Here is a 288,358-nt window from a genome sequence, read left to right on the forward strand (position 1 = left end):
GACATGCCTCTTTGGCAAATCAGGGCCCCTGGAGAAATCAGTGTGGATATGAAAACCAGCACATTATTCCACTGTTCACATGCACTGCGGGGATGAAAGAGGTGTGTGGGCCTATTGATGTGTTTATTTTCCTTCTTGGAATGCTTAACTTATGAAAAAGAGTAGGCAGGGTGTTCTAAATCCAAAGTTTGATCAGGGAGTTTTTGAACTTCACAATGCATGCAAGTTTACAAGAAGTGCTACACTGTTAACTCAGTTCATATAAGATGTTGTTATGCCTGGCCTTCATTTTACTAATGGGGAAACTGAGGCTCACAGATGCAGATACTAAAAAAACAAACAACAAAAAAGAATTTCTTCGTCAATTAAAGAAGGCATGGTGGATCTCAAGAAACCACTAGGGCCTCAAGAACTTGGCAACACATCTCCTTGGCAAAATAGGTACTATTATAATCCCCTTCTCACAGAGAAAAGATTTAAGGCTGTGAAATCACTAGCCCAAGGTCATGGAACTTTTAAATCACAAAGTCAAGACTTGAACTGGTTTGTCTGATATCTCTCTCTGTGCTTCAATCTGATACCAGACAGTACAGAATGCTTTCTGATAATGTTGCCTGCAGGCAGGCCACCACTGCAATTTTGACCAAGAAAAAGCATAGAATAGCTGTTTACTCACCTTTAGCCGATGTTTCCACATGTCACAGCTGACCTAGACCCCTGGTGGAAGATGGGTTTTGCACCAGAGTGTCAAGGACCTCTGGAAGCAGCATTTAGTCATACCTGCATCTACAATTTATCAGATTTTTATTCTACACTTAGGAACTCAATGGAGGAAAGCAGAGAACCTTGTCTCTTGATTTATCAAGAAACTTCTTGAGAGTTTATCTCTTTGTGGTTTAGTTTGTTTGCTTTTTTAGTTCTCAAACTAAAAAAACATTGGAGAAGATTATTTAAAACAATAGTGTGGTGAAGGCCTGGGGTGGCGTGGAAGCTGGGTGGAGGGAAGTAATAGGGGAAAAATGGGGGACATCTGTAATACTCTCAACAATAAAGATAAGTAAAAAAAATGAACGGTAAGACAAAAACCTTCATATTATATAAACAACAACAAAATAATAAAATAAAATGCCGATCATAGACCCAGTCCTAAGTGACTCTGAGTCACTAGGTCTAGAGCGGAGTCTAGGAATCTGCACTTTTGAAGCTCTAAAAATATAATGGGTCAAAGCAATCTTGAGAAAGAAAAACAAGTTGGAGGTGTCATGTTCCTTAGTTTCAAACTAAACTACAAGCTATAGTTATCAAAACAGTATGGTACTAGTATAAAAACAGACACATAAATCAAAGGAACAGAATAGACAACCCAGAAATATACTCATTTCCAGATTTCTCCTGTGCTATCAAGATACGTTACAAAGTACCCAGGGCCTTCCAACCCCCACCTCAGAGTGGCTCTAGTGTTTCACATTAGCTACTGAACAGATATCATTAGGAACCTATTAGAGGAAGAAAAACATTAGTTAAGCCCCTACTAGGCACAAGATCTTTACATATAACATCTCATCGAATACTTACTACCATCCTACGAAGTAGGTACCTTCCCAGGCCACAGGTTTGTAAGGGGTAGAGGTGGCTTTAGAATCCAATCCAGTTTGATTGAAACCCAGTTCTTGTCTCAGTAAAGCACAGTGCAGAACTCTGTGGTGGAATCCCTGACCTCTAAGAATTTCCTGTTTGGAAAAAGCAGAAAATAGAGAAAATTCTTAGAAGCACATGGGTGTCCTTCTGTTCCGTCTCCCCAACCCATTGGTTGCAGAGAAGGCAGAATGAAACAATGGGGGGTGAGGAATTGGTGACACAACAGTTGGGCCCCAAAGCTGAGGACCAGGTGGTCTTCCAACTGAAATGGGAAAATTCATACAATGCTACCCAGCCCAGAAAGTCCCCAGTTATGTACCAGCAGATAGTGAACCAATCAAAGACTACCAAATCTACTTGAATGGCAATCGGAAAGCCTCGCCCCACTCCACTTCCCAAAATCATGCCCTGATAGAAAAATCTCATCCTATAACACTCAACCAAATAACGTATTAAGAGTCTCTCCTCTCCCTTTATAGAATACACTCTTCTTTCAAATCCCTTCTGGTCTCTGCTGGAAGGCCGACTCCCTTCCCATAGTACCATCTGAGTATACAGCCTTTGGTTAGTTCTACAGGTGATCTGCTTCTTCCTGACATGCTCAAAGTTCTCACCAAGTTTAAACACTCAGTCTACAAACATTAATAAGAATCTGTGCTCCGTCTCACTAGATGGCAGCTCCAGTAGAACGCTGGACGATGGGAACTCAGATCCACTCACGTCAAGGGCAGGGTGTGGAATAGAGTGGTTAGACTTTAGCTTGGGGTCTGCCCCCAAGCTGTGTGACCCGGGGCAAGTTACATAATCTCCCCGTGACCCAGTTCTCTCTGGGACAAACGGAAGTAACAGTAGGACCTACTTGAAGGGTTCCTGTGAGGATCAGAATGACCCATACGCAGAGGCAGAAGTAGGCTGTGCAGGGAACAGGAAAGAGCATTGGTCTGGCACCGAATAAAAAGGAACCCAGGAGTCCATACTGACGCAAGTGCATACAAGAACAAACAAACGTGGGAGAAGCGAAAGCTCTGCTCAGAGTAAAATGCAAACTAAAAAATGTAGAAAAGGTTCTAATTAGATAATCACCATTTTTCAACCATCACAGTGATAACAGATTCAAGCAATAATCACTAACAGATGCTACACCTAGCAGATAAAATTGTGATGAGGAATGGGCTATAAATCTATGTATCTCTCTCAAGAATAGGAAATGGGAAAATGTACATCGTGAATCTGGGTAAAGGATATTTGGGCATTTTGGGGTAATATTCTTGTAACTTTTCTGTATATTTGATTTGTCCAAATTAAACATAAAAAAAAGGAGGGAGAGAAGGAAGGAAACTAGCAGCAATGGCTGTCTGATTCTGTTACATTGTACTTTCCCCTCGGTACAAGCTCCAGAAGGGCGCCCTGGCGCGCGGGGCTGGTTTGGGTTCAATGCCCAGTGGGCAGGCCCTGGGCTGCTGGCTCCATCCCCGCTCCCGGCACTTAGGGGAGGCAGCCTTTTGCCGTTATCGCCCTCAATTCATGTTTTTTTGTTGTTGTTTTTTCTCTCTCCCTTCCTCCTTCTCAGAACAAAACAAAACAAAAAGTAGTGCTTAATGCGGTGGGGAGGAGAGAGAGCCCGGCCTCCAACCCGTTTCCACTGTTTATCAGATCTGTGACCAGGAACCAGTTGACCTCAATCTGCCTATTTGTCTCTTCTATTAAGTGTGGATTTTACACTTGTACCGACTGGAAAGGTGGCTGCGTTGACTAAACAGGTCGCACGTGTAAAGTGCCTGGCGGGCTGCAAGCAGGTTTGCAGTCGCTTCCATCACACGCCGGGTCAGCAGAGGGGGGCCAGGCGCCCGCGCCTGCGGTGGGGGCGACCACGGCTGCGGCCTCCGCGGGCTCCGCACCGACCCTGCGCTGCGGGTGCAGAGCCCGGCACCGCGCGGGACCCCTCCCGCCCCGCCGGGCCGCGCCTCCCCCGCCGCTGCAGGTCCCGGCTCACGCGCGGCCGCGCCGGCGGGCCGGGCACCCCGGGCAGGCCGAGGTCCCGGGGCGGGGCCGGGGCAGGTCCGCGAGCCCGGCGCGGGGACTGACGGCGCGTGTCCGCGGCCCGGGACGGTGGGAGCCCCACGGCCGCAGGCTCGGGACCCGCTTTTGCTCCCAGCTGCATCCCCGGCAGCCGCCGGACGGGACAGGCGGCCTCGGGGCCTCGGGACCGGAGCCGGGGGACCGAGGGCTCCGCGCGCCCCGGAGCGGCGCCAGGGGCTCCCCCACGGGGCGCCCGCGTCCCTGCGCCGCGCACTCCGCACTCCGCACGTGGCAGGGTCGGGGCGGGCGCAGGGTCGTCCCCGCCCGCGCCCCGCCCCCTCGTCCCCCCGCGGCGCCCCCGCGGCGCCCCCGGTCTCCGCCCCCCAGCCCCCCGACCCCGCCCCCCCGCGCAGCCCGCCTCCCCGCCTCCCGCCCGCCCGCCCGGGTTCCTGGCGAAGATGGCGTCCCCGGCGGCGGCGCGGGCGCGGGCCCTCCTGCGAGACCTGGCGCTCCGGCCCCGGCTCCTGGCGGCCCGGCCGCAGGTGAGCGGCGCGCGGCTCCCGCCTGCCGGCCCCTCCCCCCCCGTCCCGCGCCGGCCCGGGTGCGGGAGCTGCGCCCCGGGCGCAAGAGGGACCCCTCCGCTCGGGCGTGGGCGGGGCCAAGGGGACGCCCGCCCGGCTGCCCCCGGCCGAGAGCCCCCGCTCTCCCCGGCGCCGGCCCCCGAGCTCGCGCGCGGACCCCGCGGCGGGCGCTGCGTGCAAGTTTAGGGAAAGTTCCCCCGCGGGCTCCGGGGCCCCGAGGCTCCGTCCGCGTGGCAGGTTCCGCTTGTGGAACGTGCGGGCTCGGAGCGCGCGGTGGCCGCGTGTGGACTCGCGGGACACGAGCCCGGCTGCGCGCCCCCCGCCCCCGCGCGGACCGGGGCGCCGAGCTGGCGGGGGCGCCCCCGGCCCCGCCGCCGACCGCCCGGAGCTCCGCCTGCCGCGCGCCCTGAGCGCGTCCCCGGGGCTGAGCCCGAGGCCCCGCGGCTGCCGGGTGTGCCGGCGGCGGGAGTCCGGCCCGCGGGCGCCGGGCGTGCGGGGGGCGTGCGGGGCGCGTGCGGAGGGGCCCTCGCCGCGACTCGCTGTCCACGCAGAGGACGGGCGGGCCCAGCCGCGGCAGAGCCACTTCCTTGTCCCTCTTCCCATTTTGTATGATGAGAAGCAGATTGTCACCCGTGCAGCTCTACCCAGGACGTGCCTAGTATAGTTTTTAAGAAAATCTAAAGGTAGCTACTAATGAGTTTTTAGTTACTTTAAGCTTTGTCTAATTTTGACATCTCCGAGGGTTCTGTTTTGTCCTTTCATTTCCTGACTTCTCATTTCTCTCCTTTTATTAATGTAAATTTAAAAGGTGCTAATGCTTATTCCTGTGACACCCCAACAGGCACGTGGCAGTGGTGGGGGAGCCCCAGGAGTGGCGGTTTTGTCTAATTAAAATCACTAGTAGCTGTTGTAACGGAGCGAGAATACCTCCAGGTGCTCAAGCCTGTTCATTATTTAGGTGCGACCAGAAACAAGAACTCTGGTGCTAACTGGGAGCGTAGACTTGACTAAGAAACACGGGGCCTGGGGCATGAAAACTGCAGCAAAGGCAGCAATTGTACAGAGAAACCAAGTGCTGAGCTGAAGTGTAGGGCCTCTTGCCGCCCAACCCAGAAGTGGGAGCCTGAGCACAGCCCTCGAGAGAACCTGGTTGGGAAGAGATACCCTTGGTTTGGCAGGAAGACTAGGTAAACCGATCTCTTCACTGTCTGGTAACCTTGATTTACATACTTGTGGAAGATTTGTTATCTTGTAAATAGAAGGCTTAGAAGATGAGAACCATTTTTTAAAGTCTGAACTGTCCAAGAAAATGGGCCTTAGGATGCATCTAGATCCAGGGTGGGGAACCTCCAGGCCTTTGATCTGGCCCTACCAAGGCAGTAAATCTAGGAGCATTTTTTCATAACCACTTTTTAAGTTGATAGGTTTGTATGGCCCTGAATGATGTTATAAATATCCAAAAGACCCTTGGCAGAAAAAAGGTTCCCCACCCCTCTAGTCCAACCAGCTAATTTCACAGGTAGTAAAATTGAGGACTAAAGAATTTTAATGACTTGTTCAAGGTTATAAAGAGAGTGTGACAGAGCCAATTACAGAATAAAGGCTTACTTTTAAGTTTCCCTTCATCGGGCTGTTGCTTTGTGAGCGTGGATTTGCTCATGAAAATGCGTCAGCCAGCATGTGGGTTAGTCTGCATACTAGCAGTAACTGTATTACATCGGTCTCAAAAGCACTACTATAGTTTTATTTTTTCTTTATAAACATCTTGGAATTGGCCAAAAATAAAAAAATAGGTGAGTATTACTCGTGACTTCTAAGGAACTCTTCAAATTCTTGGATGCTTCTTTTTTTATGTATCTCCACCTGAGGACATGCTTAGAGAGAGGAAGGGAGAGAAGAGAGAGATATTGATGTGAGAGAGAAACATCAGTGGGCTGCCTTCTGTATGTTCCCCGACTGGGGATCAAACCCGCAACCCAGGTATATGCCCTGACCCAGAATCGAAATGGCAACCTTTCTGTACATGGGACTGTGCTCAACCAGTGAGCCGCTGCAGCCAGGCTTGGATGCTTTGTAGTAACTGCTCCATCTAAGTCTGCTTGGATGTGTGCCTCCCTACTCCCGTGGTGGTGCAGACATTCTGTACAATGGAACATCACCTACTTTTCCCACAAAACGTGAGAGTCCTCACCAAGTGCCTCAGAAATCTGTTACCACTCTTGGCTCAGACCTATTTTGTACCAGGCCTTGTGCAAAACTGTTGGGTATACAGAGATAAAAGTCTGCTCTGAGAAGTGACTTTAACCACTCTCACAAAGGTACCCATAGAATGATACTTTATCTAGCCCCTCCCTGTAGTTAAATTTAATGTTTGACACATATTCCTAATGCTTAATGCCATTGAAATTTTTTATTTCCTCTTCTTGGCTTCACTGTTTTGATTTTTGATTGCTGTTATATCCTTAAAGGGCCCCCTTTAGTCATTTCTTATTTGACATGTATATTTGTATTTGGCCTATAGCTAGAACAGGACCACTCTAGGTGCTGAAATTTAGGAGTGGTAAACAGGCAGGCAGAGCCCTTGGCACATGATACTTTATGTTAATGGGAGTGGGAAAGGGCTAGACCATACTTACCTACGTAAACAATAATGCAGGTGATTTCAGCCAAATGCTATAAAGAAAACAAAACCGGGTCATGGATCGAGAATGAATAGTTTAGCCAATAGGGTGGTATAGATTAGATGATTAAGGAAAACCAATTTGATGAGGTAGTTTTTTTGTTTTGGTTTAATTTTTTTATTGCAGTATAACACACATACTAAAAATGTGAGTTATAAGTGAACAGCTCAGTGAGTTCACAGACTGAACATGCTGAGGTAGCCAAATCCAGATCAAGAAAAAAATCGTTTACCAGTAACCCAGAGAGCCCTCTGATGCTCCTTTCTTGCACTTCCTTCCCCCTTTTCAGGGTACCCACTCCCCTGACTTACACCAACTGTACACTGGTTTTGTTCCTTTTTTTACTTTATATAAATGGATATAGGTAATATGCACTCACATAACTCGACATTATGTTTATGAGATCTTGGCTGTGACTTTTTGACATTTGAGTTGAGACCTGAATGATGAAAAGTAGCCAGCCAGGTGAAACTGGGAAAGAGTGTATCAGGCAGAGAGTACAGCAAGTGCAAAGGCCCTGAGGTGGGAATGAGCACAGCATGTCCAGGCAGTTAAAGAGAGGAAATGGTAGTATAAGTAGTAATCTGAGAGGTCGGCAGGGGTCAGGTCATGTGGGAACTTGCAGGGTCTGATAAGGTGTTTTTAAGAGCTTAGAGAGGCTTAGTGACTGGCCCAAAGCTATTCAGTTAGTAAACAGCAGTGGGTGGCTGCCCATCAGCCGGTATTTTCATTACTGTGCTGGGCACTCTGTTTGGGATCCAGCTGGGCTGGCTTTGAAATTTGAGGGCAGTGTTTGGTGAACTCAGCACTCCAGTAAAGATCTGCATAGTTAGGTGTCTTCTCTCAGACCCAGGTTCTGGCAGATGGGCCATGTGGCGGTGTCCAGATGTTGGCCAGGAGACCGGGGTGCTGTGGTACATGGTGGCATACAGCAGGCGCGGCCCTGCGTGCGTGAGATGAACCCATTCCTTCACTCACGTCCTAGGGGGCATCTGGCTGAGGGCGCCCAGTTTAAATGGTTAATGGTGATTCTAAGTGAGGTATTGTTGCCTTTTGGTACATTTCCCCTTACATGGCTGGGTGAGGTCACAGAGCTGTTCTGTTGTAAGAGGAGTGGAGAGAGACATTGTGGGAAACTCCTCCCCCAGGCCTCCAGGCCCCCCGGTCCCCCAAGCCCGCTGGTCCCCAGCCTGGAATCCTTGCTGTGCGCCTCTCCACAGAGCCAGGGCTCTGTCCAGGAACTGGGAGAGCACTGTTGTTGGAGACTTAAAGCCCTGCCCTGCTGTTGTAGACTTTAGAACTGGTGGCTGCAGCTTAACTGAGCTTTCAGGAGGTGGGAGGCGGAGGTCAGCCCTTCAGAAGGGAAGGACTGAAGGTCATGGGCAAGTTCTTATCAGCTGAAGGAGGCTGTGGAGGCCCAGCTGGAAGTTGTGACTTAACCGAGATCTGCCTTCTTGCCCAGACAAAGAAATATCTAACTTTTCTTTTTTTAGTAATGAAGTACAGCTACAATTTCTGCTGTGAGAAGATGAAATCCATCTCAGATAATTTAGATGCTCAACTGTTGACCTTCTGTGTGGGGAAGACCTTTAAGTGATAGCTCCTGTGCCACGCTGGTTTTGTTTCCTGTAAATGAAACATTTCTGTATTGGTGGGTAGTGGAGCTCACAGACCCACAGGAGTGAGAACTTCGCTGCCCTTGTACTCTGGCCCAGTTCTGCAGGCACAGTGCCCAGAAGGTCACTGAAATAGCCTATATTTTGGGGAGGGAAAGAAATTACACAAATAACCTCAGATCATTCGTCCTTCAACTCTTTACTTAATCTGGAACTGTCAGTTGACACATTGCTTTCTTTTACTTGATGGAAATGTTTTGTCTGAAGAACTTAAGAGATTTGTACATGTTTGGGCAAATGATAAAATCAATACACTGATGAAATTTGGGGAAATAGTCCTGGGAGTTAGTCTGGTGAAGACGGTGGAGGCAGGAGGCATTCCAGACAGAGTGGACTGCGTGCACAGGGGAGGCGAGAGCGGGAGCTAGAGGGGCCATTGCAAACAGCTTGCTCTGGACAGTGCAGGTGAGTCACAGGAGGAGGTGAGGGACGGGCCAGGTGATTTAGGCAAGCGAGGGAGGAAGGGGCTGAAAAAAGTCTAGTTGTGAGAGGGCTTTCATAATAACAGGAGTATTCATTTCCTCTGTGACAGACTCTGCAAAACTGTTTCTGCACTTTCTTTAGCTCTTGCAACATTACTGAGAGAGAGAGGGCCTTGCCTCGTTGCATGTGAGGGAACAGAGGCACAAGGGATCACCTGCCTCATGCTGATAAGCCACTTGTACTATTAAAACATTAAGCTAGATTGCTAGAGGATCCTGTTTGGGCTGACAGTCGGTTACACAATGCTTACCTTTTCCCATCTTTTTTCCCCCAGTGCCGGGTACCTTTGATCATTTGGGTTTGTGCTGACTCAGTCAGGTGTACTAATCACCGCTGAGCAGTTGCCTTCGCCAGGCATGCCCCTTATTTGACTTCCTCCTTCCCTAGCTTTGGGGTCTGGGAAACAGTAACAGAGGAGAAAGGGGAATGAGTTCTGTGTTCAAAATCTGGTCTGCCAGATTCTTGCTCTGCAAATTATTGAACTTGAGAAAACCTCAATGAATTGTTCCCTGAAAGGGAATCATTCTCACAGATGGTTACAAAGATTAAATAAGATGATGATATGACATTTGTAATTGTGATTAGGTGGTGGGCTCAGTGATTATTTCTCTTGCAGTGGATTTGAAGCTAAATTTGCTTGGATTTTTTAAGGCTTATTAAACTAGAATTATTTTCATTTCCCAGATTTGATAAAACAGTTATTGTTGGCTGCATATCAGGGTTAGGCACTGGCTTGGCGTGTCTGGGTTTTATTTCATCTGATCCTGGCAACAACCGTGTGAGACAGAGGTGATGGTATTCTCAGTTTACATCTGGGGAACCTGAGGTGCAGAGTTCAAGTTGTGGGGACTAAGGGAGCTGCCCTGATGCCCTCCCTGCGGGACACAGGACACATGCTGTCTTCACTGTTCCACAGATGGCGCGCAGGGCTGGTGAGGCCCAGGGTGGCAGTGGGGAGGGTCACATGGGGAGGCAGCTCAGTTGCACCATCCTTGATGTTGCTCATTCCAGAGATGTTTGCACATCTCGGTATTGACTTAGTAGCCATGGCTCTGGGCCTCATGTGCGTCAAAGATTTGAGGTGAGGGGACATGCCCTTCACTGTCTGCCCAGTACAAATACTGCCTCTGGATTTCAGGAATACTAGAGAAATTGTGAAATTACGTTGCTGCAGGGGAGAGTTTGGGCAGTGGTCATGGAAGATGGTGTTTCCTGGTGGCCTGAGCTCCGACCTTGTCAGTGTGCTGATCATGTGTCCAGCTTTGGCCCTTTTTTGGAATTCATTCCAAATGAGTGGCACTTAGGTACTGGGCATGAAGGGATAGATTTCTAACATTTACCTCTAAAATTTATTTTTATTGTAGAAATTGGAAGGTTTTGGTGTAAAGTATGAATTGATATTGGAGACAAGGCAAAGCACAGGAATAGGTCTGTGTAAGCTCTCTCCATGTGCTTGCTCATGTCCATTCCTGGGCTGCCTTAGTCCCAGGGTTGTGGCTCCAGGCACTGAGAATCTCGGGAGGGCTGCCCATGTGGAGTTTGAGGTGGGGAGCAGTGGGACATGAGGCTGGAGACATAAGCGGGGGCAAAATTCCGCTGACTCTTGTGAGTCTGGAAATGGAGCTAGAGTTTGTTCTGAGGGCAGTGGGGAGCCATTGAGGGGTTTTAGATGTTGGGGTGTTGCGGGCAGTTTTGTGCTTTAGAGTACTCTTTCTGCATGTGTAGGGAGAGAGTTGGAGGAATGACGGAATGGAGATCACTTGGGAGACTTGCAGCGACTCTGCCATTAGTAATTATGCCCGGATAGTAGGCATTACGCAGGGTAATAGGCATTAGGCAGGACAATGGGCATTAGGTGGGACTGGAGCCAGGATGTCAGGGTTCAGATCTTGCCTTCAACACTGATTACCTTTGTGCTCTGGGACACTTACTTAACATATTTTATCACAGGACTCACTTCCTTCCTTTTTTGATTCATCTATAATTTTATTTTTATTGAATGTATTGGGGTGACATTGGTTAACAGGATTATCCAGGTTTCAGGGATACAGTTCATCTCAGACTCACTTTCTTCTTTCTCACATTTCAGTGTCTGAACATTGACCGTGTTTGTACACGTATGTCATAGATTGGTTGACAGGCCTTCCTCCAGTGGCACATAAAGTGGGAGGAGGGGAGGCTTGAACTAAAATCAGGGTGGCTACATATTTTATTGCCAAGTTGGGATACTTTTGAGTGTGAGCTTGAGCACTGTGAATAATTTCATCAGGACAGCATGTGCAGTGAAACCAAGACTGTCCCTGGAAAACAGGTTTATAGTCACCAAACTGGTGGTGCTGGGATAGGAGAAAGATTGGCACCGCTAAGGAAATGCACTGGACAAGACCCGTGATTCCCCGCCAGGTTCCCAATGCTGGCTCCTGTCCTCTGCCATATAGCAAAAAGGCTCTTTACTGTCCCTGAGTGAGAGGGTGTGAGGAGACCTACTTGGACTTACCTCCAGGAAAAAAAAGGTTTATTGAAAGTGACAGATGTTAGAACTCAAGACCAGTCTTCCTTGATGTTCGTTTCTCTGTGCTGTTCTGTTCACTGGTCGCTAGTCGGTAGCATCTCTTTATAACTTCTGCCTGCCCCTGACTTTGTCCATTCCCATGCCCTTTCTAATCCCCTGCCACTGACACATCCCCCAGCTCCTGTCTCCCAGAAAGTTATAGTTCTAATAACAAGAAAATCTCCCTGGTCTGTCTCATCCCTTTGCACCCAGGTTGGGGTCGCTGGCCGGCTGAGGATGGGCCGCTTTTGTGTGAGGCACCCACCGCTGTGGCTGTGGTGGGAGGTCTTGGGGAGGAGCAGCGCAGTGACCCCGAGGAACAGGGCTCTGAGTGCAGGTGGGGTGGCCCGATCCATTTAGCGCACCCTTGTGTTTCCTGTGCTGCATGACCTACTGCTAACCTGTCTTTTCTCCACGGCCATGTGTTCCTGGGTGCTCTGTTGCCTTTTCCACTTTCCCACGTTGCTGAAGATTCTCTTACTATTCACTTTTCTGGTCGCGCTGGACTGATTTACCAGAGCTTAAGGCAATGGCAGTGGGCCTTCTTTCAGACCATTTTCTTAGGGGCACAGTGAAAAGTAATTCTCAGGAGAGAATTATTAGGTGGGAAATGGGATGTCATGGGAAGTCATCTCATCCGTACAGATATAGCCAAGTGAGTGTCTCCAAGGCACATGTAGACAACAGACTTCCCTCGGGCCAGGACACTTCCTCCGCTTTGCTGGGAGCTGGGAGCTGGGAGCTGGGAGCTGGGAGCTGGGAGCTGGGAGCTGGGAGCTGGGAACCGTATGGGAGTCAGTGCTTCTCCACTTCGTGCTTCCCAGCGAGGGTTGGTTTGGGCCATTTGTCACCAGGCAGTAAGGAACTGCCACTGCAGAGGCTACTGGCTCCCACACACGTCCCGGGACAGTCAGCTGGGACAACGGGGGCAGGCAGGGTTCCTGTCACTCACACCATAAATAAGAAGACTATATTTTATCCTTGAAACTGAAGCATCTTTGAGAGTAAAAGGGAGCATTGTAATTATGCCAGGACTGGGCATCACCAGGACTGGAACCAGGCTGTCTGGGTTCAGATCTGGCTTTTAGCACTTGGTAGATTTGTGACTTTGTGAGAATTACGTGCTTTATTGTGAGACCTACTGTTTTTCATATTTCAATATCTCTGGCATCTGGATGTGTTTCCGCTTTTTGTAGGTTGATTGGCAGGTTTTCCCCAATGGTACGTAAAAGAGGTGCAAAAAAGCTTGAATTCAATGAACTTCCCTGAGCCTCCACTTGCTCATCTGGAAATCATGCTGTTCACCTCCCAGCTGCCCTGAGGATTAACTGAGTTTGTGGGTGTGTGCATATCGTCTTCCCACTGCCCCCAGTGACTGATAAATGTTAGTTACTGGTGTAGGCTATTATTATTACTAACTGTAATCAGAAAGTTTTATTTTCATGAAAAAGCCTAGGGTGTTTTTTCTGACTTTCTTTTAAAAACTCCCAAAGTCCTGCCGTTTGCAGGAGATGAGCATAAATGTAGCGTGGGGAAGAGAGAGCCAGGGTTGAGAGGGCTCCTGTAGTGGCCTGTATGTGTTCAGGAGTGAAGGAATGAAATGAAATTATTAGATGGCCCAGGTACAGACGCCTAGGTACAGAAACCCGGGTAGAGAGGCTCACCAGAGCAGGAAGCTCCAGAAGCCTAGCAAGGAGCAAAAATTGGGAAAACAAGAACCTTGTCCCCAGGGTAACCTATCCTCCCCCAGCATATTGCTGGTCCTGCATTTTAGACCCCCTGAGCCTTTCCTCCCTAAAGATGACATCTAGGCCTCAGTTAAATTTCAGCTCCAGGCCCAGATGAGCAGCAAAACCAGAGGAGTGGAACCTTGGCTGCCTCAGGACCAGCTACATTGACTAATGACCCTGTGCCCTGGCACCAACCAATCAGTTGTAGAGACCACAAAGCTGAAAGAGGGCACCTGGAGAGCTGATGAATGTTCTGTTGAGGCCCTGCCCTGAGACCTCCCCTAAGACTCCCACCTGCAAGAAAGAGATAAATGTGCGTAAGACAAAGGACCCAGTGAGGACTCCCCATCAGGGGAGCCACCAGCACCATCTCCATCCCCCTTCTTCCTGGGAGGGACCCCAGGAGACTTGCAACCAGGGGGGCAATGGGCAGCAGCAGCTCGTCCTGGGCTTACCCCCTGAACCTGTCCCCACGGCCCCTTCTCTCTCTGACTCCTCAGTGGCCAGAGCAGCCCAGCCACCTCTCCTGCTCCCTCTTCTGTCCCCGTCCTTGTCTCACTGTCCCAAGTATATTTTTGCTGCCGTCATGGACCCAGTGCCCTTTGGCTCAGAGCTGTGTAGCCCTTCCCTTTGGGTATCCCCACCCCTTTTTAATAAATTTAATTTTCCTTTGCTCACCCGCCTGAGGTGACTATTAGCCTGCCTGTGTGTGTCCCACCCACCTTAACCTTTCAGAAATCTCTTGGGAAAAGGACTCTTGTATTCAGCACCAGCTGGGAGTGGAGACCAGCATTTCAGCTGTATTAGAAAATATTAGTTTTCCGTTTATCAGTGGAGACCTCTTCATGTTGTTATAAGGAAACTCTCTTTTGCTTGATGTTACCATCTTTTGCCCATGCTTTCCTAATTGCTGTGGAGGTGCTGTGTTACTATTGCCTGGACTTTGAAGGACCTACTTGGGTTAATTTACATTTGAAAAGGAGAGGAAAGCCATGTTTAATCTGCACTCTTATTCCAGCCCTAGGATTTATGTGGGCCTTTCTTTAATAAGTGATATAAAGAATGCTGAATTAGTAATTTTTTTTTTATTAAGAGAATAAACTGTTAATGGTGAGCATTTCTTTGTTAAGATTTGGAACGCTTTTTAAAGTTATGTATCATTAAAATGAAAAGCCAACAATACAGGGAAAAGAAAAATGAATTTTTTTTCAGTTTATAACTTTTTATAATTAGCTGTTTGGCTAATTAGAAAAACCAAATAAATGTTGTGGTGTTTAGTTTGTAAACAGAGTATCTTCATGAAGTATAAACAGTGAAGGATTGAAGGCTGAGAGCTGAGTCGGTTGGTTTGAAATGGAGGCCGTTCTCTGAGGGCTGAGCCTCAGGGTGTGTGTTCCGACACCATGACAGCCTGTGAGTTTCCAACGCCATCAGGCATCACCTCAGTCTGTCACTTTCCCTGGAGATATCACCAGATTCTACGAGACTGCGCTCACCTCACCTCAGAGGCCAGCCTCAAATTCAGGTTGTCACTTGTGCTTCTGGCCAGCCAACCGCTGTAGGTTGCAGGTTCCAATAGTGCCCTCCTCGGGTATGATTAATTTGCTAGGGGGCCTCACAGAACTCAGAGAAACATGTCACTCACCAGATTGCCAGTTTATTATAAAACGATGTGACTCTGGAACAGCCAGGTGGGAGGGACACGTAGGGCAGTATGTGGGCGGGGCGTGGAGCTTCCACTCTCTGAGCCCGCCCCTCTCCGGTCTCCACGCCGGCACCAACCTGGGAACTCCAGGGCCTGCAGTCCAGCGGATTTGTGGAGGATTCATTGAGATGGTAGGATTCACAAAATCCTTGGCCTTGCTGATGGACTCTCCAGCCCCCTCCCTGTCCCCTGAGGAAATTCCCACTGTCCAGGAGCTCTGTACCAAGACCAGGGACAAAGACCAAATATGCATTTCTTATTATAAATCACAGTAACACAGGGTACTTTAGGATTGGGGTCCCAAACCCAAAGCTGTCAGGGCATGTTGTGAATGTATTGAGTGCTTTCTTTGTTTGATACAGGTTTATGGTGAGGCTTCTATGAGTGGTATAAAATTGATTTTATAACTGCATCTATTGTGGATGAAAAAGCAGTGCTGTAATAAATCATCTATTCCCAACTGGGCAGGGCCTGGTGCACAGTCGCCCCAGTCCTGAAGCTTCTTAGTGAAAGGATTTAAGCCAGCACATTGTTCTTGTGCATCTAGGTTAACAGGCCCTTAAAGTGCCAGAAGTGATACCCCTGGAAGGTGCAACCACTCTGGAGAGAGCACATAGCCTCTCTGTCTCTAGTCCAGTCCCCACCTTGCTTGTAATCTTCCTTAAGGCCACTCAGTAACTGCAGATGCATAAAATAACCTGCACATTTATTCTCCAGGGCATTTGACTTCTTGCTTCTCAGCAATTCTCAGTTTGGCCTAAATTAACTCCTTTAAACATTCTTTACATTTCACTCCTTTTATGAGTGAAAGGTGAGTCGGCAAACCTGTAGGTTGTGGGGCTAATTTCACATTGTCTACACGACAGACAGGAATCCTCATTTAGCAGTTTGCAAAACTAAATGATCCATTTAAATGAATGGAATTTCAAGTTTGTTGCAGAAGCATCTGGACTTTCAGATGAATTCACTGCGAGTTCCACCTGTGTGCGGTTGTGTCAGCTGTGACGAGCCTGTGTATGTCAGGCTGGTGGAGCCCTTTGTGCTGAACACCGGATCAGCCTAAATTCAGGTTGATGATACCAAGAAACTAGACGGATGGGTAGGCCTCTAAGATCGACAGAGAGGGAAGCCCCGTGAAGCAGGGTTGCAGTTGTGTGGTGGTAAAGGACTGCGGCAGAGTCCAGGCCAAGGTGTCATCGAGCCGTACATCGCTTGACCTTAGTCAAAAGGCTGAGAAGCCATGAGAGGACTGAAAGTGCAAAAAGTGAACAAATATACTGGCTTTAAAATTTTTTTTTCACAGATTTGCATGTTTCTTACATCAACAGTGGTTTTATATAACATAATTTTTCTGTGGGGGAAAACTTACAGAGTCCAACTTTACATAAAGACAAGAAAAAATTATTTTCCATTTAATGGCCCAAGTGAGTGCGGCATTTCATTTTTGCTAATAATTGGGACGTATCAGTAGTGTTACGTTGCTAGTCACCCATGAGTTACGTTACTCCTTTCTTTATGATATTTTCTTCTGAATCATTTCCCCCAACATACGTCAGAGTCTTTCTTAATAGGTCAGAAAAGATTTCCTTTTCTGGCACTTTGAAGTTTTAAATAACATTATAATTTAAGTAAAATTAATTATAAATTCAAAGGAGTGTGATTGAATTTTGGGGTGTTGAGAAATAGAAAAGGAACTGCTTTTTTGATTCAAAGTTTGGACAGCAAATGTCCTTTATGTCTCCAAAACCTTGTTTTTGCTTCTTCAAAAGTTACTAAAAATATGAATGCATGTATTTTTCACTTAAAATTTTTATTTCCTTTTTTTTATACTCACTTGAGGGCATACTTTTATTGATTTTAGAGAGGAAAGGAGAGGGATAGAGAGAGAAACATTGATGTGAGAGTGAAACATCAATCCATTGCCTCCCTCCCGTGTCCTGACTGGGGCTTGGACTCGCAACCTGCCCTGACCCGGAATTGAATCCGTGACCTTTCGGTGTTCAGGATGATGCTCCGACCAGTTGACCAACACTGGCCAGGGCATATTTACCTTTTTATTGTGGTGAGATATGCACATCATGAAGTGTATGATACAACCATTTTTACTTGTCCCTTTTTTGGCACCAAGTACATTCATGTTGTGGTGGCGTCACCACCACCGTCCCAGAAGGTCTTCACCTCCCGTAACTGAAGCTGCTTACCCATTAAACACTGGCGGCGGAGGAAAGTTTCCTTTACCCTCGGGGTTCTTCTGGCTGGTCTGATAATCAAACGGACGTGAGACAGCTTAGTGAGAGAAAACCAGACTTAACACATGCGGAGGTATGGGAGTCCGCACACGTGAGGGGGCGAGCGACCCCCACGTGCACGGAAGTTCAGGGCCAGAAAGGGAACGTGGCGTGTGACAGCCGCCGAGCTGGGCTGAGGGAGGGGCCTGGGCCTTCAGAGAGTCCTTGCCGGACCACGAGAGCCGATGCTTTGTAAGCAGGAGTTTTGTGGCCCTACAGGTGCCTCAGAAAGGGTCGTCTCTGCTAATCTCTCACCATGGGCAAGGCACGTAATTCAGGTTCTTCTAGGTGGGAGAGGGGCAGAAGTTTCTCTTCAGCCGTAGGCTAAAGTTGCCTTAGCTGAAAGCAATCCACACAGCACAGTTACCTCTTGGGGCGGCTCATTCTGAACCTCCGCAACACCAACCCCCCATTCCCTCTCTCCCAGCCCTTGGAAACGGCCATCCTGTTTTCTGTCTCTATAAATATCACTACTTTAGGACCCTCATATAGGAGTCATACCATATAGGATGTCCCCCCAAAATGTATACACACACTGTGAATAATTATAAAGGTACTGTTTATTTTTTCAAAATTGAGCTATCAGTGGTTAAAGTGTGTATACGTTTTTTGGAACACCCTGTGTTCTTTGTGATCGGCTCATTCTATTAGCTTATTTTGCCTACGTCTATCCCTGTTGTAGCATGTGTCAGAATTTCCTTCCTTCTTAAGGCTGCGTCATACTCCTGTGTGTACATGTCTCACTGTATCCATCTGTTCATCGGTGGACGCCTGGGCTGCTCCCACCGCCTGGCTCTGGTGACTAAGGCTGCTGTAAACACGGCTCTATGGTGAATACACCGTTAGCGTCCGTGACCATGTCGTCTGCTGTATAGTTTGGGCACACTTTCTGTTTCCCAGCAACACCTACTGTTATAGTAAACTTTCCTGTTCATTTACTCTCCCAGTGGGTGTTAAATGCGTAGCAGGTGCACCGTGAGGCCTGGAAGGTAGCAGGTTGCTGGGGAGCTTGGGTATGTGAGGCAGCTGCTGCCTTGGAGGAACGTCCAGCCTGGTCCGGCAGAGACGGGTGAGAAATGGGCACTTACAGCAGGAGTGTTCGCTGTGCAGGGCTCCCCAGGCCCTGGGAGTACAGCTGTACCATTCCTCTTGGACTCAGCTGCACGGAGGCTGTTCATGGTGTCTGTCTGGATAACCTGACGTTGGGCACAGGTAGAAATAGACGCCCGACCTTTATCGAGCACGTTCCAGTGGGCCAAGCCCTGTGCTGTGCACTTGAGGAGGATCATCTCCCCGAGTCCTCATAGCCACCCTAGGAGGCAGGCATGCCTGTTGTCCTCAATGTATCTGTTTTAAAGAGCAAAGCTGGGCTCAGAGACTTTTAAACAGCTTCCCTGTTGTCACAGCTCTGTCCCGCTCAGTTCCTGGAGATACAGCTACATTGGTCTATTCATTTGTGCTTGTTATGGATTGAATTGTGTCCCCTCCAAAATTTATGTTGAAGGCCTATCCCCCGGTACTGTAGAGTGTGACCTTGTTTTGAGATAGTCTTTACAGAGATGATTACGTTAAAATGAGGTCCCTAGGCTGCGTCCTAATCCAATATGACTGGTGTCCTTATAAAAAGGGCAACTTCAGGCTCAGAAATGCAGGCAGAGAGAACACCATCTGAACATGAAGACGGAGCAGGGTTACACTTCTCCAAGCTCTGAATGCCAGAGATCGCCAGCAACCTCCAGAAGCCAGGCGAGAGGCAGGGAGCAGACGCCCCCTCAGCCTCCGAGGAACCAACCCTGAGGACACCTGACCTCAGACTTCTAGCCTCCAGACTGAGAGACTGTACCCTTCTCTTGTTTAAGCTGCCCAGCTTCTGATCCAAGCACACCTCTCGGTCATGTGGTTTCAGGTCCAGACCACTGCAGTAAAGCGAATGTCACAACAAAGTGAGTCACCTGAATTTTTTGGTTTCTCAGTGCACATAAAAGTTACATTTATACTATATTGTAGTCTGTTAAATGCACTAGCATTATGTCTAAAAAAATAATATACACGCCTTTATTAAGAATACTTTATTGGTAAAAAATAAAGTATTCATCAGAGCCTTCAGCAAGTCATAACCTTTTTGCAGGTTGAGGGTCCTGTAAAAACACACTGTCTGTGAGACGCAGTAAAAGGCTGGATGCCTGAAGATGACAGTGGCAGCCCTAGGCAGTGAACACGGTGGCCTTGGCGTTGTGCAGTGTGCCAGCTGCCGGGCTCGGCGCGCGCCTCTCCCCCTGATGCTTTGGAGTTGGAGCTTATCCTCGAGACGTGCATCTTCTCACATCTGCTTGGAAAGTGCGCTCTTGGGCCACCACGGCCCATCTTGCCTTATGCTTTTTATATTTGATTTTGAACATCCAGCAGGGTTGGGTTGAGGAAGCTCTGACCGTGTCTGAGAGTGGGATCAGTCAGTTTACAGAAGAAGGTTGCAGTTGAGACAAATGTTCCAGGGAGTGTGGTGCAGGGTCTGGTGCCCCTTCCCACGTAGTTCTAGAAATATTTTGAATCGTAGCAAGAAATTGGAATAAATACAGAGCCTTGCTTATTCAAATATGTAAGTTCTGGTATTTTACTTAAAAACCAAACAAAAAATACCTCATTTTTTTTTTTTTTAATCTCACCCAGTTCTTAACCATTCTTTTTATTCAGAAAGCACATTCAAGGTTAAACAAAAAACTGCATTTTAAAACTTGTGTTTCGCACCTTTTAGAAAACAGTTATATAACTTAATCCACCTGATTTTGTAATCAGAGCATAATGCCAAGCGCTGTTGTCTTCAGGAGTATAAAGCTGAAATTTAAGAATAATCAGCATGCAATCAAAAGCTGATTATAAATGAACAGTAATGAACATAAAAGTGAAATCAGTCCCAAGGGTTGTAGTGAAAGGAAAAGGGAGTAGTAGCAGTGGGTGAAACGGGGAGCAATCAGAAGAGGTCTGCTTGCAGGAAAGGCACGTAGTGGATGCGAATCAGCTGCAGCCTTGTTCCGGGGGGTTCTGAGAGTTTGGGGAGAGTGGGGGAGCCAACATAAGGCAGAAAACTATGTACTTGTGTAGCTTTACTGCCATAGTGAAGTCCTCTGGGAAAAGTCGTGGTGGGTTTTAGGAACGAGTCATCTCTGTTTTAGAGGCTGGCAGATGTCACAGAGAAGAGGTGTAGCTGTGCCTGTGTCTGGGCCACTGATCAGTTGTGTGGCTTTAGATAGGATTCTCAGCTTCCGTGAGACTCGGTGTCCTCATTAAACTGTTTAAATTTATTGTACATGGATTATGTACCAGGAATTATGCTATGTACTAGATCAGCAGTTTTCAACCTTTTCAGCTCATAAACTAATTACTAAAATTCCTTGGCACACCAAAAAATATACTATTGCCGATCTGACAAAAAGGTATAATTTTGATCGCTTCATATTGGGTGGCTATTGTTGTATTGGCTGTTGACATTGGCTTTTTTTAAATTCTTACTGAAGGATGTGTTTATTGATTTTTAGAGAGAGAGAGAGAAACATCAGTGCAAGAGAGAAACCTTGATTGGTTGCCCCTGGTACACACCCTACTGGGAATCATACCCATCACCTTTTGGTGTACAGATGTTGCTCCAACCATCCAAGCCACACCAGCCAGGGTGATTCCCTTTTATTTTAATTTAATTTTTTTAAAATATATATATTTTTTATTTCAGAGAGAAGAAGGGAGAGGGAGAGAGAGAAACATCAATGATGAGAGAGAGTCATCGATTGGCTGCCTCCTGCACGCCCCCTGCTGGGAATCGATCCCACAGCCCGGGGATGTGCCCTGACCGGGAATCGAACCTCCATCTCCTGGATCCTAGGTCGATGCTCAACCGCTGAGCCACACCAGCTGGGTAACCTGGCTTTTAGAGAGACCCAAAGAATGGGTCCTTTTCTGTGAGCCGGCTGTGTGTGTGAGCAGGGAGACCAGGCCACGGTCCGGAGGAGAGAGGAAGGTGGCTTGGACCAGAGTGCTGGGCACACATGGAGAGAAGGGGTCAGAGTCTGGAAACATTTCGTAAGGAGGCTCAGATTCGAGGATGACTCAGTCCTGAGTAACTGGCAGGATGGAGTTTACTTGTTGATCTTACACAAACCAGAGTTTCCTAGAGAGCTTTTTTTTAAGCGTTAAAAAAGTATAAATTCCCAGGAAGTTGCAAAGATAGTATAGGGAGGTCTCCTAGGAGTTGTATCTCACCTAATGGAAAGTATGCATCCAGAAGGGGAATTTGACATTGATACAATGTGTGCATTAGTTCTATGCTATTTTTACACGTGTAGAATTTTATAACCACCACCACAGTTAAGACAGAGTTACTCCATCAGCACAAAGCTCCCCCTCCTGCTAACCCTTTATAGTCACACCCACTCCCTCCTCCTACCATCCCTGACCTCTGGCATCCACCAGTCTGTCCCCATCTCTGTGATTTGTCATATGTTATATGAATGGAATTGTACATCACCTGACCTTTTGAGATGGCTTTTTTCACTGGGCACAAAGCCCTTGATATCCATCCAAGTTGCATGTATTATTTGTTGCATTTTATTACTGAGCAGTATTCCATGATATGGATGGACCGCATTTGTTTAACTCTTCATATGTCAAGGGACATTTTGGTTGTTTCCAGTGTTTGTCTATTACAAGTAAAACTTCTGTGCCCGGCTGGAATGGCTCAGTTGGTTAAGTGTTGTCCCTTGGACCAAAAGGTCGCAGGTTTGATTCCCAGTCAGGGCACATGCCTGGATTTCAGGCTCGGTCTCCAGTAGGGGATGTTTCTCTCTCATTGATGTTTCTCCTTTCCTTTCTAAAATGAATAAAAACATATATATTTTTAAAAACTGCTGTGAATAGTCATGTAAAGGTTTTGTGTGGACATAAATTTTCGTTCTCTGGGCTAAATGCCCAGGAATGTAATTGCCAGGTCATAGTCCCAGTGCATATTTAGTTTTTAAAGAAACTGCCAAACTGTTTCTCAGAGTGGCTGTTCCATTTTCCTTCCCACCAGCCATGTATGAGAAACCAGCATTTGGTATTGTCAGTATTGTTAAATTTTAACTGTCCTAGTATCTCACTGTGGCCTTAATTTGCATTTCCCTAATGGCTAGTGACATGGAGGATGTTTTTATGTGCTTATTTGCCACCCGCATGTCCCCTTTATTGAAATGTCTCTTCTTTCCATTGCCCATTTTCTAATTGTATTATCTTGTTTTAATGTTTTTAGAAGTTCTTTATATAGTCTAGGTACTAGTCCTTTCTCAGATATATATTTTACAGATATTTTCTCCTAATGTATAGCTTGTCTTTTTATCTTTTTAACAGAATCTTTCACAGAGCAAGTTTAAAATTTCAATGAGTCCAGTTTATCCATTTTTTTCTTTGATGGACCATACTTTTGGTGTGTCATGTCTAAAAGATCTTCACAAAGCCCTACATCCACAAGATTTTCTCCTGTTATCCTCTAAAAGTTGAAATCTATGATCCATTTTGAGTTAATTTTTAAAACTTTAAAAATCTTTTTCATTGATTTCAGAGAGAGGAAGGGAGGAGAGAGAGAGAGAAACATCAATGGTGAGAGTCATTGGTCAGCTGCCTCCTGTACGCCCCCTACTGGGGATCAAGCCCGAAACCTGGCCATGTGCCCGGACGGGGAATTGAACTGCTGACCTTCTGGTTCATGGATTGACGCTCAACCCCTGAGCCACGCCGGCCGGGACATTTTGAGTTAATTTTTATGTAAGGTGTGAGGATTAGGTTGAGGTGGTTTTTTTCCCCTAGGGATAAGATAATCAGTTGCTCCAGCACCATTTGTTGGAAAAGCTATCCTTCCTGCAGTGAATTAATTTTATTTCGAAAGCCTTTGATTCTCCTGGTGGACTCTGGAATTTTGGTGGTTAGGTGTCTTTGCCACCTTCTCTTCCGTGACAGTGCCACTGAATTGCAGAGAAGCTCCGTGTGGGAGGCCAGTGGTGCTGCCTTGGTCAAGGGAACTTGAACCTTTGTCTCTGTCTCCCCTTCCAGGGCACTTACAACTTCTGATTCCAGTGATGTAAATATATTTGGGTCTTCGGATATATTTTCTTTTTGATGTAAACTCAGAGGGTTTTGTCTCTGCATGGCATCGCTTGGCTTTTAAGCTTTTCTGAGTTAAGAACCATTTGACATTCTGGAAAGAGATATTGAACGTTTGGCTTAATATTCCCATGGAACCTGGGCTGATAACCCCGCTGAGCTCGTCTATCCATCTGCATTAAAAAGCCATTGCTTTCAAAACTTGGTATCTTGGTGAAATCAGTATATGCATTTTTTCCTCAGCAGCTTTCTTCCTGCAGTTTTGAGGTGTAAGGGAGCACAGGCACCTGGAGGTTGTTTCCTCGGGTGATAGCCTTGGAAGCATTTACAGCATGTCGATCCAGACAAAATTGCTGTCCTTCCTTTACCTCTATAACTTGTTTCCTAAGCCCATTTCTTCTAGGAATTACTTTTTTTTTACCTCTGAAATTAACCAAATAAATGTTCTCTGACAAAAAAAAAAAATAGAAAAAATAAGAATTGCTGAACTGGCTTCAGGTGATTGATAACAGATTTGTTTCTCTCAGCTTCTTTTCTGTGGTTCTCCTAGGAAAATAATTGATAAAAGCTCAAGCTTTCCTGGACACTTTAATGAATCCCACAAATAGATTATAATTCTTATCAGTGGTTTATAGGATCTTAGGACTCCAAGCAACTTTGGAAACGATTTAGTCCCAACTCAGAAGCAGAAGCCAGGGCCATTTTTAGTGAGGGGTAGGGCTGAGAGGGGAGGGGGCCGCAGGGGTGGTCAGTGTAAGAAACATCCAGACCTGTAGAGAATTTTTATGAGTGTATTTGAACCAAACTGACAACTGCCAGGAAGCAAACTCTCAATGGATTGAGAAAATGCCCTGGAGAAGGGCAGTTTTGCAGTTTATTTTATGTGTTACAGTCAGGGGAGCAGCAGTCAGGGGGTTACATGAAATCTATTGGTAGTGCATTAAGCGGGAGGGAGAAAGCAGGGCGGGGAAACCTCTGGGGTTGGATAAAAAGTGAAAGGGGGAGACACATACTCTTACTTTGGTGGGTACAGGATAGGTAACCGTTCGCATTACGGCACAGACAGATGGCGCTCTGGGGACAAGGTGACCGTGCGGGGCTCTGTGGCCTCTGCTCTGGTCCACGCTGTGCCCTGAGGGGGCTTTACTCTGCCGTTTCCAAGACAGTAGCAGGCTCAGCTAAGGTACAGATGGACCTCTGTCCGGGAAGCTCCAGGCCTAGAACAGGACTGCGTGTTTTCCGTTAGGAAGTTTTATGTTCAGGCCATCCTTTCGTCTCTGAGTGTGTAAGGCGGCGCTGGCCTCCCCTGAGCTGTCGGCTTTAGCATGTGGCCCTTTTTATCCATGTGGGCGGTGGAACTTTTTTATGGTCACCGGGAGCAGACATCTGTGTGTTTTTGTTTCTCTACCTTTGTGTATGGTTGTTATATGGAACCAGACTGGTGTTTTAAGACTTTGTTTTCATTCGGTTTTAGTAACAAATGTTACAACTAAGACTGTAAGGCAGTGTGCATAGTTTGGTGGGTTAAAAACACAAGCCCAGGGTCCTGGGGGTGGAGAAAATAGGGAGAGGCTAGTAACAAGGTGCAGACGTGCCGTTTTAAGATGAGTTAGATCTGAGGATCTGCTTATGACATGGAGAGAATGGTCGATCACACTGTGTAGTGTGACTGAAATTTTCTAAGGGAGTAGAACTTAAATGTTCTCACCAAAAAAAAAAAAAAAAAAAAGGTGAATATGTGAGTAGGAGATGGATGTGTTAATTAACTTGATGGGGTCCTTTCACAGTGTGTGTCTGGATACCACATCATCACATTTGTGTACTTAAATGTCTTACAATTTTATTTGTCAATTAGGCCTCAGTAAAGCTGGGGACAAAAGAGTAATTAATGAATGGAAAGGCAAACAAAAGAAAACAAAAACAAGACACAGGCTCTTAAGGCAGACTTCTAAGTTCTGATCCTGGCCCTTAGTCAGGGAATTTAAATTCCTAGAATTTAATTTTCCTCGTGTGTCAACTGTGCTGGCCATACAGTAAGTGCTCAGTAAGTGTGGTGATGGTATTAGGAGTATTAGTTTTCTTAGGAATGATAATAATAACACATTTTGTCTTTTTGTTTAATAATTTGAACATTTTCATAATGTCTTTTACATGTGGGCATCCTGGAAGGTTGGGTGATATGATATGGTATGCTTTCTTACAACAGCAAGCTAAATAACATGACCCGTGCCACACAGCTTACCAGCTTGGCAAGTCAGAATTCATTCTGAGGACACTCGGATCCTCAGCACGTCCCAGAGAGTAATCTTGGAACCACATTATGTAGGACAAGCTTCCCGTTTCCTCTCCCAGCCCACTGTGGGCCGCATGCCCTGTTCTCTCGCCCGTGGACTCCATATCTGTGCCACACTTTGCTGTGAGGTCTGCTGCACGTGCCTCTTCCTAACAACTCCCTTCATTATCTTCAAGATTTAGCCCAAAAGGCACTTGTGATGTTTTGCGTGTTTCCTAGTGCCATCTCTTCCTGCAGTGGCTGAGTCTCTCATCTTTGCACCTCCAGCATCTAGCTCGTGGAGGGTCTGTAGACTGCACATGTCCAGTTGCTGGCGAGCAGAGCTTACAGTTAATTGAAGGCAAGGAGGTTTCTGCTTTTGATGATTAATTAGCAACCTCCAGTTACCCAGGAGAAAGCTTGGGTGTCTGGATGGCATCATCAGAACTTGGAAAGTTGAGAGAATAATTTTCTCTCTCGTTTAATAAAAAAGAGCCCATGAATAACTGATGAAAATTTAATTGAGGGAATAATCGGATATTGCTTCCAGCCACTTCCACCCCACGTGTGAAAAAGCAATTACTTTACCCTTTTACCTGAGGAACTCCTTAACCCATGTGATTGGGAATAGATGGTAGGGGAGAAATTAAGAGTTGATGGTTTAATATCTGTTCTTAATTTTCAGGGCTGGGGAGCGTGTGGTGTACCTCTAGTTGGCACTTTTTTCTATATTATTTAGTTATTAGCATGCTTTTCAGTGCATTAGACTTTATTATACTAAATGACAATATTGCTGATATGCCTGGGCATAGTTGGAAAAGCTCATTTGGTTCTAATGTAAGGTCAACTACACAGAAGATAGAATATTTGAATGCTTTTTTTAGTGGTTCTTCTAACTCTAGCTTTGTATTTCGTTCCCAAACTTTACCTGGTGGCTACATATGTTTTCATTTATTTGGGGTGTGAAATGAAGGAATGACTCAGTAAGATAAGAAACTATTTGAGGGAGATAGAAACGCTAAAAGTCTGGGTTTTCTAAAGTATTTGTTTGGGTATGGAAACTATTTCAGAGAAACTCTTTTGATTAAAAAATTCTTATTTTGTTATTGTCTGGATATTTTATGCCTTTTTGCCCAACAAGTCTGGCTTTCCTATCTCTATAGTCTGTCCAACTTTTTATTAACCATCTCAAATTAGGTTGTTGTCTAGCTTGGCAGGTAGCACTTGGTTTTTTACCAAAACTTCAGTCTGCTAGGAATTTGAGAATATTTTTAAAAAACTTTTTTGACCAATAATGTTTCAAAGGTATCGAGTTGCTGACACGAAATGACTGATATAAAGGCATAGTCTTGGAGAAAAACCTATGGGTATCAAATATTTTAGATATCTTGTTTAAACAGGTAATCTAATGTTTCTAATTTATTTCTGAATAAGAAAATTTAGCTTGCACTTACTATAAAAAAACTTGGAAATTACAGAAAAATATCAAAAGACCATAAGCTGCCCTGTTCTCTGGAGAAAGCCACTGGGGACAGTAGTGAGGACCTTGCATTGTTTTACACACACGTGCAGTGTGTGTATGTGCGCATCTTTCAGACAGAATTAGGATCAGACTAATTAGATAGCTTGTTATTTCCTTCCCATTTGACATCAGATCAGGACTACTAACCTGTGCATCAAAATTATTGCGAATATTATTTCTGATGCCAAAGAATATGGCGGAAAAGAAGCTGCACTAACATAACTGTCCCCACTCATTTTGCCACTTGCTTGTTAGTAGGCATTTGTGTTGTTTTTGATGTTCTACTGGTTTAATGTCATGATGAAGACACTCTTGAACGTAAATGTCTGTTTACTAAATCAAACACATTCTTGAGACATTTGGTCCTATCTGTGGTGATTAATAATAACAACAATAATAGTGGCTACTATTTATTGACAGTTTGTTATGTATCAGGTGCCACATCCTATTCCAAGCTCTTGGTGTGAATTACCTCTTATTTCTCACAAAACACTAGCCTTCTTTCAAATATAAGAAGATCAACATGCACTGAATGAGAATATGTTTTCTAGTACCTTGAGCAATATCAAATATGATAATTTTAAAAAGTTTTTCTGTTTATTAGATGGGAAATAAGTTCTCATTGTTACAGATTGCATTGCTCTGACTCTAAAAAAGATTGTACATTTTTTTCATCTGCTGTAAACAAACATTATCATCTTGGTCAGGAAGAAACTTGTTCCTGAAAATCTCCTACAACAAAGTCTAAATTCTTGTGAATAAAAAATATAGTCATTGTTAATTTCAATAGGAAATTTTTGAATGCATGCCTGACCTCCAAAATAAGTTCCAATTTATGTTAAACAACCCTAAAGTCCTGTTAAAACGGATACAGTTTCTTCAGGAGGTAAAGTCTGTTAACTTGACATAAGACAGTTTTCTTCCATTGTTTCCCCTGTAACAGGTCTGTTACCCTTGTTCCTTCAGCTTTTTTTTTTTTAACTTTGCATATAATACACTTAACAGTCTACTTACCAAGTATTCATTGATATTCAGTGTTTATGTAATTGAAACTTTAATGCAAGCCCCATAAAGCATACAGAAAAATCAATGAAAACAATGGAAGCGATACTCTAATCAGTATTATGGCCTAGCCAACCATGAGGAGCCCACTTACATCAGATGTACAAATATAAGATTGCTCCCATGATGTTTCTCGTTTCCTAGCTTTCAGATGCTCATAAGGCATGAGGTGTTGAAAATGATCCTTGTAAATGCAAATAAATGCCATGTAAGTCAAACTAGGTTTATTAAAAGAAATTCCTCATTAAGTTGAATTCTTGTAAGCTAATGGATGCATGGCGGGGTCTTACTGTATTATAAATAATTGGGATTGAGGAGGGAGACTGAAGGTTATTTCATGTCATGTTGCTCAGTTAAGCATTTTAATTGAGTTTCACCACTGGAGGATTTGGAGCAAAGAAGCCATGTGATTAGATTTCAGTTTTCAAATGATCACTGTGGCTATTGGATGGAGAGTGGACTGACTGTGGCTACAAGAGTGGAAGCTGTGAAGCCAGAGTAGGGAGGCTGTTTGGAGAGTCAAGTGGAAAAGGTTCATGTGGATTCTAAGACCACCTATATCAGGATGCTCGTTAAAAATACAGATTACCAGGTCCGCTTGGACGTAGTCTGTGGTTAAAACCCAGGACTCTGCATTCTAACAAAAATCTTTCACATTAATGTTTGAGAACCACTGAGCTAGTGATCTTTAGGGTCCATTTGAGCTCTGGCAGGGAAAAACACTAGAGTCTGTTTCATGAATTTTTGAATAAAGAAAAATATTAATATATTTTCATGAGAACTCATTTTAAGAGTGTGTTTTTAAAAAATGGGGACCATTTATTGGATACATAATAGGTACCAGGCATTGTCCTAATTGCTTTAGATAATTTTTTTAAGTTTGCTAAACCTTTCACAACTGGGCAAGCTCAGCATTAATAACCCAATTCCCAGATAAGCAAATTGGAATCCATAGATTCAAGTCATTCTTAGAATGATTTGGGCTACAAGTAAAAGTCCTTGACTCAAACTGGCCTAAGTAGTAAAGAATTCATTGTTCCATGTATCAGGGACTCGGGAGGTGGAAGATGGCCGCGGTTGGGCGAGATTCTGAGATCTTTGCTTCTCTCTTCTGGGAAAGCTTTGGCACTGGTTTTGCCTTTACTTTGAAAGTGAGATGACAGCTTTCCTGGGTGAGAGACAGTATCCAGAGAAAGGATAGACATGGTCCCTTTGTGTGAGCCCCTGGCGAGGAGGAAGCCCTTCCTCCGCCCTCCCGTCAGGCGCCCTCTCACTTGTTGCGGACGACTAGGCTCCATGCCTGTGGCGGACCCAGTCCTTGTCAGAGAGGTGGCACTCCGTCGGCTGAGAAAGCAGCGTGGTGCATGGAAGACACTGCGGGGTCACTGCCGGTGCCCACTGCAGCCACGGTGCGGGTGAGTGGCCCAGCTAGGATCTGAGCCCTCCAGAGGTCAGAGAGGATCAAAGCCTACATGATTTCTCTGTGCTGCATGCCTCCCTGAATCTCTCTGGGGGCTATAACCAGTTAGAGTCGCACGTCCCCTTTGGGTTTCCTGTCGGAATTAGACTGATGGCCAGTGATCCCAAATTCCGTTCAGGCTTCCACTTGCTAGCTTTCTTTATGGACCGAGCCTGCCCATCCCTTGGCTGTGGGGCATCTTCTGATCGGTGGAGCCCTTGCCAAGGTAAAAGGCTCTGTTTACATTTGGCTGTGTGCGGCCCTCTGCATCCTGTCGGCTAAGAGGGGAAAAGCCAAGCGGAACCACGAGCTGGAAATGTATTGATGTGCACCAGCTGGAGATAATGCAGGGCCGGTGTCTGAGCCTTTGCCTCGCCCGCTAGGCCCTCTAAGTGCTAGATTAAGCACTGTGACTGCGTTTTCTCCTTGACGCGCACAGCAATCCTGGGCAGTATGTACTATTATCATTATCATTATTCTCATTTTACAAAAGAGGAAACTGAAGCTTAGAGAGGGTAGTTTGCCTAAATTCACGGAGCTTGTAAATGATAGTTCAGATTTGAATTCAGAGCTATGAGACTTCAAAGCTTACACTTTCATCTAAAGCTTTTTAAAATTGTGAAATATAACATACAACACTGAAAAAAATCCATGCGACATATGTGTAAGTTTAATATGTAATCATAAAGTGAACATCACTCCCAGGACCAAAATAGAAAATCACCAGTACCCCAGAAAATCCCATGCTCACTCCTGCTCCTTAACCAATTCTGCTAACTTCTGTGGGTCACATTCATCTGTGAAACTTATACTCTCACTTTCCCTGCTTAATTATCCTCCTTAGCAAGTCATAATCGGGTATAGGGGAAAGCTAACGAGAAATCAGAGGCAGAATGCTTGCCTTCTGCAACTGTATTTATCGTGGGCAGGTCCTGTGTCTCATAACTTCTAAAAACCTCACCCATCAGTACCCATGTCAGTAGTTGCTTAACTGGAGCATGACCATCAAGCTGGAGGGCAGATTGTGTTTGCTTTTTTGTTAATTTAGTATTATGGTAACAGAAACCCTTCATGATTTCAATGACAGACTTCACTCAGTTTGAATAGCAAGTATTTTGTTCATTTATGTAAGTCAGTAAATTGCCCTTACACCTTATTGATTAAAATGTCCTAGGTCCTGAAGGACTCACAAGAATAATTTCTCTGAGACAGACTGTACTTTAGTTTTTTAAAATCTACCATTGAAGTCTGTGCATGATAAAGTGGAACCAACTGGTTATTAATTTTTCATTGAAATCTTCTGAATAAGTGTTTTCTCTTGGTTGGTTTCCAGAGGAGTCATATTCCTGAACCTAATTAGAGGCGGTTCTTGTACTGTGAGCTTATTAAGATTCAAGGCACTGTTTTTATTTTAGCCTGCCTGCTGTCCCTTTTTAATTTCACTTATATTTGGATTAATCTAAACATCACCTGGGCATATTGACGGTACTCACTGTTGTTGAAGATGACAAACCCGTCCTGTCTCCTGTCTTCTCAAGTTTCCTACTCTTATTCTTCACTCTGGCTTGTGTATACGTGGGTCTGCTGCCCCTCTCACTTCCCCTGGCAGATATCAGTGATCAACTGTGACCCATTCTGGTGGCCAGACAAAGCCGTGGAGACCTTCGGGAAGCACACCAAGCAGCCAGTCCCGGTGACTTAGGGTTAGCGGGCTCTTTGCTGTCCTTGGTCCTGAGGTTGGCCGTCTTCCGTCTAGTCGTGTGTTTCCCCCTTGACAACCTCCATCCAAATAGGTAGGAAGTGGGAGTTTACCTTATCAGCTGGTTCTTTTTTTCTAAATTCCTGTCTGGGACTCCCATTTCCTGCATATTTGGATGAAGACCTTTCCCTTTCCTGGGCCTCTCTATGTTACCTTACACCCCAAAAGTGCTCAAATCTTTCAAGCTGCCAACCAGCATGTGCATCTCCGAATAAACTACTGGACTTACTCTTTGACTAGCCTTTGCCTGTTCTTCCAGAGTTGTTCTTGGAAGTGACGTTCTGTCTTACGGTACAAACTCTTTCCTCACATAATGTCGTTACCTGCGATGTCAGCCCTGGGTTCAGCAACCTCGGTTCTTGAGTTCAGCAAAGAAAGAATTAAGAGTCAGGAACTCTAATGCAAGAGGAAGGTTATTTAGTGCAAGTACACTTGAAGAGAAGAGTCAAGTGGGCTGCTCAGAGAGCTGCTTTGGCCTTTTAGAAATAAAGTCACAGAGGTGGAAGTGAGCCAGCTGGGCTGCATGGACGGAGGAAACAAGTTACAGAGGTAGAAGAAGGGCCCTTGGAGACAGGGTCAGGGGGTTAGGCAGGGATAAGCTGCTGCTGCCTGCTGCCACCCTGGTCGCAAGCCTTGTGGGGACCCTTAGAGCTTAGGAGAAAGAACGCAAAGATACACGCCTGAGGAAAGAGGTACCGGTGTGTCTTAGAGAGAAAGAGCGCAAGTGTACTGGCTCCTTTGTCTTAGAGTTTTTATCTGCTTTCTATTTTGTTAAATATGTTTTTATTAATTTCAGAGAGAGGAAGGGAAAGGGAGAGAGAGAGAGAAACATCAGTGGTGGGAGGGAGTCATTGATGGGCCGCCTCTTGCATGCCCCCTACCAGGGATCAAGCATGTGCCCTGACCAGGAATCGAACCACAATTTCCTGGTTCGTAGATCGATGCTCAACCGCTGAGCCATGCCGGCTGGGCTTATCTGTTTTCTGAAGGCAGGGATTTTAGGGGAGGTCTCAGTAGAATATTCGTCAGCTTTCCATGTGTATTCTGTAGTATGCTGACTCATCAAAATGAGCATATAGGGTCAGAGTTGTGGTCTCTACTGATCGGTTGGCGCTAGGGTAGGGGTCTTTGGTCACTGCATCCAGTCCTGACGTCAGCCATGGTGTCCCTTCGTCTGGTTTTGCTGCTTTTCTGGGCCTGGAGCTGAAACACAACTGAGGCCTGATGTCTCCAGCTTGATGCAACTCTGTCTCTGGGAGCAACATACCTGAGTCTTTGTTCCTAAGGTTTTTTGATGCTGATCAGAACCTCATTGTCCTGAGGGGGTAATAATTGAAGAGCCGTCCTGCCGGGAGAAGGAGGCAGTGAGTCAGGTGCTGGGTGAGGCCAGTTCGAATTAGCCGTTTGTCTCAGTTTCCCATCCCACTTGCTAAGGAATGTTCCTAGCTTCTTACTGTCCTCCCTCAATAGGAACTCTCAAAGTACTATCTCTGCTGATGACTTCCCTGGTTGTTTAGGACAGAAAAGAGTGGGTCTGCGTGAATCCCCCCAGAATATGTGTCAGCCAGCCTCCATTTCCAGGATGGCTATGTAAGCTCTTAACAGACCAAGCTTTCCATAGCTAGTGACTCTACACTATGGACAAAACCCAACTTCTTGAAGGCTCTGGAGAGTGGAGAAAAGCAGGGAGAGGGAGTCAGAATTGGAAGGGACAGGCATGTACTACGTTTCTAGTTTTTATTTCCAGCTTTTCTCTTGAGAGCAGGCCACATTGGTGTCTAAAACTCCACTAGGAAACCCATAGCCTTTCTGCCCCGAGGAACCTGGACAGAGTTAGACACAACCATGGCAGCTGGGAGTGAGGTGTGAGCCGGGAAGGCGAGAGAAAGAGGGCAAGTCCTGGGTTCTGTGTTCAAACTCTGCCCAGATCAGAAGGTATCACCTGCAGGGTACGTGCAGGGGGCTGAGTGTAGGCGTCCCAGCTAAAGTAAAAAAGAACTGAACTGATGCCCTAGCCAGTTTGGATAAGTGGTTGGAGCGTCAGCCTGCGGACTGAAGGGTCCCGGGTTTGATTCCAGCCAAGGGCACGCACCTCGGTTGCAGGCTCGACCCCTGGCCCTGGTTGGGGCACATGTGGGAAGCAGCCAGTTGATGTGTCCCTCTCACATTGATGTTTCTCTGAAAAGCAATGCTGAGTGTCCTCGGGTGAGGATTTATTAAAAAAAAAAAAAAAAGAACTGAGCTGAGACTTGAGCTGCTGCCCAAGAGACAGAGTTTGCAGTGTGAGTCTGAATGTGTCACCGGGAATCTCTCCTCACTGAGCTCCTTTCAGTGTGACTGATGCAACGTAAATATACTCTTTCCCACTGTTCAGCTGCCTGTCTGGGTTTCCTATGCTTCTTTCACAGTTGTTGGGCTTTTAGAAGGCGGGAAAGAGGTCTAAAATATTTAGAACTAGTTCAAAGCCTCAGCCCGGAGTTTGATACGAGATCGGAAGGCTGATGGTTCTGTCCCAGTCCCGACTTCTTTTGCACAGACCGCTGTGCTGCGAAGACTCCCCCTGCAGCCTGACTCACCGGCCACCTCGTGTTGCTGTGGTGGGTCTCAGAGCGGTGCTGGGAGCAGGGTTGACTATTGTAAAACTCACAGTAATAATGAACGATGACAGCTAGTATTTCCTGAGCTCTCGCTACATGACAGGCACTGTTCTAAGCACTCGCATGTAGCAGCTCCTTTTATTCTCGTGATAACCCCGCCTTGTCATCCCCGTTTGGTGCCTGGGGACCAGAGCGGCTGAACACACAGCCGTAAAGCGGTGACACCGGAGTCAGAGGAAGGGGAAGCTGGGTCGGTGTGGGACGCATCCTCGGGTGCATACTCCCAAAAGCCTGGGTCGAACTGGGGCAGGTGTTGTCTGGATGGTTGCAGTAGGTTTCCGGGCCAGGCAGACTTGGACAGTACCATTGTTCTGCTTCGGTCCTGTCAGGTGTCCTGGCACGGACTTGTCAGGAGAAGGCTAAGGGACACTGGTGCAGGCCCCAGATGGAGCCCTAACTGGAAGGAGTGAGTGAAGATGAGCTGCTAGCTTATCTCAGATGACGTCGGTTCTGCCGGGGCTGCCGTTTATTGATTCTAGTGGCTGCCACGGGTTTCTATTCATGTTGAGGATCCAGTTATTGAAAGTAGTCAATTTGCTTATAAGAGATTCCACCGTTTACTCTGTGTGGCCTGGAATTCTTGAAACCTGCTCAGAGCTCTACAGGCTCTGGACTGTCACCCGAGTGAGGTTGTGGCCATAGTCAGGAATTGGCAAAGGAAAGAGAAATCTCTTCCTTTGGTGGCACCGAGGAGCTTTTAACAGTCCCCCCCGCACTGCCGGGTCCTGGTGAGACGCGCAGACACCCCTCCTGATCCGCACGGTTATAAACGCACACTTCATTCCAGCAGCGGAGCAGCTTTTAATGGACTAACCTGTAACACGTAACACGATGACTTCTAGACAAAATATGAAAAAAAAAATTCAGAAATATTGAAATATTTGAAGGTGTTGCAGCATCAGTGAAGTTGGGCAGACACCGGGGAGGGTCCTGCCGTCGGGGAGGGGAGGGGTACCGAGGGCACCGTCCCAGTTCCCCAGGGCCCTTCCCAGAGCTCAGGGCAGTGACGCCTGTCCCTGCAACGTTACCTTCCCTTGTTCGCCTCAAGAGGTTGAGGCGTCGCTGTTGCCAGGGGAACTTGTAGACACGATAGGAAGCATTGCTTTTTAGTTGGTATTGACTACAACTAGATATTTTCCTGGCCTTTCATTATGGGATATTTATTTAATTACATGTGGACTTGGGGACTTGCATAATTTTACAGGTCATGGGACATGAGGAAATCAAATATAGAATGAAGGAGTCAGGGAATAGTAACCATGTGGATTTTGGTTGAGAACGTGGTTTTTGAAAATGTGCAGACTTCCTTTGCTTTTTCTGTGTTTTAAAGGTTTGACCTCTGTGTAAATGACTTTAATACAGAAACTGATTGCAGTGCACTACAATGTTTATGAATATTGATATAATAAATATTTAATGGATACATTTTGCTAGTAAGTACTTCATTTAGCATGGAATTAGAGAAATTTTACCTGAATCAGTCTGTGAAATAGCCAGAAAAACATAATCATGTCCTTTTGAATAACCTTAAAAGTATTTTACTTTTCATTATTAATTTGTTCTTGCTTTTGGTTTCTGGTTTAAGTACATTAACTAAAAAACGAAGTACTGGGTTCAGCTGGCGTGGCTCAGTGATTGAGCGTCGACCCATGAACCAGGAGGTCACCGGTTCGATTCCCGGTCAGGGCGCATGCCCGGGGTGCGGGCTTCATCCCCAGCAGGGAGTGTGCAAGAGGCAGTAACGTTCGTCCCCCACACCTGTGGGTTCTAGAGATGAGGGTGGCGGAAAGGTCACTCAGACAAGCTCAGATTTATATTTCAATATGAAGGATCATGAAATATCTTTGTACGTTTGCTAAATTTGTGGAAGATCAAATGGACTCTTTGCCCGACTGTCTAGATGGTTGTGGTGATGGAATAGTTACAGCAATGAAGGCGTTAGTGGAGTGCCTGTTTTGGGCGAGGCACTGTGAGACATACGTCAAAGGCAGGGTCTCGATTACAAATGATAACCTGACAATACAGTGATTAAGGTCATGGGCTCTAGAAGTTCGGTTTCAATCCCTGTGACCTTGGAAAAATATCTTTGTCTCTCTGGGCTTCAGTTTTCCATCTGTAGTGGGACAAAATAATCCTTTCCCTACCTTGCTGTTTGCAGAGTATTGCACTAGGGTGGAGATGCCTTCCCTGGTCATCTCATGAAGTAGTCATGGTCATCATCATAGCGGGGCCAGGACTCAAAGGCAGGTCTCCGTCCTCAGACTGTTGCACTGGGATGGAGATGCCTCCCCTGGTCATCTCTCACTAAATGGTCATGGTCATCATAGAGCCAGGACTCAAAGGCAGGTCTCCGTCCCCAGAGTCCATGACCTCAACACCTCACTGTGTTCTGAATACGCCACCTGACATGTAGTGGGTGCTCAGTAAATGTGCTTGGAGGGACGTCTTTGTAGGGTTGGTTTGAACTGATTTGTTTGGCCATTTGTGGGTTATATATGGCTGAACACAGAGAAAAACTTCTTAGCTTTGGAGTCTTAGAGATAAATGATGGGCATATGGGCTGAAATCTTTACTACTTTAGAAGTAGAAGTACTGAACTGTGGGCCCAGGGAAGAGCCTGGCCTCGTCTAATGCAATTTATTGTCACGAGAACCATTGTTATTTATCTGCCATGAAGGCAGGTCGGTGGCCCCATTTTTAGATTGCAGGTCATTTTATCAGTGGTCTTCATATCTAATTAATAAGTTGTCATTTAGCAAGTTCTTATAAAGCACCTCAGAGGTGCCAGGACTGTCCAGGCATGGGAGGCATTGGGGAGCATAGGCCTGGTTGGTGCCTCAGACCGTCCCAGTCTAGTGGGATGTGCCAGACACCGGGACTCCCAGATGTGTAATTACACTTTGAGACGTGGTCTGAGGGAAAACGATGGACGTGGTGAGGAGTGTAACTTAGGAGTGGACGCCAATGTGAGCCTCAGAGGGAGTCAGCAACTTTTTTTTCTGCCAAGGACCGTGTAGGAAATACTCTAGGCTCTGGGCCTTATATTCCCTGTTGCAGCCACTTACCTCTGGGCGGTGAAAGCAGCCCGGACAGTGTGTGAATGAGCGGGTGTGGCTGTGTCCCAGTAATACTTTGTTGACAGTGGGCTGTTTGCTAACCCTGATTTTGGCAGTCAGGAAAGGTTTTCTACACAGAAATATTCATCTGTAAAGTAATTTATGTCCTTGGGACAGAATTCAAAAGACACGTAGGGTATTAGGGTAAAAATGAGATCCCTCGCGGCACTGCCTGCCTCCGAGGAGAGCACTCTTGTCAGCTTTGGGCATAGTTCTCTGTGCGTATAGTTTGCCTTACAAGCCACACCTGTAAATTTGGATGCACTCTGAAAAGCCATGTATCCAGTGAGCTGAGTGAGGCAGGCTCGCCGGGAGCATGCCGGCCAGGCCGCGCTGGGGTCCTGCGGTTGAGGGAGGGCCTGAGGCCAGGGCCGAGGGCTGTGTCTCGTGTCCTGTGTCCCATCCTCTGCGCGCCTAGGAAAGATGCAGACGAGTTGGGAGCTAGTGTCTGCTCGGAGATGTTCCGATGATAAAAACTGTGTGTGCGTGGGGAGAGTGCCTCTGGACTTGCCGGATGGTGTAGGAAATGAAACGCAGTCAGGAGCTGAGCTGCTCTCACTTTTGTGAGTTTAGAGGAGGCACTTGTCCTGGGGTAAGCGAGTGTGTGCGGCGGTCTCAGAAAACGTGCTCAGGACTCAGGTTGGACAGCCCCTGGGGACATTTCTCATTGTTATTTGATGTCGTGGACTCACAGGCTGATTCACTCCATGGGTGTTTTGCACTTTCTCAGTTGGGAGATAAAGTAGCCAGCGCCTCCCCTCCCTTTCCTTTGGCCCTGCTCCTCCAGCGGGGGCCCAGGTCTTCCTCCTCCTTGGCGCCCAAGGCCTGGATCAGAGAAAGGGCTTTGGGCCTCTGCCTTGGCCTCACAGGGTGTTTCTGATGGGAGTCGGAGAGGCTCATCAAAGTCCATAGGTTGTCTGTACTTTACAAAGCCGTATGTGTGCACTGGGAGGCCCCTGGGATGCTTCCCACGGCTGGTGAGGTGGACGCTCCCCTGGGACACGGCTGGCCGAGGAGGGCATTCAGATGTGGCTTCCTCCTCCGGACTCCAAGGAGCTTATCTCGTGCTCTCTCACATGTAGGTGAGGTCAGCAAGCTATTCCTTCGGAGGCAGCAGACCAGATAGTAGGCATCTTAGGTTTTGCAGCCATATGGTCTCTGTTGTGACTACTCAGCTCCACTGTTGTGCCAGAGCAGCTATAGATGACCCAGAAATGGGCAGGCGTGATTGTGTTATAATCAAGCCTGCTATTAAAAGCCTCTGTGTAATATGTTAGTTCAGAAGAGTTGATTAAGGATTAGTGTTCTAGGTCCTGTGGACTGAGTGTTTATGCCCCTACCCCCATTTCATATTTGAAACTTGAATCCCCAAAGTGATGGTGTTTGGAGGTGGAGCTGTAACCACAGAACCAGCTCAGAATTGCCCTATCCTGTTTAACAAGATACTGAGTTGCTTCTCAGAGACAACAGACCAAGACTCCAAGGGCAAGGGCATGTACATAGGAGAGAACTTTGGCCTCCAGCTGCACCTACCCCACATAACCAAAGGACCAGGACGTGACCGAAACTTGAATGCCGGAAGCCTTGCAAAAGCCAGGGGTTCAGAAAGATCTGGTGCTGATGCCCCTTTACCAGGAATTGCCAAGTTCTGAAGTCCTCCAGGTGAAACTTGCCCACCAGCGCACATACCGGTTCCCCAGCTCATGGAAAACCTTTGCTCCGTCTCAGTGAGCAGAATGGTTTTGAGACACCACTAGGTCTTCTCTGTTGGCGCCTTCTCTTAATAAATAAGCCTTTTCTTACTCCAAACCCTGACATTTTGAGTTTTGGTCTTTCGAAGCATTAGGCACAAGAACTCTGGGTCTGGTAACACAGCCTTTGAGAAACAATTCATGAAAGTTGTTGATGTAGGAAACCTCCAGACTTGTAGTTAATTTTTATAAGAATTTATTTGCGCCAAACAGATGACATTTGCAAGGGAGCAAATCTCATATGCTCCTGAGAGTTAGAGTTTTGAAGTTTCTTTCGTGCATTTGAGTTTAAGGAGGGGATTTAAGGAAGATTGGATGGAGGTGGGAGAAAACAAGGCGGGTTTGGGCTACAGGACTTAAGATTATTTGCTCTCTTGAAGGTGGTTACATGTTAGAAGGAGAGGCTGAAAAGAGGCAGTGCCAGAGGTGTGTGAACCTAGAGTACAGAAACAATGGACAGGGCTTGCTTAAGGCAAACATAAGCCTTTCACTAAACACATTATAGACCTGGGGTGTGACTTCCCACCCTGACCCGCCCAGTCAGGAATTCATGATCAGACCACCTTGTGAGGTCACCTTCCATAGAACCCCACTTTTCCTTTTTTGTCCACAAGGGGGAGCACTCATGAATGGGCTTCGTTCCCATATGTGAGGCTACAAGGCTGCCTGGTGTCCAAGCCCGGACCCTGGTGAGCTCTCCCTCACCAGCACCTGACCCTGCTGGTGGGCAGCCTGCAGAGCTGTCAGAAATAAGTGTTTATGGTACAAGCCACCCAGTCTCTATGGTATTTGTTACAGCAGCTTGAGCTGTTGTAGGCACTAGGCAAGTAGTTGTTACCTTGTAGTCCAGGCGCCGGGGAAAGGGAAGTGATTGATGAGTGATACCTGTGATGAATTCAGATTGGGAGCACAGTGCTTTGCATCTGTCATCCTTGCCCCTAGGAATGCCTGGAGAACAAAATTTCACTATTTATATTTCAGATAGAGTTCAATATGTAAAACTTCAAGAAAGGCTTATCAGATGAATGGACATTTAGTTTGATGCCTTCCTACAAAACCATTTAAACCAGCCATAGGCCACAGGAAGTGCTTACTAAATGCTTGTCGTGTTAATGGAGATATCTGCTCACTCTAATGGTTTTCCAAAGAGAGGAAATTCTTTGTATTCTATGTTAATGTCTTTTGGCCACCAGAATTTTATTTTTCTCCATAACAGATCCTCCAAAGTCTACTTAAATGATTTTTTCTCGTTCAATTCTTAATTCATTTGTAGCTTAGGCGTTTACATTTTTTACAAATAATATAAACAAGATAGTGCAACTAGAGTTTATATGAACATTTCTTTGAAGTGTTATAGGACAGGTAATCAGGAGTGATTTTCATGTGTCCTTCATTCCATTGGTTTTATTCCTTTATAGTTGAGTGCAGCGTCTTATATCCTTACAGCTCTGAGTCCTTTTTTTACAGGCACAATGTACATTTTATGGCCGTATAATAAATGTACGTTTTTTGTTTTTAGGGTTGTAGGATGAGAGGAGAGCAGAAAGCAGGATAAGAAACTGCTATGATTTTCATGAAGTTGACTGTCTTACCATGTGATGTGTGATATTGTTGTCACAGTTAGCTAGTTGTTAATATTAATAACAGGAAGAAAGCAAAGTGCGGGGGGCAGACATTATATGCACCATCATCTGGGCAGCTTCTCCAGGAAGCTGCAGCTTTGAGCTCCTCAGGGAACCACCAGCCCATTCCCCACAGACCACTGGGGGAAGGGATTGAACAAAGGGGGAGATGAGTGCATGCGCAGTGAAGTTGGGGTGACGCAGGGGAGATACTTGCTGTCAGTCTAACCTGGGAAAGGATCATTGGTTAGGGGGGTAACGCCACTGCAAGCCGTGAAATCCGGAAGGGTTCATTGGTTAAGCTCCTAGTTATAATCCCAGATAAAGAGTTCTTTCTCTCTTGTTCTGCTTTTGTGCTCTGACACTCTTGCTCCATGACTTGTACTGGCCTGTGTGCTAGCCCTCCATGTGGCCTTAAGCAGCTGCATGGCCCATGGCCATGTGGACCCCACATGCAAGGGACTGCAGCTGGGAACACAGGCTGACCTAGTCAGATGCTAGACTGGACTGTACTTTAATATGGAACAGAGACTCTGGGCAGTGGCCTTGATTCTAGCCCTGCTGAAGAAAGCTTGGACTTCTTCCATGGCGGGATGGAGGGAAAGGGGACATTGGAAACCAGGGGTTTAATTCCATAGAAGATCACGTCCTCTCATTGGAGTCTCAGGAAATTCCTTTCCATGCAACATGGCAAGAACTCCACTTCCACAGGTAACAGGTAGGGATACAGAGGGCACCCCACTGATAACAGTGTAATAAACAAATCCATATTTGGTCTTTGTCTCAGGTTCCTGGCACAGAAGTCCTAACGCAGTTGGAATTTCTTGAGTGGGGCAGTGTCATTGTTATTTATAACAAGCCCCTTTTAGCCACATCTGAGTTTATGCTAATGTGACTCCTGGTTGCTCTTGGTTTCCCCGGAGAGTTCTGGCTGCTTAGAAGGTTGGAACTTCCAGTCCCTGTTCTAACCCTGCCTCTGAGAAGGGGAGGGGACCCGGAGATTGAGTTCAGTCAACACTGGCTAATCATTTAATCAGTAATTTTTCTGTCATGAGCCTGGATCAGAACTCTGAAATAGGAGATTAGGGCGGCTTCCAGGTTGATGGACACATCTAAATGCTGCCCAGGGAGGGTGGTGTGTCAAGTGGGCCTAGGAGCTCTGCTCACATCCCGTTTTGCCCTGTGTGTGTCTTACATTTGACTTTTGCCTGGTAATAAACTATAAAGCACTTTCCTGAGTTCAGTGAGTTGTTGCAGCAAATTTTTGAACTTGAGAGGAGGCCCATGGGAATTGCTGAATTTGTAGTCAGGTGGGTAGAAGTATGTGGAGCCTGCAAACCGCATTTGCAGCTGGTGCCTGAAGTGGGAATAGTTTTGTGGGACTGAACCCTTAACCTCTGGGGTCTGTGCTAATTCTGGGAGTTAGTGACAGAGTTGAATTGAGTTGTTGGACACCTTGTGTGTAAGAGAATTGGGGAATTGGTGTGGAAAAATGACAGGTAGCTGGTGCTAGAAAACACCACATAAGGTCTGCTCTTGCCAATGCTTAATTCAGCTTGGAGCTCAGCATCTCCTGATATTCGGCAGAGAGAATGTTCTTCTGCGAAAGCATCAGTGAGCCAGATTATGCTGAAAGTTTCAGCGGGGACCTACAAGGCACAGCCTGCCCACACCCTTTCCTCAGATTTTCTCATAAGGCGTGTCCCTTCTCCCGTCCTCTGTCCCATGCACCGAGATGTTTCTCCTGTGTCATGTGGAACAGTTTAACTCTGTCCCCAAACTAGTGTGTCCATGCGCCAAAGAGCCCTGTAGTCAACTCGACTCCCTTCTCCTAGTTGGAAGTGTGGTGACCGCCTGTGACTCCTTAAACGTGCCCTCCAGTGTCTCACCCACTTAGCTCAAAGCGCCTGTCAAAACATTCCTTCCAACTGCGTGTGGGACAAAGTAGTCTCCCGTTGTCCGTCTTGTACGTTCATACATGCAGTCATTCAGTGACAAGCTTAATGGAGCCCCTGCTGTGTGTCTGCAGGGTCTGCGCGGGCATCCTTCCATGAACAAAACCCGTGTTTGCTCCCTGGAGCTGGCGAACCGCCTCTGTGCGGATATAATAGTAGTTATTTATACATATATAATAGTAGTTACAGGTAGGAAAGTACGAAACGGGGAAGCACTGACTAAATTTCTGTGTATTTATACTTCCCACTCCTGATGTTATCATTTGGGTCCAGTCGGAAATACAGAAACTACACTAGTTATTTGAATAGGGGTGATTTAACCTGGAGAATTGGTCAAAGAACTATTGGAGGACTGAAGTCTTGGAAGGGCAAAAAGAAAGTGGCTAAAGCAGAGACTAAATGCAGGGAGCAGCTACCACCCCTGGAGTAAAAGGAAGCCACTGGGGCTGTGCCTGAGCTGGGCGCCTGGAGGGGGTTCTGCCGGGCTGGGACCAGAGCGGTGAGGAAGGGGCTCCAGGCAGGCTCTGGTGGCTCTGTGGCTGCTCTGGGAGTGCTGGCAGGACTTACAGACAGGGGCCAGCTGCTGCCCCACCATGCAGAGCTGTGGCAGGCACCCAATCGAAGGAATGACAGCCCTACAGAAGGAGTGGGTACTTGCCCACCCACCCGCCTGCTAGCCTCCCTGCGGTGCCCCATATTGGTGGGATCTAATGGGAAGCCAGCTGGCAAAGGGAGAGGTAATTTGCAGAGCTTCCACCCGCAGAGCAGTGAGCACCTAAGAGGGAGGTTTTGGAGCTGATAGAAAATAGCTTAATAACTGGCACATCACTGATACGGCCAAAGAGGTTGCACCGAATAGTGAGAAGATAAGTGTGAGATACCCCAGTAAACAAACTTCCTTGCACACAGACGTAAAATAGCTCCAATTTCCTTGTCTGGTATTAGGGTTAGTGTGCACTTGTCTTTTTTTGCAGCCTGTGGCGTTTCCCAAAGGAGTAATTAAAGCAAATGCCAACTTAAAATTGCTTTGGGGGAAACTGTAAAATACAGTTAGATTTTTTTAAAAATGGAGGAGGCCTGGCTGGGTGGCTCAGTGGTTAGAGCATTGGCCGTGGACTGAGGGGTCTGAGTTTGATTCTGGCCAAGGGCATGTACCTCAGTTGCAGCCCTGATCCCCGGTCCTGGTTGGGGAGTGTGCGCGAGGCAGCCAGTCGATGTGTCTCTCTCTCCCTTTGACTCTCTCTAAAAAAGCAATGGAAAAAATATCCTCAGGTGAGGATTTAAAAAAACAAAATAAATAAATAAATGGTTGGACTTCTCAGATCCTTTATTAATGTGTGTCGAGAGTCTCTAAGTAAAAAAAAATAAAATTACGTGTTTCCCAAGTATTTGACCATGGACTTCCCTCTCCAGTTTCTAGCTTACTAATTCGTTCTCTGGTATATTCCCTCTGCTTTCAACTTATCTCTTCTTGCCTTTGTTTTTAGTGATCAATTTTAAATTTTCAAGATTTCTAGTTAATTTTTTAAGTTAAATGTATTGGGGTAACATTTCTTAATAACACGCTTCGGGCGCACAGTTGCGTGATACACCTATAGGCCGCCTTGCGTGCTTCGCACCCAGAGTCCAGTCTTCCTATATTTCACCCTTCTGCCCCTCCTCCGTAACCGCCCTACTGTTGTCCGCCTATGAGTTTCTTCTGTTTGTTTTGTACCCAACATGAGTGAAATCGTGTGATTCTTGCCCTTCTCCATCTGACAACACTGCTTAGTGCGATGCTCTCAGGATCCATGGATGCTGTCACCAGTGGCAGCACTTCATCTCTTTTTATAGCGGAGCAGTATTTCACCGTATGTGCACCGCGTATCCCTTATCCAGTCACGCACTGAGGGCACTGAGGTGGTTTCCGTGTCTTGGCCACCGTGAATGAACATTTGTGATGGACGTAACGTCCTCTCACATCTGTCTGATGTATTACACTTTATTAAAAAATATATACCTTTATTGATTTCATAGAGAGGAAAGGAGAGGGGGAGAGAGAGAGAAACATCAATGATGAGAGTCATTGATCGGCTGTCTGCTGCATGTCCCCCACTGAGGGTTGAGCTTGACACTTTGCATGTGCCCTGACCGAGAATCCAACCTCGATACCCTGAATTGTAGGTTGATGCTCAACCACTGAGCCATGCCAGCCGGGCTCTGTTAACTTTTAGTTTGGACCAGTTGTTGAATTGTAATGTCATATAGCATTTCAGTATAGGTTCCTGGAAGAGAAAGATCAGTAGGATTAAATTTTCCTGGGATTCTTTGTTTGTATTGAATTTTCTAACTTTAAGATAGTATCCTATGATTAGAATATTATTTTCTTTGCTACTGAGACATTGTGTCAGATTGTCTGTTTCTAAGGGTCCCTTTGTGTGCTTTTTGGATTTTCCTAATATCAGTGGACTTTTCAAATGAGTAACAGTAGTTCCTTCAAAAGTTTCCTGTGGGAAAGTGAATGTCATGTGCTCTACGATGTGGTATAAATTCTCTGTTGAGGGATTATTTTGAAGTTTCATCTTCATGTTATCCAGATTTTGAAAGCTTGCCTTGAATTTCAGTTCTCCACGTTAGTCATGCAGATGCAGGGAAGGTTTACCTCTCCCCTCCCCCCACTCTGGCTGAAGGATCTCAAATTGTTGCCAGAACAGAGATGACTGATGTGAATGGAAAGACTTGGCATGTGCTTTTCTCCCATAACTAGGACATTTTGTATTGGGGAGGGCAATGGGATTTAATACTTGAGATTGTAATTTCTCCTATAAATGGTGATTCTGACAATGGAAACATGGAAAAAGGGACACTTTCTATAATGTTATCTTTTTAAAAATCTTTTTAAAAAATATGTCTTTATAGATTTCAGAGAGAGGGAGAGGGAGAGAGAGATAGAAACATCAAGGATGTCATTGATTGGGTGCCTACTGGGGATCCGGCCCGCAACCCGGGCCTGTGCCCTGACCGGGAATCCAACCTCAATCACCTGGAGGTTGGTTGCTCAACTGCTGAGCCATGCCAGCCAGGCTTAAATCTTTCCTAATAGAACATTCTAAGAATTAGTTTTCCATCATAGTAATACTTGACTTATTAAGAGGAATAAAGTCCCTTTCTAAACACAAAGAGTGGACGCGGAACCTTATAGACACCAATGATCATTCTGTTCAGCAACCCTTCAAAGTGTCAAAGCTGGGGTCTGGGGGTTTCCCCAGCGAAGGGCGCTCATTCGCTGCCCCGAGTCGCTTCCCGAGCATGCCCCGTTGGCAGGCGAGCTTGGGAGACTGAGTTAGCTGGGCTCAAAACTGCCTCTGAAAGGAAGTGATGAGGAGTCTATTTCTATCAGGCACATCCCATTCAACTCCAGTGTGTCCGAAACCATTAGATGGGTGGGTTGACTGAAATAAAGTTTGCCCCTCGCAAGCTTCTCACTGAGTGTATTGGAAGGGACCTTGGGGAGTAACTGAGGGAGGGCCTGAAGGCGGTGGCGGGAGGAAGGGAGCCGGGCTGTGAAGGAGGGTATGTGATGCCCACGCGGACACCTCGGACCCATCACAATAGTTGTGCTGAACACACCTCTCAGCACCTTGTCTGTTTGGGCTTCTGTAGTGTAGCATCCTGACAAAAGAACAGTACTTTTCCGAAGAGGCGGTAGGACAAGTAAAAGGAATTAGAGCCGCTAGGGGCGGCGAGTTGTAGGAAGGGGCGGGCAGCCAGGGAGGGACTGGTTAGTGAGGTGCCTTGATTCTTGCAGTGTCTCTGGGCTGCGTGTTGATCTGCTCCTGAGCGATACTTGCCCTGCCCTTCCTGGTGGAGGGAGCAGGGGCAGAGGGTTTTCCTGCGGCTGCTGCTTTTCCGTTGCCTTCAGCTCAAAATAATTCTTATTCCAGAGTGGCATAGTTTTGGGGTGACATACTCTGAACCCCCATTTGTCTCCATACTTTAATTTTTTTCCTGTTAAAGCGTGCAGACTCTTATGTGACCCTCTTGCCTGTCACGTGCTTATTTCTCCCTACATTTTGCTTTGGAAATACGACTTCACAGTGTTTCTTTGGATATGCCACAATTTATTAATCCTTAGTTTTTGTGTGTCTCTTTAATCAATGGAGGCCTTGTGTTTTCTCCTTGGAGCAAAGCTGCCGATGGGCCATTGCAGCAGGGCGGGGCTCCAGCAGAGCTGTTTGCCTGCTGCCGCTGGGACTAATATTAAATAATGAAGGCGGCTCTAGGATCAAAGACCCAGCAGCTCTGATGTGGAGGAGAAGTGATGTGCGGGCGTCTCAATAATTAAGTGTCATGCTAAGTCCAGTTTGGGCAAAACATCTAAGGTTAAGGCTGTTTCTAAAGAAATGATACATAAAATTCACCAAGTTTATACAAATAGTGTAAAGAGTGTGTGTGTGTTGTGTGTGTGTGTGTTGTGTGCATGTGTATGTCTGTCTAATACTAGATTTCTCTTTCCTTAAACCTCAAGTATAACCCGCGAGTGGGCTTCGCTTTACCACCACGGTGTATCCAGAATCCCTTCATTTCTGTTGCTACCTTCACTGCCTTCTCCATTGTTTTGTTGAGGGTTCTGCAAACCCAATTCTGTTTTTATAAATAAAACTTTATTGGAACATGCCATGCCTATTATTTTATATATTATCTCTGCCTGTTTTATGCCACAAGGGCAGAGTTGAATAGTTGCAACAGAGTCTATCTCGCCCCAAAGCCTAAAATATTTAGTTTGGCTTTTTCTAGGAAAAGGTTGCTGACGCTGGCCTGGTTTAATGCCTCTCTCTGGTAACTGGTTTCATTGTCTAAACCGAAGACAGAGTGACTCTTCTAAAATGTGAATTTGGTCTCCCCGCCCTGCTTACAATTGAGGGAGTAACACTAAACTCACCAGCAGCCCACAGCCCCTGCGCGGTCCGCCTCCTGCTCAGTTCCTGCTCATGCCAACCCTCTCCTCCCTCGCTTCCTTCACACGTCCCTCTTTCCTGTCTTCGGGGCTCCGCACAGACGTCACCTCCTTGGAGGTCACTGCTCAGCCTCCATTGTCCTCCATAATCTGTCACATGTATTTTATTTTATTTAGGACCTCTCAGTGGGTATTACATCCTGCATTTGTGTGCTCAGGTCCTTCTCCCCTGCCTCCCCTCCTAGGACATCAGCCCTTTGAAAGCAGCTCGCCTGTGTTGCTGACCTGTAGACCTGGGATGCCAGCCAGCACAGTGGCCACCATTTCGTAAATGCCCAGGGGAAAATTTGTTAAACAAATGAACAATGTACAGGTTCTGCCAGTGGCCTTGGTAGGAGTTCAACGCAAGTATACGTTTATGCCACCTTGATTTCTTTTTCTGCTATGTGCCAATAAATCTTGCCCACTTCTGTTCACTATATAAAATTAGGGTGACTTTCCCGTGACATAATTGAGCTGGCACGCTCTCCACTAGGGGACAGGGAGGAATTTTGAAACAGTGCTGCTTGGTATATTCCGTGCCTTTTATACATTTAGTTCTGCTGTTGTATTATTAATGTGCTAATGTTTATAAAGGTGGTAGTTTTCCCCTGCCTTTCTTTGTTGCTGTTGGCGGAGATGTCTGGACTTACGGAGTAAACTCTCTTCTGGGCATTTGTCCTGACTACAAAGAGTTTTACCTCTCCTGGCTGCTTAAAAAATAGGCTGCTTTTCTGCTGAACCTGGGATAAAAAGAACCAGACAGTATCTGTGAGAATCTTAATTCTTTTGACTTAGTGAGACCCATCCAGGAATCTCTCACTCAGAGCTTCCCGTTTTCCCCCAAACCTCTTTCTCAGTGCAGCTCTGTACGTTCCTGCAGAGGAATCTGTACACTGCCTCCTGCTGCTCCTCCCGTCACCTCGCTGCTCAGGGGGCTGGGACGCCATCACCGTTACTGTCCCATCGCAGAGCACAGACTCTGGAGTCAGACGTGCCTCAGTTTGAAATATGCCCCTGACCAGCTCTGTGACTCTCAGCGGGCACTTAGCTTCTCTGAGCCTTAATTTGCTTATTTGTACAGTGGACCTCGTCCAGTTTCTTCCTCGCTGGGTTGTGGTGAGAATTAAATGAGGTATTGCTCATCCAGTGTGGAGCACAGTTTCTGTAACTTCATGGCACTCATGCATGTTTGCTAGTGTTCAGTTTGGTTAAGAAATGTAAGACTTTGTCAAGATACCTGTGGGGAAGGGGAAAATTCGCTGGCTGGATAAGCAAATCAACAAGAGGCAGATCGACACGAGAAAATCAAATTTGATCTCGTGCATGTGGGAACCCCACATGCGGGAGAGGTTCAGAGATAGAAAGGGGGGTTGAGGTATATAAGACATCTGAGCTGGGGTGAGGCTGGTTCCTTGGGGGCTTCAGAAGGTCTCTACAGGATGATTAAGAGCAGGCAGTCAGTAATTAGTACTTTGCCCTGTTGACGGGTCAAAATAAGTTGTCTCTGATAATGTCTTATGAGCAAGGCCTCTAGTTCAAAATCTTCTAGGTAGTTAAGGGGGGGCTGGGGAGGGGGACAGAAGTTTCTTTTGAGCCTGAAGCTAAAATGGCCTTTCTGCATATCACTCGTTCTGGACCCCACATGCCCCCAGAAGAATTAATTCTAAAATAGGAAACTTCGGTGATCCAATTTCTGAATAGTCTGAAAACTCAACTTTCAGTTCTTTCCTGGTAAGACAGATTATTTTATCATTTTCACAGATGCTGACCCCCTTTCCAGTTTTTAGACAGAGAGGTGTGGTTCTGTCAGAGATGCCTTCCTTGTAAGTGGAGCAAAAACGGCCTCAGGCTCCTAGTCCTAGTCTGATTTCTTGTAAAGAAGAATTCAGGCCTTGTTTCTCTTGATGAGGAAACTTTAAAGTATACATTTCTAGCCATCTACTCTGATTAAGTTCCACATCCCATCCACACTCTTTTTTCAGGCACCTTGCCATCTTTATTAGTGCTCCCAGTTTGTCAGTCACTTTGTTACTGTTGTAACTAGCTAGCTGATATTAATAATAGGAAAGAAGCAAAGGGGAGACCAGATGTCATAAACATGGTCATTGGGCACCTTCACCAGGAAGCTGCAGTTTCACACTCCCCAGGGAAACACCTGTCCATTCCCTGCAGATCACTGGGGGAAGGGAAATGGACACATGCACGTGCAGTCGGGGTGATGGTGTGATGTAGGAAAGGTGCTTGCCTGTCAGTCTAACCTGGGAACGAAGATCATTGGCTAGCGGGGGTGAACCCTAATGCAAGTCCGTGAAAATTTGGGAATACACATTCTGCAGACAAAGAACTCTCTCTCTCGCTGCTTGTGCTCCTGTTTCTTGTTTGTTCCATGACCTGCCATGTGGCCCCCACATGTGATGGACTGTAGCTAGGAACACAAGCTGAGTTAGCCAAATGCTGAACTAGACTGTGATTTAACCTGGAATGGAAACTCTGGACACTGGCTTTAATCCTAGCTCTGATCAAGATGAAATGGGACTTTTTCCATGATGGGATGGAGGGAGATAGGACCTCGGAAACCCAGGGGCATAATTCCACAGAAATAAAACTTTCCTCGATACCTTGTCCTCCTGTGGGTGCCTCAGGAAATTCTAATTCCTGCCGCACCCCAAGAAGTCCATTTCCATCGGCAACAGGTGGGGATGTAGAGAGCACCCCACTGATAACAACTTTCTATTCATTTAAATGGAAAACTGGTATTTTTATATCAGGAACGGCAGTATATTTTTTGTCTGGTGATGGTTCCAAGTTCTTTTTATTGACATGGGATTCAGACTGACCCAGAAAATAGTCAGTCAGTCATTCAGAATAATAGAAAGCTCATGGGTTTTTAAGGCAGACCTGGATTCAAATCTTGACTCTTACTTAACCAGCTGAGTGGCCTTAGATGAGTTACTTAACCTCTCCTACCTTTCAATTTTCTCATCAGTGAGATGAGATTTCAGGGCTCAAGTGTGATGTAAAGTGAATTTACTTAGCACATTTTCAGTTGCTTACCGAATGTGAGGTTTGTCTGGCCCTTCCTATTGTAAATTACTGTTCTGTCTCTTTTTCTGAGCAATTTAAGTATAGAGATTCCACTGTTAGAATTTAAAAATACCTCCCCAATGCATTTAAAATGACAGCAGGACAGCGTGGCACGTCTTTGTCATTTATGTGATGACCATCCACTGGTTTTATTCTAGTGATTGCCCAGTGTCTCCTGTTACACACTTTCTCCCCCTTTGTATTTCTGCATTAAATAATAATAGCTGACGTTTGTTTGAGTACTTATGATATGCCAGGCCCTGTTTCGATTGATTTTATAATATTAGCTTATGTAATTCTCAGAACAACTATGAAGCTGGCCTGTTAGTTTCCTAGGTTTTGTAAATGAGGAAACTCATTTCAGCTGCCTCTTCTCATCACAGTGTGGGCATCCTTCCTGTGCAACAGCTACAGTGTAAGAACTCAGTCGTAGTGGACTAGTTAACTGGTTAATTAATTTCCGTACAGTGCAAAAGTGGGATGTCACCAGACTAAAGGGTTCCTTTTGCCCGTGCACATCAAACCCACTGAGACACAAACAGGAGTTTGCAGCAAAGAAAGTAAGGGTTTGTTTTTAGGAAGTGGTCTATCCCTGGAGTCGCAGGTGAGCTAATGCTCAAAGACCTGGCTCCCTGAGGGCTTCTAGGGATTGGGCTATCTGGGGGACTAAGGGAGTTCGAGTCCTGGTCTCTATGGATTGGTCAGTGCTAGGGTAGGGGGGAGTTGATCACTGCATCTGGTCCTGATGTCAGCCACATTGTCACTTTATCTGGTTTTGCAAGAATGTGGTTGGTGGGGTCATTGTGGAGCTGAGACACAACTGAGGCCTAGATGCTTTCTATAGTTTGACCAAAACTCTGTCTCTGAAGTCAGCAGCCCTGAGGCTTTGTTCCTAAGATTATTTGATGCTGATCAGAACCTCATTGTCCTGAGGGCTTGATGATGAGGGAGCGGACGTGCGAGAGAGGAGGAGGCGGGTGGGTCAGGTGCTGGGTGAGGCCAGTTGGATCCAAAGGAAAGAAGAAAGACCGTAGTGAAGACATGAAGCTTCTGCATGGTTACAGGGATAACCTAAATGGAGAGGGGTCAGGAGCATTCTGGTTTCAGACAAAAGGGATGCTAATGCTGTATTTTCAAAGGTGACTCCCAAGAAGGCCTCTGCACACTCAGCCTGAACAGAGTAAAATGTAAGTGTCAGTCCCTGGCTCCCGCTCTTTCTTCCGTGTCGCACATTAGCAGTTTTCCCTTTCCTGAGCTTAGGCTCCTGATCACACACTATGTTGCTTTTCTTTCTTTCTTTCTTTAGAAGTATGTTTTCTTTCTGAAGGAGTTGCTGTGCTGGCATTATCACATTAAGGACCAAACAGAAAAATACTATTTTTTTTTATTATTATCTTCATTATTATTTTTTTCCTCTTAAAAGTCGGATTCTACTTAATCTCTTTTATGGGGCATCAGTGAAGTGGCTTTTCCGTCAGAGCCTATTTCAAGCAATCAGGTCTTTTATTTTATGATACTCATATTGAGATTTTTTTTCATCTGCACCAACATGTTTATTTGAAGCCTAGTATTTCCTAGGTAACATGACTAAGGTAGATTTATGGGTGTTAATTTGCAGAGAGAATGATCTTGGCAAAAACTAAACTATAACAGACATCTACCAACTTTTCGCCTTCCATGGCCCATTCGGCATCTGCCTTCCTTGCCTTGCCCATCACAAGAGGGAATTTTATTTTTCTCTGAGTTTGCAGCTAATTTCTTGGTTGTATTCCACTGTCTCATTGCTCTTGAGGGCTCAAAATGAGGCCTAAGAGCCCTTCCTATGGAACAGCAGGAATTTATAGGAGGTGGTAGTTCTGTGTGACAGAGAACACAAGCGTTTGTCCCCTCTACCCTCACCTTGGTTTCATGCTGCCTCTCAAGAGCCCTGCTACATAAAGTGAGGGTGTAAGCCCTTCACTTTCAGACACATTAATAGAGACTGAAGGCTGTGTAGTTGGGTTAAAGCCTAGGCTTGATTATTTCCTCTCAGTGTTTTTTTTTTAATATGTCTTTATTGATTTCAGAGAGAAGAAGGGAGAGGGGGAGAGAGAGAGAGAAACATCAATTAAGAGAGAAGTTCTTGATGGGCCGCCTCCTTGCACGCTCCCTGCTGGGGACCGAGCCCTCAACCCGGGCATGTGCCCTGACCGGGAATCAAACCACCATCTCCTGGATCTTAGTCGATGCTCAACCGCTGAGCCACGCCAGCCGGGCCCAGTGTTGTTTTTAAGTAGATTGGTTTTCATTCCAGAAATAATGAATGATTTTTTTCTATAAAATTTTTAAAAAAAGATTGTAGATTGGGTTAAATCTTCCTTTGAGCTCCGTCTTCCAGGTCTGCCCCCCTCGTTTCTGGCATTAAGCTTGGTGAGCTTCATCTGGGCTTCTCTTGTACATACATTTACTTATACAGAGCGCTCTTTAAAGATACAGAATGTTGCTTTGCGTGTGGACATGTGTGCCTGAAATATATATGTTACTCTATTTTATGTTGAGAGAAAATTGCTGATTTCTTTCCGTAACATGCCTTGAAGAACAGTCAGGGTTAGGATGTTCGTACTCGTGAGGCTAGACTGGGCAGTGAGCTATTACAGGTTATTCCCAGGATCTCAGTGGTAAACACATCAGAGACTTATTTCTCATTCATGCAAACGTGGGTCAGGTGGCTCCGAGGCAGTGGTCCTCCATGTGGTAACTGAATAATTCAGGCCGACTCCCTCCTCCACAGGTGGCTTCTAGGTCCTTGCAGCCAGGAAAAGGGTGCTGGAGGTTCACATGGTTGCTTGCAAGTTTTGGCACACGGGTTCCAAGGGAACTGAGGATGTAGGGAGCGCTGGATCCGGGTGCTGCTGTGTTCGCATAGATATTTAAATGCCTCACGTGGTCCGGATATACTGTGGCTCATTTTGCCCATCTTTTGTTCCATGGGCATTTAGGTCACTTCCAGCTTTACCTCCACCATGTATAACACCGCACAAAAGATCCCTGTATATGTCCCCAGACCATGTGTGCGCTTTGCTGGGTTAGACCTGAGAGGTAGACTTTCCAGTGCCCAACACATGGGTGGGCGTTTAGTTTTCACAAATGCTGTCAGGTTGTTTTGGAAGGTGGGTGCCTGGGGGTTTTATCTGCGTGGATAGAGTATGAGGAGACGGTTCACTGTACCTTCACAGTGACATCATCGAACCCTGTTCCTTTCTGTAGAGTGGCTTCTTCTTTCTGTTTTAATTTCTGTTTTCCTGATTGCTATAGTGAGATTTTGGCTCTAACGCTCCTTGGTGCTGCTTTCCCGAGGGACGCCTACTGCTGTAGGAGCTCTGAGTACTTGGGTGCTGGCGCCTGTGGGCCCGGAGCCCGTGGGCAGATGTTGCTCACAGGCTCTCCCTTTAGGGGTGCCTAGCTGACGACATTACTTTCTAGGCTCCCTTTAGTGATTTTTTTCCTCCTGGGATGCCATTTCAGTAGTCTCCACACCTCTGGAGCCATGGGCCAAGGATGATTTCCCAGTCATGTCGTTGTTTTGTGTGGCTGCCTAATTGTGGGGCTTTTTTTTTGGTGTGAGTTTTTTTCCCATTTAGTCCTAGTCTTCTGGTCTCTGGGTCCATTTGTGCTTTCCTTCATTTTCCTTCTTCTTTTCTAATATGTTTTACTGATTTCAGAGAGAAGAAGGGAGAGGGGGAGAGAGAGAAACATCAGTGATGAGGGTCATCGATCGGCTGCCTCCTGCACGCCCCCTGCTGGGGATGGAGCCTGCAACCCGGGCATGTGCCCTGACCCAGAATTGAACCGCCATCTCCTGGATCCTAGGTCGATGCTCAACCCTTGAGCCATGCTGGCCGGGCTCACTTTCCTCCTGTTACCTCTGCCTCTGCTTCCTTGTTCCGTAGGCTCTTAAATTTCTGTGTGCAGCTTTTCTTTAAGTTACATTTCCTCCTTCCCCTTCCAGCTTAGAAATGGTGGCTCTTGCAGGGACATGGCAGGGAGGGGAGCAGGTGGTCAGGGTACAAGTCCCGAAGAAGCCAAAGCGAGGCGCCTGTCCACCACGCTGTTTTGAGAACATGATGCTTTTCCTGATATGGTCACTTTGCCAAAATCTGTGTGAAAGAGGGAGTGAAAACTGGAACTTGCCCAGTTCCCATCTGGCCATTGGCTCCCTGTAGGGTCCCAGGCATGTTAAATCCCCAGGTTAGGCCTCAGGCTCCTCACTGTAAACTAAGGAGGTTGGACCCCAGCAGTCTTTTCATACCTTGGAATCTGAATATATGAGACATGCCTGCCCCAGAAACTGAACAGAGTAGGGTCCTAGTGTCACCAGTGTCCCCTTCATAAGTGGACCACTGCCATTTCCTCCTGCTCCCCTGCCTTGGAGGGGCACCTGCAGGCTCTGTGGAGCATCAGGTCTTTTAATAGGATTTTTCCAGGAAAGACAAATAGTTATAAAGGTGTTAGAACCAATGGAAGGCAAACAGGGCTGGCGAGACAACCCAGAGATTGGCACCTGGAGAGATCCTTGGCCAGCCCAAGGAGTGGAAGGCGGGGTGACGGGGCCAGGGCCCCAGTGGGTGCAGGAGGCATGGTGGGGAGATGGTCACGCTGGAATTGTGGAAGAAGTTGTCTGAGGGACCTGGGACTTCAGAGGAGGTGCAGTTACTGCCAGAGTTTCCACCTGACTCAGAAAGAAGAAGGCAAAGCCTGTCCAGTGTCTGAACAGAGCCTTATATTTAGCGGAATCTGGATGGGAAAGAAGGGGAGAGCTGGAGGCGCCGGCAGATAGCTGGCAGCCACAATTGAAAGGCCCTGCGTCAGATGATCTTTAAACTCCCTTCCATTGCTCCCTTCCAGAGTTCATGGAGTCCCTGACTTCTGCGATGGAGATATTTATTAGCCTATGGTTATAACAGGTAGCTCTCTTCCTAGGAGTTGAAATAAATTACTCCTACCATTCTAGTGTCTTAGGCCAGCACCCTCTTCATCTCCACCTCCCTTTCTCCTGAAGTCTGAGGCCGTCACAGCTTTCCTTACTTGCTGGGCCAGCGTCCCACGAGAGCGCTGTTCTGGGTAGACATTTGAGGATAGGAACATGATCTTACTCCCCCGTGTATCTTCATCACCAGGGCCTCTGGGATTGTGGGGCCAGAATCCAAATGCAGGGAACCGGCAGTGTCACACAGTGATCAATACTGTTGATCAGAGAAGCTTGGCTGTTTGACAGCCTCCTGTGATCTTGGGCCAGTGACTTAACCTTCAGCCTGGGTTTCCTAATTTATAGGATGGTTCTATAGTTAGGACAGGAGAGGTTCTGTAGATAGGCTAGGTTCTGAAACAGTAACAATCCCCAGAATCTCAGTGGCTGAAAGTCCACGAAGCTTTAGTTTTCACCCCACATTCCTTGTGAGTCACTGGGGATGTGTGGTCCTCACTCTGGCCCCAGGCTGGTGCAGCAGCTGCCACCTTGAATACTGCCGTTCCTCATGTCGAGAGAGAGAACTCTGTGGGTGAGAGAGTTGATAATTCAGTGTTGGCCCAGATGTGTCACACACCATGTGTACTCGGGACTTATCAGCCAGAGCTAGTTACAAGGCCTCATCTAACTTCAGGTAAGGCAAGGAAGTGCCTGGAAGAAGGAAGGTGAGGGATGGGTGTTGGTTTGCATTACTAACAGCTATGAGAAAGATAGTAATACTTGACTGTTCATGGTTGTTTTGATTATTAGATACACGAGTATTTAGTGTGGTGCCTAACGCATGGTAAGTGCTCAGTCAGCAGTAGAAGGGATGATTGACATGATCACCATTATTAGGCAGCGTTTCATTCCATTCCCAGCATACTTTACACCACCCTTTGCTTAGCATGTCTCCTCTCTTGTTTTCTTCCTCCTGAAGATGCAAAAAGTAGACTTAAGTTGTTCCTCTCTAGATATAGCTCAACTTCTTAATGCGTGAAATTGAGTTAATGATGTTTTAGACCCGTCAGTGACCCTGTTCTTCCAAGTTCAGGGTTGACAAACACAGGTGAGTATTGATCACTTTGTGGAGTGAGCTCGGAGTCAGCAGTGGCTTTAGAACTGCGTTCACCGTGTTAGTTTTCAATGTAAGAGCAGCTGACTTCCAGCAGGCTTTCATCTGAGTCAGCGCAGAAGCAGTCAGTGTGTATTATATGTCTATGAAGCTGGTGTCTGGATCAATTCCAATTAGTTTGCAGCAGGTTGCATTAGAATATCTAAAATTAATACAGTGAGTGTTCTGATGAAAAGGAATCGACTGTGACCACGCTGTGGCTGTTTTTAGTCTCTCTAAAATGTTCTTTTCAACTGTATTTTTTCTTCTTCTTCTGTTAACGGTTTTAAATTGGTATGTCAACATAGACTTAATCTATTGATCCTTCCCCATTTGCCTTTTAAAAGTGGCCCCTGAATATGGCACATATCTAATATATAACCTTTTCTTTCTTTAGGGAGCTTTTACTAAATGCCTGAAACTTGAGGTTTTTTTGGTATGTTATTGATGTGCTATTAAGAATATTGAGACAATGAATATGCTCATTTTTGAAGTTTTATGTTTTTTATATTATTAATGTTTCATCAAGACTTAAAAGTTCAGAAGTAAGATTAATAAATCATATATAGTTATATAATACCCAGTCAGTGATTTGAGCATTGCTTACCTGGCAATTTATTTTTATCTGGGTATATTTATATCTAAAGAATTGTGCAGGCAACTTCAGTATTGAAAACATCATTTCCAATATTAATAAGGATAGAACATAAAGATATCTTTAGGTTTAATCATGTCAGAATTTGAATTTTTTAAAAGCGTGTGTAAATTATATTACGATTATTTCAGGTCTGCAGGGCTTTTCTATTTTTAGAGAAGGTAATTTTCTGGGAATGAAAAGGGATCTGAATAAAGGGGCAAAAGGCAGGGTTGATTCATGTGGACATCCAGCTGGTATTTTTGAGTGTCTCCCATATGCCAAGTGCCTCACATTCTTCGTTAAGATACAAAGAAGATGACACACTCACCGGCCTTGAGTGGAACCCAACTAGTTGCAAGGTGCTGGAGCCTCTTTGCAATAGCCCTTGTCCAAAAGAGCTTCTTGAGTGCATGGTAGCTCTGAGGTTCCAGAACAAAGTGCCATTTTAAGGACACATTAGAGGTGCTGAAAGCTCACAGTTGCATGTGGTGAAGCCCCGTGGACCTCAGTTGATAGTCTGTGTGGCACTGCCTTGGATGTCCACCGAGGCCCCTGACGGAAACCACAGGGAGGCAGGTGCGTCAGGAGGTCTTCAGCCACCAGTCCTGTGGCCCAGTTATGTGATGGATATTTTGGTTTCTTTGTGCATTAATGGCATTGTCATCCTTCCTCCTGTGAGCAGTGGGTCCTTTGCATCATGACTCATGGATAGAAATGAGCTTAAACTAAGTGTATTCATTTTTTCCTGTTTCTCTTTTCTTCTTTTAAACTTTGGGCTTATGGATTTGATGGAGTATGCTGTTGATTTTATTGGATAAAATTCGAAGCATCTGTTTATGTCATTTTCTTTCAACACAGAAACTAACTGATGCGTAGCAAGGTTGCTTTCTTACAGGAGTTGCAGTTTTTAGGAACTAGTTTAATTAATGGTGACTCAGGTTACTGCACTTAACTTTGATGTGTGGGAGATAATCCCATTAAACATGTAATGATTATACCTAGATTCCATTAAAAACTTCAGTAAAGAAATGGATTAGTTTGTGCCCAGTTGACCTCAAAATGTTAAAAAATGATTAACAATGTTCATACGGGTATTGAAATAATGCTGTGAACTTTATTTATTTGGGGTGGGGATGGGGGAGACATATGCTATGTAATAGAGTCCTTACTATTTTAAAAAATAACTTTTTATTTTGAAATACTTACAGACTCACAGGGAGCTGTAAAAATAGTGCAAGAGCCCTGTGTACATGTACCCTTCACCCAGCTCCCTAGTGTTGACATCTAACAGTTTTCCTACAGTTTCAAAACCAGGAAATCAACCTGGGTACATTACTGGTAACTAGACATAGATCTTACTGAGTTTTCATAGTTTCTTAACATTTTGATTAGACAGACAATTAAGCATGAAGAATTTAGATAGATTTTTCCTTTTGTCTAAAATCTGTATTGCTGATTGCCATTTGAGGGTACCTGTAAGACTGGCCATATAGGCTGACTGTTGTTTCTCTTGTTATTAATAAGTGTTTTTACTTCTCCCCCAATCTCTCTAGGCAGTTCAGTTAACCCCCAGGCGGTGGCTGAACCTGCAGGAGTACCAGAGCAAGAAGCTGATGGCTGACAACGGAGTGAAAGTGCAGAGATTCTTTGTAGTGGACAACGCGAGCGAAGCTCTGGAGGCCGCTAAGAAACTGAGTAAGCCATTGGCCCAGTTAGTGAAGTCACAGGCAGCATTCCCACCGTTACAGTGCTTTGTTGTGGGTCATACTTACAGTGAGGGACAGTGGAGGACGTTGAGTTGCAAAGGCCAGAAAGCCCAGTTAGGGAGACTGTTCTTTTCCAGAAGAGAGCAGCATGTGGGGTGTCAGTCTGGTCATTTTCCTGAGTTTTAGGCACTTTACTCTTATCTGTGGTTTAGTTGCTAGGAGAAATGTGGTTGAAGGGTATGGAGTGTCAAAGAGAGGCCCATCGCAGGGTCGGCCAGGAGAGGTAGCTGGCCGCCTTTTTTAAGCCTGTAAAACATGGGAATGTTCCCTCTGAGTGACTGGAGGAGAGAAAGGGGAAGAACATGCATTTCAAAGTCAGGCCAACGGTGGTTCAGAGTTTTGCTCTCCCAGTTACCATCAGTGCCTTAGTTTCTCACCTGCAAATCAAGGCTAACGCGGTTATCTCCCCGTGCCATGGTGGGTCTTTTCTTTTTCTTTAATATGTTTTTGTTGATTTCAGAGAGAGGAAGGGAGAGGGGGAGAGGTAGAAACATCAGCGAGGGAGCAACATCCCTGAATGAGCAATCAGATCCTGCTGTCTGGGTTTCGTTCGTTCGTTTGTTTTTGTTTTTTTTAAAAAATATGTTTCTATTGATTCTTAGAGAGAGAAGAAGGGAGAGGGAGGGTTAGAGCGATAGAAACATAGATGAGAGAGAAACATCATCGACCGGCTGCCTCCGGCCCGCCCCCTCCTAGGGATCGAGCCCGCAACCCTGGCATGTGCCCTGACTGGGAATCGAACCAGTGACCTCCTGGTTCATGGGTGGACTCTCACCACTGAGCCACAGCAGCCAGCCCCTTCTGCTGCCTGTTTCTTTGTGGACTTTCCTCCTGGTGGCATCCAGACTCTCCTGTTGTTGACCTGGAGCAGGACTGTAGTAGAGATGCAATATGGGCCACATAAACATTTTCACATTTTCTCAGTCACCTTAAGAAAACTAAAGAGAAATGGATGAAATTCATTTTAATAATGTATTTTGTTTACACCAATATATTCAAAATATGATTTCAATATGTAGTTAATATAAAATAATTTATCAGTGGGTTATTTTACGTTCTTTCCGGTCCTTATCTTCTCGAATGCTGTTTATATTTTATACTTCCGGCCCATCTTTCACACCAGCCGCATGCCATGTGCTTGTCAGACCTGTGGCTGGGGCTCCCGTTTCGGTCAGCTGGGCGCGGACACCCCGCATTCTCCACAAGCACCCGGAGAACAGGTGCTTCCCAGGCAAGGCGAAGGCTAGAGCATCTGCTGACTGACCTCGCCCGGGCAGCACAGACACGTTGAGAGTGTAAGGTAGAGGCAGGCTTCCTAATTTCCAATTTTCTTTCTTTTTTTTAAATATATCTTTATTGAAAAGATTTCAGAGAGAGGAAGGGAGAGGGGGAGAGAGAGAAACATCAATGATGAGAGAGTCATTGATCGGCTGCCTCCTGCACGCCCCCCACTGGGGATGGAGCCCACAACCCGGGCCTGTGCCCTGACCAGGAATCGAATCTCAATCTCCTGGATCCTAGGTCGATGCTCAGCTGCTGAGCCTCGCCTGCTGGGCTCAGTCTTACAATTTTCTATGCTCTTTAAAAAGCAGTGAGGTGCTTCAGCTGATAGTAGTAGTTTTCTCTCCCTTTCAAAGTTCCTTCAGATGCTTATGTACCAGATCCTTCTGTTCTGTCAGCTACTGTCAACCATGCGTCAGGCACCATGGGTACAGCTGTGGGAGGGTAACGACCCTTCTTTCTCCGTAGAACTTACACTCTAGAAAGAAATTAATTTGTAGTTTTCAGATGCTAAATGTAGAAATTGAGAGCAACTGAGATACATATATATTTTATTTTTCAGTTACAGTTTACATTTCATATTATTTGGTATTAGTTTTAGGTAAGAGCAACCAGTATGTTAAGAAATGAAAATTGCTTTCATTTTCAAAACTATCAAAATTGTCCTTTAAGGTGACCCTACCCCAGTAAATTAGCCCTAAACCTGGATGAGTGCTCCTCAGTGAACTCTGGTAATAGACTCAGTGGAGGGTAGTGTTGGAGCCTTTTTGTGTGAAAGGATCATTTTGTTTTATACTCCTGTGCTTTGGGGACTGGGTAATGAGAGCAAAGAAATGCAAAGTTCACATTGGTCTTTGGGCTTCACTTTCTCCCTTATTTCCTTAAATGTGCTGACACCCTAGTGTCCCAGGTCCAAGGCCCTTCCTTAGGGAATTCGGGGCGCCAACTGATCCCCCCCGTCAAGCACTGCCGGGAGACTTCGCTTTCAGACTGTCATGGGCATTTGGACTTACTGAACTAATTGGCTTCTTAGTCCTGGATTTGTGTTATAAGCATTTATTTAGCCACTTTTTGTGGTTGAGGAGTGTGTACTGTGTTTGTAAGACAGAATCTTTGCTTTGCGGAAATTAGCAAGGTAGCCTTTGCGTGCTGGGGCCAGGGGGAGGGAGAGGAAGAGAGACAGTGAGGCCAGTTTAAAAAAATGAAAAGTAAAATTAAAAAATGAAAATTAACTTTTGAAAAAGCCATTTTAATTTTTGAGGAACAGTTTTTAAGAAAATCAAACTGGATGAAAGGTTTGAGAGGGACGTGGCTGTGCGTCACCTCCCTGTGACAATCTTTAGATGGTGCAGCCTCAGGAGGGCCTCTCTGCGGTACTGCTCAGAGTTCAAAGGGAATTGAAAGGACGAATCCAGGTGCCTCATTTGGTGAATGAACGAGTAATTCCCTTTCTCAGCATTTGTAGAAGGAAGGTCTCCTCTGGTTTTTGTTGTTGAATAAACAGTTTTTGTGGGTTTTTTTGTTTTTTGTTTTAATATATCTTTATTGATTTCAGAGAGAGGAAGGGAGAAGGAGAGAGTGAGATAGAAACTTTGAGGATGAGAGTCATTGGTCGGCTGCTCCTGCACGTCCCCCACCAGGGATCGAGCCTGCAACCCGGGCATGTGCCCTGACTGGGAATCGAACCCTGATCTCCTGGATCCTAGGTCGATGCTCAACCGCTGAGCCACGTTGGTCAGGCTGAATAGACAGTTTTGATCAGTGGGGAAATTTATGGTATTGGAAGAGGAGATGGTGCCAAGTCTATCTGGGTGAACCGGGGTGATAGTGAATATAAAAGGAAGTACTCCTGTCACTGAGATTGCCCGGAGAAAGCAAAATAAGAAGAATCTGGCAAAACTCCAGTGTTTACAGCTTTGTCACCACAAGATTGATATGAACCAAGAGCACTGTTGGAGTTTTAACAAATGGATTTGAGGTTAAAGTTAAAACTGGTTCACACATATGTCTTTCTGATCGTCCTGAAAATGGGGCCTCCACTTTATATTTTAATAGGGAAGTTACATGGGGGGATAATACGCCCGACGTGCAGTAAGCGCGCTGAGATTTCATTGCCACCATCGCTGTCGTCGTCATCAACAGCATATAATTTCAGGGAGCTTCCTGATGTCATGATTCAAATTCAGAAAAGCGAGAGACAGATGGTAATCAGTGTCTCATTGATCATGTGTTAGGAGAGTTCGTATTTTAATTCGAAATGTTGATAAATGATTGAAATACATAAGCTTACCTTTCTACTTTATTTTTGATGTGTTTTGAAATGAGATGACATTTTATAAAATATTTTGGACCTGGATGTTGGTATCAGGCATGCCTGTGATTTCCAGTTGTCTCTGTTGTCTACAAACCTCTCTTTGTGTCTGAACCATACTCCCAGTTGGCTGTTGTCCACCATTTATGGGTGTCTCCCTCCCTCCTGGCCCAGCTGGAACTGGCCATCTCTAGGTTGCTCTAAACTTCTCTTCCTCTTAGGTCCCTCTGCTTACCCAGCTGAGATACCTCCAGGTCGTCTCCAGTGCCTCTCGTGTCTGTCATGTTCTGTCAGTTGCCAAGTCCTGCCGTTTTTACTGCAGCATTGTTATTTGGAAAGCAAGGAAACAGGCAGTATAAGGTTAAAAACTTGAGAAGTTTCTACCCAGCCAGATTAGATTTAATCTCCCCGAGCATTTTTCCTCTTTGCTCACTTGATGATGATGTGCTGGGAAGATTTTTTATGTGTGAGTCAGCATTTTTAAGATGGCATATATATTAATAAAATTAGACGATTGAATTAAAACTAGAAACAGCAGGTTCGGAGGAGCAATTTATAGAAACTGCGTAATCTGCAGATACTTTCTTAATGATTCATTTTGTTGTATCTCTGGGCAATAGAACATTTTGCCATATAGTTGTAGAAAACTTGTTAATTTGAACATTTGTTTAAAATGGGTAATGCAAACCTTTTGTTTCTCAAACACAATTCATAACAATGAGATACTGAGTCCATTTTCATAACCAGAAAATGGACTTATGTCTGAGAGTGTAAATTTGGCTGGGTGAATTAAGTTTTTAATATGTGGGTAATAGTCGTTTCTGTAGCAGTTCGTGTGAGTACCTTTTATAATCACTTCAGGGAAGGCATTGTTTTTTCTTGTCTACAATTTTCTCAGGAGGTTTATGATTTACATATATTCACCTGGATGGGTTAAATCTAATGTATAAAAGCAACAGATGATTATAGAATAACCACTTGCGCATAACTAACCTGGATGCTCCCTTTCTGTTGCCTTTAAAGGTGCATGAAAGAATGTGTGTCTCTCACTTAATTCAGTAGGCCTGCCTTAAAAGAGTATTTGCATTAAGCATAGATGAAACTTAATTAGAACCTCCGCTTTTTAGTTTTTGGAATCCCCACAATTTGTTAAATATTCCATTCATGTTGATATGAGACTCAACATTTGATTGAGCAAGATGATTATATGTCAAAAATTGTTTTATATGTTTTACCAGGAAAGAAATCAAAATATGAATAGAAAATTAATATTCTCCCAGCTAATGACCTGCACCCTAAAGTGGAGCTAAGGGGCTTTTGTTGACCTTGCTGACTTTTGCATTGCCCTTAGCCTCAACATGTTTTCATTTGTCTGTATGACAGCTTATTCTTTTTGCTTTATATAAATCAAATCCTACTTCATATAAAAAGGGAACTGCTGTTGACTACTGATGTTGTCATGTTAATCCTAAGACATTAAAATACATCGCAAGCCTCCTTGACTGTTGTGGCTTTGTCATTCCACGTTATTTGGTTAGGATCTTGCCAAAAGAAATTGCAGCCTTTGTGTTGAGATGATGGTCATTGTTGTTTTATAATGACAGGTGAGGATAACACTGGTTTCTGCGCAGTAAATCTTCATTCTTCCACCATGTCAGCCGCCCATTGTTCTGAACCTAGAGTCAGGGATGAAAGAAGCAAGGGTAAGGCGGACGCACCTTCGGAGGTGGTGCAGGGCCTGCTCTTCGGAAGCAGTGGAGACTGTGCTGCCCGGAGGCTCTGTGGTGGGATTTGACCCTCCCACTGCTCTGCCCCTGGGCTCCTTCCAGTGTTTGAGCCTCATTTGCCCACCTCCCTGGTGATTATCTGAGCCTCCCAATATCTTTTCTGTAATCTACTTTATGGTTATTTAGGTCCTGAGATATAGTTAAGTGCTCAGTAAATATTGTTATTCATAAAATTTTCACTTACTAACGTTTACTTACAGATCCTTCTTAAAGGAACACTCGAATTGACATAAAGGCATTCCCTAACTCTATCGAGATGTTCCCGGTTCCTATTGGACGTATTTTTGCAAAGAGATCCCGCTTTTATAAAATGTTCTTTTCTCTTCTTCCCGAGTCTGCAAATATAAATGAGATTCTCTGGTTGTCTCCTTAGACTTTTTCTGTGCTAAAACGTCTTTCCCCTAATTGTCTCTGCTCACAGACTAGAAGCAGCAGGATGCCTACCAGCGGAGGGTGAGATCAAGGCAGGCTGTGGGGAGGCAGGCTTCACAGGTAGCTTCCTGTCCCTTGCCTCAGAAACGAATAACAGTGCTTTGAAGTCAGGGCCTCACCTGGAGTGTTGGCTGTTTAATAAAGCAAGGATTAGTTCATCTTTTCCCACTTTAACCAATAAAAGTAAGAGTGGTGGCCTTCAACCTTTGGCCCCCTGCCCCAGGCCTGGCCTGTGCTGGGCGTTTTGCAAGTGTGATCTTAGGTAGCCCTCATTTAGCTAACGGGAGGCTTTTCTTTAGGAACTGGTTCCGGAGGTCGCCAGATCCCCGCCTGCCCATGCTTGTGTGTCCACGGTAACTGACGTGATTTCTGTGTGTTCAGTGTGTCATTAATGGAGTTTACTATTTACTTGCTTCTTAAAGCTACCTCGTTGTCAGTGAACAGAGAAGTATGTGCATGGTCTAGCTTTCTAGGGCTGCCCTGGGCATTACTGTCCTGGGGGCTTGGGCGTGCCCGTGTGCATTGGGTAGTTCTGAATGTCAGAGGCTACCTTAGGGGGTAGCAAATGGAGCACAACCTTGCCTGGGGTCTGCGGGCGTGAGAGCTAGCTCCTCATTGCCCGTCTGTATGGCTGTATTGGCCTTTTTAAAGAAAAGTTAAACAGAAACAGACAAATCTCTTCTGGTTATGAGAGGGGTATGCTCGTCTTTTTGATTTTAGGAAATACAGAAAAGTGCAAATCAGTAAAGGCCTCCTCCTGTCCCAGGATCAAGAGGGAACCTGGCGTGATGTGAACATATTCCATTTTTTTATGCATCCATTCGTTCAGTCAACAACACTGATTTCTGTGTACCTAGTTACATAAATATAATAGAGAGGGAATGTTTGTTTTTAAACTTGGGAAAATACTATTCTTGCTGTTCTATATCTTACTTTTAAAATTCCACTTTATAACACAAGCATTACCTAAATACTAAATATTTTTTCAAAAATATTATTTTAATGGTTGTATTTTAATCTTTAGATGGAGTGTTATTTCCTAGTATTTCCTAGTATGTTAGGTAATGCTGGCTTCTGCAACCATAAACTGCTAAATCTCAGTAGCTTACTACACTAGAGAGTCATTTCTTAGTCACTTAAAGCCCAGTGTGGTGTCCTTGGCCTGCCACTAAGTGGTCGCTCACGGATCCAGGCTCCTGTCATCATTCCACTCTGCCCGCCCAACGCTCGGCTCCCACAGGTGACCTGGGCATGGGGTTCATTTCAGCCACTTAAGAGGGGAAAAGAGCATGAGTTTCATGTGGAGATTTTGCAGGGATCACATCACTTCAGCTCACATTCTGTTGGCTGAAGTTCATGAGGTGATCATAATGAATTGCGAGAGAGACTGGGAATATCATCTCAGTGCACAGTTCAGAACAGGAACGGGGTTAGATGACCATGTAGCAGCCTCTAGCATTTAGAATTGGGGATATTTGTCTCTGTTTCTTGGCTTCAGGTGAGCATGGGCTATATATACAGTCAGAACACAGCTCTCATCCCAGCTCTACTTTGATTACGTAAGCTACAATTTACCTGATTATGAAATTGAGGATATACTTGAAGGAATGATTCTGATAAAAGAAGACCAGCATAGCACATAACTCATACAAACAAGGCACTCACCAATTTACCTTCTCTTTGGTCTGCACTGAGCAAATGTTTCAAGCCATTATAAAAGGAATATAATATCAGCTATTAGAAACATCAACAGCAGATAAAAACTTAAAATGCTCAGTGCTTTTGCAATCACACCTGAGTGTTAAACTGTATTTAGGGTACAGCTCGTCAAATGGTTTGATAATGAATATATTGCTCATATACTGTAGGTGGTACTTTCTAGGGAGACGGCAGTGTATGAAATCAAAAGTTGCATAATTTTGAAAGAAAATGAAAAGTGTGCTTTCTTTACATTGTAACAGAATAAATACTACCTAAGAAATCTTGCTTTTAAGATGCTACACTCTTACCCAAGGTGGTTGTTACAGGAGTTGGCAATGTTTAACAGATGTGTGTAAATAGTACTAAGGTTTCATTTGACTTTTCTAGGTTACCTGCAGAGGTGTCAGGGAATGAATTGAGAAAGTTTAAAATATATATATTGCTTGGTCTACCTTAGGATCAAAACCAGATGCGTAAACAAGATACATCAATTGTGTAGTTTTGTTTCTTTTATTCAACATGGAACAAGCTAAGGGACTTGTAAGTCTATTGTTTTTCTCAAGTTAAATGTGGACCAAGTATTAGATTTTTTTTTTTTTTTGTCTTCAGGCTTTTGTTTGAGTGAATATACCAGTCACTTCATGGTGGGAGAAAGGTAGCAGAGAGATGTGGATAACAGAGGGGAAGTAACAGTCCTAGAAGTATTTGATATGCAATAATCAGACTGTTCCCAGTCTTCAGGTGGGAAATGTATCACTGAGAAACAGCTTCATGTAAACATATATGTTCTTAATAAATAACCTCCGCATGAGTATTGTAAACACGAGAAAATCTAGATCCCTTTATGACTTTCCTCTTGCTTAGAATTCCTTACTGCTCGTCCCTTTTCAGCAGATTCAGGATAGTCACATGGCCGGTTGTGCACGACATAGTCATGGTCTTGGAGACACTGTGCCCCTTGGTGCTGTTTCCGAGGGTGCGGCCACATCAGTGTCTCCCTGCCTTTGTCCATGTTCTTTCCTCCACAGAGTGCCTTCTAACGCAGTGGAGGTCACTCTGGAGTTGGCCTTAAATTCAAATCCTGTGTCTTCCACATGCTGGCTGTGTACCCCAGGCAAGTGATGTGACCTCTGAATCCTCACTTTTCCCATCTGCAAATGGGTTAAATAATAATACTGGCTTCTTAGGGAGCCATGAGAGTGAAATGAAGTCGTGCATGTAGAAGGCCTGGCAGAGTTGTTCACCCTAAAGTCTCAGTAACGGGTAGCTGGGATCGTTATCATTGCTGTTACCTGTTCATTTTGGTCCAGCTTCACTGCCCCCTCTTATCTTCTGGGAGACACTGTGGTTCCCATGACTTATTTATTTTGTAACTGGAAATTTGTACCTTTTGACTCTCTCTGCCCACCTCACCACTTTCCACCCCTTGCCTCTGGCAACCACCAGCCTGTTCTGTTTCTATGAGTTTGTTTCTGTTTTTCAGTTAAGATTCCAAATATAAATGAGATGATACAGTATTTGTCTTTGTCTGACTTATTTCACTTAGCACAGTATCCTCAAGGTCTGTCCAGCTGGAGTGGCCCAGTTGGTTGGAGCATTGTCCTGTGCACCAAAAGATTGCTGGTTCCATTCCTGGGCAGGGCACATAACCTGGGTTGTGGGCTCAGTCCCCGGTTGGGGCGCGTACGGAAGGCAACCGATCAATGTTTTTCTTTCACATCAATGTTTCTCTCTCTCTAACTTTCTCTCCTGCCCTCCCTCCCTCCCCCCTCTCTCTAAGCATATCCTTGGGTGAAGTTTTAAAAAAATCCTCAAGTTCTATCCATGTCACAAATGGCAGGATTTCCTTCTTTTTTTATTTTTATGGCTGAATAATTCCATTGTTTATATAATACATTTTCTTTGTATGTTCATTTGTCATTGGACATTTAGGTGGCTCCATGTCTTCCCGTTATAAGTAGTGCTTCAGTTAACATGGGGATGCAGATATCTTTTCAGTTAGTATTTTTGTTTCCTTTAGATAAATACCCAGAGCTAGAATTTCTGTATCTTATAGTAGCTTTATTTTTAATTGTTTCAGGAACCTTTCTACTGTTCCATATTGACTGCACCAAGTACATTCCCACCAACAGTGCGGATGTTGTCATTTTGCTGTGGCTTTTGCCACTACGCTCTGCTTCTCTGAGCGTGGGGTGGGGGTGGAAGATCATTTACCCTGTGGTCCATACCCCAGGAGCAGCGCACATTCCTTATGAGATAGTTGTAGGCCAACCTCTTACACCCTGCTTTTCATGTAAGAAATGACGTGTGTCCTGTAAACCAGGACAGGCGTTTTCAAGAGTCGTGTGGCATTTAAAGTTTTCGTAAGTGTCTCTAAGCAGAGATGGCCATCTCTATGGTTTGCCTGGGACAGACTTAGATACAGCTGTTATTCTAGCACTATTATTAAGAGCAGTCCCATTCACTCTCAAACGGTCTCCATTTAAAGACTAAAGTGTTTGGTCACTTGGTCACCTTACTCAAAGAGTACCTTTAAGGTGACTCCTTGATAGCACTGGCCTTGACGTGAAGCCCATTTACTGGGACAGAAGGTGGTACATACTATCTGTTACTTTACGCAGCTTTTGAATGAAGGACGAACAGGAGCCCAAAGGGCCTCCTGACTCTTAGGGGGACGCAGGGAGCCGGGTAGGGAAACGGTTGGGTAGGAATAGGCCTGACCCAGGGCTGAGGCTGTCGCCCATTCTTCTTTGCATTCGGGTGCCTCACACATAGTATGTGCTCCATAGTGGTCACAGAGTGGGCTCTGATGGCCCCACCCAGTGGCTTTTCCCTAGTGCCTCTGGGCCACCCCCCAAGCTTGGTTTAGGGAGAAGGTGGTACTGACGGAGCAGAGCCCCGTGGGCCGTGGGGGGCAGGTGGGAACTCATGAAGAGACATCGGTTTGGTAGCTTTGCCTCTGCGCGCTTTGTGGCAGAAATTGGTCCTGGGTTCGCTTCAGGCTCTGGTGAAAATGTGGGGCCAGTCAGGTCTTCTGGTATTGTCAGGAGTGAATCAACGTAGACAGAGAGCTTCAGCGTCTGCAGGCTCTCTCTGAGCTCTATCTAACAGGTCATGGTAATGAGAGTCCGTGATCCTTATTGTCTTTTTTTCTTTCTTTATCTTCATTGTTGAGAATATTACAGATGTCCCCTTTTTATCCCCATTGATCCCCTCCACCCCGCATCCATCCCACCCCCAGGCTTTCCCCAGACCAATGTCTGTGTCCATGGGTTATGCTTATAAACATATAAGTTCTTTGATTAATCTCTTCCCACCCACACCCCCACCCTGCCTTCCCTCTGAGATCCCTCAGTCTGTTCCATGCTTCTGTGTCTCTGGATCCATTTTGTTCATCAGTTTATTTTGTTTATTATATTCCACATATGAGTGAGATCATATGGTACTTGTCTTTCTCTGCATGGCTTATTTCACTTAGCATAATACTTTCTAGTTCCCTCTATGCTGTGCCAAAGGATAAAAGATCATTTTTTATAGCTGCATAGTATTCCACCTTATTGGCTTTTTATTCTACTTACGTCAACCAGCTCTGCTGTCAGTTACAGGACTTGGACGTGTGTTCCTTTCCATTGCAAGGTACCCTGAGTACTTTCATTTCAGTGCCATTTTTTCCACAGTCGGTGCTTCCAAGACGTTCACTGCCTGGGAGACAGATGCTGGACCGTAGGAATTCTGAGCAGTTGCTCTCACGGCAGGGGCACGGCCACGTGCTGGTGCATACGATGGGGAGGGGCGCCTGCACCACTGTGGGGGCGGGATGGTCAGATGCGGGGCTTCCTGGAAGAGTGAAAACTGCATTTCCTGTCCGCCTCCTTGTTAAATCGAACACATTTAATGAACAGACTTTATCCTGACCCCAGAGCACTTTTTCTCTTTGGGCGTCACGGAAATGATCCCTTGAAACGCCTGATCACACATTGGCAGTACTAGCTTTGGAGAGAGCGGGCGTAACGTAGGTGGCTTTGCTCGCTGTGTGTCGAGGTCGGTGGTCACTTGTGGGTGAGAGAAGCGCTGCCCGAGGCGGTGCAGCCGGCCTCCGAGAGGACGCGGTGGGCAGCCCCTCGAGGCCACCGCTCCGAGGCACCCCGGCCGCTCCCGGCAGAATTCTCGGGCCACGGGGGTGAGACGCCACCAGCCCGACCGCTGGGGCGGGGTGTGAACCGGGTGCCAGGGGCACACTCGCCGAAGGACGGGCTCTGTCCTGACTGGAACGCTCGCAGCTGCTCCTCGATTGCTCTCGGAGGACTCGGCTTCCCGGGTTTCCCTTTCCCAGCAGGAAAGCGCCGAGGAAGCGGAGGCTGCCACCTGCTCGGCCTGCGCGGGGTGGAGGGGTGGCGGGCGCCGCCGAGGGCTCGGGGTGTTGGTGGACGCTGATAAGCGCTCGTCTGCTTTGTCTCGTGGACTCCTCATGAGCCGTTTCTGAGAAGTGTCAGCACCCTCCTTCCTAGATTGTAGAAGAATCTTCTACGGGGCCCCAAGAGGTCTTAGGCTGGACTCTGAGCCGCACCTTCAGTAACTGCACTAGTGGGCTTCGCAAGTTCCAGCAAAATGGAGCACCTCCGGGTGACAGAGACACGTCAGGGGCCCTTTACTTCCGAGCCCAGAGCCAGGGGTTCAGCGCCTCCGTCATCCGGAGCCCTGCTCGCAAGTTTGCCTGCCTTAAGCAGACACTCTGGTCCGTCTCTTAAAATTTTGCTCCCAAAGCTTAATCCAAATGAGGCTACCCCAAAAGCCCTCCCTGCCTGCTTGAAGGTTGCCTGACGTCCTGTCTCCTCTTCTCTTGGGCTGATTTTCTTAGACCTCTCAGGAGTCCTGGTGTCTCCCCTCCTGCCGCGAATGCCTCCAGCAGCACCCGTTAGCTGACCCAGGAGCTGGGGCTATTGTAGTTCACATTACAGAAATACTCAATATAGAAACACATCCGCGGTCCTGATTCATTGCCTTTTAACTTCTCAGCGGCTGGAGTTTAAAGGGGTCTTTTGTGAACATTGAAGTCCCTGAAGAGGGCGCATAGCTGAAATGTTCCACTTGGCCAATAGAATAGAGCTGTAACCAGTGATCGAGAACGATGCTTTCATTGTTCCTGTTTTAACTCCTGTGGTTAAAAAGGCCTGTAATTTCATACCAGACCAAACAACTTTTTATTTTTTCAACTTCTTTCATTTAATCAAAGTAGTTTTGGTTGGGGGGTGTTATGATAGGAGTTAGATATTGAGGTACTCTTTCATTTGATACAAGTATAAGTCTGGTATAATGCTCTCTGGTTTTTATCAGCTTATGTCCAGGTAACTTTTTTTTCCTTTTGAACTTTTAATTAAAAATGTATCAGTGATTGATAAACATCATCTATAGCTCTACTGTCTTATCTATTTTCACCTTGTTTTCAATAATAAAAATCTTTTACTCCTCAGACTAGGAGGATACCGGATTAACAGATTTTATGGGCCTTTGGGTACCATTCAGTTGATTTTCAGTAACTTATTGAGAAATACTTGAGTATTCGATCTAGGTGGGAATACAGAGTATAAACAAAGAGTTTACAAATTGTGAGAAGTGCTGTGACAGAAATTCACAAATGGTGAAACCATGGGAGGTCAAGGACGTCTTCTCTGAGCCAGTGATTTTAGTCTGACACTTAGGATGGAAGGGGCCAGCAGGAAAAGAACTGGGAGTAAAGTGTTCCAGGCAGAGGTGATGGATGGGGCCGGGATCCTGAATTGGAAACAGCTTTGTTAATTGCAAAACAAGAAAGACCTGTGAGCCTGGTTGGGCTTGGCTCAGCAGTTGAGCATCAACCAAGGGTCCAGGAGATCGAGGTTCATATTCGCGGTCAGAGCACATGCCTGGGTTGTGGGCTCCATCCCCAGTCAGGGGCGTGCAGGAGGCAGCTGATCAGTGACCACTCTCTCACCATTGATGTTTCTCTCTCTCCCTCACTCTCCCTGAAATCAATAAAGGTATAGTTTAAAAAAGAAAGATCCGTGAGACTGAAGTTCAGGGAAAGGCAGTGGGTAAGATTTGAGAGGTAGCCAAGGGAAGTCTTTGCAGGCCTAGATAAGTATTTTGGATTTTATTTTGAGTGAATGGGCAACTGTGGAAAGATTTTGATAAAATCTGTATCTATTAGATGCCTCAGTAATGCTGGATGCCAAACTATCAATGAATCATTTCTTCTTGCTCAAATGTCTGTATGTTGGCCTCTCCAGGGCTTCACTGGACATGGCTGCATGCAGCTGGTTGGGTCCAGGTCTGCTCCATGTGAATCTCACCCTACTTGGAGCAGCCGGACACCTGGGGCACGCACCTGGGGCACATCTTCACAGGGAAGTGACCAAAACAGGAGAGAGCAAAGCTAACTGCAAGCATGTTTCAAGCCTCTGCTTGTATCACATCTGCTAACATCTTGCTGGTGGCGCCCAAAGTCAAAGGACCAGGGCCCCAGAGAAAGGCGCTGTGAGGCCACAGGTGCAGGGTGTGCCTCCAGGGAAGCATGGAGAGTGGGGCCCTGATTTATTTGACCACAGCAATGGCCTGATCTTATCTATTACATAAAAATGCTCACCTTGGACTAGATGACCAACTACCCTGGATTGCCCAGAAGTGAGGGGGTTCCTGGGATACGGGACTTTCAGTGCTTAAAACCGAGAAAGGCCAGGGAAACGAATTGAATTGTCCTGAGGTGAATGGGTAGTGAGGCCGCAGGAAGAGGTGGGCCAGTGCTGTGATCATCTACGTGAGAGGAGGGGGTGGTTTGGATGGAGAGGGTTGCAGAGGAGCTGGAGAGAGGTGGAGAGAGAGATACATATATAGATATATATAAATATGCCTTTGGGATGTCTTTCGGAGGTAGAGCCCATGGGACTTGCTGATGTATGGAATGTGGCAGATGAAATAAGTTGAGGGTATGTTACACCAACTGACTATGCTATTTGCTAGAATATGATGATCTGAACAACCTATAGAGTAGAATAGCAAGTTTTAATAATTATTGCAAGAATAATATAATAGACCAGTACTTGCAAATACAGTCTGTATTATAGTCACACAATACATGGCATTTCTCTTTGAAACTATGCCAAAGAAATCAGTGGAGTAAATGTGGAAGTTGCTGTATATAGACTTAGTCCTGGAATAACATAAACAGATTGTATTAGAAAAATGATTGCCACTGATAAAGAGAATCTTCCTAGTAGCCTGCGTAGATCTAGGTAAGTGCCCATCTGTCCAAAGGATATTGATTTCATAGTTAGAAGAAAGCCCTGGGAGATAGGTCCAATTCTTTTCTTTTTCATTTGCCAGGGGCTGAGTCCATTGCGATTGACATTTGACATTTACAACATGAATGTCCTGTGTGGCACTGTAGTACCTTGGGTGACTGTACCTGGTGTGATGGAAAGAATATTTGACTAGGTCTGAGTGTGGCTGTGGCTTTCGTAGTCAACCTCTCTTCTCTCCCCTTTTTAGGTGTGGGACCGAGCACTGTGTATGACTGTGATTAGACATTGCCGATTCCTTTTATCCACCTGTCTAGATTAGTATCCAGTGAGAAGGAGAACCTGTTTCCCAGACTGTCAGGGGATGCTGGGTGAATTAACATTCAGTTGATACCAACTTATATGTGGGCAGTGCCACTGGGTAGTTTTGTGACTCTAAATAACTCGCTTGGCATATCTGGGCTCAGTTTCTCCCCCTGTGAACTGGGAATAACAGTTTGGGGATCTTTTGAGGATCTCATGAGAGACTGTATCCGAGGTCCTCTGTGCGGTCCTGTCAATAAGATCCTCTTTTCTGTGGGACGGAGTTTCTGGGCTTCATTTTAGCAACCACTGTACCTTGCACCCTGGTCCGTAGTGGTTATAAACAGGTATCTGTGGGAGACACGGCAGGCAAAGTGTCAGGTTTTGGGGAGTTCCTGATTCTATCACTTATCTCTCTGGATTGCTGTGTTGGCTGACTCTATGGAGCCAGAGCTCCTGGGTTTTTTTGTTTCTTTTTTCTAATTTTCTGGCATGAGATCTTGGGCAAGCACTTAATCCCTCTGTGCCTTAGTTTCCCCATCTAAAAAGGGACTAATATTTCTTGCATCAGAGACTTGCTGTGAGTCTCCTCATTATTGAAACAACTCATGTTGCAGTCAGGTAAGTGCGCTCAGTGAATATTAGCTGTTTTATTGTTATTGTAATTATTTACTGGTGTTCCCTGCTGCATTTGCTTGACTTGTAGACCTGAGAGATGGGACAGAACTATCTGGGTATGTGGAAAATTGGAAAGTTTATGGCGTGATGAACTTTGAAGGGTACTTTGATAGAGATTTTCATAACTTTTTGGTGATTTGTGATTTTTCTGCAGTGGTCACTGTACCCTACTTGATGTGTTTAATGCATTGTGTAAAAGTGTTTTGATCATCTGAAGTGCAGTCTTTTTTAAAAAAATATGTTTTTGTTGATATCAAAGAGAGGAAAAGAGAGGGGGAGAGAGATAGAAACATTGATGATGAGAGAGAGAGTCATTGATCGGCCGTCTCCTGCACACCCCCCACCACCAGGTATTGAGCCCACACCTGGGCATGTGCCCTGGTGGGGAATCGAACCGTGACCTTCTGGTTCAGGGGTGGACACTCAATCACTGAGCCATGCTGGCTGGGCTAAAGTGCAGTCGTTTTGAATCTCAGTTCTCTGAAATCTTACTTCATGAAATCTTGTCCTGTATTGGCCTGAATCTGTTTTAACATTTACTGTGCTCTAGCCAGCTTACCCCTCTGCCATCTTTAAGTTTTTGAGTTTCTCTTTATTTGTTCTAGCTTCTTTTTATGTGCTCTCTTTTTGCTCTTGATTTATTAAGTCTCTGAGATCATCCTTTCTCTGGCATTGGAGGAAAGGCTCTGGGCAGACGCCCTGGGAGATCTGAAACAGCCCCGCGTGTGCTCCATGTGCTGTTCATTCCAGCCACTGATTAGAGGTCAGTAACCGCACAGCACTGGTGTATGTCTGTGCTTTTCCTGGAAAAAGGGCTGTTCACCGTGCTATAGAGCAGAAAAGGCATTTTTTAATTGGCATGCTTCTATGACTATAAATAACTATCAGTCTATAAGTTACTTTTTAACATTCTCTTTGTCTTTTAATGTCTAAACGCTTGGGCAGCCTGATATCTTTTTTCTTACGTGAGGATGTGAAACTTTGCAGAATAGAGAAATAGTTTTATGAATACTTAACACCCTGGAAAAAAATGACATAAGAGGCAAAACCCCATTCAGATCAAAAGTTTCTCAGAAGCCACTGTGGTATTGAGATTGCGATGTAAGTTGTTACGGCCTGTGCTCCCTGGAATACGTTCGTGACGTGGGAAAGAACACAATACGAATATTTTTAAATTACACTTTTTGTAGATTTTTAGGTATGATCTCATTTGTTCTCCACATAAAGTGTGTTGGAGGAACAGGAATTCTTTCTTTCTCCAATGAGGAAACAGGCTCGGAGAGCTCAAGGGGCCTGACCGAGGACTGCCAGCGGCAGACAGGTCTACCCAGCGCTTGCAGACCAGGGGCCGGAGGACAAGCAGAGGCCCACGTCCCATATGTTTCAAGTACGAAGTTATAAATCAAGCTAAGAGTCTATAGAATAGACTAAAATACAAATATCTAAAATTGAATAAAATGTCTTCCCTTGATAAGCATATCTTCATAATCATCCAGAAGGCCTGGTTTAGAGGCCACATCCCTGTACTTTCTGGAGTTTTGTGTAAGAACGTGCAGCGCAGGCAGCCCCTAGCCTGGTAGCTCGGTTGGTTAAAGCGTCATCTCGATACGCCAAGGCTGTGAGTTCAGTCCCCGGTCAGGGCACATACAAGAGGCAACCAATGATGCGTCAGTAAGTGGAACAACAATCAGTGTTTCTCTCAAATCAGTAAGTAAAAATAATAAAAAAGAGAAAAGAACCTGCTGCATAGGTATTTCTAACTCCTGGCCTGTCATCTGCGCTCCACCCGGCCCACCCAGTATCGTCAGGGGTCTCCTGTGCATTCATGTCCAGATTCGTATGGCACTTCTTGGCAGGCCCACACTGGGAGCCCACTGGGCAGAAACTTTGGGTGGGGGGGTAGGCTGTAGGCACGTCCCCTGGGCCTCAGGGATTCCGCTCTCCATCCTCTGATTAAGCCTGCTTATGAGGACAGTAGGGGGTGGCCTATCCAAGATACAGGTTGCATCCAAATGGATTGTTTGGTCACCTCAATCACATTATTTGGTGAAAAATAAAATCAATTTCTTCATTCAGGATGCATTTCTTATGTGTAGGTACTTGGTGCTGGAGATGTAGCTGTGAATGAGACAATTCTGGGGAAAGGCTTTAAATTCTTTTGAGAGAAGACAGAAAATATACATGTAAACAATTACAAAATGAAGTCCAAAGGTTATCAGCTATGACAAAAATAAAAGCTGATGGTGAGCTAGTGACTAAGGGTAGGGAAGGGGCTGATGCGCAAGGTCTGTTCTGTGTGGAAATGACATCTGTGATGTGAATGCCCAACAATCACAAGAAGACCTAAGGGAAGTGTGTTCCAAGCAGATGGAACACGGGTGTCGGCCACGAGCTTGGCCGCTTCAGGAGACAGAGGGGTGATCACGGAGGCTCTGCATAGTTGGCTGGGGAGTGGAAGGAAGTGAGGTTGGAGAGATAAATGGGTCTGGCAGGCCACCCGGGCCTTGCAGACTCTGTAAGGGATTCAGATTGTGCTCCAGTAGGATCCTTCCGAGGATATTAAACAGGGGAGTGGTAGTAAAACTCCCTGATACAACTCATTACCTAACAGTTAGCTTAATGTGGCCCGTCACAATTTTAATTATTTTCCGTTACCAAATGAATGCCCCTGCCATACGAATCCCCCCCACTCTTGCAATAGTTGAATATCACAGATATATTTTGTGAGCATTTTGAAGAGTTAAACATTGGTGCTCCTGGCAAGTAATGTGAAAAAAGTGGCCATATATTTAGCTATCAAGTTTTATGTCCTTTGCTAAAAATATAGAACCAAGAGAGCTCTGAGCATAAATAGAGGCATGTTCATGGTGTTGGTTATTTCATAACTATTCCTAGGTGCCAATGTCTTCGTCTTCACGTGATTTATAGTAATATAAGTAATGTGTTGGAGTCTAACAAATCAAAATCTCATTTCAAATGTGTGACACTGATGTTGTATTGACTTATTGTTTCATGTGTTAGATTTCTGATAAAATTTGTAAAACACCTTTTGAAAGGAGTTACAGGAAGAAACAATTGTGGTATCAGATATTCAGCTATATGTAATTTCTCATTGAAAAGCGATTGCTAATAAATCTTTAATTGTGTTCTATAGCACATTAGAGTACCTCCATTTAGGAACACTCAACACTTAAATCTTTTGATAGCAAAGGATTGTGAAGGAGCTTGACAATTAAGACCAAATTTAGGTTTTATTTGTTATAATGTTTTTAACTATTAAAGATGTTTCCTCAACAATTTCCAGATGTATAACTTAGAAGCAGCTGAATGAAATTGTCATTTTTATGCATAATATGGAAATCTTAGACAAGGTTTATTGTATGTTATGGAAGATGAAAGATCTTTTCCTACTCTGAACAGCTGCGTACAGCAGAATGGTAACATCTTCTGTCTCCAAGTGACCGTCTGTTTTTATGGGATTTGACAGGTAATTTATTTATTTTAAGAGGTTTGTTTTAGTGAAGTGTTGGCAAATGTGCATGTAGCAGACTTTTAGGAAAATACTCTAAAGCTCTGGAATTTTTTAGGGCCTTCTTAATGGTGTGGAGGAATCTTTAAAAAATCTGTTTGTTCTGTCTGTCTTGCAATAGGTAAAAATACTTGCCAGTGGATGATAGAGTACTCTCCACAGGCACCAGTGGCCCCTTTGACTGACATTCATTTTGGTTTGGCCAGATTTAGGAATATTGACTGTTCAACTAAGAAAGGGTTTATTGGAACGTTTTTCTTTCAGAGCCATCTCAGTTTTTGTCTGTTGTCCTTTAAATATGAATGTTAAACATAAAAATTAAGTGGTAAGTTGCTTTTTAAACTCTGCCCTTGTCCATTCCAGCTGGCACTACACTTTGCTAGGGTCCTTCTGGCATCTCAGATCTTGCAAGAGATGTCAGCTCATTTTCATGTTCATCTGACACTTTTAAGGTGTCCTGAGTTACTCAGGCTGAATGCAAACTATAAGAAATGCCATAGTTATTATGCTGACTGCGACACAATGCAGGATGCTTTACGACAGGCCCTTACTCATGTCTTAATACTTTATTTATTCCAGTGTGCGTGGCCAGCCAGCCTGCCCTGTTTTTCTCCGGGTAGATCAGGTGGCTGGAAACAGGTACCTGTTTTCATTTGGGAGCTTAAGTACTTTTAAGATGAGTAATAATGCTGGGTGGATAGAGGCGAGCTTCATCACTTCTCTCTCTGCCTCTCAGTCATCCAGTGATGCTGGGAGACCTAATCATTTTTAGTTCAGTTCCCCAATCTGCAAAATGAGGTTTATGACATTTTCTTCTCTACTTTCCTGCAGTAGCATTAGAAAAATAAATGAATGTGGTGACTGTTTATTGGGTGGCATTTGCTGAGTATGGCTTTTCAGAGTTCAAGACTTGATTAATTAAAAAAGCAGTTTAATGATTGTCTATAACCCGGTTCTCTGGTAGTGATGAGGAGGCGGGTGGTGTTGGTGGTATGGGTGGCAGGTAGTGTAACAGTAAGTGAGAGGGGTATAGAATAGTGACTAAGCCCCTGGATCCTGAAGCAGACTGTCCTGAATCAGATCCCTCGCCCTGTCACTTACTAGTGTTTTGTGACCTTAGGCAAGTTACATAAATCTCTGAACCTACTAGGTGTCTGATTTGGGACTTGAACTATGCCCATCTTAGCATGTGCTGCTTTAAAGCAAAAACAAAGAGCCCAGAACATGTTCCAGAGCATTTGAAAAGGTCAGCTAATGGAGCATATAAAAAATAGTAGAAGCCAGAGACATCTGTATCTTCTTTAAAAAACTCATTAAAATAAAATTTAATACCCCATGGAGTCATGAGTATCAGACCCAAATGGGGAAGGTGGATTAATTGAGTGCCCGAGCTCTGAGATTGGCATATTGGATCTCCTACAAAGCTGGCTTGTTTCCGATCTCTCAAAAGTCAATGAATCTCATTATTAGCTCTTTCTAATCTTTCTCTTTTTAATAAAGCACTTCATTTGCAAAGGGAGAATTTTGTCCCGAGCTGTCCAGGCTGTTGTAGGGGTTCGTTGAGACGCTGTACAGGAGCTTTGGGAGGTTGGCTGGTCGTGCTCTCAGCACTCCTGAGCCTCTGTCCTGGGACTCTGGGCAAGCCCCTCCTCATCGTCAGGGCTGCAGTCTCTGAGAAGGTGGTTGACAGTTACTGGGAGGGTGCCCTGTCCTTGTTACAAAGAGGAAGAAAGCAGCCTGGTGTAAAAAGTGGAAATTATGGTTTCTTTGGAATTGCATGGCGATTTATTTCATCATGCAAGCAATTTTGATGAAACGGGGTTGATTCTTTGTTAGGTTAGGATCTAGGTGAGTTGATGGCATTATTTTGCAAATGTTGAGGAAATTCTATCTTGGAAATAATTGAAGTAAACTGGACTCATGGGACGGGAGCTTGGGTGGCTGCGGGAGGAAGCGTTTCAGCAGAGCAGTGATTTGTGCCTTCCCGGTGCAGTCAGTGTGCTGGTCGGGCCGCTTCGTGGCACCCTGCTGGTGGCAGCCGCAGACAGGTGATGGAGTAGTTCTGTTCCAAAGAACGTCTGCCTGCTCTGTAAGTGTCACAGTGCACAACTTGTATGGTTTCCAGTGGGGTCATTTTTCATGATGCTCTCCCTTACCCTGTGAGAGCGCAGGGGGAGCAGAGGACCGCACCTCCTCCTCGGGATCTTCCCACGCTCCAGACCATGTTGGTTCAGGGTGACTCAAGAGAGCCAGGTCCAGCAGCGACAGGCCGCGAGAAAGGCCTGGGTGACAGGGTAAACTGGAAAGGCCCTGCGGCAGGAGCGGGCTGGAGCAGTCGGGTTGGAGAGGAGATCAGGAGGCAGGAACGGCTGGCTGCAGTGGGCACAGTGGGAAAGGAGGTCACGGGTGGGAATGCGAATCTCCAGGATCCTGTAAGTAACAGGAGGGACGCTGACTTGATTTGGCATTGCTTTTATTTACTTTTAATTTTTCAGTTTTGAAATAAGTTTATTGAGTCATTTTACCTGTCATACAATTTACTGTTTCAGGCGTACAGCTAGTGCAGTGACTGTTAGTAACAGACCTACCAAGTTACGCAGCCGTCTCACGTTTTAGGACGTTTCCATCTCCAGCAAGACCCTCATCCCCATTCCCACCCCAGCCACAGGCAGCTGTGAATTTACTTTCTATTCCGGTAGGTTTGCTTTTCTGTAAATTACATTATGCAACATACAGTTTCGTTTCTGGCTTCTTAGTAGAAGTACATATTTCACTTAGTCTGATGTTTTTGAGGTTCGTTCATGTCACCGAATGTATTAGTAGCTTGTTCTTGTGTTTCTGAAGAGTATTCCATTGAATGGATACAGCACATTTTTTCTGTTCTCTAGTTGGTGGACATTTAAGTAGTTTTGAATTTTTGCCTGTTGTGATTGGTGCCACCGTGAATATTTATGTGTAAATCTTTGGGTGGGATATCTCTTTATTTCTCTTCGGTAGTGTAGTAGGCAGAATTCTATCCCCATGACCTTCATCTGCTGTTGTACCTGTGAGTGTGTGATGCTACATGGCAGAGAGGGCAGATATAATTAAGATTACAGTGTGTCAAGGAAATGGAGACCTCAGTCCAAACGCTGTAAGGAACTGAATCTGCCAATAACCAGTGAGCTTTGAAAGATGACCCTGAGCCCCAGATGAGTATTACATCCTGGCCAACACCTTGATTTTTGTGGGTGAGGCCCTGAGCAGAGAATCCAATCACATTGTGCCGGACCTCAGATCTACACTGTGGCAGAATTAGTGAGGGCTATTTTAAACCATTAACAACAAAAAAACTAACAGAATACATCTCTAAGATGGAATTACTAGGGCATATGTTAGGTTTCCACTTTAATAAACAGCCGTGGCTTTGAGCCGGGCAGAGACATGAAATTTGAAAGGATCCTCTGACTGCTGAAACTGGCCTGTGGAGGGGCCGAGGGCAGAAGCAGGGAGGGCAGTCAGGAGGCAAGACAAGCGATGGAGGCTCGACCAGAGTCGCTGTGCCCGAGCTGGAATCAGGACAGAGCCATGGAGGGCAGAGGCACCTAGAGCTGGCTGGACCTTCTGGGACTGGCATGGGGAGGTGATGGTAGCCTTCAGGACCCCTTGTTGACGGAACATCCCAGGACCACTGGTCAGTCCCAGGTGCAGTCTGAGTCCTCAGAAGAGGGCATGGGGTTTACAGTTGACTCAGTGGGAAAAGCAAGGGGATGTAAGATGTTTCCCCTTTCTCAGTTTACAGTTGACTCAATGGGAAAAGCAAGGGGATGTAAGATATTTCCCCTTTCTCAGTGCCTGTAAACAAACACCCCACTCACCACTCTGAGACAGCCTCGGTGCTGCTGAGCTGGTGCAGGTTGGACAGAGGAAGGTAAACATCCAGATGAAGAGGCCGAGAGACTTGCCTTATGGGAGAAGCGTGTCATGTGGCTAACGGGCTGTGAGGGTGAGGATGTCATTACACACAGATGTATGTGTCGCGCAGTGATAATGTCCTGCACGCTGTACAGTACCCCTAGTACTTACTTACTAGCGGGTGTTAAGTACAAAACTTCCAAAGGACCCGCTTAGCTCGATTTGACCTGAGAAGCTAAGCGGGCTTCCGAGTTTGGCTGTTATAACTTACTGTTCAGTTCTCCACGTGTTTTAAAGCAAATTGCTGACTCACTGACCCACCATTTCGACATCTTAAATGCCATATTGATGGAAGTCATCCTTACCTGACTGAATGACATTAGCTTCTTCAGTACCTTTAGGTCCCTAGTGCTCCAAGAAACTCCTCTGACCATCCACATCCAAGTGGAGTGTCCCTTCGGGATGCCGGCCCCCCAGGCCCTTTGCTCATCATGTGTTTGCTTCTCCCTGTCTCCCTAACTGGGTTTTGGGCACCAAAAGATTCAGGGCTCAGTGTTTACCGTCACACCCCTAGTGCAAAGGACCTTGGCACAGGGAAATGCTCAGTAAATATTGGTTGAGTTAAAACAAAGAATCACAGCCACCACTTTATTGCATGCCTTCCCCTTTTAAAAATACTAACATGTTATCTCTTAGAGAAAGTCTGAGCGTCCAGAGGAAGTCAACTGTGACCGACAGACTTCCGAATCCTTTTGACAAACAAACGTGGCGGGAGAGAGTATGTCAGGGTGACCACAGGTGTGGGTTTCGCATCTGGCCACCAAGATGCCTCTGAGCATCACGGAAACCTACACGTACTGAGCACTTTCAGTCCTGTGCCTGACCAGCTGGGCTGTGTCTTGGAGTTTGCTCCCGAGAAAAGACTCCCGTGGGAAAGTCTGGAGAGTGTGTTAACCAGCACTGGTTATGGGCCTTAGTAATGCCGCTGTATCACTGCACAGGGGTGTGTGTGTTTGTTAGAAAAGTGAGTGGACAGCCAAGTATTTCTAGGGCAGAGTACGGTGGAGAGGCAGTCAGCATGGTTTACCGTGCTGGCCACCACGAGGGAAAGTCTTTGACTTCAGGAACACAAGCTCAACCGAGAAATGGGGTCTCATTTTCAGAGGGTCTTGCCCAGGCTTCCTGTTCACACCCCCATAAGTTCCTGCAAACAATTCAATTTTATTTGACATTTATTGGGTTACACTTGACATTTCCAAGTACAGATCTTTTTTTCTTCCTGACAACTCAGTTGTGAAATTATGATTGACACTCCATAATGTTCAGCTCAGTTGTGTTCACAACTGACCAATGGAATGTTTCAGAAGATGAACCACTTCCAGGTTTGTGACCCATGGATAGCATTCTCATCATGTGAGTCGGGGCAATATTAATATTTAATGGAGGGAATGTCTCTGCTGGGCCTGGGCTCTCAGGCTCCATTCCTGGACTCGGGATTGGCTGGTCTTTGTGTGTCTCTCACAGTCCTCTGGGAGGCACTCAGCAAATATTGGGTGAAAGAATAAATATAGTCATCTTGAGGATGTGTTTTTCATCATCTTTTAATTAATTAATTTAGTACTCTTTTCCTCAGTAAAAAAAAAAAGATCAGTCGGAATCATTTCACACAGATTTCCACTGCTGTGAGCCTGCTTGGTGGCCTCCAGACTCGTGTGTAAGTGCATGTAACAGCTGCAGAGTGTGGCTCTACTACTCCTGGCAGCCCGCTTCACCTGGGCCATCATGGGCACCTTGACTTGTCAGGGGGCAGCCTCTATGCTGTGGATTTGCACGGCGTCATTATTAAGGTACATTTGACCTTATTTAACCAATCCTGTTTGCTTAGACATTTAGGATACATTTTTGTCTCTATATACACAACTGCCATGAAGAGCCTTGTCCTCTTAGGTGATCCGTGCTGTGGAAGTGGACTGCTGGCTGCTGAGTACAGGACTTTTGAAAGTCTTTGGTCATTACTGCCTGTGAGGTTATTACTCCCAGTGACCCCACTGGGTCTAAGAGACTGAGGGAATCCCTCCTGTCAGAGGGAGGGTGCCTGCTTCCCTCCCTGCTGTGCACTTGAATATTGCCCTTCACTTGAGTTTTTCCAGCAGCTCCCTTGATTGGTAAAGAACCCTGTTTATAGTTATAGTCAGGGCCACCCCGGCTTTGGAGGTTACGCAGCAGAAGCGGGGCAGAAAGGGCTCAGGTGTCCCTGGAGGAGGAGTTCGAGTCCGAGTCCGAGTAACCCCCTCTCTGTGCATGGTCCTGGTTTCATGTGAGGAAAGGGGCCCCATGGGAAAGGCCAGTTTCTCTTGTGTAGTTGACCGTGGACCCAGAGAAAGCTGCGCAGAGCCCACTAGACAGTGGACTTTGTCATTCATTTTCTTCACATCTGTTTGGATGAAATTAAGAGTTTTGATCCTTCAGTTCAGTGTTAATTTTACTTACTTTCCAAGATCAGACGCTTCATATTGGATGGTGCAATGCATCTCCTGGGTGTTTTTCTTTCTTTTTATAAACAACTTTGTAGAGAAACATTTTACATATTTTTTTTCATTTCAAGTGTACAATTTGATGATTTTCAGTAACTTTGTTGAGTTGTGCAACCATCATCATAAATTAGCTTTAGAATGTTTTCCTCTCTCCCGGTAAGTCCCTGATGCCTGTTCCTGCCCCAGCCCTAGCAACCCTGACCTACTTTCTGTCTCTTTAGGTTTCCTTTTCTGAACATTTCATAGATAGAATCCTTTGGCTTCTCTCGCTCAGCATAAGGCTTTTGAGGTTCATTTCTGACAGCGTTTGAGTTGTTCCCTTGCCTTGCTAAGTAGTATTCCACTGAATGGATAGTGCTGCATTTTGTCTGCCTTTCACAAGTTAGCAGATATTTAGATTATTTCCAGTTCAGGGCTATGACGAATAATACTAACATGAATATTCCTGTGCCAGTCTTTGTGTGGACATACGTTTTCATTTTTCTTTGGTAGATAGCTGGTATTGGAGTTGCTGAGTCATACGGTAACTCTGTGTTTAAGTTTTTAAGAAACTGCTGAACTGTTTTCCAAGTTTGCCACTGTTTAATATTCCTATCACCAAAGCAGGAGGGTTCGTAGTTCTTTATATCTACACCAACATTCGTTACTTTCTTTCTCTTATATTATAGCTATTGTACTTACTAGCCTTCATCTGACTTCTTTGGTAAATTGTTTGGTCATACCTTATTATGTTTTTTATTAGATTTTGTCTTCTTATTATTGAGTTGTAGTTGTTATTAATGTGTTCTGTATTCTGGAGACAAGTTGTTTGGTGGCTATGTTTTGCAAATATTTTCTCCTGGACTGTTGCTGGTCATTTTATTTTTCTAAAGGTGCTATTAGAAGTGCAAAGGTTAAGAACTTTAATGAGGTCCAACTTATCAACATTTTCTTTTTTGGACTGTGTTTTAGATGTCATATTTAAGAAATGTTTGCCTTACCCAGGTCTCAAAGATTTTTCCCTCTTTTTCTTGAAAAGGTTTTGTTGTTTTTAGCTCTCAGGTTTAAGTGTATGTTCCATTTTCAGTCCATTTTTATATATGGTGTGAGGTGAGGGTCTAAGTTCACTTTTTTTCGTTGTCCCAGCATCAGTTTTTGAACACTTTATACTTTCCTTAACGAATTGGCTTGACACCTTTGTCAAAAATCATTTTACTTTAAATATAAGTGTTTATTTTTGGACTCTCAGTTCTGTTTCACGCATCTATATATCTGTCCCTATACCATGTGGCAGGCAGAACCCCTTCACTCGCCATGATGTCCATGTCCTAGTCCCCACAACCTGCGACTGTGTCGCTTTATGTGGCAAAAGGAACTTCACAGTTTACTGTGTGAATGTTGAGATGGAGAGTATTCTGGATCACTGGTGGGCTCAGTCTGATCACACATGTACTCAAGAGTGGAGAACCTTTCCCTGCTAGGTCAGAGGGATGGATGCAATAAAAGAGGGAGAAAGCACTTGAGAATGAGAAGGACTCCACCTCTGTGACTGGCTTTGAAATGGGAGGAAGGCAGCCCCCAAACAAGGAATGTGTGTAGTTTCTAGAACCTAGAAACAACTCTCAGCTGACAATCAGCAAGTCAACAGGGATTTCAGTCCCACAATCTCAGGAACTGAATTCTGTTAATAACCTACATGACAGAAGACAGGTAGCCTCCCCTGGAGCCTCCAGAAAGGATTGCAGCCCCGCCAACACCTTGATTTTAGCTCAATGAGACCTATTAAGTAGGATTTTTCCATTCAGTATATTTGCCGTGTTCTTGTCTGTTTGAACCTGAAGTATGTAATTTGGGGTTGCAAAGTGAAGAGCAGCCCCCCCAGTGGGAATCAAACCTGCTTTTACTGCTCTGGGTTGTTTCCTTCATTAGAACTGGGAGACTGCAGTCTTCCCTTACCCCTGTGGGACACAGGGATTGCCTCTCTGTAACTCATGTGGGATATAAACTTCATTTCTTTGTAGAAAATTGTCATGCAAAAAAGCCACCATGTGGTGGGTGATAATGGAAAGAGAGAATAAAAGGTCATGGTCAAGGTCAAGGTCTATACATTTCGCATAGAAAAAATATTCATTGGCAGTACAGATTTATGAAATCAGGATCATTTATTCTGCAACAAAATCTGACTTGTGAACCTGCTTTTACCAGTATTCCAAACAGTGAAAAAAAATGTTTTAATGGTTTTACATTATATAAGGAAAATTAAGTGATGTATGTGAACATTCAACAGTACTTACTTTGCTCCAAATACTTCGCTAACTCATTTTAATGTGATTTTACTTCTTCTATAAATCCTGTGGAGTAAATTCTATTATTAATTTTACTTACATATGAAGAAATTGAGACTCAGAGGTTTGGAAGTTTTTTTGACGTTACACGTGGTTTTGTGGAGTTGGCATTTGAACACTGGCCCCTGGAACTCAGGATACTGTGACTCCTTCGAGAGTTGTCTCAGATCTCGGTGTCCACCCTGGCAAGGCTCTGATGCAGGGCTTTTAAAGCTTGATATTATTGACACTTGGGTTGGATAGTTATGTGTGTGGGAGGCTATCCTGGGCATTGTAAGATTTTTTTGTTGTTGTTGTTTTTTAAAATATATCTTTATTGATTTCAGAGAGAGGAAAGGAGAGGGAGAGAGAGAGAGAGAGAAACATCAATGATGAGAGAGTCATTGATTGAGCCCGCAGCCCGGGCATGTGCCCTGACCGGGAATTGAACCCCAATTGCCTGGATCCTAGGCCGGGCAGATGTTTAGTAGCAATCTTGGGCTCTACCCTTGAGATGCTAGTAGCAACCCTCAGTTGAGACCACCAAAAATGTGTCCAGACGTCACCAGTTGTTTTTAGAGGGACAAAATCTCCCTGACCTTAGAACCCCTGTAACTACCAGGCAAATTAGGATTCTTTGCTATGATGCCCTGAGGAGAAACCATGGTTAAATGTTAGGGTGGTAGGAGAAATACCACTGAGATTGCTACCTGAGATTTTATCCCTGTGCTCAGTTAGCCAGACTGCAGTTAGCAGGCGCAGCCTCCAAGGCCGTCTTCCATTCTGACACCAACTTCAAGCTCGGGGGTTTCCGAAAGCCACTCTCAGGTCCCATAGTTTGCTCGCAAGACTCACTGAAAGCTATTCTGTTCAGGGTTGTGGTTCATTACAGGGAAAGGATACAGATTAAAATCGGCCAAGGGAAGGAAGGCATAAGGCAGAATTTGGGAGGGTTCCATACGTGGGCTCCTTTTCCTTTCCCTGTGGAGTCAGGACACGTGACCTTCCCAGGGCTGATGTGTGACGTCACCTACAATATTGCCAACCAGGGAAGCTTAGTGCGATGTTCAGAGTTTCTGTTGGGGCTCCCATGATTGGTTATCTGATTGCCCTTGTGCTGATCTCAGCCAGTGTGTGACTCAGAGCCACCCCCCAAATCCAATGGTGGGTCTTTCTCGATGGTCACCCCTTACCCTAAGACGAGGGGATGTGGCCGGTCCCACCTAACAGCTGTCACACTAAGCAAAGCCACTGTCTCAGATTGTTGCCCAGGCGTAGAGGGCGGAGGCCAGAGCACTGCCCGGCGTGGCCGCGGCCTGGTACAGGCAGGACAGACGGAGCCGCGTCCGCTTGCAGCCGAGGGAGGCCGCGCGTGGCCTCCGCCAGCGGCAGTTCCGCTGTGCCGTGTAAAGGGCAGGTTTGCTGGGGCTGCCCTAATGCAATACCACCCCTGGATGGCTTCAACGAAGTAAATGTGCTTCTCGCAGTTCTGGAGGCTGGAAGTATAAGATCAGGGCGTCAGCGGGTTGGCGTCATTCTGAGGCCTCTGTCTGCAGGTGGCTCCATCTCACTGGGCCCTCTCATCTTTTCTCTGAGCACATCCATCTCTGGGGTCTCCCTCTTCTTAGAAGGACACTGATCATAATGGATCAGGGCTCTACCCAAATGACCTCATTTTAACATAATTAGATCTTTAAAGACCTTAGCTCTAAATATGGTTACATTCCGTGGTACCAGGGGTTTGGGACTTCAACATAGGAATTTGGGAGGGGAAGACACAATTCAGCCCATGACATTCTGCCCCCTAGTCTCCACCCTCCCAAATTCATGTTCTTCTTGTGTGCAGATATATCACCTCGTCTCAACAACCCTAAACGTATGAACCATTTTAGCATCGAACATATGAACTATTATAGCGTCAACTCTAAGATCTCATCTGAATGTCTAAGTCTGCCAAGGGGGAGGCTCCAGGTGTGATTCACTCGAGGCAGGTTCCTCCCCAGCTGTGAACCTGTGGACCAGACAAGCTATTTCCTTCCAAAATAAAATGGTGGGGCCGGCACAGGATAGACATTCCCTTTCCCAAGGGCAGAATCTGAATGAGGAAGGGAATCACAGGTTCCAAGCAAGTCCAAAGCCTAGCAGGGGAAATTCGGTTAGATTTTTAAGGCTCGAGAATTGTCTACTCTGTTTTGTTGACGCTCTGTCTTCTGAGCCCACTGGGGCGGTAGCCCTGACTTCCAGGCACATTGTGCAGCAGTGTCACCCCCTCTGCGTGGATGGAAGCTTCACCCCCACAACTCCCGGTCAAAGTAAATATCATAAGAAATATTAAGCCCTGCTTGATCCTCATATGTTTAGACGTTACCCTCAAGGTGGGGAGACAGACATCTACGCAAAGAGTTGTAACAAACTAGTTATAGTGAACAAAAGTAAATTCTATGAGTGCTAGAATTTACTATTTAAGAGTTTTGCAGTTTGATCTGGAATATCCTCCGATATTTTGAGATTTTTTTGCTTGCATCATATCTTGTAGAAAAAGATTGAATCAGTGAATTAAGAAAATAGAGAATTAGTGCATTTGCTCTGGGAAGCTTGAGAGCCTTAGGATTCTAGATAGGATCGGGGATCATAATGGAACAGTGAAGCAGTCTGGTCGTCATTCCTAAATATGTCCGTAATATACTTTTAACCTCCATGAATAATCTTAGCTCAGATTTAGGAATGTTTTCCCCAAATAACTCTTAATTATTTTCTAAGACCTTTCAATATTTATTTAAAAGCTTACTGCTCTTGGAAGAAAGGGGTAAGATGATAATTTTAAGGATTTAAAGTTTGTGTTCAGAAAATATTTGTGGCTTTTCTTTTAAAAATAAGTCACTTGTCTGCACAAAACTTGCACACAAGGTGGGTACTGGAAATAGTGGGGGGACACTGTAAAGTATCTGACTGTCTAACCACTATGCTGTACACCTGAGACTAATATAAAATCATATTGAATGTAAACTGTAATTGAAAAAAAACACACATCTGCACACAGATGTTTATAGCAGCTTTATTCATAATTTTCTCAACTTGGAAGCAACCAAGACATCCTTCAGTAGGTGAGTGGATAAATACACGGTGGAACACCCAGACAAAATATTTCAGCACTGAAAAGAAATGAGCTATCAACCCCTGAAAAGACACGGAGGAAACTTAAATGCATATGACTGAAAGAAGCCACTCTGTAAAGGCTACATACCGTATGATTACAACCGTGTGACATTCTGAAAAAGGGACAATTGTGGAGACAGTCAAACAGATCAGGGGCTGTGGGGGGTTACAGGGGAGGGAGGGATGAGTAGGAGGAACACAGGGGATGTTTAGGGCAGTGAAACTATACATTTGTCCGAACCCATAGAATGTGCCACCCCAAGAGAGGGCCCTAAACTGGACTCTGGGTGACAGTGACATGTCAGTGGGGCAAAGGGAATATGGGAAATCTCTGTACCTGCTGCTCAGTTTTGTAGTGAACTTGAAACTGGTCTAAAACAGTAAATCTATTTAAAAGAAAAAGTCTCAGGTTTTCTTTAAGACCAGGATGGAGAGCAGTCGTTTTCTCATTTTCGCTCTCATTTGTCTCTTTCTGTGTTGCTGTGAAATCTCGGGCTTACATGGGATCAAAGAATCATATTACTTTTTTGTCTTTTATTTATTTTTCATCCTTTCCTTAACTTTGCTACTTTAAAATGTATCAGATGCTTCTCCTGCAGAGTTGTAGCAGACGGGGTCTCACCATTTGGTTGAAAATCACACCCATGCTTCTCATTGGAGGGATCATTGGAGATTCTCTGTAGTAAGTTGCCTTTTGTGTAACATGAATACCCTTTAGCACATTTAAACCCAACAATGAACTTTTCTTAAGTTGAAAAAGTCTCAGTGACTCGACTGCAGCAGTTGTGTGTGTTTGCGGCGGTGGCCTCCGGGCCTGTGCTCTGCATCTCGGTGGAGTTTCGTTTGTGCCTAGAGAGCTGATCAACGCGGGCCCTTGTTCTCTGCCGAGGGGGGGCGGGGGCAGCATCGGTTTTTCTTTTCTCTCTCTTTTTGGAGTTGGGTACGATTGGATTAACTTTCCGGAGTGATAGTTTCTGAAAACATTTTCTCAGGAACAAAAAGACAGATTTTCTTTGTATATAAATAAAGAAGACGGTTGCTGCCTGGGGAATGAAGAACCCTTTAATAAAACATTGTCCCTCCTCTAGTTTGGCTCAACTGGGAAAAATCAAGTTTAGGTTCTTCATGTGCAAAGAAAGATCAAAAAGAAAAGCTGACAGTCTCCACAGAGGGGCAAGGTGGAAGCTTACCTGGGCCCCATCTCCCTGGTGGACCTCAAGCAGCATCCTTCCAAATGGAATAAATTAACACACTAAAGTTTTCTTCTGCGGGAGTGGGAATAAAGGGCGACTTGAATAAAAAGGTTGCCAAAATGTTTTCAGATGACTTTTTTTTTTTTAGTTTTGTAACATTTGCCATAAGAATTATAGTTTCGCCATATTAAAATGCAGCATTAACTTATATGTAAAAGTAGTTTGTTAATTTCCATTGATATTTTTCTTCCCTTCCAACTGAGGTTAAACATACTGCAGTTATGAGGCATTAAAACTGTGGAATGGAAGAGATTCATAATTACAAGGGTAACCATTAATGTTTAAAATCCTAGATAATTATATCTTTTAAATTTCTTAAAAGCTCATTTTATCCATTGGAGAGAACCATAATGGCTCATCCTTACTTCTCGTGTATGTGTTTTTAATGAATGCAATTCAGTTTGAAAAATAGAACACGTATGTTAGTGGAAGATAGTAGAGGAATTGTTACTTTGTAAAATCCACTATAAAACCTGTTAAGAAAATAATGCTTTTTACTTTTAGAAATAAACAGAATTTCTTTAAGTAATGCATGGTCATAGTGGAAATATTGAAACCAGAGGGGATTATAAAGAAGAAAGTAAAACTCATCTATTTAATTTGTCCCCAGAGAGATCATTTAGTTCATCTCCTTTATTTCCTGTGTACAAATATATATGAATATTAGCTGTTTTCATATAGCCTTATTTCGCAAAGCTGAGATCACACTTTTGTTGTAGTCTGCTGTTTACATTAACATTGTGTATAAGAATTTCCCATGTCATTAAATACTCCCCCCACAGGTAATTGTAATGATTGTATTAAAGTTCATCATTTGAGGAATTAGAACTTTTTTAACCACTTTCCTTCTGTGGGATTTTTAGACTGATTTCCTTAAATTACTCTAAAATTTACAACCTGAGAAGTAAAGACATAGCTGTATAAGGTCAGGGGCACACTGGAATGTTCACCATCCTCAGAGAACCGGAAGTTTCATTAAAAAGTCTCATCAGCTGCCTGATGCTGAGCATCCTTCTGCAAACGCTTGTCTTTGAATCAAAGTCTGGTCTTCAGTGGACGCGTGAGATTCCGCCGACTGGGCTGTGGAGGCGCTGTCGGGTGGCGCCTGGGTGGGCGCCACAGAAAGTGGGATAGAGTGGGCCTCAGGGCACCGAAGAGGAGGAAGGCATGGTTTCAGACACGGCAGACAGCCGAGAGGGCAGGAGTTCTCGGGCATTTCCAATTTAAGCAGTGAATAATTTATGGAACTGGAGAACCAAGTGACAGGCATCTTCTAGTGTGCAGGCCCCCCTCTGTCACCCATGCGTTCAGCAGGCCTGTGTGGTGCTGAGTGTGCCAGGCAAGGGGTGGGTGCTGGTGGTCCATCGTGAATGAGACATGGTTCCTGTTACAGGAGGCCTCTCTGGTTATGGAAAGGGACAGCTAATTCTAATACAGCGTTATAAATACAGTGGTAGAAATTTATGAATTATTGTTGGAACACAATAATTTGTAAACCTCTGAGGAGTCAGAAAGGGATCACAGTTCAGTGGGGTTTCAGCTGATGGGGGTGTGAAGGGTGTTTGTTTATGGGCCAATGTTAAGTGGTTTGGACTCGAGCCAGTGACCAGTGAAACGTGTTACATTTTTATACTTTAATGGCTAATATTGGATTACAGAGTTGGGATGAGACTGAAAGCATGAAATAACTGGTTTTCACACAAATACACCAAGGCATCCTGTAATGATGCTGTACAACAACAAAAAAGAAACAGCACTGTGTCTAGTAGAGTTTTTATTACTAACTCTTCATGAATCAGAAGCTTTTATAGAGTATATATGACTACATCAAATAGTTGATGAAATTATTTTTGGAATTACTTGCCCTCCCCCCAGACATAATCCATTGGCCGAGTGAAGCAGACACTATTTACTTTGCTTGCCTCTGTCTCCCAGCTCCTAGCACAGTGCCTGGCATACAGGACATATTTAGTGATGCATTCGTGTCAAATTCCATTCAAGAGAGGGTTTGGCTTACTCCATTAGGGTTGCCCATTATTTTGATTTTTAAAATGCCACAGTTTGAAAATCTAATATATGTTTCCTTATTTTGAAAAAAAACAGTGGGAAAATAGAGGTCCTATTATAACGCGAGGTCCATTTAATTTTCACTGAAAAGAAAAAAATGCTGGCCTAAGATTATAAATAGCAGGATATGTTTATATCAATTTTAAAAAAATTGTGACTTTTCTCCTGGGGTACCAGAATTTCAGGCTCCAACTCTTTTGTGGATTCTGAAGCAGATATTTAAGGCAGGAGTTTCGGGTGCCCACAGAGAGGATTTCATTTAGGAGCTCTTGTCCCTTAAGAGGACTGTAGAGATTTTGGTTGTGCTCCAGCCGGGTTCACGGCTGCAGCAGGCCACCCGACTTGTCTCCTTTCCTGTTTGGTAGATGCTTTGTCAGTTGGTGAAAATCTAAATCAGGTTCAAATATGAAATAAATATTGGAGTGAATACTAAGAGGAAAAAACCAAAGCCCAGCGAGCCCTGTAAGTCAGCTGAGCAGTTTCCATGCTGGGAGCTAACACTTGAGGTGTAATGTGCTAAGGGGAGGAAAGCTGTCCACAGAACTGAAGACTGGTTGCCTCCAGTGCAGGCAGGCTGCTCTTTACAAAAAGAAAGCTTGGTGGCTGATCAGATTCCACTGCTTCTGCAGATAGGCTTGATTTCTCTAGAAGGAAACTAAAACAACCTGGAATTTTTCATCTGTTTATTCCTTCACGATATTATTTAATTGGCAAAAAAAATAAAAATAAAAAACCAACACCAGGGACAATTCGTACTTATTTTCTAGCATCTGCTAATAGTAATAGTTCAAATGCAGGTCCTTCAGAGCTTCGATGAAGCCGGTCAACTTAACAGGTAGTGTATTGTCCTCTGAGTTGTTCTTTCCCGTTTCCCACTGACAGTATCATAGAGAATGTCTTCACTCTTTTCCTATCGTTTATACTGTCCTGTTTATGGGCGAACCACATTTGCTGCTCTCCCTGCCTCCCTGCTGTTTTCATTCAGGGCCTGCAATTATTATTTTAAATTTACTGAGGACTTGAAACTCAGGGAAATATGAACAACAGAGCATTTTACAGATGACTGGACTTGCTCAAATTCAGAACAAGGATACGAGGCTTGTTCTTCCTAACACTGCCCTCTCCTTACAGCTGAATTCCAGGCTGTTCCTTAGTGATTTTGTTTTTTTTTAAAATCCTCACCCAAGGATATTTTTTCCAGTGCTTTTCAGAGAGAGTGGAAGGGAGAGAGAGAGAAACATCAATATGAGAGAGAAACATCGACTGGTGGCCTCCCGTACGAGCCTCGACTGGGGCCAGGGATCGAGCCTGCAACCGAGGTACATGCCCTTGGCCGGAATCAAAGCTGGGACCCTTCCGTGCGCAGGCCGACGCTCTAACCACGGAGCAAAATTGGCAAGGGCTTGAGGCAGGGATTTCTGACGCTGGCTTTGAGAGAACTCAGGGCATTTCCTGTCAGTTTTTGTGGTATTGTGAGCTTTTTAGAGAAAATGTGTAACAAAATTCATTTTATGTTACATATTATAAGTTATAATCTAAAATAATACACTATAATAAAATAAGTCAATTATAAAAATACAAATAGAAATTATATGCATTATAATTTAAAGTTATAAATTATATTGAACATGCATACACTAATCACTAAAATGAAGTATAAATTATATAATTATATATGAATATGTAATTATAAGTAATTATGATATTAAATATATAAATATATTTTTCTATGTATATACATTGACAGCTCACTAATGCTTGCATGAGTAAACATTTTTGCCTTAATAAGAATAATATATATATATATTTTATTATTCAAAATATTACAGATGTCCCCTTTTTTCCTCATTGACCTCCTCCACCCCGCACCCACTCCTCTCCTCAGGACTTCACCACACAATTGTCTGTGTCCATGGGTTATGCATATATGCATATAGAGGCTTAAGTTAATATCTCCCCACCCACCCCCACCTTCCCTCTGAGATTCGTCAATCTGATCCATGCTTCCATGTCATTGAATCTATTTTGTTCATCAGTTTATTAAGTTCTTTAGATTCCACATATAAGTGAGATCATGTGATGTTTGTCTTTCTCTGCCTGGCTTATTTCACTTAGCATAATACTCTCCAGGTCCTTCCAGACTGTCCCAAAGGGTGCGAGATCCTTCTTCTTTACAGCTGCATAGTATTCCATGGTGTAAATTCCCCACAGCTTTTTCATCCACTCATCTACTGATGGGCACTTGGGCTGTTTCCAGATCTTAGCTATTGTAAATTGTGCTGCTATGAACATAGGGGTGCAGATATTCTTTCTGACTGTTGTTTCAGGATTCTTAGGATATATTCCTAGAAGTAGGATCACTGGGTCAAAATGCAGTTCCATTTTTAAGTTTTTGAGGAAGCTCCATACTGTTTTCCATAGTGGTTGCACCAGTCTGCACTCCCACCAGCAGTGTCCCAGGGCTCCCCTTTCTCACCCTCGCCAGCACGTGTCATTTGCTGATTTATTGATGGCAGCCATTCTGGCAGGTGTGAAGTGATACCTCACTGTGGTTTTAATTTGCATCTCTCTGATGATTAGCGACATTGAGGATTTTCTAATGTCTCTTGGCCATCTGTAGGTCCTCTTTGGAGAAGCGTCTATTCAGGTCCTTTGGCCATTTTTTAATTGAATTGTTTGTCTTCCTCTTGTTGAGTTGTGTGAGTTCTTAGTATATTTTGGAAATTAGCCCCTTATCAGATGCATCCTTGGCAAATATGTTCTTCCATACCCTGGGTTTCCTTTGTAATTTGAAGCTGATTTCTTTAACTGTGCAGAAGCTTTTTAGTTTGATGTAGTCACATTTGTGTATTTTGTTTGTTTGTTTTTCTTGCCCTAGAAGGTGCATCAGTGAAAATTCCACTGTCAGATGTCTGTGAGTTTACTGCTTATGTTTTCTTCTGGGATTTTTATGGTTTTACAACTTACATTTAAGTCTTTTATCCATTTTGAATTTATTTTTGTGTATGGAGTAAGTTGGTGATCTATTTTCATTTTTTTGCATGTACCTGTCCAATTTTCACAGCACCACTTATTGAAGAGACTGTCTTTACTCCATTGTATGCTCTTGCCTCCTTTGTCAGATATTACCTGACCATAATGGCGTGGGTCTATTTCTGGGGTCTCTGTTCTGTTCCATTGATCTATATGTCTGTTGTTTTACCAATACTAGCCTGTTTTGTTTACAATGGCTTTGTAGTACAGTTTGATATCTGGTAAAGTGATCTCTCCAACTTTTTTCTTCTTTCTCAAGATGGCTGTGGCTATTTGGGGTCTTTTTGGTTCCATAGAAATTTTTGGAGTATTTATTCTAGCTCTGAAATATGCTGTTGGTATTTTAATAGGAATTGCATTGAATCTATAGATTGCTTTGGGTAGTATAGACATTTTAATGATATTGATTCTTCTAATCCATGAGCATGGTATATTCTTCCAATTGTTTGTATCTTCCTCTATTTCTTTTTTCAGCGTCCTGTAGTTTTCCAAGTACAGGTCTTTTATATCCTTGGTTATGTTTATTCCTAGGTATCTTATATTTTTAGTTGCAATGGTAAATGGTAATTTTTTTGTTGTTGTTCTTCTTTCTGAGAGTTCATTGTGGTATATAAAAATGCCATCGATTTCCAGATGTTAATTTTGTATCCAGCTACCTTGCCTAATTCATTTATCAGATCTAGTAGTACTTTGGTGGAGTCTTCATGGTTTTCTCTTTTTTTTTTTTTTTAATATATCTTTATTGATTTCAGAGAGAGGAAAGGAGAGGGAGAAGGAGACATAGAAACATCAATGAGAGAGTCATTGATCAGCTGCCTCCTGCACACCCCCGACCGGGGGTTGAGCCTGCAGCCCGGGCTTGTGCCCTGATTGGGAATCAAACCCCGATCACCTGGATCCTAGATCGACGCTCAACTACTGAGCCACTCCTGGCTGGGCTTTATGGTTTTCTATGTACAATATCATGTCATCTGCGAATAATTACAGTTTTATTTCCTGTTTTCCAATTTGGATGCCTTTTATCTTTTCTTCCTGTCTGATGGCTGTGGCTAAGACTTCCAGTACTATGTTGAATAAGAGTGATGAAAGCAGACAACCCTGCCTTGTTCCTGTTTTTAAGGGAAATGATTTTAGTTTTTGACCATTGAGTATGATGTTGGCTGTGGGTTTGTCATACATGGCCTTGATTAGATAGAGGTATGTTCCCTCTATTCACACTTTGCAGATAGTTTTTATTAATGGGTGCTGGATTTTGTAGAATGCTTTTTCTAGATCTAGTGATGTAATTATATGATTTTTGTCCTTCATTTTGTTTATATGGATGTATCACATTTATTGATTTGCGAATATTATACTAGCCTTGTATCCCCAGAACAGATCCCACTTGGTCGTGGTGTATGATCTTTTCAATGTATTGCTGGATCTGATTTGCTAGTATTTTGTTGAGGATTTTAGCATTTGTTCAACAGGGATTTGGCCTATAATTTTCTTTGCTTGTAGTGTCTTTATCTCGTTTTGGGATTAGGATGATGCTGGCCTTATGAAAAGAGGGAGTTATCCCTCCTTGAATTTTCTGAAATAGTTTGAGGAGAAAAGGTGTTAATTCTTCTTTGAATGTTTGGTAACACTCACCTATAAATCCATCTGGTCCAGGACTTTTGTTTGCTGGGAGTTTTTTGATTACTGCTTCAATTTAATTAGTTGTTATTTGCCTATTAAGGTTTTCTGATTCTTCCTGATTCAGCTTTGGAAGATTGTGTTTCTAGGAGTTTGTCCATTTCACCCAGGTTGTGCAGTTTGTTGACATATAGTTGCTGATAGTATTTTCTTACAATCCTTTTTATTTCTGTTGGCTCCGTTGTTATATCACCTCTTTCATTTTTTATTTTATTTTATTTATTTGGGTCCTCTTTGTTTCTTGGTGAGTCTGGCTAAAGGAACATTAATCTTATCATTTCAAAGAACCAATCCTTGGTTTCATTGATATTTTTATTGTTTTTTTCAGTCTCTATGTCATTAATTTCTGCTCTAATCTTTATTATTTTCTTCCTTGTATTTCCTCGGGGCTTTTCTTGCTGTTCTCTTTCTAATTCTTCTAGTTGTAGGGTTAGATGGTTTAGTAGAGCTTTTTCTTGTTTCTTGAGGTAGGGCTGTAACACTATGAACTTTCCTCTCAGGATTGCTTTCGCTGTGTCCCATAGATTTTAGGTTGTTGTCTGTTCATTTTCATATTTTTCCAGGAAATACTTGATTTCTTCCTTGGTCTCATTTCTTCCTTTATCTCATTGGAAACCCATTCATTGTTTAATAACGTGCTATGTAGCCTCCATGTGTTTGAATATTTTTTAGTTTTTTTATAGTGGTGGATTCCTAGTTTCATGCCATTATGTTCTGAGAAGATGCTTGTTATGATCTCAATCTTCTTGAACTTGTGGAGACTTGTATGGTGCCCAACATGTGGTCTGTTTTTGAGAATGTTCCGTGTGCACTTGAGAAGAATGTGTATACTGCTGCTTTGGGATGAAATGTTCTGTAAATGTCAAATCCATTAGCTCTAGTGTGTCATATAAGGTCTTTGTTTCCCTGTTGATTTTTTGTATTAATGATTCTTTGTCCAGTGATTGCAGTGGGGTGGTAAAGTACCCCACTATGTTTGTGTTGCTGCCAACCTCCCCCTTAAAGTTTATCAAAATTTTCTTTACATATTTAGGTGCTGCTATGTTGGGTGCATAATATTTATAAGGGTTATTTACTCTTGTTGGATTGATCTCATTAGTTAGTATTATGTATTTACCTTCTTTGTTTCTTGTTACAGTCTTTATTTTGAAGTCTATTTTATCAGAAATAAGTATTCCTTCTCTAGCTTTTATTTTCATTTCCATTTGCGTGGAATATTTTTTCCATCTTTTCACTTTTAGCCGATGTGAATCTTTTGCTCTCAGGTGGGTCTCTTGTAGATAGTGTGTATGTGTGTATATATATATGTATGTATGTATGTATGTATGTCCTGTTTTCTTATCCATTCAGCACCCTATGTCTTTTGATATGAGTATTTAATCCGTTTTCATTTAAGGTTATTATTGATATATAATTAATGCCTTTTTTTCCCTTCATGCCGATGTACATTTCTCTCAATATTTCTTCTTAGAGCAGTCATTTTAGCAGTTTTTGCAATGCTGGTTTGCTGGAACTGAACTTCTTTAGCCTTCTTTTGTGTGGGAAGCTCTTTATTTCACCTCAGTTTTAAATGATATCCTTGCTGGATGAAGCAGTCTTGGTTTCAGGTTCTTGCTTTTCATTAACGTTGAGAACTTCATGCCAATCCCTTCTGGCCTGAAGTGTTTCTGTTGAGAAATCTATCAGCCTTAAGGGGGCTCCCTTTTAGCTCACTGCCTGTCTCTCTTGCAGCCCTTAAAACTCTCTCTTTGTCTTTGACATTTGCCATTTTAATTATGATGTGTCTTGGAGTGGGTCTCTTTGGGTCCCTCTTGTTTGGAACCCTCTGTGCTTCCTGAACTTGTGTGGCTTTCTCCATCGCCAGCATAGGGAAGTTTTCTGTCATTATCTCCTCCACCAGGTTCTCTATCCCTTGCTCTCTTTCCTCCCCTTCTGTAGACCCCTATATTGTGACTGTTGTTTGGCCTGATGTTATCCCAAAGCTCCCTTAGACTCTCCTCATGCTTCTTAAGTGTGTGTTCTTTTTGCTGCTCTGATTGAGTGGTTTTTTATTTTATCTTCTAATTCTCCTAGTCCATCCTCTGCGTCACTGAGCCTGCTTTTAATGCCTTCCAGCGTTTTCTTCATTTCAGATACAGCATTCTTCATTTCTGCCTGGTTCTTATTGATCACATCTAGCTATTTTTTTATGCTTTCACTACGTTCCTAGACCTTCGCATTAAGTGCCTTGTGGTTCTCATTAATTTCCTTGAGCATCTTTATAACCATTACTCTGAACTCTGTTTCTGATAACTTGCTCCCCTCCATCTCATCAAGGTCCCTTTTTTGGCGATTTTTTCCTTTTCTTTAGTTTGGGGGTTCTTTGTTATCCTATTTTAGTGATTCTTAGTGTTTGTGTCTGTGTATTAGATATACTTGCTTTTTCCCACTCTTGTAGGGTGGGATTTTGTAGTTTATGCCCAGTGGGACCCCAAGGTGTGTTTTCCTTATAATTCTGAGCTATGTGTTCTAGGCGTTTCCCTTTTGTGGGTTCTTTGGGCTTTCCTGTTGTGATTCAGTCTAGATTCTTGTTGACCCGTTGTTGGGAGGACTCTCCTCCCAGGTTGGCTAGCTGTGAGGCTCAGCCACACCATGTTGTGTGAGCTGTTGTACAGGTGCTGACACAGCAAAACAAAACACAACCAAACTGCCAGGAAACAAACAGTAACTTATAAAATATCCTGACAATCATAATGAAAACATCCCAAGAGAGAGTAGAATTGGGAGAGCAAAGCAAGGACACAAATGCTAAAGCAAAAAAAGAGAGAGAGAAAAGGATATTATTGCTAATAGTAAAAAATGATAATAATAAAATAAAAAGTAAAAAATAAAGAAGCTACTGGGAGATAAAAGGCACAGAGAAAAGATTCTGAAAGGAACAAAGGGTGAGGAAAAAATAAGGGTAGAGAGTAGGAATAGGAAAATGGTTGAAAAATAAAAAATAAAAATAAAATAAAGAGACAAACACAAACAAACATACAAACAAACAGAAAGACAGGAAGACAGAGAGAAAAAAATTGTGTCAATAGAACAAGAAGAGAGAGAGAAGTAAAGAAAGGGCAATAAGAGATATGGGGGAAACAATAGAGACAATCAGTAAACTTATTGGTTATAATGACAATATCCCAGCAATAAAGCAGAGAATATCAAGAAAGTCTTGATAATAGAGCATAAGAAAACAAAACAACATAACAAAGCCAAAAAACAAGCAACGAAGACAAAACAAATTTTAAAAAATTAATTAAAAATTAAAAACAAAAAATTTAAAAAGAAAATTTTTTACTTTTCCCTCTTTTTTCTACAAAAAAATTAAAAGTCAATCAGACGAGTTTTGTCTGGGCAGCTTACATTGTCTGTGGCTCTTTGTTTTGTGTGCTGATTTCAGGTCTCCTGGGAGGTACTTGTGTGTCAGCCAATGCCAGGAGCTGTCTAGGTCTGGCTCTGGTGTCCTTAGGTAGTTGACTAATCTAAGGCTCTCTGTGGTCCATGTTCACCTCTCAGCTAGTTCGTCTCCCCCTTGTGGTTGCCTGGTCTTGCTCCAGAGTCTCTGTAGAGTCTTTAGGCTGCAGGGTGGCTAGTGTAGCCCAGGTGTCACTCCCCTTAGAGGTGTCGCTGTCAGGCACTCACTGTGGGGAAGTTAATCTCTGCTCCACCACCAGCTCCTCAGTCCCTACCCTGTCCTCTGATTCTAGTTCCCCAGGCTCTGGCCTGCTGTAACTTCAGATTGATTTCAGCCTGTTGCCTTTTCTGTCTGGGCCGTTTCAGCAGCCTGGCCTCAGTGGGTTCGATTAAGAACACATTCTGGTGAGCGCTTTGCCTGCCCTGCCCCCAGAAGGGGTTTTAAGCTTTTCCTCCAGCTCCCAGACAACAGCCCCTGAGAGTCTTACTCTTTTCTTGTCATCCTGTGTATCTTGTCCCTTCCCCCTCAGGACGGTCCCTGTGGGGGGAGTCTGGGGCCTCAGTGAGCTGAACCAGCCCCTTTCCTGTTGGGGGGATACTCTTAGCCTGAAGGAGAGGTAGGTGTGCTCCGCCCCTCCCTTCCCAGGTCTGGTTGGCTGAGCTCACGGGGCACTCATTTCCAACTCTCCACTCTGCAGACTCAAATCCCAGCTTTCTCCGCTCTGTCTCCCCAGTGCAAGCCAGGAAGGTAGACGCCCATTGAGTAATCAAAAAGCAACACACAGACAGAGGACCCGCCCTGCAACGTCCTGGTGCCCCCGCACTCCGGAACCAAGCAGGAGGGGTCACAAAGTCAGCCTCACGCAGGCCCTGCACAGCTGGGGCAGCAGCTTGCACACTGTCCTGGCTCCCCTCAAAGCAGCTGAAAACCTCTGATCTGCCCCCCAGCAGCTCCGGCAGCTGGAGTCCCGATCGGCCCCACTGGCAGCTCCTGTGGCTGGAGACTATCTGCCCCGCTGGTGGCTCCGGTCCTGTCTCCGGTGGCGGAAGGGCTCTCTTCCCCGTGCCACCCAGCTCAAATGCTTTCTGGGGTTCTACACAGTGCCTTATAGGAAAGCAGAGGGTCCCCCTAGTTGGCTGCTGAGTGCAGCCCTCTGGCTTCTTCCTATTTGGAAGCCACACACTGTGCAGCAGACTTTTTCCTGGTCAGCATGTGGGGTGAAAGACTCCTGTCCAGTATGCCGCCATTAGATGCCTTGTTTCACTGGGAAGGCGCCGTCCCCTCTAGCTCCCTCTGCCCGCCATGCATGGGCTCTCCTTCCCTTCTGCTCCGATCCGGGTTTGAAACCCCAGCTTTTGAATGCCAGCCCACACTCACAAGGGGAGCGAGCTTTGCAGCCTCTAGGGCCTCGTAGCCCAGCTCTGGCTTTTGGGGGGACTCCCCCTTTTTTTGCCCGCCTCTCTTACCAGACTCTGATGTTTCTTCAGTGCTCCCTGCTCAAATTATATCCACTCAGGTGTATTTCTCTTGTTTTTCCAAGCTGGCTCCGCATTATCTTAGCTGTAAATCCAGTCAGTGGCTGGGAGCAAGGGCGTGCTGCTTCCTGTCAAAGTGCTACCACCTTCCCTCCCCCAAGAATAATATTAACAGCAGTAATAGTAGCAACCACCACTTACTTGTGCCAGGTGTTATATTATTACGGCAGTTTATAAAAATCAGGTCATTTTAATTCTTCAGCAACCTCATGAGGTGAAAGTATTACTGGGCTGAAGGAGTCCATTTGCTTGTGTGCATCAAAGCCCATAAGACAGGAGCAGGAGTTTGCAGCAAAGAAAGTACGGGTTTGTTTTTAGGAAGTCGCCGACACCTGGAGACAGGTGAGCTAATGCTCCAAGACCTGGCTCCCGGGTGGCTTCCAGGGGATGGGTTGGTTATATAGTGGAAAAATTGTTAGTCGTGGTGACTAAGGGTTGTGGTCTCTGCGGATTGGTCAGCATTAAGGCAGGGGGTCATTGATCATTGCATCTTGTCCTAATGTCAGCCATGGCGTTGCTTCGATAGTTTCATTGCTTTTCTGGGCCTGGAGCTGAAACACAACTGAGGCCTAGATGTTGTCTCCAGCTTGACGCAACTCTGTCTCTGGGGTCAGCGGATCCTACGCTTTGTTCCTAAGATTATATGATGCTGACTAGAACCTCATTGTCCTGAGGGCTTAATGCTTAAGGGAGTGGACGTGCCAGGGAGAAGGAGGCGGGTGGGTCAGGATTCTTTCCAGTTGAATCCAAAGGAAAGAAAGGAGAAAATGTTGTAATGAAGAAACGTGGTTTATACATTAGGTTACAAAAGGTTGCCTTCATCTTAGGCACAGGAAATTGGTGTTCAGGAAGTCACTTGGTCATTAACATCACACTGCTTCTTTATTAAATAAAATTAGGAACCTTTCACCAAATAGACTTCAAATTGGGGAGTATGGTCTCAGGGTGCATTTTGAAGGGCCATCATGGAAGAAACTGCGATGACTCTCTTTACAGGAAGAGTGCACAGTGAGAATGTCTGTGCAGCACTCACCTGCCCCAGGTTTCAGGGGCGTGGGTGCTGAAGGGGCAGTTGGTGGCTTTAAATGAGCAGTGGCTTTTCATTCTCACTGACCTGTTGTTCCTGTTTTCCCCATAACAAAATAGAAAAGGGAATGAAGGGAGGGGTGTGTATAGGAAGAGGGCCCAAAACCTTGGTGGAAACCAAATGTTGGTCTGGTCCAGTCTTTGGGCCCGACTTTGGCCGGCTTGCTGGTAAATACAGGAGCAACCTTCACAAATGACAGACTGGGCTTTGGAACCGCTGTGAGAGCAGATTAGCACCCCGAGGTGTGTTTTCTTAGGTGTGTGTTGTGTGTGTGCTTGTCTGCATTTTAAACTGAGAAAGGAGTGCAGAAACCTGCAATGCACATGATACACCCAGCCATTTAACTTTATCTGAATTTTGAGTGTGCACCACTGGAAAGTGGAACCTGTAAAGTCGTTTTCATGGAGGGGATGAGAATAGAGTGGCAAGAGGAGAAAGTGAGAAGGAGGGGGGGAGTGAATGAATGATGATGGAATGTTGAGCGGGGAAGTATGTGATCAGATGCTTGTTTTTCTAACATTTGGTCAAATATTTTCTCTGGAATATGAACATTTTTGTTTATATAGTTAGTTAGCAAAGCAGGTAGGATGGTACAGCTGCTAGGCTGTGTGCTATTCTTTCTCAGGCAAGAGGACATTTTTTTCACAGTTGTTGAAGGCTTTAAAATTTGCTTGGCATGAAATGCCCCATATAACGTTGGCAATGCTTAATTGAAAATTAATCCAAGGAAGCAAAAGATGGAAAAGAGCTCGCTTTGTTTCCTTTGTTCATTAGTGTCCATGGGCATGGAGCAGAAAACTGCCGGCTGAGCTCTGTTTTCACCGCAGAGGCATCAGCTCGGGCTGGCTCCAGCACGATGCCCGGGGCCCTTTGCAGGAGTCACTGAGACAGGATTCCAGGAGCCTCCGGGGACAAGACAAACCGAATGCAGTACTAACTGACGGAGAGGGCTGTGCTGCTCCTAACAGAGTAAAGGTTAACTATCAAAGAGGATTATTTTTATGTTCTCTAGGCATTTGGCAGGGTCAGAAGCCTAGCGTTCTAGACAAGCAAAGCACACACTGTGTTAATTTTAACTTGCTGATCTTAATTTGTTGTGCTGTTTTTATATTCAGTTTGTGATGGGGGGAGGTTAGGAGAAAATGGGGCTGGGGATAGGGGAAGCGTATTTGTTTAATAATATTAATAGCAAGTGCTGCGTCCTAACATCTCAAGATTGGGCAGAAAGGCAGGAAATCGAGGTTTTGCAGTTTAGTGACTTGAAAAAGTGAGGAGTCGGCCATTCCAGAGATGTGGAAGGGAGACCTGTGTGACGATCCAGGTATGCTGGCATGACTGGGAGGAGGCCCTAGAAAATCACCCGAGTTTAGAGGTGGCCCCCCTCTCCAGAGGCTGAGCCAGCTCCTGGCACTAGGTCAGGGCAGTAGCCTCCATATAGCCTCCCGGTGCTTGGTCTCTGTAACCCGCAGCACGGCTGTGAGGAGGCTGCTGTCAGGGCAGAGCTGTTGGCCACAGAGCTAATGGATGGTGGAGTCAGGGCCTGACGCCAGCTCTCATGTCTTGTACCTGAGTGCCATGGGCTGTATCTGATTGCCAGGGCTGCTGTAACAAAGGAACACAGCTTTATTGTCTCACAGTTCTGGAGGCTGGAAGTCCAAGATCAAGGTGTGGGCAGGGTTGGTTCCTTCCAGGCTGAGGGAGAGCCTGTTCCCTGCCTCTCACCTGGCTTCTGGAGGTTGCTGGCCATCTCTGGCTTTCCTTGGCTTGTAGAAGCGTCACGTCAGTCTCTGCATTCTTTGTGACATGGTGTCCTCCTATGTGTGTGTCTGTCTCCAAAATTTTTTATAAGGATAGGTGTCATTCTGGATTAGGGCCCACCCTACTGACCTCATCTTAATTAATGAAATATGCAACAATTCTCTCCAAAAAGGTCACACGCTGAGTTACAGGGCACTAGGACTTCAACGCATGAATTTTGGGGGAACCCAGTTCAACCTATAACATAAACTCAGAGTTTTTCTTTTTTGCAGCTATTATAACTTTTATTGATGAAAGTTTTTATATTGATTTCACAGCGTTTTATCTCTGATACTTTTTTTAACTAACAAACAAAAAAAGGATATCTCACTGATTCATGTGAGGATCTGGGAGGACCTATGACCTCTTGCTTCTGTCCCCATAGTTTCTCCTGCTTACCTTACGCATAGAGAGGCTTTGCCATAAAATACTAAATAATGAGGTTTAGCCATGTTTTCATCAAGCAATTAAGGAATTCTTTAAGGTAAATCTTTACTGTGATATTCACTCTCACATAAAAACTTGACAAGTTTAGGGTTGAAAATTGTGAAAGACTAATAAAATCAAGGATTTTTTTTTTGTCCCACTGTTTATCTTGAATAGAGTCTCCACATGTGTTGCTCTGTTTTTTAACTTCCCAGCTGGTGAATCTGCTTAAATTAGACCATTGGGAACTGAGAAAATTATACTGTATGTCAAGTATAAAAGGACCAACCACCCATCCAGTAAACACTGGAGCCTGAATTTCCAGAGGGAGTGGCTCGTCCCCCAGCCCTCCCAGCCGAGTACAATTACGTTTACTGCTGGAAAAACATCACTGCTTTCAGGGGCCTGCGTGTCTCCCCTGGGGCATGGGCAGATTGCAGCATGGTTTCAGACTTGCCTTTTGGGAAGGGGTCAGTAGAAACGTTCTATTACCAGAAATCATCTCTTTCAGAAAGAAACTACTCTTTCAAGCCAGCACACTAATATGAAATAGAAAGGAATACTTTCTCACACCTGCTCTAAGTCATTCCACCAGGGTGAGGATGGTGAGGGGCAACCATGCTAGAAGCCAGGCGGACTCAGCCCTCACCCAGCCCAGCCACTGCCATGCTGGGAGCTGGAGTGTCAGGACCACAGGTGTGGAAAGTGGGACATCTTCTTCCCAGAGAGCTACAGATGCGTTTGACATTTCAATTTTCTTTGTGGCATTTAAACTGTATGATTTTTTTTTTTTTTAGTGTCAAAGAATAGAAAATTAGTTTTAATTGTTACTTATGAGGCACCATATGGCTACTCAATAATTCTAGCATCCCATGGAGCTGCATGTGCATATGGAAAATGAAATTAATTGGAAATCACACCCTGTAATCTATTATTAAGTCAGTATAGCTAACAGCTTGTGGGGTGTCCTCAGACGCAGCATGATGTAATTGCATATAACAACAAGTACCTATAAATTCACAGGAGACCGGGAGGGGTAAACAGAGGTCAAAGGGACAGGCATGGAAAGCAGTGGCATTAATAATGGATGCCCCAGCAAACATTTCAGTTCCTGCTGGCCATATACCCGGTAGAAGGAAGCAGTTTAATCATATTCAAATGAATTAATCAGCAGTCTTGTGAATTTCACAGCCAAGGGATGGATTCTTATTTGGCCAACAGTGTTATCGTGAGCTAAGGTCACTCTTGCTGAATGAGTGACAGTTATTTAAATCAGAAGTTCCCAAACTTAGCTGTGTATCAGAATCTGCTGAGGAACTCTTGAAAACACTGAGCTCTGAGTGTGATTCCTGAGATTTTATTCACTGGTTCTGGGTTTCTAAGTTTCTAAGAAGTGCTACAGGTAATTCTGACCATGCTCAGCTGTGGAACCTGGAAGGCACTGATTTAAGTGACATATCACACGGGCTCGATACACGTAAGTGATAAATCTGCACCTAGTGTGTGTTCCATTTCCCTAATTAGGTTCCCAACTTTGAAATGGAGTAAAATAGAAACATAGCCTGAGGCCTGATACTTTACATGGTAAACCTAGAAGTAGTGAGCAATTTGATGTCACCTGGGCTTTTTATGACATTTCCTGTTTATGTAGGTCCCCTTCCCAGACTCAGTGAGGGCACTGGCTGGTTATTTATCTTAGTGTTCAGGGCACAGATGGTAAGAATTAAGTAAATGTTTATACACTGTGAATATGTCTGTGAAATGAGGCAAAAGTATTCACTTTTTAAAATTAATAACACTTCATTATAAGCATCAGGTGTAATTTTTATTCATGCAAGTTGACATTAACAACAGTGTTATAAAGCTACACAGTTTGTGATATTAGTGCAGCCTTGTATTAGGTCATCGAGGACGGAATCTGTGGGTTTGCAACCAGGGAGGAGATTTTTCCTGCTCTTTCTTTCTTTTCCCGGTAGTGATGGGTCTGTCCACCCAGGTTGTCTCTGTAAGAGCCATGCCTAGAATTCTGAGTGAGGACCCCGTGGTAGACTTTGGGATCAGTACAGCCCGGGGTGGTCTTTGTGCTGGCAGTGGAAGGCCCTTGTGCTCTGCGTCCCCGAACCCTGCTCTCGTCTCTGCTTCATTCTCTGCACGCTGTGCTGCCCTGCTTCCACATCGCTTCCAGCTTCTCGGGTGCCGGACTTCCATTCTAATCCTCAGGGCAGACTTGCGTCCAGAAGGTCGTCAGTGCCGCGCAGATACTCTGATGTTGAAAGCACTGTGTTATCTGGCCCAAAAGATGTTGCCCGTGGTAACTGACTGGTTGGTTGGCCATTAGGCAGGTTGGGATCGTATTGGTGGACCGGAGGGAAGGAAATGACGTTAAGGCAGCAGCTGAGGCAGAGACATGAGAAGAAGGGTTTTGACTGCAGAGCTGAGCAAGGCCAAGGCAGATAAGCAGGCCTGGCGGCTTGATTTGCAGCCTGGCTGGAGAGGGCACCTCTGCTCTTCCTATCAGACTCCCCTTCCTTTTCTAAACAATGGAGTCCTGATTGTTTTTTGCTTGACACTTTATTTTGAAATAATTTCAAACTTATGGAGAATTCTAAGTCCCATATAAACAACTCCTATCACTTTCACCCAGATTCCCCAGCTCTTAACATTTGAGAACATGATGCCTCATCACCCTAAACGTGGTGGTGTGCGTTTCCCCAGACCCAGGAAGCTCTCCCGCACCATCACCCCTCAGTCCTCCAGGCCGGGATGCAGCGCTGACCATTGCCGTCCAGCTTCCACTGGCTGCCTCAGCAGCATCTCCTCCTCTTTGCTGAACCAGGGTCCAGGTTAGGGACACACTCTGCATTTATTTGTCATGCCTGTTTAGTCACCACTACTCTAGAACATTCCGTTGGTGTTTCTTTCTTTTAAGACTTTGTTTCAAAGTGTCCGGGGCCTTCCTTTTATAGAATGTTTCTTAGCCCGGTTCTGCCCAGTGCCCTAAAAATCACAGTCAGCTGTCTACAGTTGGTCACATTAGGAAGTACGTGACCTGTCCCACCACTGGTCAAGTGTGTCTGTCGAGTTTCTCCATCTTAGATTTTACCTTTTCTGTTGGTAATTGGTTAGGATATTGTGGGGAGCTGTTCTGAGATTACACATATCACGTTCTTCCTCTCACTTCCACGCAGCAGCCTCGGCCATCATGGGCCACTCCTCACTTACCTCTGTGATGTTGCCAACTGGAGATTCTCATTCCATCGTTTGTGCACATTTATGAGTTGACAATCTACTGTAAGGGAGAGATTTTCCTTCTGCCTTATTTATTTATATCAGCAGGGACCTATGAATTACTGTCTTACTCAATGGATTGTCATCCATTTCTAAGTCTTTTTGACGTGTACTTTCTGACTTTCTTGTACAAGATGTCCCTGTATTTCCCTAAGAAGAGATGCTATTCTTTTCAGTAGAGATGCTATTTAAAAACCAAAGTCTGGCCCTGGCTGATGTGGCTCAGTTGGTTGAGCATAGTCCCATGCACTGAGAGGCTGTCGGTTCAATTTCCAGTCAGGTAACATGCCCGGGTTGCAGGCTTGATCCCCAGTAAGGGGTGTGCAGGGCTTAGCCAATTGGTGTTTCTCTCTTTCTCTCTCTCTCTCTCTCCCCCCTTTCCCTTCCTTTCTCTAAAATCAATGAAACTTAAAAAAAAAATTCTGGGCATGTGGCTGTGCTAATTATTGTTGAGGTGTCATTGCTTTTAGGCTATCTTGGTTTAGTTGGATGTGTATACACACACACACACACATATATATATGTATGTATACACACATTTATATATGTAAATATATAAAATATATGCATTCATTCTACTCTGCATATACACATTTACTTACATACACATACATCAGTAACCACTTCTTTGTCTACATGTTATGATAAACAGTGTGTTTATGTCAACACCTGCAGTTCCAACCCTAAATCTCAGAGTTTTTTCTAGCCTCCCACCTTTCTGTGTTTGTAGATACTTTCTCCAACAGCAGCAAGCCTGGCTCTCCTTATCTACCATATATACTTACTTTCTCAATCAATGTCTCATAACCTATCTATACAATCAATTTCCCAACTATGCTTTCTGCCCACCACCCCACAGCTTCCAATATCTTCCATTTTGGGGTACTCTCAGACATGCCCTGGCATGTCTCTTATGAGCACCTCTCTTCTCACCTCACCACCCTCTGTCCTCAGGGACGAGGGGCTCGCCGGTGTTTCATACAGTCCACGGCTGCTGGAGTAAAGGCTGTTTCCAAGTCTCCTGCAGAGCCAGTTGTGGACTCATGATTTAGTTACACTTATGTCCAGTGGCGGCCAGTCTGACCAGGAGGTGAGAGTAACGTGATGGAGGACTGTGGTGGCTGTGGAACCTTGACACTGGTCCTTAACTTGCCTTGGAACATTACATGAGAGAAAAATAAACTTCTATCTTACTTAAAGTTTTAAAGTTATTATTTAAAACTTTTGGGCCCTCAACATGTAACCTAATTCTAACTAATACTACCCCTGCCAGAAAAGAAGGAAGCAAAAATCTGAATCCATTAGACAGTATGGAGGTGTGTTAGGAGGTCAGTGCCAAACTTACAGAGGTGAGTGCCAAATTTACTTGCCTGGATCAAGAGACAGGACGCATAGAAGTTTAAAAGAATGACCATGGCAAGGCAAGGCTCTCTTGGAATGGCATTCAAGTTCAAGGAAGGCAACTGAAATTCCTAAAAAGTTAAGAAAACAACAAACTAACCATGCACACAGTAAGTGAAGGTGACAGCTGCAGCTCTGCAGAGCAGCAGGCATTGATCTGCTGGAATCAGGTGGAATTTGGCAGAATTCGGCAATGGTATAACGTGAGTGAACCTAGGTTATCTAGAGTTATCAAGACCACCCTGATTGAGGACGGTGTGTGTCTCCATTTGCCTCCGTAACTATTAAAAATTGTTCCAACCACCCTAGCTGGTTTGGCTTAGTAACTAGAGCGTCCGCCTGCAGACTGAAGGATCCCAGGTTCGATTCCAGCCAAGGGCACATACCTTGGTTACAGGCTCGATCCCTGACCCCCATTGGGGTGCGTGAGGCAGGCAGCCAATCAACGTGTCTCTCTCACATCGCTGTTTCTATCTCCCTTCCACTCTCTGAACAGCAGTGAAAAATATCCTCAGGTGAGAATTAAAAAAATACATAAAAATTGTTCCAACCTGTGTATCAGAGCACATGAAAAATCACTCCAACCCCGGCTGAGAGGGTGACCTCACTTCCTTGGACCTGTGACCTCATCTATAACATGGGACTTGAAAAGTGTTTTTTTTGTTTTATTTTTAAATATATCTTTATTGACTTCAGAGAGAGGAAGAGAGAGAGTTGAAACATCAATGATGAGAGAATCGTCATTGATCGGCTGCCTCCTGCTCACTTCCATCCGGGATCAAGCCTGCAACCCGAGCATGTGCCCTGACTGGGAATCGAACCTCAGTCTCCTGGATCCTAGTTTGACGCTCAACCGCTGAGTCATGCCCAGCCGGGGGAAAAGTGTTTTCTTAGTTGTTAGGTTATTTTGATTGAACCCCAGGTAGATTTAGAACTTAGTAAACAGATGAGAAATTTCTGAAACCCATATTATTAATCCTAATAATTATTAATTATTTGCATATATTTTTAGTTGATGTATTTGTAATATTTAAGAGAATTTGGCATATTAAAATAACTAACAATGTAGAGAGAGTAAAGATGGTGATAGACTGAATGGAAGCTACACTGACACTCTCCCAGGACCAAACTGGAATTACAACTAAAATAGAGAAAAACTATCCTGAATAATCAACTGCAACTGAAGATGAGCTGGAGAGCACCCTCATGACCGAGGAGGAAAGCTGGAGACTTCATAGACTGGTAGGAAGTGCAGAGGTGCAAGAGGGCTGGCTGGGCTCCCACAGGCAGCAGCTGAAGGTCTGGAGGGATAGCTCAGCTGTGGGGGTTCCCACTGAGGATTCTGCTATCTAAACCCCAGGCTGGGCTTCCCAGCCCAGAGCACTAGAACTGAGAAAGGTGCCCACGTAACATCTGGCTGTGAAAAGCAGCAGGGTTTCTGTCTGCCAAGGAGAGGTGGCTGGAAATGCAGGCAACCCCTTAAAGGGCTAACACACAAAGTTTTGTGTGCAGCCACTCACCTTGGGCTCCAGCAGAGGGAGGGCAGAGTGGACTGGAGCTGTGTGAGGAGAATATAGGGTTGTGGGCTCTGGAGATAGAGCTTCTAGGGCAGCGATCTGGATTCCTGTGTGGAGTCATTCCCCCATACTGCAGAGGACATCTTTCACAGGCAGACATTTATCTTCCAAGCAGCTTTTGCCTGAGGAGGAAGCAGTTGCCCCACCCTGCTGGAAAACCTCTCATCCTACCCCATGGAGTTTCTACAGCCTGAGGCTCATTAAGAGAATCACATTAATCAGCCTGCAGACAGAGGCAGACCTCACAGTGCTTTGAGTCTTTGCCTGATCTGCTTCTGGACCCCGGCCTTGGAAAAGCAGACATTGGTGTGCATCTTGGTCCTGTTCAAATGCACCCAGGCACAACAAAGGGGGCCTCAAGCTGTGGGTTGTTGATAGCTCCAAACAGGGTACTCAAGGCCAGTCACAGTATCTGACATTGGCCTGCACCCAGAGACCTTCCAATAAGACAGAGTCCTAGCAGGCCTGCCTAATACATAGAAACAAAACAAAATAGGCAGCCAAAATGTGGAGGGGAAAAAACAAGCCCCAAATGACAAAGAACAAGAGAAGTCTCCAGAAAAAGAGCTAAATGAAATGGAGATAAGCAATCTATCAGATATAAAGTTCAGAATACTGATTGTGAGGATGCTGAACAGCATGAAAAAAGATATGGAAACTATGAAAAATGATCAGTCAGAAATGAAGAATGACATAGCAGAAATAAATAGTACATTGGAAGGAACAAACAACAGATTAGAGGAAGCTGAGGATCAGATTGGCAAATTAGAAGACAGGGTAGAAAAAGTCACTCAGTCAGAGATCCAAAAGAAAGAAACAATTTTAAAAAAAAGGGACAGCCATGGGACATGAACCGTAACATTCACTTCATAGGAGTACCAGAAGAGGTCGAAAGTAAGCAAGGGTTAGAGAACCTGTTTTAAGAAATAATGGCAGAAAACTCCCCTAACCTGGTCAAGGAAAAAGTCACACAAGTTCAGGAGGCACAGAGAGTTCCAAGCAGGAAGAATCCAAAGAGGCCCACACCCAGACACATCACAATTAAAATACCAAAAATTCAAGACAAAGAGAATCTTAAAGGCATCCAGAGAAAAGCAATCTCTTACCTACAAAGGAGCTCCCATAAGGCTTCCAGCTGACTTCTCATCAGAAACTCTACAGGACAGAAGGGAATGGCATGAAGTATTCAAGATAATGCAAAACAAGAATCTAAAACCAAGACTACTCTATCCAGCAAGGCTGTCACTCAGAATAGATGGTGAAATAGAGAGCTTCCCAGACAAAAAAAGGCTAAGGGAGTTTATCACCACCAAGCCAGCACTGCATGAAATGTTAAAGGGACTGCTTATTAATAATAAGAAATAGAGAGAGAAACATAGGCATAAAGAATTAAAATGGCAATAATTAAGGACCTATCAATAATAACCTTAAGGACTTTAAGGGAAAGATCAACAGCAATGCAGTCATAGTTGGGGACTTGAACACCCCACTGACTTCACTGGATATATCTTCCAGAAAAAAAATCAACACAGAAACAGTGACTCTAAATGGCACACTAGATCAGATGGATTGAATTGATATTTACAGAACAGTTCACCCCAAAGCTGCAGAATGTATATTCCTCTCAAATGCACATGGGTCATTCTCAAAGATAGACCACATGTTAGGACACAACACAAGTCTCTACAAGTTCAAGAAAATTGAACTCATATCAAGCATCTCAGACCACAAGAGCATGAAATTAGAAATCAACTACAGTAAAAACACTGGAAAACATTCAGACACATGGAGGCTAAATAGCATGTTATTAAACAATGAGTGGGTTACCAATAAGATCAAGAAAGAAAGAAAAAACTTCCTGGAAACAAATGAAACTAAACACACAACCACCCAAAATCTATGGGACACAGCGAAAGCAGTCCTAAGAGGGAAGTTCATAGCACTGCAAAGCCTATCTAAAATAGCAAGAAAAATTTTTAGTAAACCATCTAACCCTACACCTTAAAGAATTAGAAAGCTTCCCTGTGAAGCCATCCGGACCAGGGTTTTCGTTTGCTGGGAGATTTTATTACTGCATCGATTTCATCAGTTGTTATTGGCCTACTCAGGTTTTGTGATACCTCCTGACTCAGTTTTACATGATCTCACTCTTATATGGAATCTAATAAACAGCATAGACTGAGGAACAAAATAGATCCAGAGACATAGAAGTATGGGACAGGTGATGAATCTCAGTGGGAAAGCAGGCCTGGGGGAGTGGGTGGGGAGAGATTAATCAAAGATCTTATATGCATTGATGCATAACCCAATAGTGTAGTGAAGGCCTGGGGGTGGGGTGGATGCTGGGTTGGAAGGGATCAATTGGGACAAAAGGGGGGTATCTGTAATACTTTCAACAGTAAAGATAAATTTTTTAAAAAAGAAAAGAGAAATTGGACAGATTCTCTAAGCTCCCTCTGTGCTACAATCTGCTTTTGTTTTGTGGAGAGACAGAAAACGGTGGCAGTGAGGACATGGAGTAGGAGGGAGGGTTTACAGAAGAAAGCATTTGCTCTCTAGCTTTGTAACTAACTAGCCTAACCAATTGGAGCCATATGTCTCTGTCTGTAGAAAATGAGATGATTAATTCTAAACTTTAATGGGAGGCTCAAATGGAAAACACAAAGAATGAAAAGTCTAATATATAATGTACTATTTAAAGGCAAACAACTCTTTTTAAGTACTTAATTCAATGTGTTTTAGTATATGCAAGAGTAAGTATATTCACAGTGGCCTAAGTTCAGAATATTTTGTCACCTCAGAAGGAATCCCTGCACCTTTGTACCAATGGTACACATTAGCACATGCTCCCACCCTATCCCCCTGTCCTGCCCTAGGTAATCAATAATTTACTTCCTGTCTCTATGGATTTGCCTTGTCTCAATATTTCAAATAAATGAAATCATACTTAAAAAACAAACCTAACAATATATGTTGATTCCATTTTTATATGTTTTCAGTTGTGTAACTCATGTTACTGTTGTAATTCTTAGGTTGAAAAATAAGATTTTTGACAAAGATTATAAAAGTATTGTAATACTTTTAAAGTTCACTGAATCTTTTAATGCGTTAGGGAATTATTGGTACAATTTACAGCTTGAGAAGGTTTTGCCTGTTGGGTCAGATAATTGATATTCTCAAGAAAAGAAAATGAATATATTTAATTTATAAATTCAGTTTCAAATGTTAAGAAAATTAACTTTGTAAGTGATGCTGATTGCTGAAGGGGTGTTTAGTGTGTCCATCTTGAGTATTTTGAACATTAATCAAAGCCCCCTGGAAAGTGAGTGTTAAAATTTTAAAGTTATGATTAAAATGATAAGAATTGCAAGTTGAACTCAAAAGGCTTATGAAAAAATGGGTTTTTAAAAATTTGCCCCTTTACTAAACCAAATATTTCATTTAAGGGTACAAGTGTGCTCTTTGCAGCAAAGCCTCCCTAGGTCTCCAAACACAGTGACACAAGGACTGTTCCCTGCCGCGGTGGCCATGACCAGCCTGTGTGCTGGACTAGATTGTCTTCCTGGCAGGGACTGGTGCCAGGCTGGTTGCTGAAGCTGATCCCTGCTGACTGCCTGGGCCAGCGGTGCGGGAGGGGAATGTCTGCCCCTGCCCTGGGCAGCAAGATTACATCTCCCCTCTTCCTGGGATGGAAGGTGTGGCAGAAACAGCGTGGCTGGAGGTTACGCCCCTCAACAAGTCACTTATCTTTTGAACTCCAGTATTTTCAACTATAAATTGGAGACAGTTTCTAAATTACAGAACTCTTGGGAGGTTTAGTAATAATAGAAGTAAAATCACTTACGTATTGCTTGTCATCTAGCAGGTTCTTGTGGCATTTGTTAGACAAAGGTGTGAAGGCTGATGGATTAGTTTAGGAACTGTTTAGGGACAAATCAGAGGGTGTAAGACATAAAATGCATGAAACCTCCCATTCTTTAGTCCTACCTGTGCTGTCCCCAGGCATTGTTCAGTCCTTACCTGGAGTGTATCCTTGAATTTGCCCAGTGACCTGTGAGATGCCTGCTATTATCCTTCCCATTTTCTTTTCTTTTTTAAATTTTATTTAAAAACATGTCTTTATTGACTTCAGAGAGAGAGAGAGAGAGAGAAACATCAATGATGAGAGAGTCATTGATCGGCTGCCTCCTGCACGGCCCCGACTGGGGATGGAGCCCGCAACCCGGGCCTGTGCCCTGACCGGGAATCGGACCGTCATCTCCTGGATCCTAGGTCGATGCTCAACTGCTGAGCCACGCCAGCTGGGCTGCCCATTTTCTAGATTAAAAAATCTGAAGTTTAGAGAGGTTACTCTTAAGTGATTTAAAATTTTACACAGTGAAGTAAAGCAGTTGAACCACAGTTTAAATCCAGGAACCCTAGTGCTAGACAGTGGCCTTAGGCCCACGCTTGTTGATCCCTGTGGTGTTGACATCCGTCTCTGCGGTAACTGTGGTGCACAGAAGGGGGGGCCAGTATTGCCTCTGAATTTCCAGAATTGTTCCCTGACATTTGCACCCTGTCAGTGTGGACTCCTGTCTTTTTTCACATGCATAATAAAAGCACCGAGGGGTGCATTGTTGGAGCAGGCTTGGTTCTATTATAGGGTGATCAGCTGTACTAAACCTCAAAAACAACTGTTGTATAGACTGTGAAAGGAATTGCTCTTGAAGCTACCAGTCCTTGTGAGCTACCTGATAGGCACACCCTTTCATGCAGCTCAAACAGAAGGTATTTGTTGCTATTACCAGGTCAGCAACTTCTCTTCATTTTAATTGGCATCGTCAGGAATGCGGGTGTCTTACCTTCTTTCTGACCTCTGCCGCCTTCCCCAGCTTCCAGCCTCTGCCACTGCCCCGGACTTGAGTGGGTGTCCTCGATGGACCGTCATGCTCAGGTGCCGGGGTGGAGCTTCAGCTCTGCCATGTCCTGTGCTCTGGAATCTTCACCTATGTGGTCTTGGACAAGGGACTTCATTTCTTTGAGTTTCAGTGTCCTGATCTCTAGGAACAGTGTTTCCTGCAGAGGGCTGATGTGAAATTAGAGCAGGTGTGTTAGGCCTTTGAACAGTTATTGGGCCATCGGTGCTGAATATCTGAGGTCTTTAAGACACACAGCATCCACCCCAGCCGCCTTAGTAACAATTACAGCAATGGCAGCATGGTACTAAAGGACAGATAACCACGTGTCTTGAACAAACACCAGCTAAGCTCAGCATGTGGCCTGCTTCCCAGCTCATTTCCCTGCCCTGCCGCCAGCCCCAGGGCCAGGAGCCCCAGCACCATGTGTTGGGGGAGGGAGACGTGCACAGTACAGGCCTCAGCCTGCTACCGAGGCATGACCTCGAACACCTCCAGATGGAGTCGGGGCATGTGTTCTCTGCCAGGAATCGTTGCAGGTGGACCAGGGCCATTTGTGCCATGTGACAACCGTGGGTATCAAAAGGGTGACAGATAAAAAGTGAGGAAACATGCACTTCTTGGAACTAAACAAACTACTCAAACATGAATCAAAACATGGTATGCGTTTGCAGCAGGGGACTCCTCTCTGGGGTCTGGAGACACCCGTTTACTTACAAAGCAAAAGTGCATCTGGGTGGAGGCTGGGTGGTGCTCGGGTCGTGGATTTGGGCTTCTGTGAGGGCATCTGACCCCTTTATGTTGAGGCAAACTCCTGTGTTCCCATCAACCACAGGCACATTCTTACCATTTCTGAGTGACTGGAAAAAATATAAGGGGGTATCTGATGCATTCTTAACCCTTGTAAAAGTCAGTACTAGAAGGTTGTAGTATTTATTGTAAAAATTATCTTGCCCAGTGGACAGCATGTCCATCATCATCACCATCTACTGTTTACTTGATGCAAGTGTAAGTGGAAGCCATTGTGCATAAGTAAGCCAGGCACCGGGTTAAGTCCTTTTTCTTCTCATAAAGCACTCATAGCACTTCTGAAAGGTAGGCACGACTTTTGTCAGCTTTATTTTGTAGATGAGAAAATTGAGGCTCTATTTTCTGGCCAGGGTCACTCAGCTGACTAGTCAGGGGCCAAGCCTGAGTCCATCCGGAGCTGCCTGACCCGTGGGTCCTCTCCAGTGTTTTCTTCTTTAGGGGGGACTTAAGAGGGAGGGTAGATTTATGTACATGGAAAGGAGATGTTATAAAGGTCTGCGTGTCCCTCTCCGAATGATGGAGCTTGGGGACACCTCGAGAGGGCGCTTCACGCCCTGAGTCACCCTTCAGGAAACATGACATGAGGCTCTGCTTTGTCTTGAGTCTCACAGGGACACAGCTCATCCCACCACAGCTCATTCTGGCAAATGCAGTTGTATTCGCCGCCAGCCCAAGGAACACCACACGGGCCTTGAAGCAGAAGAGCAGCTGCTGTGTGGACAGGGCAGGTTTGCCCCCCCCCCCCCCCCCCCCCCCGTCCTGAGTCGCGCCCCCTGTGACCTGACAGTGGTAGTAAGCACAGCAGAGCTGAGTGGCGGTGTTCTGTGCACCTCTCAAGCACCAATACAATCTCATGCATAGTAAGCTCATTTTAAAAGTAACTGTGATTCCCCTCCCCCACCATTTACAGACGTAATACATGTTCTTTGTAGCAAATTTAAATCAAAAAGAAGAAAAAGTTACCCATAATCTATCCCCCTCCAAATAAACAGAGTTAATACTTTGGTATATTTCATTCCTAATTCATGCTCAGTATGTACATTATATATGTACCTATATTTGTAATAGTATATATTTTATATTACAGCAAGCTTTTCCCTCACTTAATAAGACTATTACTGTTCTTACCAAGTCAAACAGACATAATTTATTTAAATCATAAAATAGTTTTTCTCTGATTATAAATCACATAAGCAGTCACTGTAAAAAGTGCAGAACTATAAAGAAGAAAGTAAAAGTCATTTGATCCCCCAGCCACTGTAGTTAGCCACTGTTAACTTTATAGCATTTCCACCTTTTTTTAGGCATTTATATCTGTATTTCTAAAGTTTTCAAGAGTAATGTACTTCAGTTTGTGATGTATTGGCCTTTATCTTCTAAATATTTTCTGGTGGTTTTCTTTCAAAAACCCTGCGGGCTTGTGGGAAGTCTGGAGTCCCAGTGTCACGCTCCAGGCAGTGGCAGTGACAGTGTCCCCACAGAAGAGCTTTGGGTCAAAGATTGTCATTCTCATCACTTGTCACTAAAGTGGGAGACCCAGGCTCCAGACACCGTCCTGCTCTCAGGAGGGCCCAGGGATCCCCCGGAGAATTACTTCTGTCCGTCCAGCATGGAGTAGCCGTGCCACATCCCCGGGACAGGCGCTTGCGAGGAGACGCCTTTGGTGTTGCTGTTATCAGTAGCTTCCCCTGAGCTTTTCAAAACATCATTGCTATAAAGATTATGTTTAAAAATGATTAGTTGTTTTCAAAAAGTTATATATGTTCATGGTAAAAATAAAATATCCTTTTGAAGTCAGCACCTTGCTTGTCATCGGCCGAGGTAGGAGTGTTCCTACAGGATTTTTGGTTTAAGGTGGTGGTTAGACGCCAGCGAACAGTGGCCGGCCTGGCAGGTGCCACGGTGGCCAGGCACCGGGCGTCAACTTTATGCTGAATATGTGTTGTGTTTAGTTTCAGTGAAAATCCAGTTAAGAGACTATTGCTGTCTGTTGGCAATGCTGGGCTATTTAGATATTTTGTAGTAAGGACACTCCTGTAATTACACTGCAGGGAAAGCCTTATTTCTGTGCGTAGTTCACTTTCACCGAGGCGGGCGTGCTCCAAGGGCTTTCTGTGAGCACTGGGCAGAGGCACCTCCTCGCTGTCTCAGGCCACACGTTCCAGGTGCTTCCTCCCCATCCTGAATGTCTCAGGAGCACGGAAGGGGCGCCCAGTCTACTCCTTGATCTGCACAGCTCAGGAGCCTGTGAGGAGGGTTGTGAACATACCCTGCATTTGGGAAATCAGACAGGTCCTGGGCCTGGGTGAGTTAGAGAGGTCGGGCTCCTGCGAGGTGATCTCTGGGCTGTAGTCTGAGGGCACAGGGCTCCCGGGTTTAGAGTGAGGCTGTGCCTCACTGAGCTGTCTCCCCTGGAGATGTGTGTGCCCTGGAGTAGAGACTCTGCTGCGAAGGGAAGAGCTGGGCCAGCGGCCACTCTGCTGCGGAGCCCCCTGAAGGACCCACTTGTGAGAAGCTCGGGAGTCACCCTTGATCATGGAAGGGAGAAGCCTAGAGGAAGCCGGAGTGGTGTGGTCGGTGGACCGAGGATGGCAGAGTGACAGACATTAGACAGTGGAGCAGATTCCAGACAGTAGCATGTGAGAACACCTCTCACCAAGGTAGGGCCAGGTGGAGGAATTGACTTAAATAGGAGAAAATAGGGAAAAAACAAAGAATTTTATTAAGTCAGGAGATCTCAGAATACTAGTACGGAAGCTGTGAAAGTGAAGAAACATCTTTAGATCTGGGTGCAGCCAGGAAATACTTATATTACATACATTTTAAATTTCAGAGTCATGCCTGTCGGCTCTGAAAATAAAAGCACCACGAGTCATCTTCCCGTGTCAGTTCTGGGCGTTACCGCACGTGATTCCTCCTGTCGCTCACTGGTTAAGACCGACAGGAGACCCCTTTCATGTCTGTTATCAGGCAGCTTCCAAGTGCCTGCCACTAAAGGAGGGGTGCCCCAGCCCAGCCGGGTGCTCAGCATCTCCCACCGCGAGCTTTAATCCCACCGTAAAGCCCTCATCCCTGGCACAGACTGGCTCTGCTTGCCTAATTGAACCTTCATGGAATGCATCTTTGGTTTGAAAATCAGAAAGAAAAAAAAGATTTTTTACAGCTGGTTTTCCTTTATCCCTTCCCTTCCATTGTACCACAGAACCCTGTAGAAATGTACTGGGTTTATAAATGCTTCTCTTTTTAAAAAAAACACACACACTTTATTGATCTCAGAGAGAGAGAAAGGGAGAGGGAGAAACATCAATGATGAGAGTCATTGATCAGCTGCCTTTTGCACGCCCCCCACTGGGGATCGAGCCTGAGGCCCAGGCATGTGCCCCGACTGGGAATCCAATAGTGACCTCCTGGACCCAAGGTCGGGGCTCCACTGCGGAGCCGCGCCAGCCTGGCCATAAGTGATTTTCTCCTTCCAGGACTGTTTCTAGGACCTGTTGAAGTTACAAATGTTACGCAGATATTTTATTCATGTGTGTCATTAATTCATCCTGTAATTGGTATAAAACACGATAGAGATTTCTTCTGGAAATTTCTTATATAAAAACTCATGTGTGTTTTTTCTGAAAAATTGTGATTTTACAACTGACTTCATTTTCAGAAGAACTGTTTACTGTCCTGTGGTTGCAATCTTACAGTAGGAGAAATTCTTCCATTAGCTGTAAGTACTTGAAAAAGGTCACATGGGTATTGTTGCCATCAATGTTAGGATTGCCCATCCTTAATCTTCTTATATAAATAGATATTTTTATTTAATAGGCAAAATATAAGGTTAGTCCATTAGTATTAAACTATAGGAAGAGTAAGATATTACAACTGAATTGAACCCTTCTAGAGGTAATTTTTATCTAGCTTTAAAAATTGTATTACCAGCAAAGTGTATATTAATAGTTATGAATCTCGTACCCTTTTGGGACAGTGGCTGGACCTGGAGAGTATTATGCTAAGTGGAATAAGCCAGGCAGAGAAAGACAAATATCACATGATCTCACTTATATGTGGAATCTAAAGAACATAATAAACTGGTAACAAAATAGATTCCGTGACATGGAAACATGGATTGGATCAGACTGACAAATCTCAGAGGGAAGGTGGGGGTGGGGGAAAGGGTGGGGAGAGATTAATCAAAGACTTATATGCATATATGCACAACCCATGGACACAGACAATAGTGTGGTAAAGGCCTGTGGTGGGGAGTGGGTGTGGGGTTGAAGGGGTCAATGGGGAAAAAGGGGGACATCTGTAATACTTTCAATAATAAAGATAAATTTAAAAAAAAACCCAGCACCTATAAATGTAAAAAAAAAATAGTTGAAAATAAGATGTTTATCAAGAATATTGATAAACTTATGTTCAGACATTTACCGTGGTCCTTTTGCATTATGGTCCTGAACTGCGTCTTGTGAACAAATTTTGCATAACTATGTTGTCAGGAAGCCGTCTCTAAGGAGCAGAGTGAACCGGCTTCCCCAAGCCTGCCTAATTGAAGACATTTCTTTCTTACTCTATTTAGCTTATGCTTTCCCTAATGAATTTAATGTTTTTTCTTTTTAGGTGTAATAATGCTTCCAAGAATGTTTATTAACCAGCATGGGACTATTGGCAGACTATAAAATTTGCTATAAAACTGTATTATAATTAAAATAACACTCTTGGTAGAAAATGAGAGGAAGACCTTTGAGAAAGAATTATTTTCATGCAGCTGATAGCGAAAGGAGACCGTGGTGTGGGTGTTTCAGGCTTTCTAAGTGGCTGTAGAATTGGTATCTGAGAGTCTTCCATGTCTATCTGTAAGTCCACCAAATATGTTTCTTACAGTGCTTTTGTCCTAAAATATATGCATAGTGATAGTAACAGGTTCCATCACGCAGTGGAAGCCTGGCCTGAGCAGGGCAGCATGTGGGAACCGCACCAGGAGAGGACACGGAGAAATGCGTGCTGCGTGTTCTGGCTCCCGCGTGGCGGGGTGTAGTTAAGAGCAGGGGCCGGGAGGCACGCGGACCTGATGCCAGCTCGGAGGCAGTGCCGTGCCCGTGAGCGCGTGGGTGGAGCAGCCCGCCCCCCACAACGCCCGGAGAGCCGGTGGCGTTACTCCCCGGCCTGCTTTACCTTGTTACCTTAGTGTGCTTGAGCCATCCTGTGTGCTCAGACGAAAATTGAGTTCCATGTATGGGATAGTCTTCTGTGGTTATGGTTGGGAATAGGAGGCAACATTAAAAAAAACACACCTAGACATTTGTGTGAGTTTTGGGAGAAATCAGATCTTTAAATAAAATAGAAATAATGACACTGCATGTGAATCAGTCTGGTAAATAGTGAGTGAGGAGACTAGTTACTGTTCAGTAGGATTTGGTTGCTTTACTTAATTTTCGGCACCTTGAGTAAATAACCACATGAATTAAATTGCTTCACGTGAGTTTCCTTCAAGATGAGAAAAACTGCCCGGCTGGGCGTGGCTCAGCGGTTGAGCGTCGACCTAGGATCCAGGTGACCGTGGTTCGATTCTCGGGGCACATGCCCGGGTTGCGGGCTCGATCAATGACTCTCTCATCATTTATGTTTCTATCTCTCTCTCTCCCTCTCCTTTCCTCTCTCTGAAATCAATAAAGATATATTAAAAAAAAAAAATAGATGAAAAAAACGTGCTTTACGTTGGGCTCTGGACCTGCTGGACTAATTTCACCCTTGAGATGGGACCAGAAGAGATGATTGTAGTGAACTTATTTTGGGCCTGGAGTGTAAGTTGCAGGAGATGTTTCCTCTGCCTTTTTCTGTTTACCCGACTGAATATATGGCTTCACAGTGTTTGAAGTGGTTGCTTAGCCTGCCAGGTGGGGGACGTGGAGTCCTCTGAGGTGTGGTCAGAGGACAACACACAGTGACAACGCCCCAGTGAGGCCGCGGAGGTGTCGTCTTGGTGGTTAGTGCCTGAAGCTGATCCGGTCACACCGTGTAGGGCCAGTTAAGGGCTCTGTTAGACATCTGTCTGGCTGTCCAGTTTGCTGCTAGAAAGCCTGAGGAGGAGAGCGCCCTTTCCTTCTGCAGGACAAGGCAATGGGATGCTCAGTGTCCTTTTAAAAGAATTTTAAGAGATCACAACGAAAAATTTGAGCAGACAGCGAAAAGGTTTTTCAAACACTTGATGTCTTCAAAAGAAGTACCTTCCTATATACCACTCTTTTGGTTAATTGCTGAAAATAATGATAATGATGCTAGATATCATATTTTGGCTATTTTTAAAATATTATAGATATAGTTTGGCTATTTTTAGATAAGCACTTACCTAGTATATTGTGTTTATTTTTTGACATCATCCTAGCACATAAATTATGATGACCATTTTACAGTTGGGCTTGCCGCAGTTACCTTTCTGAGCCTCAGGCTCCTCTTCTCTACAAAGGGAGTGATGGGTGGAGTTGGAGGTTGTCCCGTGGGTCTGTTAACCCCAAAGACCTTGCTTACACTGCTTTTCTTTATATTCATTAGCATAAATATGCAATAAATTCTTTTTACTTGTTTCCTTTCCTGGTGAGTTTCTGATAATAAGTGGTCGTCATAGCTTGTCTTCTGCTGTTTGATGGGAGCCCGTTTATTCTAAAACATGGTTTGGCTGGTGGCGTGATGGCTCATTTCCAGGCAGAATCGGCTGTTAGAGGGCAGAGAGTGCGGCACAGAGACAGCTGTGTTTGCTTCTGAGAGAAGGTGGGCCCTGGCTTTCTGAGGGTTAGCAAACAATGGAGAAGACCAACCAGTAGAGACAGTGAACTTGAATAATCTCGCGACAGCAGGTGCAGTGGCTGCCTTGCCCAGGGCCTGTGTCACGTCCTTCGGCAGCTCCTGCTGCCTTGTGGTAAACCCTCTGTGGCTCCCTGTTGGCAGCTCTGCTTGCTGGCCTGGGAGTAACAGCATCGGCAGGGACAGCTGAGACAGCCAACACTGCAGAGCTCGCACTTTACATGAACCGTGCCACATACCAACAATTTTTTTTACCATCTTTGCCCAAGTGGAAATAATCTTTCTGACTCTTCACACTCTACAAAGGCAATACATGGACTAATTGATTGTGGCAGTGGTTTTTCATAATCATAGGAATTTTTAGGCGCTTGGGATAAAGTAGTCACATGTATTATCTCATTTAATTTTTAAAACAATCTTCATCATCATTTCATAATCAGGTAAACTGAGTCCCAGAGATAATAAAAGTAACTTGGTCAGTATCACACAGCTAGGTAAGGGATGTAGGCTGGATTGGAACCGGAGTCTAGACCTGCTGTGCTGAGCCAGAAATTACTGGAGCCTTAGAGAAGATTGTCAGGTGTAGTTCTCTGATTTTAGACAAATGTGAGTCACAGAGGATGCCAGCTGTGGCCTGAAGGTGGGTACTGCCTGGTTGATTAAACTTATTTGATTTGGGGACTGCCTTCTTTTTTCTCTCTTTTTGGTGGTTCAGGAGGGGAGCTCTGCTATTTTCTAAAGCCCGTCTCCAACACAGCCCTGTCTCCAACACTGGGCTACTTCACACACCCAGCTTTCCTGCCTGGCCCATAAAGATATCTGAGTTTACGACTCTGGTTTCAAATTCAAGAACAGGCAGTTCACTCTTTTCCTGAGTATGAAATGAAGATTCCACAACCACTTTCCCCTGGGAAGTTTTGTTACCCTGCCAACATGTAGAAAATATTGCTTGCTTTTAGTTTTAATCCATTCCCTCCTCCCTTACCCAGCCCTGTCAATATATAGAGCAACTGCTCAGAGAACTGTTGGTTTCCAAGAATATAGTTATTAAATACTCCCTTTGCATTTGTCTTTGACCCTGCCTTCCTCTGACATCTCAGATGACTGACAGGTCGTTGGCTTCTGTGCCTGGCAGATTGGCGCCTCTGCCGCGGGCCAGCGTCATTACGCAGTGAGATCAGTGCCTCCAGCCTGGATTTACTCAGCAGCTTCTGACACTCAGAACAGTGAGGGGACACGTGCCTTGCTTTCCCTTGGGATGGTCCAGGATTAGGTTAAACTGGTAGGAATATTTAAATGCCCTCCATAAACAGACTCTGCATTTAGGCACATTGGATGGTTTTTGAAGTTCTTTATCCCTTCATTTTCAAAGTTGGCTGGAGAGGGCTTTTACAAACCGTTTTGGAAGTTATGTCAGTACCACTTTCTTTGTTGCTTAAAAAATAATTTCAGATCAACTGCTCACTCTGAATTTTCTTTTCAGATGCAAAAGAAATTGTTTTAAAAGCTCAGATCTTAGCCGGAGGAAGAGGCAAAGGCACGTTCAGTAGCGGTTTGCAAGGAGGCGTTCACTTAACAAGAGAGTAAGTCTGGAAGCTTTCATTCCTTGTCTGTGGGCCTAGCAGTTATGGAAGGAAGGTCTTGCTGGTTAGCGAAAGGAGCACGGACAGCGAAGGTGGGGGTGGAGGCTAGGAGCTAGAGCTAGCAAATAGAGGAGACACGTTACAGGTAGATGCTGCCAATGCCGGGTTCCGTCTGCTCCCGTTAAAGGGTTTTTCTTCACTAACTGGCGATACATGACACTGCTTCTCTCCTAGACAATCACTTTTTCACTCCAAATGTTGGAAATGGTACCAGTTACAAATTAAGTAACTGCTTCCTTAATGTCACTCTCCTACTCAAGAACCTGCAGTAGCTCCCCATTGCCAGTGACGCCAGTAGTCTCCCCTGTCTGATGCAGTGCAAGTCTTCCTCCATCTGGGCCTGTAGGTTCAGCTGTAGCTCCATGTCTCCCGGCACTGAGCTTGTGCCTCTCCTTTCACGAACCTTTCACTTTCTGTTGTGATTCTTACCCTCACCTTTATCCCTTCATTGTCCAATACTTTCCAAATTGCCCTCTCTCAAGTCTTAGTTATTCAGCTCTTATCTAAACCTGTTATGCATCTCAGCATTGTCTCTTTACTGTGACTAATTTTTTGGGGGGGGAGGGTAGCAGAGGTAAGTACAAATCTTTTCTTTTCTCCTTCCCCCTTCCTTCCTCCATCCATTTGTCTGTATTTATGAACGGAAAGTCCCAGAGATTCCGGGCATGGAGGTGTACCCTGTTTAGTGTAGACATGAGAATTGAGTGCAGACCCTGCTTTAAAATGATTTTTAACAAACATTGAATTTCTTTTCTCTCTCTCTCTTCTTCTCTCTCTTAGCCCTAAAGTTGTGGGACAGTTGGCTAAACAGATGATTGGATATAATCTAACAACGAAACAGACTCCAAAGGAAGGTGTGAAAGTCAACAAGGTAACACGAATGCTTCTGGTCATTTTCCATGTATGTGTTAAAAAGAGAGAGTCATACTTCAGTTTGGGCAGAACCTAATGCACTCTGGCGATGTGCCCTTTTGTTTTCAAACCTCATGTCATCTGTTTAGTATGTGGTATGGCTTTGAGGAGAAATAAAAAGTTTCTGTAATAGCAATATTATTATCCTCAGCATGTAGTAAAAGTGAGGAGGGTGCCTGAGTGAGGCAGGAGCTTTGTCTTTCAGAACACACATTCTGTTCCAAGCTGAAAGGGCTCCGTGTGACGGCTGTCGTGCTTAGCAAGGGACATTCCCTGCTCCCACAGCCCAGCCTCGGCCCTGTGCAGAGCTACTGCTCCGCTTGTTTTTCCAAGTGCAGCTGTACCTTACTTTGAGGTTACTGTCATCTGAGCCAGTGCTCTTGCTGAGAATATGTTGTATTAGTGAGATCTGTTGGGGCACCCGAGTGTGTATAGAGCACACACACAGGGGCGTACACACACACATACACACACTCTCACACAGAAAATCGAGCCCAGAGCCTAGGGCCCGGCCTCAGTCATGAACTGTGCATGGCAGAGCTGAGGCCGAAACCTACCAGTTGTCCTGTCAGTCTGTTCATCTCAGCTCCGCTGTGCCCTCTATCGAGGCCCCAGACTTGCTGCCTGATTTGCAGGACTCAGTGCAAAATAAAACCATGGTGACCCTTGTTCAAACTGCACGTCAGCTACAGCAGAACATTAAACCAGGAGACTGGGAGAGGGACCCTTCTGGGCCTAGGCCCTGTGCGATTGCACAGGTCATGCCTCCCAGCGAGGAGGCGCAGGGCTAGATGGCCCCACTGTAAGGGCAACCAGGGCCCAGCACGTTGGGGAGGGACCATCTGCTCTGTGGACACTGAATCCCAGATGATCTCTGCCAGTGTACCACGCTTAGGGAAACTGAGGCAGTGCATTCTGGATTTACTTTTCAGAGAGAGTTGTGTGGAAAATTCTTGACCGGGATCGAAAAGAAAATCACCAGCTTGTGGTTATTCTGCCCCTAGAGAGTCTGTCTTCTTCCCAAGGGGACACTGAGCTGGGGGGAGACTGGGCATTGCGATCGTTGGCTCCTTCGCTTGGACACAGCCTTTCTGAGTGTCAGGGACACGCACCCAGGTTCCGCATACCTCCCCTCCCACTGCCGCTCACGCTCACAGTAGCCGCAGGAACTGTTTCAAATGTAAGAGTGTTTTTTTACTTGGTTTTGTTCAGCCCAGCACTGCTTTCATTTCCCTTTTAAATCTGGCATTGAGCCTTTACCTGGGTAACTTCTTCAGAATTTGTCCATAGAGGAAATGATTAGTATTTTTGTTTGTAAGAATTCGGGTTTTTTTTATGGACACATGGGTTTTTAGATTAGCGTTTGTGGTACTTTTTAAAAGCACATAAAAATACACAAAGAGTCACGCTATATAGATGAGCATAAAATTAGTTTATAGAAAGGTTCCTGAAACACCGGCAAGAAGTGCATTCTTGAAAATGGAGTCATTGCCAGGAAACTACTAGAGGGATTTATTTTTAAGTAGGTTTTTTTCTGATTGCAAAAGTGATTAACTTATATAGAAATCCCAGTAGTACAGAAATATAAAAGTAAGAAGTACAAGTTCCTTGTGTTCTCCCCCCCAGCCCTTCTGCTGCGTAAGGGCCGTTTACCACCTTTCCCTAACAGGCAGTGGTGTCTCACACACCTTACGGAACAGGCATTTCCTTTTTACTGTGCAGCCTCGGACATGTCAGAAGTCCCCAGATTATAGAAGGTTGAGATTTCTAAGTCTGATTGAATAGTTATTTCGGCACATACAGACCTCTGTACACATCGGATGTTTTTCCCTAGGGCCGTGCGGCTATGTGGTAGTGTGACCGAGGGACAGTGGCAGGGCGGTGAGAGGCAGGAGTGGGACTGCCGGCCGTGGGGGACGGTCAGACACGGGTAGCTTTGCAGCTTCCCCGTCACGGCCGAGCCACGGGAAGCCTGTGCCCTGGCCTCGGTCTGGCAGCGAACCAAACCATTCAGTGCTCACATCAGGGTCAGCCCGTTACCAGGCGCTGCTGAGGGCCCCACGGAGAGGCTGCCCTGACGGTCTCCTCGGTGTCGGTCACGAGGAAGCTTTTCTGAAACACACCTAACTGAGCTTCTCATGGGATGAGTGTTCACAGTCCATTCCCATTCTCTCTGTAATGCTTCCTAAAATATTCTCACGGCCTAGGTCATAGGATGGCTTAATAATGGAAAAGATTGCCTTTGTATAAAATTCTTGAATTATCTATTGATAATCATTGTTTTCCTGGGGATGTTTCATAAAGAGTGATAGATTATTTTTACAAGTAGGCACTATCTGGGACAGCAGCTGGTCTTTACAGACAGATTTGTCGGAATCCAGAGCACATCTGTCCACATTTTAGGGGAATAAGAATAGGACTTGTGACAGCCCCCTAAAAGTTATAATGTTGTGTTAGAGTAGGACAGCCCCCTAAAAGTTATAATGTTGTGTTAGAGTAGGACAGCCCCCTAAAAGTTACAATGTTGTGTTAGAGTAGGACAGCCCCCTAAAAGTTATAATGTTGTGTTGCTTCTGAGGAAAGCTCCTGAGAGTCAGTCAGCCTCATTCACAGACAACTCTGTGTTAGCAAGTGAACTTTATCAGGATGGTTCTAGATATCCCCAGCACTGTATGCCAAGAAATATTTCTTACATACTCACAAGCTGCCATTCATGACAAAAGAATCAGCATGAAGCCCCTGGCAAGGTATTTTATCTTTAACTAGTGACCAATTCCATGCAAATTTGAAAAGGAATTCTAAATTCATTATGTTGTAGATCATCATAAACAGAGTGAGGTGAAAGTAGGCTTACAGTTGTGAGTACTCAAAACAGTTTAAATTCTTTCATTATTTATTAATTATTGTATCATTTTCCATAGGAACAGATGCACACCTACTTTTGCCCCACCCTGTAATTGTCACATTTCAGGTGACTTAAAACTCTGTTCTTGTGGCATCTGGGTAGCTGGAATCTAATGCTACTCAATCTATAACTGTCTATGTGAAACCTGTTATTGATGTACTTTTAGTAAAAGCAGTGTAAGTACTTCTATTATTTTCAGTTCTAGTGCTAATTATTTATGAAAGTTCTTATTTTCTTTTAAAAATCATGCAAGATATCTTTACCATTCTTTCTGGGAGCGTAAGTTGGTACAGCCTCTCTTTCCAGGGCAATTAGAGAGTACCTATAAAAATTTTAAATATGAAGATTCTAACACTAGCCATTTTATTTTCAGGTACCTTATCTACAGGGGTACTCAAACAAATATGCAAAGATATATGTACAAAGATATTCACTGCAGTAGCATTGTAGAAAAAGTGAAGCCCATATAAATGTCTGCCTTTAGGGACAGGGTTAAATAAATATTGACATGTAAGTACATAGTCACAGAGAAGAGGGGGACCTTGGAAAGATGTCTAAGTTGTAGTATTAAGATTAAAATCACAAAGAAAGGCATCCAGGTACACACAGAATGCTTGCGTGTGCAGGTTCATTCCACTGCCATAATACTTGTAGATGCTTAGAAAAAAGACCAAAGAGTTAGCAGTGGTTTTTCCCGCTCTGGCTGCCGCGTAGAGCTGTGAAGGTTGAACAGAGCCGAGGACTCTGGCTGAGGCAGCGAGCGGGGCCTGCACCCTCCCTTCCCACCTGCCTCCTGCCCCGTCATGGTCCTGGCACGTGACCGCATCCCCCCAGAGCAAGGGGCAGCTTTTCTGATGATCACAGAGGTTCCATATGGCCTCTGGACCACGTTGGCTGCTGGGGCCCACGGGGTGTACGTGTGTGGCTTGTCTTGTTTATATACTTGTGGTGTCACTGGCATTAATTTTGTAAAGCAAATGTGTTTGTCATTTAAAAGAAAGTAAAAACTGAAATACAGATACAGTGAACCAAGAGACGGAAGTATACAAACCTGTGAAGCATCAGAAACACACTGTAGAAAGAACCCTTTGGCAACCGGACTTGGTTTTGCACCAGAGCAATTTGAGAGAAATCAGTGTGGCAATATATATGTACTGTTAGCGTCTCAAATTAAAATAGCAGCTGCTTCCCCGGAGTTTTTCTTCAGTGTCAGGGTTTCTCAAGGAAGAAGAAAGGAAGATTGAAGTGGGAGGGTTCCTTGAGGCCAACAGTACCTGTCACTTGGACTCGCTAACAGGATCAGTTGCTGAGGACCTGAGCAGGGTGCACCCTGAGAGCAGAGCCCGCGAGTCCCTGCGAGCCAGTGTACTGGGTCCCGGGGCCCGAAAACGAAGGCGTTTCCTGTGTGTAGCGAGTCTGTATAGATTCCCAAGCGGAAATCAGCTTGATGCTGAATTCATTTGACTTTCCTGCTGACCTGTAGGTGATGGTTGCCGAAGCCTTGGACATTTCCAGGGAGACCTACTTTGCGATTCTGATGGACCGGTCCTGCAACGGCCCCGTGCTGGTGGGCAGCCCCCAGGGGGGCGTTGACATTGAAGAGGTGGCAGCTTCAAATCCAGAACTTATTTTTAAGGTATGTTTGGACTTCTGGCTATTCTGTGTTCATTGATTGCTGTGGAAGCTGGTAAATATGGAACGTGAAGTCTGAGGCAGACAGTGACACATCTCTTCTGGAATTTAGGGCACAAAGAAATCGAGACTTTTTCTTAATAGTCATCGAGCTGAGAGTTGGGTAGAACAGAGATACTCACTTTGTCTTTTTCTTTGCTTTCCCTGCCCTCCCTTCTTTCCTTGCCTTTTCTTCTCCCTCAGGCCTTTCCATCCAACCTGCCCCGAGAATTAAACAGTGGAAGCAGGCTGTGGTATTCCACTTCCTCTTGGTTAACTTGGCCCATTGAACAGCATTATGATCTAGAAAATCTCCACGGGGACCAGATGTGGACTAGAGAGTTGCCTCAGTGTCTGTCACCACTACTCATGTCAGATAGGGTCCTTCTAAGGCCCAGAGCCTTCGTTTCTTTCAGTCCTTTAAATCTTCTTCCTTTTTTGGATATTAAGATTGGTTTCTAGTCCTGGGTGGTGTGGCTCAGTGGATAGAGCGTTGCCCTGTGCACCAAAGGGTCTCAGATTCAGTTCCCGGTCAAGCGCAAGTACCTGGGTTGTAGGTTCGATCCCTGGCTCCAGTCGGGTCACTTGCAGGAGGCAACCAGTTGATGTGTCTCTCACATCAATGTCCCTCCCTCCCTCCCTCCCTCCCTCCCTCCCTCCCTCCCTCCCTCCCTCCCTCCCTCCCTCCCTCTCTTCCTTCCAGTCTCTCTCAAAATCGGTGAAAAAAATATACTCGGACAAGGATTAACAACAACAAAAAAGATTAGTTTCCAGCCAAAAATATCTGAAGTCAGATTCTAACTAGCCAGTAAGTTTCCCAGTGTCTCTAATCTTTATTTTTGAATCAGTAAAATGAAAATGGGGGTAATTGCCACCCCATAGAATTGTGAGAGTTAAATAAGGTGATGTGTGCTTCCCAGCCTACCTCCACTATAGTAAAAACATATAAGGCCTTCTGAACTATAATTCCAGTTTTTAATTCTGGGTTCATAGTATCAAAAAAATCACATTAAAAATTTCTAGCAGAAATACTCTTTCATGTAGAAAGTGATTTTGTTTTCCTTCACAAAGTGGGAAATTTATCTCTTGAACCACTTTGTGTAAAGCACTGACATTTAGTGATTGGTTTTAGAATATTTTTACCAATGTTACATATTTAAGTTAACTGCTTTGGAATGTGAATTGAGACTTACAGACTGGCTTACTAATACAGGTTTCCCCCATTTTTAAGCTGATTTTCATAAAAGCTGAAATCCTCTTTAGATTTTTTTCGGTTAACAAAAACACATGAAAGCTAACTGGCAAAGCACACTTTTGAAAAGAAGGGGATACCTGTAATACCTAGCCATTACCATTTAAAACAAGCCGTTCCTGCCCTGGCAAGTGTGGCTCCATTGGGTGGGTGTCGGCCTGTGCACTGAAAGGTCGCCAGTTTGATTCCTAATCAGGGCCCAAGCCTGGGTTGTGGGCTCGATCCCTGGCAGGGAGCATGCAGGAGGCAGGCGCTCCATGTTGCAGTCTCACATTGATATCTGACCCCCCCTCCCCCCGTCTCACCCTTCCTCTCTTTCTAAAAATCGATAAAAATCAAAACAAAACAAAAATCAGATGCCATCCATTTGTTAAGGCATATGTGAAATAGGGTGATATGTGAGCAGTATCTAGGAGAGAATGGCACTAAGGCTGAGGTTTTCATGATTTTTATCATTGGTAGAGTGTTTATATCATAAGCTAATATTTAACCTGTGTAACAAGCTCTAAAGCTAACAGCAATATTAAGCTGGAAAAACCTTACTTTGGAAGCCTTCCAAAAGATGACATAAAAATTAACTGACTAAATATACGTCATTGCCATCTGTGCAGTAATTAAAAGTGAAAACTGTCCTCTGATTGTCTTGTGAGCATGCCCCCTGAAGAATTACACTTTTTGGACAGGCTGTTTTATAGAAGGCCTGCCCATTAAAACCGACCCCTTAGGCAGCTGCGGCCGCCTCACTCAGAGACCCCAGGAAAGGTGCCTCACTTTCATTACTCATTTGCAAATAAATATGAAGCACTTTCTTCTGAGGTTGTCTTCTCACCTGACTATCTGGATTTTGTTTACGTATTCCGGTCACTTTTCTCCAGGAGCAGATTGACATCATTGAAGGTATAAAGGACAGCCAAGCACAGCGGATGGCGGAAAATCTAGGCTTCCTTGGGCCTTTGAGAAACCAGGTACCTGTGCGATGGGAGGCCGATCTGTCTGACTTGTTTTAGGAAACCTTTGAGAACTTGCCTGATTGTCTCTAATGTTTGTGATTACCTGGAAACAAGGTAATTTATTGTGTGTTTTTTCCTTCAGTGTTTCTGATGAAGAAAGTATTTCTCTGGTGTGTATATATATATGTCTGTACCTTGGTGTGTGTGCAGTGTGTGACCTGCACTTTGTCACGTATGTTAGTCTCTCTTTCTTTTTGCCAGCTTGCAGCCCCAGCCCGTGAGTTACAAAAGGCAGCATAGTGGTTAGAAGGACAGGCTGAGGGTCAGGCGGACCTGAGTTTGAATGCTTCGCTGCTACCCAGCACGTGAGCGCGTGTGACTCAGCCCATCTGAATGTCAGCTCCGTCACCTGTCCAGTGGGGCTGATGAGACTGACGGAGCTGGAGCGAGGACCGAGCACCCCGACGTGGGAAAGGGCTGGCTCGCTCCTCCCGGGAGGTCGCTGTGACTGTTGGCAGTAGCACCCCTCGCTGCTGTCCTTCCGTGGTGAATGGACGTACGGGAGTGTTAATGGCCTGAGGGTGATATTTCACTGAAAACGGCTTAAGACTTGCCACTTTAGTCGTTATATCTCTTGGCTTCAAAGCCAGAAAAATCGGCCTCCGAGTTCTGAGGGAGGGTCTGTCTTGAGCCTCCCCCTGCACTGCCCTCGGGGCAGCCGTGGGGCCTCACTCATGTCTGCGTAGCCAGCTCCCGAGATCGCCACCAAGTTCTCCACAGCTCCACGGCTACGTGGGAACTTGGTGGCGAGTTTTCCTCCTTCATTACTATGATCCTGCGTGTGTGTGGGTGTGCACCTGTGTGTGCGCCCGCCTGTGTGTGTGTGTGCGTGTGTTTCCCCTGCGGCTCTGGGACGGTTACAGAGCATTTTCCTTCATTCAGTTGGCAGTTTTCCTCCATTGAAACAGTAGAGACTGCATTTTTTTCTTATCTTTCCTTTTGATTGACTCATTTCTGGAACTGTAAGAGCAACAGTGAGGCACATCGTAGAAGAGTGAAGCAGAATAAGACTTTTAAGTGGGTGTATGCTCCAGAAATTTATATGGAGCCACAAAAGGCCCCTCACAGCCACAGCAGTCGTGAGAGAGGAGAACAAATTTAGAGGAATCACAAGACCCGATATCAAACTGTACTACAGGCATAGTAATCAAAGCAGCATGGTACTGGCCTAAAAACTGACACATAGACCAGTGGGACAGAATTGAGGGCCCAGGAATAAACCCACGCCTTTGTGGTCAATTATTGTTTGACAAAGGAGGCGAGAGCACACACCGGGATAAAGACAGTCTCTTCAATAAATGATGTTGGGAATATTGGACAGATATGTGCAAAAAATGAAATTGGACCACCTTCTTCCGCCATACACAATAATAAACTCAGAATGCATTAAAGACTTAAATGTAAGACTAGAAATCATAAAAATTCTAGAAGAAAGCATATACAGTAAAACCTTGAACATTTCTTGTAGCAATATTTTTTCTGCTATGTCTCCTTGGGCAAAGGAAACAAAAGAAAAGATGAACAGATGGGACCACATCGAACTAAAGAGTGTTTGCACAGCAAAGGAAACCACCAACAAAATGAAAAGGCAACCACTGAATGGGAGAACATACTCACCAATGATGCATCTGACGAGGGGTTAATATCCAAATTGATAAAGAACTTGTAAAACTCAACACCAAACAAACAAACAAACAATCCAATTAAGAGTGGACAGAGGACCTGAATAGACACTTCTCCAAAGAGGACACACCGATGGCCAAGAGACACACGAAAAGATGCTCAGCGTCACTAAACAGATGCAGATTAAAACTGCAGTGAGATATCACCTCATACCTGTCAGAATCGCTGCCATCAATAAATCCACAAACAAGTGTTGGTGTGGATGCCGAGAAACAGGCCCCTTATGTGCTGTTGTTGGGAATATAGACTTGTGTAGCCACTATGGAAGACAGCATTGTATTTCCTCAAAAAATTACAAAGGGAGCTGCCTTCTGACCGAGCCAGTGATCCCACTTTTGGGAGAGGGAGAGTGAAGGGGAGAGAGGGTGAGTGAAGGGGAGAGAGGGAGAGTGAAGGGGAGAGAGGGTGAGTGAAGGGGAGAGAGGGTGATCGCAGTGGTAGATCTGTCAGGATTTGTTCATCCAGGGACACTGGGATAGGAGCTCAGGGAAGTTATAGATTTGGGGATCTCTGCTTCATGATGCCTCCTCAAACCTGCGATGGGTGAAATGTTCCGGGAAGCCGGTGGAGGCAGCACCTGAGGAGGGAAAAAAGTCTAAATGAGGGTCAAGATGATCAGTTTCTGATCTTTGATAAAGAAATGGTATCATAGAGGCCCCATGGACTCAATATGACTTTGAAAGTTACTTAATTTTCATCTAGAATGTGGTTTAGGCATTTGGAGGAGGTACCTCACTCATGGATGAACGGCATATAAAATGATTAGTTTGTAAATTTAATTATACCTGTCCTGTGACTCATGCCTGATGTCTCTCAAATGTGATGTGAGTTTTAATAAAAGTAAATATCACCTTGCGTAAAAACCCCCAAGTGTGTGCTCCTGATGAAAATCCACTTCAGCAAGAGTGGGCTGAAAAGGCTAAAGCCATGGGAAAGCCGAACAGGACTAAAAATTCACAAGTTCCTCAAGTGTCTGTACTATTAATTTCTGAAAACACTGGCACCATGAATTGTCAACACTGCCTCTAGGATTGAGGCAGATGAAATGACCCAGTGGGCCAACTTCAAACCCACCCATAAACACCTGGGGGGGGTGGTACCTCTGCTGGCTTTAGGATCCACAGGTGAATGTTGATGTTGTTCGTTTCTGGAATGCAAGAAGAGTATTTAAAAATTTTTAACCCGTTAAAACATTTTTGAAGACAGAAGACACTTATACATTGTCTGGTATGAAGCATATGTCCTCAACGGTATTTGAATTTAGACATTTTACCTGTTTGTTACAACTTTAACTTTCAGGTTGTAACAAACAACCTTAAAATAACAGTAAGTGATGGCAGAAGGGAAGAAAACATCTTTCTTTGTAGTGTGTGGTGAACCAAGGTAGTAGGCAGCATAGCAGACTGGCTGACTGTAAGCTCCCCAGCATACTGTTTTCTTTGACTAGTGTTTAACTTATTTTTTACAATCTGAACGCATTTAGAAAGCAGAGGAGCTAAGCTCAACTTGCCGTAGGCCCTGCCATCTCCTGCTTTACACCTGGTCAGACTAACACAGCACCTGCCTGGCCCTTGTCGTCCGTTCCTGTGTTGCCTCTGGAATAAGGCGTGCTGTCCAAGCCAGGCTGGCGCTGCCTTGTGGATCTTACAGCAAGATTTCATCATGCTCATCCCTGCTCAGAACATGTTTATAGTTTACCTCTGTATGAACAAGAATATACAGTTACAATAGCGAAGACCCCTCCATGAATGCTGTGTTAATTTATAATTACAGTGGCATTAATGTGCAGAAAATTCAGGCTTCGTTCTAACCTAGGCTGATATAGGCTTAAGAAGTTTCGAAGCGACCCAGGTGTCCATTGATAAATGAGTGGAGAAACAAAATGTGGTATATACATAGATACAATGGAAGGTTGCTCAGTCTTGAAAAAGGAGATGATGACATGTGCCGAGCGTGGCTGAGCCTTGAGGACATCACGCTGAGTGAAACTAGCTAGTCTTTCTGCTAAGCGAGACAAGCCAGAGAAAGACAGGTGCCATATGATTTCACTTACATGTGGAATCTAATGAACAAAATACATACAAAATACAAACAGACTCATAGATACAGAGAACAAACAGCCTGACAGCTATTATGGGGAACGGGAGTTGGGGGCTGGGTGTAAAAGGTGAAGGGATTAAGCGATTAAGCAAAGGATAAAAACCACCTCATAAGCACAGACAACACTGTGGTGATTATCAGAGGGACAGGGGTGGGGGAGGTAGAGGAGGGGAAGGGGATAAATGGTGACAGGAGACGACTTGGGTGGTGAACACAGCACGATATTCAGATGATGTTTAAAGAATCGTATACCTGAAACCTATATAATTTTATTAACTGATGTTACCCCCAATAAATTCAACAAAATAAAAACCGCAAAAACAAGAAATTAGCCAGTCACAAAAAGACAATTAGGGGTGATTCCATTTACCTGTGGTATCTGGATAGTGAAACCCCTAACGACAGAAAGTGGGTGGTCGTCAGGCTCTGGGAGAGCGGAGAGTGGGGAGTTATTATGTCCCAGGTATGGAATTTCAGTTTTGCTGGATGAAAAGTTCTGGAGTTTGGTTGCACAAAAATGTAAATATACTTGACACTGCTGAACTGGACACTTAAAAATGGTTGAGGTCGTGAATGTTATGGTATGTGTCTTTAAAAAAGAAAGTTTTAGAGTAGTTGGGATAAAATCTTATATAGTTATACAGCCAAAAGTTATGTCTGTTATGGGTTCTCCTGATTATCAATCACTGCTGCAAGCAGTGCTTGTGGGGTGCTGACCCTGTGCCGAGGCTGCGTAGGTAGGGTGGGTGTTACGGCGTCAGGATGGACAGCATGCATCTCTCACAAAGCCCACATTGCAAGCATGTCGATGACAGAAAACCCTTAAAAGGACAAAAAGTATTCAACAGTGTGTTACTTAGCAGCTATGCACTGTAACTCAAATAAAACCTGTTTGGATTTTTTAAAAGTAAACATTAAATAAAGGAAAATTTAAAGAGTATTTGGGAAAATAACGAGAGGATTATTTTAACACTGGAAGGGGGAATAGCCTGTTTACAGTCTGACACAGTCAGAAGCTAGAAAAGAAGAGATTGACATTATCATCAGATTTCCATGTGGCAGAAGAAACAAAATCATGGCCAAAAGATCAAGGAGAAAAGTATTGGCAATTGATACGCGATAAATGAGCTAAATTCCTTCCTGTAAAAGTACCTTCCTGTAATCTAATAAGAAAAAGACTAACATCTCAACAGAAAAAATGGGCAGAATTCACAGAAAAGGAAACACAGATGTCTCTTAAGCTTGAAGAATAATTCTCAGATTCACTCCTTAACAAGAGTGATTTACATCAGCACCACCCATGAAGGACGCATTCTCACCTGGCACTCGGTGGGCGTGAGAGCTGACGGCTGTGGTTAGAACACTGTGGTTAGTGGCAGCCGTTACCGAGAACAGTTTATGATCGTCTTTTATTATTAAAATGCACACATCCCTCTTTGTTCCAACCCCCAGAAGTTGTCCTACAGGTGTTTAGTCACATGTATGACATACATGCAAAGATAGGTAGGGCAGCATTGGAAGGAATGTCAAGCTGGGAAGCACAGTGGCTTATTGAAGAGCCAGGGCAAGGCGTCCTGGTGCATCCCCCCAGTAAGATAGCACGCAGCCATTTCAAAGAGTAAAGGAGGTCTGTTGTGTTGCTGATGAAGGCTCTTTAAAACCTGTTGAGTAAAGACAAGGCACAGACCCAGACTGGTTAATTTTTAAGAGTGAGTGAAGCATGTGCGTGTGTGCATGTGCATGGAATACCTTCGTGTGGCACCGGCTGGCGAGGCGGCTGCTGCAGGAGCTGAGCCGGGAGCTGCGTGGCCAGGGAGTTGGGGGAAGGCTCGGAGGGAGACCTTGGGGTGCCTTGGGAATTGTGTGTCATGTATGTATTATCTTGCCCCCCCCCAAAAAAAATTAATATTAAAAAATGTTCAGTCTTAGTATGCATGTTTATGTCCCCTTTGTTTCAAATTAGGATTTGAGGAAGTTTAGAAATACACACAAATCAGGTGAATCGTATCTCTGGTCTTCGGTTTACCGGAGCAGAGACCACTCTCAGTGTTGACCCCAGTGGGCTTTCTTCTGTGGCGTTAGCTGCGCAGATACAGATGTTGTAAGAGCTGAGACACTTCAGGGTGGACAGCGGCAACGCAGGGCCCACGGCAGCGGGCAGTTGCCTGCGCGCTCGGGGACAGGGTGAGGCGGCGGTGCTGGCGGGCACTGGGCACAGAGGCCAGAGCCGGGTGGGCCTGCGGTGGGACCTGAAGCCAGAACAGGAGATGCTGCCCGAGCCCGGAGAGGAAAACATGCCCAGCTTCGCCCCCACCTCCCGGCCCCCGCGGCCACTTCCCATTGGCGGAGCCGAGCCCAGGAGCCTTGGGAACTCGCCCACAAGGGTTAGGTCCCCGATGTGCGGAGACGGGAAACAGCCAGATACGCCTCTGAGGACGTGACGCAGGGCTGGAGCAAATGCGTAAGAAAGCAGCAGAGGGAAAGCCACTGCTCGGAAATAAGACCGAGCCAAGACGGGGCTGGGGCCGCCTCTGGGCCGTGGTCACAGTCTCGCTGGGTGGCGCCCTCCGCTGTGCTCACGAGGTGGGGGCGCTCCAGGGCGGTGTCACGCCTCATGCGTGATGCTGTCCCTGAGCCCCCTTCCCGCGGGCCGGCGTGCTGGGACGCAGGCAGTTCATAAATCTTGGTGGAAAACAATGAGGGAGGGAGGGAACTTCAAGCTGAGTGAGCAAAATGAAGCCGGGGCACAGCTCGGGGGAGGGATGCTCGCCTCTGGCCAGTGCCTTTGGGACACAGTTTTCAGTTTGCACCGCGAGGCTCATCCCCTGCTCTGCTAGGATTTTCACCTTTCTTTCTTGCAACACTTTCCATTAGACTCTCAGTAATTGTTGTTTCACAGATTATAGGTTTGGATTGATGAATATAATAACTATCTTATTCCACATAATTAGGAAAGCCTAGTCATTACTCTCAAAATCATGTTTACCTTTTACTTGAATGGAGCTTGTTTGTATTAATGATTGTAGCTCATCCTGTGGCACAGCTCGGCTAATAGGGACGTGATAATTTGCAGAAAGATTAACCGCATTTTTAGGCCATAGTGAAAATATTTTGTGTTCTTGATAATGATCTTTTCTGTTGTCTGAAGGCAAGTTGAGCAATTCCTTCTAATGATAGCTGTGGAAATTAAAATAGTATGCTTTTCTGTTTTTCCCTTTAGAAAACCTAACTGAAAATAAAGACATCGCATGTACTTTTTAAGGTTTCATTAATCCAGCAGAATAAATGTTCTTTTACTGCTTTGGTGTAATTTCATTGCACTTTATCTCATTTAGGCTGCAGATGAAATTAAGAAGCTATATAACCTTTTCCTGAAAATTGATGCTACTCAGGTGGAAGTGAACCCCTTTGGTGAAACTCCAGAAGGACAAGGTAAACAATAAATAAATAAGAGAACACAAATGTAATTATCTATGCAAACTATAAATTAAGTTGTACAAAAGACTGTAGCAGCAGCTTTGCACTAATTTCTTTCAGTAATTTAATTTTTACCATAGTTTCAAATGCTCCCATGATGCAGTCGAACATTTCAGCACTTGAGTTTGTTCGTAGCCAAATGCCAAGCCTCAGAGGAAGCTGCTTGTTTTATTTGGAAGCACCTGTCCTCCAGCACCCCCCAGTTTTTTGAGGCCCATCACTATGGTAAAGATTCTGATGGAAGCAGGAGCCATTGCACTTGGTTGTGATGAATGGACCTGCTTCTGTGACTGAAGCTTCATAGTTCCCCTAAATCTGTGTAAATTCACCTGGTGTCTCCTGCTGGGCTTACATTATCTGGTGAAGCCCCTGATATCCTGCCATCCAGCCTTTCGCCTTGATTATGAGCTTCTGCTTCAGGTGGCAGAAGGAGGCATTTTTGTGGGGAAGGTTTTCTTATCCATCAGGTTCTTGTGGAGTATAAGAACTGTTTCATATTTCAGCACCCACCACCGCTGCACTTTGTCCTGCATACAGAAAGTATTCAACAAGTTCTTATTAATTCAACAGCCAAAGCTCGAGTATGTGCATGTGATTGGGGTGGGGTGGGACAGTAGGTGGATAGGATAGTGACACCAGAAAGTATGAACCTTGTCTTTTTTAGTACATTTCACCCCCAAAGTCTTGCATGCTGCCTAGAATGTTGTGGACAGTCAGTATATAGGTATTTGCCATTGGATTGGTAAATGAGGTTATATGCAATACAGCCAAGTTGTGGACCAAAGTGGGCAGGGCTGTGTGTGTGTGTGTTCATGCTTTAATTCAGAGCTGTGTGCTGCAGGTACAGTTCTATCTGAACAAAAGGACAAAGGAGACAAAAGTGAATGCCCCTTCCCATCCTCCCCTTCCTAGACCCCCCCCGAATTCTGTGGTGGCTGAATATAAGAGTGCTCCGTGACATGTTTGCACTGTGCCCTAGGTCAGAGAGGGGGCCATGAGGTCACTGGGCAGAGGCCCCCAGTAGGCCTTTGCCCCCCTCCACACCCCTCCAGGGCACTGTCAGACCCCTCTGAGCGAGGGTGATCTGGAAGGGTGCTAGTGTTTCACGGAGGGGCCTGGGCTCAGATTCGGGATCTGCCATGTCCTGGCTGCAGATTTCAGCCAGGTCTCATGGTTGTCTTCGTTCTTAATCCAGAAGGGCGGCTGTTAAAATGAGGTGACCTGCATTGTGTAAACATCCAGTGTCAGACACACAGCATGCCAGTTCCTGACAGTCATAAAATGTAGTTCCTCTTCTCAGGTACCGCAGTAGTCCAGGAAGGATACAGATAGATTTTTATCTTTTTGTCTATTTTTTCCTTTTTTGTTTTTAAACATTTCAAATTAGGATAGGCAAAGAGCTCATATTAAGGAAGTCATTGAAAATAATATATTTAGTGGTTTACACAGGTGACCACCAGATAAAAATCTGTGGTAGGTCATTTATAAACATTCTATCTTATTCATAAATCATTTTCAAATTCCACTTGGCTGCGAAATCATCAGTATAACATATAGACGGTAAGGAAAGGGGGGGAGAGACTCTCGAACTCCTACATCAGGCACTATGATAACTCTCACTTATATTCTTTTTTTATTACTTGCAGCAACCCTGCAAAGTTAGGAGTGCTATCCCCATTTTATGGAAGATTGAAAAATTCATGTGACTCCCCATGAGCAGTTAGTTACTATAGCTGGGATTCGAACTCACGTCCCTCTCAGTGCAGTGTGTGTGTTGATTTTAATATGCCGTACTGACTTAGAGTGACTTGCTTTCTTTTCTTTTTCCCTCTTAAACTATCTATTAATTTGTTTTCATCTGGCTGATCTAGAAGTAGTCCCAGTTTGGGACTGTTAGTCAGAATGCACGCTGTATTGAGTGGCTGATAATTAAGTCCAAGAAATGAAAGAGAAGGGAGTTCAATATAGGTTCTTAAAGGTCATATATTGCTTTTCAAACTGGTATGCACAAGCAACCTGGTTATTTTATATTTTTTAAAAATGGAAATTCAGCCATGGAGTGAGATAAAAATTAGGCTGTAGGACTGTTTTCATTCAAGCCTTTGGGAAGTTGTCAGTCGCAGATTGTGGTCTGGCCGCAGGGCCGGGGTGTACGAACCTTTTCCTACAGGGTATTTGTAAAACCTTGTGAATTCTGAAGGTTTCTTTTTAATTATTAAGAGAAAGAAAAATTCTTTAGCTTTTTTGAAGGACTCATCATAAAATACATTTCGTGTTTACAGTTCATTAAAACGTAAGTCTTATGTGATATTTTTAAGAGCAAAATTATCTTTAGCTATTAATTTGTTCATTGTACCATAAAAGTTCAGCTATTGAATTTAATCACAATTAAATGAGTGTGTTGGTTTATAACCCTAATGAGCAGTAGTCAAATTAAACCCAATTAGGTAACGGTGATTAATGACCAAATGTACAAATCGATCTTCATCATTGTCACAGCCCCCTGAAGCCGTCCTTTATTTAGGAGCTGTAAAAGCAATCATTTATATCATAGCAATATTGATAATCTTAATATTTAATTTTTTCATTTAGATCAGTAATAGCAGAACATAGAACCTTTCACATTTAAACTTTGATTTAATAATTACTCTTTTAATTTAGGAGTTCAAGGAGCTAGACATCATACCAAACATTTTTACTTTAATCTTATACATAATAAAGGCTCTTTGTAAGAGCATTTCTTCAGTCCTGCCATTGCTCACTGAGGAACACTTTTTAAAAATCCAGGTGCTTGGTCACACATTTGCAGATGATGCCGGGTTGAGTGAGAGCAATGGCCTTGATAACATCTGTACTGCGGGGTCACCCAGGGGCATCTTTGAGGTCAAGAAAGAACAGCAGCCTGGGAACGATTTTTTGCAGCATGACTTACAACCTGATTCAAAGACTAGGAGTTGGCTCTACTAACTGTAATGTAGTTTAGTGACTGTCAGTCAGGATTATAATGGTTGTTAGAGATAGAAACCTCCATCTGCCTGGTTTCTGTGGAACAGCCCCCGAGGGTTGGTACTGTGGGACTCCGGCCCCCCCGGCCCTGCTTGCCCCTGGGCCCCCCGGCCCTGCTTGCCCCTTACTGCGGCTCGGGAGCCGGGCTGCTGGAGGGCAGTGGAGGTGGCTCCAGGTCTCACCAGCTCCTCCAGCAGCCGTAGCAACCTTTCAGGTGACTGATTGCTCCGCCGTGGGTCACAGGTCCGTGCCCAGACCAGTCACCGCTCACGTGGTCTCGGAGAAAGGCCGCTGCTTCTTGGAAAAAGGCCGCTGCTTCTTGGAAAAAGGACCCTGAGCCCAGCCCTGTACCAGGAGGACCTGGCTGCTTAAGTGAAAGTGCTGCTTCTTAGTCAGGAAGCTTAACTGTTTCCTTGTTTGCCCAGCTGCAGTGCCAGAACCCATTCATTAAACAGTGGCCACGTTAGAAGCAGGGTGTTCTGTGTTATTATCTATCTAGTCACCCATCCGTTCATTTCCTTACTCTGCAGGCCCCTGGGACTTTACCTCCCACCTCATTTCTTCCCACTTTCAGCCGGATCTGCCTGGGCACAGACTCCTTTCTTTGGTGTCTTTAAAATAATGTTTCTCAATGGGGAAGGTGGGCATTTGGTCCCCTAGGGGACGTTTGGCAATGTCTAAAGACATTTTTTAATTGCGATATAATTGACAAACATTGTATTAGTTTCAGGTATACCACAGGACGATCTGATGTGGTCACCACAGTGAGTCTAGTTAACGTCCATTTTTGTTTGTCACATATTGGGGTGCAGGCTGCTGCTTGTTTCTAGTGGGTAGAGGCCAGGGATGTCGCCAAACGTCCAGTATTGCAAGGCACAGCCCCTCCCAACCAAAACCGATCGCACCCACAGTGTCAGGGCCCCCAGGTTAAGAATTCCTGCTCTGGCCCATCTTTGTCCTTGGAGCACAACTCCATTCATCACGCTAAAGGAATGAACCTGGTTAAAACAATGACTCTCTGGCCAAGATAACATGAGAATTAAAGCTGGGCGAATGTTAACTGGAACATTAAATCCCTGTCTTGCTTCAGATTAATTTCCCTAAATAACAGCCCTGTTGCTTTATGTGAGCAAGTGCCCATGTTGTCGGTGGGTGTTTCTGCTTCTGTCTTTATACACAAGACTTCTATTTTCAAGAACATTTTTAGTTCTGTACCTACTCCAAACCCCCTCCCTCCTCGTATCTATTTTCTCCTTTCACACCAACTAAAAAAAAAGTTCTAAAAAGTATACAACTCTTGGAACATCAATCTTTAATGGAAAGTGGGACCAATTTGAAAGCACCAGCATTTTGAGGCCACTTTGACAGGGCACCTTTCAATAGCACCTCATGGTGATTTATCACAAATCAGGTGCAGGGCGTTGCTTGAAGACAGAGTATTTTCCAAACTAATTATGACAGTCTTATTTCTTGCTGTGGTTATGTTTCCTTTATGCACAAGTCTCCCCCTCTGAAATGTATTTTTCTTTTGTTTAATTCCATCGCACATTCTCCTGCTAAAACGCCAGGGTCAGAGGCCGCTAACTGCCAGTCATGTTCTTGGTGGAGGATGTTGAATTAGCAGCTCACAGAATCTTAACACCACTGAACAAAACAGCAAAACACCCTGTGAATATAAGTGCCACTGTTTTCTTTGATATTTGTTGAGAAGAAAAATTCATTTGTATACTCTATCAAGCATGTAACAATGTGCTTTTGATGGTGAAAGTTGTTTTATAAATATTAATAGGTGTGTTTTTTCACCCACTTTGTACACAGAATGGCCTTTGTTCAAGTTGAATTTTCTAGAGAATTGAGATTTTATTATTGTGACATTGAAAAGCTTAATGTCTGAGCCAAGCTGAGCACCTCCAAAAACACATTCTACCATAGTTTGTTGTTCTATTAAATAAAAAAGCTAAGGTTTGAGCAAGCAAGTTTATTTGGTTGCCCTGCTGTTGACATAGACATTAACCCATTTTTAACACACCTAGACACGTACTTGAAGGGGTCTTACAGGGGGAAATAAACATGTAAGAGTTAATCAGTATTCAGGGATTAATCTACTTTTGTGCTAGCTGCAGTTTTGTTTATTTTGTTAACACATTGTTATTTTCAAGCTAGTAGGATACACTTTTCTAAGTATCTCCTTCACCATAGCAAATATTATACCCGATGTTCCTATGTCTGTTGATAAAGCAAGGTACAAGTGTGACGAGAACTGTGATCGATCGAGCAGGGATAGCTAGCCTGCGGGGATGGCCAGCCTGCGGGGATGGCCAGCCTGCAGGGATGGCCAGCCTGCAGGGATGGCTAGCCTGCGGGATGGCCAGTCTGTTTCTGTAAAGTGCTGGACAGTCTCTTGCAGCTACTCATCTCAGCGGTGGGACTCTTGGGGCAGTAGTGATAGAGAGATGTAAACGAACTGACATGGCTACATCCCAGTAAAACCCTGTTTACAGCAACAGGCGGTGAGCTCACCTGGGGAACACACTGAGCCACCCCGACTTCCCTTCTCACTGGGGCTGTTACGTACCAATCTGTAGCCACCTCGGCCTTCGGCAGAGGTGTGTGACTTGAGGGTCAGCAGAGGCATCTCCTTCACCCTCACCCTTTAGGGGAACATTTCCTTCCCTGTCAATTACCAAGCCTGAAATTCCAGCCACTAATATCCTTCCTGTGGGAAAATTCTTAGGAGTTAGGAAAGGTAATCAAAACTGAGCTGCCACCCCCAAATCCTAAATCTTTTTGGAGATTTAGGGGAAGAAGGTACATAGCCTCTCTTAGGCACATATTTATCTTCTGAAAATGACATTTTATTGAAAACCGCAGGTAACCTGTATAGGTGTAAACTCCCATAGGCACGAGTTTAGATTTATTCCAAACAGAAGTCTGGGATTGTAAATACAGGCCATTTTGAGCAAGAGGAGGAGAGGAGAACCCTCCAGCCTGGGCAGTGGCAGTGGGAAGCTCTGAGTGTCAGGAAGCTCTGTGCCAGGAGACGGGGTGGCGGGGATGAGTGACCAGTGTGTGCCAGCCGCGTGTGAGGCTGAGTGCTTTGCGAGCCTCCCCTCTTCCCAGCAACACTGTGCGGTAGAAAACACCCTGCTCCCCATTTTATAAACAAGGCCACAGGCCGTAAGAGTGGTGTTGGCTACCTGCCTAGGAAGTGCCGGAATTATAATTCATACAACAGGTGTTTTTGATGCCAGAGGTCACTAAACTCTGAAGTTCAATATTATAAACAAGTAGAAAAGCAGGAAAGCACTTTGCCTGTTAGGGACTGATTTTAAAATATTACACAGTCTGAAAAACGTGCACCTGAGAGAGTCCATGCACCTTCTTACTTCCCAACCCTTAAAAGATTTAGGCTTTGAGGGTGGCAGCTCAGTTTTGGATTACCTCTCTTAACTCCTAAGTCCCCTTGCTTCCTAGGTGTCCAACTCCCCGAAGCACTTGGACACACGCATTGACCTAAGTGTGTCATTGAGTTTTCTCTGCAGAGAGGGGGCAGTGAGCAAGGAGCCACTGTGGATACACCTCACCCCACACGTGTGGTACCTGCAGACCCATCTTTATTCCTCCCTGTAGGTACCCTTTTTATCCCACAGTCACCATCTTCAAGCTCGGGTTAAACTCGAGGGCCTCCCTCGGTGGCCTCTGCCTGGCATAGACATCATGCCACAGAAGCATCTGGGAAACCTGTGCCCACAGATGGTTAGCTGGGCCGCTCATCCAAGTCCCTTAAGTAGGCTGTCTCATGGAGCCTGTAAGTCTAGTCTTTGTAAGGGGCAAAGATCAGCCTGGACTTACTATGATTTACTGGTTTATTGATCTGGACCAAGAATTCTTTTATTTGAAGCTCCTCACCTGGAAGTCAATTTGCTTGCCTTTACCCATCCATTTCAAAGGTGTCAGTTACCAGGAGTCTTGCCAATGAGTAATGGAGGAGCCGTAGTTACTAATAAATTAATTTAAATGTATTTATAAACCCAGTGGACAACCAAGAGTGAAGTTGCTTTCCTATTGATGATTACACCGGTCATTAACTGCTGAGAAAATGCCATTGTAGCAAACAGAGAGAGGACTGGCTAGCTCCTTTGATAATTATAGGGTTCCATCACTAAGATTTCAGGATTCGGGGAAGGGGCTGCTCATTTGCTCCATGTACCCACAGTGTGTGGGTAAATGGTTGGACGTTTTGTGGCAAGACTGATGACTCAGGCAGACATTAAGTCCCACATAGGATCTCTCTTGTCAGTCAGTGCTACTTTAAGTAATTTGTGGTTTGGACTTTTATTTCTCGAGTGTTCTTAGATGTTAATATGCCAGATCTGCACAGATGTGTGTCAGTGTTTGATTATGGTGTAGAGAGAACATTGGGAAAACGTAGGGTTTTTAACCCCAGGACGTCATAGTGGAACAATATTTTCTTTCCATAGGAAGCAATTAGGATTCACAGACTATAATCCTTGCTTTTGATTGAAGTATGCCAAGGTGGTTGTTTCCCGTTTAAGAGTTAGATGCCAGTCTGCAGTGCTGGAGAGTAGTAAGGTCTCTAAATTCCTGGTCCAGGATCCCTGCCTGTCTGCATCCCAGGTACAGGAGAGAAAGGTTTTAATGGAACGGCATCACAGACAGTCCTAACCCCAACCCCACCCCCTGCACTCGCCCCCGATCGTACTACAGAAGATCTCTTGTAAATCAAGGGCGGGCTCTGCCGTCCATCCTCCCACCGAGTGAGTCTCGCTGTGTCCAGGGCCCTTGCCACCGAGAGAGCTAAGACGCTTAACCAGCACCGGGCGTGGAGGCGGCGTTGCTGACAGTGCCTGGCAGCCTTCCGTGGTGTCTGACCAGTCTTGGTCTCCTAGTGTTTTACAGCTCGAATCAAAAGAGTCACCTCCTGTCCTGCACATGTCAAGACGATGGCACTCACATTAGCCAACCCCAAAGCAAGCACATCAGCAGCCTAGGGATTACTTCCAGTTTCTAAATAAGAAAACTGAGTCCCAGAGAGGAAGCAGGTTATTTCTTTTTAATCAAGGCTGCAGTTAGTTAAGGATCGAATACAAAGGATTGATTCTGATCCAGTGCTTTTTCCACTGCGTCTTTCAGAAATATGGGCGAGGATACCGATGAAATAAGTTTCCCTTTGCATCACCAGAAGACAGACAAAGGAGAACGGCAGGATTCAGTGTCATTGTCTAGCCTCTCTTTGCATAGAGGGGAAGGTGGTGATCAGTGGTTCATTACTAAAAATATAGTACAAACAGCTAATCAAAGCTGCATGTAGCTGGCAGTCTTAGCTTTTAATGAGTGATAGCAACTTACATTGTTGTTTATTGAACAAAGATGAACGATACAAATTACTCTGCTTCGTTAGAATGTAAGTCCCTTGAGAACAGGGACCATTTCGTATTCATCTCCGTAGCTCTGAAGTTTAAATTCCGGTCATGAAAGCCACACAGCTTCTCCTGTCTATATTATGGGCGGGGAGGGGGCGACAATAGCTTACTTTTTTTCTCCTGTGTCTACCAGCCTTGATAATTTTATATGTAGATCCTGAAAAGCTATTCATGTAGGTTCCTTTTTTTTTTTTTAGTTGTCTGTTTTGATGCCAAGATAAACTTTGATGACAACGCAGAATTCCGACAGAAAGACATATTTGCAATGGACGACAAATCAGAAAATGAGCCCATTGAGAATGAAGCTGCCAGATATGATCTAAAATACATAGGAATGGATGGGAACATAGCCTGCTTCGGTGAGAATTCAGTTACAGCAAAGGAATGGTTTGTGGATTTGTGCAGAACTTAGGAACTCCTGATCTCTGAAATTTTATTTCCTAATAGCCAGTAAACATAAGAGATTTTTGTACTCAAAAGTCTTAGGAAACAATTCAGAGTTTCTTCCCAAAGTTGCTTTTGGTCAGTGGTCACTTAATAAAGCCGGGTTTCAATGCTGGCACTGTTGACATTTCGGGTAGGATGGCTCCTTGCTGTGGCCTGTCCTGTACACTGTCAGGTATTCAGCAGTATCCCGGGCCTTTGGGTGCCAGTAGCACCCTCCACTTGTGACAACCAAAGTGTCTCCAAACACTGCGGAATGTCTCCTGATGGGCGAAACCACCCCCTGGAGAACCTCTGTTCTAAAGCATCACAGTTAACCTTCGCTTAGTAAAAAGCGGACCTTGGCTGCTCCCAGCAGGACTGACATGTGGGAACTGTTCTGAAATTTGGGTTCAGATAAAACTACTTCCTCAGAGGAGGTAGGAGAAAACATGCGGTTTAATCATTACACTCAAATTTCATCTTCTCTGATAAGCAAACAATAAAACGTTTAATCCATTGTGCCAACTTATGAACAAGGCAGTTGATTTAATCATGCTCGTCTGCATTTGTGAAAACGGCGTGTTCAGGTGAGGTGAGAACAGGTCTGTAGAAGCAGCACAACTTTTGTTACCGTCCACAGCAGGTAGTCCTGAGACTCATACCCTTCTGTGTTACAGTGCAACCAATTTATTGCATCCGAAGCTAAGGTCTTAATCTTAATGGAATCAAAATAAAAAAGATCTGTAGCTCATTAAACCAACAGTATCATCATATTCAGCACTGAACGGCCTCACCCAGGAGTTTGCTGTTCAGTACAGTAGAAAATGACATCCAGTTTCAAGTGGCGTCAAGAGCTCTTGCTTGGTGTTGGAGCAATAACTAACATACCCCATTACGCCCATCCTTCTCATCTCCATAAGCTACTGTGATCTCGTTTTGTAGGCATTTAGAAAGGAGAAGGAAATGCTGTGTTTAGAACAAATTAAATACAGATTATTTGCAGCCTCTGTAGGAGTGCACATGGGGTGACTAAGGTAGCCTACCACGTTCCGGCTGCTTTCAGACCCTAGATAAACCGGTTTTATTTTAGTTGACCCATAATTAATTAAATTAGTCACAGTTCAGTTGTCTGGGGAATTCAAGGGTCAGAAAAAAGTGAAGGGTACTTTATCTTGAGAGTTTCTGCTGAGTTCAGGAGATTTTTTTTTTCTTTCTAACCTGAGGAAAATAATTTTGTATAATTAAGCATAAGAAACAAAAGGACTACAATTGATCAATAAAACATAATTCTGGAAAATTCCTGTCTTAAAACTCTTTACTTGGTTTTTAAAGAAAAGCTCCTGAGATGCTAGCACGTTTTGGTTCTAGTTTTAATGGTCAGGTTGCTAGTGAACATTTCTATATTGTTTTGAAAAAGGAGCAGGGGGATAGAAGTGCTGCTTCGCGTTATCATCTGTCCATCTGTCCTCCGACTTTATCCAGGGCGCGTGTAGCCACGGGCGACTGCACTCAGGGCGACGGTGCGTGGAGCCCTGTTGCAGTCGGAAGGCCTGTGGCTCAACCCCAGAGGGCTGCGCATTCTAACGACCCGGTTCTCAGCAAACAAAAAATTAAAAGAATTCCATTTTTTACTCAAGTCTCTTAAAGGATATTAAAAAGAAGTAGCCCTGGCCAGTGTGGCTAAGTGGTTAGAGCACCGGTCTGCACACTGAAGGGTCGTGGGTTTGATTCCCTGTCAGGGGCACATACCTGGGTTGCAGGCTCAGCCTCCAGCCCCAGTCGGGGCTCGTGCGGGAAGCAGTTAACCCAAGTGTCTCTCTCTCTCTCTCTGTCTCTCTCTCCCTCTCCTCCCCTCCTACCCTTCCTCTCTCTCTAAAAATCAATGGAAAAAATATCCTTGGGTGAGAACAGCAACAACAACAAGTGTAGTTCATAGGCCCTAGTTACTTTTCATACCTTTTTTCTCTCTTTTCCGATTCTCTTGAGAGCTAAACTTTCCAGAACCTAAAACTCCCTCCTCTGTTACTAACTAGCCCAAATTGATAACTTACTTAGACTCTTCCCTTCTTTCCAGTTCCCAGATTGATTTAACTTCTCGGTAAGTCCGTCTCCCATTCCCAGGCCGCCTTTGGTTATTTTTTGTATGCTTGTCTTCTGATTCCTTTCCCTAAAAATCTCTGTGCTTATCCGGTTGAAAAGAATTCCAAACAGGGCGGGCAGAAATTGGCCCGTCATGAAAGGGTTCTCTTTTGCAATTAAGTGGAGGAAAAAGTTCACGGGCCATTTCATTTTGCTAAGTTTACCCCGTCTGGCGTTCCGTTTGCATTTTACAGTGAATGGCGCGGGACTCGCCATGGCTACCTGTGATGCCCTTTTCCTGCATGGTGGGAAGCCAGCCAACTTCTTGGATCTTGGTGGTGGCGTCAAGGAAACTCAAGTATATCACGCCTTCAAACTGCTCACAGCCGATCCTAAGGTAACCTCTCTTTCCTGGAGGGTGCATAATGTTCTGATTTCTCACATCAAGAGCAACCTTGTTCCTGCTGCTAGGGGTAAGTCAACACATGGACTGTGCAGCCCCAGGTGCAAATCCTGCTGTAATGTCATTGGAATACCCGAAGTTTAACTCATTTGGGGCAAATGTCTTATAAGTGCCCCAGGATTCTATTTCAGAGGCTGTGCTTTAAAAGTTTGGGAGGGGGCAGGAAGTAAAACAGGTGTAGCGCACCAAACAGCGAGGCATGGGTTGGCATGCCAATGGGCAGTTTACAATGAAGCATTGGCCCTACACTTACAGGACTTAGAGAAGGGTAGGTCTTGGATTCCTTTCATAAAGATGCTGAAGGGAGTATCATGTGATTGAGACAGAAGAAAATTATAATTAAATTACAGTTGCCATATGTCTCTGGAAAATGATGACCTCCCCGCCTGCATGCTTTTTACTTTTCATCTCTGACGGTTACGTGTGTTACAGTTTGTAATACATGCTCTAGGCAGCAAATAATGTTGCTTTATGTGGATCTTTTCTTAACTAGAATGTAGCTGTCACACCCGTGCTAGGTGCACAGTAGGTACTCAGTAAACGTCTAATCAATCTCAATCCCGGCATGTCTTATTTCCATTGACGGCACTCAGTTGTCCCTGATAACAAGGTTTAGGTGGATATTTATTATGTGGAAAAGACTAACATTTTTTAGTGTGTCATCTAATGCTCTTAACAGTTCTGTGGGGTAGTATATATGCCACAATCATCTGGTTTTAAACTTTATTTGAGAGCCATTATTTTGATGCTGTTAGAGTATCTAATATATTCTTTTGGTTCTTGAGATATATGAAGACCCAAGAAATCTGAACCTACCACTAAGAAAATCATGAATGGAAACAGTACCAGATTTTTTCAAAGGAATGTGGTCTGAACTTAATGTGGAAACTTTTCATTAATAAGTATAATGGCCGTTGCCTTTTTGGGTTCACATGTATAAAAGTTTCTTACATGAGTAGCGTAGTATGCTTGTCTGTTTTCAGTGTGACTTGGGTACTTGGCAACTTTGTTTTTGCTGAGACTTTTCCTTCTGGCTCACAAAGTCCATGGTGAGGTGTCATCAGCTGCTCATCTTTAGTTCTCCAGGGCCGTCCAGGAGTCGCACGTCCCTGGGGTCCAGTCCCAGCCATGAAGGGAGTGTGGGGCTGACTTTTCCGTTTACATAAGCACCTTGTTTTCATTAAGTAGGAACATTACCAGTGGCTCCCTAGTTATTAATTCATTTATCCCTTCTTGCTATTCCTTTCTAAGGGAAGAATCATTTTCCTCCCACTGATTTTCAAACCAGTTGAAATCTGTACAAACCGTGGACATAGCTCTTCAAGCTGCTCTGACCACGGAGGGCCCAGAGGACAGGCACTTTAATAACAGACTGAACTTCAGTGTCTGCGGAAGCGCGGTGTTGAGAACCATTGAGAACCAACAAGGGACTAAATCTGCCAGGACGATCATTGCATTTTTTAAAAAAATGTCTTTTCTTAGTAGCTGGTCCTGAATTTTAATTTTGTAAAAATATTAGGAGGGGATGAAAAACCACTTGCAGAGCCATTTTTTTAAAACTATCTCTTCACAAATTCTGACTTTACCTTATAGAGTATTTTCAAGCGCTTGCAGTGTTTAAACTTGTTTGAGATTGGCCGTCATCTTAGGTGGAGAAAGGTATGAGGGAGTTATTTTTCTCATGCTGTATCAGGAAAATGAATGCCGACCTCATCTCACAGAACATTTTCCAAAAATTGAAATCTCAAAGCCAGTTAAAAGCATAGGAATGTAATGGGCATTTTCAACCCTGGCATCGTTCCACAGATTTCAGAGAACAGAGGCTAAAAAACAGTGCCCATGAATTGATTTGCTTTTGCAGGGAAACTGCTCGTAGTCTGGCAGCAGCTGTTTCAAGCTGAGCCCTATCCCTGCCCAGAAGTAGGTTCCCAAGAGCCTGAACCTAATTATTTCAAAGATATTGATTTTCTTGTTAGATAGAAGGATTAGTCTAGTTGAATGCACTGAAACTCAAAATTACAAAAGGCCTGTTGTTCAACTTAAATCAGCTAATACTAACAACTACTTGTTTGCCATATGTATGAGCTAATACTATTGATCAGGCAATAAACATCATCATTGAAAAAAAATATGATGGATTGACATATATTCCCACCCATAGAGCCAGGACTCAGGTTTCTTTTGCTTGACTATTAGCCCAGGTGTTGATTTTCGTTGGGACCTACCTAACACAGGTGCCTCGATAACTAGTGTTTCTTATTGTGTGTAATACGTATGAAATGGAGTTCCTCTGCCAAACTGTTCACAGCAAGAGTCTTCAAGGTAGCTCACTTACTAAATTAGATTCACATGAAGTGTATTTTCATATACTTATAATTCTCTTATTTTCCAGCTGGGCTGGAGATGAAAGAAAGGGAATGGGGTTTGTTCTGCTGGTGGTAGAATAGATCTTATCTTACCTTCCTCATTCATAACTTAGAATTCCATACACTAGCATTCTTAATCATAGAGTAAAAATAACATAAAACAAGTAGTGTAAGAGTTTTGTGGTAATCTGTAAAGAATTTGAGCACATTTAGGGAAAAACTAGAAGGAATGTTATCCTTAGGTTTCTGTTTTCCTAAATTATGCTTTCACTTTTATTTATAATTTTAAACTTAGAATTCCAAAGGTGTAGAAAATGAGTTGCAACAACATCTGGAGGATGTAAAACATTTTGCATAAATGAATACAATGAAAAGACAGTTGACTTGAATCTCAATAGTAACCCCAAGTCTGGCCAGCATTAAGCAGATCTGTTGCCCTCTGGAGGCCTGATTTTGCAGAGCATGGTATGTTATTGGCATTCGTGAAGTCACCTCACTTGGCTCGACTGGGCTTCCTGGTTTAGATCCAACTTGGAGTTGTTTTTTTCAAGCTCTTTGAGTGTCCAGGATGAAGTGCTGCTGGAGCAACAAAGGCTGTTCAAGAATGAAGGGTTCTTGTGGGCCCCTGACTGCCTGGGTTCCAGTCCTGTCTTGCCCCTCACTGGCTGAGACTTTGGGCCTGCTATTTCGCTTCTCTGTGCCTTGATTTCCTCATTTATACAATGGAGATAATCACAGTACTTATTACTCCAGAGGGTTGTTGTATTACATGAATTGAGATAAACGCAAATTTCCTATTTAGACGGGTGATAATTTCATATGATAGTACCATTTAAAAGTTGTAATGAACTTTTATTAAAGTATAACCTACGTGTAGAACAGTATAACGATCATTTTAATATGTAGCTTAATGAATTATCGCAAAGTAAACATACCCATGTGTCCTGTCCTCCAGATCAAGAAATAGAATATGAACAGTGTTATGGACTGAATGTTTGTGTCTCCGCAAGTTCATATGTTGGAATCCCAGCCCCTAGTGTGATGGTTTGAGGAGGTGGGGCCTTTGGGAGGTAATTAGATCGTGAAGGTAGAGTCCTCATGAGTGACATTAGTGCCTCTTATAAAAGAGACCCCAAGAACTCTCTGGCCGCTTCCACGATGTGAGGACACAGCTAGAAGAAGGTCGTCTGTGTGTAGGACGTGGGCCTCACCAGACACTGAGTCCCTTGGTGCCTTGATCTTGACCTTCCCAGCCTCCAGAATTGTGAGAAATAGTTGTTTGTTGTTTAAACACCCAGTCGATGGTAGTTTTATATAGGAGCCTGAACTGTCTCAGACCACCTCCGTCCAGAAGCCCCGTGTGCTCCCCAGCTCCCATACTCCAACCCAGCTTTCTCCCCAAAGTAACCACTGTCCTAACTGCTAATGTTGTAGATGAATTGTGCCTGGTTTTGAGCTCCGCATACATGGAACCGTGTAGCCTGTCCTCTGTGCATGCCACTTTCACTTAGCTTTTACGTGTGGGATCCGTCACTTTGTGGTGCACGGGCCACTCGTTCTTATTGCCGCGTAGTATTCTGTTGATTGACTCCACCAGTCGTGCAGTGTTTGTCCCCTTGATGGACATTCCTGTTACTCCCAGCGTCGACTCTTGTGAGTAATGTTTCTGTGAACATCTGCATGTCCTTTGGTACACTTCTGGGGATACACACTTGGAACTGACATGTCGGGGGATAGGGTGTGTGTACGTTCAGCTCGAGTCGATGCGGCCACACAGACCCCAGGCGTACCGACTGCACGCAGCGCGGCCAGTGATTCCGGGGGCTCCCGCCGCCGGCAGGTGTAGCCAGTCGGCCTTTTCAGTTTGACCCGTTCTGGTAGGTGTGTGGTTGTGGCTTATTTTGGTTTCCATGCCTTTCCCTCATGACTAATGAGCTTCAGCACCGTTTCATATATTTACTAGCTATTTGGATAGCTCTCTAAACTTCTGTCACCTCTCTCATATCTCTGAAGGAGATATGAAAATAATACCCCAAAGCATTGTTTTAAGGATCAGCTGAGATGATATATGTGCACGTACTTGGCAAAGGTTCCTAAAGCACAGTGAGAACTCTAGTTTGCGTTGTACGTTTTGAATGTTCAGTTCCGTGTTCATCTCTAGCACTCGGGTTTAGAATTATTGTCACAGCAGGAGTAATGCTCTTCCGCAGCATTGCCACCATCGTACTGCGTGTGTTCTTTGAAATTGCTGAAATGTGTAAACATTCAGTAGCTTACAGTCCTTCTCTGCTCAGACAAGCAAGAAAACGCAGTTTAATGAAGGGAGGACTCAATTCATGTTTAAAAGAAACACGAAATATCATTTGGTGGAAACTTGAGAAGAGGGCAGCTCTGCGCCGTGTGCTTCAGAGTCCTCAGACCTTGCGGCCAGAGAAGTAAAAGCACACGGCATCCCTTCAGTGTCGGGTTTGTGCAGGTGCCCTAACTCATGATAAATGTTCTGGGTTTAACATGCCGAATGCCGCACATATTGTTAATTATCAGTCATTCGGAGTGTATTTAAGTACAAAGCACAGTGTCCTCTTTCTTTCTTATATACATGCTTATATCAGAGATATTTGCTAACCTATCTTATCTGCAAGGGAATGTTTATTTGGGGAGTAATAGAATTCTTGAGGGATTTATTTTCAAATATAATGCTTTGTACAACATGAGCATTATTTTTGAAACAACTGCCCTGAATCCCTGTTTTTACAGGCCTGTTTGAAAATAAATTTTACTTTCATGCAGAGCTGAAAAGATTAAAAGTCCAGGCAGCCATTCTTTTGGTGACAGTCTGCCTTACAGTCCAGGCTGGGAGAGTAGACCTGACCTGAGCCCATGAGCATGGAGCTGCACTTGGGCATCGCCTGCACTTGTCTGGGCAGCACCTGTGTAGCTCGCGGCGGGAGCCGCCTGCCCGGCTCCTCGCTCCTCCTTTCCCTGCAGCGGTTTTCCTGCCGCCATCAATTCATAAAATGGTGATTTTGCAGCTTCTGTCCTCATGTCCAGTTGATCCAAATTTCCTAGAGAGTCTGTCTCTCCTTGCCCAACTTGCCCACCTTCCATTCTACCTGCCAGTACTTCCGAGTCAGCGCTGGGCCTGGCGGAGGCCTGTGGCTGGGCATCTTATGCACAGCCAGTGTGCCTGGCAGCTACCTCATTTTCCAGCATCCCTGATGCAGCACTCGCAGTGTTTTCATGCTCCTCACTGACATATGTCATAGATAAATCAGAAATAAGGTTTCTGTTGTTTGTTCTGCTTCTCAAAATTCAAATTTTAACATGCTTTATTTTGTTTCATGGTGATTTAAAGAATTTAAGAGACTTCGGGATATTTTAGTAAATTTTGTTATTAGTCCCAACATGCTCAGTAATTGATTATGAATTCTGCATGGAAGCCTTTTTAAACTATTAAAGAGACATGGACCACTAACGTCCTGTCTGCTGGAAATCAGTATAGTTATTAGAAGAGTTATTGTTTGTTTTTTTCTCCTAATGTAACTGCAGCGAGAGAGAAAAGCTTAAATTCAGCTTTGAGCCGCAAATGTCTCTGCTTTTCCTTGCAGCGGTGAGCCACGGGCCGTGGTCTGGGGGCTGAGCCCCAGTGGACTCAGCGTTTCAGATCCTGAATCCTCTCCGCTCTCGCTCTGCACTGCCCCCCGCCCACTGCCAGGAACCTGGAATTAGGAATGACTGTCGTTCGAAGCAAGGAACATGTCCACCTGGGCGTATCCAAGAAATGGTCTTGGCTCAGAGTGGTTTGCTAAATGGTTTTTTGTCTTTGCTTTAGGGCATTTTATTGAACAGAATCTCTTTTCCCCTAATTATTAAATTAAGGGAGCATAAAATAGAAAAGAATAAAATTAAATCTAATTACACATGCACCCACTTTTAAAATGAATAGACTCTACTATTTTGACGAAACTGGTACCAACATAGCCATGAGTCTGGAGCCTGCTCTCCCAGGCTATGTGCCTTCTTCCTGCCCCGTGGGTTCCCTGCACCTTCGGAGGCTGACGAGCTCCCGCCGCGTGGACGTGCAGGTGCACTGACCAGTGCTCTGTCCTGGGTGGAGTGTGTTCAGCTTAAAATGCTGCTGCTGTGAGGCGTCCTGTCCTATAACTTCACTTACCGATTCGAAGCAAGATGAATGTGTGATTTGAAGTGGCCTGTTCCTCTAGGTACCAATAAGATCCTCAATTATTTCCAAGGAATGTTTCTCGAAGTATTGAAGGAATTTTATTGTAACCTAATGTGCATTTTTTCGACCAGTATTAGTACCGTTGACCCTTGTTATTGGCCGTTCCGTATTTGCAGGTGTGCCTATGTGCTACGGTTTACTAGTAACCCCCAAACCAGTCCTGGCCTTGCTTTCTGGGCCGCCTGCCCTGCGGAGGTACTGAGAGCTGTGCCCGCTGCGTCAGGCCAGGCCGCGCTCCCTTCTCAGCAACCACGCTGTGGGCCTGTGTCATTGGCTGTCTGTAGCGCCACGTCTGTATCTCTTTCGGGGTGTGGCCCCATGAACTGTGCCTCACAGAGAAAGTACCGAAGCTCCTGTCAGGTGCGACTCAGTGCTGCTGGCTGCAAGCTCCATGCTAATAAATCAACAATATGTATTAAATAAAATGACCTTAAGTAGAAACACACATCAAACAGGGTTATGCATTGATCGACTGACAAACATGTTGTGACCAGAGGCTCCCAGGAACCTAACCTTGTACTTCCCCTTGGTGCAATGGTTCGGTGTTCACTAATTCATTGTTTGTGGCCACTTTAATAGAACATAACTACTCCAGATAATGAGAGGTCCCAGAATAATGTTTTAGATGGTCATGGGCAGCTCTGGAGATTATATGATAAAAACACTTCATTTTATCTTTCAAAGAATGGACAGTCAGGAACTTGTAGCCTGAAAGTAAAGTAAGAAACCTCTTCATGATTTGCATTTACAGCTTTCCTTTAAATGGAAATATTTTGAATAGAAGAACTTCAGAAGGTGTCAGTAGTGGCTTCTTAGACTTACTGCCTTTTATACTTATGGGTTAAGTGAATAAACCTTGAGAAGATTTTAATTTAGCTTTTATTTTTCAGTTAAGAATGGTTTTGTTACACATTTAGAGCTCTTCACTTTATGCTTCTTGAAAGTTTTCTTTACATTTAAAAAACTGATTATTTTTTACTTTTATGAATTTGTGTTTCCTACTAAAAGCATGAGATTTAAAAAGAAAGTGCTCGTAACTTTCTTCCTGTAACACAGCCACTGTTAGAATTTCGTTAAATTTCCTCCTAGGATTATGTACACACGCCCTGTTTTTTGATAGCCTTTTTTAAAAAATTCAGTGTTACATGATAAACATCTTCCCCTGCTGTTAGCTGGTTTCCCTGAGCATCAGTTTATTAGCGGTATTAATAATGGGCAGTGTTTTAAAGGCCTCTTGTTATTTAGAAAGTTATTTAAAGAAACAGTATTTAAAATCTCTCTCAACAACTGAGTGAACTTTGTAAATCAGATTTGCTAAAGCAGGAAACAATACAGTAGAATTAGACAAATGCAGTAGTAACCAGTATGAAAAGCTTTGTGGTATGAAACAAACTTTCATGTGTTTACTAACTGGATGGACTGCTAATCTGAGTTTATTTTAATTATCTCAGGATTAACGGTGAGTTGTTTATTAATATCTGGTGAAGTGATTCTTCACTGCCTGGACTTTGAAGTACCTGAGAATCCCAGAGGGGGCCTCATGTTAATGTCCCTTCCTGACTGCTCAGTTCAGCATCTTTCTGATACATTCAGTTCAGTGAGGAGAGGGAGTCAAGATCGAGAATTGTTAGAGGTAGGAAAGTCAACTCACCATTACTTTCCCACACTCCTCCTTGCCAGGAGTCTTCAGATGAATTATTTTACTAAAGAACTTCCTAGGAATCCATTGGTTTCCTGGTGTATTGTCTGTCTTTGTAAAGGAGCGAGCCGCGCCAGGCATACTTCTGAAATAGGTGTCTTTAATCTTATAACCCTTAACAGATGCTTCTTTGGTGACAGTTTGTCCCCATTTCCCTTTATATGTGACATTTATGATTTACGTTCCTCACCACTTAAGTCTCCTTTATTCATTTATTTCTCTTTTAAGTTCTGTAAAACTACCTTGAAGTTTCTTTGTTTTCCCCTCCCACTTACGGTTGCTTTTTCAGCAAACTTCGCTTCTGCTCCAAGTTCTGTAAAAATACCTAGAGGTGTAGGCATTCTGAGTTGTTTCGCAGCCATGGTTGGTTTCGTTCAGCTCTTAGGTGCTTCATTTCTTCTAGCCACTCTAATGGTCAGGAGACATAGTAGGTTCTCTAAAAATGTCTTTTTAGAACAAATTTATATTGACAGTCCATGTTTCTGTATATTTCTATATACAAATCCAGCTGAATGTTCTCAGCCAGGAAGAAAAGCATGTAAGTCAAAGAGTTGTCCTTCTGAAACAACTTGTGTCCCAGGCCAGCCGCCAGGGCCATGTGTCTGGCAAGACTTTCTGGGATAGGACAGCCTGCTAGGGACCATAGACTGGAACTAGACTTGTTCCCCAGGGTCAAGGTAGCGATGGAGGGGAGGACCTCTTTGCAGAGGGTGGACTGAGGTCCTGTCCAGCAGCCAGACGCAGTAGCTGCGGGAGAGCAGGTCATACAGGGGACATTGTGAGTAGGGAGGGGATCTCTGAGAGCGGCCTGCCAGGAGAGGACAGCAAGAACACCAGCACAAGGAAGCGATTCCTGAATCGTGTGTAGGGAATTCACACAGAGCAGCCTGCATGGTTCTAAGGAGACTGGAGGTACCAGAAGTAGGGAAGGAACTCAGCCATAGGTACAAGTGAGTGTGTCACACAGGTTGACGGGGCTCATCCCACAGCAAGATTGACTATTGGGGGTTCCCCAGCTTGTTGGGCGCAGCCCCTCAAGGAAGTCAGGACTAGGTCTCCAGACCGCAGAATGACGAAGCTGGGCAGAAAGCTCTTCAGAAACATCAGCCGGATGAGAGTATAATAGGTGTGTATAGACGCGCGGTGAACCCGCAGGCGCTGAGGATGGAGCAGGGGCTGAAAGTCTGCGCCTTGGAGCTGCCGTTTTTGAGGGGGAAGGTAGTTAAGCTGAGGAGTAGGTAAATAAATACATAACATAAATACCTGCTGTGTTGGGGGATGATATTTGCTGGGTTGAAAAATAAAATTGAATGGGGAGGGGTGCTGAGAATGGCATGGCCTTGTTATTTTTGCCAGGTTTGCCCGTGAAGTTTGCCTGAAAATCTGACCTTGGAGAAAGAAATGTCATGGCCGCTCCATGGGCTGGAGTGTGGTTTGTGGGCAGTGATGTGCGTGCCCAGGGAGGGCACCTGTCCGACGTCTGCTGCCGTGCCTGGCTGCCCCCTCGCTTGCCTTTGTGTTCCGCTTCCTCACCGAAGCGCTTGAAGCAACCTTGCGGGCTGTGTTACGGACCTAACAAAGGAGGGTTTCTACTCTTGAATTGCTTACTCTGCAAAGGACTAATTTGGGCAGCAACTCTCTTGCAATTAAAGGTCCTTTGTGAACTTGCATGGACATTTGATCTACACATCCAGAACCCTCCCCTGGGGATGCTCTAGGACAACCTCGAGGTCTCAGGAAATGGAAGACTTTAAACACAGATATTAGTTAACATTCCCAGGGGCAACTGGCACAAATCCAAGTTAATTATTTTTCCCCCCAGTTTATCTGTGAGTTCTTTCATTAATCATTCTGGACATCCCTTTTTCTCAATTAGAACTCCAGCAATTTTTTGTTTTTCCAGCAAAATATTTTTGAGCAAACATCCTCAGGATCATAAACAGTGAACAGAAAATCCATTTGGAGCTTTAACCCCTGACCTTCTAGATTTCACTTGCTCATTAATCCCAAGCAGTGCATTTCTCTGAGGAGACGTGAGTGACTTCGAATCTCCATTGTGTCACGGTGACCCAAGAATTGGCATGTGGGTGGCAGGCGGGAGGCAAAATGCTGTATTTAGGTTGCTTCATGTTTGTCTGTGTTTTGTAGCCTGTGTGAGGGGTTGCACTTTATGAGTGGGGTTTCTTCTCCATTGAGCTGAACTACCAAGAAGTTTATCCAAATGCTGACAGTCCTGACTCAGTTCCAAAAAAGAGGTATTTAATATTCAAGTGAGGAGAGTGAAAGAAGCAAAAAATACAAAAGCCAAGAAACATGCAAAGAGAACTTTTGCTGAAAGAATAAATTCTTTGATTCTACTTTCCTATTCAAGTATAACCTTAAAAGCACTACCTATTGAAAATTTCACCAGTTTATCAAAATGCAAAATATATTTTTAAAATTTCTATTGAATTTATTGGGGTGACCCTGGTTAATAAAATTATATAAGTTTCAAGTGTATAATTCTATAATACATCATCTGTATATTATATTGTGTGTTCGCCACCCAAAGTCAAGTCTCTTCTGTCACCTTATAACCCCTATTACCCTCTTCTACCTCCACCAACCTCCTTTCCCTCTGATAATCACCATACTGTTGTGTGTGTCTATGAGTATTTTTTTCTTTACTTAATCCCTTCTCTCTTTTAACCCAGCCCCCCAGCATCCCTCCCCTCTGACAGCTGTCAGTCTGTTCTCTGAGTCTATGAGTCTCTATTTTGTTTGTTTGTTTATTTTGTTCAATAGACTCTGCATATAAGTGAAACCATAAGTATTTGTCTTTTCTCTTAGCAGAATATTATTTCACTTAGCAGAATACTCTCCAGGTCCACCCATGCTGTTGCAAAGGTAAAATTTCCTTCTTTTTTATGTCCAAGAAGTATTCCCCTGTGTAAATGTACCACAGCTTTTTTATCCACTCATCTACTGATGGGCACTTGGGCAGCTTCCAAATCTCGGCTATGGGAAATAATGTTTGCTTGAACTTGGCAGTGACTGCTGCAGTCCTTTCTGTGGCTTCTCCTTACTTCTGTGCGCTGTTTCCATACCCTTCTTTGAGGGTACTCTCCCATCCCCTTGTGGTCTTGGGGATGCTGTCAAATTCAGTGTGAGCCCATTCATTCTTTTCCCCCCCAGTAAGTTAGAATTTATATTCTGTTACTGACAGCCCAGCAAGTTGTGGCTAATATACCATGTGTGGCCCTGGGCAGTGTGCTCAGTAGTTAGAGCATTGGCCTGTGCACCGACAGGTCGTGGGTTCGATTGCTGGTCAAGGGGCATGTACCTGGGTTGCAGGTTCACTCCCACCCCAGGTTGAGGCATGTGTGGGAGGCAACCAATTGATGTGTTTTTCTCACATCGATGTCCTTCCCTCCCTCCCTCCCTCCCTCCCTCCCTCCCTCCCTCCCTCCCTCCCCCTGAAAAGCAATGGGAAAAGTATCCTCAGGTGAGGTTCAACAACAAAAATGCCATGTGTGTCTTCCCACCAGACTGAGAACTTGCTCCAGCTTTGTCTTGTGCTACACAGCGGCTCTAGGCTCAACTTTGTTACCACGTTTTTATTTATATACTCTACAGCCCCATGTATTTTAAGAATTTGATTTCTTTATTTCTGTCGAAATGTCTTCCTAAAACACAGAGGGACATTATCCATTCTAAAGTGACTTTTCTATCCAAATGAGAGTTAAGAATAATCTCCTAGTTAGTAGGTAAGAGTCATCAGCTGGGGCTGTCAGTGTTTTCCTGAGGATCAGCTCCCTCTTGGAGAGCTTTACTTCCCTTCCCTCTAGAAGTAGAGTAAGCAACAAGTTGTGTCATTTTCCAGTGACTTTCGATAACTTATGAAGTTACCTTACCTTGAGCTCAGTCACTGAAGTGGATTGAACTCGTTTTTGTCCTGATTAGGTCACCATCAGCTGCTGCTTTTCACAAGAGGTTTCCTTCCTATTACTGTTCTCTGCATTTAATCTCTCTTGGTACTTTCCTTCCCCTTCTTGATCTGTAAGTGTTTTGCTGTGATTCAGACTCCTGTCTGTCCTTGTTTCTGAGTACAGCCTTCATTTGTTATCTGGGTTCCTTGTGCTATTTGAGAAAAGGCAGGTGGTCAGATTTTTCAGTATTTGACAAATGTCATAATAGAGTGTTTCAGGATGGAAATGTTGAATCAACTTTTATGTCTGGCCAAGAAAATTGATTCATATGGTATGTGGCATACGGTCTTTATTGAATTTTCTTTGGTATACATAGGGAGTGAAAAATCACTGTTTTTAAAAAAATACAATTTAATGTTTTTTTATCTTGATGACTCTGTGCAAACTCCTTCTATAGATTCCTCTGTGGTCAGAGAATCAGCATATAACTTTCTCTCCCTATCATACAGTCATCCTTAGGTTAACTACCACTGGGGAATTGAGATTGGCATGCTTTTCTTTTCATTCATATGTTTAGCATCCACCTGAGGCCTCATTGCTGTTTCCTTACCTCTGTGATTGTATAATATGATGAGTGTTCACATCTCAAGAACAGGGCTGGCCACATAGAGATGGATGTGAGCCCGTCTTCAGTCCTGCTTATAGTTCCTGGATGGCTGACACTCACAGTGGCCACTGCCCACTTGAGGGGGAGACTCTAAAGACAGTTCATAAGGTGAAAAATATAAGTAAAACTAGCTTTGAAAACCTTGTGAGTTACCCAGGCACCTGGTATCTTCAAGCACTGGGTCCCAGTGTGTGGCGGGATGCTGATCCAGTGAGCATTCAGGGTGAGCAGAGGGATCTTGTCCCTCCCACTCCCTTGGGGGCTTGTGTCCTGTGAATGGAATGTCAGTGGGGTCACCGCCAGATTTTAGTCATTAATTCTCACTCTTTCTTGCTCACTTGTTTGTTGGTCTCCATGCCTGCATAGTTAGAGTCACATAAATTAAATTTGCTGTATGAGATGAGACTGAATGCCATGCCAGTGAATTATAGGTGGTTAAGAGCTTGCACTTCAGTGGCAGAGCTCAGCCAGGTTCCAGCTCTGTCAGTAGGCCAGCTGTGTGACCTTGAGCAAGTGATTCACCTCTCTGTGCCTAACTCACTTAACTCCAGTCTATAAAGTGGAGTTAATGATTCATGCACTAGGTGAAATAACACATTCAGTGCTTAGCACAGTGCCTGGCACTTGGCAGTCATTCCATAGAAGCAGGGCCAGCTGTCTGTGGGGTGAGGGTTGTGGTGATGCTCATTTACATAAAGGGGGCACGTGGGCAGCCTGTGCCACTGGCCAGGCACTGTATAATCTGGCTGGTAAGGACCCTAGAGCCAGGCTACCTGGGTTTGAACCCTGGCTCTTCCACCCAAGTGTAGCCTTGGGCAATATGCTTAATCTGTCTGTTTCCTTACCTGTCAAATGGACATGATTTTGTGCCTATCTTAGGCTTGTGCTGATAAATAATAAGTTATATTTGTAAAGCCCTTAAACCAGTTCCTGGCACATAGTTAATGACTATTTAAGTGTTAGCTCTGTTACTAATATTCATATTTTTCTTTCACTTTGGTGCAATTCATTTGTTTTATTTAACAAAATAATCCGTCCTTGTGCAGCCTGTTGCTGCTGCTCTGTGAGGAGTGGGGATGTAGAAGACAACAGAGACCACCCTGTCTGCACGGAGCTCACGGCGTTGCCTCCCCAGTTTCTGTTTCAGCTGTGATTGTGACGAAGGCCCCGGAGAGGCCACTGCAGATAAAAGGGGAGACAGAGCCTTCAGAAAACAAAACCAAGCAGCAGCCGCATGGAGGGTTCAAGGGGACCTGGAGTCTCACACTCGCACATTAGAAGCAACCCGGGAGCTTTGGGTGCCCAGAAGCCCCCGCCGCCCCCAGACCAGTTCTCAGCCCAGGGAGTCCTGAGGCAGTGGGTGTCCTGAGCCCCAGGTGGCTCCACAGGGCAGCCAGTTGGAGAAGGAGGGAGGCAGGAAGCAGTGCCCTGGGAACCTGGCCCACAAGTCATGCAGACACCAGGAGGTTTGCATTTGGAGGTTCAGGAGTCATGACGGTTGTTCGGGGAACATCACAAGTAGGTGTTTGGTTTTAGAGACCTCTTCACGTTAATCACAGGAAAATGCTCTCAGGTTCATAGACCAGAATCCAGAGCTGGAAACAGCCATATCCCCAGCTTTGCTGAGTGGAATCATTGAGATCCCTCTGGTAAGAATGCCCATGAGTTTCAGTTTCCTCTCTTAGCTTTCATTGGTACAGTTTCTGGAAACCCTGGCTCATGCCATCTGAAGTTATGAGACTCTATAAACAGTCTCGCTTGATGGCCACGTTGCCCGGAGTGTATTATGAGGCAAACCTGGTCTTCCGTGCGACTGTGGGCCTGACTGTGGTTTCTCAGATTCAACATGTAAAACATTAAGGGTTAAAATCATGTTTAAAGTTAGTTGCACATAAATTGAATCTGAATCCTACTGAAATTTTATGTAGCATATAGGCAGAATGAGCTTTGTGCTGAGAGAGAGAGAAAGGGGGAGGGGGGAGAGAAAGGGGGAGGGAAGGAAAAGGGGGAGAAGAGGGGGGAGAAGGAGGGGGAGCATTCAGGTTGTGGTACTAAGAGAACTTTTCTGTTTCATACCCCAGTGAAGTTATCCTTCTAGACATTATTTCAGGTTCATAACTGTGGATTTTCATAAGGAAAAGTCCATTATGGGGAGTAGATAGAAGAAATGCATGTGGAAGTCTGTCAGGGTTGGTGATGGAGCTTGAATGCGTCATGCTCAGCAAGTCTTTTAATACGAAGGGTGGAGACGGTGAGTCCTGCCTTTATGAAGACAACAGGACAGACTACAGGGGGCTGGCAGGTCCAGCACCTTCTCCCAGTGGTTCACTTCCATCAGCCCCCTGGGGCCGTCCTTTGAACTCCTCTTTTGGGGCGCATTTCCTGAATTGTGGTAGATTCATTTTTTTTTTTAAAGGTTTTTTTTTTTTTTTTTTTTTTTAATTGATTTTAGAGAGAGGAAGGGAGAGGGAGAGAGAGAGATGGAAACATCAATGATGAGAGAGTTATTGATCGGCTGCCTCCTGCACGCCCCCGACTGGGGATGGAGCCCGCAACCTGGGCATGTGCCCTGACCGGGAATCGAACTGTGACCTCTTGGTCCGTGGGTCGATGCTTGACCACTGAGCCACGCGCTGGGCTCACTTTTCTTTTTTTAATTTTCACCTAAGGGTATGCTTTTATTGATTTTTAGAGGAGAGGGAGAGAGAGAGAGAAACATCAGTGTGAGAGAGAAACACTGATTTAGTGCATCCTGTACACGCCCCGGCCTGGGCATGAAACCTGCAACCTTTAGTGTGCAGGGTGGCCCTCCAGTCAGCTGCGCCACCAGGCAGGGTGGCAGGTTCACTTGAATCAGGACTTGTAAGCTAAACAGCTTTTTTTCTTTAACCCTCACCCAAGGATGTATTTTTTTCATTGAGTGTTTTGGAGTGAGAGGGAGGGAGGGGGCAGAGAGAGAGAGAGAAACCTTGATGTAAGAGAGACACATGGATTCATTGCCTCCCACACATTCTTCACCTGGGGTCCGAGATGGAACCTGCAACCCAGGTAAGTGCCCTTGACCTGGGATCGAACCTGCGACCCTTTGGTGTGCGGGCCAGTGCTCTAACCACTGAGCTGTACAAGCCAGGGCGAGCTCAGCGGCTTTTGTTATGGGAAGAACCTGGAAGAAAGTTTCTTTTGCCGTTGTTGCAATGATGAGAAACAATTTTGTTTTCTTACAAATGAGAGAATGTGTTTTTTGTGGGTGAACTCTCAATGTCTTAAGTTAGTTAGGGTTCCTGTCACTGTTACTGTAACTAAATTCACATACTGCGTCAGGGGAGCTCAGAGCAACATCGTGTGACATTCTGTTGCGTACACGCGCCGTTCTCTTGGGTGGCACTAATGCACGAGCCTGACTCCTTTCCTTGTGCTTCTTCCCTGCACGGCAGCATGTCTGCTTTCCTCCCCTCACCTGTGCAAACCGGGAAGGGAAGTGGCATTTGGAGCTGGATGCTCCACCTTGCTGTGCGTGAGCAGCTCTGAGTCTGGCTGCCCGGCTGCGGGAACCGCTGCGTCAGCAGCTCGGGAGCCGAGGCCCAGCCCAGGCCCTGCGTCGCTTCTCCCTGGGCCTGGAACGGGGCCCTCCCGGAGGAGAAACTCTGGAGCAGAGAGAGACCACAGATGAGCCTGTGAGGGTGGAGCATGACCTGGGCGATCGTACGGGCAGGTAAAAAAATATTGAAAAATAAGCTAATGGGAGGTTACATTAAGCCAGTCAGGTATGTGTTCAGCTCTGATTTTAAGTGATGCCTCTTTAAAAAAAAAAGTTTTAAAACCTTGTGTAAAGTACTGTTTTAGAATTGGGTGAGACCTTCTAAATAGGAAAGAAAGTGATATAAGGGAAGATAAGTTTGAGCAAAAAAAGGAAACTCTGGCACAGTCTTCTGAAGGAGGCCAAGCCCGTCATAGTCACCAAGTAAATTAAGTCTCCTCTCATCTTCGTCAGCTTCTTGGTATATCCACGGAATCCATAGAATGAGACCAGCAAGAACATAGCAAGTAAGCTTCCTTTGGGGACATTATTGTGGTGAGGCTTTCAACGCAGCAATATTTCTCTTCAATGTATGGAATAAAGAAATTCTAGGCCATTTTAGTAGGTCAGTTCTTTCCCCGGGTCCGCCGTACTTCCTAGGGGTAGCGGATTCTTAAGTGACCACAAGAAGGTGATGCTGGCTTTTACCAGTTTCCCTCACTGAGCACACCAGCAGGGCATACTTCACCACTCCAGAGGGGACTGTCACTATAAACTCTTGTTTCATTTACTTAGAGCAAATGGTTCTAGTTAAACATCATCACAACTATACTGCTGTGCTTGGCGACCCTCGAGGAATCCAAGACTGCTGGTGCTGACACCCAGAAATTATCCATAGAGAACAGCCTCAGGTCTTTCCCAAACAAAATCCCCTTTTACAATGAAGTTGGGTCAGAACTCACCCAGAATGTGGTGCACAGCATCTGTTCCTACACTCTGCCCTTTGCAGTCCGCCGTCTTAATGGTTCCCTGGCAGCTTGGTGCAGACGTATTTTAACAACGTGGAAAGCATATTCTTTAACACTCATTCTTTTGAGAATTAGAAATCAATTTCTACATAACCAATTCTTTAATTCCAGAATTAAGTGTCTGGGAATTTATTTCGTTTCCTAAATGATTCTGTTTCATTTTAATACATGGTCATTATGGTGGGTTTGGGATACAAAATAGTACACAGAATAAAGTAAAATCACCCAAAATACTTTCCCTCAAAGATTATTATTAAAATTTGGCCCTGTCTGCTTCCAGTGACTTCTACTTTCTGTATAAATACACACCTATTGTAAATTAAAATTGGGATCATACTGTTTTCTCTACTTAGTGTACTGAAATCATTTTCCACACCGTTAAATATTTTTCTGCAACAAGGTTTTTAGTGGCTGTATCGTGTTCCGTTGTGTGACTGCATCCTTGTATTTTTGTCGTTTTCCTCTTAGCTGGCTTCCTGTGTTTTGCAGCCACCATAATGTGATCTTCTTTTGTGGTACAAGATGACAAATGGAATTGGAACTGTGGTGTCTTTTCTCCCCTGGAGATATGGGACTGTATTAAATGTGTTTTTTAACCCTACATCTAAACATGGAAGAATTTTATTTTTGCTGTTTCTCCTTAAAATGGCACTTGGTTGTCTTTCATCATTCCCCGAACAAAGCATTTAGCTAAATGATCCCAAATGTTAAATAAAAACGGTTAACAAATAGATGCTTAGACATTAACAGATGTCTTCAGAGTGCCTGTATATGATTAAACTAAATAAATCTTACTAATAGTGAGAGTTGGGTTAAAAACAAGTCATTATCATCAAAGATATTTCATTATAAGACAGAGCCTGATAAAATATAAAAATCTAATGTCTCATAAGTATGTTGTCAGATTTTGGATCCTGTTCTAAATATATGACACTGTGGCTGCTATAGACTTGCATTCAGCAGAATGGAAATGGGATTTTTTTAAAAGCAATTATTTTTTAACATGTGAGTCAATAGTAAAATACTTCCTGGACTTTACTTTTTCCATGTGTTAGAGATGAACGTTACTGTTCAAGTGGCCTCAAGTCAGAGGCTGAGAAAGAGCTTGTTTGTTCTGTTCTTGTTGGACTCATTTTATGAATTTTCATGGACAAAGTAGGTATTTGAGATGAAACTGGACTTAATTTTTCTCAGTGATATCAGTTTATACCGTAAGATTGAATTATTTCCACTGATTTGTATGTCTTAACCCCAGGCCATGTGGCACTCTAAGCACTTTCTGAGTAAGTTTCTCGGGCAGCTTTTTTCTCACACCTGCCGAGCCGGGGGAACGCTGCTGCAGGCCTGTTTCCCCGGGGGCCCAGGTTCCCCCAGAGCGCGTCGGCGGCTGGCTTCTCTTCCCCGCCATCGCTTCTCCCCGACCCCCGTCCTGTACTCAGCCCCAGGAGGCAGGACCAGCGTAGCCCAGACTGGTCACCCAGCGCCTGGCCTCTGTCTCTCCCTCGGCTACTTTTTCTGTAACTGCCAAAGTGAGGTTTTCTGGCTTCGGTGGAGTGTAACTTAAGGAGACTGACTGTCGGAGGCTGGGGCTGGAGTGCGGGAGTAGAGAGAGTGGCGATGTTTTCCGAAGCCGCAGCACGGCCCTGCGTTCAGAAGGCCGGAGCTCGCCGCTCCGCGGGCGCAGAGGCCACGCTGCCGTGGTCGCCCGGCTGCACGCGGCTTCCCTCGCTGGCCTCGCGTGGCAGCCTCAGCAGCAGGCCGAGAGACTGGGCTTCCCTGGGCGCTCTGGCCAAACGTCATTTTAATACCGTCTTAAATTACACTGATAATGTGACTTTTAACAATTATTGCTCGAGCAGTTCTTTTTTCTCTTAGAAAATACACAAAAGCAAACAAACGGAACAGATGAAGACTATTCGGATCTCAACATGGTGGCAGCATGTTACAGATTCTCCGCGTGTTCTCGTATTTGCCATTCCTGTGTTTCCTGCCCTCTTGACAGGGGGGTGGTCAGACCCGCAGCAGCCGAGCTTGGGGCGAGCTCTCCTTTTGTAGGCGTTGGGTGCGTGTGGTGAGGATGGCTGAGGGCATCTATCCATCTGAACGGTGGCCATTGAAGACACAAGTGTTTTAGAGAAAAGCACGTAAATGAAATAAAATGTAGTTATAGACTGGACAGAAAGAAAATTGAAGCAGAGGCTAAAATATAGGGTGTTCCAAAAAGATGTATACACACACTGAAAAATTAAACAGCAGTGTTTATTAAAATACATCTCATTTTCAGAATTGAGCTGCCGGCTGCTACAATGTGTGCAGTTTGGGGCGCCCTGAGTAAGAAGCTCATGGTGTGCACGTCTTTGGCTGACTTGGGCCTGAGGGCCACAGGAAGTAGGGGAAATTCATTGACTTTCCTATCCCAACCATGCCATTTCTTTATTTTCTGAGTATATTGAGTTTAGCCACATTCTGCTCCAGATCAGGTCAGATTTATTTATGGACTTTACGCTTAAACTCATTGTGCGAGTTGAAAAGTTGAACTTAGAAAGTTAATTCCCTGAACATAGCATTAAGCCAGGTACCCTGCCCCCGAGGCCTCAGGGAAAGGCTGAGCTCCACTCCAGGGTGCCCTGCAGTTGACCCTCCCAGACGTCGCATCCACTCAGAGTCCCTGTTCACTTCCACAGTGACCACGGGTCTGTCACTCCTCTTGCCTGTCTCCCCACACCCACCGGGGCGTCCCGGGCTCCCCGCCAACCCCAGCCCACGCCGGGCCCACTTTCATTTGTCTCGTCCAGTCTGGTCACTGGTCTTTCCCCTCTGGAGAGTGTGAGCATGTCCTCATGCTGAGAACTCCGCCTGGGCTGTTGTTTCTGCCTCAAACTCTTCCATTCGTGTTTGTCTTCCTTTCACTCACTCTTCAGCCTCAGCCTGACTAATTGTTCATAGAGCTTTCCCAGACCCTCAGGCCTGCCTCATGTGACGTCTCAAATTATACTCTACTTCTAGTTTAGTCATGTGGTCATAGAGCTAATTTTGATTTCAGTTCTGTTTCCACTGCCCATTGCTCCCTAGCAAACTGCCCCCAAGCCTGTGTTGGCTTAGAGTTAGAGCAGCAGTTGATGTTTCTCTGAGGCCCTGGGGTCGCTGGGCTCTGCAGGCCGCCCTGCTGATCTGTCCTGCAGCTGCCGCCAGGGTGGTGGACGTGAACAGGACTCCCTCGCTGGCCGCACCTCGCTGCCCGCTGGCCTCTCTCCTCCATGGCCTGCCTCCTCTCCAAGCTCTGGCCTTTCACAGCCTCTTGCTCTCGGTTGCCCCTGTAGAGCCACTGGCTTCCTAGAGTCAGTTTTCTTCTGCTTATTCTGTTAGAGCAGAAACAACCCAGCTCCCACTGCGAGAGTGCAGCTCACACTGCAGGAGAGCCTGTGCTGCGAGATGTGGGAGCTGCCCCAGCTCCCCGTGTGCACTCTGACCTTCCTGAGGCCAGGGCCATGCCCTGCACCGTATCAGCACATAGTAGGTGCTGAAAATATCTTTGAGCAAATAAATGAATAACTCCAGGGAGAAGTCTTGGAAAAATAGAGGGGTGGGCAAAGTAGGTTTACAGTTGCTCCTACGGAAAATAATAATAAATAATAATATAAGAATAAACTATTTTGTATACTCACAACTGCAGATCTACTTTTACCCCACCCTGTGTAAAAAGTTTAAGAGATTCTGTCTAGTATAGTAGAACTTACATTTCAGAGGTAATTGTCTACGTACGTGTATTTACACTGTGGGCCTTAGGAGCTAAGAGAGAAACTGAGTGTGGAAAACATTTGAAATCCTGCAGATGTCCCCACAAGCCAGGGGCCATTCATTGCTGAGGAAAGTTCTGGTCTGTGCATTTCCATTACTGTGGAAGTTTTCTTTCTTAATTTTTAAAAACAAATTAAGTATTGCTCCTTTTCAGAATCCTGACTTGTGTGTAGAGTTATAATGGACTAGACTTAATACACTTTTCCCGCAGAGAGTTAAGGATTTTCGTTGGGACTGAAGCTTCCTGTCCCTCCCCTCTGTGCAGGAACGTGCCTGACAGCCTCTTTCTTGGGTGCAGGCCTGGGGAGTGGCCGGCCTCGTGTCTCCAAGCTTGTTGGTTGTAAGTGGCCCGTTCTGTCATCACCATGCTTGTGTGCACTTTGGCTGAGCCATCACCGTTCACCAGAATCACATTCCTCCCTGGAGGTTGCAGCACTTGATCTGTAAGAGGGAAAGGAAGACAAGACACAGCTCCTGCCCCGTGGAAATCGATAATGGGCAATCTTTGGGCCATTTCATCTCGCCAGGTGCCGCCTCGGCGGCAGCTCTGCTGTCCTCTGCGGTGACGGCAGGACACCAGATTGAGGCTCCCTCACAAGAGCCGTATCAATCAAGAAGTTTATTTTTACTGCCTAAAAGCTTCAGAGCCAGTTAAATACATGGAGGCAGTTAGCTGCGGTCAAACCCATGTTCTGGAAATTTCTTCCGCTTACCTGTAAGTTAATGTTCACTTATTAAGTCTGTACTTTAAAATAAGAGATGTAAAACATGGACCAACATTTAATTCATTTGATAAAGCAGATTCCTTAGGCAGAGGTGTAGTCTGAGGATTGTGTTCCTTAGAGCTGAGGGTGGGCGGGGCGCACTGGCTGAGCCCCTTTCTTACTCTGACTCCGGTTGCCTGTAAAATGTTAGGTCACTGTGTCTCGAAGCCAGGGCTGCGTAAGGTGCACATTGCTGGGTGCCGTTCTGGAGAGTTTCCTTCATGGCGAGTGCTAAGAAGACAGCAGGAGGTGACAGTGAGTGTTGGCGAGGGTCCGAGACATCAGCAGACAGGATGGACGTGCAGGCATTTTGGGGAAGTGCCTTTGGAGGGAAATGGAGAAGGAGCCAGGAGAGGCTCTGGCAGCATCTGGCCGTGACCCTGAGGGATGGGGGGGAAGTGGGTGTGCAGAGGGGGGAGGTTTGGCAAGGCCGTCGGGGAGTCCTGGAGTCTCAGTTGCCGTTGGAGGAGACCCGCGTGTCCTGGGAGGAGCTGGTGTCCGTGTCCCCACACCTGGAGTCAGTGCAAACCAGGAGCACGTGGTCCTGGCCCGAGCGGTGCCCCGCGGCGCGGGCGTGAGGCGCATTCTCGTGGCCTCACCGTGAGTAAGCGGGTACTTTAAATGTAGTGACCAGGGAGGGCCTCTCTGAGGAGGTGACACTTGAGTGGAGACCCGAATGGATAAAGGAATTAACCTGCGGTGGTGTGGAGCTAAGTGGAAGGAGCAGGAAACGACTCGGTGGCCGTGGCGCCGGTGGGGACGAGGTGAGCGTTAGGTTGGGCCGGCTCAGGACCGCACTTGGAGCCAAGTTAGGAAGTTTGAATTGTACTCCAGGTAAAATGGGAAGCCTCCGGAAGGCTCTCAGCACCACAGTGATGCAACGTGAGACAAAGAAAGGACCCGTTAGTGTTGGTTTAGGCAACCCCAAACTGTCTGCTTCCGAGTGCCTGCTTTTTCTCCAGGCCTTTGCGATCCTGAAAGTATGGTGGGTGGTCTGCTTATACTCAGAGAGTAAGTTCAGGGGCCCTGCTTTCTTCCCCGCAGTGTCTTTCAGGCTGTCACCTTGTCAAGTCCCTCCTCTGGTTTGTCCTGTGGCCCTCGCTCTTGGTGGAACCTGTCTCCCTACAACGTGCTCCTTTGACTTTCTGTAAATTGTATATTGGTTTCGGGTATAGCCCAGCAGTTAGACAGTGTTGTAATTTATGGAGGGATCCCCTGATATTAGTACCCGAGTAGCACCCTGCATGGCGTCGCGATATTATGGGCTGTATTCCTGTCTGTGCTTCTGCATCCCCGCCGCTGTTCTGGGGCTGAAGTCTGTACTTCAGTCCCTCCGCCTTTTCCACCAGCCCCTACCCTGCAGCCTGGCGTTTGAAGGCGGTTTTCACAGACCTTGACCGTTGCATTCAGAGCAGGGGAAATACTTTACCACCAATCTCATTTCTCTTCCCAAGGATGGTCTCGGAAATTACACGCGAGATCATTCCCAAGGGCAGAACGGAAGCAGACGTTGGGTAATGGGAGGCAACTTTTCAAGAAAAACAAATGACTGGAGCTTGGCTAAATTTTATGACAGTTCGTGTGTCATGCCCACTCCCTTTTCCCCTTGGAAGCCCAGTATGTCGGAAGGGTGGACATACAAGGTCTGATTTGGATTTGGGGGTCCACTGCACCCCGAGACTGGAGTTAGAGCCTCACACGTTGATGTGGGCCCTGTCCTGTGCCTCTTGATTGTGTTTCCAGCAGCCAGTGAATCAGAGTAAACGCTCAGCCCCGATGCCTGAGATGTGGAGACAGACCCTGGGAATTGGGGATGTCCCCTTACAAAGGGATGCGGCTAGAAAAGCCCCGTGCCCATGCAGGGTGTGCGCATACATGTGTAACACCCCTCTCCCGTGAGCCCTTCTGTCCCTCCCGCAGGGGGGCAGGTGGGGGGGGGCAGCCGCAGGCCAGGAGAGGTGGGTGCTCGCCCCTGAGTAAGTGCTGCCGCCCCTGAGGCTGGTGGCTGACGGCTGACAGTAAGGAGAGAAGCAGCACTTGCGGTGCCTACCCGAGCATCGCTGACAGGCTGGGCCGGGGCCAGGGCTCTGCTGCCCCGATCAGGAGGTGCAGTGTGCAGGGAGACAAAGCACAGTGTTGCGGGGGAAGATGGCCTCAAGTGCACAGGAAGGGATGGCCCCCAACTCCTGAGCAGTGGTCCCCGGCGTTCACAGAAGTGGTTCCCTGGCCTGCAAGCTGGCGCTCTAGCAGTGCCTGCTCCAGATTGTGTCGCTCTCGGAGGGTGTTTGCAGGGGGGGCGTGCCTGCGGACAGCCGCTAAGGCAGCTCTCTCCTTGACCCTTCTTTCCTCCCCTCTCCCAAGAGCCCCTGTCCCACAGCTGGCCCCCCTCTGGCCAGCAGCTCGGCCAGGACGGTGCTCCCCGGACCTCCCGTAGCTCAGGACCAGGGGCACCAGCGTGAACTCGGGAGAGGAAGGGATGCAGGGCAGCCTCGCAGACCAGCCAGTTACTCCAAGGAAAGAGAAAAACCCCATGTATGTGCTCTTCTTATTTTATAGGAAGGTACACGTTAAGGCATTTAATCATTTATAGCAAAATACATGTGGATAAAGAGAACTTTCTCCTATTGTGCATCCTCTGTAATAAGTGGTTGCCTTTTTAAACAAGCTTGGGGGGGAGTGATTCTCTGTGTGGACATCGTGTGTGTAGGTATTTTACACACTCCCCGGACACCAGAGTTTCTTGACAGGTCTGGAGACCCGGTGCTGGCCTTTGTCACCCTGCTTCCCTTGATGCACGTGGCCACCGCAGTGACACCAGTGAGGACGTGACATTGGCCCCGTGCTCCGTGGGGGACAGTGTGCAGAGTACTTTGTGTGGTAAAATATTTCTATTTTAAAATAGGGACAATGTCTGGGGGTTTTACCCACTTCGTTAAGCGGGCAGTTTGAGAGAGGGCGGCGCTTACTCCCCTCCCACTTGTCTTTAGTTACAGCAGTTAAAAGACAGAGTCCTCAGCAGCACCCCTCAAGCTCACCTCGTAGGCCTTGCTTCTTGTGTGTTTTACCCCAGCTTTGGCTCACAAATGAGGTGGGCCCCATATTCTGCAGACTGAGTTCTAAGCTCTGAGTCAGAGACTCCGAGTTCCTATCACCTGGCCCCAGACCACCCCCCTTCCCCCGCTGCCATCTGTGCCAGGCTCCTGTCCCAGGTGCTCTCCCCGCCTCCCAGCTTGGCCTGACGGCCGTCACTGTGCACCTGGAGGGATCTGCCACACCCGTGCTCTCCACTAGAGTCCTGTCGCCCCCCAGGGGACATTGGCCACAACTGAAGACGTCCTCGGCTGTCCCCTTGGGCAGGTGTGCTGCTGGCACCTGGCGGGAAGAGGTGAGGGTGCTGCTCAGCGCCTGCAGTGCCAAGGCGGCCCCACGGGAGGAATCGCCTGCCTGCAGTGACAGGAGTGGAGACAGGGACCCTCACTGCAGGGCCGCCCCTGACTTCCCGCTGCTCAGTGCCTGGTGCGCCAAGTGTGACTAAGCGCTGGCCGAAAGGAGCGCAGGGACCCCGCGGGCGGCCCACTCCCTGCTCTTCCGATGACGGCCCAGAAACCCAAGTACGCCTGCCTTCACCTGTCAGTGCCAGTCCCTGAAATGCACGATCTACACGTAAGGTTTCAAGCAGCTTTGGGCTGGCAACAGGAAATGAGAAAGGAGCTGGCTTCAGTGCATTGTTTGTTCAAAACCCTGAGCCCTGTCTGGGGTGGGAAACTCAGGCGCCGCATGAGTCGTCTGTTAACCATGACAGTGTTTTCTTCAAATCGGTTAATGGAAAGGGCAGGCGCTCTGGCCGGGGACCTTCGGCCATGCCTGTGGGATGTCTTCCTGCGGGAAAGGTGAGACTCACGACTGCAGGAACAGTGCACCGGGGAGGTGGCACAGCCACCTGGGCCCGGCTCCCACCTGGGAGACTCAGGCGAACTGCCCGACCTCCTCCCTCCCCTCCCCCTCCATGTCCCTGTCCCCTTCCCCGTCCCCATCTGAAAGTCTGCATGAGGAAAACCCCAGAGAAGGAACTCTCACCGAAAGGTTCACATTGGTTGTACTTGCCCAGCCTGGTGGTATCTGGGGGTGACTTGACTCTTGTCTCCTGCGTGGTCTGAATTTCCCTCAGTGGACTCCTGCTGTTCGCGCAGTCAGACCGGAATCACCGTTAACCGCAGAGCAGGGCGGGAAGCCAGGCTTTCTAACCTGCGGGCCCCGGCGAGCCAGTGGATGATTTCACAAACAAAATCCTAGTAAACGAAAGCACTCCAAGTATTGGAACCTTAGTTTTCCTGAGTGTGAACGAGAGTACGGAAGCCCAGGGCTGTGGCTAATGCCATGTGGCCCGGCAGCGTTGGTGGCCTGGCAGTCCTGTCTCTTCCTAGAGAAGCAGGTCAGGAGAGTAGCGTCCCGTGTCTGAGGTCAGTGGCTTCTCTGTCAGCGGAGTTAATAAAACCCTGGCAGTCGACAGGAAGACTGGTTAGCATGAGGTATTGCAGCACCTGACAGAGGGCCTGCTGGGCAGTAACGACAGACGCTGCTGCTCGTGTCTGCGGTCGGACTCATTACTGCCGTCACCGTTATTGTCACTCTGATGTGAGTACTGTGTGAGCCAGATTACAGCTTCTGCATGGAAGTTAGAAGTTAGAGTATTACCACCACTGTCATCGTTTTAGCTAAACTCCAGCCCTGGGAGTTAGAAGACTTCCGTCGGGTGATTTACTCACACTCGGTGGGCATAGGGCAGAGACTATTGGGATATTTCATATCAGCTCTTTATTTCTTCCTTGGTGGCAGAATTTCAACAGAACGTGAGTTCTGTGATATTTTCTGGCCCTCCTTTTAGCCAAGTGGAGTGTTGGGCCTGCTTTCTGGCCAGCGAGATGGAAACGAGAGGATGGTGAGGGACTTCGGGAAGGCGTTTGTGAGAAGCTGAGCAGCTGAGTTCTTTCCTACTGTTTGGAATGCTTTCAAGATGGCAGGAGCTCCAGCAGCAGTCTTGGGCTAAGAGGCCACTTAGGATGGCAGCCTGGAGCAGTGGAGGAGAGATCAGGGTGGTGACGTGCCAGCCCCGGCCGGCCTCCCTACTAGCAGGCTCTGCCACGTGAGAGGATAACACACTTGTGTGTTTGTGTCCTGACACTGTACTGTGCTTGACTGGTCCAGCCTCGCTGCTGCGAGCTTTGGCCTCACTCCTCTCATTTACCGTCGAATACTTCCACTGTCCCCTAAGTTCCCCTTCCAGGTTAACACAAATAAAGAAGTTAACTCAAATTTAAACTGGACCCTTGAGCAAGTCAACAAACAGAGGCCCTCATACTAAGTGCAGAGGCAGGTGTCTGTTGCCCTTGATGCACATTTTGGCTCATTTTGAAGATGAAGTGTAGAGAAAGGAGAGGTCAGCCTGCATTCCGTTCGCATATGGGCCCTGGTCCAGTCGCTCATCTTGAGGCTGGCGCTGCTTTAGTGCCAGTGGACGTGCCTGGCGGGTGGCCTGCTCTTCAGTATGGGGTTTTCCAAGGATGGAGCAGTATTTCCTTAAAGCCTTAGTGGTGTTTCCCTTCAAACAGGTGGTTGCAGTGTGAATCTGGTGGGTTCTTCATAGACACTGACTAGAGGAGGGACATGGACAGTGTTTTCGTTTCAGGATACAGAGTGCTGGGTATTTTTCGTCAAGCAGGCCCCATTAGCTTAAACAGAGAGAGGAAATGTAAAAATGTGATAACTAATTCATATTAAAATACACACACAACAGCTGCCCTATGAATAGCACTGGCCACCAAGATCAAGGGCAGGCTGAATTAAGAGCCTTTGGATGAATGACCTTCTGTGTGAATAAATTAGACTAGATTAGATTTGATTTACCACAAAACAATCTGAATTACTTTATGAAGCCTTTTTTCCTTCTAGGCTGCTCTGTTGTACAGGGTCTCTAAGGTGACACACGTGTTCTTCACTTTGGGGGACTTTCCTAAACACAAGTTGGCCAACTAGAAAGGAGATGGGAGCATGTACATGTGCCATTTCTTTTTCAGTTGAAGGACTCGGAGAACTCTCAAGTCCTTCAGGCCAAGCTGTTTAAGCTGCTCTAGGGGGGCGGCGTATTGGGGATGTGTTAATGGACGTCGCCCCCTCCCTGCTGCCCCATGCCACTGCTCCTGTGGTCCTGGCCGCCAGGCAGCTGAAATGAGATGCTTTCAGGTGCTCTTTGCCCTTCTCACCTTTGCTCAACCGAGGATGCCTGTCTCACGCAACAGATGTGACGAGATGAAGAGCTTGCTACCTAAGCAACAACACAGGGTTGCTCCTTTTGGAAGAATCATGGAATCCCAGAGCTGGAGTGGTCTTAGGGAGCAAGGGCTGTACCAAGTGGCAGACACAAAGCCATGAGCAGGACGTGCTGTCCTCAGGTCAGACACAGAGCCGCCGGGCGCGGATGACATGCAGAACTGTCCTTCCACAGGAGCCTGGCTCTAAGTGTGCAGTTAGGATTAGGACTTACTCAAATTAGGGAAAAGCTTTGAGAGGGAAGAAGCTATTGGTGGTAACTGATTTTCAGGATTGTTGGGAGGTTAGAATGAGACAAATGTCTGTAAAGCGCTATTCCAGTTATCACTGCTGTGTCGCAAATCCCCCAGTGCTCAGTGGCTTAAAAGAGGAACCGTGGCTGTGGCCAGGTGGGTACTGCTCCTACTACCCTCGGTGTGCATTCTGTGGCCGCGGTGGTGGGCAGGGGGGCTCAGCATGACCAGGCCATGCGGCTCCTCTTGTCCCGGTGTTTGAGGTTCTCTCCCTCTCCAGCAGATCCCTCCACAGGGCCACTTCTGTGTCCTATCCAGCAAAGTAATTGGACACAGAAGCCTCGGAGCTTCTGAGGGGACAGAGACAGAGCCTACAAGGCCTTCTCAAGGCAGAGACCCAGAGCTGGTGCAGCATCTCTTCCTGCCACCTTCTAGAAACTAAAGCAGGTCCCAGGCCCAGCTGTGGTCCAGGAGGAAGGGACCACAGAGGGCATTCATAAGTGGAGATGTTGGTCAGTGTGGACACCAGAACAGCAGACCGGGACTAGTTCCTGCCACCGCGCCTGGTGCAGGCTTAGTGCCAGGAACCTTAGCTGCACTCTGCTGATGTAGTAGAGGCATTAAAAGTTGTTTTTATTGTTTTATTATTGCTATAAGTAAGCATAGATGGAAAACAGTTCATATAGAAGTTTTGAAAGATTATTTTTTTCTAACATCACTGTCACCGTTTTCCTTCGGTATCTCCTGTAAAACTGCAGATGGAAACTTTTTCAGGAGGGTTTAAGAATAAATTCCTGATTCAGCGATTTTACAGTAAGCCTCCCAGTCCCTTCACTCAAGTGGGTCTGGGTTGGGGCGAGAAATTCTGCATTTCTAATCAGTGTGACACCAAGAATTACAAAATTGAACTTGTTCAAGTTAGAAAGTTAATTTCTGCATATTCTCCCCATGATAGATATAAATGTATATATATCTCACTTTAGAGCATTACATTTTTAGAAGCAAGAAATTAAAAATCTTTTTCCTCCAATGCAATTCCTCACCTGTTTCCATGTGATTCTCTTGCCGATTTCAGGAGCCACAGCTGGAGAAGTGAGGCTTAGTCCCCTCGAGAGGTCCTGCCCTCAGTCGTGAGCAGTGTCCAGAAAATGGGTGTGATTAGGAGGCACCCTTTTTTCATTAAGAGCAAGTTGTCAGCGTGTTGTGTGGCAGATGCCTGGGAAATATTTGGATTTGATGAGACTTCCATGTGTGATGTTCACACAGTGTTATTATATGACTAATTGAACACTTTCTTTTCTGCAAAAGCTGTTTGTCTTTCTAATTATAAAAATTATACATCCACAATTTAAAATTTTCAAAGACTACTTAAAAGTATAAAGAAGGAAGGAAAAATGGACTGGAATCATTCCATTACTATTTTGGTGTGTATCATCCCAGGCTTTCATTTCAATATTTCCCTAAAACATTTTCTCTCTCTGGCACATGTATATGTGCATTTGCTTTTAAATACTCACAAAGGAAGGCCTTCAAGAAACTTTCAAGCTTAGCTGTTTTATGAGAGGGCGAGGGAGAGACAGAGACCATGATCTATTTTTGCTAATATGTTTTAAACTTTGCATTACTCATAGTCTCTCCTTAGAGACTTGAGATTAAAATTTCTTTCCTTACTGCTTTTGATACTTTCCTGCCTGGCTTCCCTTGGTTGCACATCCCTGTTTCTAATGAAACCTGAAGCGACCACACTCTTGTTTGAGCTGGGCGTGTTTTTCCTGTGACCTCACATGCCACGTACCACCTGTTTTCCTGTGGTTTCCGTTACTTTCTAAGACCCGTCATATTATTACTTTTGCATATAATGGGCCATATATTTTTGACCCAGTTAATTGTTAATTTGATTGGTGGTAAGGTCACTGAATCCTGTGTGGCTTTAAGATACTCGGATATTGGGGAGGAGTGACGCGGGCCAGGCTGGAGAGCAGGCGTCACCCCGTACTTCTGTTTACATCTTGCAGCCAGGAGCAGTCACATGATTCCAGGTTGAAAGGGAGGCTGGAAGGTATCAGAGAATTGAGGTTCTGCTGAGGGTCTGATGCTGACGAAGATATCCACAGTTAGTACTTGGTACAGTAGCAGCTTTGCCTGGCACCAGGTAACGTGTTGGAATGAGTCGTCTCAGATTAAGGCCTTACTGCTTTCTGTGGTATTAATGGTATAGCTAAAATAATAATAGTCCTTAATAATACCTTAAATTTGAAGATCACTGGACAGAGTTGTGCCCTGTACCCCCAGATATGCCCGGGGTGGGGCGCGAAGAGGTGTGCTGAGGACCTGGGATGCTGCGAGGTTTTCTGTGGGATTGGAAACTGGTACAGAAATGGAAAGGCCACCCTTTCGGGCGCTCACACGTGAAAGCCTTTAGTCTTCACTTTTCACTTCTTTTTACCTCATTCCCCAACAGCACCTCTGTCCCCTTGCGTTTCCTTCACCTACACCTGTAGCACAATATACTGCATTTGATTATAGGGATTATGCTAAAACTGAGAATTATAAAATTGAGGCTCTTTAAGTTGGAAAGTTAATTTCTTCATACTCTCCCCACCAAAAGTATCCTACGTTCCCAATATATATTACCCTGGAGCTTTATGTTATCAGGAGCAGGAAGAAATTTAAAATTCCTCTTTTCCTTCAGTCTGACTCGGGAAAGGAGGCTTTTTAGTCCTGTGATTTCAACCGCATGACAGATGCTGATCGTGAATGTCAAAAGCAGAGCAAAGCCTGACCTGCCGGAGGGTGAGCTAGGTGACCTCCACTTACCAGGAGGGGGAAAGCATGAGCCAGAGAGCTCTGGTGTCCTTTCACCTTAATTCACAGGGCTCAGTTTCAAGTCATAGATTTAAAAACATTTGTTATAGTTCAGAGGCAAATGGGATAAGATATTTATGGATATGGAAAACTTGGGGAAAGTACATCTTAGAGACTGATCATGATGAAGTACAGCTAAGCCATGTGCAGTGAGTGAACGTGGATGATCCTGGGTTGGGTGTGTGTGGTGATAAGACATCCTCAGCATAACGGGACATTTTGCTGTGCACTGTGTATTAGGTGATAATAGGGAAGTACCGTTTATTTTATTAGGAGTTATATAATATTGTGATTATGTTGGAGAACGTCTGAAGGAAATGCAGTCCAAAGTATTTGGGACAAATTGTCATATAGGCAGTTTACTTCGAAATGGTTCAGTAACAACAAATCAATATTTATACCTCTAGCTGTCTTTCTGTCTGTCTGCTGAGAAATCTAGCTACATTCAGTTAGAATTGTGTTTGAACTGGATAGTCCCCTTGATCACCAATGGACGAGTGACTGGTGAGCACACAGGTTTTCAAGAGGCAGAGCCTTCTTAAGAGCCATGTGACTGACAGGGACCCTCCGTCGGGGAATATCCAGAGTTCCATGTGACCTGAAAATAACTGTGTTGAAAGATTTTTTTCCTACTTTCTAGGGGGAAAAAAGATTGTAGCCAGAAAGGAAAAACACCCACTGTCACGCAAACATTTTCCTCGCATTATTGCTGTGAGGAATGTGCTGGCCTCGCCCAAGCATCACGCTTCTGAAATCCTTGTTGCAGCTCCTGCTGAATAGCTGCAGTGTGGCCAAAGGAGAAAGGTGTGCTGTGGAGGAAGGGCAGGGTAGCAGAAACAAATGGTGGGCTCCAGATTAAAGTAAGTGTAAGGAATTTAGGGACAAGCAGTAGGGAGTCTCTTGCAGGCTCCGGATTCCATTTAAAAAGGAAATAGGACTAGAGGCCCCTTTAAAACACATTAGATTCTGCAGTTGTAGAAGGGAGCTGATTTAGCTAGAAGACTCCTGTATATATCCACAAGACAGCAAAGTCAAAACTGAGTTCATGACTTGCAAACAAAGCTGCTGCTTGAACTACAATTTAGAGATGCAGATCTGAGAATTTCAGCTACTGAATAACAATGGGAAGCATTTGTTCGCTGTTGTCTCTGAGACAGGTGGGCCTTGGCTTGGACGGAGTAGCTTGTACTTGAGAGACAATAAGTGTTTGAAGGGAGGGGAAAGAAGGCGGGAGGAGAACTGAACTGGATGTGGGGTTTTTAGTAAACTTGGTGAGGAACTTGCAATAATTGAATTGATGTCTGCCTACAGTTATCTCTTTTCTACATATAAGAAAAGGTCTGATAAAGAAACTACCAGAAGGAAAAGTAGTTTTAATCTGTTAAAAGAACTAGTCATTGCCAGCCCATCAAGCAACGGGGGAGTATCTTTTACATAAAATTGACGCACTAATTACAAGTCAGGCTCATAGATGTAAAAGCATGCCCAAAAGTTCAGAAAACGTTCCAGTAGGTGAAGTTCCTGGCCATACGGGGAATACTTGAAACTACAGCATTTTTAAATAGTATAATAATAGGTGCTATTTATTAATGTACTATATTTTGTTCATTCCCCAAGTTGATATGAAGGAACAGAGACCCCCTAGTAGGCACTGTGAAGTGCGGGGGGAAGAATTAGAGGGGTTCTCAACCTTGGTTGTATTAGAAGCACTTGGGGAGATTTTATTTTTCTTTGCAAAAGAGGGCAATCTCCAGAGATTTTTTTTCCCTGTTTTTTTAATTTGCTCTGGAGGAAGACTGGACAAAGTAGCTTTCCAAGGCTCCCAGATGATGCTAATGAGTTTAGAATAATTGGGCTAGACCAAGAGTCAGTTACCCTGGCTTCTAGCCCAGACACTGACTTTTTCTGCCGCCTTGAACAACCCCTTTAGTTTACTCTCATCCTTGGCCTTAGGAATCTACATCCTCTCAGTAGCAGGGCTGGAGCACACCGGTGGTGTCACATACTTAGGAATTTTGTGAACAGGTTAATTCTTGGGAACCTGACATTGGCCACGGTGGGATTATTGACACCATGGACCTGGCAGGCGCTGAATCGGGGTTTGTGCCCCCCGCCGCAGCGCCAGTTTACCAGCACTCACAGATGGTACCACCCGTAAAGTCCTTTCGGAACGTAAGGCCCTACAATTTTGTGATGTTACTTAGAAAGTAATCTTATATCAGAGACACTCTAAGAGATTTAACCATAACCGCAAATTAGCTCCATGGTATAACTGTCCCCAGCAATAACAAGTGCAAGAAGATAACACTCGTTTCTGTGAGAAAGGCCCTTTTAGTGGAATAGCCTTCGGCTGATGCTTGTGTCAAGAAGCTGAAGGGTTCAAGGGCCCAGAAGGCGCCGGCTCGGGAAGCTGGCTTAGGGTGTCGAAGACACCCCCTGTAGATTATCTGGAATCCGCTGCCCTTTGGTTTTACTGCTCCTTTCTAATTACTGGATGCTAGAAATACTTTCACCTTGGCTGTGTAGAGACGTGCTTATAAAAGTAGACTTAACTTTTCAAAACATAAATTTTGACCTTGCAAGTATTTATTATTTATTTAATCCTCACTTATTAAAATATTCAAGTGCTTTTCACAGAGGAGGTGACATTGGAGTTATGTCTAAAGAAATGTAAGGTTTGGGTAAAGGTAACAGGAAATTCATTCAAGTGGCCGAAGCCGCAGGTTGAACAGCGCGGAATCACGAAAGGTGTTCGGAGACACATGCGTGAGTGAGCTGAACGAAGACAGCCACAGAAATGGCCCAGTGACAGAATCTAGAACCCGGCAGATGTGGGCCAGTTTTTAAACTTTTCTCTGCTATCGTTTGTTTACCTATAAACAGTAATGAGAAGGACTTCCTTGCAGAGTAAGTAGTTCTGAGGGAATAAGAGATAAGCGAGGGAAATGCCTGGGACAGCGCCTGGTATATAGCCAGCACTCAGGAAGAACCAGCTGCTGGAGTTACGTGGGACCAGTGGGGGAATTGGGGCCGGCGGGGAACGGACTTCGTGTCGGGCTCGAGTCCTTGGGTCAGTGCTGGAAGTAATGGAGCTCGCACATGGTCTGTCCAGACAAGCGGGGCATCTGTGGGTGAGGGGCCACATGAGACCAAGAGGGAACTTAAGGATGGGCCAGACTCTTAAACACACTTTCCAGGAGGGGGACGAAGGTAGGAGACGACCGTGTTACTGCTCAGAACAGTGTTTCCAGAACTGTGGTTTGAGACTGCTCGGGATTCTCCAGAGAACTCTCTCTGGGTGGTTAAATAGTATTAAGTGACAGTGACTCCTAGAGGGGATGGAGGGAAGGTAATAACAGTATGTGATAAAGGAAATGCGGCAAAAGCCAACTGGTGGTCTCTAGGTGGTGGGTACAAGGGTGGCCTCTGTTCAGTTTTCTCAACTTCTCTGAATGCTGGACAGTTTTTCACAGTACAGTATTGGGAAAAAATGAGAAAGTTTATTCACTCATTAATTATCTTTGAATTCTTGAAAATCTCAAGAAAGTCTCTTTTTCTGATGTGGCCTTGGCTCAGAGGCACTGTCAGGAGGTAAATTCTAGCTACTAGAGTTCAATAAATGTTGTATTTTTTCCGTTTCTTTTATTGTTACTTCATTTATGGTAATAAATACATTTTTTATTGTTGATAGTCACTGTTTCTTTTTAAAATAATGTATTTAAATTTTAAGATATTCAATAAATAATAGATGTTAATTGCTGTGGCAAAATAAAAAAATTGTAGGGGTGATACTCACATGACTGCTATAGGAAAGGTTTGATTATTGAAGAATTTTAAGTTCACTGCCCTCTCTTTGTATGATTACAGAGTGAATATAGTTTTTGGCTTCCTCTGGCTGCTATTAAACTTCTGTACGTGGCCATGGCTGCCCATCTTCATGTTCAGATTTTCTTCAAAAGCCTGTGGAAGCTTTAGGCTCAGTGCTTCAAATGAAGCCTGAGAGGTGCACTGTGTACTTGCTTTTGAAAAACAGTGACATATTCTGGGAGCAGTGGGGTGTCTGTGTATGTGTGTGTCTGTGTCTGTGTATTTTCCTGGTATTAGAAGGAGCCACTTAATTAGAGTGACTGGCCAAGCAGGGCCTGGCTGTGGATTGGATTTTAATCTGTCTGTCACAGTCACTTTTTTAAAATAGAATTTCATTTCTTAATAGAATTTAGAAAACATTGTACAATATATCACTTCCACAAAGTAAATGCACAGTAATATATTCTGTAAAAACAAAACACAAGAAATATTCAGCAAGCTAGTGTTTTTATACTACTTCCATCTGCGTATTGGTAGGATTTTATCTTCATCACTGTCAGTGGAATTGCAAGGCTCCTCCTGCAGCAAGCGCAGCAGAGTGACCGGAGTCTGCCAGCTCAGAGTGGAAAGCTTTCCTTACACGTGACACAGGGACCCCCAGATAACAGTCTTAGAGTGCTGTGTGTGGCGTCCCAGACCCACGACAGTCAGAGTTTGGGTGCAAGTTTTCTCAGACCGCTGTTTGATGTGTTGACTTGCACACACGCGCGCGCACACACACATGCACGCACATCTTCATTTGTTCTTTGAGAAAATGGACCCTCCTACATGTATTCTTTTGTGACCTGCATTTTCCCATAATAATAGGTCTTAGCTTTTTCTGTTATCTACGTGAAACTACTTCATTCTTTTTCATGACTGTATTCTTTTTTCATTCCATAAAATAAATGTCTGATAATTTATGACTAAGTCTCATCTTGACGGATAACAGCTTCTTTTTTTTCCAGTGAACATCATTAACTATGTGTCTTTATGAACTTTTGTGTGTATTTCTGATCATTTGTTAGAAGTAAATTTGCTAAAACAATATATGAGTATTTTAACTTTAGCTACTTTTTAAAACTTACTGTCTCAAACTTCTGTGAATTTCTCCATTGACAAATACGTGGATTTGGAATCTAGCTTATCAGTGACCTGACGTTCCTGTGGTGGGAGTTAGTTTCCTCCTAAGGCATCCCGCCCATATCTGCTGTCTGCACAGTGTGTTTTCTGTGTCCCTGCGCCCCACACGCACATCCTTCCTGCTTCCTCCCCACCCCCAAACTGAGCACACAGAGGTTTACCCATTTTTGTAACTAACTCCATCATCCTAGTGCCTACCATATAATAATTGCTCAATAAATACTGAAAAAATTGTGGGAAAACCCCCACACATACATACTATAATATTTTTACATTCAAACAGTTGCTTTTCTGTAATGATATGGTAGCATTTCCTCTCATTGTTGGGATTCACCTTCCTAGCAAATTTTGTATTTAATTGCAAGATTTTATGGTACTTCTGGAATTACTACATTTGGGAAGTGAGGTAGATATTCCATGGGGAGTGAGAAAATGATTCCTAAAAATGGACTCAGTTTTATAGACCTTGAACGCCAGCATGTTTCAGCTGAGAGGGATTCCTGTGAACAGACTCCTCTTGAGAATACACATTAAATAAAGCTAGTGAACCAAAGTACAATGTATTTTCTTTAGCTAATTGCTATGATGATTTTTTAAAACTTGCTTGAAACACTAGTTTTTAACCATTTACTGCCTCAAACACAGATGATTATTTTAAAATTTGCCTCTTATTAAAAAAACACACTAATGCATAGCCCCTGGACAGGCACTAATGCGGGGCAGGCCTGGGGAGCGGATGGGAGCAGGGTGGAGGCAGTCAATGGGGGGGTGGGGGGAACACCTAAAATACTTTCAACAATAAAGATAAATTTAAAAAAAACACTAATGGAAGTCTGTAACCTGGTTTTCATAAATCACAATGGAAAATTGTTCAAATGAATAGGGATTTTCTTAGTTACATATTTTGTGGTTTTTTTCTTTTTTGTGGGGGATGGGTAAATGCCCTTTTGATGACCAACATGCCTTGAGTGTCTGGCATTGCTTGGCCTAAAAAGACTTGCACATATGTACGTACAAGATAGATCTAATTATTATTTATGTGACTATTTTTTAATGGGAAGCGGACACACATTTTGTGTTTGTATTTGTATTTTGTCTGAATCAGGACTGGAAATGATTAATTACAGGGCAATATTTCTTGTCAAGTTGTGAATAAATATGTTTAGCATTAGTATAGCTGTTTACAAACAAGAAAATCCATAGTGCTTGCCAAGCAGTTGATTAAAAAATACGCTCAATTCATCACAGTCTCTGTAGGAAAGATCTTTACATTTGTGGGTTGGCATTTAGTAATTAAATCTCTTTAAACATTTTAATTAGGCTGAAGGCCACCAAAGCCTTTGCTCTCAGCTTAAAAACACTTTCAGCTGTAATAGGCAGAAAGCCGTGAGGACAGCTTGTCACCTTCACAGGAGCCTGACATCTAGAGCCCTGCTTCCCAAAGTCCAGTGTGCACAGAAATCAGCCAGAAAGCTTGTGAGGACTCAGATCCATGAGCCTCACCTTTCGAGATTAATCCAGTAGCCAAGGCCAGGGCCTGTCTAGGGTGCTCCAGGCCCCTACTCAGGCTGCTGATCCAGGACATGCTTTGAGAACCACTGTACAAGGAAATTCAATTGTGATTTGAAAGTTGTGATTTAAAGAAACTCATTTGGCAGGTATTTCAGATATTTCAGAACAAGATGCAATTGAGTAATAAAATGGCAAAAGTGTTTTTATAAAGGATTTGTGAGGAGGAGCAGAAGAAAACAAGTGTGGTTGTCCCTCTGTTCCCTTCTTTTCATTGAGAGCAGGGGGAATATTCTGAAAGTTATTCTTAGGTCCTTTCAAGTTGTCACCAGCCTCCCTAAGGACAAGTAGAATATCAACTCTGCCTTGGCTAGTTGTGTCATCTTGGGCAAATTACTTTGTGTTACCTGTTGCTTTGTCACAAAATACCCCCAAATTTATCCCCTTAAAACAATATATATTATTACTTTTAGTTTCTGAGGGTTAGGAATATGGGAGCCGACTAGTGGAGTTGTGCTGGCTCAGGGTCTCATGAGGTTGCAGCCTCTGAAGTATTTGAAATATTTTCCTTCAGGCTCATTACATGGATCTTTGTAGGAAGCTTCAGTTCCTTGCCTGTGTCTGCTTAGGACATGGCAAGAGAGCACACCCAAGACAGAGTCTACAGTCCTTTTATAGCCTAATCTCAAAAGGGACAGCTCTATTTCCTGTCAGCAAGTCACTGAGTCCAGCCCGTCCTCATGCAAAGAAGTCAGTTCCATCTTTTGAAGAGAGTATCAAGTTACAGACATACCTTTAAAACCATCACACTGTTTTAGCTTCAGTTTCCTCATCCATAAAATCGGAAAATAAGATTTAATTAGAGCTTAATAATGGTAGCTGTTAAATTATCATAATGGTTATAATCTTTCATTTTCTATATCATCATCATCACCATCATTTCTTAAGGATTTTTATACCCAACTAAAATGTCCCGTGTGAAATTCTCCCCACCCATATCTGTATTTTATAAACTGTCCCATTTTGTAAAAGCTCATTTTTTAATGAATGAAATATACCTTAATAATAAAACCAGACTCTATATAATCAAGTTGTAGACTGATATTATGATCACAGATGAGAATGTCTGTGATAACTTATTACTGAATAGAATTCAGTGACTGTTAAAATAATAAGTTGCATTACCAGATAGGGTGTATCCCTCTGACGTCCATCAGTTATCTTAAAAATTATCATACCATTTGGTCCTATAGTCCATCTCAGCGATTTTGTCTTAATAGAGCCAAATTTTTGATGGAAAAAGATGCTTAGCACAGTATAGTATTTGTGTTGGCAGCCTCCAAGATGGCCCTTGACGATTGATCCCATCTCCTGACATTCATGTTCTGTGTCACCTGCCCCCACTGCATGGTAACTGAGCTCACCCTGACCCAGTAGCTCACTTCTACCGGGTGCAAGTGGAAGGTCGGGTTATACAAAGACTGGCTTCGCCTTGGGGACTGCCGCTCTCTCTCCCTACGCACAGTGAGCATGATTTTATCTCTTTGCCCCAGAAACAATTAGGAAATACACAAAGTAATGACTTTGAATGTTAGGGCTACATATGATTTGTTCTAATTTTTTGTGTGCTTTTCTATCAAGATCCTATATTATTTTACAATAGTGAGATACTTAAAGAGAAAAAGAGAAAAGATACGAAAAACAACAAAGTACATGTAGGTGTTTAAACACATGTAGCATTTGAGAAATATTTGATTGTTTAGGGAGAAAAACATTGTCAACTTGTGTGTTTGTAATTCAGTACCTACAAGAAAAATATGTGATTTGATTTAAGATTGTGTAATATTTAAAATTTGTATAAAGATATATTTATATATCTTTATAATAAGACAAAAAAACCCTAAATGCGAAGTTTGTAGAAAAATATTGAATTTTTACCTAGAACTTGCAGATTAAAGTACCATGTAATTTCTTAGTAATATTACTGATGACAATTTAGTATGAGTCCTGTAGTAATCTTTGCTAGTTCATTCCCCCCATATCTGAACTTCAACCAGTGAAAACTTATGCATTGTGGTCTGGTTTGGCAATAGGATTTGGTAAATGGCATTCAGCAGCGCTTTGCTGTCTAGTCTTCTCGCTGCTGTTCTACCTTCACTCCTGTTCCAGTGCTTCTGTAGCACGCGGGGGCCTTCACGGGCTGAGTCCATCCCTGTGGGGCTCTCCTGTGGAGCCTGCTCGGGGCACTGCGGTGCTGTTATGTGGAGAAGGGCTGGAGAGCAGAAACACTAAATTGCTTCAGGTTGTTTGGGGCCAGAAAGGTTTTGTTTGTTCTCAGCGAGAACTGAAACAAAGGTTTTCTTTTCTTGTTCATTTCTTATTATTAATGGCATTGCATTTAGAAAAATTGTTTTTCCCCCCCACTTTTGGACTCTTTGCTCTTAAAATTACCTGAAGCATTTTGCTAGGATTTTGAGTTCATTACATGTATTTCTGTGATGCTCACAATTATGTTCATTCTTTGTATATAATTTTATTTTCTGAATTGGTCAAACCAAATAGAATAGTCTCCAAAGTACTAAATTTCCTAGAATTCCAAGTTTTCACAAATATATCTATACTAAACCATATACATTTTTTTGACAGCAAATACAATTTCAGAGTCTACTTCTGGGAGATACCAGTTTTTATACACGTAAGGTTCAGACAGTGTTAATGGAGTGTCACTGCAAATCCGCCTCTTCACTCCAACCACCGTGTAGGAGGAAGGGAGCGTTCAACTCTCCTGCGCCATCAGTGTGAATCCCATTTGGCTGTTGCCTATTTGTTCTTAAGTAGGGTCATTTAAGGAAAAAAAGTAATAATTGACGAGAGTATATAATGTGTCTGTACTTGGTTAGTTAAAACACACATTATTTTTAAGGCTCATTTTCCTTTAAAAAAATCCCACCGTTAGAGAATGCTTTCTTTTGACTAGCTTTCCTGTTCCTGCTGCCTTAGAGCTGCATATTTGTGGACATAATAATGTTTATGTTTTTAATCTATAAGATGATGCTTGTACATTCACCCTGCTGAGTCTTAAGAGCTGCTTCAGTTTGAGCTGTGTAGTAATTTTCATTTGCATTTTCTCGGATTTAACTGGTATCTATAAATTAAGGCTGCAACTTACTTTAATAATAAAAAACCCATTATCACCAGGGGATGGAGATAACTTATTATCATTACTACCATTAACTGCTGGTGTTAATAATGCATATTTTCTGCATTTGAAGCAAAGGATTGAGGTAGTATTTTAAGCTTATTCTCTCAGTGTTTTGTTCAAAAGGAAAATAATTGTTAAAAGAGCCTGAAAGCACATTGTTTGGGTCTAAATCAGTTATTACAAGGTAGCAAACTGTACCGTGCAAGTGCACTCGTGATTGGGTGAGAATTACACAAGAAAAGTGGCCCTCGGACCTCCGCCAGCTGTGCTGCGCCACCCAGTGGAGGAGAGGATTGCTGTCCTCCTACTCTAGCAAACACAGACATGTGAGTGAGTGAGAGAAAAACCATTGGGGGTTGACCTTGAATCTTCAGCACTTCACTTAGAAGCACAAGTAAATCATTCATGGATTTACATATTCAACTAGAGCTGGTTACACGTGGTGGACCCACCTAACAGCTGATGGGACCCATGAAGAATGCACATTTGAGAATAGTGACTGAGATTGGATATGGCCCAGCTCCTCCTCCAAATAGCCCTCCTGCTGTTTATTTGGAATGGAAAGAGGAAGTAAAGCCTTTGCGTCTCCCCGCATGCATGTCACATATATACAGAAATTATACGTAAAGAAGGAAGTAACTTTTTAATGAAGGATTTGCTCTGATTCAGATTTGACTGCCACCACACCTCTCTCCAACCAGTATAAATTTCACTGCTGGTCTTCTCCCATCCCAGTGTTCAAAAATGATTGCTATCTCTTTTGTTTGGCAGCCTGAATGCCATTTGAAATTGAACTAACTTTAGCTCTATCCCATTTCATGGTTGTGTAAGACAAAGGCAACGATCACCATCTGTGTGTGCGCGCACACGCGTGCCTATTGTTTTTGCTTTTTATAGATTTTATTTTTTAAAGTTTCTTTATTGTTAAATATTACAGATGACCCCTTTTTACCCTCATTGATCCCCTCCACCCCGCATCCACTCCACCCCCAGGCCTTCCCCAGACCAATGTCTGTGTCCATTAATTATGCTTATAAACATATAAGTTCTTCGATTTAACTGGTGATTTCATTTGATTAGTTTGCATGGGTAACGGTTATTCTCACTTGAATGACTTGGAGATGCATGATCAGCACTCCTGAGAGCTATGTCACCCTGTGTCCTTTGTCAACTTCTAGACCTGTGGTGGCATCTTGCATTTGCTCTCATTGCTCACTTAGACTTCCCACAGGTATGGAAAGCTATTTTCTTTACAATTTTTCTATGAATAGAAATTAAACTAATTATTAAAACAGCAAGTAGACAGTTAAAAGATGCATTTTACAGATGCTTTTATAGAACCAGACTTAACCAAGTCCCTCACTGCAAATTAGTTCCCTTTTCGATTAATCCTGTGCCTCACAATCCCTGGCTAATATGACCCTTGTTTAGTCTTCAGACCTTAAATTCAATTTACCTGATTTATTAGTAATTCCCTGGGGAATTGCCTGTCTGGGGTGTTGGAGCAATTTGCTTAATCAGCTAGTGTGTTAGGCTTACTCCACCTCACTGTTCAGTTTCATCTCACATGTCAGTTCTCTTTAGGAAGAAATAGCCTTTCTTCCCCTCACAGTGGCTGAAAGAGACAAAGGTCACTCAGTAACCGATCCAGGGCCACTCTCCTCTTCCACAGCTAGAAAATATTTTCTCCATCCACACCTACTCCACTGTTTTTTGTTGAAAGGGCATCCCAGTTTCCATCTGAAATTTTTTCACTGAATAAAATTAGTCATGTTCAGCCAATTTCAGCTGGTAAATGGAATGAGAAAATAAACTTCAGGTAACATTGCAGCTAAACATTTTAAACTTGTGAACAGGGGTTTGGGGATGTAGTATGAAGTGTTTCCCTCGGTGGCCCATTGAGGATTTATGACATAATGCTTATGAGGGTAGATTTTATATAAGTGCTGGTCTAATAATCGAACAGACATGAGACAGATTAGCAAGAGAAAATAATATATGCATATATATGGGAACCCTGCATACATGAGAGAGTCAGGGACCCCACATGCGTGAGATGTTCAGGGATAGAAAGGGAACATGAGTATATAAGACATCCTGAGCTAGGGACGAGCTAATGCACCTTGGGGCTTCAGGTCACTCTAGGGAGAACATATGTTCAGTAATTATTAGTTTGCCCTGCCATATAGATAGGTAAAAAGTCATTCTGGTGGTAACTCTTATCATGGACCAGAGTCCTAATTTAAATTTTTTTAGACAGTTATGGTTGGGGCCAGAAGTTTCTCTTAAGCCTGCAGGACATTGGTTGACTTTAGCTCAAAATAGTCCACATACCACTGAGGCACATCATGGGGTGGCTTGTTCTGAACCCCCACACAATTATACCTCAACTTTAAAAATGCCCTAATTGTAAAGCATTTACTATCTGTCGCAGTGTTTCTCTTCAATGTCATATTTATGGCAAATACTTTCTAATGCCCCCTGTAATAGCCTGTTTTGCTATCTATTGCAGTGAAATCATCCCAAACAGAAATAAATAAGTAAATAAATTATCTTAACAGCAAGGAATTTCTTGTTATTAAGGAATCAAGTATTTATAAATGATATGTTTTGATGCTAGAGAAAATTTTGCTTGCTTAAATGTGTTAAGTATGTTCTTTGCAATCTTATTTCAATACATTTATGCAGCAAATCCTTTTTCTTAGACAATGCAAAAGTAAATTTCAGATAATCCCACATCTGTATTCTGAACAAATGGAGTTTGGATGAGGAGCTCTCACTGTTTGTGCAGACATGAGTATTTTGAGTAATAATCAGAACACTCTTTCAGCCGCGAAGTCCCTCCTCTATGTCTGTTTATTCGCTGTCCAATATTTTTGTAATTATACTCACCGACTTTAATTGTCCTATATACTAATATGACACTGAGTTTACTAAGTAGTGAAGTAATAGTGATAATGGGGCATTGTTACTGTTTGTTTCCTTGCTTGCTTTTAGCTCAGGAGAAGTCCTGTTATAACATACTGAAGTGTGGAGTCCTGGCCTGGAGTGGATCCTTACCTCCGCCCAGTGCCGCATCTTTACATAGGAGTTGCATCGCACTTGTCTTAACTGAGTCCGTTAGTAAAGGTTATGCTCTGTATTGCAGGAAGGCAGGATCTGTCTGCGCCGGAATTTCCCTTTGAATGCGCATTACATTCTTTTCCATCTTATGGTTACATTTTATAGATCTCAATTTGAGACTGATTTTTTTCTTTATTTTAAATTGCCAGGAGCCCGAATGGTAAGGAGCACCGTGGTGTGAAGTGAGGACTGGCTTCACCTCCGAAGGGTCCTGATGTTAATTTTAGGGATAGTCAACACATAGAGACAGTGTCGGTCAGTCCACTGACAGGAACTAGATCCTACTGTGTGCTCACAGAGTGATGCTGAGTGCAGGAAGGCAAGCCAGTGAGAAGAGGAAACTCTTTACCTTGTAATTAGAAAGACAGGCTGAATTCAGGAGTCAGTTAGAAAACCATAAATCATAGTAATCTCATGTGGCATTGAATTTAAAACTAACAGCTCTTAATCAGATGTGACATGATTATATGAACAAAAGCGAGGGGAACGAGAGCTGATTGTGGGTTGAAGATCTTGGGTAGGTTCACTGTGCAGGTTTGGGGGGGGGCGTGAGCATACTTGGGATTGTGGAGGAGAAAGAGGAGCCTTGAGACTGGGTGATCCAGCGGAAGAGGCCAGGGAAGAGAGCGTTCAGATTGGAGAAAAGTGCAATGATAGGTAAGCTATTCAGCGAGGGGGAAAGGGTCCAGTCCTGGAGGCCAAGCAACGCTGTGGTGACCTCGCTGCCCACTGTTCATTTGGAGCTAGTCGTCATCACCGAGAGGAGGGGTGACAGTGCTGCTGACAGTGATGTTAGACTAGCCAACAGTTACTGAGCTCTTATTTTGGGCCAGTCTCTTGCACTTTTTGTGGATTTTTGTACCTGAAGGCATTAGTATTAGTGTCGTCATTGTCCTCGCCTATTTTCCAGCCAAGGAAAGGAGGCTTCCAAGATGCTCATAACTCACCCAAGACCGCAGAGCTAGTGTGATATAAAGCCAGAGTTTGAACCCAGGCAATTTTACACTACAGTCCATACCCTTAAACACTTCTTATTATTACCTCTGGGCAGTAAATATCTGCAGAGTGGCCGTTCAGAAGCACCATCCTACATTTTTTGGGTGGACACAGTCTAAAGCCAGTATTTCAAAGAAAGAGAGAGGACACCGGGCATATTTTGGCAAAGGCAACATGATTTGTGGGCAAGGAAACCCACTTTCTTCAGTCTAATAAATCTGTCTCCAAAGGCACAGAACACATTGCTTTCCCTCCCATTCTCGGTTTTGGAGGCGTGAGCCTGGTGTGATGGTGCCCTCGTGAACTCTCACTGTTGACCACCCCTCTTGATGTAGATGAAGTTTATTCAGTGTAAACTCCACCGATGCTCTGCCAGTTGCCACCCTTTAATAAGATGCATGTGGCCCTCTCATAGATACCATCCTACCTAGTGGTGAAGTAGCATTAAATGGGAGATTTACCATCTATACAGAGATATCCTTAGATGACCTATGCCTTTGAAATCTCTCACTCTCTGGATCAAGTTCACCACTGGGTTATAAAATCAGCAAAGGCAGACTAAGACTTTCTGGTCACCAGTTGGTTCTGTCCCCACATCTCAATCCAGTGCTAGGCATATTGTAGGATCTTTGTAAATTTTTGTTGAATGTTCTTGTTGTTAATATCCCTGCCATACTTTATTGCTTGCAAGGCTATTTAAGGTAAAAAAACAAAAACAAAAAAGCAACAAGCTTTAAAGCTTCGTCTGAGAATCACTCCCGTTTAGCATTTACTTGGCGCATTTGAGTAAATGTCTCCCTACCTTGAAGAAATTGTACATCCATTTAGACTGATTAATGTGCAGATCTTTACTGCTTTAATTCTAAGAATTGGAAATGTTTCTCATTGAAATATTTAGCTCCTCAACATAGCCCAAAACAAGCTTTTTAAAAACTCATTTTAATTATTTTTCCAGTCCAGTTTATGCCAAAAGAAGCAATTCAGTTCTTCTGTCCCTGTGCTCTAATGAAACTCCTCCAATTTGCATTTCTTTTTCTCAATATTCATTTATCCTTAAAAGCCAGATTTGACCTAGATACGTAGTGGTGGATGACAAGACGCTGAGTTTCTAACCCCCGTTCTCCCAGCGAATGCCACTTGACCACGTCTCCTTTTCGCAGTACTACTAAAAAGTTTAGGCAGACGTATCACGGTTGAGTAACAGCCGCACCCTGGTGCTGTTCCCTGTCATTGGCACTCATTGCTTGGTATACATTTAGTACATTTGCCCAGGATTTCCCAAGCAGGTGAGGCAACTGAGGCCATGGAGGAGAGGAGATGTTTCCAAGGTCCCATACATCATTTGGGGCAGAGGGAAGACACGGGCCTCCCGCCTGACTACTAGTGAAATGTTTCTTCTTCCTGCCGCTTTGCTTGCTTGTTTCATCCTGAAGGAGTGTTTTGGGGACTGTAAAAAGGCCTCCTTTTTGCATATGTCCTGGATTTGTTGTGCTGTAGTAGTGAAGTCTGGGGTGCCATCGACGTGCAGCACAGTGGGGCTCTGAATGTGATCGGCAGTGCCTTGTTGGGTAACAGCTTGGACTTCATGGTCGGGTAGAGCTGGGTGAAATTCCAGCTTGGACATGAAGACATCGGGACGTACAGGGCCTGAGTCAGGTTCTCAGCCTCCATGCTCTCCATTGTCAACACCTGCGCTTGTGGGGATGAAAGGACTAGCACCTGTGATGTGCTGAGCATGCTGCCTGACACAGAGTCATGCCCGTAACAGAAAGTTAGGGTGTTATGTGTTTACTGAGTTATGTTATTGACAGACTTATGTGCTGAAGGTGAAGCCAGGCTCTCTGCAGTGGAACAGGAAAGGTGCCGACGTGGTCCTGATTGCAGTCAGATCATGCAAAGCATGTGCACGGGTGTACCTTTCTCTGCTTGCTTGGTTTTTACTTTATCATCCTGCCTAAAGGAGGATTGTTTGTGACATATATAGAGAACCCTTTAGCATGTATTTAAGTCATTTTGTAGCGCAGTGGTAACCTGGATGGTACCTCCGAGGGTCCTTTGCTGAAGGAATTGACAGAGGAAGGTCAGTCATTTTCCTAAGTGGTGCATGGGCCCCTTTAAGTCAAGAGCAAGAACTATTTTACTGTTTCTCTCCATAGCCTTCATTCATGCTTAGTAATATCCCTCCCACTTCCTTTTAAACTTGTTCTCTTACCTCTCCTAAAGCTAGAGATAAAAAACTTTAATTTGCCAATAGTCTGATTTATTTTGGAAAATGTTGTTCTAGACTGTACCTTCCTCACTTACTACCCCTTATGGCACATTGAGTTGTTGTCAGAGAAAATCACACACAGTATTTAGGTCAGTGCATTTCAGTAGGTTCAGTCCATTGCCTTGCTTGCTTTCCAGGCAGGGTGCCCCGTTATGGCAAGTGCCTGACCTTACACTGAATTTTAAATCTCCTGGGAACAAATCCAGTTCTGTTTTCCTTTTTCCACCCTACGGTGGAGAATTGTCCCCATTTTTCTCCTGAGTTTAGGATGGCAAGCAGGTACTTCATACCTTGCAAACGAACAGGTTTCTGGGTGATGATAACGAATCACACTAGTTAGCGGCTGCTGCCTCTGTCAGAACCCTAATGCATGCTAACTGGTTCTCTTTACGCGGCACTCAAACCATCCCTGCCTTTTCAGTGTCTTCCATGTCTCCCTCCACCTTTTCTTAGTCATCTTAAGGAAATACCTGCTTCTGTGAAATGATTGCAGGCTCAGCAGCTTTGGACTCACCTCATCTGACCGTGCCTCTTTGCATTCTAAACTCTCTTTGCCTCATCAGTTGTCCTATATTTTTCCTGCTGTTGGTTCTCTACTCTGTGAATCATATCAATAACAGTTTCTAAATCTCATAAATTAGTTTGATCAGGAAATTGCAGATCATACTGTTACAAATTGGGGATTAAGTCCACATATATTTCTCTTCACATTAACTTTTGGGAGAAAATGTAACAGTCACTAAGATTTGAGTTTAAATTATTTGTTTCCTTTGACCTTGCCAGCTGCACTGAAGCACATCTGACACGAAACCTTCCTGGCTTAAAGAAGCATAATTTCTGTTAAAGTCACAGTTCAGGGTCTCAGCCACATTCCTCAGAGCTAGAGGCAGACAGCTGGGTGGTCTGAGTGAGGAGCAAGTTCTTATCCGCCTTCCTAATGAATAAGCAGAAATGCATCTTCTCAAAGGCAAGTGGAAAAGAGTAAACCTTTCAGAGGATAACCGCTGACGGATGTTCTAAATTGGGGTGTGGCTGGGTATTTCTTCAAGAAATTAAAGACATATGATTTAGAGCTGTGTTAATTTGTTTTTCTAAATAGGCTATGAGTAGAAATTGAGTAACTGATTTGAATAAAATGTCAGCTGTTATCATGACAGCTCCAAGGTCAGAGGTCCCTCGGACCCTGGGCCAGCACACTGCCTGACACTTAGTGAGTGCCTGGTGCTGGAGGATAACAGACTGAATTATGCTTTTGCAATACCCGGAGGCAAGCAGCCCAGAGGACCAAGTGGCATGACACAGTACTCTGCTCTTGGTGTGATGCCCAGACTCTTTGCATGTGCACAGAGTGCACATAGCTATTTGAAGGGTGCAAAACCAGGACGGTTCCTGTCACCTAAATACATTTCCTGGAGCATCCACCCATGTGTCTTTATTCTCAGCTAGATAGCTCCCTCTGGGGCAGAGCTTTCTCTCATTGCCCTTCTTTATCCGAGTGCCAGGACAGGGCTGGGCCATTTGCCCCTATCTGCTGTGGAACATCGGAGGTACAGGGATGCCATGCCCCTCTGGAGGTGGCACTTAACTGGGTGAATAGGGGCTCTGGGAAGAGAGATGTGAATAGCAGGAGAGAGAGTCCGTTTCTAGGTCTGCACCATCCCCACCTCCAGGACTTCTTGCTCTACTGTGGGTAGGAAGAGAGGGGTCTGTGGTTAGCCTTTGGAATTAATCGTATTTAGGTCAGAGAAAGGGAAAGTCGGGGACACAAGATAGCTCCTGTCCTCAATGCCACATGGAGTAAGAACTCGCCTTCCTTTTCATGGAAGCAGCTCCATGCAGCAGTTAAAGCGTTTGTCATCAGACCAGCCTGTGTTGAAGCACAAACAAGCTCTGGCCCTGCGAGCTCTGTCAGTACTCTGAGCCGCAGTTTCCGTCTCTAAAAACTGGTAATAAACTACACCTATAGAAGTTTGGTAGCAAGTGAGTGTGTTTGTTAGGTAATCAGTACCTAGTAATAATAGCTCTCAATTCCTGAGACTTTACCATTTGCCCTGGCACTGACCCTGGAGGTAGGTACTATGATGACCCCCATTTTACAGACACGTAAACTAAGACCCAAAAAAGTTAACTCCATCACCTACTTAGTGTCTGGAAAAGCCAGTACTTGTGGGTCAGATTCCGAATCAGAACCTCGGGTGGAATTTTACAGCTCCTCAGAGTGTTTCTTATCTCTGTACCTTGCCTCTTCTTTTGACCAGGAGTCAGAACAGCATTTTGTTGGTTGGATGAGGTCCCTCAATATAAGGATTAAAGAAAAACTTTCAAGCAGTTGTAGCCTTGACAATGGAACCCACCGCTGTGCAAAGGAGGAAGCTCCAGCCTTTGAAAAGGTTCAGCTGTGGCTGGCTGACCCCCCGGGCCCTGTGTGGCACTAAGGTTTCACAGTTCATGACTGTCCTCGGCTCGTCCATGTTACACAGGGCCTTTCTCTGCTAGAGGAGGGGAAATGGCACGTCTGTGGGTTACGTGTTAAATTGTTCACCTTCTCTCTTCTAAGACAAAATCTCCTACTCGGGCTTCTACCCACCATTGTCTGAGCTTTACCAAGAATCAGATTTTCCTTCCACTCTACACTCAGGTTTGGGAAGCTGGCTCAGGTCCTTGTTAAAAGTACTGGAAGCTCCGTGTAATGCCATCATTGTGTGTTATACAATAGGAGTGGAGTGCTGGGTGAGTTTATGTGGATTATTCTGTGTGTGACGAGGAACCGTTTGGTACTTGTTCTGAACAAAATTATTTAAGGGAGGGAAATTGCAAATGTACAGTTTTCTACCCCTTTTCTGAACCCTCCGCACTGCCTGGGCAGCTAGCTGTGACGACTGTCCTGAAATGAGATTACTGCGGCACATCCTAGGTATTCCGGGGTTTTCAGTTTCTTCTAATGTCATTGCCAAATGCAGTGTTTATGGAAAAACTTACAATTAAACCCAGTATGTTGAAATTTATGCTTACTTTGGTGGTGATCCATCAGGCATTATATGGTCATAGTCTTTTTTCCTGGAGATAAGAATTCTCTCTGCCCGTTGCCATGACTCAGCCTTTCTTAACTCGCCTTTCTTATGCTTATAACGCCCTCTTCAGAGTCGGGAAGCTTTCTTCTCCCCTCTCGTTCCTCCAGTGCAACAAGAGCCCCACTTTCCAGTGGAAGAAATGCTGCTTGTTTTCCCACAGGGATGGGTTATAAATGTCTTCTGTTGCTGACTTATGCTGGCCGTAAGGGATCCCTGTCAGTTAGGTTTTACAGTGGCCTTGCCTTACCTCACTTTGTGGAATACAATGCCATATATTTCAGTAATTTTCAAGAATCTCTATTAAGCAGCACAATCAGAATTATTGGGGACTTGACATAATTTCATCATGAAATTGATTAAACTTTATGTGGATAGTTCCATACTTATCAATGTACTTAAAAAGCTTATATTACTTCCTGGAATTTTTAAAGATGGAATTTAGATGCTGATTCCACAGTACTTCTCGTTTAACATATACAACAGATCTTTTTTAAAAAACAACCTAAATGCTATTCTCAGAGAAATAAGATATTAATGTAATACCAAATTCTCATGTTCATAAAGCTAAAAGTAGCTGACATGTTCCAAAGTAACGTCATCATAGTGGAATAATTCCACATATAAAATTTAGGAAAATTATCCTATGACAAAATATAATCATGTTACTTCCTAGTACTTGTCCTTTATATATTTTTTTAATTTAATTCTCACCTGAGGATATGTCCTATTGATTTTAGACAGAAAATAAGAGAGGGAGAGAAACGTCGATCAGTTGCCTCCTGTCAGTGCCCTGACTGGGACTTTTGCTGTAGGGACGGAGCTCCACACAGCTGAACCCTCGCCAGGGCTGTGCAGTATATTTTGATGTGCCAGATGAGCGTAGTCCTCATTCTAGCATTCGGTCATAAGTAGTAAAGTCATATCCATGTGTATTTGGTGATCTGCCATACAGTGAAGTGTTAAAGATACCAGTTGGAAGAAGTCAGGTTCATCATATTTTTCCTCCAGCCCTTACTGACTCTGTTCTTGATGACCGGTGAGCCGGGTGGCCCTCTATTTCATAAGTGGCACCTGGGTTGGATTTAAAGGTGGCTCTGCCTGGCGTTCCTCAGGAGGTTGCATCAGAAGTAAGCTGGGTTGACTGCCATCGGAAGATGTGACTGATGGGGACTGGAGTGGGGATGGAGGATGCGCCTCCCAGGGGCTCCCTCCAGGGTGCTGGGCAGGAGGCTGGTTTCCTCCGGCCCTAGCTGAGCCCCCGCCTCCCCTGGGCTCCTTGAGCGCTGGCCAGATGGCAGGCAGTCGGCCTTCCCCAGAAAGCAACCTGAGCGGTCAGAGCGGAAGAAGCCACAGCACCCTTTGTCACCTGGCTCAGCGCCACATGGCCACGTCTCCCCGAGAGGCTCGTGGGTTTCAGAGCCCCACTTCTGGCTTCTGAAAAATGAAGTGGGCTGCGCGCACAGGGCTCACACCCCCGTGGCAGCAGCAGGAAGGCTTGTGTAGCTGCGGCCTTTAGAAGGCGCGCATCTGCCCAGCGCGTTTTCCGGTGTCGTTATCCAGGCCCTGGATTCACGTTCACCTGCCCGGCCCTCGGTGGCTCTGCTTTGACCAGCACCCCGCAGGTGTTTGGAGGGGATACCCTGTAGGGAGTACCTGCACCTGCAGGCGCCCAGTGCGCTGTGAAGACCTGGGTCGGAGTTCCCATCCTCACACCTGCCTGGGCAGAGTACAGTCCTCCCGGTGAGCTGGCAAGGACCTTGCTCTGTAGCACAGGGGATTGTGTGACGGGACGTTACAGGCCACACTGTATGGCAGGAATGGGCACATTATGGGAAGTGTCATCCTAGTTGGGGCAGACAAGAAATGGAAGAAGATTGTCCCATGGTTGCAGGAGTGATAACTTAGACATGATACTTAAAAGAAATTAAAAGGAGGTACTTTAGAGTATTAATAAATATGTGCCTGTTAGTCCAAGTGCTTCCACTGTGATAGCACATAAGCAGGGATTACGTAGATTTAAGACCACCCTGGAGATCCTTCCAGCACATAGGAAAATATATAGCCATGAAGTAAACACATGCTGAGGGACCCTCGTGAGATGGGTGAGGAGGGCCTCTGCCAGGAGACTTTGGTCCAGATGTTTCCAAGAATAAAGGGCAGTTACAGGTGTAGGGATGAAGGAAGGAAGCTGTAATTTACCAGTAAAACAAATGCATCTGAAGCGCGTGGGTTCAGGCTTGGCCAGACCAGGGGCATTCACTTTTCAGAAAATTATGTGGATCTCATGTAATTCCAGAGTCCCTGTTTCCTTGCCTACATTTCTTGGTTGTTAAGCCATCCTACACATATTCCCTTGGGATATATTTTATTGTTTACTATTAACAGCTCAATGACACAGTTTAGCTGCTTGATAAACAGAATAATGTGACTTTTGAGATAAATGTGAGGCTACTACTTGCAACTAAGTCATTGGAGTTTCATGGAAGTTAAACATCATCTTTCATTCAAGGCTGCAGACCCACATTTCCACTTATTACCCACCTTCTCTCGCCTGTCTCCATGTTGTGTGTCCCACCTGTGCACGGAGGGGCGGCCGCAGGGGATTGGGCTTCCTGAGCCAGTCTGTCATTATGCTGAAAATAAGGGCTGCAAGTCACCGTCCGGATGGGCCTTCCTTCATTCTCATTTGCCCCTGACAATTCAGAGAAGCCCTTTCAGCGCCGAGGAGCCCGCTTCTACCTGACAGGCTGTCATCTGTCATTTATAATGGACAGGACCAAAGATAATAAAGCATTTGGCTTGTTTTCCTTTTTCTGCCTTTACTTTAGGTAGAGATCTGGGCAGTTAATGAGCAATAATTTCAGACTCTTAGGTGTTAGCCGTCTCTCGCCAGAAAGCAGACAAAAAAATGTTTGATAATATTCCTTAAATGGCTTGAGCTGAAGGTGTGCAGACTTTTTGTTTTTACTTTTATTGTTTAACTCGTAGTCATGGATATATTGTAGAGAGGGGAAAGTGAAAAGAAAAAAATTAACAACCTTAGAGTTTTAGAAGGTTCAGCCTTCAAATGAATAGATTTTTCCAGGTTCAAGCTGGGTTGATCTAAAGAGAAGGTAGTTGTCCGTCTCACCAGGGAATGATGACTCCCTCACTTACATACCACCAGTCATGGTACATGGAGGAGGGTTTATTTACAAGGAGACTGATAATGAGAGAGGGTAGAGGGTGCAGAGGGTAAGAGCAAGCACAGGGACCTGGGGTAGAGGCTTGGATCTCTTGTATTCCTGAACCAAAGGCTGGAAGAGAACTTTACTTGACCAGGATAAGTCTGTAATGAAGGCTTTCTTAAGATGATCAGAGACCTTTTGTGATGAACACAGCCACTCAGGACAGCCCCCCTGAGGTACCTGGAGGCATGCAAACAGCCGGGTTACCTCTCCTCCTGCGAGGTTGCCTGAGGTCCCTCAGGAAAGGAGCCTGTGAGTGTGGCCTCTACAGCAGGACCGAGAGGGGCAGGTGGGAAGGGGGGAGCCGCGTGAGGGGTACAGGCCTCGATAGCACTCATCAGTCCCATTTGACGTCCTGTTGATTGTTGAACATCTGCCCTGGGGGACAGAAGATTTTGGAATCCTTTGGCAACTCCCCTGAGATCCACCAAAGTCCACAGGGGTGAGAGAGGGTGTGGCCAACCCGGGATTTAGACTCTGAGGTGGAAGGAGTTCAGTTCAGTTTCTCCTAGCAGGCCTGTGGGTCTGCTTTGCCAGTGTAGTTTTTAATTTGCTCCAGGCATGCTATTCTGACATTTGCTGAGAAGCAAAATAAATAGATCAGACTTCTACACAACAGATTACAGCAAGGTCAGACAGTGATATCAGTAATTTTAGAATATTGTCTACAGCTGAGGATGTTTTTTAGCAGCAGTGACATTTGATGCAGCTAGTCGATGTCAATAAATTCTGTATCTACCTCTCCTGATATTAAATATTACCGGGCAGCAGTCCTGCCCAGGCCTTTCAGCGGAGCCCTAATTCAAATGGGATATTGATCTTTATAATTACAGCTTTTTTAATGGGTAACTTTTTGGAGGCTTCTTAAAATTTATATGTCTTGCTTAATTTACCTGAATTTAAAATTTTGATGCTAAAGAACATTATCTTCAGTGACAGTTTTGGAATTAAAAACCTGGGTGTAAGGTTTGTGGTTGGAGGTAATTTTACTGGGATGAACAAAGGGTGGGATTTTAAGGAGTAAATGGGAAGTTTATTCTTACAAAGAAATTTGGCAGTAAACTGATTTTCACAAATATGCCAGTGAGCTATGATATAAGAAGAAACGTGTATTTTTAAAATCGTTTTACGTGAGACAATTTTAACGTAAGTTTTAGTGTATAATAAATAGTTTATAATTTGTTGAGATCTTAGCTGGAAGCTTATATTTGTACTTTTCCTGGTCAGATATTTATCCATTGGTTTTGATATGAATTTTTGTCAATTTTTGTCCTTTGTTTTTCTAGAGAACTAAATGATCAAATAGGTTTATTTGAGCAGATGTACGAAGCGTCCCAGAATCATGATGTGCCACTTTCATCTTACATTACACTTGTTATTTACAGAAACAGTGGGTTTTGCTATTAACTAAATTTGTCTTCCTTTCCTCTGTGGTGTGAAGTGTGAATCTGTGTGGTCCTAAGTTTTGGCTCTGTCTGCTTAGCTAATTTTTTTTTAATTGATGTCAGTCATGAGTAAAGGCAAAGAAATCACCCATAGAAGGAAGCATTTCTTTCTTTCCTGTAGGAACAGTTACTGTGTGGAGACGATAGTGTAGCAACAATAGACAGATAGACGTTCTGTTTATAGATTAATAAATGGGTCCTTCACCCAGATGCCAATTTTATGAGAGTTCTCTATATTAACGCTCCAACTAATGATGATGGAGTATACATATTCACATTCATCAAGATGACATAAGTCTGAGACGGACAAAGGCTGCTCAGAAAGAATGTCAATAAATATTCTTAACCTGCACCACGGTAGCCCCCATTACAAATAAAATATAGATATTGCATTATGAGCAGTGAGCCTCCTGCCTGAGTTAAGCTGGGAAGGCAGTTTTGTAACCCAGATATTTCTGAACAGTCATAGTAATGGCTCATTTCTTAAGTGAGAATTGTATGCCTTTTTTCATTTTTTTTTAATCTTTTGAGGCTTTACTGGTGAAAGGGTAAGACCAAAATCTCTTTTTTTAAAAGTTATTTTAGCTTAAAATGTCTCTTTGTCCAAATGACGCATCATTGCAGCTTTTGCAGGAACTGTAAGCACTTGGCCCCCACAGTTTTGCTCCTTAAAGGTCCCTCCTGGTTTGTAACCCTGGCACTGGTTCTGACCTCAGGGAAGAATATGGGAAATGTCTCTGTAAGAGATAAAACAGGTCTCTGCTGTTTTCCCCAATCTCTGTGTTCTTTTGACCTTTTAAACTCCTTGTTTCCTGTGCCTGCTTATAATGCCAACCAATAATTTGCATATTCGGATGTCTCCTTCTCCTGAAATCCTGTTAGAGCTGACGTCAGCACTGCCATTGTGCTTGCTGGCAACTGGGGAAGCATTTGTGTCCCACCCTGGGATGGCAGAGGCACTCATGGTCCTTGGTCTTGACTGTGAAAGCCTGCCAGTTTACAGATACTTACACATGTGATCCAGATAGTGAATGATTGGCATGCTTGGGCAGAAGGACCTAGATCCCTGTGCCACCTAACCATCCAATACACCAGCCCCTGAACACCGTTCTTGCCAGCTCACAGGTCATCAAACTTTTAACCCTTTGACTCTTGCAGAAAATGAGGTGTTGTGAGTTAGAACACAGATAGTCTGCCACAGCTCGCGTAAGCCAGAATTCATGCCATCTGACCAGATGACTTTTTCATAAAGCATTCCATAGGCCCAAGCTTCATAGAAACTTTACAGAGCTTCGACTTAAGGAAACAGGCACTCATCCTGGGAGGGAGTGTGACTTTATCATTTATATGGTGCAGCATTGGTAGTATTTTTACTTGTTAAACCGGTATGCACAGTGGAAGGTTCCTTGATCCTACCTGGTACTGGAAGTCAGTCTTCAAATGCTCTGGTTTTCACATACTTACACAGACATATGAATGAGATTAGAGTGGTCATGCAGGATGGGAATTGGGTTTACTAACTGTCTCATATTTTCTTTGTAAAAGCCATTAAGGAGGGCAGTGCTGACAGATAAAATCTTTCAGTTCTATTTATCAAAATATGTGTTATGTAACTCCAAAATTAGGGAGACATACGACACACTTGATTTGGCCCTTTCCACACTGTCATGGTTATGCATTGTTGATAAGTCCCAGGGAACTGGGACACATACCATTCTCCCAACAGCCACCCGCAGTTACCCTGCCTTCCAGGCCACTGTGTCGCCTCATAGATAAGATCTGTGTCAATGATGATGTGTGAAATGACATAATTCCCTATGAGAACTTTTCTTATCTTAATTGGAATGATATTAGTGGCAAAGGGGTCAATTTCAGCATGTCAGAAAGGGAAAAAGGGGCTTATCAGTCTGCAGAGAGAGTCTGGGAGAGACATTTATCCCAGTTGAGGGCAGCCTCTAGGTTTTGAAGGCCAAGACCACTCTTACACCATCATCACCACTCCATAGTCCCATCTCAGTAGGGATTGCAAACCACGAGCTCTTGACAACCGTTGTATCAGTAAATAGGAAACCCTGGATTATGAAGAACCAAAACCCATCTGTCCATTTAACTGAACAGTGAGATTTGAAAGCAAGAAATACTTGGGCATCAGCATAGGACTCAGGGGTGTGCCCCTGAAGCTTGGAAACAGGACCAAACTAGAGCTGGGGCTCTTGAATAATCATGGAAGTCTCTGGTTATAGAGAGACCGCCCGAGGGAGTAGACAGAAATGGGCTTTGAAGTAGGGCTGACTTGGTCCAAATCCTGGCTCCATGGCTTAGTGGGTACATGCCTTGAACATGTTATTTAAGCCCTCTGAGTCTCAATTTACTTACCAGAGAAGGTTGTACTACATAATTCCTAGCCCTAGGAAAATTAACACCCAGTATTGTTACTCCTCCATACCGATTTACTTATTCCAGTGCGGAGAAGGTTGCAGGATATAAGTAGGGTGAAGAATTCAGGAAGAAGAGAGTAGACAGGTCAAGGACAAAGTAGACACATGTCCCTTGGTTCACCCTGCTTGTTCCCAGAGGTCAGTCTTAATGGAAATTTGGTTGTTCATCCAGATGTTGTTCATTCATCAGGTGATATTTCCATGATATGAGTTTTGAAGAGTTGGAATAAAAGGACTGGGTTTATCTTGATTAATTAGAAATACCAAAATGCTGTTTGGTATTAAGGTGATGGTTTGATTCTGAGATTATCAGGCTTGATGATGAACTCATTAAAAGTATTTTTTCCATGGAAGAAATTAAAAGGGCAGAATGGGAGGGTGTTTTTAAAGAAATAGTATTTTTCTCATGTTATTTGTAGCAATTTGGGGGATACATCATTTGCTTTAACTCAGGGATCCTAGTGCCTGAATTCATACAAAAGAAAGTAATTTCAAACTTCAAGAACAAACCTAAGGTGGGAAAGTAAGCTGGTGTAGCTCGCCCAGCTTTCAGCAAACGGCAGATTGGGTCCCAGCAAGCAATCTGTTGGCTTATTTGTGAGATTACAACAAAGCCCAAGATTGAATTCCTCACCTGAATCACATCCTTATTGACCGAATCCATTTGGACTCCCCTCTCGTTTAGCAGAGTATTTTTATTAAAGACAGGCATACAAACATCAATTATCCAAGCTGCATCTAATTTTCCTCATCATTTGTTTTCTTTCGTCGGCTGCCAATGGATTAGAAGATGTGATTAGAATTCAGCAGGAAAATAAAAACAACAAAAAAGTGAAAAACATTTCCACACAAGAACATACCCTTAAACAACAATGTTGAGGATCAACAACATTCAGAATTAAAATGACTTGTGATTTTGAAGTGTTTGTCTTTCCTAATGCAAACATGCTTGCGTGATTTTTATCAGCAGTGCCCCGTGCCGTGGGGTTAAGTTCCCTGGCAGAGCTGGGGTAAGCAGAGACAAATGCAGCAGCTTCACTGACCGCGTTTAATGTATATGCTACAGGGTGTTTTAAGTGCAGAACAGCCCTTAACCATTTGCAATGACTTGCAAAATGGCTGGCTTATTACTGAAGTCTTTTTGTTTGTTCCCTTCGGCCAGTGACGGAGTGAAAGAGAACAGAGTGAAGGCCCACCCTGGCTGGCAGCTAAGTGGTTAGAGCGCCGGCCTGCACACTACAGGGCCGCAGGTCGATTTCCGATCAAGGCCACATACCTGAGCTGCAGGTTCGATCCCCCGCCTCTGTCAGGGCACGTGCCGGACGCAACGCCAATCGATGTGTCTCTCTCACATCAGAGTTTCTCTCTCTCTCTCTGTCTCCATCCCTCCCTCCCTTCCACTCTCTCTAAAAAGAAAAAGGGGAAAAATTCAATGGAAAAAATATCCTTGGGAGAGGATTGACAGCAATAAAAAGCGAAGACTCAAGTCATTTTATGAACTTGTCAAAGGTACCGGTTTTGTTTCAAAGGAATGATATTAAAATTGGACATGTTTAGCCAGCCAGCCCTACAGGCCAGGCACCTGAATGTTGTCAGCGATGGCAAGAAAATGGCCGAACAAAGGAAAAGAACTTAAGGTCTGAAAGTGCTGTCAGAGAGATACCCAGCGATGCAGAGTCGCTGAGGTGGCGGTTGCAGCGAACTTGAGGGTGAGCATCAGCCACACCCTGTCTGTGCCAGGGGCGGGCAGAGTAGGGCCTGTGGGCCAAATCCGGCCCTCCACTTGTTTCTGTCAATAAAGTTTTATAGGAACGCAGACACACTTATTCATTTACTATTGTCTGTGCTTTCATGCTGCAACAGCAGAGGAGACTGGCCCATAAAACCTAAAATATTTACTGACTGTTCTTCAGCAGGGAGAGCTTGCTACCCCCTGGTGTATGTCTGTGCGCCCTGGGATTGCCCAGTTCTGAGGGCCCCGCATGCCGTGTGGTGAAACAGACCCTGGTTTGAACTGTAGCTACTTAATAGCTATAAGACCCCAAACCCTCTGAGCCTCAGTCTGTCCATTAAATGGAGGTCATAAAATTTAATGTAAGTACATTGTGGATGCTGAATAAATATCATTCCCTTCCTGGCCTCCCTGAAGTCTTTGTAGGTGTCTTGAGGCCAGAGACTTCTCAAACTCCTTGGCACGGCTGAGAGCCAGCTGGCCTAAGACCGCTGATCCTGTCCTCCCACGTGGCCTGTCTCCTTTCCCACCACACACTTCGCAGGCCCGGCTCCTGGTCCTCTGGTGCTATTCAGTTTCCCAAATGCACCAAGTTCTTTGCTGCCCCTAGACCTTAGCCCATGATATCCTCCTCTCAAGGTATTTACTCTCTGTTCTCCTGTTAATCTACTTGGCCTCTTGCTGACCGTCGTTTAGGTTCTAGCTTAAATGTCACTCCCTACAAAAGGCCTCCCTGGCCACCCAGCGTAACATGGGCCAGTCTTGTGATCAGAGTCCCAGTGTTTCCCTCCCTTTCGTAACGATTATCACAGTTTGCAATTTTAGATATAGAATATGTTTGTCTGTTTCTTAAAGACCTTTCTTCTTCTCAGCTGCTGACCACACAGTGTTTAAAAAGTGCTAGTACAGAGTAGGCCTTCAAGAATATGTTTTGAAAAAATACTTTTTGTTGAGCAATCTGGCAATAGTTGCATTTCATTAAAAGGAGTCCAGATAATGTTGAAGAAAAGGAACTGAATGTTTGATCCTGACAACAGACTGGCTCCATGATTTGATGCAAGGTGTCTTTGACCTCTCCAAGCCTCAGTTTTCTCACCTGTAAAGTGGGCCAGGTAGTATCTACCTCACATGTTTGTGGCAGAGCTGTGGTAATGAATGAGAAAACATTAAGCACTGTGCATATTGTAGGTCCTCACTAGGTCTAAATGACATTTGACAGTAGATAAAGCTGTAACCCTAGTGATTCTCCACATCCACCCTCACTTCCCTTATCTGTAAAATGGGATAATAGTACTTCCATGTAAAACCTGTTGATACATGTAAAATAATCAGAATACTACCTACCACCTGCCAAATGCCTGGAGTAAACATTAGCTAGTATTGTATTTGTGATTAATTATTAATTAATGTATTTTCTTGCCCAGCTAGTGTGGCAGTGGTTGAGTTTCTACTTATGAACCTGGAGGTCACAGTTCCATTTCTGGTCAGGGCACGTGCCTGGGTTGCCAGCTCTGTCCCCAGTAGGGGTTGTGCAGGAGGCAGCTGATTGATGTTTCTATCGCTCTATCCCTCTCTCTTCCTCTCTATGAATCAATAAAAACATTTTTTAAAAAGTAATCTCTTTTCTTAGAGATTATGGGCAGTCGTCCCAGAAGAATACAAATTCAAGTAAAATTTTGTAAATAGTTGCAAAATATTCACAGTTTCCCTGCAACTCATCTCCTATCCTACATGCACATGCTGTATCCAACCCTTTGTCATGACCTGCCTTTGAGGCCAAATCCTTAAATTAGTCATGGGACTCAGCTAAAATCTTCCCCAAAAATTGTGTGTGTGAATTTATCTGACTGGGGTGCCACAGTGTTCATCAGGTACTCAAAATGATCATGTTCCCCCAAAGAGGTTTTAATCATGATTTTTATTGGTTGGTTGGTTTATTTGGGGTTGAGAGGAGTTTGTTAAACACCAAAGGCTGTTGCTTTTCTTCTTTTGAATTTCACTCTTTTAATCGTGGACTAAAGTCTGCAGCAGGAGGGCATATTTTGCAAAGTCAAACAGAGAGATGTGAAAACCTGCACCTGGGCTGCGGGAGCACCTGCACAGCTGCCCACAGCTGCCTCCCACCCGGCCAGGGCCTGGGGTGTGCGCATGTGCCTGGCACCTCAGTGGCCTCACCGGGGACCTTTACTTTTGAGAAACAGTAAATAGCAGCCCTTATGATTCTCACCCGAGAATTTGGAAAAACCTCCATTCCCTGAGCAGTTAGGGATCTTCCTAGAGTCTCTGGTACTTAACTAGACCCAGCACCATTTTTCTTGAACATTCCCTTTCTCAAGAAAAAAGAAGGTATTGGAATTGCTCTGGCCCTTGTCACAGAGTGTGTGTTAGTGGTTGTGATAATGAGTGGATGGGAGGCCCACACGACCTGACGGCTTTGTAAGTGCTGAATACCAGTGATGATGTCACAGTGCCTTCATTTTCAGATTGTCTTAATTTCACTCTCAGTTTCAGATTACAGGTTACAGTAGTCAATTATAGGAATGGGCCCAGAGTGAAACTTAAATCAGATTTCCGTTAAAGTGCAGATTGCAGCAAATTGCTTTGTAGTGGGCAAGAGTGGCCTGTCTCTGGTAGAGCCTGTCTCCCATCCCAGTGGTGATGCCTCTCCGGTACACACGCCCCGGATGACGGGCACCCTGTGCCCAGCTAAGCAGCCTGTGCGCATGTGTCTTGTTGCTCCCCTTGTAAAACTCCTAACTGCTTTGTTGGTGGCACTCAAACTCCTCTCCTCTCCCTCTCTCCCTTTTCTCTCCCTCTCCCCCTCCAACTGCTTCTCTCTCCCTCTCTCCCCCCCACTGCTTCTCTCTCCCTCTCCCCTCCACACTGCTTCTTTCTCCCTCTCTCTCCCTCTCCCCCCCACTGCTTCTCTCTCCCTCTCTCTCCCTCTCCCTCCCTCTCTCTCCCTCTCCCCCCCACTGTTTCTCTCTCCCTCTCTCTCCCTCTCCCTCCCTCTCTCTCTCCCTCTCCCCCCCACTGCTTCTCTCTCCCTCTCTCCCTCTCCCCCCCACTGTTTCTCTCTCCCTCTCCCCCCCACACTGCTTCTCTCTCCCTCTCTCCCTCTCCCCCCCACTGTTTCTCTCTCCCTCTCCCCCCCCACTGCTTCTCTCTCCCTCTCTCCCTCTCGCTCCCACCGCTGAGCACGCTCACTCTGTATATCTCCTGCTCACTCACACACTCTCTTTTCTCTCCCTAGCCCCTTCACCTGTCACTCCTCCCCTGACCCAAGAGAAGCTACTTTCAAGACTAACCTTCACCCAGCTCTGGAAAAAGCAAAAAGAACCACGTCCCCAGCCCCTGCCCTGGTCTCAGCCCCCCCTGGCCCCCCTGGCCTGCAGCATCTCTGGTGACGAACGGCCTTCACCCTGGCTGCTCCCTCCCACCCCAGTCCCCTTCTGTTCTTCAGCTCAGGAGGCCTCTCGAGGCAGCCGCCTGCATCACGGGCTCTGCTCTGATCTGAGCTCTGAGCGACATCTCAAACCCAGGATCGTAACTGCCGCCTTCCCGCTCTGTCTGAAACTAGCCTTTGCACCCCTTGAGGACAGCAATGGCCCCTCGCTCATCATCGTCTCCTCTCCCCTAGCACCTCCCTTTGTGCCTGGTACAAGGTGGTGGCCAGTGAGCGTCTACTGAAGTTAAGCCCATTCGCTCCTGAAGTCGCCTGTAGTGGGTGGTTACGCTGTGTGTGGGTTGTGCCAGCTGCTGTGGGAGCATATGGACCTGGTGAGGAGGACCCCAGGGGTGACCTGCACAGGAGGGATGGGGTGCAGGGTGAGAGGAGAATAAACTCCATCTGAGAACTAGAGTCCCCGCTTCTCAGCAAGTCTCACAAAGCCAGTTGTCCTCTGTTGTTGGAAAAGAGGGCTTTTCCGTGGGCTCAGCACCAGCTGAAGTGGTTGTCCTGTGAAGAGTATGTTTTCAGTGTCGCATGCTCATTAAACACCGTGAGATGCTGACATGTGAGACTCGTGGGAGCTGGTACCCCCTGAGGCAACACCAGATCCGCAGCTGACATCCACACTCCTTCCAGGGCACCCCAGAGCACAGGTGTCTGGTTACTTCTTGCCCTGCTCTCCTTCCTGTACAGATGATTCCGTGGGGGTTTGTTGTGTGTGTGATAGGACTGCTATGTGGGGCAATCGTGCTATTTTCCATGGATTACAGAGTCAGTCACCCTTAAGTGGACAGACAAGACGGCTTCACTGAGAAGTTGCCGACGTCTGAACTGAGCCTTAGATACCGCGTTGGAGGCGTGTGCCGGTGCGCGCTCCCGGGGAGGCCCAGCTCTACCCAAACCTGAGCGCACCGTGGCCCTTCCTGGTTTCTGGGTTTCTCCCGGGGACCCCGTGGAGTCAGCATTGCTCGAGTGTTTTTTCTTTCATTGTTCTGGCAAGTTCCTCTCCATCCCACAGCTATTTGGAAACTGCTGCTTTGCAGAGCCTCGGTGCTGACAGTGCCTCAAAGCTGTTATTGGAAAGCAAGCTTCTGCTTACCAGTCGGCCTGCTGTGAACGGGAATGCGACATTTCTTTTTTGGGAGTAGCCCCGATTGGTTTGAAAAATATTGCTCATTTATTTTATTAAGTCATTACCATTTTATTGAATGTCAATAAGTTGGTTCTTCGTTATATTCAAATTCAACATAGCTGCAGTCTGCTGAAAGATGTTCTTAATTCTTCCTGGCTGTCTAGGTGACCTGCCCACTCTCATCATTACTTGTTGAAATAAATGCGCATATAGTGTAGCCCCTGTGGAAAACAGTATGCAGACTCTCCAAAAAATTAAAAATAGAGCTGCCATATGACCCAGCAATTCCACTTCTGGGTATTTATCCAAAGAAAACAAAAATACTGATTCAAAAATATACATGCACAGCTATGTCGATGGCAGTGTAATTTACAATAGCCACGACATGGAAGCAACCCTGGTGTCTGCCAACACATGAACGGGTAGAGAAGAAGTGGGACGTATACAATGGGTATTACTCAGAAATAAAAACAATGAAATCTCACCATCTGCAACAACATGGGTGGATCTAGAGGGTATTATGTTCAGTGAAATAAGTCAGATAGAGAAAGACATACATATAATTTCACTTAAATGTGGAATCTTAAAAACAACAACAACAAACAAAACAAAGTAGAAACAGACCCATAGACACAGAGAACAAGCTGATGGTTGCCGGAGGGGAGGAGGGAGGAGGTGGGAATTTAAAATAAAAGAAGTAAATGCATGTACAGTATAAATACACAGTAAGTACTTTACAGGCCTGTACTAAGCGTTTCACATGTATTGTCTCATTTAGTCCTTTCAACAACCTTATGGACTAAGTACTATTATCCCATTGTATAGATGAAGAAACCATATTCAAGACAAGGTGTGTCCCTGCCCCAGGTGTGTACCTGGACCCCAGCTCTAACAGCTGGCAAGAATGAAGAGCAGTAGGCTATCTGGAGAGCTGACCTTGAGCGGCACCACTGCTACATGTGAGCTTGTGACCCTGGAGCACATTCTGTGAATCCTCTGAGTGGCTTTGTCAGCCACAGAGGGTAACCCTCCCTGTACTTTCTGAATAGCTTTCTGGCGAGGATCAAAATTAAAAATGAGGGTTCATATAAAGACACTTTCTAAAACAGCTAAGTGCTGAGCAAACGCAAGGTGCTCCTTTATCCTGTGCTTTGGGTACTAATTGAACATTTTAAACAACAGGACTGGCATGTAGCACTCATATACTTTGCGATCAGTGTGGCCTAATTCAGCGGTGGCTCCATTGTTGGAATTCTGAGGCCTCCCGCTGGATGAACAGCCGTTTTCCTGTGGGGTTACCCATTAGTCTAGGTAATGAGTTCTCATTCTTCAGGGTTTCTTACACCTGTTTATCAAGTAAGGACAAGTACAGTTTTCTTTCTGCCCACATGCCTGGGAACCTGGAATATGCCCAAACAGGGCATGCTGGGTTTAAATTTAGATTTCTGAAAAGTTCCAGTCAGTGGCTTGACTTTTCTTATGTCCTTACTTATGGTTTGAGCTTGCAGCTCTTCCTGTTGGGGGTCTATATCTTTTTTATACAAAAGGTTATCTGAGACAATTAAGCTGCCTCTGACTTTTGAGAGTATACCTCTAGCACATCAATACGGCACTAAAGAAGCCTGGAAAAGCTTCTGTCTTTGCCTATTAATATGAAACAACAAATAATAAGTTTCTAGCTTTGAAGTAGTTCATGAGACACCAGGACAGGTCAATTTAAGTGTAAACCATGGGAGAAAAGACATTAGTGCCTGAAATCTTAAACGACACTACTCAGAACAGTTCCAGACAAGTGTGTAAGAAAAGCAGAAGACAGTGTATAATAAGTGAGTGGTGACTGAATTCATTTTGAGTTCAGAGAAGTGATTGATGGGATATGGGTTAACATGATAATGTTATATATTGTTATTTATTAATTTAGTACTAAATTTAACTTAATATTTTCTAAGCCTTGTTTAATATTTTATGTTCTATGTTTTAAAAAAGTATTTTTTTAATTGTCTCCATTGTTTAGCCAATGTTTTTGAGAATGTTGGCTATCAACATTTTGATGGGCACCTTTCTATTTTTTTATTTCAGGTGGAAGCCATCCTTGTCAATATTTTTGCTGGAATTGTCAACTGTACCATCGTTGCCAATGGGATCACCAAGGCCTGCCGGGAGCTGGAACTTAAGGTGCCCCTGGTGGTCCGGCTGGAAGGTAAGTTATGGGTGATTTCCACAGTCCCATCACCCCTTCTCCAAGGTCAGGTGACCAGAGTGTTCTGCACTCACAACCTTCCTGAGAAAACATAAGGAAACACTGGATTCAATGAGATGAAATGAATGCAGTTCGGCAGTGATTCTGTGAGCGTCTGACAGGCTCGTATAGATTATAGCTCTCCAAGAATGGCACGTTATGATTCTCCAAATTTCCCAAATGTGTTCCAGAGTGGAGCCCTTTTATTATGAATCATTTCATGAGATTAGAGTTTAGGAAGAAACACTCAGAAACTCTGCTCCAAGAATTATTCATCAAGGGAAAGCAGTGGTTGTGGTCTCAGCTCTCCTTACGGTTAAAATTGTGGACTCAAAGAGCTCTGGTTTATTGGGGTTATATATTTCAATATTTATTGATTAATTTAATAATTTGGTAAGAGGAGCTTTAAAAATATTTTTTAATAATTAAATTTGTATTATTTTATCTTATTTTTTGTTAATCCTCACCTGAGGATATTTTTTCCATTGATTTTTTTTGAAGAGAATGGAAGGGGTGAGGGGGAGAGAGAAAGAGAGAGAAACATCAGTGTAAGAAAGACACATTGATTCAATGCCTTCCACATGTGCCCTGACCAGGGGCAAGGGATCGAACCTGCAACCCAGGTACATGCCCTTGACCAGGAGTTGAACCCATGACCCTTCAGTGTGCAGACTGATGCTCTAACCACTTAGAAACACGGTCCAGGGCTATATTTTATTTTTTATATTATTTCTTTTATATATAAATATATGTAGTATGTATTTTATGAAAAATAAATATCTTAAATTTTTAGTAAGAGTAGCAGCATTGTTTTACATTTCTGAAATCCCTTTAATACATAGTTTAATATTTGCCTCTTTTATTTGTTGCAATATGTTGTTTTGGTTGAAGTAGATGAAGAAAATCTGGCCTCATAGAGCTATTTATTTGGAATTTGGAAAAGGGAAGATTTTTTAACAATTTCATATAATTTTGAATATTCTTTGGTCCTGAATTAAAGTCTATAAGCAGTATTTTCTTTATTAAAGATTTGTTTTATGTGAGATCTGAAACCATTTTAATGAACTTCTCATATAGTTATATTAAAACCCATCGGTCTGCCTTGCACATGAAGGGGGTTTTATGCGTGATTTGTAATCTCACGCATTGATCATAAGGAGCATTTTGGATTATGCAAATCTAAAGGTTGACACATTTCAACATACAGTATAAAAAAATCCACATTAGTTAATATCACACCATCCTCGCCCTGGCCTGTGTGGCTCAGTTCGGTGAGCATGTCGTCCCATGTACTAAAGGGCACGCAGGAGGCATCCAGTCGATGTTTCTCGTTTACATCAATGTCTCTCCCTTCCTCTCCTCCTTCTCCCTTCCTCTCTCCCTAAAATCAGTAAAAACTTTTTAAAAAGATACATATCACACTATCCTCATCATAGAAGCTTGCAAGTACTAGGAACCCATCAAGATGGTAGATGCCAGTTTTCCAGAATTCTAATTTCCATATAAATGTACAAATTTTATCATCAGCCACAGAATAGTCAGTTGTTTTCCGGGGGGTGACAGACTCACTTCAGCTGCTTTCGAGAACACCTCTGCCAGATCATGAGTTCACGCAAGCACCACGTGTCTGTCCTCCAAGGACTGGGACCCAGGGGACAGTGGGCGGCGGTGCCCCTGGAACAGTCTGCTTTCCCTCGGAGCCCCCTCCGCAGCTCAGGGCGCAGCTCGGTGTAGACTTCCCGCTGTACTTTCCTTTCAGGAGACTGTGTGCAAGGAAAAAACCTTTTTCAGAAAACTGTAGAAAGTTACCTTTCTGGAAAACAATTAAATTAAAAATAAGAAATATCACCTAATCAAAAAAATAGAAGGCAACTTAAAAAGTTATTTTAAATATTGAAGAAAGAGCTATACTTAAGGGTTGAGACTTAGTAAAATTAATATTTCTTGCTGTCCGTTAGGGACATTCTTGACAGTGGCACCATTTTATCACAAGTGTGTGGTGTGATGACAGCCAGCACAGTTTGGTGCCGCTGCTCTGACTCCGTGGTAACTGGCTGGCACTTTCCCCACCAACACTTTTGCTTCATCATTGCAAATGCCAGCATATCACTGTTTATTCTGACTATTTTATTATTACTACTACAACAAAAATTGTGTTTTACGCCAGGGACCGACCTCTCCTGGGTTCTGTGGACCCCACTTTGAGAACCACTGTACTAGAGAGGCAAAAACAGGCACTTCAATGTGAGACCTATGCAGCAGGCATGTCAACATCATCAAAAACTTCAGATTGCAGTGAGCAAGCAGCCCCTCGGGTAGATTTCTGCAGTGTCACCCTCGGGACAGCTCTGTGTCCCCATGGTCCATGCTGGTGCGTCATGCCCCAGACACGTGCCCCTTGGGACACGTTGACCCAGATGTGTCTCCGTCCTTTGAGCCGAAACTCCAGCACAGCTGCAGCCCGCCGCTCTCTGCCTGCCTCTTCCTTTGCGCCTCTTTTTCCTCTCACTCCCCGCCACCCTCCTTTGTCTCTGAGACGCTACCTCGATCAGGACCAGGGGGACTTGGTAGAAATAACGGTCACAGGAGAAAAACAAAAATAGCAGAAGCTCCAGTTGGCAAAGTTTAACATGGACAATAACATCTGAATTACATCTTCTTAACAAGGTAAATGCAACATAGCTGATTCCAATGAAAATAAATAAATGGGAAGTGATTGGCAAGGCTGCAGTGAAAATAAAATGGACCAAGGAGCCAATGGGTTCATCAGTGTCAGTGTAACTCTGAGTAAAATGTTGACGTCTGACTTTTCGGGGTCAAAGTGACCAGTGGCCGTCAGGTTCTCCAGGTCAGCTCCTGTTGTTAAAGGAGGGCCGGGCTCCAGACCAGCATCTGTCCCTTGGAAGTGACTCCGAGTCAGTGCGTGCGGCGCACCCCTTCTCCCTTGACCCTCCCGTCCCTGTGTTGTCAGCAGAGGTCCATGGTTATTAGCTTTTAGTACAGTCCTGGGAAAGAAAGTTACCCACTTTTATTTCTCCCCAGTGATTACAAGGCCCAGTTCTCCTTTCACACAACACTTAGTATCCCAGGAGGAGGAAACGACCCGTCATGTAACACCTCCCCATTAGATGGATCTGGGTAATAAACACGCTGAAACACGTGACTGCCGCATCCACGATTGTCCCCTTGATTGTCCCCTTCCTCATCTCTGCTGGCTGCCAGAGGTCTGCCGGAGCCTCTTGGAAGCCTTGACATTCCTAAGTTTGTTAGACAATCAGATTTGCATCTTTTAACTTAATGCCCTTGCAAGGTATATGCCTGTGGGTTTCAGTTGGTTAATTGATATACTAAATACTATATACAGGTTATTGAGCTGTAGGTATTACGGAGGATGTATAGAAATATAAGAAATGATCTCAGTTACTAGATGACTGGGAGAATCAAAAGAAAGAAAGAAAATGAAACAGTACAAGGTAATTTATATAAAATGTTAACAAGTGTCTGTCCTACTAGATCTGCTTCTGTCTCAGGAGCTTCTTGGAGAGCCGCCAGCAAGGCTGTGGGACTTTCAGAAATATTGATGCTTCAGAGTGTCCCCTGTGACACGGGAATCGCAGGTGTTGAGTCAGGATGAGCTCAAAGAGCACACTGTCCCCAGAGTTATGTAGGCTGCACACACCCACGATGGCCTTGGACACTGCTCCTCCTTCACCGTCACAGCCCCCATCCTGTAATGGCACCTGGGACCTTTGTCAAGGGAGGAAACGCAGGAGAACTCCGGACATTTCTGGGGTCCTCGCTGTTCCTTTCCCCCCCTGTGGGAGTTGGTTAGCATCTTGCGTGGTTAACGTTCTCAGCATGGCGGCACCAAGGACACTCATATTACGTGATTGCTGGGAACCGGCAGCCCCACGCCAGGGTTAAGGCTCTCCCAAAGTTGTACTGGTCCTACGTAATAAATAAGGGAAAGACGGGGATTCTGCTCCAGCTTTACTTCTGGCACTAATAGCTAACAAAATGCAGAAGTTGGAGATGGTATTATCCATAAAGGCCCTGTGAAGGGCACTAAATGAAAACCAAGCAAGTGCTCTTATGCCGAGGGAGTGCAGACGCCTGTGAAGTGTGTGTCCCTCCAGCTGAGTGCCTGTGGTCCTGGGTCACTTGGCCCACTTCTGCTGGCTCCCCCCTTTAAGCCCCTCAGGACTGGCCACTACAGTTACAGCACATTAGAGACGTGAGTGAGCAAAAGCATGTGGTAAAGGACATCCACGTGGAATGTGGAAATAAGTACAATTTGAATCATGGAAAGAAAGGAGGGAACTTAGAGGATCAGAACAAGACGTCAGGTCTGCCCAGTACATGGGAATGGGTGCTGGGGTCCCCACAGTGATAGACTGAAACCCAGGGCCACAGCTCAGCATGTTCTGGCAGGAATGGCTTTGCAGCAACACAGTAGGGCTCAGAACAGAGTGGGATGTAAAACCCCCGCAGGACGGTCGCACAGAGGTAAAGGGGGGTAGAAAAGCGAGAGCCGAGCGAGAAAGGCAGAGCTGGGGTTTCACCTCTGATGACCACAGCGACAGCATAGCTCATGCCCTTGGGAGAGTCAGAGGTGGGAACTGGAGGGAATGGGAGAGGCTTACCTCAGGGCACAGGCACCCTGCGTCTGAGATGGAGCTGCGGGGTCGGATGGGATGCCGCGGAGGCGGGCGTGGGGGCACAGGGATGAGCCAGGGAGCCGTGTGATAGGCAGATGCACGGCACCCCCATCGGAAGGTCCCCAGGCAGCACACTCAGGGCTTGCTGCACTGGACACTGTCCCAGCAGAACAGCTCAGGTAAAGTAAGAAGCCAACCAAAACCAACGGTCTGTCTCAGGAGGCCTGGTTCTCAGTACTTCCAACGGGAAGAGATTGCTAACTGCAGGGGCCTTTGAGGAACTTCTCTTATTCTCAGTCTAAAGTTTTCATTTGCTTTCTTCTGGGTTGGAACATAAATTTGCTCCTCCCACAAATCTCTCTGTATTTAGTTCCATTTTACCCAACTTTACAGTGTGATTTAGTTCCTCCTGTTTTTCTAAACAGAGCAACTCTTCATTTCCTTTGGTGACAGAGGAAGAGGAAGGAGCGGAACATTCTGGATGGCTCCAGTGGTAGTTTCTAGTTAACTCGACCAGCACTGTTTTCTGTCCTAGCCGATGAGTTTCTCCCTGATCTTTATTCATATTAATATTTAATGGTCACATTTCCAGAACACACACCATTGTCTAGCTAGTAAAAGTGAGATGAGAAAAGGGTGTCCATCACCCCGACATCTGCGTTAAAGCCGAGTGACACATAAAAAACCCCAAGTGTGCTAGAAAATTTTTACCGGAGTCTGAATTACAATAATAAATAATTATTGTTGCTAACAGTTATTAGCTGCTTTCCAAGTTTTAGATCCTCAGACACATGGCTTTATAGTCTGAACAAATATGAGATTTTTAATAACCGAGATAACAGACATTTCAAAAGCCTGATAACAGTTTTATTAGTAGTATCTGTCTTATAAATACAGATGGTAGCCTCTCTTGCTTGTTTGGTGGCCATTTGAAGATCTAACATCCTGCTGTGAATCTCATGCATTTGTGGCTCACATTTGAAAGACTGTTTCCACGTGGTGTATGAGGAGTGTCCTGATGAGGAAAGTTTGATCAATCAAATCAGTCTTGATTTAGTGGGATTTTGTGAACAAATCTTTGTTCTCAGCTGTATAATAATTATAAGCAGTTTTACTAGTGGATAAAGAAAGGATTACTCTCCACTCTGAAAATGGTAACTTTATAATCACATGTGCTTACTTGCCTTATCAGAATAGAACTCACCAACTGAGATACAGAAGTATTTTTACTTAAAAGACTCCTGGGTAAATGGAGCAACCAGTTTGAGGGGGAGCTCATTAGCTTTTGTCGACAGTTGTTTCTGTTATGAATAAAGAACACGTAATCTGGAACGAGTTTTTCTTTTCCTTTTACGATGTAGACATAGCATACAAATTACCCAAGTGGTTAATTCAGGCCAACTTGTGATACCCCTGAGAAATACACAGACGTTTATCAATAGCTTTGTGTGGTCAGCGTGCCAGTGCGTTCTAGCCAGAGCTCTGGATTTGGGCGGTTTTATAGTTCTAGATCACAGCACTTTTCCTCTTGTTTAGAATTCATTTTACCTGCCGCCGTCCTCCTATGCCCGCAGCCGCCTTCCGTGTCTCAGGCGTGCCTGCGAGGAGATGGGCTGCCTCTCAGGTGCTCACTAGGACTCCGAGTTAGGCTCGTAAAGAAAGAACAGTGAGCCCAGGTAGTGCGCAGCTTGCATCCCCTTTCTCTTAGCGAAATCTTTTAAATTTGATTGTAGACCCAATGCCAAAAGGTTTGTTTCAGCAACATAAACCTTTTGATTCTCTTTTGCCAGATATCTTTGGAAACAAGAGTCCCCTCTGCCCTCTCTTTTCCTCGTCAGCGTCTCTAATGTTCCCTAAACTCTCTAACGCTGACATCGTGAAAGTCCGTAAGGCAGAAGCTTTGTATTCTGTTTCCCTTGCTTTCTTGGCCAAGGCACCAGCCCTCCTGTCCATGGCCATGTCCTTGCCCTTGCCCTCGGAGGTACTGGCACATTGGAGCCCCTCCCGAGGAATGCCAATCCAGTGTCCTTAGCGTGGGCACGGTAGAATTGCTGCGCAGTGCTTTGATCTGCTGAAGGGGAAGCGAGTCCCAGAGTATTAAGTGTAAAGAGACAGCCACAGGCTCTGGGCTGTGTCCATGCGCTTGGCCGCTGCCCACTCTGCAGATTTCTCGTATGCTGGGGTGCAGGACCAGGAGAGGGGAGCGGTCATGGTGCCTTTGGCTGCCTCTGCGGGTGGACTCTGGCCGACTAGTTGAGAACGTTTCATTCAGAGTGTTTGAGCCCTGGGCTCGCTGCTTCCACCCAGTCAAGAGAATAGGGGCCCTGCTGAGTGGGGCCTGGTCCTGGGCCGGGGAGTGCACAAGCCCCCAGGGCCAGGGCTCCGGCTCCGAGGTGTTGTCCCCTGGCCTCCACGTTTCCCCCCTGGGCTCTGTCAGGTTGGTGTCTTCTCTCCTTTCTCAGCTCTGCTCCCCTGCCCAGTGCGAGGCCCTGTTCCCCACCTGCGCCAGCCTCACAGGCCGCATTCCCTCCTCCCCTGCGGAGTCCTGTTGCTGCTGTGGCTGGGCAGGGGCTCTGGAGGGGCCTGTGTTCCCGGTCAGTGCGCACCTCTCATTCTTTCTGCTCCCGTCCCCCTCCTGTGTCCTGCACACCCCACCTCTCACCTCGCTTTTGCCCCCCGGGGCTCGTGCCTCCTCCATCCCTCCCTCCTTCACCACCCCATGCATGTGGCCTCACTGCCATTCAGCTTCTAGGTTTCCCGTCAGGTGGCATCTGTCTTCTCTCCTCCCGGTCATCACCAGCATCTCCGTGTGGCCTCCCCAGTGCTAATTCATCATCCCCAGAGTAAGCCCAGTGAGTCGCTGGACACAATCTCGTTCTGGTTCTGTCCTCGAGCCGTAATCCTCTCATTGTCGGAGTCGATAAACATGCCTGAGCCTGAACTAGGCCACACCTGAGCGTTGGAGCAAGAGCAAGCCTCGCAGGATCTCTCCTGAGCTATTAGACTGCTGGAAGCTTCTTCAGATCCCATACTTACATTTCCAGACAAGTGATCTATTGTATTTGTCACTTCGAGTTTTCATTTTACCCCTAGATGGTTCATGTGACTGAATGTACACAGTTGGGACACCCGTGCCTCACCTCAGAAAAGCGCTAGCACACAGTAGGAAGCTCGTCCTGAGAAACAGGACTTGGCTCCTCGAAGGAAGAGGAATGGGTCTGCAGCATGCGACTTTTTATTTTTTTGCTTTTTTGGATGTAACGACTTGAGATTCTCTGATGACCTTAATAAAGAGGCGGTTTATTGTCAGGCTTAGTGGGGTTACACCTGGGAAGCCCCCTCCTCTGACTCTCACGCCTTCCTGCTCTTTCTCGGTGCCTCTGCCCTCAGCCTCTGTTGCGATAGCCTGGTCCATGTGGGTCCCACAGGTCATCCACCTAGTAAGCTTAGCTAATAACCATCACTCTGTGTCCACAGCCCATTCAACCAGGCGTGTTGTTGGGGTCTTTGAGGGGACCCAGCACATTCTTACCCATCCAGGTTTTGTTCCTGCTGAGAAATAAGATAAAAAGACCCAGGAGGCCTGGGTCACCTCATTACTGATAGAGAAGTGGCCGTCTGCGCCCTATTTCGCACAATAGTGAGCTTCCTTACTCTGGCGCAGGGTTGGGCAGCTTGACACGTCAGTCACCGGGTAAGGCCTGCGGGGTGAAGGACCCCTGGGTCCTGCCAGCAGCCAACCCCAGAGGGAGGGCACAGGCGGGGCGGGGCTGGTTCTTCTTTCAGGTATTCCAGTCAGGTTGTCTCTGTCATTACCACCGTGCAGCAGGGACAGAGACCAGTGGTGCTGTGCTGATTACTGGCCCCTCTGTGTGGAAGGAGACACCCCCTAATGCACATCACAGGCCAGTAGTCTGCCCTCAGCATGGGCTGCCTTCCAGCCAGGTGCCAGCCCAGCCTAAGCAGGGGTCATCCCTTCAAAAGCAAGAGCCTGGTGTTGTTTCCCTGAGCAGAAGTTGAGCCTGGGGCACCTGAGTGAGGAGGGGCTTAGAACTGGCAGGTGTGGGGACTGGCATCGGTGAGTCCCACCTGACATCACACCACCCCTGGCTGCTCCCTGGGAGTTTTCTGAGTGGTCAGTCAGCTCATTTGTTCATGCTTCAGTCTCCTTATGTCACACTTTGAGGTTCTGTTTGATAGGCCATCAGAGAATTGACACACAGGTAGATTCCATGTGTGTTCTTTTACAGGTGGCAGGTGTGTCCTGTTACAATGACTCTCGCCAAGCGTGCCGCCTTGGGGCTGCCCAGTGGCAGGACTCCCTAAGCTGAAAGGCCCCGTTCCTGCTTCAGAGCAGGGAGGCTGTGCAGCTCTCATCTTGCCACCTGCTTACTGGAGTCGCCTCCTGCAGTGCTGTGTGAGGAAGGGTCCATAGAAAGCACTCTGTGCCCATTACTGCCCACCACGGCGGTGGGACAGAGGAGGCACACTGGGGCCACGTATTTGCCATTGTTGATTCAGAGAGCAGAGGTGAGGTTCTCTCCCCTAGAAACACAGCTGCGGCTGCATCTGGGGTGGGAGGGGGGCTGTGGCTGGGGAAGCCCAGAGGAAGCCAGTGCCATCCTCTGCCTGGCCCTGCAGCCACGGGGCCAGATCTGGATCATATAGAACAAAGGCCTAAACTTTCTTTGTAAAGGGCTAGATTTTAGGCTTTGTGGGCCACATTTCCAGTGTCATGCAGAAGCATGGCCAATGTGCCAGGAACGGGCGTGGCCACGCCACGGAAATCTATTTCCCAAAGGCAGACAATGGGACGAACGTCCTGTGCGGCCTGATGTAGAAGAAGTGGGCAGCAGGGCCTGGAATTCTGCAAACCCCCCACGGTGACCGTGTCCAAACCTCCCTCCTCATCTTCGACATATTTCCTAAGGCAAGAAAGAATGTGGCAGATAAGCCAAGTACTCAGATCCTACCTTCTCACAAAACTTAGCAATGAGGTCCCTCAGTCATCCCCCCACCTGAGCACAGACTCATGCACAATGACAGCACTTTTTAGCTTAGTGGAATTCAGAGCCAGCATTTCTTACAGGTGACAAGTGAAAATTCCTGAAGTCACCATAATTAGAATGTGCATGATTGAGGTAGACTCAAGGGAGGTGAAGTCCATGTGCAGGTGTTCTGGCGCATAGAACAGTTCCTTCTTTGCAAGATGATTCCTGTCCCTCACGGGTGCAGAATTGTCAAGTTCTTGTGAGCAGCGGGTCATTCCCTTTGAGTTTAACATCACGGCGCCCGCCCTTTGGTTTACATAAATTTCTCTATTGCTATTTTGAGGGTCAGCGTCATTGAAAACAAAAGCAGAACCCCCTATCATGAGCCCTCAATGAGTCCACGTTAGAGTTGGTCCTAAGCCTCGCATGTGTGGCCATAAGCACACAATTCTTTGAAATGTTGCTGAGAAGAATTTGACCACCAGCTTCCTGCCAGTGAAGTTGGTGACTTTTGCTGTCATAGGAACAACTGTCACATTCACCCCTGGGCAGTGGTTTCTTACCTTGCAGGGAGTTACCAAGGAGCGGTGCGCACAGGGCACAGCTCCACAGGGCATCGTCAGTCTTTGATTTATACAATGTGAGGGATGCACAGAATTTTGATAAGATAGTCATCCAACTGCAGTAACTTGCCCGGGTTGCTCAGCTGGTTAGTAACAGAGCCAGGTTTAAAATCTCAGCTTCCTCATCTGTGAAATGGGAGCAAAGATAGAGGAGCCTCATAGCATTATTATAAAGAGAGGAGTTTTTAAATCACCCAGAACGGTCCCTGGCTTAATAAGTGTTAGCTGTGGTTATTACCTGAGCTCTTGTCTGGAACCCGAGCAAGGGCGGCAAGCTGCCTGCACTGAGCCAGCCATGCATCAGGCCCTCTACCCTGATCCTCTAGGAGCTGGCTCACCTCTGACGGCTCAGTAACAACAGTGATGTGACCAGGTATTCAGGTTGCAGGTCACTCCTCCATCTGTCACTTGGAAGGGTAATCTGGAAGGGGAGGAAGGACACAGGACAGTGGACAGGTTGGGGGGAATCGGTGCTTTATGTAGTTTGGTTTGCTGCCACCAACCTCCCCGCTCTGAGTCAAACAAACAACAACAGTAACAACAAAAAAGAATGGCTTCGAGCAGGGGTCGGATGGTTTAGGATTCAGGCCCGTGCACGTGGGTCACAGCCTCCAGCAGCCACAGGCAGTGAGTGACGCACTGAACTGCTCTGGCCGAGTCCCACCAGAGCTTTATCATAGACACTGAAGTGTGAATTTCACATAATTTTCATGTATCACAAAATATTTTTCTGATTTTTTTCCAAATATTTTAAAATGTAGAAACTATTCTTAGCTCAAGGTGGCATAGAAAGAGTCACCGCCGTGATTTGCCCTCCAGGCCACTGTTTTCCAGCCCCAAGTAGACCACAGACAGAGTCATACCTGCCACATTAACTGGTCGTTTGATCTGAGCCAGTGGTCTGTCTGTGGGCTTAGTTCCCTCCAGTGAAAACAAGAGGCTTATCTTACAGGCTCCCTGGGGCTCCTGCCACCCAGGCATGGGTCACGTGCCTCTGCAATCACATAGCCTGTGCTGGGCCTGGCTTAGCCTCTGACTTGTAGGGACAGTGGACAAGTTCCTAAGCCTCCCAGGGCCTCGGTTGCCTCATCTGTAAAAGGGGAGAAAATGACATAATGTTAGGGTTGCTACAGGGATTAAAGTGATACGATATTTGTGAGCCCCTTAACTCATGTCTCCAACAAACATTTATTGTACCTAGTATACACTAAATAAGTGCTACCTGTTGTATTCTTTTTTAAAAATATATATTTTTATTCATTTCAGAGAAAGAGGAAGGGAGAGGGAGAGAGAAATAGAAACATCAATGGTGAGAGTCATTGATCAGCTGCCTTCTGCACATCCCCCACTTGGGATCGAGCCCACAACCTGGGCATGTGCCCTGACTGGGAATCGAACCACGACCTCCTAGGTCAATGCTCAACTGCTGAGCCACGCCCAGCCTGGCTACCTATTGTATTCTTTAAAAATAACCTGCATTTCTGTTAATGAAAATAGTTTTAAAAAGACAGCTTCTGCACACTGCCAGAGCGGTGTTTTTCACAGTCCTGTGGTAAAAGCCCCAGGGAGGCGGAAGGTGCACCTCCCTTTAAACCAAACCCTGTAATTTGTGTCCACCATCATCTTCTGTCCACCATCATCTCTCCCCTGTAATGGTGGAAGCAAAGAACAAACTTGATAAATTAACCTTGTGTCTCTGTTTACAGCTCTCTCACTCCACCCAGTGGCAGGAGGTCCATGGAGAGGTGGAGAATTTTTAAGACTTTAATAATTACTATTGTTCTTTTTTATAATGTCCTCTACCAGTAGAGCAAGATTTCATTTTAAAGTTGTTCCCTTTTGATTCTCTGTGCGTTGCCCTGTCAGGCATGCAGTGGGCAGGTAACTGTTAAGCGGAGTGGCCAGCATGAGTGGATGGCTGACTGACCAGGTGGTGATTCGGTGTTGTTGCAGGGGGATGCTGGCTGGGCCAGGGCCAGGGCCAGGGCGAGGGCCAGGGCAGGGAGATGCTGGCTAGGGCTGGGGCAGGGCCAGGGCTAGGGCCAGGGCCAGGGCCAGGGCAGGGAGATGCTGGCTGGGCCAGGGCCAGGGCCAGGGCCAGGGCAGGGAGATGTTGGCTGGGCTGAGGCAGGGCCAGGGCCAAGGCAGGGAGATGCTGGCTAGGGCTGGGGCAGGGCCAGGGCCACGGCCAGGGCCAGGGCAAGGGCAGGGAGGTGCTGGCTGGGCCAGGGCCAAGGCAGGGAGATGCTGGCTAGGGCTGGGGCAGGGCCAGGGCAAGGGCAGGGAGGTGCTGGCTGTGCCAGGGCCAAGGCAGGGAGATGCTGGCTAGGGCTGGGGCAGGGCCAGGGCCACGGCCAGGGCCAGGGCAAGGGCAGGGAGATGCTGGCTGGACCAGGGCCAGGGCCAGGGCAGGGAGATGCTGGCCGGGCCCAGGCCGGGGCGGGGCTGGGGCAGGGCTGCTGTGGACGGGACTTGGCAGGTTCACATTTTTCCTCATCTCTCTGTCCCTGTCTTTTCACGTGCCTGTCCTGCTCTGGGCTGTTCCTCATGAGCCTCTCTTATCACGTGTCTCTGGCATCTATCTCTCTTTCTTCTACCCCTCCCTCTGCCTCTTACTCTCTTGTCTGAAGTCCGTATCTCTAGCCTCCCTCTTTTATCCTTTCTATCATTTATCTCTTTTTGTCTGTCTCTTTCCCTCTGTATGTCCCTTGTCTGTCTGTCCATTAGTCTTTCTGCATATGTGTGTGTCTCATTTCTCTCAGTCTCTTTTTGACTCTACCGCCTCCTTCTGTGTCTCGCCCTCTGCCTCCACCTGTCTGTCTCTTCTTCTGAGTGTCCATCTGTCTCTGTTTCTGAGCACCACCGCCCGCTCTGTGTACAGACTGTCCTCTGACCTGGGTCCCTCTGCACACGCTCCGTTTCTCCTCGGAGCCTGTGCCTGAGCTTTATATTTCAACGTGAAATTCCTTCCAAACTACTGAGTTCTGAGCGTGCTTAGTATATGCTTAATAATTAAGGCTGTGATTAAAGTGTAACTGCAAGTATAATTAAAATTCACTTTAGTGGATCCTGAAATTATGAAGCAATTAGGTATTTGATATGGCCCTGCAGGAGCAGCTGGAGGCGAGAGTCCGCTCTGATCCCGGCCCCGCCCACCGGCTCTGAACCCGGAGCTGGGCCTCACTGGGCCCGTGAGGAGCTGCTGGGCAAAGGCCCGGTGGCAGCTGAGGGAACTCACTCTAGAGCACTGAACTAGCCGCTGCTGCTCTGCCCACCCTGCTCAGAGATGCCCCTGCAGAAGCTCCTGGAGAACCCTGGGAAAGCTCAGGAACGATCCCTCCTTGCTTTTCCTTAGGCCCTATTACAAACAACAAAACCGGTTAGTTGAGGATGTTGGGCCAGGCAATCAAAAGAGTAGCCCCCACCCATCCCCGACAGCACTCTTTGCATGTGTGAGCCCTTTGGCCCGTGGTTGTTGGGTCCATGAACAAGTCCCTCCTGTGGGACAGGCGCTGTGCTGAGCCGGAGGCATCCTGGGGAGCAAGCCTAACCAGGCGTCAGCCCGCGAAGTTTGTGTCCGGTGGGACGAAAGAAATGTCTGTAAGCGACCCCAGTAGTCTACAATCTGAACACACAAGGTACTCTGGAAGCTCACTTACAATCCCGTGCTCTAGTTTGGGGGTTGGGAGGTGGTAAAAAGAAGGCTTCCCCAAAGAAATGCCGTTTAAAGAGATACCTCATGAACAGATGGGCATCGGCCAGGCAGAGAGGGCAGTGGAGCTCGGCTGGGAGGCCAAAGGCCCAGCCTGTCTGCAACGTCACAGATTCCCAGACCAGGCATTTTCCCCTTGGAAACAGCTGGGGTTAAGCTGGGTGCTGAAGAGGATTTTAATTAGCTGATTTAGTTAGGCTAGTTGGTTGCAAGGAAGAGCAACCCATTTGTCTCTGGGGAGAGTCAAGGGTTTACTTCAGCCCTGCATGTAGGAGGGGACTCCCCTGAAGCTGAGTGGCAGTTCTCTGCACCGGCAGGGACCATAGCGAAGCTGGCCCCAAGCGAGAGAAGGGTCGGTTGGGGCAGCCCTCCTGTTCACCAGCTGCACAGCTCCGCCTCCATGCCCGCCGCCCTCCTGCCTGCTTGCTCGCGACTGAGTCCTTCCATGCTGCCGTGTTCTGCTGTGGGTGCCACCCATTCCGACTATTAGAACAGCGAGTCTGTTTGCACGAGCTAACGACCACTGTCAGCGTTTGGACCTTCGTGGGTCAGGTGCAGTCGTTCAGTGTTTGGGAACAGTCGGTTCTGCCTCAGGGGACACCCTGGTCCCTCCAGCAGGGTCCTGGGCAGAGCGGGGTTAGCCAGATGGAGGTTGGAGAGAGCACACAGCCTGATGGTGTGTGATCCTTGCTGCTGACCGACAGCGTCATTGAGATTCAGGTGATCTCATGCATGGACGAGTGCTGCCCATTTGAAACTCCAGGCAGGAGTCCCCAGGAAGTGAAAATAGAGCAGGAGGAGCAAAGAATGCTGCCCCTGGATCCTGCCGTCGCAGAGCCTCAGTGCTCCTGGCTAAGAAAGGGACTGATTTATCAACTCCTAGCTCAGGATCGTCATGAGGTCAGATGAAGTAACATGGGAGGACTTTGTAAACCACCAAAACGTAGAGACTATTTTATTGCCAACATTATTATTATGACATATACTCACAAAATCATAAGGAGTTAGTCAAGGTTCAGCATAGGTATTTCAAGTATTGGCTCCAGAAACCATTGAACCGGCGAGGGGGTGTGGATGCCTGTGCCATTGCCTCCCAGCTACCAGACAGTGGCCTCTAAGGTCATCGCGCCTCCGTCCTCGCGCCTGTAAGAGAAAGAGGAGCAGCCGCCTCGGGGTCCTGGCTGAGGAACAAGTGAGCTGATGCACTTAGAGCCCTGGAACAACCGAGACTCCTGCTCAATGATGCTGCTCTTGCTGCTTCCACTGATTTTTGCCACCACTAGCTCCTCTGTTCCTGCACCGTCTGGTTCCCCACACAGAGCTCGGCAGGCCCGGTGCAGCCCGGGCACGGCAGGCTCACCCTGCGAGGGGCCGAGGAGAGGCAGGCAGACGGTTCCACCTCCTCGGGTGACCCTGGAGGCCTTGGGAGCCGCGTGTTGAGATTGGAGGGTGCTCTGAAGAAAAGGGAAGGAGGAGGAGAGCCTTTTGTATCTTACCTTTGATTCTTCCCTGGCAGACTGGAGGACAGTTGGGGAAAGAATTCTAGTCCATGTCTGTGTTGAAGGAGGTAAAAATTTACCTATTTACTTCCCACCTTCTGGTCCAAAGACCGGCCGGGTTCTGTGGGGGTCGGGCTCTTGCTTGCGGCTGTGCCACTGCCCAGCGGAAGCCCCGCCTACGGATCACTGGGGGGATTCCTCCCCTGGTTCCAGCACCTGCCTGCCTATCCTCTGCCCTACTTTCCAACCCCTGCGACTTTGGCTGAAACGACCAAATGAACCGGAATGCATACTGAGGTTGTATTAATGAAATGATAGATCTTTACATGTGCATTAATTAACAAGTTGCCCCGAAATTTAGCAACTCAGCAGCGGAAACATTGATGAGCTCAGTTTCTGTGGTGGGGAATCAGGTGTGGCGTGGCCGGGCCCTGAGGCACAGGGTCACTCACGGCAAGATCATATCAAGGCTTAACAGGTGCACTCATGTGGCTGCTGGGAAACCGAAGGCCACAGTTCTTCCTTGGCTGCTGGCAGAGTCTGCCCTCAGCTCCTTGCCTCGGATGTCCTGCAGGGCAGCTGGCAGTTTGCCTCCTCAGTGAACAGTGCTGGAGTCAGAGGGAGCAGACAGAATCACGGGCTTTTTGTAACTTGGTCACCAGAGTGGCATCCATCGCTTTTGCTACCTCCTTAGTCCTTAGAAGCAGGTGGCTGGATCCAGCCCTCTGCTGCCCAGGGGCGTGAACACCAGGAGGTGGGCATGGGCCTTTTGGAAGCTGCCTGCCACATTTCCAAAGTGAAACTTCATTACAGTAATGCTAGCTTCTGTAACGAGATGCTGAAATGTCAGAGACTTGTTCATGCGCATGAAGTCCAAGAAGGGGACCGAGTGTCCGTGCTGAGGGAGTCATCGCCTCTTCAGAAAGGTGCCTCTGGGTTGTCCGGCTGCGGTTCCAGAGGCAGGCAGGGAGGACGGTGCCGAGGGCCACATTGGAGACTTTGTGGGCATGTGTTTTGTATCCCTTTGCCCTCCAGTGGCCAGAACTCGGTCACATGACCATGCAAGGGGGCCTTGGCACCACACCCTGGTTGGGCAGCTACGTCCCAGGCCCAGCCCTACCCTGGAAGAGGAGCACAAATCTGCTGGACCCTGGCCTGGTCCCCAAAGACACTTCGCCGTTTACAAAATGCTCTCACGGTGTTACTTGCTTTGCTTCTTGTCAGAGCCTCTGCTCTCGGCACTCTCGTCCTCGGTTTACAGGGAAACAGCCAGCATAGCTCTCTAACAGTTAGAATTGTGTGATTAGTGAATGAGGCTCACGCCCCATCTCTGCCACCACAGCCTGCGTGACTATGGGAACGTTCTCTAACCTCGCTGTGCCTCAGGTATCTTATCTTGTAACGAGTCATTGGAAAGACTCCTCTGACTGTTCTATCTGCCATATGTAAGTGCTTGGTGAACATTAGTGATGTGGAAGACGGTCGTAACGTTATGTCTGGAGATAAAGAAGTCGGAGCTCAAAGCAGTGGAACGATTTACCCAACTACACAGCCAATGCACGGCAGAGGCAGGATGAGGCCCGGGCTTCCGCTAACGACTGCGCTGCCCCTTGAGCTGTGGCTCCACAGAGAGCGACCAGTCAGACTCCTGCGTCGAGCAGCGGCCAGTGAGCACTGAGCCGAAGACCCAGGGCCGAGTGTGCCCTCCCCCTGCTTCCGTGGGCCCAGGCCCAGAGAATCAGTACGACGTCGCCTTTTCACCTCTCTGTCCCTCTCGGACTCGCCTTTACCTGTTGTGAGGCCTGCTGACCCCGCACCCCCTTTCTCCTCGCACTCTCAGATGCTCTGCAGCCTGGGTTTCTAGGCCTTTGTTTATAAATAGGCTCTGTCTTGCTAACTAGATAAAAGCACAGGAAATGATGTAAGATGAGATATTTCATTAGATTCTTAAATTTTATCACATTTCTCCTAGGGGCTTGTTCACTCTGAAAGGACAGAAAAGCATTTCGCATGTGAAGTAGTCCCAGCAAACCTTCGGGTGGGTGACTTGGCCAGCAGATGCTGCACATCCACCAGGAATGGCCGGGAGGTGCCATCAGAGGCTGCAGCGCTATCTGCAGGGCCTTTGCCCTTTGTTATATAGGAGGAGGCAGAAACAGAAACGGACTGTCATTCCTCCAGAGCCGTGGGCTCCAGCTTCAGATCTCAGATTAGGCCACGACTCAGACCCTGCCTTGCAGGACGTCTGGCGTGGCCCAAACCACATTCAACTTGCTTGACTGGATGATCAGTAATCTCAGCTTTTATCATTCAAAGCGGCTGTCAGTCTCTCTGACGTCCTGGCTTTCAGGTTCTTGTCTAGCTGGACCGCTGCTTGGTAGAGATCCCGTCCCGTGATCCTCCCGGTCAGGACGTTGTTTAGACCTGTGTTTCACCCTCTTCCTGGTGCGCGGGTTGGAACCATCGGTTGGTCCCCTGCACTTCGCGTGTGGCTCTGACAGCCAGTATCCTGGGCCGTCCGATACCCTGGGTTTTCATCGTCTTGCTCATATTTACACAAAACTTTTTCTTTAGATTCCATATTCAGACTTTCAATCAAGGTATAAATCCATTTCAGAAGATTTTCCTTTTCAAACTCCTTGAACAAGTGGCTGCTAATCTTTCTTTTTTCACAATCTTATAAGAACCTCATTATTTTCATTTTTTAAATGCCAGAGAAAATATAGACAGTATCTTTCTAATGCCAGACATTTAGATGAAAAGAGAAAAAAAAGTGTCATCTGGATTTATTTAAGTAGCCATTCCTGCACCATAAGGAGCTGAAGCTGAGTCGTAGTTGACTGATGTTGGTGAGACAGGCATCCCGTCCTTGTAGGCTTTGCCTCTTGGGGCTCCACCTCCCGTTTCATTTCACTGACTGTCCACGGTGCCCTCTTCCAGGAACCAATGCCCGCGAGGCCCAGAACATACTCAACAACAGCGGGCTCCCCATTACCTCGGCCGTCGACCTGGAGGATGCAGCCAAGAAGGCCGTGGCCAGCGTGGCAAAGAAGTGATCCTTCGTCCTGGTCCCTGGAGGAAGAGGTCCATTTGCTGTGAAAGGGGTGGTTCTCTCTTCACTGTGAAGGAAATGGTTATCTCACTGGGGTGAAACATGGGAAGGGGAGAAACAAGAATCATTGTATGAAAAATCTTAACTCCACATCTTCTTGAACCAGATGTCTGTACAGCCTGAATAACCTGATTTCACTTATGTCTTCACTAAATTAGCGCCCTGTGTTCTCACACCTTTCTGTCACCGTGAGCCTGCTCAGTAGACATGGTGTTGCTGGCTTTGGGGAGCAGCCTGTGTGGCCAAAGAGATCCCCATTCACTGCCCGCAGCTTTGGTGGACATTTAATCCTGTATAATAAAAAACTCACAGGCCTTAAAACTACATTTAACAGATTAACTCTCAAAAAGGTGCCGCTAAGACAGTCAGACAAATAGCAGTTACACACTATCAGTTTTTCCAAGTTTCTGATTCCAGCCCTTGTATGGAAAATCCATGAACATTCCAAAGTCTATTTTACAATGGAGGGTCCACACTCCTGTGTGATAGTCCATCCATGGATTCTACCATCTGCCTTAATATTGAATATACTCCTTACCTCACTGAAAAAATAATTCCACAAGCCTTTTTTGTGATTTTTTAGAAGATTTCATTTAATGTGAAAACTGGAGAGAGCTGATTCTTGTGGAAATGTCTGTAATTAAACACATTCCAAGATGTAATTAAGACATTCCAAGAGGAGACATCACTGTAATTTTATTGTGAGTGTATCATCTCCCCCCCACCCACCCCCCGCCCTTCCTGGTCCCCATAATCTACCAGCTTGGGAAATGTAATTAAGGGAGTGGGTTTTTCCATAATGTTCATTTGTGGGGAGGAGAATGAATTAGGTTTAGGGTGATATTTTGCTAAATCTTTATTTGTACACAAATTTAAATAAAATTCTATGTTTTGTAAGCTCTAAGATCTGTGTAGTTCTCATTTTAGTCAATATTATTTCTTAAATAATTTTTCTTTTATTAAGGCATATGTCCAAAATTAGAAAGTTGGGGTTATATATGGGTTATATGGTCCCAGGATTATTCCAGTTCCACTCAACTTTATCAGCTACCATTTCTGTTAGGAGATTAGTCAATGAAAGAATAATAGTTATATACAAACCAGAAGCCCAGGTAAGTGTCGCACATATCTAACAGGTTCAACTGGGACTTCAGTCTGCATAAAGCTACGGGAAATGGGCAGGCATAAACTCCCATCTAATGAGGTTCAGCTGCCAGCATTAAGTTTTCCTATCAACAAACAAATACGTAGCAGACCAGACTCTTGTTTGTTTCTAATCAGTTCTCATAAATTTCACATGGACACAAGTTGAAAAGTCACGTTATAGCTCCATATTTGCCATGTCCTTTTTAATTGTTTTGCAATGAATGAAAAATACCAGTAATGTCTTTTTTAATGTGTTTTGATTTTTGATAGTTTAATAATGTTAGTATGGTAAAAGAAATAATATATATTTTTTCAAGTACACAAAAATCAGCACATTTTAGTGTGTTGCTCTTTGTAAAGACCTGTGTTCATACTACATGTGTATTGATATTTCTGATCAGTCCAGTTTGGAGGGGCTATAAGGAAATTGAATTACATGATCATTTTATAAGAGGGTTAATAACAAGGAAGTAGCCAACCCCTCTTTTATTTTATCAAATAAGTTTTATTTTGTTTTTCTTAGGACCTCCAAGTGTCTGAGTTTATATTGCTCAAATCTGTCCCTGGTACTGAGCACAAGTATAGATTCCATAAATATTTGCAGGATGAAAGCTGGTGTGTGTAGGCCCAGCTCTACTGATGAATCGGGAGTGGAATCGGGGGCACTGCTGCTAGCAGTGGATCTGAAGTCCTCGGTGTTGCCTACTCCAGTGCCCTGTATTGCTGACCTCCCAGCATCCCCTCCAAGTCTTTGTCTCACCTGTACTATATGTAAATATGAAAAAGAATTTACTTTAAATCTGATCAATATTTTCTTAAACTTGATTCTGTTCCATCCTAAGCAAGAATATCCTTGAAATGAGGTGCTATCTAAACTTGGTACCTGGAGCCCAGGAAACTTACAGGGTAGTACACACATGTTACCTGAACTGCTTTGCATGTAAGATTTGAACATGTCCGTCTCCTAGAACAAGCATCCCATTTAGAGGATGTGAAAGGTTCATTTATTTGAGTCAATTAATCTATTATTACCCAGATTCTTTTTTAATGACAAAAACCCAACTCAAGCTTAAGAAAAAGAGGGGAGACTGTTTTGCTCTGGTTATGAAGACAGAGGTTTCTGGTTGTAGTAAAGGCTGCCCCCAGAGACTCGGCCATCAGACCGGAGACGCTGCGTCTCAGACCAGCTTCTCTCTGTGCCGGCTGCAGCCTCAGGCGGGTCTTTTCCACAAGGTGGTCGAGTGGCTGCCACCCCACATACATTTTGTCAAGCTTAGCAGCCCTAAAAGAGGAGAGGCGGTGGGGGGAGAGAAAAGAAAAAAGAAAATAAGAGAAACAAGGAGAGTGGGAGGGAGGGAAGAGGAAGGAAGGAAGCTTCTGGTAATTCTAAGAAACCCCCCAGGATGGAGAGGACCGACTTTGGGTTAGGACCCTATCTCTGAACCAGTCCTCTGGGCTCTGGTGAGTGTACAGGGCTCTGGTGAGTCCAGTCTGGGCTAAATACCCACTTGCTGACCTGAGGACAACCCAGCCTCACCTGGCCGTCAAAGCTGAGCGGGAGGGAGGGAGGGAGGGAGGGAGGGAGGGAGGGAGGGAGGGAGGGAGGGAGGGGTTCCACAAGGAGAGCTGGAGGTCCAGCTAGAAGAAACAGTGTTCTGGGAAAGAAAAAGAAGAGATGACAGCCACACTCATCAACCACAACGCCATGAGGTTAACAATATTCCATAAGGACACGTCCAGTTCTAAAGTTGCATGACTGTTCTGTTTTCTCGCCAATTCTTCGGAGCCACTTTTGCCCACACACGTCACCAGGTGCTCTGTGTACCTGCTGCCTGAGCCATCTGAACAGCTCACCTTAATTTATTTGTCTCGAACAGTAATGTCCACCTAAGAAACAATGGCATTGAAGCACTTAGCTCAATATTGGGCTCCTATTTAAGTTGTAACTCAATTCATGAATTAGTAAAATAACCAAGAAACTTTAAATGGCTTGACTAGATCCACGGATTGTTTTTAATTGCTTCTTTTACAATTTGTATGCTATGTGCATTCTTCTCAATTTTCTGTCGGGGGTGTGTGTGGTTATCCTAAAGAAAACTTGTTTTTTAACGCCTTAATAAAATGAAAGAAAAAATATATTTTGACATTTATAAATTAAACATTTAAAAGTCAGTGGTCATTTGTCAGTGGTCAGGATGTGATATATGTTCAAAAATTAAAATAGCCTGGCCGGGCGTGGCTCAGCGGTTGAGCGTCGACCTTGGATCCAGGCAATCCGGGTTCTATTCCGGGTCAGGGCACATGCCCGGGTTGCGGGCTTGATCAATGACTCTCTCATCATTGATGTTTCTGTCTATCTCTCTCCCTCTCCTTTCCTCTCTCTGAAATCAATAAAGATAGATATTTTTTAAAAATTAAAATAAACGATAGTGAAAAGCATTGTGGGCGAGAGGGAGGAGGGAGGCGAGGCCGGTGTGGTTCAGTGGTTAGAGTGTTGGCCCACACACCAAAGGGTTGCTGGTTCGATTCCCAGTCAAGGGCACGTACTTGGGTTGCAGGCTGGTTCCCTGGCCCCAGTCAGGGTGCGTGCAGGAGGCCACCAGTCGATGTGTCTCTCCCACACTGATGTTTCTCTCTTCCTCCCTCCCTGCCACTCTGCCTAAAATCAATGGGAAAATATCCTCAGGTAAGGATTAACAGGAAAAGTGAGGAAGGATACGGTGTCCGTGGCCTAGCTCTGGACTTGGCACGCTAAGGCTGAGGGGCCACTTTAGAAATTGTTTCCTTGCACCCAGCCAGGCCCACTTATGCACATATCGTCTGCGTTGCTTTCAGGCCACCACAGCAGTTACGGGGCTGTGCTGGGGACCTGTGGCCCTGAAATAGTTACTATTCGGTTCTTTACAGAGAAGGTTTGCCAAACCCTTCTTAAGAAAAATTTTAAAAATACAATATTTCCTCTCAAATGACAGCAACAAATTATTGTTTCCAAACCTGCAAAGAGCAGATTTAAGCATTAAAGGAAAAGAAAAGTAGGGAGTGTGATCCTTGATCTTTTCATTTGAAACGCTGTAAGAACCTGCTAGTCTCCAAAGGCCATTGGCCAACGAGGACCTGCTCAGTGATGCTCCTCTGCGTCTCCATCCCCGCAGGAACTGCCCGCAGGGGCCTGGTGTGCCTCCGAGCGCCGCGTCTCAGCTGCCCGCGGGCGCCGGGAAGGGCATCGGGCTGTGAGCGCTGAGCGCCGGCCCGGCCTCGCCTCGGCCTCCAAGCGTTTGCTGGAGGCTGCGCTGCGCGCGGCTTCATCGTGGGGCCCTGGGAGGAGGGTAACGAAGCGAGAAAACCGTGATTTCAGTGGACTGTCCGCAGAGGCGATTCCAGGTGACCACCGAGGACGCGAACGCCGCGGGGCACACTGCCCGCTGGCGTCCCCAGGGAGTGGAGAAGGGCGGCTGGGCCCCGGTTCACATGTGATCCCTCCGTTTCTGCTGCACCGGTGTCCAGGATCGCCTTCCGTGACGATGGCAGTGGCACGACCAGCACGTGGCCACTAGCCGAGAACAGAATTTTAGTCTTGCGTTTCACTTGGCCGATGGCCGCAGTTGCTGGGAGCTGCGTGTCGGGCAGCGCGTGGGTCCCGTGGCCGGCATGGGACGCGATGGGCCCCGGCTGCGTTCCTCCCACCCAGACACTCGCGCTGCCCGGTGCTTGCTGCGCGGGGTCGCCCGGGCCGCCTCCACTAACCCGCTTAGCAGCTCTGAGCCTGTCGTTCCTGCTGTGCGACCGGAGCACTGCGTCCCAGGGAAGGTAAGAGCAGGGCCAAGAACACATAACTGGGGCGTGGCTGCTGGGGACCCTGAGCAACGCCCCTGCTCTTTGTCTTAAACCTGAAAGGACCCAAATTCAATATAGTCGTGGATAGTTGGAAAGCATGCTAGAGGCAAAGGCGTTCAGCAAGCTGGGTTCTTGAATATATTACCTTTTTAGTGCACCCCGGACCTCGGGAAGCAAACTTTCAAAGCTGAAAACTCGCCCTATGCAGTTGGACAGATTGTCCGACTACAGTGGGAATGGGCCTTCCCAGCCCCGCACAGTGCTTGAGGCACGGGCCCTTTCCCAGGGACGAATTCCACGTGCCTTCCCCTTAATTCACTGCTTTCCCCAACACAAACCACCCGCAAGGCAGAAGACAGGGCAGGAGAGGTGAATGCTGGAGACAGTGCTATAGCAGTGGGAAGGAGTTTAGTAACATCCAGTGAAACTGGAGAAGTTTCCTTAGTAGATGAATGTATTCAACTGAAAAAGATAAATTCATTTATACAGTCCCTCTGTAGGGCTCTTGAACTAATTTGCAATGCAAGTCATCTATAAGAGTGAAAATGCGTGTAAGGTCTTACAAATAATATTCTCAACTAGTGTTTATTTCATAGCTATGCCCCCACCCAGTTTTGTTCAAAACTTAGAAATCACTTTTTCTCCAACATGAGTCGTCATGTATCAATGATGTGTTTCATGTTATTTGGATTCCTTGAAACCATAGAGTGTCCTGTCTAAAATGTAGTAGGGTTGAACTTGCCGTTCAGGAAGAAGCATAGTGTGAGGACAAGCCCGCACCTCGGAGGCCCAGCAGAACTGAGCTCCTGCATATAAAAAGCATGTTTGGGGCGTCGACAGCCCTTCCCACACGACAGGATAGGGCCAGATGCTGCTCAAAGGTGTCACCTCTCAAGCTGCAAATACGGCTGAGATTCAGGTCCTCCTGTCTTTTTTCCTTTGAACATGTTATCTAAAATTCCAGCATTTGACAGTGTGCCACAAACACAAAACCTCTTCAGGGTCACTGTCCCAGCATACAGCATTTGAAAATGGAGCTTGAAAGATGTAGCTAATTAAGTTTAATTCAAAGGCATGTTTCTCTAACATCTGCCCTTCCCCAGCAACATGGCCGCTGCTGGGAGAAAACAGGTTAAGTAAAGACGGGCCCTCCACTCGGGGAGTGGATGCTCCTGCTGGGCTTAGGACCGCTCGCTGGGCCTGGACAGGACTTGGGCAAGAGGCGGAAATGAAACACCAGGAAACCTGGCAAGAAATTCCCAGAGATGGTAATCATGCCATTCCGGAAGATTTTTCAGAGATTTAAATGGATTTATTAGCTAATAATTGAAGAGGTTATAAATTTTAAAGCCTATTTTTTAAACTGATAGGTCTTCTTCTTGTATTTATAAATCCATCCAATTTAACAAATCACTTTTAAGTGGCTTTTGACCCATGCTCCCATCTACTTTAAAATTCCTTTAAACATTCAAGTTGTACAAATTTAATAGATTCTATTGTTTTTCATGTCAGGCTGCCCCACACACTTACCTAATTTTAATTACATAAATCTAATATAGTAAATTGAAGTTTAAAATGGTTATCCTTGAGACCATTCAGTCAACTACCTTGTGTGAGCACCTAGATAAGCTGTGACCAACAAGCGTTGAGACTTTGCCGCATGGATATGCCAGACCCCAGAAATCCTCCCAGATGGTTAGAAGCTAGATGTGAAGGAATCATGGAATCCAGAAACTAAAATCACCACAAAAATGACAAAACACCTTGAGAAATCCTGGGAAGACTGAAGGCTTTCTCGAATTGACAGTGATTCTTCCAAGGAAAAGTCATGTGGGGGATTTTTCACAGAATGTCAACCCTGCCTCCTCGTAGTTTAATGAGCTAGGAGAAGAAAAACCCATAATTGGAAACATGAAGCTCACCTGTGAATGCAAATATTTCTCACACATGGCACGTGCACAAACTACCATATTTTGCACGCTGAACGTTTGAGTGCCTTAAACATTCCCCTGCTCAGCTCTGCCTCTTGCTGGGCCAGCTGCAGCTTCAACAGCTCGCCGCTTTGGCCAGGACACGGGGCTGGGATGCCGCCTCCAGCCTGGGGAAGGAGGAGCCCGGGCTCCCCCGGGGGGCGCCGGCGGGCGGGGGCCAGGCCGGGCTGCCCCCCGTGTTTGCCGCAGTGCAGGAGGGATGGTCTGAATGTTTTCTGTCCTGCGAGGCTGCTCCTTTTCCTGTCCTTTGGGTAGAAAGAGCAGGCTTTGGTGGCAGCGTTTCCTGTCCGTGCCCAGGGGCATTGCCAGGTTGCCAGCTTCCCCAGCTCCGAGTCTGGGCACAGGGCACAAAAGGAAAATCCAGGACGCTCGCCGCCTCGTTGCTCCTTGATTCCCGGGGTCCCGAGGTCATCTCTTCTTCGCTTTCGGCGTCAGCTGGTTTAATACGTCATGTGCACGACCTTTAGTTGCACTTACTGAGAGGAGAGGAAGCCACATGTACTTTACCTTCCCAGGAGCGGGAGGCCCCTCTTCAACTGTTGAACTGAGTTGATTTAGGGGAAGAAAAATGCTGTTGTTCTCTATGATCTTTTTGCTAAGTTACTAATTTTTTTTAACAATAAAAAATACAGTCATGCTTTTATTTATATGTTGAAATTTTTAAATGTTAAAAAGGAAATTGAAATCTCTAATAGTTTCCCTGCAACTCTCCATGTCTTGGTATGCTTCCTTTCATTTTTTTAAAATTTATCTTTATTTTTGAAAATATTACAGATGTCCCCTTTTTCCCCATTGCCCCCCTCAACCCCCACACACTCGCTGCCCCAGGCCTTCACCACACTTCTGTCTGTGTCCTTGGGTTATGCATATATGCATATAGTTTCTTTGGTTAATCTCTCCCCACCGACCCACCCACCCCCACCTTCCCTCTGGGATTCATCAGTCTGTTCCATGCTTCTGTGTCACTGAATCTATTTTGTTCTTCAGTTTATTATGTTCTGTAGAGTCCACATGTAAGTGAGATCATGTGATGTTTGTCTTTCTCTGCCTGGCTTATTTCACTTAGCATAATATTCTCCAGGTCCATCCATGCTGTCCCAAAGGGTGCGAGATCCTTCTTCTTTACAGCTGCGTAGTATTCCATGGTGTGAATGTCCCACAGCTTTTCATCCACTCATCTCCTGATGGGCACTTGGGCTGTTTCCAGATCTTAGCTATTGTAAATAGAGCTGCTATGAACAGAGAGGTAGATATAGTCTTTCTGATTGGTGTTTTAGGATTCTTAAGATATAGCCCTAGAAATGGGATCACTGTGTCAAAGGGCAATTCCATTTTTAATTTTTTAATTTTTTAAATTTTTTGAGGAACCTCCATGCTGTTTTCCACAGTGGCTGCCCCAGTCTGCATTCCCCCCAGCAGTGTACGAGGCTCCCCTTTCCCCACACCCTCGCCAGCACTTGTCATTTATTGATTTGTTGATGGAGCCATTCTGACAGGTGTGAAGTGATACCTCATTGTGGTTTTAATTTGCATCTCTGATGATTAGCGATGTTGAGCATTTTTTCATATGTCTCTTGGCCATCTGTATGTCCTCTTTGGAGAAGTGTCTATGCAGGTCCTTTGCCCATTTTTTAATTGGGTTGTTTGTCTTCCTCTTGTTGAGTTGTATGAGTTCTTCGTACACTTTGGAAATTAGCCCCTTATCAGATGCATCCTTGGCAAATATGTTCTCTCATACTCTGGGGTTCCTTTGTTTTTTTGAGGCTGTTTTCTTTTGCTGTGCGGAAGCGTTTTAGTTTGATGTAGTCCCATTTGTTTAATTTCTTGCCCTAGAAGGTGCATCAGTGAAAATTCCACTATGTCAGATATCTGTGACTTTACTGCCTATGTTTTCTTCCAGGATTTTTATAGTTTCACCAGTTACATTTAAATCTTTTATTCATTTTGAATTTATTCTTGTGTATGGTGAAAGTTGGTGGTCTAGTTTCATTCTTTTGCATGTATCTGTCCAATTTCCCCAACACCATTTATTGATGAGACTGTCTCTACTCCATTGTATTTTCTTGCCTCCTTTGTCAGATATTACCTGACCATAATGTTGTGAGTCTATTTCTGGCGTCTCTGTTCTGTTCCATTGATTATATGGCTGTTGTTGTACCAATACCAGGCTGTTTTGATTACAGTGGCTTTGTAGTATAGTTTGATATTCAGTAAAGTGATCCCTCCACCTCTGCTCTTCTTTCTCAAGATTGCTGCAGCTATTCGGAGTGTTTTTTGGTTACATATAAATTTTTGCAATATTTGTTCTAGCTCTGTGAAAGATGCTATTGGCATTTTAATAGGGATTGCATTGAATCTATAGATTGTTTTGGGTAGTATGGACATTTTAATGATATTCTTCCTTGGTATATTCTTCCACTTGTTTATGCCTTCCTCTATTTCTTTTTTCAGTGTCCTGTAGTTTTTCAGGTACAGGTGTTTTACTACCTTGGTTAAATTTATTCCTAGGTATCTTATTTTTTTAGTTGCAATGGTAAATGGTATTGTTTTTTCAGTTTCTCTTTCTGAGAATTCATTGTTGGTGTATAAAAATACCATCGATTTTCAGATGTTAATTTTATATTCAGCTACTTTGCTGAATTCATTTATCAAATCTAGTACTACTTTGGTAGAGTCTTTATGGTTTTCTATCTATAATATTATGTCATCTGTGATAATGACCAGTTTTACTTCCTCCTTTCCAATTTGGATACCTTTTATGTTTTCTTCCTGTCTTATGGCTGTGGCAAGGACTTCCAGTACTATGTTGAATAAGGGTGGTGAAAGCAGACATCCTAATTTTGTTCCTGTTTTTAAGGGAAATGGTTTTAGTTTTTGACCATTGAGTATGATGTTGGCTGTATGTTTGTCATATATGGCCTTTATTATGTTGAGGTATGTTCCCTCTATTCCCACTTTGCTGAGAGTTTTCATTAAAAATGGGTGCTGGATTTTGTGAAATGAGTTTTCTGCATCTATTGATATGATCATATGATTTTTGTACTTCATTTTGTCTATATGATGTATCATGTTTAGTGATTTATGGATATTATACCAGTCTTGCATCCCCAGAACAGATCCCACTTGGTAGTGGTGTATAATCTTTTTAATGTACTGCTGGATACGGTTTGCTAGTATTTTGTTGAGGATTTTAGCACCGATGTTCATCAGGGATATTGGAGTGTAATTTTCTTTCTTTGTAGTGACTTTATCTGGTTTTGGGATTAGGATGATGCTGGCCTCATAAAAAGAGTTTGGGGATTTTCCCTTCTCTTGAATTTTCTGTAACAGTTTGAGCAGAATAGGTGTTAATTCTACTTTGAATGTTTGGTAAAACTCGCCTATAAAACCAGCTGTTCCAGGACTTTTGTTTGCTGGGAGTTTTTTTTCACTATTGCTTCAATTTCATTAGTAGTTATTGGCCTATTAAGGTTTTCTAATTCTTCCTGATTCAGCTTTGGAAGAGTGTATGTTTCTAGGAATTTTCCCATTTCATCCAGGTTGTGCAGTTTGTTGACATATAGTTGCTCATAGTATTTTCTTTGTATTTCTGTTGGGTCAGTTGTTATATCGTCTCTTTCATTTCTGATTTTATTTATGTGGGTCCTCTCTGTTTCTTGGTGAATCTGGCTAAAGGTCCAGCAATTTTATTTATCTTTTCAAAGAACCAGCTCTTGGTTTCATTGATCTTTTGTATTGTTTTTTAGTCTCTATGTCATTAATTTCTGTACCGATCTTTATTATCTTCTTCCTTCAACTTCCTTGGGGCTTTTCTTGCTGTTCTCTAATTCTTCTAGTTGTAGGGTTAGATGGTTTAGTAGAGCTTTTTCTTATTTCTTGAGGTAGGTCTCTAGTGCTATGAACTTTCCTCTCAGGACTGCTTTTGCTGTGTCCCATAGATTTGGGGTTGTTGTCTGGTCATTTTTGTTATTTTTCATGAAGTGTTTTGATTTCTTCCTTGATCTCATTGGTTGCCCATTCATTGTGTAATAACATGCTATTTAGCTTCCACGTGTTTGAATATTTTTGAGTTTTTTTATAGTGATTGATTTCTAGTTTCATAGCATTGTGATCTGAAAAGATGGTTGATATAATTTCAATCTTCTTGAATTTGTGGAGACTTGTTTTGTGGCCTAACATATCATCTATTCTTGAGAATGTTCCATGTGCACTTGAGAAGAATGTGTATTCTGCTGCTTTGGGATGAACTGTTCGGTAAATGCCAATTAAATCCATTAGTTCTTTTTTTTTTTTTTTTAATATATCTTTATTGATTTCAGAGAGAGGAAAGGAGAGGGAGAGAGAGAGATAGAAACTCTCATATAAGAGAGTCATTGATCGGCTGCCTCCTGCAAGCCCCTGACTGGGGATCAAGCCCCCAACACAGGCATGTGCCCTGACGGGGAATTGAACCCTGATTGCCTGGATCCTAGGTCAACACTCAACCGCTGAGCCACGCCTGACTGGGCTATATTTTAATTCTTGATTTCTAGTTTAATTGCATTACTCTCTGAGAACAATCTGTATAGTAGAGAAACTTTGAAGTTTGTTAACATATTTTTATTATGATATAGTTAATTACTATAAATGGCGCATTTGTATTTGAAAAGAACGAATTGGCACAAAATCTAATATATTGCTTGCTATTAAATCAAACATAATAATTCTATTTTCAAATTTTCCTCCATTAAGTTTTTTTTAGCTTGGTCTATCCAATTTTAACAGAGTAGTTTAAAAGTTCCTAGTTTCAAGACAAGAAGGCCCACTTTTGCCACTTTCATTCAACATAGTCCTAGCCAGAGCAGTTAGGTAAGAAAAAGAAAGAAAAAGTATCCAAATTGGAAAGGAAGAAAGTAAAACTATCACTATTTGTGGATGACATGATTTTATACACAGAAAACCCTAAAGACTCCACCAAAAATGTGGTAGAACTAATAAATGATTTAAGTATAGTTGCAAGGTGCAAAATCAATATACAAAAATCTATTGCATTTCTAAACACTAATAACAAACTATTAGAAAGAGAAATTAAGAAAATAATCCCATTTACAATTGCATCAAAAAGAATAAAATACCCAGGAATAAATCTAACCAAGGAGGTGAAGACCTGTGTACTGAAAATTATGATACATTGATGAAAGAAACTGAAGAAGACACAAATAAGTGGAAAGATACTCCATGCTTATGGATTGGGAATAGTTAATATTGTTAAAATATCTATGCAACCCAAAGCAATCTACAGATGTAATGCAGTGCATATCAAAATTTCAATGGCATTTTTTCACAGAAATAGAGCAAACAATTCCAAAATTTGTATGGAATCACAAAAAGAAATGAAATAGCCAAAGCACACTTGAGAAAGAAAAACAAAGCCAGGCCCGGCCGGGCGTGGCTCAGAGGTTAAACATCGACCTAGGATCCAGGCGATCGGGGTTCGATTCCCGGTCAGGGCACATGCCTGGGTTGCAGGCTCGATTAATGACTCTCATCATTGATGTTTCTATCTCTCTCTCTCCCTCTCCTTTCCTCTCTCTGAAATCAATAAAGATATATTTTTAAAAAAAGAAAAACAAAGCCAGAAGCATCATGCTCCCTGATTCCAAACTATATTACAATGGTATAGTAATCAAAACACTATGGTATTAGCATAAAGAAAAAGCACATAGAACAATGGAACGGAAAAGAGATACCAGAAATAAACTCATTCATATATTGTCAATTAATTTACAACAAAGGACCCAAGAATATACAATGGGGAAACAACAGTCTCCTCAATAAATGATGTTGAAAAAAATGGACAGATATAAGCAAAATAATGAACTAGATCACTATCTTACATAATACACAAAAGTTAACTCAAAACAGATGAAAGATTTGAATCATAAAACTCCTAGATGCAAACATTGGTGATAAGTTCTTTGAAATCAGCTATGATGATGAGTTTTGGATATAACTCCAAAAGAAAAGGCAACAAAAGCAAAAGTGAACAAATGGGACTACACTAAACTAAACAGCTTCTGCACAGCAAAATGAAAAGGGAAACTACTGAATGCGAGAAAATATTTGCAAATCATGTATCTGATAAGGGGTTAATATCTAAAGTATATGAAGAACTCATTCAACTCAATAGCAAAAAAACAAACAATCTAATTTAAAAATGGACAGGTGACCTGAATAGACATTTTTCCAAAGAAGACATACAGATGGCCAGTAGGTACATGGAAAGATGCTCAGTATCACTAATCATGAGGGAAATGCAAATCAAAACCATAATGAGATGGCACCTCACACCTGTTCGAATGGGTATTATCAAAAAGACAAGAAATAACAAGTGTTGTGAGGGTGTGGATGGACAAAAAGGGTCTCTTCTGCATTGTTGGTAGAAATATGAATTGGTGCAGTCACTATGGAAAACAGTATGGGGATTCCTCAAAAATTAAAAGTGGAACCAGCATATCATCCAGCATTCCACTACTGGGTATTTATCTAAAGAAAATGAAAACACTAATTCAAAAAGATACATGCACCCCTGTGTTCATTGCAGCTTTATTTACAATAGCTAAGGTATGGAGCCAGCCTAAGTGGCTATTAGTAGATGAATGGATAGAGAAGATGTCACACACACACACACACACACACACACACACACGAATACTATTTAATCATTAAAAATGAAATCTTACCATTTATGAAAACATGGATGGACCTTGAGGGAATTATGCTAAGTGAAATAAGTCAGACAGAGAAAGACAAATATAGTATTTCACTTATATGTGGAATCTGAAAAAACAAGCAAAGCTCATAGAACAGAACAGTGGTTACTAGAAGGGAGGGGAGTTGGGGGTGGTCGAATCTGGTGAAGGAGGTCAAGAGGTACAAACTCTCAGTTATAAAATTGTAAGTCCTGGGCTATAATGTACAGCCTGGTGACTATAGTCAATAATATAGTAGTGCCTAGTTGAAAATTGCCAAGAGCGTAAATCCTAAGACATCTCATCACCAGGAAAAAAAAAAAGTAACTTTGTATGGTGACAGATGGTAACTGGACTTATTGCGGTGATCATCTCGCAATGTATGCAAATACCGAATCACTATGGTGTTCACCTGGAACTTACATAATGTTATATGTCAATTATACCTCAGTAACAAAGGTCTTGTTTCAATCTGTCTTCATATATAGTTTAGGTAATGTTGTTAGATGTGTATAAATTAATGATCATTTTCTCTCTGGGGAGGTTATTTCTTGTGTTATCATTGTTAGTGCTCTTCTTTATCCTCAGCAATGTTTTTGACTTCAGTTCTATTTTGTCTAATTCTATATTATAACCCCAGATTTTTTGGGGAGTTACCATTTTAATGACATATCATTTTTATTTCCTAACTTCTAATCTTTCCATATTTTTCTTTAGGTTTTTATTGTAATAAACATATAGTTGGCTTTTGTATTTTTTACACATTTGGAAAATCTACATATTTTTAATGAATATAATTTATTTATATTTATTGTGATAATTGGTTTATTTCTTTCTATAACCCTATTTTGTGTCTTCTGTTGCTCATGTTTATTTATTTTATTTCTCCCTTTCAGCTGATAAAGTTTGCTGTATTTCTTTTTATTTTATTTTCCTATTTGTGGACTGTGAACTGATGCTGTAACAGGGTGAGAAGTGGGGGAACCTTGGGTGGGTGAATAAATGTTGTATTTGCGAAGGATGGGAATTGTTTGGGATCAGAGGGGAAGTACAGTAAGCAGAATTCTAAGTCACCCCCTATAAAATTAATATAAATGGAGCCACTTTAAAGTGGGGTCAGAGCTGCCATCACAGAGGAACTGCCCTGCAGGGCTTACTCCTCCTAACCAGGGAATGTTGAAACAGGGCAGAATAAACTTTGGACTGGTCCTAAAACAGCCATGGATCCGAAACAACTGTTTGCAGGATAACAGGAAAGCTGATATTATGAGTATTAAACTAAAAATGTAAAAGCCCCTTTAGAATTAGCATCACTATGTTAGCTTATCTGCATCTAGAAATTCCTTCCTATTAGTCAAGTAACTGTTCCCCTTCCCGTTGCCTGCTAATCAGGACCCTGTTTGGGTGTCTGCCTGAATCAGTGCCTCCAGGATAGCTATTCTTTGGATCTCAAAGAAATGTTTGTTGCCTTTCACTTTGGTCTTTTATTTTTAGGTTAACACCCCTAAGATTTCCCACCTTCTGGTGTATCCACCCTGTATAATCTTCTCCCCTTGAGTACTGGCAGGACTGGTGAATGGGACCCGACAGCATGCCAGTGATTTGATTAAGTAACACAACCTGGCAAAGGTGAAGAGTTTGCAGATTTAATCAAGGGGTCTAACCAATTAATATTAACCTAATCAAGAGGGAAGTTATCCTGGTTGGGCCCTAATCAGATGAGCCCTTCAAATGAAAGCCTAGAGGTGAAAGCAAGTCACAGAGATTCTTCTACTGGTCTTCAGAAAGCAGTCACTGTAAACTGACTATGGAGGGGGCTCATGCAAGGACCTGGGATACCTCGGGGTGCTGAGACCAGTCCTGAGCCAGGAGCTAGCAGGAACTCCAGGATGTCAATCTTTCAACTTCTAGAACATGAATCCTGCCAGCAACCTGAGGGAGCTTGGGGGTGGATCTTTCTCTCTCGAGCTCCAGGCGAAGGCACAGCTTAGCAAACACTTTGATTGCAGACCGGCAAGACTGAGCAGAGGGGACCCACCTAACCTGTGCCCGGACTACCCAGCGAGACTCTGAGCTATTGAATGTATTTATTTTAAGCAGCTAAATTTGTGATAATTTGATATGCAATAGTAAAAAACACAAAAGGCATGCCCCTTAGTTTTAGTAGCAACCCTTGATGTTTTTCCACATACCTATTTAAGTAAATATTTTACACAAATCTGAAATTTTTCTATTACTTCTGCCCCCCTCCTTATCACAACTGAATGAACCAAACTGCCCTGTTAAATTTCCTGGTGTGTTTCATCAGCTCCTTTAGTTGTCATTGCTTCTGTCTCCTCGGTGTCATAATCTATACTTTAATGGCTCTTTATTCCTTTATTTTTCTCTTTCAGTATCCTAAACATATATTTTAAAGTCATTGTCAGCCCCTTTTATAAAATACATTTCTCCGAGAGTGAATTTTGCCAAGAAAGCCCTAGTATTTTCAGTTTTGTGTGTGCTGGTTCTTCCTCCGCCTCCTCCGCGCCTTCCCTCTTTCAGTCGCGACCTCAGGTAGCTGGACCCAGAGTCTTTACAATGTCACTGTGCGGCTCCTGTGTTGCTGTGACGTCAGGGACATCGGCTCAATGTTGATTCACGCAGCTTTGCCCTGTGTCTCCTGAGGCTGACAGATGCTAAAAGCTTTAGTCCCGCGTAGTGGTGTGCAGCTCCCCCAGGGGCCTGTCCCCAGCTCCCGCAGGGAACCCCGCTCCTGCTGCCCCTCTGTTGTCCCTTTCGGTCCCTGGTAACACATAGGACCCTAGCTTTCGGCAGCCAGTGCCCACTTTCAGGAGTTCACCAGGCCTGCAGATTTAGCTCCAGATATTATTTTGTGTTTCTGCTCTGCTTTTTGTTCCAGATATGCTTATCTCGGGTTTGAGCGCCGGCATGTCTTACTGCTTTCCTTTCTAACGTCCCGCCTGCCGTTGTTATTTGCTTAGAGCAGAGGGAGCGACCAGGGCTCACATCTGAGGCGTCATCTCGCCCAGAGGCCCCTGGACATTGTCTAGGCACTGACTCGGTTAACCCTGCACTGGAAGGAGGTATCACTAATGTTATTTCACCCATGAAAAAACAGGCTCAACGATGTTAAGCAGTTTTCTCATGATCACACAAAAAGTACATCAAAAGACAAAATACAAACCTAAAATTTGATTCCCAAGCGTAAGGTCTGAACTTGTGCCCCTGACGGTGTGAGCCCACTGAAAGGGCAAGCGAGGTGGAAGCGAACAGCCGACGGAGGAGCCCCAGGGAGCTCTTGAGGAAACAGCCCCTGGAGACAGGAGGCCCCACAGCACAGAGGCCCCAGAGCCGAGTTCGCCGAGCGGCCTCGGCCGGTGTGCGCGGTGTTAGTAAGTGAGAAGGTGAGGTTTTCTGCTTAGAGCAAGAGGCTAGGAAGCTACGTGAAGGGTGAATGGATAAGACAGTCACCAGGAGACAGGACAAAGAATCTGGAAGGAGGTGTCTAATCGAATTAGATTTGGTCAATTAAAGGAACCTGAAGCAGCCGCGGCTGGGCGGCTCAGCTGGTTGGAGCATCGCCCTGTACACCAAAAGGTTGCGGGTTCGATCCCCAGTCGTGGCGAGTACAGGAGGCAACCAATCTATGTTTCTCTCTCACATCGATGTTTCTCTCTCTTCCTTTCTCTTTTTCTAAAAATCAATAAAAGCATATCCTCAGGATTAAAAAAAGAAGAAACCTAAAACAAATGTGAAAATTTGAATCCCGGAAAAGTTATATTTCAAATGTTCTCTCTAATGCCCCAAGCAAGTAGAGGGGAACATCTTGTTAGATTAGACATGGCGGTGAGGCTCTATTTTTATCCATTACAAGTGTTTTCAAAGACCTGTAATTACAGGTTTTCCTCTAATTTTGGTTTCCTACCCGGCCTGATAGTAGCAGCAAGAGCTCGGTGGTTTCATGCCCCGCTTGGACTGGGATGGTCCTAGTTCACGCCTTTGTTTCTTGGTGCGTATTAATAGCACCCTTGTCGCTCTCACCAGCATCCAGATCTCTATGATGAATGACATGGTCACCCTTATAACTAATTATTAATGTTTATTTCCCAGATCTGTGCTCAACATTTACATGCTTAATCTAATTTCATTCTCACATTTACTCTATGAGCTAAAGTACTTGACTATCCTCAACACTAAATTTATCATTTCAGTCACTGAATATTTATTGGGTGCCTACCATGTTCCAGGCAGTATATTAAAGGTTGGAGATAAAATTATGACTTAGTTGTTAATATTCTTACCCTTTTGCAGCTGGAATGAGACGTAGGGAAGTTGAGTTACTTGATCATGATCTCACCGGAACTTGTGAAAACCCAGGATTTTAACCCACTTCAATCTGCCCTCAAAGCTTACATTTCTAACCACTACCTATTGTACTTTTAGTAATGATAAGTATTTTAAATTACACATTTTTTTACTGAGCCAGGTAGCTATATAAATACCAAAAATGTAAACGCATCAAATTTTACTGGCAGATGAAAATAACTCACACAACAGTATTTCATGGTGGAATATCTGAGGGCAAATGTTACATTTCAGCAGACATTGCCATTTGGTCTAATCATCATTCTATTCAACACTGGGAACGATGAGACCCATTGATCCGCATTAGAAAGACCGCAGCTGGTATGGTGACTACTTGCCACAGGCATCGTATCTTTCTTTGTATGAGATTTTCGCCAGAACCGCCTGCTTTTTTTTTCCCTAAAAACAAAGACATCTAGATTTTATGGCATGGAACATGCAAAGGTAGACACTTAAGGCTCTTTCATTTTACAAAATTACCTCTTAAAGATAGAAATTAGAGTATTCAGAATAATCATACATAACTTTAAAATATTGATTGTAGGGTATGGAACACAGAAATGATTAAAAAGAAAAGCAAAAGCTGGCCCTTTGATAGGGGAAAATTTATCTCGTCGTATTTACCAGTTTTTCAAGCGGGCAGAATGATAGCATGGGGGTGTTAGTATTAGTACCGGTGCAGGGCCCCGGGCGACTCTGGAAAGCGAGTCGGGTGGGAGGTGGAAAAGCAGATGAGAGTTCCGGCCTCATCAAAACCCGACGCTCAGGGGTCAGCCAGTGGTGAAGTTCAGTCAACAGCCTCATAAAAGCAGTCTCGTGCTTTCCCAAGTAAAGACATTTTGTTTCATCTCAGCTAAAATAACTTATGACATTGGTGCTATTGTTTATATTTATCAAGTGTATTTTTTTACTATTATTTTATTGCATTATTTCATCAATTCACTAAAATAAAGAAACAGCTAGAAATAGTTCTAGCTTAAAAGTAGTGATAGAAAAAGTAAAGTTACTCTCTTATTTACTGCAGCTTAAGATGAAGTTGTGCGCCCAAGGACTGAATACAGAATCTGTGTTTTCCGGGGCAAGCGAACCTCTAGGTGTGAGGGGGTTACCGAGGCAGCCGAAACAGCAGGTCTGTCTAAGAAGTACTGTGATCAACATCGGAAAGTCGGATTTTACTGGATCAACAGATGGCCCAGTGCTCACTGCATTATCATTTTTTAGATAATGATGCCACAATGTATTTTATGCTTTTTTATTGTTTTCAAATAGTATCCTGGTGCACTAATTGTGTTTTCTCAGAAAAACAAATGCAGAATGAAATTTCCAGCACAGAATTTGACGCATTGTGTTGACAAGGACAGAGAAGGAGGACCACTGCGGACACATCACGCGGAGTTGCTCCTCGTGGCAAAAAGCAGCAGAGTCAGTGGCCTACAGGCGGGGAGAGAACTGAGTGAACTTCCGGCACAATGCCTTTGGCAAGTGACACTGATGACCATTCTCTCATGCAGGTGGGATTCCCTGGGGAACAAAGCTCTACCGTGAGAGTTGGCAGGGGCTTCGCATCACAGTTGGATAACACACTGAGGTGTCTCAGGGTGTGCTTAGTGTACCCAAGAGGAAGAAGTGCTTAAAGATTTTCTGTTCTGTTCACCAATGAGCATTCATCCCACAGAAGAGATGTTTTATTTGGCTGATGGTCATTTGAAAGCTAGGAGGTGGGATGGAAAATGTGTGTTGTAATCAGCACAGAAAGAGCACCAACTGCACATAAAGCAGGGCTTGTGCCTGGTCGTCAGTGCAACACCTCCTCTGCTACGTCTCCAGATCTTGATTTAATATTGAGAAAACATTAAAAATACATATATGAGTACTGTTAATCAAAGTATTTGATTTTAACTCTTTGCAGAGTACTGTGCAGGTTCAAAATGACTTTTCCACACTGCTGTTGAGGAAAAAGTTAAATGAACTTAAATGAACTTTAAAATGAGAAGGGAGATTAAACACATTAGTTCATTACACTGACGATGCCAGTAATGACTATATCTATGATTTCAGACAGTTTGCTTCAATTGCAGATTTCAGTGACTTTTTCAGAATCTTGAATAAATGCACCCATCACCTGAAGAATACATTGTTGTTATTTTTACTTATTGAAGATAAGACAAGAGGATTTCTTAAGAACAAATTGTGGTACAAACACCTCAGTCTTTGCAAATCTAATTCTTTTCAAATGCCTGGTGCATTTCTCCCCCTCACCCCCCCTTGTCTATGAAGGAAATCATTGACATATTATTGGGCATGCTTAAAAACCCATCCAAAAGCTGCACAGTGGAAGGAAAACTACTTTCTAGAGTTGAAGATACCCAGAGTGGATTAGGATCCCATTTGCTGTGATCCTTCAAGTGGAACACCGTCTTCCAGCGCTGAGTGTGATACGTGATATGGTTGTTATCTTCAGTGTCAGGTGTGAGCCGACCTGTCCTCAATGAGAAATTTCCCATAATCTGGGTCTATATTTGGCTCAGATTTTGTTTTTTAGAAATAAAAGATATAGCCTGGCTGAGCATGGCTCAGTGGTTGAGCATTGACCTAGGATCCAGGAGCTCGCGGTTTGATTCCCGATCAGGGCACATGCCTGGGTTTTGGGCTCGATCCCCACCAGGGGGCGTGCAGGAGGCAGCCGCTCAATGACTCTCTCATTAATGTTCCTATCTCTCTCTCCCTCTCCTGTCCTCTCTCTGAAATCAATACAATATATTTTAAAAAATAAAAGAAAAGATATAAAAATAAACTGAATGGGTGAGACACCTGTGATACAACTAATTTTACTTTTTATGCACGTGGCTATGTATACTTAGCCTATGATATTAGTGTATATTATGCGTGTATTACAAAACCACCTCACTTGATGTTTACACTTTATTATCATGAAATAGTACATACTATTGCATTCTTACATATTTAATTTACTAATGTGTGCTGTGCATGCCTGAAAATCCATTCATTGTTCTGTGAATGCTATGATTTGAGAAACACTGGTCTAAGTCTTAGGGGATAAAATGAATTTGTTTAATAAAAGAAAGACAAAAATAAAAGTGAAGCATAAATCAGTGGGAAATCCAAGAGAACACCTAATGCGTCAAGTGAGTTAAACTAATATTTTAAAAAATCAAGTTCCCAAATGGTCATTCCATGGAGTGATTTTTTAAAATTGTAACCATCATCGCCAGTAAGAAATACGTTTATCTCATCAACCCAATACACACAGACATCGTTATTAGTCCTCTTTGGCCAGGTTTTGCTGTGGTAACAGACAACTCAAATCTCTGTGGCCTCAAAACAAAGGTTTCTTCTCATTCCGTGACTTGAGGCTGCGTCGGTCCTCAGCGGCCCTGCTCCAGCTGCAGCCCCTCCTCCAGGCTGGGGAGCCTGCCCCTCGGCTGCAGGCAGCCTGCCCCCCAGGACTCGGGCCGGAGGAGCAGCCCCACCCTGACATGCGCCCCGGCAGAGGGAAAGAGTGAAACTCCGCGCCAAACGGAGAAATCGCTCTGAAAGCTCCTGCTCAGGCTCAGCCTGCCCTTGACTCTGGTACCCCAGGGCCCTGCCAGGCAGGGAAGCAGGCCTCCCTCGGCCCTGCAGGTGGCTCGTCCTGGGGACGGGACCCTTCAGCCAGGAAATGTGCGGGGAATGGGGTTTCCTCAAAAAATTAAAAATGGAGCTGCCATTTGACCCAGTGATCCCACTTCTAGGAATATATCCTAAGAATCCTGAAACACTCACCAGAAAGAATATCTGCATCCCTATGTTCATAGCAGCACATTTTACAATAGCCAAGACCTGGAAACAGGCCAAATGCCCATCAGTAGGTGAGTGGATAAAAAGCTGTGGGACATTCACACCATGGAATACTACGCAGCTGTAAAAAGGAAGGATTTCTTATCCTTTGCAATGGCATGGAATATTATACATAATATTCTCCAGGTCCATCCTGGAGTGAAATAAGGGAGGCAGAGAAAGACGAACATCACATGATCTCATTTATAAGTAGAATCTAAAGAATAAAATAAATTGATGAACAAAGTAGGTGCAGAGGCATGGATCTTATATACATATATGCACAACCCAAGGACACAGACCATGGTGTGGAGAGGGACTGGGGAGGGGGGCAGGGAGGGGTGGAAGGGGTCAGTGGGGAGAAAAAGGGACATCTATCATATTTTGAACAATAAAATCAATCAATAAAGATAAAAAATAAAAAAGAATATGAAAAATAGAATTTAAAAAATTTTAAAAAATTTTAACACTTAACTAAAGCAGTTAATACCTGAAACAATAATCAACATCATTATTCACTTGGGAAGTGCAAATTGAAATCACAGTCAGACACTAGGACGTCCACTAGAGTAGTTGTATTAAAATGACTGTGTTTCAATTGAATGAATGAATGAAAGAATAAAGGTTTAGGCCATTTCCAGAAGAACACTAGAAGGCTCTTGCCTTTTGTGTGTGTGTGTGTGTGTCTAGGTATAGACAAAACTCTGGAGCCAACTGTGCTCATTTTAAACACACACTGCGTTTCCTGAAAGACCCTTCTTGAGATGCTCTCATTGTTGCTCTCCTGTGAGGAGCGGACTTTGCAGGCAGGTCAGCGCTTCCTGCAGCGCCCTCTCCAAGGCTGTCAAAAACACCCCTTTATATCAGAGCAGAACCTGTGGGGATTCTGTGTTGCATTTGCATTGGAAGTCTGTCTTATAAACCAGTGTTCCTCTCCCGACAGTCCAGGCTCCGACACTGCGCTTTCCACCCGGGCCTGTGAGCAATGATCTACCCGCCCGCGTTGATAATATTAAGTTAATTTATGGGGGGAGTCTCGGCACAGCTCCCGTTCGAGCTGCATTCTTCTTGCTCAGCCTGCCTGGGAACAACAGCCTGGGTTACAAATGCTTCCCAGTGAGCCCGCTGCCGAGGACAGAAATGAAACGCTGTGTTTCTCACAAAACTCGGACACGCCGCCCACCCATCACCCTGACGCCAGGGAGGAACTGCACTTGGCTCTGGCGGGTGCTTCTCTCCCGGCGGGGGGGGGGGGCTGGCAAGGCTTGTGCGCCCTCGGCCAGGGGCCTTAGGGGCCGGCGGGGCGCTGGCCAGCGAACATGTCCTTGACGGGCGGGAGCAGAAGGACCAGGTGGCTCAGCAGAGGGACCACATTACCTGCCCGACAACGGGAACATCACCAACCCTGTCCTTAGAAAGGAAAAGGGGCGGCAGAAAGCGTGCCCAGCATTTGAAAATGCCTTTCAACTCTGTCTTCTCTCTGACGCCATGCCCCACTTTTTCCTTCCGGCTGGCATATGATCATCTTGTTTCTGTCAAATGATTAACTTGAAAATTTAATTTGCCTGTCACTGTTACTCATGGGTAAAATGAAGGTGCTAGTTTACTGGTCTGTTGAATGCCAGCTCTCTCTTCACACACACACACACACACTCACACACTCACACACACACACGCACACACTCACACCCACGTTAACCGCATTGATTATCACTTGTAATATTTGCAGAACAACTTACATTCGAAAGGGCTCCCGCAGCCTACTGCATCTCACTTAGTCCCCAGACATGGCTCTGTGGGCCCTTCTCCCCCCCATTTTCAGCTGCCGGAGCCGGTGCCCAGGAGGCTCAGTGACTCGGCCCCACCTTGTCTCACGTTTGGCAGGTGCTCTTCTGCACTGTGGGGACAATGCAGTCATCTGCCTTTGAGGGCTGCCCAAGATAAAGGCCGGGGAGCACCCAGCACAGGGCCTGGTGCACAGTAAGAGCTGAGGAAACAGAGGCTCAACGTTCAAATGGCCTCAGGAAAGACAGCACAGCAGACGGCTTTGTCCGCCCCTCTAGGTAGGGGTATCTCCATGGGCATATTTCTCAAAAGGTCATTCAGGTTAACCAGCCTTAATACAATATACTTTCTAAAACCACATGCATGTTGTACTTTTTTCCCCAAAAAAATATCTATCTTTACTGATTTCAGAGAGAGGAAGGGAGAGGGAGAGAGAGAGATGGAAACATCAATGATGAGAGAGTCACTGATCGGCTGCCTCCTGCACGCCCCCGACTGGGGATCGAGCCTGAAGCCCGGGCATGTGCCCTGACTGGCGATCAAACTGAGATCTGGATCACAGGTCGATGCTCAACCGCTGAGCCACCCCCGGCCTGGCATGCATGTTGTACTTTTAACACAGGATTTGTGTGGCAATAACCTCTGTAAAAAGGGAGGTTGGCTACCTCCAGTTCCTAGCATAGAAATTTATATTAGAAGTTCAACACTGTGTGGACTTTTATAAAACTCACTGTATTTTTTATTATTATACCTCAGCTTGAGATTCTGACAATCTGAGGTTTTTATATTTGTATAAGAAAATGGTTCATAAACCTGTCTTAAGTCGGGTTGTTCAGGAAGCAGACTCTGAAATTGGGATTCGTGTGTAGGAGGCTTATTGGGGAGTACCCTGGGATCAGCATTTGGGGAGACAGGATTGGGCAGTGGTGACAGGTCCTCAGCCTGCAGCGGGGATGCCCATCCAGAGCTGACTTACATGGGCCTTTCTCTGCCCCCATCAACCAGTCACTGTTTGTAGACTCCCTTTGACTAAAGGCATGTCCCTGACTGAACTCAGCAGAGACCGCTGAGCCACCAGCCCTCCCAGCAACGGAGGAATGAAGAGCAAAGCACCGGCCTGAAGGGGGGACCTGTGCCACACACCCCAGCACCGCGGATAAATAGCATCTGCTACCGTCCCCTCTCTGCGTCTCCCGCCCCCATGTGCTTATCTATCCTCGATGCTTTCCTGACCCCAGGACGGAAGAGCTGGCAGGCAGAATGGTGCCTCTTGAATGCATTTTTTGGATTTGTCATTGTGGTTTTATTATTTCCTTTGCCTCTGCTCTTAAAGATACCAGGAGCAGGAGTTATGAAAAGCACCCAGCTGGATTTGCTTCCAACTAATGATCCTAATTTGGGTTAAGGCCAAGGATCTGGCTAGGAAACAAATGGCAGGCTCAGACGGGGGTACCCAAGGAGAGTTTAGAGAAGGGGCTCCTTAGACATGCACAGGCAAAGGCCGGGAAACTGACAGTGAGTGATGAAACCTTGTTTGGGCAGCAGTGGAAAGCCAGCCTGTCCCTGCGCTTGAAAGGCAAGGAGGGGGGGTTAAGGACGCTGGAGAGTCTGGTCTGACAAGAGCATGCCCCGTGGGCGAGGAATGAAGCCACTAGCCACCCAGCAGGGCGGAGCTGGGTAAGGACATGCCCTGGCCGCACGCTTCTGCTGCCCTCTCATCTCCTGCTCGTGCCACCCGTTGATTGGACACAACCAGAATTTGGCTGGGGGGGGAGCGTGGAGGAAGCCCACGTGGGTCAGTCGGCCCCCGGGGTGTTCAGCAGGGTGCAGCAGATCTGCACAGTGAATCAGAGGTCTCCCCTCATGGCCTTGTGCATTTCCAGTGTCATTCCAGTTTTTAACAGCCACGTGAATTTGTGAAGCCTTTTTCTATAGGGTGAACTCTAATACGATTATTCTCAACTACTCCCCTACAAACCTTTTCCACCCAGTAATTAGAATGTTATTTGTAAAGTACAATTCTTCTCCTGCTACCTACTTGCTGAAAAAGTCCTCAGTGACTACCCACTGCTCTTAAAAACAAAGGCCAATCATTGGAACATGACTCACAAGATTCCTGGTCTCATCCTGTGTACATCTATCTGCCTCAGCCTGGTTTTGTGCCAGCCACCCCTGTGTGCATCTCTCAGGTCCTTGGACAACTTCCCCCTACTTCACCATCCGCCCCAGTGCTCTCTCTCCAGAACACACTGGGCCCAGTTAACCTCTCCTGGCCCTTCACATCTTAGCTCTGAAATCTACTTCTTCCAGGAAACCTTTCTGACTCTCCCCTACCCCAGAATACGTCAGGACCTTTGGCAAAGGCTCTCATAGTGCCCTCTATCTACATTTTTTATCTTAGCACTCTTCCAAATTTGCAAATTTATAGAACTGTTTTCTGTCCATTTCCCCTTAGACTATACATTCTAGGAGGGCAGAATCTAACACAATGTCTTCCAGCACATAGTAGGTGCTAAGGAAATAGTTATTGAATGAGCATATGAATGAAAATCTCTGAATGAGGGAGTAAATAGGGTGGGTGGGAAACTTCACAAGCTAGACAGCCAACACCTGCTTAAAGGAGCAGCTGGAAAGATTCCCTCTAGGTCACAGGCTCAGTGTTTCCAAGAGGATGCGTGAGACTTTTCATGTTTTAAATGAAAACAAGAAAAACCTTGATATAACATGAAATATCTTCATTGTCAAATGTTTGTGACTAATTCCAGTTTGTCTTAAAATACGAGGCAGTAAAAAACAAAACACCATACTATGTGTCTGAATTCAACCCAGGGCTTCCTGTGTTAGTTCTTGGTATAATCAGCTTCAAAGAAGGTAAAATTTCACATCAGAGGTTTTCTGTTTAGTATGTTGATCCAAGATTTTTTATTTTTTTGCTAATGTTGCTATTAGTGTCTGGGCTTAACTCAAATTTATTTGTAAGCAATTAATGGCCCAACCTAGCATTTACTTAATCATAATAAATCAAGATATTTTAAAGGAACAATTAGGCAGAGGACAAGATCTATGGAGCAGTCAAACACCCCTACTAAAAATATGAACTTGAAAACACTGGATCATCTGGTCTTTAATAATTACCTACAGAAAACACATTAATTAAAATGAGTAGTGCTGTTTTTCTTAATGGCAAATTATGTCTTCCCGGACATAAAACTTTGCTTGAAGACAAGTCATACCAGGAGAAAAATGCTTCTGTTTCCGTGGCTTCAGGAGTTATTCCAGCCCCTTTCCTATCATGACTGCTTAGTATGCAGTTACTGAAAATACCACTTAGAAAAATGCTGAAGAAAATAAATGGGAGGGAAATTGAGGGACAATAGTACCATGGAAAAAAATAGGGCTACCCTGGAAACTATGTGAGCAGTATATGGAATACCTTCAGAAACATTGCATAGAAGTTTGAATAGCCACATGAAAAGGCATTTGGGTGAGTTCTTTGCTCCATCCAGTGAAGTTCTGCGGGAACGGGAAGATCTTCACCGCTCCAATTCCGTTTTCTGAAGAGAGGTGTAGAGATCTCATGCCTTTTTTGGCTTTACACTTTCAAAAGTTGTGTATTACTTTTCCCTATTCTGCCCTTGCTTAGAATGAAAAAAATTTACCTAAATGACTGATGTCAAATGCTATCAATATCAAATGTCTTTCAAGCCCTGTGACTTTTCACAAGTGATGTTTCCCAAGGGAAGAGGTAAGTGGTGTAACAAGGGAAAAGGGAGGTCTGGATGCTGATTCTTCCCACCCCCCAGAGGCTGTCTTGGCCTGCAGTTTCTCTAACTGCTCTCCCAGTAATCTTCTGTTCATGACTATCTACTTCCAGGTTGTAGTAACTGCTCTCTCCATCCTTGCAGGTCTGTTAACACTTTATTCTTGCAATACCATTTTTGGAAATAGTTTTCTATAGTTTTTATTTGTAAACAGTTTCTGTAAAATAACCCTCTTCTAATTATCTTAGAGTTTTCTATCTGTTTCCTGTTGGAACCTATTGATACACAAGTCATCAATCATAGACTTGTGCTTTTTATTGAGTGATTATGGCTTATATTTAATATCATTAAATATGGTCACCTTAGCAATGTAGATTTTGTAAAAGATTAGCATAGTTTTGCCACTCTGAGAATCATTAAATTACAGACCAGTCATAAAATACTCAAGATTAAAGTTAACTGAGATACAGTATAAGCAAAAGCTTGAAGGAATTTGAGAACAAAAACCAAGACTTTCAAAAAGTTTGTAATTGGCTCCTAATTTTGGAAAAAGTCAGTAAGGAAAGGCTGGGTTTGGATCTCCACAAAGATTAACATTTCTTATTATAAGAAATCAGAGAGAAATGGCTTTCACCAGAGGCAGTAGAGAAATTTAGGGCAAGGAAAGTGGACACTAATGAGGTTGTAGAAGAATCATATATCCAACTCAAATCTGACAGTGTGGATTTGAACATCAGGGTTTAAACATTTTTTCCAAATGAGAACTTTTGCTCCTAGTAAGATGAAATAGCCGTATTTTTCCTTATTCTTCCCTAGAAGTACAGCAAAAACCCTGGATGTTAAAGGTAAAAAAATATAAGGAGACTCTAAAAGGTGAAGAAAATCAGGAAAACCAGCTAGGGATCTTGGAACAATGGTGATGAGTTCCCAGAGTTTTCTTTTTGGTTTCATACATCCCAGATTTGGAGATAGAGAAGCGAGCAACAAAGTTTGCCCCTCAAAAGCCTGCTCTTTTCAGCTGAAGAACCAGGAAAGAGGAAGCCATACAAGACAAAAATACTATTAGAAAACACTGCATGGTCACTCTCATGTGGTTATAAGAAGATGCCGCCCCCTTTTCCCACTGTGTGTGAGAAGCCCCTCAACACCAAGTGTTAAGAGCCTGAACTTCTACCCCCACCTGGCAATAATGAAGTGGCATTCCCTTCCCTTGCCAGAGCAGTATCAGAGGAGGCCTACCAAAACAGGGATTTAAATAAAATGCGGATCTTACAACATAATATTCAAAATGTCAAGGTTTCAATTAAAAAGTCACTTATCATGCCAGGAACTAGGAAGATCCTAACTTCAATGAGAAAAGATAATAGACACCAACACCAAGATGACAAAGATATGAAAATTTCCTGACAAACATTTTAAATACTCAGAAACCTAAGCATATACGTTTTTTTTTACAGGCAAAAGGAAAGAAACCATTATTTGTACAGTTGATCCTGGAAAATATATGGAGTTTGTATGATGCTGCCTTTTAAATGCTGTCTTTTAAAGGTTAAAGCCGTCATGACAAAAATGCTTAATTGAGCTTTTATGAACTTGCTTGAAATATAGGGAAAAAACAACCAGTGATATTATATAAATGTAGGCTATGAAGAAGAAACAAATAGGCATTCTATAACAAAAATAAAAAACTAAATGAATAGGCTCAACAATAAAAGAAAGGACAGGGGAAGGAATTGGTGAATTTGAAGATAGAGTAATAGAAATTGCCCACTTTGAACAACACAGGGAAATTATATATATTATATATATATTATATATAATTACACACACATATATATATAATATATATATGATCTCAGGGACAGAGGAAAATGTCCTTGGAATCCAAGATGAGAGGTGAAAAAGAAAAGGGATGGGTGAGTATTCAAAGAAAATGACTGAAAATGTTCTAAATTTGGTATAATATACACCTACAGATTCAAGAAGCTGCGTGGATCCCAAACAAGAAAATCCAAAGATATACAGGCCAAAATACATCATAATCAAACTTTCTAAAACTAAAGTCAAAGAAAAAATCTTGAAGGTAGTCAAGAGAAGGGGAAAAAAAGAAACATAACTATAAAAGAACAAATTCAAGTGACAGCAGATTTCTCATCAGAAATAATGAAAGCCAGAAGGAAGTGGCACATATTTTAAAGTGCTGAAAGAAATGTCAATTCAGAATCCTACCTTACATCCAAAGGAAATATCCTTCAAAAATAAAGAGGAGGTGTGCTCCCTTTCTCTCTCTCTTAAGTATACCTGCGCCTTTCCCCACCCCCTTCTCTCCCCAGGGTGTGCGCTCTCTCTTCCTCTCTGGAGCATGCCTGCACCTTTCCTCCTCTTCTTCCCTCAGGGCACTTATCTTTGCCTTCTTTTGCTCCTAAGCTCCAACGGCCCTTCTTTTGCTTCTGCAGCTTGTTTCCTGAGCCCACACAACCTAGCTGGCTCACTTTTTCTATCTGTGTGACTTTCCAAATAAACTTTCACTTATATTGAAAAAAAAAAAAAAATGAAGAGCAAATCAAGACGTTCTCAGATAAAGGAAAACTAAGAGAATGTGTTGCTAGCAGACCTGCCCTAATAGAATCACTAAAGGAAATTTTTTAAGCAGAAAGGGAAGGATTAAAAAAAATCTTGGAATATCAGAAAGAAAAAAAAACATGGAAGGAGCAAGACATGTTTTTCTTCTATTATTGAATTTTCTAAATTATGCTTGAAAATTGAAGCAAAAATTATAACAATATCTAATGTGGATCTCAATGTAGAGGACAGATATATGTAAGATAATTATATTCTAAATGAGGTGAGTAATACGTAAAGGGAGATAAGATTCCTAGACCTCATTCAAACTGGTAAAATAACGACACCAGCAGACTGTGACAAGTTATGTAATAACATATATAATGTGCTACTTAAACCAACCACTAAGAGAATTATACATATAAAAAGAGACTAAAAAAGTGCAGATAACTCAAAATAGAATTCTAAAAAGATGTTCAAGTAACCCATAGGAATACAGGAAAAAGCCAAAAAGTACAAAACATGAAATGGCAGGCTTAAGCTGTAATATATCAATGATTACATTAAATACAAAGGGCCTAAGTACAACAATTAAAAGACAGAGACTGGCAGAGTGGATTTTAAAGCATAACCCAACTATATTCTGTCTACAAGGGATTCACTTCAATATTATGATATAGGTAGGTTGAGAGTAGAAGAGTGAATAGAGGTTTGTCATGCAAACATTAATCATACCATACATAAATTATCTCAATGTGAATCTTAGCTTTAAGTGAAAGAGACAAGACTCTTGGAAGACAATATAAGAGTAAATCTTTGTGGCCTAGGCAATGGTTTCTTAAGGATGACACCAATAACAATACAACAAAAGAAAAAACAGATAAATTGGATTTCATCAAAAATAAAAACATTTTTACTTCAAAGGATACCATTCAGAAGATGAAAAGACAATCCACAGAAAGGGAAAAAATATTTGCAAATGATGTATGTGATAAGGGACTTTTATTCAGGATACATAAAGGACTTTTACAACTCAACAAATAATCCAATTTAAAAATGGGCAAAGGATTTGAGTAAACATTTCTCTAAACAAGATATGCCATTGGCCAATAAACATATATAGAGATATTGAACATGATTAGTCCTCAGAAAGTGCAAATTAAATCCACAATGAGATACCATTTCACACTCACTAGGATAGCTAAACAAAAAGAGAGACAATAACAAATGGGCATTCTCATGCATACCTGGTGAGACTGTAAAAGGGAAAATCCACTTTGGAAAACAATTTGGCAATTTTCAGTTCCTCAAAACGTTAATGATAGAGTTCCAAAACCTACATATATACTCAAGAGAAATGAAGACATATGTCTACACAAAAACTTGTACATTAATGTTCATAGTGTATTATTTATAAAATCCAAAAGAGACAAACAACCCAAATATGCAGAATTTCAGGGTCTCCTCAGACCTCTGAATCCATCTGGCCAGATCTCCCAGGCGATGCACATGTGCATTTGAGAAACAACGGACAATGAGGGGATTCTGGGGTTTGAGAGCACAGCGTCCATGTAAAGGCAGCTGGTCCAGCTTCAGCCGCTTGTGGCCATTGCTGGACTGTGGGTCCAGATTCAAAAGTCTTGATTTACGAATGTTGACAATGTACTCAGGGTGTCATAAATACTTAGTGAGTCAAATAAAACATAAATACGGACTGAACCCGATTTGTAGGCCATCTATCTATTTTGCTACCACTGATCTAGAACAATTCCTACAGAGGTTCTTAAATGTAGAATCTTACGGATTGAGTGAAGACGACTGACCCGGATGATCCAGTTGAGCCAAAAGTAAACATAAGTGTGAGTGGGGTTGTGCTGCACGTGTGCTTATGTGCACATATCCAGGCATGTGTGCATGTGCATGTTGTGAAGGTGGGCAGCATGTTTGTGTATATGTGTGAATGCATACAGGTGTGTTTGCATATGTGCATGCATGTTTGTGTGTATGGGCACGTCGATGGGAGTGCACATGTGTTTGTTTGCATGTATGTGTTTATATGTGGTTACAGTGAGGCTCTAGTATTTCACTTTTCCTCTCTTTTCTTTGGCCAGGAGCTTTGATCTTCTCTCTTAAGTGTCTGTCATTCTTGTCCCGCCTGAGATGTGCTAGGGAGGCCCGTTTCTCATAGCAGAGGTCTTATTACTTGGCCAGAGCAGCCTGGAAGTGGGGGGTTTCCGCCTAATGTTTAAAGGAAGGTGGCTTCTGACTCTTGTGCGAGGGGTTCTCCTTCCGATCGCACGCTCCTGTAGCTTCTCGCCCTTCAGCCTGGGGTGGGCCGCGCTTTCTTATGGGACGACCCCTTCTGCCCCTTGCACCCTCGCGATCATTTCCGGTCCTGCCTTTTCTGTCGTTCATGGACTGACGGCCACTTATGAAAGGTCTCGGGACTCAGAGGAGGTCACCGCTTCCCAGCTGGAAGAACGGCCCGGGCATATGACCAACTGGAAGGATAAACGGAGGAACCCACGGACAGGGCCCTAGCGTGATCTTACACTGAACCTGGGCATCTGCGGGTCTTGGGCCTTTTCAAGTCTCTTGAACCTTTTTAAGTAAAAATAAATTCCGGCTTAAAAAGAATTAGAGGTCAGAATCTTCCCAGTGCCTTAACCTCAAGTGAATAAACTGATATATTTAACTGGATGAATTATAATTGACAATATCTACCTTGTTTACAGAAAAAACCCATTCCACTTGCTTATATTTTAACGATGTTTATAAAAATTGCCATTAAATTATCCTTAATTATAAAAAGACTGTACTCCTAACAATGTCCTTTAGACATATTTCTTCAAAATCAGCTATTTTGTATTTAAATTTTACATGAAAATTTTATTATATCCATTAATATGTTCATGTTGTTTTAAGTTTTAACTTTCAAATTACATGGAATAAAATTTTTACCTTTGGCAAAAATATAGTTCAGTAAGTATAATGGTAGTATATCATCTATATTCTACTTGCTTTTCAATTTTCTTTGAGCAATCAATAATAATAAAGTAGTACTTCAAGTTAAAACAGGATATTATGAAATATTTTGTCCACTTAAAATATAAGTTTGTCCAAAACCCCTCTTTTCCTTATATTCTGTTTTAGCAGCGTGTCTGCAGCGCCCCCCGTAGCTTGGTTTGAGAGGGTGTCGGTAACGTCAGCCGAGAGCTTGGTCACGCTGTGCAGCCTGTTGTACGTGTTTGTACAGTGCACACACTCGGCTGTCATCAGCTTACATGTTCTTTGGCAACAAATGCGACGCTCAGGATGCATTTACAACTCTAGTGTCTCCCTGTTACCGAAGTGGCCCAAAGGAGACAGCAAAGCTTCCAAAAGAGAAAATGTGGCTCCCCCACTCACAAATGAAAAACAGAGGAACACTTGGAGTGAGCTCTGTGATGCAATATGTGAGACTATCTCTTCCTTTTACTTTGCCCTTGTGAAAATTAGATATAATTGTACATTCATGTTGGGGTTGGGAGGAAAGAAAACCTGTGCTCCCTAAACATGAAAGTAACTCAAGGACAATTTTCCTCTGGAATTTATCTGCATCTCTGCATTTTTTTAGCCTCGGTCTATAAAGGCAGAGTTGTGATAAGTTCATATATTCACACAACTATTATTGACGGAGGAGTTACTGTGTAGTTATGACAGTCGCCAAGACAGGCATGGTCCCTGCCTTCGTGACACTGACCTTTCCATGAGGAAATGAAAAAAGAAAAATTTTAAAAACAAAATTATGGCAAAGTTTGATAAGTACCGCACAATGAATTGCTGAGCAGGACAAGAGCCGCTCCAGACACAGCAGCGGAGAAAGGTCTGCCCAAGGACAGGCCACTTCAGCTGAGGTGCGAGGGAGCCGGGCAGAGGGGACAGCGGGCCCGGAACACGGAGCTCGGGGGGCCACGGGCTCGCCACCGCCGAACCAGGTCAGACGGGGCCGGAGGCTGCGCCCAGAGCCCTGGGCTCGCTTCACATCCACTCCACGGGCAAGGACAAGTTGTGGAAGATTTTAAACTAGGTCAGCACAATAGGAGGACCCTCGCTATTTGGCAGGAAACGGATTAGAGGAGGCCAAGGATAGAGAGGTGTCTAAAAAAAAACATTTTCACAAGATGAGGCGACCAGGGGCGATGGGCTGAGCCAGGATGGAGCTGGAAAGAGTCTGCAGCTCGCGGTGGATTTGGAAGAGGGAACGGACGGAAAGCCCTGAGGCTTGGAGATGGGAGGAGAGGTGGAGACCGAAGCAGAGGGGGCTCTTGTGAGTCTGGCTTGAGTGTGAGTGGGTCTTGGTGCCTTTTACTGACGGGCACACCCCTCTCACGCTTCCTATCTGCAGGGGGGCATGACCGCTATTCTCACTTGTTAGTGTTTCAGGTGATATAACCACACGACAGGGGGCGTTTGCTTAGCTATCTTTTATTGCATCATAGGTGTCGATTTCTGCAGTCACCTGATACATTATATGGATAATGTTGTACCAGTTGTTTTTAAAATTGAGCAAAAGACCTACTTTTAAAAGCAATTTCTTGCATATATCCAGCGGGCTTGACACCAACCTTTATCATGGAAAAATAAGCACAGGAGTTGATGCAAAGCTTTCTTTCAAGGACCCACAGAGTCATCCGCATCCCCCGGAAGAGCTGGTGACAGCAGGAGACCTCTCAGATACGTTCATAACAATGTACCACCGAGGTTCGTTGTATACAGCTCAGCAGAGAACCATCGCTGCTGAATCAATGTATCCAGCTTCTTGAGTGTCTAAATTCAAAGAGAACACATTCCTGCTAAGATTCCCATCAACTCTTGCTGATTATGGTTCATAAAAGCAAATTCTCCCACGGCGGGCTTTTAAAAAGACCAATTTTCTGCTTCTCTTGACTGTATGAGACATTCAGGAATTAATTTAAAAAGCAAAGCCTGTCTGGTTTGCAAGCATCACATTTTTATTTCTGCATAAATTCTCACAGGTCAACTCAAAAAACAGCTCAGGGTCAAAATCTCATCTAGTCGCCTATATTAAAAACTAATTTCTCTCAAGTATACCCTGTATTGAAGCCTTTTTGTGCACATAAATAGCCAGGGCCTTAGCCTCTCTTCCTCATTAGTTCGGCATGTCATGAATTTGCACAGAGCACTTTGCTCTGTACGTGCGTCGTCGGGGAAGACCTGTTCCCTGCACACACATCAGGGGCCACTCTGAGGGTGCGGTGCTGTCCCAGGGCCCGTCGCGGCAGCTCAGCGCAATAGTGATGGTTTAATCTCAGTTTAATCTTTTTGTTTCACACAAGATTAAAAGCCGCTTGATATCCATTTCTTCATAACATGATGGTGAATCCAATTGGACTCTAAGAACTGTCTCTGCCATGAAGATGGGCTCCATTTTCCCAAATATACTAAGTAATTATCTACTGTCGGAGGGAAATACTTCACTGATGAGAAAACCCAAGAAAACGGATTTTCTAAAGAATAACGTTTACTCACAAGTAAGTGGCTGAACAAGAAGAACTGACGATATCCTGTTCCTTGCACCTGCTGGCGGCGGGGCTGTCCCCCCACTGCCTCTGTGACAGGCCCGAGACATCCCACTCCGTGGACATTCGATTTATTGGCTGTTGGAAAGTGATGGCTACCTTTGAAATGAAATGGCTTTTCAAGGCCCTTTATAGGCTCTCAGGATATGTCAGTAGAAAGAAAGAAAATGTGAACAGATGGAATTTGAACACAAGGAAAAATGACCTTCAGTCCAAAACTATTTATTAAAATGATAGCACCATGCACTCGTCTGTGAGGAGGCAGGTCACGTGTAAGAACTATGGGAACCTGCAGAGTTGTTGAAATTTAAATTACGTGGCAGCTTCTCATCAGAAATGCAACAGTAGTTTAGAGCTCAGCTCTCGCACAGATTTCTGTTTAAGAAAGCAAGTGCAAGGGCCTTCCTGACGGCAGTGCCTGACGGGGACGTGGAAGGGGCCACCGCATTGGGCTATGCTGGGGACCTGACTCCTTCATCCTGCTTGACCAAAGGCCTGCACATTCCACCCCTGCCTACATTTACACTGAGGGCAGATTACTCAGTGAAGGCAGCATGCCCGCCGGCACACACTGGGACATCATGTGTCACTGAGAGTCAGCATGCCCGCCGGCACACACTGGGACATCATGTGTCACAGAGTCAGCATGCCCGCCAGCACACACTGGGACATCATGTGTCACAGAGTCAGCATGCCCGCCCGCACACACTGGGACATCATGTGTCAGTGAGAGTCAGCATGCCCGCCGGCACACACTGGGACATCATGTGTCACAGAGTCAGCATGCCCGCCAGCACACACTGGGACATCATGTGTCACAGAGTCAGCATGCCCGCCGGCACACACTGGGACATCATGTGTCACAGAGTCAGCATGCCCGCCGGCACACACTGGGACATCATGTGTCACTGAGAGTCAGCATGCCCGCCGGCACACACTGGGACATCATGTGTCACTGAGAGTCAGCATGCCCGCCAGCACACACTGGGACATCATGTGTCACAGAGTCAGCATGCCCGCCAGCACACACTGGGACATCATGTGTCAGTGAGAGTCAGCATGCCCGCCCGCACACACTGGGACATCATGTGTCACAGAGTCAGCATGCCCGCCAGCACACACTGGGACATCATGTGTCACAGAGTCAGCATGCCCGCCGGCACACACTGGGACATCATGTGTCACAGAGTCAGCATGCCCGCCGGCACACACTGGGACATCATGTGTCACTGAGAGTCAGCATGCCCGCCGGCACACACTGGGACATCATGTGTCACTGAGAGTCAGCATGCCCGCCAGCACACACTGGGACATCATGTGTCACAGAGTCAGCATGCCCGCCAGCACACACTGGGACATCATGTGTCAGTGAGAGTCAGCATGCCCGCCCGCACACACTGGGACATCATGTGTCACAGAGTCAGCATGCCCGCCGGCACACACTGGGACATCATGTGTCAGTGAGAGTCAGCATGCCCGCCGGCACACACTGGGACATCATGTGTCAGTGAGAGTCAGCATGCCCGCCGGCACACACTGGGACATCATGTGTCACTGAGAGTCAGCATGCCCGCCGGCACACACTGGGACATCATGTGTCACTGAGAGTCAGCATGCCCGCCCGCACACACTGGGACATCAGGGGTCAGTGAGAGTCAGCATGCCCGCCGGCACACACTGGGACATCATGTGTCACTGAGAGTCAGCATGCCCGCCGGCACACACTGGGACATCATGTGTCACTGAGAGTCAGCATGCCCGCCAGCACACACTGGGACATCATGTGTCACAGAGTCAGCATGCCCGCCAGCACACACTGGGACATCATGTGTCAGTGAGAGTCAGCATGCCCGCCCGCACACACTGGGACATCATGTGTCACAGAGTCAGCATGCCCGCCGGCACACACTGGGACATCATGTGTCAGTGAGAGTCAGCATGCCCGCCGGCACACACTGGGACATCATGTGTCAGTGAGAGTCAGCATGCCCGCCGGCACACACTGGGACATCATGTGTCAGTGAGAGTCAGCATGCCCGCCGGCACACACTGGGACATCATGTGTCAGTGAGAGTCAGCATGCCCGCCGGCACACACTGGGACATCATGTGTCAGTGAGAGTCAGCATGCCCGCCGGCACACACTGGGACATCATGTGTCAGTGAGAGTCAGCATGCCCGCCGGCACACACTGGGACATCATGTGTCACTGAGAGTCAGCATGCCCGCCGGCACACACTGGGACATCATGTGTCACTGAGAGTCAGCATGCCCGCCCGCACACACTGGGACATCAGGGGTCAGTGAGAGTCAGCATGCCCGCCGGCACACACTGGGACATCATGTGTCACTGAGAGTCAGCATGCCCGCCGGCACACACTGGGACATCATGTGTCAGTGAGAGTCAGCATGCCCGCCGGCACACACTGGGACATCATGTGTCAGTGAGAGTCAGCATGCCCGCCGGCACACACTGGGACATCATGGGTCAGTGAGAGTCAGCATGCCCGCCGGCACACACTGGGACACCGAGTGTCAGAAGGGCGGGAGTGGGCCTTGGAGAGAGGAAGCACCCTCAGTCTTTCATTATACTGCAAGATTTCTAGTTTGATTTTTGAACCATGTCATGGACATTATTTCCACAGCTGGACTAATCTTCCAGCAAGTGCCTAGAACTGCATAAACCAGGACATGCTTTGTTACTAAGAAAAATGAAGAGTGGCTTGCACGGAAACGGGAGTGGCTGTGAAGGTTTGGGAAGGTGCTTTTGTGCTTTGAGGGGGGCAGCAGCTCTCCTGGTGCCTTCAGGGGCTTGCTTCTCCCTGACTTCCCTGACAGAGGGGGCACTGTCACCTCCTAGCTCTTGCTGACGTCACAGCAGTCACTTGGGAATACGAGGCGCTGTGAAGCTTCCCTCCCCAGGCCTTGTTGCTGGAAAGGTTTAGGCCGATGAGCGCAGGGGTCAGGCGTGGGAAGTCGGTCAGCCCGCTCCCCTCGCCCAGGCAACCCCGAGGAATCGGTGCCACGGGCTGTTCCACAGCGGAGTTCATCAAATTCAGAGGCCAGCTGCCATTACATGCCTCGGGGGTGACTGTCTGCGGTCTCTCCTGCCTCTCATTTTGTTAGCCTAAAGTTTCTAGAATGTAGGACCAAGCAGTCAAACCTACCGTTCTCCCGCGGGCTCCCAAGGATGAGCACCCCGTCTGCTCAGCTTTCCTCTGCCCCAGCAGGCGGGGCTGTGTGTCCAACCTGTTCTAATGGAGGCCCTTTGGAAAGGTCTGTAACTTGTGTCCCGCTATTACTCTTGTTTGCAATAATCTTAAAGCCCAGCTTGTTGGAAGCCTTTGTTTGAATTCCAAAGACTTGCTCTGAAAAGAAATGTTAGCTGAACAATGGCCATTTGCATCTCTTTGCTCCAGCCCTGATGTCAGCAGTCGCAACAGGGCAGTTACAACACTGAAAATGTCCTGTCGTGTGTATCCCTCCAAGGGACGGCACCGAGCAAGGGACAGTTGGGCTGCTTTTCAGGAAGGAATATTTCTTGACCTTTTCTAAGCAGCAAGCACCTTCTTAGCTTGAGAGAAGAGCTACACTTTATTTTATAGGGTGTGAAAATACCTGAGGACATTAAGAAATCAAACACACAAACAGAGGGCCTGTGAGACAAGATCAAGATTCCAAATCGAATTGTTCCTTAAACGATTCAGACTTCCTTTCCTTATGAAGTATAAAAAGTTCATTCATTCATGCACGGCAACATCTCTGAGATGACAGGTAAAGAGGAATATTTGTGATGTAGAGGCTGTGTGGTTAATGAAAAACCTTGGCTACTTACACACGAACAGTTGCTACTTAATGAGTCACACAAGTTATTCTTTCTATGTAAATAGATATGTATTTTATATAAATATAGATAATCTAAATATATCATATTAATGTTGGTATATATATATTTGTATGTAAATATAAATAAATTACTTTTTATATATGTACATATTTATTTCATGAAATCGTATTTTTGGTTTTATTTTCTCTTGCTGATGCTATTCTTTTGGCAAATACTGTTTAAATCGCAACTTCTAAACCATGGATAATATATGTAACCAGTTGCCTCCCTTCATAAATGTAATTAAATAGAAGATTGAGCCTGGTCGGGCGTGGCTCAGTGGTTGAGCCTCGACCTAGGATCCAGGCGATCGGGGTTTGATTCCCGGTCAGGGCACATGCCCGGGATGTGGGCTCGATCAATCACTCTCTCATCATTGATGTTTCTATCTCTCTCTCCCTCTCCTTTCCTCTCTCTGAAATCAATAAAGCTATATTAAAAAAAAAAAAAGTAGATTGAGTCCAGGATATGCTCCCGCTTCCAGTTCATTTTCCTAGGCACCTGGTGATGATGAGATGGTGTGAACTGGTGAGACTTTTCACACCATGAGCCTAAGTATACCTCCGGGGAAACACCAGCTGAATTGATAGCAAGTATACTTTTAAAAAATTGTCATTGAATTTATTGGGGTAACATTGGTTAATAAAATTATATAGGTTTCAGGTGTACAATTCTAATATACATCATCTGTGTATTTATTGTATTATGTGTTCCCCAGCCAAAACCAAGTCTCCTTCCAGCACCACATAACTCCCCTTTTCCCTCTTCCAGCCCCCCCAGCCCCCTTTCTCTCTTGTAATCACTATTGTCTATGTCTTTTGTTTGTTTTTTACTTAATTCCTTCCCTTTTTCACCCAGCCCCAGCCCCCTTCGCTCTGGGAGCTGTCAGAGCAAATTTCCTTCTATTTAGGAACATTAGAGAAGCCTCGACTTTGTGATCTGTCCCACTGGAGCCCGGGAAAGCACATTTCCCTCATTCAGTTACCGTGGAGGTCTGGAGAGGCTTCCACAGGCTAAACACGAGGCAAGGAAATATTTGCGAATTATGCAAACTAGTTAACCAAGATCCTGCTTCTCCTGGAGCTTATGTTCAAGTGGGGGAAATTATAAAGTAAATAAATAAGCAAAATAATTAGGTTTCTTACATTTTACTTTAAAAAAAATAAAATAAACAACACAATAAGTAAGTGTGATAAGTACCAGGAAGGAAACCAACAGTCTTGTGATAAAAGATAACTGTGACCACCTGTGCCAGGCGCCAGGTTAGGCTCCTCAGAGGAGTTGACCTTCCAGAGAGACCTGAAGCCAGGTGGCCTTGCTGAGAGCCCTAGAAGAAGGAACAGCAAATGCGAAGCCCTGAGGCAGGTGGGAGTCGGGCTGTACTCTCAGAAGACTTGTGAGCTTGTGGCTTAGTGAGTGAGAGTAGAGCAGGATGAGAGGGGAAATAGAAATGGAAAGGGAGGGCTCCCCTCCACCAGCTGATCTTATCCAATTTAGGCTGTTAATCTGATTGCTCTCCAACCCAACACTTTACTCTTATATTTATTTAATGATATCATGTTGTTGTTTTTTCTTTTGCTGATGCTATTGGCAAAATAAAACATATTCTTTTGGCAAATATTGTTAAATTGCAACTTCTAAACCGTGGATAATGTATATGACCAGTTCCTCTCTTCATAAATATAATTAAACAGTGAGTAAAAGTTTTTTAAAAAGTATAAAAAGTAAAAAGAAGTTTATTATGTTCATTCTCAAAGAATATCAACCCTAATATATAAGTCATTCTACCACCATTGATGTAGAACCCATCAGAGATAAAGATCTCGTCATTAAAAAAAATCCCAAATTTTCTAATCACTGTACTTGTGAAAGGCTTGTTGAGGTATCTTATACTTAGGGCAAATAATCTAAGACACATGGCAGCACCCTTGGTAATCTTGGGTCAAATAAAACTGATAAATTACAAACTAGTTCATACCCTTTGGCACCATGAAAACAGCCCTCCACTGAACTGTACCTTAATATGACAGTAATTCCAGGGCCTTTACAAGGGACATTATAAAACACAGCTAATCCCTGTGCAAATGGCCAATAAGCATATGATAAATCACCACCTAATAATTAAAGAAGTACAAATTAAAATAATAAATTAAAAATATAAAAAGATATTCAACTTTGTTCATAATTAAAGAGCCTAACTCAAACAATATTAGTTTTTAAAATTTATCATATTAGCAGAAGTTTGCAGTAAAATCTGAAGAATATGTGCTTTTAAATACTCTTTTGGAAAGTGTATGTTGGTATGACTTTTTCCCCCTTCAAATTGACATATAATTAAAATATAATGTATTCATTTCAGATGTACAACCTAATGATTCAATATGCCTGTATTGCAAAATGATCACCACCATAAATCTAGTTAACATACATCACCACGCATAGTTACTTTTTGTTTTCTTGTGATGAGAACTTCGGCTTTTCACCATTGAGTGTGATGTCAGCTGAGGGCTTTTTATATGTAGCCTTTATTATGCCGAGGTGCATTCCATCTATACCCATTGTGCTGACTTTTTTTCTAATCATAAATAGATGTTGAATTTTTATTTTTTTGAGAACAAAGCAAGTTTTATTCAGGTAGAGAAAAACAAAGAGGCCAGGGAGCGGGTTCTGCTGTGAAAGAAGCAAATAGTATGCATCTGAGTGGATGGGGGCCAACTCCCTAGTGGGTTGTGCACATGGTCAGTTAGTTCTTGGGATTTTATGTTTCCAAGCTTTGTGGTGCCAAATTGAGTCCGCCTTCTGCTTGGGAGAGGATTATGCTCCTAATATGGTCCATTCCGGAACTGTCATGGCTTTTGTCCCCCTCTACCACTCTTTAACCTGTGGTGTCAATTTTCATTATCATGATGGTATAATAAGCTTTGGAGTCATTCTCTGTTCAATTTTTTTCCTCCATCTTGGATTAGTTTTTATCTAACTGGTTTTGGTTTTTGTTTTTTTAAATTTATCTTTATTGTTGAAAGTATTACAAATGTCCCTTCTCCCCCATTGATCCTTTCCACCCTGTTACCCCTCCCCCCAGGCCTTCATCCCACTATTGTTTGTGTCCATGGGTTATGCATATAAATTCTTATGTTAATCTCTCCCCACCCACCCACCCCCGCCTTCCCTCTGAGATCCCTCAGTCTGTTCCATGCTTCTATGTCTCGGGGTCTATTTTGTTCATCAGTTTATGTTGTTCATTAGATTCCACATATGAGTAAGATCATGTGACACTTGTCTTTCTCTGACTGGCTTATTTCGCTTAGCATAATACTCTCCAGGTCCCACCAAAGGGGAAGGGATCCTTCGTTTTTACAGCTTCACAATATTCCATTGTGTAAATGTCCGAGAAGATGCTTGATATGATTTCAATCTTCTCGAACTTGTAGAGACTTGTTTTGTGTTCTAACATGTGGTCTGTCTTTGAGAATATCCCATGTGCACTTGAGGAGAATTTTTATTCTGCAGCTTTGGAGTGTAAACATCAATTAAATCCATATGATCTAGTGTGTCATTTAGAGTCACTGTTTCCCTGTTGATTTTTTGTCTGGAAGATCTATCCAGTAAAGTCAGTGGGGTGTTAAAGTCCCCTACTATGACTGTATTGCTATCGATCTCTCCTTTAAAGTCCTCCAGAAGTTTTTTGGTTTTGTTTTTTTCCAGCCTGTGTGTCTTTGGTTCTGAGGTGGGTCTCTTGTGGACAGCATATATGTGGGTCTTGTTTTCTTATCCATTCAACTACCCTATGTCTTTTGATTGGGGCATTTAATCCATACATATTTACTGTTATTGTTGATGGTACTTATCTATTGCCATTTTATTTCTTTATGTCTGTGTTTCTCACTCTATTTCTACATCTAATTACAGCAGTCCCTTTAACATTTCTTGCAATGCTGGTTTGCTGGTGATAAATTCCTTTAGCCTTTTTTTGTGTGTGTCTGGAAAGCTGTTTATTTCACTATCTATTTTGAATGATAGACTTGCTGGATAGAGTAGTCTTGGTTTCAGATCCTTGCTTTTTATTACCTTGAATACCTCATGCCATTCCTTTCTGACCTGTAGGATTTCTGATGAGAAAGCAGCTGACAACCTTATGGGAGCTCCTTTGTAGGTAAGAGATTGCTTTTCTTTTGCTGCCTTGAAGATTCTCTCTTTGTCTTGGATTTTTTGCATTTTAATTATGATGTGTCTGGGTGTGGGCCTCTTTGGGTTCTTCTTGCTTGGAACTCTGTGCCTCCTGAACTTGTGTGACTTTTTCCTTCACCACGTTAGGGAAGTTTTCTGCCATTATTTCTTCAAACAGGTTCTCTAATCCTTGCTTACTTTCAGCCTCTCCTGGCACTCCTTTGATGCGAATATTGTTACGTTTCATGTTGTCTCACAGCTCCCTTAGACTGTCCTCCAGTTTTTTAATTGTTTTTTCTTTTTGATTCTCTGATTGAGTGATTTTTTTTTTTTTACCCTGCCTTCTAATTCACTGATCCGATCCTCAGCTTTCCCTAATCTGCTGTTCATTCCTTCCAATGATTTTTTTTATTTCTGCTATGTCATTCTTAATTTCCTTCATAGTTTCCATATGATCAGTATTCTGAATTTATATCTGATTGCTCATCTTCATTTCACGTAGCTCTTCTTCTGGAGAATTCTTTTGATCTTTTATTTGGGGCTCATTTTTTTGTTTCCCTATATTGGCTGCCTGTTTGGATTTGCTTCTATGTATTAGTTAGATCTGCTAGGACTTCCAGGCTTTTGGATGGTGCCTGGTGCAGGGCAATGTCAGATGCTGTTTGAAGTTTTTCATACTCAACAGCTTCTGGTTTCCTCTGCTGGGGCTAGGTATATTTGGACAGGACCAAGATATGTACCAAGGTCTGCTTTTCCAAGCCCTGGATCCAGAATCAAATCAGGCAAAGACTCAAAACACCTAGAGGCTATTATTCAATCTCTTAAGGAGCCTCAGGCTGTAGAAACTCCACAGGATGGGGCCAGAGGTTTTCCAGTAGGGTGGGGTAATTCCTCCCCGCCCTCCCTAGCAAAAGCTGTTTGGAAGGTATGTCTGCCTGAGAAAGGTGTCCTCTGCTGTATTGGGGAATGACTCAGCACTGGGATCCAGATGGGTGCCCTCTGATATCTATTCCCCCAGCTAGCTCCCCTGGATTCTCCTCACACTGCTCTAGTCCACTCTGCCTTCCCTTCACCAGAGGCCAAGGTGAGTGGCTGCACACAAAACTTTGTGCATTGGCCCTTTTAGAGTGTACCTGCATTTCTAGCCATCTCTCCCTAGCAGGCTGAAACCCTAATGCTTTTCACAACCAGATGTTATGTGGGCACCTTTCTCAGTTCTGGAACACTGGGCTGGGGAGCTCAGCTTGGGGTTTAGACCTCAGAATTCTCAGTGGAAACCCCCCAATACCTGAGATATCCCTCCAGACCTTCGGCTGCTGCCTGTGGGAGCCTGATCAGACCTCTTGAGCCTCTGCACTTCCTACCAGTCTCTATGTGCTCTTTACTTTCCCTCCTTGGTTATGAAGATGGTTCTCCAGCTCGTCTTCAGCAGCAGTTGATTATTTGGGGTGTTTTTTTTATATTTTAGTTGTAACTCCAGCTTGGTCCTGGGAGAGTGTCAGTGTAGCTTCCGCTGAATCTGCCACAATTCAATAGATGTTGAATTTTGTCAAACACTTTTTCTGAATCTATTAAGATGGTCATATGAATTTATTTTTCATTTTGTTAATGTGGTTTACCATATTGATTGATGTGCAGATGTTGAACATCCTTGCATCCCTGAAATAAGTCTCAGTTAATCATGGTATATCATCCTTTTAATGCATTGTTGAACTCAGTTTCTTAATATTTTGTTGACGATTTTTACCTCTATGTTCCTCAGGAATATTGGCCTGTAATATTCTTTTCTTGTAGTATTTTTGTCTGGTTTTGATATCAAGGTAATGCTAGCCTCTTAAAACTAGTTTGGAAGGGTTCCTTTTATTTTTTAGAAGACTTTGAGAATAATAGGTATTATTTTTTGAATTTTTGGTAGAATTTGTGGGGAGCCGGCTGGCTGCCCCTCATGAATAGTCTCCCTGGTAGGGTGTTGCCCTGGAGTCTCTCCAGGGGCTCGCCGACCCTAGCGTCGCCTTAGAGAGAAATCTCTGGCACGTTGACCCGCAGGGTGGGTCGGTTGAGCTAGCACCTCTACCCCCTGTAGCGTAGTTTAAAGATTTACCATTGCTTTCGGGAAATGGAAGCCTTGCATAAAGAGATTTATGGTTGCACCTGGAGACATCCAGTCTCGATAATCAGGTGCGGATATGCGGGAATTTGAATATGTAAAGGTCACTGCTTTGGGGCATTGTTTCACTGCTTGGGGTATTGTTTGGTTGCACTATAAAAGGCTTGTAATCAATAAACTCGGGGCCTCAGCCTGACTCAGCTTAACTTAGCTCTGCCTTGGTTGTGGCCCTCCCGATCCCATCCTTTTGTCTTTTTCTTTCTTTTCTAATCCTCACCCCCTCAATCAGGTCCTCGTTCGCCTGCCGGCTGGCTCCGGCAAGAATTCATCAGTGAAGCCATTTGGTCTGGATTTTTATTTGTTGGGAGGTTTTTGATTACTACTTTCACCTCCTTACAAGCCATCATTTGGTATAGATTTTCTATTTCTTCATTGTTTTATTTTGGTTGGTTGTACATTTCTAGGAACTTACTCATTTCTTCTAGGTTCTCTAATTTGTTGGTATGTAATTGTTCATTGTAGTTTCCTAAGTTCCAAATATTTCTGTGTTAACAGTTGTAATTCTCTTTAATTTGGAATTTTATTTGTATTTTTGCTTTTTCTTAGTCTAAATAAAGGTTTGTTAATTTTGTTTATCTTTCTAAAAAGTCAGCCCTTAGTTTTATTGATCTCCTTTTATTGTCCTTTCTGTCTCTATTTCATTTATGATGCTCTGATCTTTATTTTTTTCCTTCTACTGAGTTTGGGCTTAGTTTTTTCTTGTTTCTACTTTTGAGGTGTTAAAGTTAGGCTTTTTATTTAAAACTTTCTTTTTTATTAATGTAGGCATTTATCACTATGAACTTTCCTCTTAGAACTGCTTTGGCTGCGTCCCATAGTTTTTTTTTGGTATGTTTCCATTTTCATTAGTCTTAAAATATTTTTGATTTCCCTTTTAATTTCTTCTTTGATCCATTGGTTGTTCAGGAGCATGCTGTTTGATCGTCACATAATTTTGAGTTTTCTAGTTTTCTTCTTGTAGTTAATTTCTAGTTTCATACCATTGTAGATGGAAAGATGCTTAATATAATTTCAATCTTCTTAAATTTATTAAGACTTGTTTTGTGGTCTAACATGTGATCTATCCTGGAGAATGTGCATTCTGCTGCAGTTTATTTAGTATATATGTTTTTTAGGTCTATCTGGTCTAATATGGATTTCCTTATTGATTTTCAGTTTAGATGACCTATTCATTGTTGAAAGTGGGATGTTGAAGTCTTCTATTATTGTATTGATATCTATTTTTCCCTTTAGATCTTTTAATATTTGCTTTCTATATTTAGGTGGTCCCATGTTGGTTGCATAAGTATAACTGATATATCCTCTTGATGAATTGACCCCTTTATATAATCATATATTGACCTTCTTTGACTCATTACAGCTTGTGGCTTAATGTTTATGCTAATACAAGTATAGGCCCCCTGCTCTTTTTTGGTTCTCATTTGCATGGAATATCTATTTCCATTCTCTTTGAACCTATGTGTGTCTTTAAAGCTTAAGTGAGTCTCTTATAGTCAGCATATAGTTGAGTCTTGGGTTGTGTGTGTGTGTATGTGTGTAATCAATTTGGCCACTCTGTCTTTTGATTGGAGAATTGACCCATTCACGTTTAAAACAATTATTGATAAGTATGGACTTATTGCTATTTTATTAACTGTTTTCTGCTGATTTTGTAGTTTCTTTGTTTTTTCCTCTCTTGCTCTCTCTTTTGAGATTTGATGTTCTATAATGGTGCACTTTGATTCCTTTCTCTTTCCCTTTTGTGTACTGTAGATATACTGTAGATTTTTGCTTTGTAGTTACCATGAGGCTTACATAAAAGATTTTACATTTATGTCTTCTCAGATAATAACAACTTAACTTTGAATGCATACAAAAGCTGTACACTTTTCCACTCCTCCTCACACATTTTATGTTTTTGATGTCACAATTCACATCTTTTCATCTTGTTTATTCTTTAACAAACTGTTGTAATTATAGTTTGTTAAAGAAGAGACAAACTTCTGTCTTTTAACCCTTTATACTAGAGTTATAAGTAATTTGCTCACTCCATTATAATATTAGAGTATTCTGAATTTAACTATATATTTACCTTTACCAGTGAGTTTTGAAAGTGGGGAAAGCTCCACCTAACAATACCTGCATATATCTTATTTGCCTGGGTCAGTTGGCCACCTCTGGCTGCACAGGAATCTGAAGAAATAAGTAATTTTAACTGGGAAAATAGCATTGTTGCCTGCAAAATATCAGGTTTTGTTAGTAAGAACAAAGGGTAGATAGGCAATGGGTACTAGATAGGCAATGAACAATGTCTGCCATACTATGAAAATGCTGCTCTTATATTTCAAATGGTTTAATTTGGTTTATCAGCTCATGGACACATCTTTGTGGTTCATTAAGTTTTCCTTTTCTATTTTAAGCACAGACAAGGAGAGGTGATATTTTATATAGATTTTCCATGGCTGCCTTCATCTGTTTCATGCCTTGTTTCTCTCATTAAACTGATGCAGTTGTTTAGCAGAAAAGACTTTCCCAGCACATCATATCAGAAGATGGTGTTGCCAGCCCACCACATGGTAATGTTGTATTGAGATGTCTGTCTTCCAGAAATGGAAGTAGATTGCTGGTAAGAGATCCATACTCTCAGTTCTCTGAGACTTTGGGGTGATTTCTAGATACCTTAGAGAACATAATCCATGTCTAAAATAGAAAAGGGCAAAGTTAACTGAACTATACTTGTCACCATCAAATACATTACCCACAGACAGACCAGGGGGCTATTGAAAAATGTACTGCTAATCATGTTAATTCCACATGTAATGATAGTTTTATTTATCCTATCCCCTCTGATAGCATAAAACTCTCACATGACATTTAATGACCTCTGTAATTTGACCTCTTTCTACTTTGCTACCAACTAGTCCTCAGCTTTGCCTTTTAACCTCAAGTAGCATGAAATTACCTGCCCTTCTTTGTATTTATCATGCTGTTTTTCATTACTCTGCCTTTGTTCTTGCTATGACCTCTTTCAGGGGTATCCCCCCCCCCTTCTTTTTCACCTAGCTACCTCTTATTCATTCTTTAAGTCACTGGTTCTCGAGTAGGGTGATTCCCTCCTCCCATTTCCAGCCAAGGGACGTTAGGGAATGTTCTGAGACAAATACGGTTATCTCAACTGAGGAAAGGGTGCTACTGCATCTAGTGCATAGACGCCAGGGGTACTGGTGAGCACCCTATAATTCACAGAACAGCCCCTACATCAAAGAATTATCCAGCCCAGAATGTCAATAATGCTGAGCTAAAGACATGCTGCTTTAAGTGTTGTCTCCTCCAGAAAAACTTTTTTCTGATCTTTCCAAGAATGTCTTAGGTACCTTCCACAATGTTGTCATAATACTATTGAGAACTTCTTAAGAACCCAAAGCCTTAGTGATTAAGAGCTTGACTTTAGAGTCAGTATCTCTGACTTCGAATTCAATTGCTCCAGTGTGTGTCCCTAGGCAAGTTACTGAGCCTTGATTTCTTAACTGCAAATATTGGTATCTAATTCATGGCATTATGTTGAGGATTGAATGAGATAATGCATGTAATGTGCTTAGCACAGTGCTGGGCACACATTCTACAGTAACTGCTCCTGCTGCTGCTATTGTTGTTATTGTGTTTATCATTATTTATTTCTCTACTTCTAGGATCAGAGGTAGATTTACCAAGAAGCCAGCAAAGCTTAAATTTCAGGACCTCATTTTACTTGGGGTCCTTCTAATGTCCTGTACCTAATTCTGTATTTAGCATGTTACATTATTATCTTAAAGGACACCCCACCCTACTTCTTCACCCCATTGTATAAGCTCCAGGCCATACAGAACTTAGACCCCCACCCCACACCTCACCCTGGTCAAGGCCTAGTTTAAAGCCTTGATATTTGGGACACAGTAAATATTTACCAATGCCAATAAACTACCCAGGGCCATAGCTTCTTCATCAAGTTGCCAACTAGCTTGAAGTGAAACGTGCTACCATTGTTGTCTGGTATTTTAAAAACCCTTCAGCCTTAGCTCCCATTGCTGTCTGTCTTCTTGTTGGTGGGATCCTCTAGAAGGCATTTCACCTATCATTCAGGATCAATAGCATCCCTCTCCTTTTGTTCTCTCTTTCCAGTTGAAGATTCATCATTGTTACAGGGACA

The 288,358-nt window shown here is 44.7% G+C and overlaps 1 protein-coding gene across 1 annotated transcript; it reads left to right on the forward strand.

Annotated features, from left to right (window-relative positions):
- Positions 1–4,063: 4,063 nt before the first annotated feature.
- Positions 4,064–239,284, forward strand: SUCLG2 (succinate-CoA ligase GDP-forming subunit beta). The gene is made up of 11 exons (XM_081159599.1): positions 4,064–4,199; positions 59,001–59,142; positions 126,960–127,059; positions 127,900–127,990; positions 132,420–132,572; positions 134,735–134,824; positions 141,988–142,084; positions 150,777–150,938; positions 153,339–153,481; positions 219,626–219,746; positions 238,209–239,284. Exons 1-11 carry the CDS (start codon positions 4,116–4,118, stop codon positions 238,322–238,324), a joined length of 1,299 nt encoding a protein of 432 aa, XP_081015725.1. The 5' UTR covers positions 4,064–4,115; the 3' UTR covers positions 238,325–239,284.
- The last annotated feature ends 49,074 nt before the right edge of the window (positions 239,285–288,358 follow it).

The sequence above is a fragment of the Miniopterus schreibersii genome (assembly GCF_964146895.1).
Source record: "Miniopterus schreibersii genome assembly, chromosome: 15".
Classification (NCBI taxonomy): Eukaryota; Metazoa; Chordata; class Mammalia; order Chiroptera; family Miniopteridae; genus Miniopterus; species Miniopterus schreibersii.

Bases quoted from the DNA above. Each gene is read 5' to 3' on its own strand.
- SUCLG2 (XM_081159599.1), top strand. From the start codon at position 4,116: ATGGCGTCCCCGGCGGCGGCGCGGGCGCGGGCCCTCCTGCGAGACCTG. The intron at 134,825-141,987 runs GTACCTGTGCGA...TATCTCATTTAG, and splicing joins TTGGGCCTTTGAGAAACCAG to GCTGCAGATGAAATTAAGAA. The intron at 153,482-219,625 runs GTAACCTCTCTT...TTTTTATTTCAG, and splicing joins TGCTCACAGCCGATCCTAAG to GTGGAAGCCATCCTTGTCAA.